Source organism: Gouania willdenowi, chromosome 9, assembly GCF_900634775.1.
Source record: "Gouania willdenowi chromosome 9, fGouWil2.1, whole genome shotgun sequence".
Classification (NCBI taxonomy): Eukaryota; Metazoa; Chordata; class Actinopteri; order Blenniiformes; family Gobiesocidae; genus Gouania; species Gouania willdenowi.
In genome coordinates this window covers 39,102,578-39,390,935 of record NC_041052.1, presented here as the reverse complement: position 1 = coordinate 39,390,935, position 288,358 = coordinate 39,102,578, and the positions used below count along the sequence as shown (strand labels likewise).

Below are 288,358 nucleotides of genomic sequence, written 5' to 3'. Positions count from 1 at the left end.
AATGATAGACGTTTTATAACTGTGGAACTTAAAAGAAATAAAGCGATCAGTGCTTCTGACAAAGAATATCGTACTCAATGGTGTAAAAAGAGCGAATCACTGTGTAAATTACCAACTAATTCAGTTGTAGATACAGTATCTCCAAAATAATACACAAATTCAATGAAACTCCCCAATATTAGCAGGGCTAACATTTTCCATATACTGATATCACATGATGGCAGAGGAAAATTAACAAATGAAAGTATTAAACATATGGGGTTTTATAATGTTTATGTTTAATTAAAAATGATACTATTACTAAATATGACCAGCAACTCACAAAATTATAACAAAAATGTACAAAATAAGAGAAAAATATACAGAACAATTAAAAAGTACAAACAGTAAAATACACAAAATGACAACAAAAAGAAAAAAAAGAGAAAAAAATACTGACTATTAGGAGAAAAATACCCAAGATCACTAAAGAAATACACAAAAATAAGAAATAAACATACAAAATAACATAACGAGACCAAAAACACATACTGAGATAGAATAATTCAAATAATACCAACAACACACAAAATAAGAGAAATACAACGGTCGGTCTTGGTTCCACACCTTGCGGTAAATGACTACAAATGATCAAAATGATATAAATAAACCTAAATACTAAAAAGCGTTTCATTCTACTTATTTTCAAAATGAGATTCTTTCATTTGTGTCTTATCTCTCTACATTTTGTTCTAGTCGGAAAAAGGTGGGACTTGGAACCACTGAATTAACGGAAGCGATCCTGCAAACATTGAGGTTTATTAATCAGTTCAACCTCACATGTGTCTAATTACCTTTATCACTCCTACCTGTTTGGAGCATCAGAAGACTTCTGAACATCAATCTCTTGATCTCTTTATCATCTCTGACATCATCAAGTAGCGGTTTTAGTTCAAAACAATTGTCGTTTATCGACTTCCAGCTGTTGCTAAGACACCGTCGAAGAGCTGCAGAATTATGGTCTGTTATCTGCTCACCATTAGCAGAGGTGTCCATATGCTGGCTCCAGATGCCTGGTGTTTCTTTTCCAACTCATTATCTGCTTATAGTTTACAAGCTGTGGAGTAGAAATCAAATCTGTTTTTAAAGTGCAGCTGAAACATTTGGATTCAGCCGTCCATTTATTTTAAATATATGCTTTACTTATTGCACACACCTTTCATTGTTTTATTACAAGTATAAGCAAGCTGTTCCTGGAGAGCAGATTTCATCCTTATTAATAGTCTTGTCCTGATTGTAATTTCACTTTGGCATTCATCACATAATAAAGCCTATTCATACAAGAAAACATGATCAAGTTTGACAGCGAGACACTGCAGCTAAAATTGTGATCTGAAATAAATACATGTCCCTGTCAAATTGATCATTTTTAAAAGAACAGCTAAAACTAGCTCAACTTTAGCATTAGATCGGTGTTCAGCAGTGTGACATCACATTTGGTGTGTTTATATTCATAAACCTTGCTTCGTGTGCAATAAAGATGGAACTAAACGGGGTTTGGCGTAAAAATGGTCAGGTTTGAATCCCTTTGAAGTATCAAAAGAAGTTCCGCACACCAGTTAAATAGCTCCAAAACCAAAACGTTCTTCAGAGAGCACGAACAATGGGTACGCTCCCTTATGAAGTTAACCACTGTGTGGTCACGTGACAAAAATAAACACATGATATATAATTCATAATGTAAAATTCATGTAATGTATATAGAACCACAAGGATACAAAAAAATAATAAATGAAATAAAGCATTAGCAACACTACTGATGTTCATTTAGCCACACACACACACACGCACACACACGCACACACGCACACACGCACACACACACGGCAAATAAACAAAAGTAAGGAAACCCTTGTCAATCAAAGCCAGAGAATTTATCTTAACATAAATTCCTCTCACAAAGCAGATAAAAAAAAATATATGAAAATTGTTGACATTACACTTTTCATTAAAGCCGTTTTTTGGAGCAGACTAATTTTTCCAGACCCAGCACCCAGTCATCCTCTGGGATGTGTGAGCCTAGGAACTTTTCATCTTTAATTCCTTTTAAAACTGCAGATGCCAAACATTTGACATGGTTGTGAGGTTAAAAATGCAACACAGTGAACTCTTTTCAACAAACTGACAAAAATCCTCTTTATACTGTATGTTTTCATATTGTCAGCATCAAACTGTTAATGCTGGTGTTTCTAATGACCCGGATATCAATCACTTTCTTTCTTTCATCACCTCAAACGGATGACTAGATTTGTTAACGTAATCAATAACCCTGATACATGCAAGCTCGATCGAGGTTCTCGTATTTCTTCACTGCTCTGGATGCCAAAAGACACATTTCTCTATCTGCCTCTGTTGTTCATCTGGTGCTTTCCACCTACAGTTTACCAAGTCTATAGTTCCCGCATGATTCTACACAAGCATTCAGGTTACAAGTTAACATTCTGACATGCTAACCTTAGCTTATAAAATCAGTGTACAGAACCTGACAATAATCTTGAAGAGTTTTAAACTAGGGCTGGGCGGTATACCCGATTCATACCAAATACCGGCATATGTTTTCTTTATGATATAAATTTTCAATATACCACCAGACCGGTGTATTTGATTACACAACTTTTGGAATGCTACGCTGCGTTTCAGACCTTTACAACGTTGCACTTCCAAATATTAATGTAAACAGTAGCGCTCTGGTGTTAGTTGCACATAAATCATATGTGTAAATGGATAAGAAAGACAATTAAAAGCTTTGAAGCTGCAAGTGAGCATGTGCCTGCTACACTCACGGACCTGGAGGCACAGTTAGCTTAGCATGTCGGCAGTAATACACAGAAAAGAGAGCAAAGGATCACAGTTTGTAATTCCTGTAACGCAGATATAAGTCGTGGTGGTATAGGGTGCCAAGTGTGAAAATTTAGTATAAAAGTTTTCCTAATTTTTGGTGGGATCAATCCCTAAACCTTATGCTTTCAAGCGCACCTCCTTATCTTTTCAGCTACCATAACCAGGAAATCTCAGCATGTCGCATCAAATTAACACACATCGACAAACTACACCATTAAAATACATTTTAATAACTGTGTTGCACTGTTGTGTTGGGAGTTTACTGTGAAGTGCAGCTCTTACACCTGCCATGACCGCGCGCTCAACCTCCACCACCGGGAGAGAACCAGCCATACATATCACCCAGGCAAGCATCGGTGAACATGTGGGTGTGTCTCTGCTTGTGTATTGGTTGAGGTTACAAGGGGCGGGGTCAATTAGCATATGTGTGAAACATTTAAGTTCAACATTTAGATTTAGATTTAATATTTAGATTTAAACATTTAGATTTAAGATATAATATTTACATTTAGATTTAAACATTTAGATTTAATATTTAGATTTACATTTAACATTTAGATATAAGATTTAGCATTTAGATATGATATATAACATTTAGATTTAGATAAAATATTTAGATATAGATTTAACATATAGATATAACATACCATTTAGATTTAGATTTAAACATTTAGATTTAATGCTTTTTTCACCTCTATATTTGTGGTTAAATGTTGTGTTAAATGTAGGAAAATGTGCTAAATATGAGAAAAGTGAGATAAATAATGAAAATGTGTGAGCTACAACTTTTATACTAAATTTTTACACTTGGCACCCCATATGGGGGAGTATGCAGCATTTAAAGCTAGAAATCAAGCTAATGCTAAAGCTAAGCTAGCATGGCAAAGAGCCATTGGTCTGCTGTTGGAAAGTTGTAGAATAATTCCACAATAGTAGTAAAACAATATTCACTCATCATGACAGTAAAATAGACCATTGTAAGTCAATCTACTGCAGTAATTCCTCTCTCAACCAATAGAAAATGCTGTGAACACCTGAATAAAATGCATGAAAATTAAAAAAAATAAAAAAATACCGTCATATACCGTGAAACCGTTAAAATTTTGAAAAATACCTTGATATACATTTTTGGTCATAACGCCCATCCCTATTTGAAACTAAGGCCACTTAGCACCAGATTTTAGGATAATGTGGGGAAAATGCAGCCACTGTTCAATAATACGTTCGCCATCAATATATTTGTTCTACCATTGGGAGTTATGGTCTGTCTGTTCACATTTAAATATACCATCAGTTTGCAAGGCAGAAAAATAACTCTGAATAAATGAAACCTTAACATATTAACCAGACAACTTTTTTCAGGATATTTACTTTGAAAGAACTCATAAGGAAGTGATCAGTAGATGCCTCTGAGGACGACTGACAGTTGGAAGTCCAAACATGTCAGCAGAAATTTCAAAATAAATTCCCTGAAAAAAGTTGTCTGAATAAGTGAAACCTAACATATGATTTCTAATAATTTCAAATAAGAAGACAAAATTAACTTGCTGGAATTATTAGGTCACCCATTAATCAAATCAAAATAGGCTGTCCTTAATAGTATTTTTGAAAGTTTATAAATCATCTCTAGCCTCAGAGCTTTATCGACCACAAGCGTTAGGTTTAGCAAACAAATTTTGCCGCGTTAATAATGGAAGAAAAAAAAAAACAGATTATCAAAGCTGGGACATAAACAAGTTTAGGTGCAAAGACTGAGTGTGAAATGGCCCAAGGCTGCAGATAGGAGAGCATAAGATGGGACTGTTATGGGACACAAGCTCAGTCTTGATCACCCTGTAGCTGGCCACCTTTGATGAGGGTGTCTAGTGTTAAAAAGGCCGAAACACCCCCTGATTCAAAGGAAAACAACTGATGATGGGTCCCAAAATGTATATCGCTACCATATCTGAGACACAGCTCCTATACCACTCTCAAATTATAAATGTCATGTTTCTGCCATCTTTTGGTCAAAAGATGATTTAACATTGCGTCCCGTGTCTTCTATAACCCCAACGGACCCACCAGCGGGGGCAGCTCCAGCTTCCATGACTCTCGAGGGTCTAAATGTTGTTGAGAATGAATAAAAATCACATGTTCTATACATCTTTCCGTAATTCAAAAAAACTGAGTTACAACTGTAGCCAACCCACATTCAAAACAAAAGACCACAGCACACACACCAGGCCGTTATGTTCAAAGGGGGAAAAGTCGACAACTCTGCCTTTTTCCGCTGCTGTGAGTCACAAAATAAACACAGAGTTCTATAACAAGAGCGTACGTGAACCTGCAGGCCGAGCTGAATCCACTGATATACAGGTCTGGTATGTTACGTACTAAAACAACACCACAGAATCAGAAAATACACAGCAGAAAAAGGTTTTATATTTCATGTAAATCGGCAGACTACAGATTTCTGTATTTAAAATATGATTTATTGTCACTCAGTGTCATAAATTTACAAATTTTCACATCATCTGTAACCACTAAGAGTCCTACTTCAATCTGAACAAAAATTACCCATAAAGGTCATGTAGAAGCTTAGGAAAATGGTATTTGCTTTGGGTATGTGATTTTGGGAGAAAAGTGGTAAAGTAAGTATTTTGTTCATAATCGAACATTCATGCTTCTAAAGAGACTTTGCATGTAAATGCTTTCATTCTGGCTGTCATTGTGACTTAAAATTAATAAATAAATACACATGAAACAAACTAAAAATACTACTGTGATGACTTTATTCAAGGCAGAACTTGCTTCTTGCAAAATGCTTCTTTTTCTTTTGCGAGTGACATCTTAATCTGAAAGTTATGACTTCTTCTCCAAACACATGGACGAGCTGCTTGCAAAGACCATTATCAGTCTGTTGCTTTTAAGAAGGTTTAAGTAAAGGATAACACCGCTGTGCTGAATAGGAAAAAGCTCTTTCTCAAAGGAAAACTGATAAGTCAGACCCAGCTGTGAGGGAAATTAAAGGTCAGGACTGGTGGAGTTAGGAGCTTTGATTTCTCTCCTTCTATCTTTTTAACTGCCTGTAGTCATTGCCATGCTCTTATTTTGTTATTCTGCAGTCTGTCCCATTCCTCCATTGTTCTTCTCTTCTGTCTATACATCTATGGTTTTTCCTTTTTATGTCTTTGCCATTGAAATGTGGACGTCAGTGTGTGTGTGTATGTGTGTGTGTGTGTGTGTTATTAAGCTGTCTATCTGATGTGACTTAGGCCTGATGTATCTGGATTTGTGTTTGTTTTTATGTTGGAGACAAAAGGGAGAGTTTTTTTTCTTTTTTTTGTTGTTAAAATGACAGTTGTGCCACGTCTGTGTGAATAATAAAAGTGTGTGAAAGTGAAAAACAAGTGCATGAAAGTGAAAAACAAGTGTGTGCGTGCGTGTGTTTGCAATGCATGACATCCATTGGTTTCTCTCAAACTGTGAAGGCAACCCACAGAGCAGGAAGCAGGGAAAAGCACCACGCCCCCCCACCCCCAGGCCTGATAATGCCCCCTTATCTACCACACCACCCACCCCCTCACATCCCTTGTCTCCCTCCAGACTGGACTGCTCTACACAACCCAACACACAAACTTGCCCCCTCTACTCTGTATCTCACTCCCTCTGAGGGACTGGAGGGGTGGGAGGGAGGGGGGCGGGGTTGGATTTGGTTGTGGTGATGTAGGGAGTAGAGCTGATTGGCAAGATCTCAACACACACACACACACTCCAAGTTAGTAATAACTACACGTGCCCGTCGGAAGTATGCATTCATGTGGGAGCGTAAGGTGTATATTTGCGGGTGCAATTTTCGTGGTTTAATTCTATGGGACATGTGCATGACTTCATCATCACTTTTATATTTTTTTGTTTGGTGTATTTTTCTGTAACGTATGTTTTCTGGGGTCATGTGTATTTATGTATCTTTCTGTTGTGTTTTTGTCCATTTTTTGTATAATTATTGTTTTGTTGCCATTGTAGTGTGATTCTGGAGTCATTTTGTGTATTTTAGTTTTTGTGTAGTTTTGTGCATTTCTGTTGTCATTTTAGTGTATTTAGTTTAGTGTATTTTGAGTCATTTTCATATTTTTGTTGTCGTTTGGTGTATTTTTCTGTAATGTGTTTTCTCTCTCACACACGCGCTGCAGAGGGATGTGTCGCTTTCAACACAGCAGCCATTGCCGTCAATCATTTCAGGGTGAGGTCCGTCTGGTCTAAATAGCGTACGGTCAAACTAACATTTTGAAACAACATCATCACCAAATAAGAAAAGGGGTTTTATTTTCGTGTGCAAAAAAAAAACAGCGTGTGCGATTTCCCTGGTTTAATTCTATGGGACATGAACATGATAAATGTGTTTGTTTTATATTAATTGTTTGATGTGTTTTTCTGTAAGGTATGTTTTTTGGAGTCATTGTGTGTATTTGTGTATCTTTCTGTTGTGTTTTTGTGCATTTTTTGTATAATTCTAGTTATTTGTTTCCATTTTAGTGTGATTCTGTTGTCATTTTGTGTATTTTTTGTAGAAATATTTAGTTTTGTGTATTTTGAGTCATTTTCATATTTTTGTTGTATTTTTCTGTAATGTAAGTTTTTTGGAGTCATGTTTTTTATTCTTTCAGTTGTCTTTTTGTGCATTTTTTGTGTTTTATTTTACTCAGTTAGTATATTTAAATAAATAAATACCTTGTGTGTTCCGTGAAATATTAGAGACGCTGCTAACCAAACTCCCTAGACATTGTAGCGCCAATCAAAAAGGTAACAAAACTGCGCAAAATAAAACGTAAAGCTCCAAACTACATGAGTGAGTAAGTAAATTAAAGTATTATCTACAATTCGGCTGCCTTTTAAAAAAAAACAAAAATCATTTTTTACCTTTGAACTGAGTGGTCAGAGCTTAGCTTCCATGCACGGCACCACAGAGAATCCGCAGTTTTCCAGATGGAGTATTGAACGGGTTGAGGTCAAAACCAACTCTAGTGAAACAGCGCGTTATTGAGAAACAGTTTTATGGTTTAAACATTGGGAAACGTGTCTGCAAAAGACTCACCAGTGGCTGACGGTTTCAAATGACCTATTCAGAGAGCTCCCGTGTTTCGGTCGAAACTATCTTCATGTCTCTCACTTGTGTGTTTACAGTCTGTGTCTGCTTGGCTGTGTGCGCAGCGATTGGCTCTGGCCGCACACGTGACTCTTGCTCGTGTGAGGAGCTGTGCAGTGAACTAGATATAGATGGTGCGCTAGCGCCCCCTCACACCCTGAGGTCAAAAGTTGAATAGGTTTCATTTCGGGGCCGTCCAGAAGTGAAATAAAATTAAAATAAACATTTTGAAATTACCAAATTACTCCAAAATAACAGATACATACACTTGGGGTATTTGGAACCCATTGACCAAGTTTCAGGTCGAAGTCGCACCACGTTGGGGAGATATTTGCCACACACACACACACACACACACGCACACACGCACACACAGACCATCCTTGCTTTTATAGGTAGCAAATAATAATAATGCATCGGTTTTATAAAGCGCTTTCTCATAGACATTCAAAGTCGCTTTACAGAAATAAGGCATTATTCTTTCACTTCACAGTGGTGGTAAACTACTATTGTAGCCACAGCTGCCCTGGGGCCGACTGGCGGAAGTGAGGCTGCCATAGTGAACCATCGGCTCCTCCGACCACCACCAACACTCACTCACTCATAGTAGGCAATGTAGGTGAAGTGCCTTGCCCAAGGACACAATGACAGATGTTTACAATGTTAAGTGTTTTTTATCTTTACTGTATTCACTGATTAGCAGTTGAAGGCTGAACAATTCCCATCTGAAGCTCTTTTGGTTGGATAATGAATCAACCCGATGAGAGTTACGAGAGTTACTAACAAGAAACATACATCAAATGTGGCGACACGTAAAATTACTCATCATTTTGATTTAGTAAAAATCCATTGATACAACGCAAACTCGTCTTCTTCCATCTCTGAGATCAGATGCCAGGTGAGCGTTATATTGCAATGATAACTTACATTTTTTTAAATCTAACATCTAAAGTTTTTCTTGTCTACTACTGATGCAAGTGTGCCCAAAAAAACACTAAGTGACATTTTTGGTGTTGTGACTGATTGAAAGTTGCTGACAAAACAGTTACAAATGATGATATCGTAATCGTAGCGGTAATTTTAACCTGTGAGTAAATTATCCCATTTTTCAGAAAAAATATACTTGATTTACTCATAGGCCTAAATTATCTTCCCCATAAATAATGTTAGTTACAGTCGCAAGCAGCTTAAGTTATTATTATTACTACAACTAATTCAATACAAAAAATTAAGCAGAACTAAGAACTTACGCTTAGCGCTCCACCTAAAGGTCCCGTTTGGTTATGTCACTGTCGTAAAGACTCGCCGCCTGGTCCACCCCACAGCTACATGTGCACCATTGCTCTCCCAAGATGGTAGAAGAAGGATAACATGAAGAAATGTCTGAAATGTCAAACATGATTTAACGTAATAAGTAACGTAAACAAGTGCCAGTTTGTCTTTCCTTCCCCAAGTGGATTCGTGTTTGAACACTCTGGTGATCCGATTCCCATATTTTTTCCTCCCCTCCTCGGACAAAGGTCTTTTCTGTCTTTGTAGACAACCATGAGCAGCTATGGGTTTGTTGATAGTCTAGTATTAGTGTGTATTGGGCTGTCCTAAGGCAGTTCATCTTGTTACGAGAACGAGAACAGAGCTGCGAAACTGGTACCGGCTCGGAGCCAGGGAAAGTCGCAAGCGTGGTTTTCTGGCCAGAGACAGCAGGGTGAGATGAAAAGACCCCCCAATCACCCCATAAACACTTGTATTACCCTCAGAGGGACTACGAGAAGGATTTATTAAGGTGAAAAGGTTACTTAGTTCTGCTTTAATCAACCCCAGGCACCAATGATTAAAGGTATTATTAGTCACAGCTATGGCAAGTGAAGTGGGGGAGTATCACTCGAAGTATATTAATACAAACAAAAAGCACTCAGAGTGTGCAAACCTACGCCAAGCACCAAATATCGTCTTCGCTGATTATTGGCAGTTACCTCCCTCCCCCGTAGTGGCAGCAGGAGGGGCGAGTGTGGCGCCTTTAAAAGGCTGCACGTGCGCGCCCCCCAGCGGCTGGCTGCAATCTTCTTCTCCGCCCCAAACCCTCATCCATGATTCTGATGGAAACTGTCATGTTGTTCGCAAAATAATGACACCGTTAGCTAAATTATGACACCTTTGAGGCTATGTTGGCATTTTTTTGGTTAGGTGGAGGGGTCTAGTGAGATTAGCTTGGGTTAAGGTTAGGAGTTATGGTAATAAACAACACTTAATGACAGCATTTATACTAATGACAGGTGTCATGTCATAATAATGACAGTAAAGTGCCACAGAAATGTCTATCCATGTAATAACATGGATAGAAGTAGGTCAAAATTTATTGTTACCCCAATTGTTTTTTGAAAAATCATAATAAAAAGCACAATATGAATCAAATCCGGGTGAAACTCGGTGACGTAATTAAGGAACCAACCCGATATAACGGAGTCAAATTGCATAAAGATCAGTCATTGATGAACCAAGATATGAATTCTTGAATTTTCACAGATTATTAGAGATCGGGATTTTTAAATTTCTGAAACTGATGTAAAAATTTTGTCAAAAACCATGAAGTACTTTTGACTTAATCCAGACAAACAAATCAATAAACTTTGGTGAAACTATTACCTCCTTGGTGGCGATAATAAAACAAGACTCATTGACTTAAAACTAAAAACTCAAAGAACAACAAATTTAACGCTCAATATACAAGACTGAACAAAAATAAAAGTTCCAAAAGGCAAACAAAAGCATTAATAACAATAAAACCTAATAAACACTATGGACCCAATTTTATGTAGTGGACACTCATTTAATCAAAGTTTATGTACTATAATATGTATAAAAAAAATAATGTTTCTGGTTACAATGAGCACCTAGATGGCTTACTAAGTAAAATAAATAGGAAAACCATTTTGAACAATGTGTAAATGAACAGTGTCTCACAGATGTCTTTTTAATGCGTGTTTGCTTTGCTGAACAAAAAACAAAGCGTACAACACTTTGTGATTGTATATGTACTGTATATCTACTGTACTCTTCTTAAGTAAGCAATCAACAGGAGGAAAATCCTTTTCTTGGGAAGTGAGAGTAAACTCACTTAATCTGGTTTTTCATTGTTCTCATTTGCTCTCCTTGAACTGACTGCGTAGCTGTGTTCCCTTCACAATAAGAGCATGACAGCTGGTCATTAGTTCATGTAAGGTTACTAATGCAACAATACATCAGTAGTGTAAAACTAACCTGTGGTCAAAGACTTTTAATAACAAACATTATAAGAGATCTGATAAAATACTGTATCTCAGAATTTATACAGTATATTCATACCTTTATACCTATCCCTAATTTTATTTCGGTAACACCCTAACCCTAACCCTCATTGATGCATTATTAAGAACTTATTAATGCCTTATTCTTATTAATACCTTATTATAGACTTAATGGCAGTCCCGCAGTCCAACCCTAACCCTAACATGTTGAGATCATAATTCATATACAACACTTTCCTTTTATTGAGGGAAAACTCTTAGTTAATGGCTTACTGGTTGTATAATAAGGACTTGCAGAATAAGGTGTTAATAAGTACATAATAATGACTAATTAAGAGTCAATATGTTACTAATTTGCATGCTAATAAGCAACTAATCAATGGTTAATAGGTGTTCCCTAAACTAAAGTGTTACCTTTATTTCTATTTAGTTAATTATTATTATTATTTAGTTTTTTTATATAAATAATTTTGTCGCCTTAATTTGATCGTAAATATCAGTATGCTGTGTGTTTATTTTCATTATGTGTATGTTATGTACCTATTTACTTTTAATTTATTTTGTACTTTTTATTTACTTTTTGTAATACGTGTATAGATACATATCTATTGGTTTGTGCGTGTCTGTATTCATGCATATATTCTAATTGTGTGTGACCTTTTTATTTCCTTCTTTTTAATTCCATGGGTAACCAAAATGTATTTGTTGAACACTATTGTTACTATTATTCCCATTATTACTATAATTTCTACTGTTATTAATGATAAAGGCGTTTATCCTTGTTCCTAATGTTTTTTTCTGATTTTTTTTTTTGTTTTTAAATGCACGTAATTACTTTACCAAATGTGGAAATAGTTGAGTGCCAAAAATGTGCAATAAAAATAGTATAAATAAATTCATACAGTATCAAATCAGACAATTTGTTGATAAATGTATCTAGGTCAGGTAGCTGAATGCTAATAATCTATTTTCCGAAATTAAAAAAATACATTCCTTCATTTTATGTACATAATATAAAAATATTTAAGTCCCAAAAACAGTGACTGTACAATATATATATATATATATATATATTTTTTTTTAATTCATTTCTTGTTCTTTTAAAAATACAAGTTATATTTTGCCACTTAAGTCACGACTTGGTTCTTCTTCTGTTGCGCAATTGTTCCTCACAATGTATTTGTATTTAAATCTATTTTTTCTTTTGCCCCCCCCGGCAAGAATCTCAAACTCCGCCCATGTCCTGATTGTATTTTCTCCTCAAGCCTCAGTGGGAAACCCTGTGTAGTATCAGTTCTGTTTATAGTGGAGGAGTGTGTGTACATCTGTGTGGTTGCATCCCATCATCTTTGTCATTAACCACAATAATGACACTCATTGTGATCACCTCAGGATATGTTTTGAGGATTTCCTGGTGCGTCTCTGCGAGGCGTCCCTGCCTAATTGGGTTGGGAATAGATGTGGTGAGGACCATCGCACCAAAGCCCCCAGCTCATTGACACAAGGTTAAAGACCCATTAACTTGACCAGTAGAGAAATTGAACAGAGGACAAAAGGGAAAATGAGTCAAAGCATGGGAGCAGAGAAAAAAAAAGTTAAAAGGGAAAGGCACAAAGAGAGAACCAGACAAAGACATGCCACCACAACCTCATTAATGTCAGGACCAGCTCGGGCGACAAAAGCTTTGAAAATGTGTTTTGGGAGTCTGTGAACAAAAAAAAAAAAAAAAAAAAAACAGTTAGAAATAGTTTTTACTTTGATAACTTTGAATGGACATGATGTCTGAGGGTGGTCTGAGACCTCTGTTGTTTTCTTACTTTCTTCCTTTTTCTCGTCTATCTTCATTCTTATTTCTCTTTCCCTCAGTGTTGTTGTTTCCCTCTCTTTTTCTTTCATGTCTTTTTCCATTCCTCTTGGTTGCAGCCGTACCTCCAAAACATTTTCAGAAGGGGACCCAATGGGACGAGTGACAATCAAATCATTCTTCTGTGTGCTAACACTATCGAGTCGTTTTCTTTACAAAGAATATATGCATGCAAAACATTTACTGTACCTCAAACTGCAGAAAAACAGAAAAACTTTCCAATAATTTTCAATACAGCTTTATTTAGCTGTTTCAAAATCTTGGTTGAACAAAACGTATGAAAATTAATACGTTGTGTCCTGAGCTAAAGATTTAAAAGTGCAATTCTGACAATATGAAATTTTCGCTTAGAACATTTGTCGACTTTTTCACAGTATTCCTTTTAAAATGGCCTAAAGAGTAAGGTTTTGGTTGACATCTATATTGTATGCTGGAAACAAAAATAATGCCCTGGAGAAGTTAAGACATGCCCAGTCTATATAGACTATATATATATATATATCCAGGATTCAACCTATAGAGGGCATTGACTCTTACATTTTTACAACAAAATACGCCAAATATTAATACTTTGTCTAAAATGTCAAGAGTGTGACAAGAATCAACTAACAACACTACTTCATACAAACACATTTTTATCAGCAGGGGAGAAAAATTGGTTTAATTTTGTCTTTAATTTACCTATTTCAAACCCTTTTCAAAATAAAAGCATAGACTGCGTGAAAACAGCCTCTCCTTGCTCCTTTTTGTGGATCTTAATGGACCCCCATTAGAGAGATTCGACCCTACACCCTTCATCATATCCTGGTTTTAATCAGGTCATCGTTTGTCCACATCATGGGCTTCTGGACCAACAGCAAAGGTAGTTGATCCCAGGCCTGTGTGGTTGCTTCTGTTTTAGGGTAAGCGCGAATCTGTACGCCTATAAACTGTATTATTAATTGTTAGCACTGTTATGGGTTATTGCATTAAATGCTGCAGATTTTTATCATGATTGCGGACAATACATTGCGGACAATACATTGGTGGGCGTTACACAGCCTGGCAGATTTTTTTTATTTGTTTTTATTATGATGGTCGTGTGTGTTTCGTCATTGTTTGATTTGTTGATTCACGTTACAGTATTTCAGAGGTTATTTTGCACATGATGATCCCTTGGCTCATACCAGGATTACTATTGCAACAACACATCATCAGTAGTAAAACTAACTTCATTTAGATTTTAGGGGAGTGGTGGCCTAGTGGTTAAGGACGCTGGGCTTGTAACCTGGGCCATCACTGTGGGATGTTGAGCAAGTCCCTTAACCCCGAACTGCTCCCCAGGCGCCGCAAAATGGCTGCCCACTGCTCCTCAGGGATGGGTTAAATGCAGAGGACGAATTCCATTAATGTACTAACATTACATGGCCAATTAAAGGCGAAAGCCCCGATTTAATCTTTAATTTGATTAAGTTTTGATGCGTGTGTGGAGGTTGGATGTGATAGGTGTATACATGTGCTGACTTAGGGCAAGCAGACGCACAGGCTTGTAATAATGAATGTGTTTTGCAAAGCTTGGTTTATGCTTGACGGGCGCGGGTCATGGCAAGGTGTACACACCAAAAATTACGTCACCGCACACCCCTCTGAGGCATGTTTCTGTCAGTTTATCATCTTTGACGACTAACTCAGTCTGGATGAGTAAACAGTAAGTAAGTATTAAGTACCAGTATGCTAATCATAAACCATGCAGGCTGTACATGCTGAGTTGTAAACGTGTGTTAACCTGGTGAGATTCTACATTTAGTAAGTAATTTATTTATTTATAAAGTGCTTTTTGCAGATAAAATCACAAAGTGCTGTACATAATAGGGGAGAAATTAAAGCAACAGGAGCAACAACATAAAAGGATAATAAAACTTAAAATCCATTTAACTAAAAGCTTTTCTGAAGAACAAAGTCTTCAACAGTTTCTTAAAAGTGTCCACACAGTTAAGCTCCCGGAGAGACTGGTGCAGGTTATCCCTGAGTCTGGGGGCCACAGCCTGGAACGTCAGGTCTCCTCAGGTTTTAAATGTAGTTTTTGGGGTCTTTAGGAGACCCTGGTCTGAAGACCAAAAGTTGCTCCCTGAAGTGCAGAGGCACAACAAGTCCGTGATATATTGAGGGCAGTGTTGGGAAAGTTACTTTTAAAAAGTAATTAGTTATAGTTACTCACTACTTGTTCCAAAAAGTAACTGAGTTAGTAACTGAATTACTCTATAATAAAAAATACCTCATTACCAAGGAACGTAAGTATTTGCGTTACTGTTAAAAAAAAAAGTTGCTAAATGTCAAATAATTCACATTTTTTAGATGCGTGTGTCGTTGAGGTGCTTCATTAAATTTGAGTTGTTTACAACGAATGTGAACAAAGTCTTCACTCCTGGATATAATGAACACTTCACATACACGTTCTTGTTTTTGATCATAATTAATATAAAGTAGTGTTTGTATCACTTTTCATCAGACTGCTCCACGCTCACCATCTCTGCTGATTCATCAAATCTGTAGTGTGTGTGTGTGTGTGTGTGTGCTGGCACATGTGTAAAAACACTGGCTCTGATTGGCTACCATGAAACATGACGCCGCTTTAGCCAATCATAATCGCTCACCTTGTTTCTAACCCACCTCCTCACTACAGCTGCGTGAGAAGCCAGGGATGCTTTCTGATCACAGTTTATTCAATCAATGCATGTAACGCACCACATTTAACGGAGTAAAAAGTAATTAGTTAAATTAGCCCGTTACTGAAAAACAAACGCCGTTACCTAACGCCGTTATTTTAAACACCGTTATTCCAAACACTGATTGAGGGGCCTGACCATGTAACGCTCAGAACGTCAGAACTAAAATTTTATACCCTATGCAAAATTTGACCGGAAGCCAGTGCAGAGTAGAAAGAATGAAGGTAATGTGGGATGTTCTAGGGACACCAGTCAAAAGTCTGGCAGTAGCATTCTGTACGAGCTGGAGTCTGTTTAGGGTCGACTTATTAAAACAAGTGAAAACAGAATTACAATAGACAATGTGAGATGATCAATTCAAGATCTGATTTTGATAACAAGTTCCTCACTTTAGAGATATTTCTCAGGTGGTAAAAACAGTTTTTAGTCAGTTGACGACAGTGTACTGTACCTCCAAAGACATTGATCAAACACAACCCCAAGGTTTAGACATATCATGCATTTAAGTCCTTTTTTTTTTACATATAAATCATACAGTTATGGTCTATATAAAGCAGAACTGCAATTCTTGGGTCTGAATTCCTCATCATTATAGCTCCACCCCTTTTCTACCCTTTTCTGATGTGCTTCTGAGAGAAACTCTTTTTGGTGCGGTCTCTTTAAATGCAAATGAGACTCTTCATACCCCGCCCCCTCTCCAGGTTGTAGAGGTGACACTGGGTTCAACTCCACCCTGTTCGGCCATTTTTGTAGTTTGATAGAAGAGATACGATTATTTAGCGGCACAGAAAATGTTTTTTCACACGTTATTTACAAAATGTCAACAACAGAAGACTTGTCCATCCAGCTTTACATGTTGGAGCCATGAAAATGAAGATGATGAACCTGCAGAACTCTAACAAGTGAGCTAACACAAGCACCGAGCTAACGCTAGCGCCGAGCTAACGCTAGCGCCAAGCTAACGTCACGAAATGCATTTGAATACAGTCTTTTCAGAGACAAAAATGGCAAAATTAAATGACTAATGAAAACTTTAGACTTAAATTAAATCACGTAGGCCATATCATCAAGGATCTAAAACGAGCACACAGCGCTAACATATGAAGACGGTGCAACTGCTAATGCTAACAAAACAATGACAGGGACTTCTTATCATCACACTTTTTAGCGTTATTTACAGCTTACCGAAGTGCTCTGTTCATCATCTCCAAAGATAGAAGGAATTGAACCCTCAATCAGACAAAGTCTTTCAGCAAATCCTTCTTTATACTGGCGGAGGTTTCTGAAGCAGTCATCCTTGAAGTGCTTCACGCACACCAAAATTACCTTACCCACAGATGTGGGTACATTTCCGTGAAAAATAAAACTCAACCAGGCTCTTTGAAAAGGTTCTGATGCTGGGAGACGGTGTAATGAAGCGTGTGGGTTACTACATCCAACAACCAAACATTTTGACTTATCCTCTCGTAACTTCTGCATCCTTGAGCTTGGACAACAAAATAAAAGCGAGAAATAAAAATGGCGGATTGCTCGAAGTGTTGGGCCTGGAGTCGATGTCCTAATTTGGCAGTTCTGCTGCAAATACTGTGACGTAATTGGTCAAAATACGTAATAGAGAATAGAAAAATCCTAACAGATTGAAAAATATGACCCAAACAGAATATAAAGATATCAACGGAGCACCTGAAGAGTCTAATTTGAACTTTTTTGTACTTCTAAACACTCTAAATATACAACAAAATGCATTTAAGGGCTAAAAAAGTGGATTTTGCATGATATGTCCCCTTTAACAGATGAGCCCAGATCACTAAGGGATCTTTTTGGAGGTAATTCGATGACAGCCAGTTTTTGATAAAAGATACACAATTTAAGAACTCAGATAAAAAGTGAAACTCTGAGTCATTAAAAGAGCAGTACAGCTGGATATCATCAGCATAACATTTTTAAGACACGTTTTTAAAACCACAAATCAACTGACCAAGAGTCACCATAAAAACAAGACAAGCCCCAGAACAGAGCCCTGGGCTACTCCACATGACAGGTTGGACACATTAGACATTAGACTTTGCTTAGGGCCCCCAAATTACCTGGATTTGGTGATACTTAAATAAAATCTAACTACATTGAAATGAACTTAGCCTTGGAAAAAGGATTAAAAATATTGCTACAAGATGAGGACTTATAATTGAAACATTTATGAAAGCATGAAATTGATATAATTGGTTGGTTCACACAGTGATGGCACCAATGTAAGTTCATATTTAAACTGTATGCACATAATTATAGGTGTATAGAAGCTAATATTACAGGACATTTGTTCACCTGTCTTTACTACATATTTACTTTCTTTCAGCATGCTGTCCTAATTTGTTGTGACGATAAACTGGTGTTTATTCATTTTGCCTGTTGCAACATTCAGTGTTTTTGACACAACACTGACATTATTAGTTCTGAAATCCAACATGAAAAGCCTGGGATGGAAAATGCCCTTACTCTGTGAGCTCTCCTTTCATTTTATAGGTCTCTGAACACAATACTCTGTCTCCCCCACTTGCCTTTTTTTAATCCTTTATCTTTTTTCCCTCTTCCTTTCAACTTGTTTGTCTCCTTTACCACATTGTTCTTTCAACAGGATAGCCAATATTTGTTCACGGAAACCATTTTACTTATCACCTCCCTGTAGACCTTGCAGTCTGCAATCTTCTATAAAAGCCAAAAGTTTTGTTGGAGATTTGTTTGAGTGTAGGTTTTTGGAATGTTGGTGCTCTCGCAGTTTCTAGCACTCTTAGGCTTTCAGGCTCCAAATCTAAGCACCAAATAGATCTCAGAGGAAGCAACAACGAGCTTTATTGTCTCGACTGTACAGTTATTGTTCTGCTCTCACTCGAAAATTTGCAAAGATACCAAGAGAACCTCACGTACAGTTCTCGGCTGTCCTTGTTTCATGTACGGTGTACATTTAAGGACATCCTCAGGTGTCAGAGTGAGGTATCAGGTAAACCTCTGTCATTTAACAGACTAAACAGACTCATGACTCAGCAAAAAATACATCAAATCGAACAGCGTCACTCATCAAACCGAGCGCCATGAAATCACACGACCTCTGACTTTAAAATAAAAGTCATCAGACTCAACAGCCTCAGGTCTTAAAACACGATATGGCGTTTTATTTTGAAGGAACCAAAAGTAAACATGAGAAAGTAAGTTGAAAAGCCTCTCTTTCCTTTTTCTAAAAACAAAAGTTAAGATGTATCACAGTATTGTTTGATTAATAAATACATAGTTAAATAACAATAAAACCGCTTTCAACTTCCGAAGCAGCACATATTGATGACGTGATGTTTATTTCCAGTTTCTTCAAAATATAACATTGTGTTTTACGTCCTGAGGCCATTGAGTCCGAATACTTTTATTTTGAAGGTAAGTGACGCCGTGTAATTTGATGGAGGTTTTGCTGAGTCATGAGTCCTTTTGGTCTGACAAATGACGGAGGTTTTTCTGATACCTGATACCTCACTCTGAGACCTGAGGATGTCCTAAAATGTACACCGTATTTGTGTGTTGTGTTGGATTTACTGTCATCAAGCTTGAAACTCAATCAGCAGAGGTGACTCATGTTACTGTAATTGAGTTGCTTTTATGGGTACTTTTTAAGTATATTTTTAAATTAGAAATTTTACTTGTAGTTTCGTATGTTTTAAAATAAGTTATTTCTTACATTTCTACACCCAACCGTTACTGAGTACATTTTATTTTATTGTGTCAAACACAAAGCCCGAGGGCCAAATCCAGCCCTTTGGAGCATCTGATTCGGCACGCAGGAAAGTAAAAATGACAAAAACCATGAATCATTGTGGAAATAACCAAATCATTTAGTTGTAAATTGTTTGTTGAAAGAACTCAAATTATTCCACAATATCTCCCCAAATTAAATAAGAAAATCTAAAGCTATTGAAGTATCTGTCATTCATTGCTTGGATATTGTTGACACCTTCCATACTTTGCCTTTAATTTATAACTGAAAGTGCAAACTTGGACACATTATGTTGAAAATGTTTGTTTTCCTGCCTAAACTGACCAGTCAGATTAAAGTACGATGTGTGTTGCAAGAATGATTAGTAACATAACTGATCATGCTGACTATAAAAGCGGTGCACCGGTTAATGTTGTAAACTTTGCTTCATTTTTGCTGCAGTACCATACATGAACTGCTGGGTGCAGTGTCGCTTCACCATTTACAATTTACATTGTGAAGAAGAATTGCACAACAGAAGAAGAACCAACCTAAAGTCTCAAAAACACACCTGAGGTAGAACTAACATCTGTGACATGAAGCTAACAGTAATACATACCATTTTATGGCACTTATATAATATTTGTATATTATGTACATTATATTAAGAATTGTATTTTTTTCGAATGCATTTTGGAAATCTCGCAAACTGCGTATGATAAGGGAACCTTGGCAGGATTTATTACCAAAAATAAATAAATAAAATAACTTTTCCTTTGAGTACTGTTTAATTGAGATATTTTTTACTTGAGTATTTTATGTAGGACTTACTTGTACTTCTATCAGACTGATACATAACGCAGGATACATAGAACACACAAATGGTTTATTCTTTAAAACACCAAATTTGTGTGATATTATCTAGAGAGCCTTGTTTTGTTTTGTTGTGATGGGGTAGGTCAGGTGTGTATAAGCTTTTGAGTCGACCTACACCCTTTGGGCTCATTAGTTAGACAGTTGAGTGTTTTATGTTTTGTTTTTCTGAAGCCTGCCGAAATAAATTCAAGTTCAACTTCAAATACTTGAGTACAATTTTAATCAACAGTACTTCTACCTGTGTAGCATACATCAGTACTCTTTACGCCTCTAGAGAACAGTTATTAAACATCCAGAAGTTCCTTTTAGTTAATTCACATCACAGCAGCCTCTCGTTGTTTACAGCATGATAGTCTCTTACAGTAAACAACCCAAGCACACACACACACACGCACACATGCACACACTAAGTGGAAGTCTCTAATCATTATATTTAAAAGTACATTATGAAGTGAGGAGTGACTCATACATGGCGAGGAGCCTTGATGCAGTCTGCAAGAAAAAAAAAAAAAAAAATGACAGGAAGAAAGTAATAGAGTTCTGGTTTCTGCCACTTAGAAAAGTTTCTTGAACGTTCCGTTAGTGTTGCATCGAGTGTTCTTCAGAGTTTATTTGAGGTGAGGAATTATTTTAGACTGTGGCATAAATTAATCCTTGATGAATTTAACTCAGAGTCTGAAAAATAACATTCAAAACTCTTTTAGTGTAGGAACTAATTTGTGTGGTTAGGCTTTTCATGGTATTTCATTAAATATTTACTTCTTATGTTACCTGGATTCTGAAAAGAACTTTGTATTATTTTTTACTTTATGTTTTTAATTGAAGGGATATGAGAATTTTGCTTGCCATGAGTGGTTAGCGCTCATAACTGTAATTTTTTTTGTGTCGAGCAGATGGTTGTGTGCTCTCAGGTGTTAAAAAAAAAAAGAACGGCAAAGATAGATCTGCTGCGTGGAGGAGCGGAGGCGAAGCTGCAAAAAAAGGTGAATAATGGGAGTGGAGCAGAAGGAAGAACCATCGAAGTAAATTAATGAACAAGAATAAAAAATCTCTGAAAAGGAAGAGGGGGTGGTAGGGCTGGCAACTATAAGGGGAGAGAGATGCAAAGCCAGGACTAGGCAGAAGTTGGCTGCAGTAAAAGGGATTAAATGGAAGCCCGGGGGGCAGGTTAGAAGCTGAGTTTAGAGGCAACAAGAAGCACGATGACCGAAAGAGATGAAAGACAACGATAGAGGAAGAGGAAGTTACACCATCTCAGATTATATCAAAAGACGGAAGGTAGCAGCAAGGCAAGAGAAGGGAGGAAAGGGTGAGGATAGAAGAGGTCTTTTCAGGAAGCAGAAAGATGAAACAAGGTGAAGATGGAGGAGATGGCGAGGCAGAGTTAGGGGAGGACTACGAGGATCAAAGAAAAGTAGGTCACCGACTGTGGAAATGACAGAGAGAAGAGAAAGAAAAGCGAGCTGAGGTGAATCACTCCTGTAGACGTGGTGAAGTTGAGGATATCAGGAAAGTAATACTAAACAGAGAAAAGCAGACATGCAGATTTCAACCAAGAGTGATATACAAGATACAAGGATAGGTTGAGAAATAATAGAATTAAATAAATTTACGCCAACCACAATGTGTGGAACAAATAATGCAAGAAGAGACGAAAGCTTAGAATTTTTCATTTTTAACCATATAAATCATTCTAAGACAACCATCACAGCAAACACACTCTACTAAAAAAATGGCGAGAAACAAGCCAGCACTCCTCACCTTTAAAGCGATGCCATGTCTCACTGAATCCATATTTTCCATCAAAGGTCTCAAAATCTTCATAAGACATTCAAAAATCCAATGAATCCCAGCACTTAGTCCAAAACACAGTCAAGCTATAAAAATAGAATGTAACATCCTATTTACGAGAAGAAAGCAGCTCCCCGTGATTTCTTCTTACTTTTTTTTTAATCTCTGTCAGGCTGACCGTGTCATTAAAAATCCTCATTTTAGATCAATGTTGTAAATTCATTATAAAATCAGTCCGGCGGCTGCTTTCTGCTTTATTTTTGCTGCAGTACCATACATGAACTGTTGGGTGCAGTGTCGCTTCACCATTTACAATGTGAAGAAGAATTGCACAACAGAAGAACCAACCTAAAGTCTCAAATATTTGGGACCATTTCACTGGAAACTTATACTACAGACCTGAGGTAGAACATCTGTGACATGAAACTAACAGTAAAACATACTGTTTAATGGCATTTGTATATTATGTACATTATATTAAGAATTGTATTTTGTTCAAATTAATTTTGGAAATCTCGCAAACTGCGTATGATAAGGGAACCGTGGCAGGATTTATTACCAAAAATAAATAAATAAAATAACTTTTCCTTTGAGTAATGTTTAATTGAGGTATTTTTTAAATGAAACTAACAGTTATAATAATAAACCTATTTTATAAAGGATTGAAAGAAAGACGATGGTCACATGGGACTCAAGCGCCAAAAATAACGTGTATATATATATTGTACAGTCAATGTGTTTTATGGCACTTAAGATATTTGTAGATTATGTACATTATATTAAGAACTTTTAAGAAATGAATTTGGGAAAATCGTAATGAAAACTTTAGACCACTAGGGGGCATATACCCTCACAATAGCTTTCACTTTAGATGTCAATGGTGTCACTGGTTTTACATTGGATTAAAAGCTATATTTAAGTGATAGACAACAATTTGTAAAACATCATTGGACATTGTTTGTGGCATCCCACAGGGGTCAGTATTGAGACCACAACTTTTTATCTTGTACATCAAAAACTATTCAGAGAAGCGTTAAAAACAAAATGGAAGACAAGAAGAGATCTTTTTGTTTTTAAAAAGGGGATGTTAGATTTTTAGCTTGAAGGCTGGTCCCAAAACTATTTTACATTGCACTCGCAAGGCATCATGAGGCGGTTGAGTATGACTAGTGTGCCCACTGTGCATACTTAAAAAATGTCTCCATATAGAATACATCTGGGTATTTCTTACATACTCAATCATTTCATACGATATATTGTGAACGCTCTACATACTCATTTTGACGTCAGACTTAGTATGAGTAGTACGTTAGTATGACATTTACAACACAGCTCAAGACTGTTCTTGTCTGTCTTTTGTTTGAAAAATGTTTGTTTTCTTCTCACTGCCCTTTACATAATTAATTTGGTTTAGCATATCTGTTAAAGGTAATGTTATTCCCATAATGAGCCTTTCATCGTAGCTGTTATGAATTCCTACATGTCTGTTTGGAATGCTGTGACATTGAACATAGATGGAAAGGTGGAAAAGTTAAAATCACCAACAGTCTTTTGCATTAGTGGAGAGTAGTAGACTACTAGCTTTGGTCCAAACACTCACAGCTAACACTTGTTTCCCAAAGGCCGCACACACACACCTAAACATCATCCATGGAAGTGGACTGACAAATGCACATGGGAACACCCACCCAGGCTCCCCAGCATGAAAGCTGTCTTTGAGAGTCAGGACACGCTGATTGATGGGTGCCTGGGGGAAACTGTCCTTTCACATTACCATCACTCAGCCTGGCAGAGAATAGAGTGTGAACGGATAGACATTTAACCAGCAGCAGTAGGAGGGCTTTTACAGACAGGTGCTCATTTATTCTCCTACACCTGCTTTTTCTTTGTTGGCGTACACACTAAACTACATTAAAACGGTTGTCAGAAGTGCATTAAAATGCCACGTGTAATGGAAATAAAGTTTTATTAGAGGTGTTAAGAGTACTGATATATCCTACTCAAGTAGAAGAACTGTTACTTGATTGAAATTTTAGGTCATACATAAAATACTCTAGTACAAGTATAAAGTAGCTCAATTAAATACGACTCAAAGTAAAAGTTACTAGTTACTTTCCTCCCCCACATTTATTTTTGGTAATAACTCTTACCACAGTTCCATACAGTAAACATCTCATGTAGAAACTTCAAAAGGAAGAAACACAATCTTGCTCAATTACAACTTCATTTATTTCCCACAAAGGCATCTGTATAAAATTAAAGGTTTGTCAAAACGAACAATTATTTTATCTAAATGACATAACAAATGAATTCAATTAAAAAAAATAAAAAAAATAAATAATAATAATAATAATAATAATAATAATAATAATAATAATAATAATAATAATAATAATAATAATAATAATAATAATACATTACTCTAAGTATAGCTAATTTTATAAGCAGTGCCATGTGAAATGTGCCATGTGGGTAACAACATAATACTGTAGGTAAAAACCACAACATGAACCAAAGAATGTGGCTTTGATCAGAAATAAAATAAAATAAAATAAAATGAAATAAATTAATTCAATTAAAAATTAAAAATAAAATTAAAAAAAACTCAACTTTTCTGTATAAATACATTTATAACTTTAAAAATGAGAACAAAATTAGCATTTAATGCTGTTTTGGCGCCGTGCATTACGTTTAATCTGATTGGTTGGCTATGATGTGATGCATTTGATTGCTGTCTCGTTATTTCATTTTTTCAAGTTTCACAATGTCTGTTGATAATTTTAAAACAAAAGAAAAATAATAATTTACTCAGTAATGGTTGGATGTAGAAATAAAACTTACTTCAGTACAAGTTAAATTGCTGATTTTGAAATAAACTAAAAAAGTAACCAGTTGCAGTTTCAGCAGCAGATAAATCGAATAAAATAAAATAAAAAAATAAAGCAACTCAATTACAGTAACATGAGTCCACCTCAGAGTATCATTATATAAGATTATGTGTGTTACTATGTGGTTTCATTTCAAATTTCAAATTTATTTATTGAAGGATATTCCCCTTGAGATGGAACATCTCGTTTTCGAGGGGGTCCTCATTGCTAACTTGTTCACATTAATACTCACTTAAAAGCCTTCAAGCTACTTTTTAACATGTTTAGTCGTGGTGTAGGGTAATTTGGCTGAGAAATGAACTCTCATTCCAGGAATAATAATGAAGCCCAAAATCATTCAGATTCACTAAAGTTCTTTTTTTGGCTTTAGTTCAATTTTTTAAGGTTAAAAAAAATCTTTTGATCATGTTTTTCTTTTTTAGGCCTAAAGTTAGTTTGTCATTCTTTCATTTCTTTAATGATCACTAGCTGGGATATTTTCCTTTAACAAGTTGGTGATAATGACTTTAATTCCAGCAGCAGAAGTATTGTTGTATTGTTTAGGATTTTTATTTTACTTTAGGATGAGCAATCCCTGTCCCTGAACTTTGCATTGAGCCCAGTGTGTCTAGACATACCTGATAAATACTGCAAAATGCTCATTAAATACACTTTGAAAACCCTACATTTCTGAAGCCTTATGAAACGTCAATGTTGGTAGTTTTGCCTCGTTCTGCTGAATAAACCCTCCATGCACAGTTGAGATGCTCCAGAGTGCTGATTAAGTTGTCCTTGTTTACCTTTGTCCACAAATTAAACAATTAGACGAGACAAATTACTAATCTGTGCACGCAAACAGCGGCTAATGAAGGGCTGTTATTAGTCTGTTTACAGTTCTGCTGCTTGAGGTCACATCAACAGAGATACAACTCATGCCCAATGTCTGTTTGCTTCAACATTTTAGGAACTAAACCAGTACTTTGTCACACTATGACTTACTTTTCTGACCAGAGTAAATGGAAAACATTGCATGTCATTTCTCAAATATAAAAATTTAGTGAGGGGGGTGTGTCCATTTCTGCTCATCCCTATTTTTCTTCCATTTTCAGCTTCTAATATCTCAGGAACTACATCACAAAGGAAACTGTAATGTAGTATAGTAATACAGCTCCACCTAGGAATGTGCGATATTTTATCGTTTACGATTTATCGTCAAAAACATTCTCACTGGTAAGAATTTGTCATCCCACGATATAAACGATAAATTTCGATAAATGTCGCAAATTAGCGAGGGCCACGGGCCATTTGTCCCTTGTTATGGCAATTATTATATTCATCATCATATCATCAAATGTGTGTTCATGTGTACAATTTGTCATGTTTTAATACATGATGACTGCATAACTCTTTGCACTTTTGAACAGCTGAGTCATGTTAACACACAGATAAGAACCCCGGCCTGAACCTTCAAGGCCAAACTAAAACTCACATGCAGATATACACACACACACACACACACACACACTATCAAGGACAGATACCAGTGGCGCAGGCCTTCCTCATAACATACACGTCTTCATCATCCTCCATCCCTTGGGCATCTGACCCCCTCCTTCTCCTCCCTTCAGGGTTGGGACTTTTTCTCATATCTGTATAAAGCTTAAACTGTGAAACTGTTGGTCAGTCCTGTATATTCTCAGCCGTACACAAGACCTTTTGAACCATCCTGCTTAGTACCTGGCCGCCTTTCCTTCCCACAGGATGGGACTCTCCTTTTTTTGTACTCCTTTTCATTTAGTTTTATAATAAATCCTTTTTTTTATAAAATCATCATGCTTTGACGGAACTCCATCATTCAACAAGAGCAATAAATCATGTCTCCAAATGAGGTCAACCGCAAATTTGCCATGACACCCCTCAACTTAGCCAAGAATGCCCCCCCAAAAAAAACGTGTTCCATGGGCCAAAACTGCCCCTGTTTGTTGTCAACTTTTATTCTCTGGAGCAGAACGTTGTTTACGGAAGCTCTGACGTGCACCGCCACCGCCCCCTGCACACACTGCCATCTGTCTGTGTGAGGTGCTCGTCACAGCTACCAGAAGCTGCCGTGCTGTGATACATCATGGACCACTACTTGGTTAAAACCAGACAACCATCCAACAAAGTGAAGTTCCTCCGTCATGGCCACCCAAAGTTACACAAACACGGGGACAGAGATGAACCTGTAGCAACGATTATGAACTGAAAACTCAAGTAAAGCTAACTATGCTAAGCTAACACACCGACACAGAGCTAATGCTAACCATTCCATATAAGGAATAGTAGACCAAGTAAAAGAACACGTCTTACTGTCATAAAATCACAGAGAACCACTGATCTGTTTATGGCCAGATTTAACACTTGTATGGAAGAATAAAAGCTCAACATGTCACACGTTGTGTGAAATAAATATTAGCATAAATAATGTCACTACTCAACCATCCAAACTTGTGAAACACAATATTTTTTTAATTATATTTCATGTGTTCACATACAAAGCTGGTCCCATTAGACTAATGTAACTATTGAGATTATTACACCTAAATATACTGAATGATTAAATCATCAGCTTGATCTGGTTTAATTTATTGTAATCAATAAGTTATTTATTAACCATAACTTTATGTAACTCATAATCAGATAAATGAAACAAGATTAATCAGCAGTAAAAACAGTAATAGAGTTATTTTTGCTTTTCATGTGCTTTTTTTTTTAAAAAATAATTTTATTTCAAATGAGGAAATAAATGAATTACACACAATAACACTAATAGTGACCCACATGCACAAATATATTCCATAAAATATCAGCTCATGAACTGTTTGAGTCAGCAGATATTGTAGCCTTTTTGAATGTGTCTAATGTTGATGTATTCACATTTATTTGTGTTTGTAAAGAACCTGTTTACACTAAGTTGTGATTTTTTATTTATTTATTTATAGTTTTTATTTATTGTGATTTTTATCGTTATCATGATAAATACCAGAAATTATCGGGATATTTTTTTTTTTTTTATGTCAATATCGCCCATCCCTAGCTCCACCTACTCTCTAAGAATATACAAAAATATCTGCTATACTGTACATCCTATCTGGTGGACATACCAGACCCTCAAAATTGGAAAAAAGTTTGTCAGAGTTTGGGTTTGGAACATATTTGGGCCTTTAGTAAACAACGTAGCATATGCCTCAGCTCCCTGTAATATGATCAGCTTAGAGCTATGAAAATAGACTGTTCACATCACATGATGCCATTGTAGCTTAAATAATGATTTGTTGTTTATTCGTTTTTCACTAGTAACTAGTAGAAAATATGAAATGGAATGACACGCATATGAATGCATTTGTGCATCTGTTTCCGCGCCCGTCCAATGAATTTCTTTGAATTCCCGAGGACTTCAAAGAACAACCACAAAGAGTTATAGACTTGTTTACCCAGTGTTAATATTTGGGATAATTACGATAGTGAAAAGTTAAACAGAAATGATAAATAGAAGTGATGTCGCTGTGACCTTAACCAATACAATTATTCAACAGGACCTTGAGCAAATAATTGGTTGCCAGGACAAAGTGGGACAACTTCCATCAACCCACACACTCAGCTATACAGCATTATCCTCAGCTATACACCTGAAGGTCAGTGAGTGGGAAAATGATCGAAGGACGGCCAATAAACATGGCATCCTGACATCCTGTCACAAATAAGAGACATTTTTTAAAAAGTAACCAAATGCAGACTGGCCAATAATAAGTTCTAGAAATTATTCAAGGGAAACTAAAACATGGTCATTCCAGGATGGAGGTTGGCTACGCTGAGATCAATCCAGGACAACCTGTCTTTGCCCTGGTAAGGCTCCAGCTCCTCCTCCTGCTGCTCATGTCCGGCGCAAATATGTTTTTTTTTTTCATATTTACTCTGGGGCTTCTGGGAAAAGCATCACGTTGCCATGTTGGGAGTGAAGAAACCCGCAAAACTGAGAAGTAACATTGTGTAATCCATTGATTTTTAACAATGTACCTGTAATCTAATTACAACCATCATTTAAACTGTAACGGATTACAGTTACTCATATTTTATAATCTGATTACGTAACGCCGTTACATGTAATCCGTTACTCCCCAATACTTTTGGTAATTATTTACAATTATGATGTCATCATAACTTAAAAAAAACATGTTGCTGTTGTAATTGTAATTGAATTGTAATTGAGTTCCGATAATTGACTTTGTAATTGTTTTCAGAATGAACATTCTATGAAAACTGTGATTGACAATGCAATTAAATCAGAATCAGAAATGTTTTAATGGCCAAGTACAGTTTTTAGGACAGTACAAGGAATTTGTCTTGGTCGTCGGTGCACGAAATAAAAAACAAAGAAACAAAGAAACAAGCCAGCAACAATAATAATAATAATAATAATAATAATAATAATAATAATAATAATGATAAATATAAAGGATGAGGGATAAATAAAGGATAGATAGAGAATAATGGATATATATATATATATATATATATATATATATATATATATATATATATATATATATATACATTGCAGCAGATAATGTCTTCATGGAGGTGGTGATCGGGTGGGGGGGTTCAGTGGGTGACTGGGGGTGTGTCCATGTGGATGGTGGCAGAGGGAAAGAATCTGTTTTTGTGTCTGGAGGTTCTGGTCCTGATGGACCGAAACCTCCTTCCAGAAGAAAGAGATTGAAACAGTTTATGACTTACACACACACACACACACACACACACACACACACACACACACACACACACACACACACACACACACACACACACACACACACACACACACACACACACACACACACACACACACACACACACACACAGGTAACAATTAATAAAATAAGTTTCCCATCAAGTTTATTAATCAGTTATCTTGAGGATCCTTTTACTTTAAAAAAAATACTGTAAATAAATAAATAAATACACTGAAACAAAAAAAGCTAAGACGGACACACTAAAAATTTTAAATACCAATATTTTATGGATTATGAAGACTAACATAGTAACCAAGAGATGAAAAACAAATTGGAGGATAAATAAAGTTTTTTGTGTGTGTGTTTATTTTACAGCCGATTTAAGACATGGGTTAAAACTGATCCTTTATCATAAGAGATGCTAACAGAAAGCTAACGTAAGAAGAAGGTTACATATATACATATATAAGCCTATTTATGAAAGGCTTAGTAATTGTGATTTTTTTTTTTTTTTTTAAATTGAACGTTACTAATTGAGAAAGTAATTCTAATCAACTTTTGGGGAAATTAATAGTAATTGTAATTGGGGGGAAAAAACGCAGGGTAACGGAATCATAATTGAGTTGTAATTCTAACTGAACATGAATTATTGAAGGCATAATTGTAATTTTAAAATCTGTTTGAACAGGAAACCTAAAGCATAGCCTAGTACACTTTATAATATCTACTCAAAGTCTTTGCGTGTAGGACTTTAACATGTTTCGTTTGCTGTTATTAACTGTTATAAATGTGTGAGAACAAGCAGCAGCAGATTCATAGACTCTGATCACATCTGGTGAAGCTACAGACCTCCACACCAGGTCGTCTGTCCGAACATCTGTAACTTTCACAATGAACCCTGTGTGGATGCAGCCAGTGGTAACTCCACAAAATATCACAGCAATTTTGCAGGTTTGTCCGAGATCTAAATACATCAAAAGATAAGTGGAGACACATCCTTATTAACATTTCAGTAGGAAAGCAGTGTTTTACCTGTTAAATAATTGAATAGATAAAATTACTCTTCAATTAGTGGTAATGGGGGAATATTTTAAAACATGTATTTTCAAAGTCAAGGATGGGGGATTGTCTAAGTATATAATATGACTTGAACTATAAATCTAAATGTAGTTTTTTTTTCTTTTTTTTTTTCTCGCATTTGTTGATGTGAAATATTATTCATTCCTGCCTGCAGCTGTCAGAGTGTACAACCAGAACATTGGCAGCCAATCCACTGACAACAGTCAGGAATTCTAGTGTGCGTATGTATATATTCTGTTTTATTATGCCATTTCCTTTCTTGCAACATGTTTTTCCCTCTTTCTATTCTGTACTGTGTACAGGCCCCTGTGTGTGTGTGTATCTATACATATACAGTAAATATATATATATATATATATATATATATATATATATATATATATATATATATATATATATATATATATATATTCCTATTATCTGCTGCTGAAACTCTGCAAATTTCCTCTTTGTGGGATGACTAAAGGACATCTTATCTTATTGTTTCTTTTGAACATACTATAATCACATATCTTTATACTGAATATCCAATATCACTCATTAATTATCCATATACCAAATATATCATTACATAAAATATGTAAAACCACTCAGGTCACTTTTCGAGGCCTATTTTCTGGAAAAAGGACAAAAAGTTTCAAAACATCTGATTTCACCGAAATCTAACCAACAAAACAAGCTTTATGTAAGCGACAAGACAACTATAGCACACACTGTATGCTACTGGGCACTTTAATTCCCCCTTCTGGGGATGAATACAGTATCTATCTATCTATCTATCTATCTATCTATCTATCTATCTATCTTCTCTCCTAATACTAAACTTAACACACATTAAACCACTCATATACCAAATAATAAGCATACATCTTAGACCCCCATAATGACGACTATTCAAAACTGATCAATCATCTTGTATATAATTTGTATTGCTTTAAATCAGCAGTGACTGTCATCTTTAATAAACTGTAATAACTGATTGTTTGATCTAATTAAAGACTAATGTCTAAATGTCTAAAATGATGTACATTTTTGAATTTCTGCCTGGCTCAGACAAAATGTGTGTATGTCTAATGTTTAAACTCTGACAATCAGAAATGTCTTACGTAACATAACAAAAGAAGACACATGCAGAAGCAATACTTTATGCCAAAAGGTGGAGGGACACCAGATAATAACTACTGGATAAAATGCTGAGTCAGCCGATCCTGGGCCTGTTGGTTCAAACAAATGTCATTTCGACTGGGGGTCTACTCCAGACCACAGTTGTGTTAGATGAGTGCCTGTTCTCCTATTGACTTGATTTTGTTGATTGATGCTCAGGGGTGGACTGGCCATCTGGCATACTGGGCGTTGTCCCAGTGCGCCGTTGACCCAAAGTTGGCCTGTCTGGTCCACTACATTTTTTTTTTTTGACGATTGAGTGGAGGCAGACATGGCAACAGGTGCCCAAAAATGGTCCAAAGGTGGCAAAAACATGGCAAGAAGAGAGTGTAAAGTGATTACAATGGACCAAAAGCAGCCAAGAGTGGCCAAAAAAGGGCAAAATTAAGAGGAACTAGGTGGTATGTAATGGCAAAGGGTAGCTTTAACTCATTCACTGCCAGCCCTTTCCAGAGCAGCCAACCCCATATTGCCAGGTGTTTTAGATGATTTTCACTGATTTTTAAAGACCCACAGAATATTTTGTCCTATGACAATCTGATATCTGACACCAGATTCTGAAAAATTAAAGTCTCTAGTTTCATCAGAATTTTTTTTTTTTTTTTTTTTTTTAGCTTGTTTCATAATCAGCAATTGAATAGAGGCAAGTTTCACACAAATCGAAGCATTTTCTTTTTTTTTTTTTTGCTTTAGTGACACCTCAACATTGGTTTCCTTCTATAAAATTACAAAAACAACACTAAGACAGGTCTTTTGATGGCAAAATTATTATTATTTTGCTATCTGGGTCAGAATTGAAAGGATTTCTTACTGTATTTTGGCATTCCTCCAAGTCTCTCCCCCGTCATTCTCTACACACGCAATCTTCTCCTCATCCCAGACATGCCGAGTGTCACCGCTTGCCCCGTTTTTTTTTTATCGTTTTCTTTCACCATCGCGACACTCAATAGTCCACTTAGTTCCACACATGTTGTGGTTGAGTGTGCGCTGCTGTGAGCTGGTGGGAACTTCAGCATCAACTCTTGTGCCATTTTCTGTCTTGTAAACTCTTTTCCTCTCCCTCTGAGCTCTGCCCATGACAGGTGAGCTCTCATCCAAAGGTGCACTGCTGCCACCTACATGTCACCAATTGGTTACTACATCACTGTAAAAGTTAGATATTCAAAGGAGAGCTTCGTCACGCTGTCTCCTAGCAAACCCAGCCTAAAAACACAATTAACGCCTATAGACGTCTTTGGCAGTCAATGAGTTAGAGCAAAATATGGCAAACAATAGTGAATGTGGCACAAAAAGAGGCAAAATGTAAGAATAAAGTAAACAAGCAGTATTAATTGGGAAAGAGATAGCTTATTTGGATGAAAAGTGGCCAACAAAATTCAAGAAAGGACAAAAATTGGATGAAAGTTTAAAAAAGAACCTGCAAAAATGGACCAAAAATTGGAATAAAGGGTTATTTATTGGCAAAAGGTCTGAAAATTAGGGGCAAAAATGGCCAAAGAATATTTGAATTTGAATTACTTTATTAATCCCTGAAGAGAAATTACATTGCACTCTGCTTCTCAAACACATAGGCCCGAATCACGTACATGCACAAACAGAACCTGTGGACATGCATTAATGGAGAGATGTCAGAGTGGGGCTGCTTTTACAATGAAGGGAGCGCACCAGTGCAGTGTTGGGGTTTGGTGCCTTGCTCATGGGCACCTCAACAGTGCTCGAGAAGTTCCCTGGTACCTCTCCAGCTACCAGAACAACTTCCGTATTTTGGTCCGCATTGGGACTTGAACCGGCCACCCTCCGGGTACAGAATAATGCTGTATAGCTGAGCGTGTGGGTTGATGGAAGTTGTCCCACCCATGTCTCTATGAACTTAGCTACTGCCGCCATGGGTATGGAATGGAATGGAATGGAATGGTATGGAATATGGGTAAAAAGGTATTAAGAATTGTCTGCCTCCAAGCCACACAAAATGTAGTTATTTCTATTCTGGAAACTGTGGAGTGTATGGGAGAATAACCTATTGGATTGATAAATCAAAGATAGGGAAGTTGATAGTTCCACCAGGAAAAGGGAATGAGAAACATCAAGAATAACTTTAAGAAAGTGCAACTGTGTTAAAGAAGGGAAGATAACGATACAGACACCTCATAAAGGGCATGAAAAAGGAAGCATGAACAGCCGATCTCCTGACAAGCAGAGCCCCAGGTTCCCTGAATGAGCCCACAGCAGGAGAGTGGAACAGTGACATGGACAGTGAGGTGCGATACAGAGGTGACAGTTATGTAGATACCAATTATAGGAGAGAGAGAGCGTGAAGCTGAAGGCAAAAAGGCCACAACGATCAACAGAAAGATCTAGACAGAGCTCAAAGGGAGTTAATGAGATGTGAGCAACAAGAAGGAAAAGGAAAACAAGTGATAGGCAGTGAAATTTAGCTGAGAAAAATGTGGTTATAACAACACAAAGGAAATAACAGCAAAAGCAGAAAGAAATAATGAAAAAGGAGAAGAAAGGTGAAAGAGTAACGAAATGAGCCGAAATGGAAAGTTGGAGTATCAAGTTCAAGTAAGTTTAAAGTAATAAATTAAGTGTTTCTTGTTTTGTCTTTGTGTTTTCAGGGAGAGGCCTTATGCTGCGTTCAAACCGGATGTGGCACAATTTTTTGTGACGCATCACAAATCGCAGGATCGAAAAATGTTTTCCCCATATTCGCTTCATATGCACATCTGATGCGAATATAAAAATGCCGCCTACCAAACTCCCTTTCCAGACCCCAGAAAAATTGATGCTCTTTACCTTCTGTGGAAGCTGAAGAGCCGCCGGCATTCCTGGATTCACCAGGTTAACCAGCGACGCATCCACGGTTCCACGGTTTTCAGGAGCTGCGCCAAATCCTTCCGGGTCCGGTCCCGGTAAAAAAAACTCCGGGTGGTCACGCACCGCTACCATTATTTTCTCCTCCATGCTGAAATGGGTGAAAAGACAAGTGTCCGTGTTGACGGCCTGACGTCATTGTCAACAAGGACTCTAGTTGACTTTTGCGCCTGCACGTCACACAAAACATTAACTGGAGTTCTATATTTTCAACTCAGGCGAATGACGAATGTCACAAAAAAATGGGATCGCGCAGGCTAACGCTCTTGCCGTGCGAATCAAACCGAGCCGCCCGACAGGTGAAGAATTTGCGTCTTATCACATCTATTCCATTGATTTTGTATGTAATCTGGTCACGCAAACATTTTGTGACGCATCTGGTGTTAACGCAGCATTAAAGCTCCATCTTCATTGTGTCAGACTTGTTTCAGGAAATGTAAAGTGTTCCAAAATACAAATTTTAAAATCCAAAAGTCTTGTGATTTTACAGACTCTGATGGGTCCATGGTTCTCAAACGGGTTGGGGATGAGGTCCTGCCCCACCCCAATTTGAGGAGATCAAGTTCCTCAGGGTCTCAGTTCACGAGTGAGTGAAGGATGGAGTGAGACCAAAAGAACAGGATCTCTGTGGTAAAAGCATGTGAATCTCCATCACTGACAACGATTCGATACGCATCTTGATACCCTACTAGCGATGCGATACCAATACACTGCATCGATGCAAGTGAGCCCCTCAGTTTGTGTAAGGTTTAGCAGCACAGCATTCTTTACAAACCGTTTTGTTAAGTTTACCATCTTTCTACACCCGTTTTGAAGTTTTTAGGTGCGTTATGAATCTCATCTATAGCTGCTGCTGCTGCACTCACTGACATCTGTGCTTTTGCAACTTTGTTGCGGTAGAATTGTGCTTCCTGGCTTCAGTCCGTGTTCATGCGAAGCAGTGATGGTGCATTCAAAGTGCCTCGGAAAGACTGTATAGAATGAAATACAACATGAAAAAATCGCCCTGCGACCATGAAAACAGGAACAAGCGGGTCAGAAAATGATGGATAAAAAAAATCGATACAGCCATTGATTTTACCGATGCAGACACGTAGTAACTGTTGCACCTCAATTTCATCCATAAATTGTACCGATGCACACTAAATGAATCAATACACTCGCATTGTGCACATTTGTATCGAGATACCGATTCGTATCGATTAATTTTCACATCCTTAGTGTACAAGCGGCCAAAATGAGCTTCGTACTGTGGCTGGGTTCTCCTTTAGAGATTGGGTGAGAAACTCAGTCACGTTGAAAAATGCCAGATGAGGTGGCTCGGGCACCTGATTGGATACCCCCAGGACGCTCCCTATGTTTTTTGGCAGACCTGGGAACACTTCGGGATCCCCAAGGAAAAGCTGGACAAAGTGGTCGGGAGAGGGAAGTCTGGGCTTCGCTGCTCAAGATGCTGCCCCCATGAGCCGACCATGAATAAGCAGTAGGAAATGGGATGATGGGAGATGTAGTGACCTGTTTTTAAACACAGCTTTTTTTATGTGTGGTTAAAAGTTTATGAAACTACTATCATGATCCGAGTTTTCTCCACAGAATGGTGGAGGAATCTAACATAATGTGAACAACACTGGTGACCAATGAAGATATCTTCCAAAATCAGATCATGCTGAAAAGTTTTGTGCTTACTGATTAAATGTAGCTTAATTTTACATATGGTAAGTTCACCAGGAAATGATGTCAAATAAAATGCATTTTCATGGAAGCTTAGGGATTAAGTAAATACAACTTTCATTTTAATTAAAGAGAAAAATCCAAGCAACGTCAGGGACACAAACTTCAACACTCAATTACAAAAACTGACACAGCAATTCTTTGATAAACTTTAAATCACACAAACAAAAGGTCAGAATAGAGTTTAAAACTAAAACATAATTGGTCCATGAATCTAAGAATAAAGAATTTATCATAAGATGGAGATAAGTGTATTATTTTCTTTAGTGTAATAAAAGTAACAAATAACTGACCAGACTGAGTTTGTCTCCTCAAAATACCACAAAACTTTAGAGTCATAAACATCCAGACAGGACAATGTCAGCACTTAATTAGCAATATTGCTTTATCTGTGACAAGTTCAGACAATTTTAGCCCATTGCTTTTTTAACATCCGCAGAAGGCTAACATTGTATTTGTTTCCAGTTGTTAATCCTGTGGGGGTGAAGAGGGTAGAAGTGGAGCTGTCATGGTCAATCTGTGTCAGAGACGACCGTTTCTCTGTGTCCTTTGATTCACTGTCCTCGTCACGGCCACAGGGACAAGTTAGCACGCTGTGTGTGTGTGCGTTTATGCGTGTGTTTATGTGCAACCTGGAGCTAGTGCCAGCATCCATGACCAAACTCCACCACCTCAAACAGTGACACATTAGCTTGTGGCAGCTGAAGGCAAGGGCACCGTCTCCAGATAAAGCTCTCTGTGTGTGTGTGTGTGTGTGTGTGCGCGCGCGTGTGTGTCCCCACGAGTATAACGTCCTACCTCTGCCATGTCTTCTTCACAACATAAGAAGCGCACGTTGCACGCTGCGCATGCTTAGGGAGACTGACAAACTATCTCACGAGTTTTCCACACCGTGGTTATCGACCGCGGCGGTTACCATGGTAATTAAAACATAAACGGTAACCTTCACCGTTGGAAATTTTACCGTGGTACATCATGATACCGGTAACCGTTCCATCCCCAGTGGGTATGGTGAAGACCACTATGCAAGTGTTAGGAAGTATTCTGATAATAATAATATAACAATCATGTAAATATCAATAACTTGGTATAAAAAATAACGCCATATAAGGGGGCACCAAAAGAACATGTGACCTAGGGCGCCAAAGAGGCTAGAGCTGGTACTGGGTTGAAGTACTTTCTGACTCTGTGTCTGTGAAAAGCGCGATACAAATAAAGTTTACTTACTTATGAGATGTTGGATATCTGTCCAATACTATACACACCTGTTCTCTATGAAATGTTTGAATGATTGAATTCACAGTGGTTCTTCCAACATTTGGCTGCACCCTCTGACCAGCCTCAGCCACTGTGAGGCCGTGATTGACAACATGGTCCACAACTGTAGCCCTCATTTCATTAGGAATCAAACTAATACCTAAAAAAAGTTAAAAAAAACAAAACACTACCCTTCATAAAACTGTCGTATATAATTTTACCCAGTTTTTTCACATCAGATCTTTTCAACAACTTAAGACAAAACCATAGATATTATAATTCTGTATTTTATCACAGCGTTGACTGGGTCAATAACTGATAGAAAAAAAAAAAATCCTACACTCTGAGCTTAGGTAACATAACGGTACCCTTCATAAAATGTCATATATATACAGTGGGGGCAAAAAAGTATTTAGTCAGCTCATGCTGCCATGTTTTCCTATTTGTTTTATTACGGTGATGGTCTTATTAATGGGTGAGACTGAAAATAAATCATCTTTAGCACAAAAAGTAATGAAATGTGTTCATGTATTAGATTTTGTTGTTTATTTCCTTTTTAAATGATGCCACATTTTAAAGGTGATGAGCAGCAGCGCTGAGTATGTGGGTGACAGTGACACCCATAAAAACTGCCAAATCTTCTTACCTCTACTTTTTGCACTTGTGTTGAGGTTTTATATAAAATCATCTGTGATTTTGCCAACATTCAATGTTTATTGTCTAATGTTTTTCTGACATCACTGTACCGTTATATTAATAATCTAGTAGGAATTATACCACTCTTTCATAAAGACTGCCTTTTTCATCTACTTTAATTTACTGTAAGAGCTCACACTCATCTTCCACTCACAAATCAACATTAATCCAAAATAAGTAGGATTTTATGAAATTGTTACATTTTAAGAAGAAAAGAAATAAAACTACTGGACATAATGTTGTAGACATACACATGTACAATCATACAAAGCATTCCTAGGTGAATGAAATATGTTGACTGAAACATAATGAGGCTAAAAATATCTTGAACCACAGAATCTGTTTTATGTCAGGTATAATCTGATAATATGTCTGCATATCATAAAATATGGGTTTTAGATGATTTAAAGTTGATCAAGGCATATTATTGCATTGATAACTTACATGCAGTGTTGGGTAAGTTACTTTGTTACAAAAAACTAGTTATTTTCACATTCAGTGCAAATTAAGTCTGTAAGATACATGTAAAATAAATACATGTTTAAAAATAAATGAGGATATTTTTCTGCCTCAGCCTGTTTTGTGTGTTTTTGTTATTTTATGTCTTAATGGAGTCATTTTGTGTTTGAGTTGTTTATTGTGCGATCTTAGTCATTTTGTGTTTTGTTGTTTTTATTTACAGTATTTATCATGAAATAAGCTCACAGGAAATGAACCTATGACATCATCAACAGTCGGCCTATGATGTGTATGTTCTGTGATGTCATTGAGGCGATGATGCTACTGGTTCTTTCATTGCCTTTTATGCTCATTTAGTCCTAATTTATCTGTCACCATGTTTGGCTGTGTGAGGAAAAATATATTTTATATATATATATATATATTCAAAAAATACATTAATAGAAAAAATAATAGTAATAATAATGAATCATTTCTACAAAGGGCTTTTTTGAAAACTAAAAGACACTTAAAGAAGTTTGTCCAAAAGTTCAAAAAGGACAAATCCAAAGATGTGAAGCGGAGCTGCATCCCACAGCAGATACCACAGCAGGAGGATGATGAGCACTATGAGGGAGACATTGAAAACAAAGAATTATTCAGTCAGGACATAATCTCGTTTCCAGACTTGTCGATCACATCTTCAGACTCATCAGAGTTTGGTTGTGGTCAGACCATCATAAATCCAAAGAGTTGGAACTGGGAAACTACACCGTCTTTCCCTTCATCTTCTTCTGGTTCAAACCTAAATGTATCTTCAACAGACTTGAATTATTCTTTGCTTGAAGCGCTGGAATATTCTTGTCATCACCCTGATGCCATAAAACCAACATTCCACCGGAATTCAGCTGTCCTGAAGAGCAGCGAGGAGTTCACAATCAGGTACAAAGAAGAGGAACTGCTCGGTGAAGATGGATTTTCACAGGTTTATGCTGGAGAACGTCGGTCCACTTCTACACCTGTGGCCATTAAACATATCTCCAAGAAGGACGTGCAGTTTGTGAAAGTGAACTGTCAGGGTAATGTTTATGATGAGATCTTGGAGGTGTTCCTCTTGGAGCAGGCGGCCGGTCGTCTCTGTGACGGCAGCTTTGAAAACTCCGCCGTGATTGGCCTCATGGACACCTTTCACCTGGAGACGGAGGTGATTATCGTCATGGAACAACCACCGGACACAGTGGACGGGCAGATTTACTTATTTGAAGTACAATATATACCAGAGGACCAGATCAAGGTCATCTTCAAACAGATCATCAACGCTGCATTGCTAATGCACAAAAATGGCGTCTTCCACCGGGACTTGAAGCTGGAAAACATCCTGGTTAAAAGGAACAAAGGAACTCCTGAGATCAGAGTCATCGACTTCGGCTGTGGGGATTTCGTAGAAAACGAGCCCTTCAGGAAGTTCATTGGAACTCCAGCATTTGCACCACCAGAAGTTTATCGTGAGGAAACTTACATGGCCGACGGTACGACGGTATGGCAAATCGGAGCCATGCTGTATACTACCTGTGCCAGGGACCGTTTTGAAAAATCGGTGTACATGAAAGGAGGCAACAAGGTGCTGGAAAACGTATCGATGGAATGCAATGACTTCTTGAGCCAGTGTCTGGCCTTGGACCCAATGCAACGTCCAACCTTAGAGGATCTACTTCTACATCCCTGGCTGGAGTTAACTGGTCCACATGAACCTAAAAGTTGTTGACAACATGGCGGACACTGCGGGTGCTCCGTAGACTCATTAGTCTGTTGTTTGTAGTGATGCACAGAGAAAACAAGTAACTGGAACAGAGAACCAGCAAACACTGCACTCAGTGCGCACTTGTCTGGATATAAAGCAGTGGATTGAGCGGTTTTTGTTTCTTTTTTTTTTTTTTTTTTTTACCTTGTCTGCACATGCTGTCGAAGGTTAACACTACAAGAAGTGCAATCTTTTAACAGCAATGCATATTTTATTATTGCAATTAAATAAATGTATTTATTTCATTGCATAATTGTGACCGTCACCAGCCCTCCCTAGGGAAGGGTAAGAAATACTTTATTAAAGGGAGGATGTAAAAGAGAGAGGGCAGTGTTACACCAAGGTGAGGGGTTGGAGGGGGGTGGGGAAGTTAACAGGGAAGAGGGATAGGGTTAGGGTTAGGGATATAGAATGGGTGGGGAATAGTTGTTAGGTTTTAAGTGATGCGATGTGAAATTGTGGTTGTGTATATTGTGCTTATTGTTCTGTTGTCAAGCCAGTTTGGTGACCAGTGTGCGGTTTAGGAATAATGGTGGTGGCTGTGAACAGAGGAAGAAGTGAGTGGAAATTCCATAAAACAGGTATTTGGGAACAACGTGTCTAAGGTTGAGCCCAGTATGAGTGTTATCCCACAGCCCAAGGCCAGTGCATCCATGACAAATGTATTTCCAAGAACCGCCACTGCAAAACCCAAGAGCCGCCCCCGGGCCCGAAGAAGCAGTCAGGCCAGCAGCAAGAGCAGGCAGCCTAAGGGCCCCCGGCGACCACCCCACGGCCAAGCAGCCCCCCGAACGCCCCCAAGATCCCAAGCCGAGAGGCAGCCATCGCCCCCCCCATACACACCCGAGAAAGCCCCAAGGAGCCAAGGACCCAGCGCACCACGCCACCGACCCCACCCCCAACCCCCACACCCCCCACCCCATCGGCCCCCCCACCCCACCCCCGTGCCCAACCCCCCGAGGGGAGGGCCCAGAGAACTCCCTGCCCAAGGCCCCAGCGGAGGAGCCGAAGCCAACGCCCAGCAGACGACCAGAGCCGCGCCGAACAGGCAGCCAGCGGGCACCCGCCGGCGAGCCCAGAGCCAGCAGGGGCCCGACCCCAGGCCGGAAGGACCCGGAACGGATGCAGCACCAGGAGGAGCCCGCCCAGGGAGGACGACCACACCCCAAGCCGCATAAGGCACCAGGGGGCAGCCGGAAGTCCCCCCGCCGGCCCCCAGGCACCCCAACCTAGCCCCCCATGGCGCCCCAGATCACCCTTCGCTGATGCCGCCCGCGCCACGAGCTTCAGTTTTCAGTTTTTTTTTTTTTTAAAGCCAGGGCCCCCCCCAAGGGCCAAGCCAGACCGCCCCGCCGGGATGTGGCCCCCTATTTTGGCCCCCGACACCCTACCTCACGGGGCACTGCACAAGCAGGGGCCGTACCAGTAGGTACGCAAGGGCGCGGCACGCGCCACCCGCCCCGAAAGACCCCCGCCAGGACCAGCCCGGCCAGCAGGCCAAGCACCCCGGGCCCCAGGAGCACCCCCCGGGACCAGGACCCCCCAAGGGCAAGCCCCCGGGCCAAGCCCCCCGAGACGCACCCCCCACCCCCGCCCAGGACCCAGCCACGGCCCAGCAGGACCGCACAGCTCCGGACAGCCCAAGGCCAGCAGCCCAGGGCCCGCCGCCCCCTGGACAGCGCCAGCAACGGAGCAGCGCCCCCCACCGGCCCGTGAGCAACCGGCGACCCCCACCGCGGGGACGGAGGCACCCCAATGGCAAACATCAAGTGCGGGACAGCAGCCCCCAGCCAAAGATGCCCCGGACCCACCCACCAGTCCGCAAACGGCAGGACAGACCCACCAGGCGGCCGACAGCAACCTCCACCACCGGAACAGCTAGCGCCGCCCCCCAGTAAACAGCATCACTCCAAGGCGCCAAGCAACCCCGCCCCAACCCCGGCGAGGACACCAGCACACCCCCAGCACACCCACCCCCCAAACCGGCGAGGCAGGCCGCCCCGGGTCCGCACACCGCGGGGCCCGCCCCCAAGGCCACCAGGAGACGAAACAAGCACCCAGCCACGCCCAAGGGGAGGAAGCACCCCCGCGCCCCACCAGGCCGACACCGCCCGGAAAGACCCCGCAAGGAGAGACCCCAGCAAAGCCCCCCCGAGACCCACCGCCACGCCCGACCACACCATCCTGATGTATTTTTACTCTAAGCAGTGGCCCGGCCACCAGCAGAGGAGCCAGGCCCCCACCGGAGAGGCCCAAATATGTGAACCAACCCACCACCCTGTTATGGTGCCTCTCCATTCCCCAATGGAGAGGCACTTCCCTATCCCCTGTGTGAATGTGTGTGTTTAGTGAATGTATGGGGTGTAATTAAAAGAAGGGGGAAGGAGGGGAGCGGTGCTCCCCATCCTGCCTCTGTGGATATATGTGTATGTGGTGTAATAGGCCGGAGGGTGTAGATGAGTACACCCTCCGGGGGGTGGCATGGTGAGGTGCGATTAAAATTGGAGGGATTAGTATGGTAACTAGAGGTGGGAGTGCCGCCCCCACGCCACTACATAGTGACGCAGGTGGCGGCCCCCTCCACCCCCAGTCCCACCATCCAGCCCCCCAAGGGTTGGGTATGGGTGTGTGGTGCATTCTGTGAATGAGCCAGACCAGCTGGGAGTGAGGTGAAGTGTACATGTAGGAGGCCTGTCTGGTGTGAGCCGGGCCCGTCCGCATGGCGGGCCACGCGAGAGGGTAGATGGTGCAGACGGGCAAGTGGCACTGCGGGCCCCGGAGCAGCAAGGCCGGAGACCCCCCCCACGGCACCCCCCCAGACCGCGACGGCCCCGCGGAGCACGGCGGCACCCCCCACCCCCGGGCGCAGCCAGGCACCAACCCCATCCCCCGGTGCTCCAGGGGGCGACCCCCGCCGCACGCCGGCCCAGAGCGACGCCCCCCCGCCGCCAAGGAGGGCGGCCGAGCAGGGGGGAGGCCCGTGCCCGCACCAGGGCCAGCACGGGCCCACCCGGCGCCACGATATAACACTCTCCACCGGGAGGCGGCCCCGGCCCCCCCGACGAAAGAGGACACCATCTACCGCCAAGCAGGGCCACCCCGCCAGCCACGGACCGGCAAGCCCGAGTACCGAAGCACCCCCAGCCCGGTACCGCCATCCCACACCAACGGCGCCTGAAAGAGAGAAAATAGTGATCTTCTAGTTCTTTTAGGTTTAAGACAGCAAACTGAATGGGGTGCTGATCAGGGCACAGGAATGAAGAGATGAGACGTCCTTTCTCTTTAACTGGGATGTGTTCCAGCTGTATTTTATTCCCATTAACAGCAGATTAAATGCTAGTTGTTGGAGTAGTTCTAATATTGTATAGTCTGTAACAAACATGAGAAAAATAAACAATTATATGTAAAGCAAATACAAAGCTGTGAACAGCTGATATAAGTAACATTCTGTTACATCAACATCAAAAAAAGGTTCAATTACTCCAAATTATCTCTAATTTATAAAACAAAGGGGAAAAAAGTGACCCACATTCACTCTTCTGTATAAATAAAGCTCCACATTTAAACTGCATCAATGTGCAAGGTAATAGCACCCTCTCCTGGCCAAAAATATTATTGAACAGATTTCCCCCAGCAGTTATAACAGCAACGTGAACTCCGACACGGTAAACGGTGTTACATAAGTGGGTTAGCATGACATCATCATAGCTGTTAGCCTATACACTTATTAACATAGCATGAACTTAAAACATAAATGGTGACTTACTTTCTGGTCATGGACTATAGACAAACTGGAGCACACAGGAACAGGAGTAAGAACTGCACACAACTCGGAAGAACGTTTTAAAGGACAGGAACTAGTTAAACATCCGAATCAGGCTCGTACTTGGACGACTGCCCAAACTAAACTACTGGTCACGTGCACACTGCTCACTGAAACCGAGTGCCTCTTAAAGAGGCAGGCACTTAAATCAGAGCCTTTTAAACAGCGCCAGTAGAGCCCCCCCCCCCCCCCACGGAGGCGATCCCCGACGACCCACGCACCGGCGCGAGACACCCCCCCGACGCCAGCACACCCCGGACGACAGCGGGCCCCAGGCCACCAGCCCCGCCCGGCCCAAGGCTGCGCAGCGCCGCCACGCGCCGCGGCCGGTCCCCGGGCAGATGACAGGAGAGCACGCCCCCGGACACCCAGACCACGGATCCACCCCCGTGACGCCCCCGCCCCGGAATGGCGCCCACGGCGCCCGGTGCACCCAGCCAGCAGACCAGCCAATCCCGACGCGGATCCACCAGGCCAAGAGCCACGCGCCGCGCCCCCGCACACCCACCCAACACGACCCCCGGGGAGGACCCATAGCACCCCCCACCCCTAGCCGTAACGGCCACACCCCGGCCATTGCGGTCAAACAAAAGCCCCGGAGGGGGCCCCGCCTGGCTCGTCGCGCAAGCGACATCCCTGGCGAGGGCGCGCCCTAGGGAGCCAAGCCGAGGACCCGCAAGGGCCGACGGAGCAACCCACAGCCACACCCCGCCACCCAGCGACCCAGGAGGCAATCGCCGACCCCGGGCAGCAGCCACCCCCAAAGCCACCCCCACCCCGGATCCCCCCGGACCGGAGCCAAGGACCCCACCACCCCAGACCCCCCAACGAGACCACCCCCCCAGCCAACCCACCCGGCACGGCACCGCCCGCCCCCCAGGTGGGAGCCACAGCCCCCCCACCAGCGCCCCAGACCAACGGGAGCCCCCCAAACCCAACCCAACAGGATGGCGGGCGCAAGAGCAAAGGAGGAGGAGGGGGGGAGGACGAGACAGGGGGACAGAGAGCAGGAGGAAGGAGCGGCAGGGGAGCACGTAGGGCCCCAGCCCCAGAGACCAACCAGATGCGTATGCAAGGGGTAACAGCGCCAAATCAAACAGCCCCGGGACCTCGTGAACACCCAGAGGGAATGCACACCCGTGCCGAGGCAACAAGACACCCCGGCAACCCACCCCAGCCATCCTGGCCAAGACCACCCCAGAGGCCCAAGGCGGCCCAGGCCTACAGTTGGGCTAGTGCGTTAGTAAAGAGTGGTGCTGGCAGTCGCTTGCAGGCTAGATCATCGGGCTTTTAAAAATTTAGATTTAATAAAAAGCGGTTGTTGTTTCAATCTGTTCCTCCCTCCCTGGCAAAATCGGTGTCCACCGGCAGCCGGGAGTGTGCATGCGTTCAGCGTTCAGCGAAGGCGAAATAAAGTTATTCTTATACCATAATCTATGTTGTTGGACTTTTAAATGCTTTTCATCCTTATGTATCATTTGATTCTATTCTACCTGTGTCTAACTTAGTGATTTACAACTGACAGCAAGTCTATCCCTCCATGTTAAAGTGTATTTCACATATTAAAGCACATGTATCCAGTGTTGTATCATATATCATGTAGAACATCATAAATAATAACACTGCTTAATTTGAGCTACTTTACTCTCTCATTCTTTAAGTAACAGGAGGTTCTGAACATTTCAAGCTGCATTTTGGATTTCATCAGTTCATGTTTTGGTACTGCAGCAAAAATGAAGCAGAAAGCGGCCGCCGGCCTCATTTTATCATTAATTTACAAACATAAACGATGCGTCGATGCAATTTTTGGTAGTCAACATTAAAAATGTTGTTACTAGTAGTTAATGCAAAGTTGTATATGTTACACACATTGTGGTTGGTGTGAATCTGGAGACGTTCTATATATTTAATTAGTCATAAGTATTTAAATTAAAAAGAATACTTGATGAGTCAAACCGCCACTAGAAGGTACTTTAAATGTATCTCTTTTTTGTAGCAAAGTTACAGTGTTCACTTAAGTCTTCAAGGTGCAGCTATTTCAGTTCAGTTATTTACTTGTTTGTGTTCTATTTGTTTATGTGAAATATTTTTGTTAAACCCTTTTATCAAAAGGAGAAAAAACGTCAAATGTAATTTTGCTCATGTTTTTTCCTTTATTCATGTGTAAAGTGTGCCCATTACGGAAGTAACGGTGTGAAAATTTCACACCACGGTTATAGTGACCAAAATGATCATGGTTACCGGTTTACCGCTGCATTTTTAAAATGTCTTCAAAATGTTGAAAAAACACTGATAAATTGAAATAATTTCACCAAAATGTATATTTAAATAGATTTGTTATATATATATATATATATATATATATATATATATATATATATATATATATATATTTAACTGTGCAAGATAAACATTAAATACAGTAAATAAAGACTTATCAAAACTGTGCAACTATGTAACAATAGTCATTTTCAATAACCACAGTTTAAAAAATTGTTTTTTTCTTCATAAAAACGGTTTAAAATAAACATTATAGTAAAAATAAAATAAATTTTAAAAAAAATCTCAAAACTGCAACAATACAATAATGACCATAGTAAAAGAAATAAATGAATAAAATAAAAAACCAGATCCAAAAAGTGCAGGTGTAATTTCACATTAAGTAAACTTGAATAAGTTTGTACCACTACTACCTTTATTTTCTTTTAATGAAATACAGCAAGAAAGTGTCAGACACTCAGTGAAGTCACTGACGGTGAAAAAAAAAAAGAAGAAAAAACATCTCCGACAGGCTGAGACATAACGTTTTCTACCAAACGCCACGTCTGAAAGCACCCACGTTTACCACAACTCTGGTTAATAAGTACAAAGTGTGTGTGTGTGTGTAGGTGTGTGTGTGTACACATGCATACCCTACCCTAAAACTTTCTCCATGTCCTTTTTACCACTGTATTGTGTGATCATTGAATGACACGACTTCAGCGCTCATCATTGTTAATGTTGTGATCAGTTTGTGTCACATTAATACGACACTGACACAACAGTGAACAAAAAAAAAAACACTCAAATATGACATTAAAATGCATCCTAAAAACCTTTTACACAATTACACGTCAGTCACAGAACGTGATGTACCTGAACACTTCTTTGAGAAAACAGGGCGTGATACGTGTGAACAGACGTTTCTTAGCATGAGACTAAAAAATGATGAGTACAATACAGAGTGGTATAGGAATGTCACGCGTGAGCTACTTTTTACTTGTACTTTAGTATTTTATGTATGACTTACTTTTACTTTAGTAAAATTTCAATCAAGTAACAGTACTTCTACTTGAGTAGGATATATCAGTCCTCTTTACACCTCTGCTCTACACCTACACTTATGTCAGATCAGCTACAAATGTATTTTTTCAGATTGTCGTAAAAATAAACTTGATTTTTTTTTTACATAAAGCATCATGTATAAGTGGACCATTGTTCCTGGCGTGAGCTGTTTTAAGGCATTGATGTTCAATGAAGGATTGAAATGATAAAAAAAAGACCAAATGTTCAATAATTAGACTATTTTTACTCATTTTATCTCAGAACAATAAGCACGAATGACTTTATTTTAAAAAAAATATATACATTATTAAATGTCATTTGCCCACTGATCCATTAAATTTCCACATTAATACAACAGTTTGGATTAAATTTTGGTTAAAATTAGCAGAATCCTTGCCTTACCCAATTAAAAATATGGCTCTTGGCTGTTCCTCATGCTGTGAAATTAGCTCCCTGTATGTCACCAACATAATCTTTCTAAACACTAATCATTCACTTGGCTTTCCATAATATTTCTGAGCCATGTTTAGTCCTTCTGATCGAAAACCAGAGTAAAAGTTAGAAAGTGAGGCTGATTGCATTCAATGACTCAGCGTTTGAGCCCAAAGCCTTGTAGTGAGTGACAGCAGCTACGGTTAGTAATTCTTTTATTCTAGGTTTACTTTTTTAAAGGTCCAGTATTATGCTATTTTCCACCCATGTCCATTTGTTCTCAAAAAAAAAAAAAACCAACAACATAGTATTTGAGGTTTATTTTCCCAAACTCGTTTGTTTTCTGGAGTGTTATCCTCTGAAAAGTCACTTTCATGACGCTTCAAAAAACAGGCTGTTTTGGGGCCTTCATGTATATGCATGAGTGGGCGTGTCTGTAGATGCTGTCTTCATGCCTCGCTCTAGGAGAAGGTGATCACCATAGCGATTTTATTTTGCTATCCACACTCTTATTGTTTTTAGCCAAAAAAACCCAGCACATTACAGTAAAAACACATGGATATTTAAGTGGCTATTGTGAGTCCAACAAACGCTGCTCCACAGTGTGTATTTATCACAGCAGCAGCGGAGTCAGTCAGCTGGACAGTCCAGAAACAGCTTGCATCTTGCTAGCACTTTACAAGTTCAACAGGTTCTCATTGTGTTAAGGGTATGGTACTGAGGCTCATAAAGATCAGATTCCTGCTCTTAAATATGTGCTGTAGAAGTTTTAGGTTTAGAATAGGGGTTGAACGACTTCATAGTTTTAAAGATTGACTTTGTGCATACTCGTCGAGTCGCGTGGACTAGTCGATGATGTCACCAAGAGCTGAAGCCGAGCGGCAGCCGAGTGCCGGTGTTGTGCCAAAATCTGTGACCTCAAAAATCTGTGACCGCAGGTGGCGACAGTTCCAACCCCTGCGGCTTCTCGGTGGACATTTACTCCCCCTTAAACACGTTTGTAACTCTTAGAGAATGAATCCTCTTCGGGGGGTCTGTGGGTCATCCCCCAGAAAAGTTTTAACAAAATGCAATTTTCTGCATTCTGGTGCATTTTTTCCCCCAACAACTTAGAGTTGTTGGATGAGATTTTGACAATAGCTTAATTTGAGCAGCAGCCGCAGCATTCTTGAAATCATCTCACGACCCCCACTCGGCAGTTCGCGACCCCCCAGGAGGTCGGGACCCCTGAATTGGGAACCACTGTTGTAAAGAACAAAATGAGCTACAAACACTGAAACGTTGCGTGATCTGACTGGCATCGATAAATGTGATTTTTATTGTGAGTCTTTGATGAAGTGAGCAGCTGTGTTTGGTGCGATGCATTTTCAAAATATTTTTTTTCATTGTTTTTTTTTAAATATATTTTAATCAAACTTAGTTTTTTTTTAAGTGTTTCAATATAATATTTTCATTTTAATACAAAGAAGTGAAACAAACTGCAGCAGAGCTGAAGGCAGCACTTTTAAAAATGTTTAAATCCAAGTTAAAGACGCTCTTTTTCTCTGCTGCTTATGACTGAGGGAGATTTTTCATGTTTTTACTGCTGATTTAATGATTTATTTCAACTGTTGAATCTTTTCTGATGCACTTTTTAATCATGTAAAGCACATTAAACTACCTTGTGTATGAAATGCGCTATACAAATACATTTGTCTTGCCTTAATATAGAAATGCTGAATAATTATTTAATAATTGTAATGGTAATAATAATAATTGTAATACTGTAAATATTACAATCTAATTATTTACTATTACAACCCCCCAACACAGTAGATCGTGAAAAGCTCGGAAGCTGAAAAAGTGTGTTTTCTTTAGTCTCCTTCAGAATAAAATATTCTGAGTTATGAAGTGCTGACTTCTGTTGAACAGAACATTTCTCGCACGACACTAAATAGTCCCTCCTATCTGCTTTCCTGTCCACTTTTCCTTAACCCCGTGATGTCATCCATGGGGTTAAGGAAAGGTGTTAGGAGACTTCCTTAAGGAGTTAGGGGAAAGGCCATCACCTTTTGACAATCACACGCACTTCCACTCGATGACGTAATAATCCGGCGCCGGTGAAGGTTCGTGACGTCTGCCGCGGTGAAAAAAACACTGATATAATCTCAAATATCACAGGGTTTGAATAGAAGTCAAAAGAAAAGAGGCTACGGGGAACACAAGTGAAACGAAAAGAATGTCACATTGAGATTGGATGCACACACACCTTCTACTCAGAAATCAATGTTAATCCAAAATAAGTAGGATTTTATGAAATTGTTACATTTATACAAAATATAGGCCTACATAACGTTGTAGGAATACACATGTACAACCACACAAAGCATTCCTAGGTAAATGAAATAGGTTGAATAAAACAATGGCTAAAAATTTCTTAAATGACAGAACGCTCAGTTTTCAGAGTTTCTGTGAACGCTCAGATAAGCTGGTCCCTTTAAATGTTGTTGCCGCAAGGGATTGTAGGTCAGCAATATGTGGTCTCCTTTAGTAAAGGATGCATCAGTGTTTCCTAGGCTAAAGGAGGTTATAAAGGAAGCATTGAGCCTCCTTTCCTCAGCTTCAAAAGAATTTGAATGCTTCTTATGATGGCCGCCACTTAAACACTTCTGGGGGTTAAGGAAAAGTGGATAGGAAAGGAGATAGGAAGGAATATTCATACGCTGACAGTCCTACAGCGAACGTCTCCATATGTATGTATTTTGGTAAACATCGTACGTGGAAACGGGCCAACTTTTCCGTGGACTGTATTTTAATACATTTGAGCACTAAAGTGTCTTCTGAGCACACACTGTGTGCATCTGTAAGAACATTCTTGGATAATAAATAAAGCTAAGTTAAGTGCACTTTGTGTTTTAATAAGAAAACATATTTAGTTTGACTCTTTCAGCAGCCCAGTTTGTTATAGGCCTGGACAATATTAATTCATGTATGAGTGGAATCAAGTTAAACATTTTATTATTATTATTACTATGAATCACTCATTAAATACAAGTAAAAACCAAACCTGTGATTGGATATTGTATGGGAGCTCTCAGTTCACTGCTTTCTACCAATAATCCTTCTTCAACCTCTTCAACCGTCAATGGGAATTTAAGGAGCCTGTTGGCTGACATTGACCACGGAGGACACACTTTACTAGTTTCACTCACATTCAATAAAGAGACCTCCCTACTGCAAAAACCTCAAGTTCACCATGAGACACAACATTCTCCAATGAAGTCCCATCCCTGGGCAGCACATAAACACTCGCTGGCTTTCAGCGCCTCTTTGGCTTCAATTGGCCAATAACTCTACACACACACACACACACACACACGTTTATCCATAAGATCACACTCCACACACACAAAGACTGCTGCACATTGTATATGCAGACATTCTAAACTCACATCAAGGTTATGAAGGAAGTCGACTGACTGGGAAGTGAGAGAGTGAGAACATAAGTGTGTGGCTTGTATAAATGGCTCAAAGGTTTTCTGTGCTATTGTCATCCTTACATGGCTACATGTGAAAGGCTGCGCTAATAGATGAGAGGAGGAAGTAAAGAAGGGAAAAATACCTATAAATGCTGCAGAAAAGGCAGAAGAAGGAGGAGGATATGCGTGGCAGGTTAGAAAACGTTGCAGTGAAACACTTGGAGACATCGTTCCTTGGAAGCTTCAGTTCTCAGTGAGAGCTGCACAAACAGCAGGAGGATTAAATACAAACCTAAGGCCTTTATTTTGCTCCCCGTCGCTGGTTTTTATCACTTTGTGACTGTTCTCTTCCCCTTACATTTTCTCTTTTTACGAGGACTACACTAAGCTGCTTATTTCAGTTTGGTGTTTTCTCCTCTTTCTCCCTCTCTCTCCACAGTGGATGAAATTAAAATGAGCTCTTATCAGAAGAGGAAAACAACAATGATTACTGACACAAACCCACTACGACCAACCTGAATTATTGAAGAAAACATAGAAAAACGATCGGCATGCTTTTGTTAATGCAAACAAAGCCACAAACACATTGAGTCAATGGACTCCACAGTGTGAAACCAATGCAATGTGTCTTAACCACGTTATCAACCCATCACGCTCTGAGCGCCATTTAAGATGGCGACCCCAGACTGTTAATTAGACTGTTACTTATAAATAAATAAAAAGGATTATGGGTTTCCAAACTTTTTTGGCTCACAAGCTACTTGTATCGTGGACAGCACTTCATAATCTACTGTGTTGGGGAGTTATAAGTGTACATAATCTGATTTTAATATTGAAACTATTCTAATTATTGAATATTTGAATAACATTAAAATCAATAATGATATTGAAGCAGTCGCACTTAAAAACTGAGTTGGATTGAAATTTATTTTATTTTTTTTAAATGAAAGAGAAAAAAAAAAACGCTCTGTGCTCCTAGTAATGGAGAACACATTAAACTGATCATACTTTTACTATATTAAGAAATGTGTAATCATGAAATTAATTTAATTCAGCACAATTAAATTAATTTGTACACAGCTTTTTCACATGCAGATTATTATATTGATTTACTTATTGTAGTTAAAGGTATTGTAGATGATGTTTAGCTTCCGGGTGGATCATCAAGACTATTGGTCCTTTGAAAATGGATTTTCACTTACCGGTGGCGAGTCTGACATAGTGGGAAAAGTGCAAATCTTCTTTTGTAAGGTAAGCTTGTATGACCGATGTCCACACCAACTTGTAAACAGAGCTGTGCACGAGGAAAACGGGGCTCATGCACGCTCTCCCGCACACGTAGGCGTGCTGCGCATGCAATTTTTCAAAATGTGGAGAGGGCGTTTCTTTTTTAAACATCGTCCACATTACCTTTAACTGTCCACGTTGGTAATTTTACCACTTTATGTGTTTGATATTAATAGTGGAGCAGACACAGCTGTCAGTGATTACTGTGATTGCTGGCCCTGAATATCAATGCATCGTTCCCTCTCCTGTGTGGCACAAGATACGAGTGTGAAGCACTGTTACCTGCTACAAGCAAAGCGAGGGCGGAGATTACAGCACAAAAGCAAGAGAGCGAACTAATCACGTAACAATACAAGACCCCTATTACGTTACTCTGTGTGAGAAAAGTCAGAATCAGAAAAGTTTTATTGTCGGTTAAAGTCTAAAACAATACAACTTGGTGGATGGTGTGAAAAAACTAAAACAAACCAGAAACACTATAATAATAATAATAATAATAATAATAATAATAATAATAATAAGCCAATAGCGTCCTATCAAACATACAGAGAATATGTCACTGTCCTCTCCGTCTTTCTCTGTTTAAGACACTTTTAGGGCTCTTAAAAGTCCTCCTCACGAACAGTTTTTCACCTTAGGAGCTCTCTTAGGGCCTAAGACGCTTTGTGAATGATTTTTATCCTTACAAGGACAAATTTTAAGAAAATTGTTTAAATTCGAGGAATTTAGTTTTTTCTAAGAGTGACTTCCCTAAGAGCTACTTTTAGCCTTAGGATGCTTTGTGAATACAGGCACAGGTGAAAGAATCAAATCTTTGCACTGAATCAGAAACACACGAATGCCATTAACCCAAATCTTGTGTTCTTTGAAGATGCGTTCACACCAAACACGACTGCAGCGCCACAGTAGCTGCCATCGCCCCTGATGAGTCGTTTGCACATAGTGGTGATTTATGGTCAATCCATCCCTTTTACAGTTTAAATGATCAATTTACAGAAATATTAAAGGGTGAGTTCACTCAGAATGTGTTATGATCAGCAGTTACTGTGGTTAACCGCTTTAACTTTGCCCCGATAAATTGAGAAAGTTTACAGCCCTCCGCTGAGGCCGTCTGCACTGTAGTGGGAGGGAGCAGGGAGGGGCTGCAGACTCCGCTCTACACACAGTGAAGGACGAGGGATTTGTTGCTTGAAGTCGCTTAAAAAACAACTCAACTTTGAGTGACGAGGTCGAGCGCTCAAATTACACGTCACGCCGCTTTAGGGGAGATAACTTGAGGTTACCTCATTTACATTGATTTGAATGTAATCGAGTTGCTTCAGTCACTTCAGTCGCGTTCGGTGTGAAAGCACCTTGAGAGGTAGATGTTCATATAACAGAAGTAAAGTCAGGAAACCTCATGAAAAGCCAAATTAACCAAAGGAAAACACTGAGGAATCAAAAGATCCAGTAAAGGAGGAAACAAAGAAATGAACAGAGCCATGATGGTGACGGACTATGTGGTTTAATACAGAGTTATAGAGACGGTGAATGTGTGGGGGGATGAAACCAGAAAAAACCCACATTTAGCGATGCCAGTCAGTAGCACACGCTACGTTTCAGTATTTGTAGCCAGTCTGTGAGGTTCGTCTTCTACTTATTATTAGAGGTTGTAAATGAACAAATTAGTGAAAACCCAGTTTACAAAACATATTTAAACTTATATTGATATAAAAATATGCCAAATTAAACCACCCTGATGCGTGTTGAGTGTTTTAGATGTTTCAGCTTCAAATGTGCTCACCCATGTGGCACAACCAGTCAGGGACTTATGGACGTTTTTTCCCACCGTTATCTTGATGCTCTTTCTCATGCCTCAGTTGTAGCCCTGATTGCTGATCTTTTAAATGGGCCACTCTGGCTGAGCCTGGAGTCTAAAGGTATTGGACGACAATCTGTCACTCTCTTCCACGGCTCTTTGGTTCTTTGAATTCCTCCTCAAAGGCCTCCTTCATGTGGCCTTCACATGGCTCAGTCAATTCTATTTTGCCTCTGACCTAATGTCTATGTCTACTAACAATGATGTTGTAGGAAACCTAAACTGCATACCAACTACTAATCCAAAAATGTAAGAAAGAAATCCAAGTATATAGGTAATGAAGCTTTTAACATTATAAAAAATTAAACATTTCCAGATTATGATGATGATGAGTTTATTTGTCATTGCATATGTTACAGAGCAACAAAATTACATTTCAGTTTCATTCTGTCCAAGAAAACATGAAAAGACAATCACACAACATTTATAACATGGGAGCACAGGAGTGGGAGAACTGCAGTTCGCCACAAGGGCGGCGCCCCTTATTTAGATGAGAAATGGGATAACAACAATGGGTAAGAAGAAGAGATTTAAAAAAAGGTCAAAACCAAAGTAGGGTTAGGGTTAGGGTTAGTGTGGGAACATGAAAAAACCTCTTCAGCAACATTGAGACAAAAAAACCAACAAACGACATTCAATTCAATACAACAGCACGTTAGCACTGGGAATGGATCTTTAGGAGGGGCAGTTCACAGGTCAGACACAGGGTGGCGCTGCACTTAGGGTGCGCCTCCTACTACCAACAGGAAGGAGGGGTTGGAGCCAGAGGAGACGGTGACAAAGACAGGATATGTAGTGATGGAGGAGGAGTGAAAGTGTTTGTTGAGATATGTTTACTCAAACTCTGCTGCTGACTCACACAGTGCTTCTCAAATGCCAATGACGTGGGACGGCGTTGCCGTAGAGATGACCTCGAGAGTTTGTTGGCAGAGCTGGGTCCAGGTGTGCATGGAAAGTGAAGGAGTGGTCAGAGCATTGTATCGACATTCCATCCTTGAAGAATTTCGAGAGAAATAAAAAACAGACCATGGCAGGCTGTTCATTCAGAGGGGGGCGAATGAGAATAGAGAAGGTGTTTTGAGACGGGCTAGCCATAACATGACTGCCAGCTTACTGTTCCTGTTCCTGGTCAGTTTGATCAGTAATCCAATAGTATGGCTATTTCCTGTGAAACACACTATCCACTCCTCCTAAAATTCCACGGTGGAATTCATCTGAGAAAGTTCAGAGAGTTTGGCTCCTTTCGTCGATGACTGCGGCTTTCAATATTGCTGCCAACATAATCCAATTTTGCAATAAATCAGGATAATGATCAGTAGACAACCCGATATCATAAATTCCAATCTGGTGGTGGCGTCTGATAAACTTTGCGCTATTTTTTGGTTAAAAATAAATACATTTGATGTTTAATCCACAAAGTTTAGTCCACAGTTCACCCACTCGTAACATATTTGACATCTTCACCACCTAATTTTATTCCTAAAAAAAAGATTTCAGCATGTGTTATTGGGAATGATTCTGTATGGTCACGCATTGATGTTTGACGGCTGTAATTCATCCCAAAATTTTTGCACTGTATTTGATATCGGGACACTAACTGCGTTTCCATTACCCTCGGAAATGCGCAAAATCTAAATAGCGCAATAAAAACTGGTAATGAAACGCCTGAATTTCTAAAAAAAAAAAAAAGCACTAAAATCTTGCTAAAAAGTTTTATGCTTTCATGAGGTATTTCAAAGGTTTCCATAATGAAATGTGTCGTAAAAGCGCCATGGAAACACTTTTTCCTCAAATACACGTCACAGAACGTGACGTACCTTGTCACATGACCACTTATCTCCGAGAAAACATTGTGCGGTACATATACTGTATATATATATGTGTGTAAATACATGGACAGATTCAGACATTTCTTAACGTTATACTTTAAAACTATTAGTGCCACAGACATGTGACAACAAAGTAATGCAGAGTTTTATAAGGAGGTTCTGAGCGTCCGTCTTCCTGCAGCAAAGTCTAGCGGGATGAGCTTTCATGGGAGTTACTATCGGCAACCTTCAATGGAAACACGTTAAAAACGCAATTATACTTTGTCGACATTTAGAAATATTGCTTTTATTTTGCGAAAATCTGTAATGGAAAGCCAGCTGCTGAAATCCATTCAAGCTGCTCCACACCAAACTCATTCAGTTAGCCCCTTTATGGACCTTTGTTTGAATGGTGTAACACTTATTTCATATTTATTTCAACTACGGCTTGGACTTAAATGCATTAATTGCGATTAATTAAATACAGAAAACTAACACAAAAAAAACAACAGTTAAAATCTTCTTTTGCACTCTAAACAACACAAAACCGTTCTTATTACACGTTCCGGTATACTCATAATACACATGCACAGACTACAAGCAGGAACACCCGAAGAGAAGTTGTTGTGTTTCGTTTGCGATCATTTTAGTTTAAATAATAACACTGGATGGAAAACAAAAACCCAGTTGTGTCCAAATTGTGCAGGAAAGACTTTTTCAATCACAGATCGCTCTTCTAGCCTTTGTTAGCACCTCAATGCTAAACATGTAGCAGCTAGCGTGGACAGTCAGACAGTGCTAGCTGCAACATGCTCCGAGCAGACAGTGTCTCCAGTCCACACTGACACTCAGACAGGGTTCAGAGCCAAAATGAATAAATCCATGAGTAACAAATGAACAAAGTCAGTGATAAATGATTGTAGTGGACAGTCGACCACTCTGTGGTAGAGGATGTGGGCGGGGCTAGAAGTGCTGCTACAGATAGCATCGTCTGACCCAACTTATCAACTGCTTTGTAGAAAGACTGTTTTAAACTAAATTCATCATCTTCATCAGTTGCTCTGTTTATTTCATGATATCCACAGATATTCTAACTATTTTACACTTTCTGTTTCCACTTCTCTGGAATGTTCTGGACTAAGTGTTGTTTTTTTTATTTTAATGAATACACAAAAACACGTTTGTTTCACAAAGAAATGCAGTCTTCATTACAATAGCTTCATTAAATTTAAGTTTGTGCTTTGTGAACAATGCGATCATAATATTCTTTATTCATATGACACATTATGTTAGCACTCAGTGATAGAAATAATAAACACTATTTTGTTGTCATATACTAAAAACCATTTAAATAGAAAAAACGCTGCTTCTTGTGTCAAATATTGTTTTGTGTGATTAATTGATTACAAAGTCCTTAATTAATTACATGTTGTAGTCGAGTCCCACCACCAGTTTTAAACTGTTTGACGGATAAATGATAAACAAAAACGAGATTTTCAAATGCAAAGCCAGGTTCATCTCTGAGTTTTACATGTTTTTACTGTCATCCTGTGTCGGTGTTAAACTCCACTGCACCTCAACGTCTAATGACGCATTGTGTGATGGATTTGCTGATGCAGCTGTTCAAAAACATATTCAATGCATTTCTCTGCAATCTGTTCCTCAGCTATTCTCAACGCTACAGTGTGGAACGACTGTTGTTTTAAATAAGCTTTGATAAATAAAAAATCATTATAATCTAGATTTAAACACAACGTTGTCACAAGACGGTTTGTAGTGAAACAATCTGCTTGGAGGTGGGATTTTTAACGCTGAAAGCCAGAGCCTTTACGTGATTGCACACATGCGACGACGATCCCAACAGCTTGTCTTAGTGACTAATACACAACACTTCATAGACCATTACCTTGCTCCAATTAAAACATGAAACAATATGTTGTTTTCCTTGCAAGAGTAGTTAAATCCTCCTTCAACAGCCCTGGGGGACAACACCTTGAGTCTATTCCTGCATCTTATCCCTGCGGTCTTTCACATATGGTTGTTTGAGGATGGTCATTGACTGCAGTATGTTAAGGAATTAGTTACACCAAAAAACTTTCTTTTTTTCCCAACAGTGGTGCTTGCATTAGTATGTTCACATTTTAAAAAAAGTGAGTTTTTATCGTCCCAATTGTGTAAAATTCCCGTTTAATGTATATGTACAGAAGGGTGGACATATGCCACAAAATGGGTCATGAGTCTACTGGGATAAACACCCACAGGTACAACAAATGGTGGGATTTGGCAACTCCAAAGAAGATTATGCACGTCTGCATTCACAATCTGGTTTAAGATTAATAAATGTAACACAATATGGTGTCAGATCTGGTTAGCAACCTTTCAAAATGGAATGGATATTAGTATTAGAGGGGCAGCCATCGCTATGTTAATGATGTTAATGATTAAATGATCTTAAAGAGAGACACATCAATCAATAGCCTTCACAAACTTCATAGACTTTGCTTGGCCTACGACAGACATGGGCAACTGGTGGCCCGGGGGCCAAATGCGGCCTTTAGTGTAATTTTGTTTGGCTCCTAAAACAAATGTACAAAATTACAAAAAACTACAATAATACAGACAAACAGAAAAAAAGATCACCAAAAACCATAAAAATATTCAAAAAATGTTACATTAAAAAAAATCAAAATGACTGAATGAATTTACAGAAAACGCACAATATATCTAGGATAACCAAAAAACTAAAAAAAAAATAATACAAAAACGTACAAAAAGTACACATAAACACATGCAAATTGAAAAATGAAAAAAACACAAAACAGAAAACTCACAAAATATGTAGGATAACCAAAAAACATGAAAAAAGTACTCTAAAGACGTACAAAAAAAAAAAATTCATTATAAATCACTCCAAAAAAACTAAATTAGAGAAAACAAAATACATAACTATTAACAAAAATATACAAAAATGCACAAAATGTCTCCAAAAACACACAAAACAAAAACATACTCCAACTACAAAAAATAAAATTCAAAAATACATTAAAAAAAGACAACAAAAACCCATAAAATAAGAGAATATACAAAATGAGTCCAAAGACAAAAACACAGAACAAAGCCTGTATTCTTCCCTATACTGCTGCTCTGATTGGGGATTATTCTGAATGTTGACATTAATGTTAATAATGTGGCTCTTGGATTATATTTTTGTTGCTCCCTCCATGATAATAGTTGCTCATCTCTGGCCAAGAACAAACCGTATATATATTGAATTGACCACAGATACAATCAAATCAAATTATGAGTGAACATATTAAAATGTGTGTATATGTCAATGTTCAACAAATCTGTGTCCATGTGTAGTGAAATTGTGGCACAGTGACAGTAATCGTCATGTTAGTTCAAAGAACGTAGAATGGCACTGAGCACAGCGTGCAGCCAAAGCTAAGGGAAGACATCAACCTATTTGTGTGCTCGTGTTCACAGAGCCAAAGATCATTTGCAGAATAATCTGGCAGAATGACAGTTGTGAGGATTTACGTCGTACTGAGCTCAGCTCCACAGGAGCTCAGACATGATCCCTGCAGCAACACTGGTCACGACCAAAAACACTACTTTAACTTTCACTCTCCTCTCACTCAGTAGCTCTACAGAAAAAAGCCTCAGTTCCATCTTATAAATATTATATTCAACAATAAGACTTCAACATGTCTATCTTTGTCATTAAACACACAAACATTCACTTTGAAATGTTTATTTCAATTAATTTGTCAGTGCAGCATTCAGCTCCACAACAATTAATGAAGTGTGAATGACTGTAAAGGGTTGCATGTGCACAGATGTGTAAAGAAGACTGTTCATCATATCTATGTATTATATATAACAGGGATGGTCAACTCTATCACAGCAGGGGCCACAAACATGTGATTGTATCTGCAGGGGCGTCGGACTGGGGGGTTAAAGGGTACTAAGTACCCAGGGCCCAAGGCAGGGGGGCCCTCAGAAGTCTGTTTTATATACATGTACATATGTATATACATTTTAAACATTTTTGTTGGGTCACCTGGAATTAAAATAGGGTCGCCTATAATGTCTAATTATTGTATAAAAATGTTTTTTTTTTTTTTTAAAGTAGGTAAAAAAAGGATTAAAAATCACACACGATGAATATCAAATAACTGTATCCTATACTTAAACTTTCTCAAATAAAAATCTAGTTCAAATAAAATACAGTATACAAATATCTGAGGTGGCGCATTTGTCACTAATCCTGCCTACTCTACTTTAATAAACATGATTAAAAACGAAACAAAAAAAAGTCTCTGGGGTCATCAGACATTTGGAATATTTAAAATGGGGTCACGACCCGAAAAAGGTTGGGAACTTCTGGATTAATGTGAAGAAAAAAGAAAGCTTATACTGTTTAATAATGCAAGAATACTCGTATAGACTCCGGGCAAAAAAAAAAACACAACACAACTTACAGTAGGGGCCTAACAAGGTGGTTTGTACCCAGGGCCCAAGATGTGGTGCTACGCTATCTGATCCGAGGGCCACATGATCAATATTAATATCAGCATTTAGAATAATGACCAATCAGAGCATTAATACAGGGGGGGAGGGGTTTTATCTTTCGTCTTTGTCTGTGGTTTTTTTGTTTTGTCATTTTTTTGATGTAATTTTGTGTATTTTTCTGTCATTTTCTGCATGTACAGTATGTTGTTGATTTGTGCGTCACTTTCTGTATTTTGGTTATCGGTATTTTTTTTTGTCATTTTGTGTAATTTTGTTGTCAGTTTGTGTGTCTTTGAAGCTATTCTGTATTATGTGGTTTATTGTGTTTTTGTTGCCATTTTGTGGATTTTGGGAATTTTTTGTGTACTTTGTGCATTTTGCTGTTGATTTATGTTTTGGGAGTTATTTCGTGTATTATGTTGGGCTTTATATTTATTATAACTTCTTGAAATACAAACTTTGGGGATTTGTTTTGGGGGATGCACAAAATTGGACCGAGGGCCACATGTTGCCCCCGGGCCACCAGTTGCCTATGTGTAATATATAAGATTGAACACATCGATGAATATAGAGGAAACCACTGACACAAAACTGAACACAGTCACTTATTCACCAAATATAGGCCTGTTTCTTATGTCCCACAATTTTCCAAAAAAGAGGAAAACCCACACAAGCACAGAGAGAACATGCAAACACCTCAGAGAAAAAAAGATTTGTATTATTTAGATGTGTCTGTAAGGGTTGTAGATGTAAAATATTTCTATTTATTCATTTGTTTGATGTTGCATGCAATGATTGGACATGTCTGGAACAAATAAGAACACTTAAAAAAATAAATGAATTAAAATGACGTCCAAATTGATTGAATTACCTGATATTTACAGTTTGAACTGCTTTAAACCAATGTATTTTATTCATCTGTTGAATAGAACCACAAGTGAAAAGAGTCCTACTCAACAAGTACCGTTACATGATTGAAATTGTGAAAAAAATAAAACTGTACCTCGTCTGCACATGCTGTCGAAGGTCAACACTACATCGAGTGCAATATTTTTGTGAAAGCTTTTATTGCAATTAAAATAATACATTTATTTTATTTTATAATTTTGACCATCACCAGCCCTCCATAAAGAAGGGTGAAAAAAACATTATTATGAATTAAATTCAAAATAATAAAATTTGCAGGTTCTAAACTTTAAAACTGAGAATATAACAGGCATTTAATTTTTTTTGGCACCGTACATTACATTTAATCTGATTGGTCGGCTATGATGTGATGCATTTGATTGTTGATGTCTGATCATTTCATTTTGTACGGTTGCCGTATCATTATACTAACATTCTATTCGTACGCAGCGCCCCTATTTGACCAGTTTAGGTTGCGTGACTGAGACTAAACCTTACCCTAAACCCAACCCTAGATATTGTTGCAATATTGGGTTACAACCAAACCCTAAACCTAAGACGCTACGTACATTTACTTTGGTAACCGTACCAATAGCATCGGGGGTTGTCAGTACGACAACCGTACAAATAGACACTTCCTTTCGTTTTCTGTAGTTTAACAATGTCCGTTGATCAACAATTGACCCAATAACTATTGGATGTAGAAATGTAACAAATTACTTTACTTGTTTTGAAATTTAATTACAAGTAAAATGACTGATTCAGAAATATACTCAAAAGTAAAAGTACCCAAACAAGCAACTCAGTAACATGAGTGCTTGTAATCAATTACTTTCACGTCTGCATATACACTGGTTTAAAAAAACAAAACAAAAAAAAACTTGTGGAGTTGGTGTAGAACAGGGATGCCATGGTTACGACCCAATTGTACATCACATCCAGCCTGTGGACGATATGGGAGAGCAATTTTTTTATTTTTTTATTTTTTATTTAATATTTTTTTTGTGTCCACCAGCACACAAAATGTGAAATACCAGTCCAGTCGTTTGTTTGTGGTCAGTCTTATAACACAGAGAAAATTGCTCTGTTTCAAATTTCCTACATTTGTGATGTCACACGTGAAATCGGGAATCAGTGGTGCCAGATCAGATGGACAATTTCCAGCCCAATCACATCTTAGAACAACCCAAACACGAACCACGAATCTGGCAACACTGTTTGTGACACAATGAGACAACGGTTCAGACTATCACCTTGGATGGACTATTCCTGTAATCTCTACATGAGATAATGACAATAAAGCAACGTAGCAACTCCGGTAAGTGTTTGAAGCAGCGGCAGAAACAGCTGCTGTTGCTGCACGGAGCATACACTTCATAAAACAATGTTTTTCTGACTCACAATCACAATATCTGCTTAAATAACCATGTATTTTACTGTAATGTGCAGTTTTTTGGCTGAAAAAACAACAAGAATGTGTGAATAGCAAAAGAAAGTCACTAGTGATCAACTGTTGTTTTAGAATTGGTCAGGAAGTGACTTTTCAGAGTCTAAAACTCCAGAAAACAGGTGGGTTTGGGAAAATAAATCTCAAATACTATGTTGTTGGGCAAGGCAAGGCAAATTTATTTGTATAGCACATTTCATACACAAGACAACTCAATGTGCTTTACATGATAAAACATTCAACTGTTTAAAATCAATAAGAACATTTAAAATCAGTAAAATCAATTACAATCATCAACAAACAAATTACATCAACAACATGATCAATAATTTCCCTCTCAATCATACGCAGTAGAGAAAAAAAGTTGCTTTAACTTTGATTTAAAAATGTTCACATGTGATGCTGACTTCAGCTCTGCTGCCAGTTTGTTCCACTTCTTTGCAGCATAACAACTAAAAGCAGCATCACCATGGTTACTATGAGCTCTGGGCTCCACTATCTGACCTGTGTCCATAGATCTGAGAGAACTGCTGGGTTCATACCTGACTAACATGTCACTGATGTATTCTGGACCAAACCCATTCACACATTTATAACCAGCAGCAGAACTTTACAGTCTCCTCTGAGGCTGACTGGGAGCCAGTGTAAAGACTTTAAAACTGGACTAATGTGTTCTGACCTCTTTGTTCTGGTTCAGACCTGAGCTGCAGCGTTCTGAACCAGCTGTAGATGTTTGATGAAGACCATTACAATAGTCCAGTCTGCTGGAGATAAAAGCATGGACCAGTTTCTCCTGATCTTTCTGAGTCATTAAACCTTTCACTCTGGAGATGTTCTTTAGGTGGTAGAAGATGTTTTTGTGATAGATCTAATCTGAATGTCAGTCAGATCATTCAACACTGGAGATGGGTGAAAAATAACATAACATGGGACCTTTAATTTTGGTGGAATCCGTCAGTTGTTTTGTTGCTGCTGCTGCCTCAGCTGCAGCTGAGCGAAGGTGGTGAAAGTGAAAAGGTATCTGGCTTCAACAAGTAAAATGTAGCTGAAGAAGGCTCGTCTCCCCATTTATCATAATTCTGTGTGATATAGGTGGGAGGGAATAAAGGGGGTGGGGTTGACTGATGTAGGCTGTACAGTGGAGAAGCTCAATCACATTCAGACTCTAACTCTAGACTAACTCTGGCCTTCTTTTAATTGGCCTAATTATCCATGATCGTTTTCATGTGCAAGCCTTCAATAAATATGATAAAAGTAATTCACAGTTTACATTTGTGTTATTTATAGGAAATGTGTTTTGTTGCATTTCTAATTTATAGATGTACGCTACTTGCATGGATAGGACAATGTTACGTTTTTAGAGGGTAACGTGCTTTAGGCTGCTTATTGTGAGGCTATTGTGGAGCCAATGTAATTTCTTTTTGATGTGTAGGCCTTCATGAATAATTTCAAGCAGCATATCCATGTGTTGAGTCAGTGTTTGGTCTTTCAGAGCGGAAGTGTAATTCGGGCCCCTGAGGTCTCACTTGAAAAAAATCTGGCCCCCTGACCAATCTCACCCTGGCGTAGAAAGATGAGTCAAAGAGATGAGACGGCGAGAAAATGAGATCTAAAGACACGCCTCCAGGTTTGAGATATGCAGGAAAAGTGGATCTAATAACCCATTAGTGCATGAAGACGGAACGGTCAAACAGAATGTCAGCATGTATGTGTATCTAGATATCATGTTTTACGTTTGGTAAACGGATGATGTGCTTGGTAATGAAACCAATTAGCTACAGCTGTGGTGATGTGTGATGTTGCCTAAAAAAAAGACCGGTTTGCAGATATTTTCTTAAAGATGCCGGGGGCGATAATTTTTCATCAGACAAAGACATAGTGTGAGCCTGAGAATTACAATTATTTGCTCATAAAATTTTTTTTGAAAAGGTGGAAATTACTGCTCAAAATTTTGCTTTGATCTCCATTGTAAACACTCTTATTGACATTGTCGTTAGTTTCACGCATTGCATTCTGGGATGTGGAGTCCCATAGACAGATGCATAGGTGTTTTTATTTCATTCGTACAGTGATGTATTGTGTTTGACCCAAAAAAGTGACTTCTAACACATTTCTGGCCAAAATGCAATGTTTTCATACCAAATATTCCACATACAGTAAATATATATAAAGATTTAATGAAAAACATATTTATGGGTTAGGTCTGAAGTTGTTGAAAAGATCTGAGGTAAAAAAAAAAAAATGTGCAAAACGTTTTTATGAAGGGTACGTTACGTACCTAAGCTCAAAGAGTGTAGTTTGTTTTTGGTTTTTTTGCAATAAATGCTCATAATAATGCCTTAAAATGAATGTTCCTATCAGTTATTAACCTAGTCAAGGCTGTAATAACTTCATACCAAATATTGCACCTGATTGTATTTTACTTAACAACAAAAAAAGGTGTTTTTAAGCCAAAACAGGCATAAAAACAGAATTATAATGAAAACTTTAAATCAATTGTTAGGTCGGAAGTTGTTAAAAAGATCTGAAGTGAAAAAAAAGGGAGAACAAAAATGTTTATGACAGTTTAATGAAGGAAACCGTTTTGGGATTAGTTCAAAGAGTTTTATTTATTTTTTTTTAAAGGTGCCCTGATGGTTAATTCATTCTTATGATTTCTTACATTTCTTTGCCAGACGAGGAAGACAGTGATTTGTTGGGCACCATTTTTGTTATAGTTTATTAGATTTTGATCAGTGTAAATCCCACAATAAACATCTGTCATTGTTTTGCAAAAGTTCGAACAAACACCAGAAATGTGTTGAAAAGTCACTTTGACACAGTTTTTGGGATCAAATACAATACATTACAGTAACAATGAAATAAAAATAGGCATCTGTCTATGGGACTCCACATCCCACAATGCAATGCACAAAATCTTTACAACAATAGCTGTGTTTCACGCTATTATAAAATAATAAAAATTGGTAATGGAAACACCTGAATTAAAAAAAAACACTCAAATATCGCTAAGAAGTTTTTACGCTTTCATGACGAGTTATTTCAGATGTTTTGATATTGAACTGTGTCGCAAAATCGCTATGGAAACACTTTTTTGCAAATACACGTCACAGGACATGACGTACCTGGTCACATGACCACTCCTCCAAGGAGACTTATTACTGCCACATTAGGCGTGAAATAACAAAGCAATATAGAGTGTTGTGTATTGTAGCAAAGTCTCGCGGGACGAGATTTCACGGAAGTTGCGAGGCTCCAAAACAACCTTCAATGGAAACACGTTCAAAACGCAATTACACTGTCAATATTTAGAAATATTGCGTTCCAGCTAATGTCAATAAGAGTTTTCACAGTGATGATTAAAGCAAAAGATCTTAGATTTATTGATCTATGATGCCTACACTATGTCTTCATCTTAGAAAGTAGAAAATATCTTCAACAGCAGCTTTACATAAGGAAAAAAATGTGTCATGGTTAAATAAGACAAAGGTACAGGAAGTAACAGAAGACATTGTGAAATAGAGTTGACTAAAAAGAAACAGTAACACTTCATTTGAAGTTTTAAACATAAAGGCTGACATTATGCTGTCATTATTTGTCATTAGGATGAATAAGGTGTCATGAAGGCTGTCATTAAGTGTCGTTGGTTACCCTAACCCAGTGGTTCTCAAACTTTTTTTGGTTCAAGTACCCCGTTATGTCCGACTACAACATTTTGTTCAGAATTCTGTGAATTAACTATAGATCACAATGATGGAATGAGTGTTGAAACACATTTAAAAAATCCCATTTTCTGGAATAAAACAGTATTTAGTGTCTACAGAATAGATTTATTTCTGTTATTTCTATCATCTCCTACCTGGTGGAGACCAAGACTGACCTTTGCACTTTCAGTTGATGTTCTAATCAAGATCATTGTCATCATCATCATCATCATTATTATTATGATTCTCTCTCTCCACCCTTAATAAACACACACTCCTCTCAATTTTAGTCGTGCATTTGGTGAATTTTTTTATCATTATTGTCATCAATATTATCATTATTGAGTGTTAAAGTGTGGCTGAAGAAAGTTTGATTTACAGGATTTTCAAAAATAGCATCTCACACACTCTCTCTAAAGTAGCCCCTGTAGTGCCATCACGTACCCCTATGAGTACATGTACCCCCATTTGAGAAACACCACTCTAACCTTAACCCGACCCAAAAAATGCCAACATAGTTCCAAAGGTGTCATAATTTAGCAAAAGGTGTCAATCTCTCTATCAAAGCAAGAAATGTCTGTCTGTCTGTCTGTCTGTCTGTGGCTTAAATATCTCTGGTGTTCAAGGACAGAGCTCATACTTGCTACATTGCTGCATCTTGGTTCAAAGCTGTGCGAAGTTGCATTTGTTTGTACTGTACTGCTACAGTTAATGAATAATTTCATAAATTGCCAATCGCTGAATAGCTTGAGGAGCTACGTGAGTACGCACCAGACCTACGCGCTCACAGCCAAGCAGACACGGGCCACTGATATACTGCAGATGCTCCCATTGCATTGTTTTATCATCTCATTTACACCGAAGAGTTGTTTGCTTTACGTGACATGGCTTTATTTCACTCACATCGGTGCACAAACATAAAGCCAATGTGCAAACAGCAACAACTGGAGCAAAGCGGCTGAGTGCCGACCTCTTCCCGAGCCTACCGACTCCAACAGCGTCTGCTGTGTGTTTGTATGTGTGTGCGTGCATGTTTTGTTTATGCAGCCCGAGCATAGAGCGATGCACTCCCGTTTACTTTTTCTTTCACAGCGGACACTTCTGTCCATTTCAGGACACAGACGCACTCATGTGTGTGTGCACCCCACCTCCACTGTCCACCTGACAATATGGACTACAACGTTTATTGTGCCAATCATGCAAAATGGCATACAGCTTATAATTGATCTGCTCCGACACACACACACACACACACACGATAATCACCCTTGCACTAAGAAATGTGAAATGCTAAATAAATAGTTTCATTTGTACAAATGTATGTATTTAATCAGATTCTACCTAAACCGCTGCATTGGTACAAACTTTATCAATTTATTATGTTCATGTCCGTTAGAATTAAACCAGGGAAATCACACACGCCGTTTGATTTTGCACCCACAAATAAACCCCTCTATAACACTACAGAGTATGTTCACCTCTTTGTACATCCAACCTTCAAACACAAACTCATTTGGCCATAATTTAATAGTTTAATGAATGACATTCCATGACACCTTATTCATGCTAATGACTGATAATGACTGATAATGACAGCCTTTTGTATAACATTTCAAGTAAAGTTTACCAAAGAAACTAAGGCACAAAAGAAAACATTATTCTTGTCTCAATGTAGAAAACCTAGCAAAGGAACTGGAATTGTTCCGTCTTTTCTTTGAAACTAACAAGAAATGCTTAAAAAAATTTAAAAAAAAAAAAAAAAACTCACTCCACTATGTTCAAATACCATTTTTGTCAATGTCAAAAATAAATGTCAAAATAAATAACATCTTTGATCCTGTGTGCATGCTCTGAACATCATCAACAGTCCTCCCACACAACGGGTCAGAGGTGGAAAATGTCTCCAGTGTGTGGAAAAAAAAAAAAATCTTCTTTTTGGAATATCTGAACCATTAAAAAACCTAAAATATTACATTCACACGTAACATGGATAAAGAATCAAGCAGGGAAACCCAAGCGTGTTAGCATCAGAAGTACCGTACTCTATAGGAACTGTGACGGGAGATATATATAGACGCACAAATCATCTTTATGATTTGAAGTCCCCACAGAGCCAGTTACTGGAGGTTTCCATGTTTCATTTTTCACATTTCAAGCTCTTAATCTCCAGCCAACATTGCTTGTTTCAGCTGTTTGCTTCCATCCATCCTCCAACAGTTTGGCTACACCTACAGTGAACTGGGAGACTGGTCCCAGTGCCAAAGGGTCTTCTCCCTGGTCAGATCATTAAATTTCCAGGTGTTCAAAAACATCTGGCTGGGGTTGCACAATGGGTGGTTTGGCATTGGCCATTATTGTTGCAAATGCTGCGTTACAGCTGCTTAGGGTAGTAAAGGTCAGATCCCACATCAGATCATTACCCCCCCCTCCCACAGCGCTGGAGCATACAGACGGGGTGAGGAGTGATAGTGAGAGGTAGTGGGGCAGAAAGAAAGAAAGACCTCCTAAAAACATCGACTAGAACTCCAGCATAGCAAAAAAAAGGAAGAAAAAAATACTACATGAATGAATATTTGTGTATACACCAGGGTCAAGTTCAATTATAAATTTAATCGCATAATTATTGACACAAAAAAGGCTCAGACACCCACACCAAAAATATTTATACCAATATTTTCACTGATTAGGAAGGAACAAAGTAACCAATAGATAGACAAGACATTAGATGATAGATATTTTTTTGCAGTGTATTTTACAGCTGATTAGGACCCGTTATCATTAGAGATGCTAACAGAAAGCTAACACAAGAGGAAGGTTAACTTTTATTAGGTTATTTATTTCAGGCTCAGTAATTGTGATTAATTACCTCCGCCAAGCACGAAGCACAGAGCGGGAAGGTTATGTTTTTGTCTCCGTTTATCTGTCAGTCTGTCTGTCAGTTAGCAAGATAACTTGAAAAGTTATGAACAGATTTGGATAGAATTTTCAGGAACATTGATAAATAAGACAAGGAACAGGTTATTCAATTTTGGAGATGTTCTGGCTCCCGAAAGAGAGAAAAAAAAAGGTACAGTAACACAAAACTCCAGAAACACAAAAAACGTCAAAAGTACAAAAGGACTTCAGAAACAATGAGAAATATACAAAGAGTAGAACAAAAACACACAATGACTCAAAAAACACAAGAAGGCAACAAAACTTTCCATATTGACAGGAAAATAAACTAAAAAACAAAGAAAACCCACACATAAGGACAACAAAGACAAGACACTTTGTTTTTACCTGTATTAATGCTCAAATTAGTTATTACTCTAAATCAAACATGTCAAACTCCAGGCCCGGGGGCCAAATCTGGCCCTTTAGAGAATCTATTTCTGCCCACAGCAGGAAGTAAAAAAATCATTGTGTAAATTACCAACTAATTCAGTTGGAGATTTATCAGCTAGAAATAATACACAAATTCAATCAAACTCCACAATATAAGCATTTTCCCCCATGCTTATATCACATGTTGGCCGTCATTTTTAATGTTAAACTGTTAATATTCTGTAGGGATTGTTACTTATTGCTTTGATATTATCAGTGCTGTACATGTTTTATAATTTATTTTTATGTTAGAAGTGCAAACTAGGGCACAATAATGTTAAAATATCATTTTCCCACCTAAAAACTGAGGTCCACTTAAGATAAACTGCTCCGTATTTGGCCCCTGAACAAAAGTGAGCAGACACTCCTGTTTTCATTGCTAACATAAATGTTGATAATGTGGCCCTTGGATCAGACAATCACTTTAATCATTGCTGTGGGCCCTGCTCTGACAGAAGTTGTCCATCTCTGCTCTACAGGATCAAGATGGTCGCTATCCAAAGGTCCACCTGTGAACTTCTCCTCCTTATTCAGAAAAAAAGTCACAGGTGGGGCTACAGGCTATTTGAGCTAGCGATGAGCTAGTTATTGTCAGGGTGTAGTGATGGCGTGGAGCTAAATGCAGAGAGAAATGGAGGCAGAATGCAGGAGTAGCATTCATGGAACCAGTTCAAAACAAAAACGTAAATCCAAAAAGACACAAGGAGGTACAGAGAGCAGGGAACAAGGAGTGTGACACTACACAATGAGTGTTCAGTGTTCAAGCACTCCGCTAAATAGTGCAGGAGGCCTGACTGGGAATGGGCCACACCTGGGTGGAAACATGAGGGAGCTAATCAGTCACAAACCAAGCACACAGACATCACTGGGGGGTGGGGCCACAAGCAGGAATCCCTGGAACACAGAGACAAGAGTTACACTAGAAAACAGAAGTAAAGGGCTAAACAAAACTAAACAGAACCTGACAGTTATAGTTCAAACCTCTCAACAGTCGTTTCTAAGTGCATTTTACCACTTTTATAATGAGTCACATATTTACATTCTTATTCCAACTGTAGTTTTAAAAACCCAATGTGGGGTTTTCAGTCTTATATTGTGCTCAATATCTTACTCAAGTACGCCATCATATGAGCAGCTAGAATTGGAGCTATAGCGACCTTTTGGTTAAAGAACCACCCACTCCATCATCTAAGGCAGAGGTGCAAGCCTTGCAGCACAACACCCTTCGTATAATTGCAGAGATACACACAGATTGTTCCATCAAAACTGTTTTGATGAGAAAAATATGGTTATTCACCAGCAAAGTCAGACATATCAACACTGCCTTGACATCTCTGTGAGACCACAGTAGTTCATCATAGTAAAGGTCAGATACAGAAATGACGCTAATTTGTTGTTCTGTCCTCAAATAACAATTTTATTGGAAAAGAAAAGTGTTTTTTTTTTTTTCTAATTTGTTGACGTGAATTACTACAGTTCTAATTGAAAAATGACTTAATGACTTACTACAGGCAGTTTACTGTCAGAAAAGCTCTGGATGAGATTTTAGAGCAAGATAAAGAGGTCACTGAAGTTGAAACAGAGAAAACAGATTTTGAAAGGACAGGCTATTCTTTTAATAAAGCCTGAAGAACATGGATGTCATGAGACATTCCAGTCCAAGGGATGACATTTACTCTGGTCTTTATTCTTCCAGGACAGAGGAAGCTAAACAAGAGTAGAAAACATCCCAGGGGTGACGCCAGGGCCATGAGGGTTTGCAATATCTCATGTGGAATGAGTAATAAGGTATTCCAGCCTTTGATGTCACGCTATAATTTGAGTTTATATACGGTTCACGCAAAAGATAATTACAGGTATTTTCCTATTAAAATATGAAGTTGTTTTACTGCACACAATACTGTCACATGGTTTGGTTGGTGTGTTTCTATTTCCCATAACTCTCACTGACAGTGGCCACATTTACATGAGAGCTTTAATTCTCCTTTAATTCAGAATAAAAGTGCAGTCCTCTTTAAACTGACCTTGTAAACACCTCATTCCAAATGAAAATGGTAATTCTGAATTAAACTTAAATCTGGTTTAGGTGGCTGGTTCATTCCGATTGGAATAATTCCTCAATCTTGTAAACATTTAGTTTATCCATCCATTTTCAGACCTGCATTGTCCTCTTTCAGGGTCACAGGGGTCTTCTGGTTTCTACTTCCAGCCCTCAATGGGAGCCATGTGGGAGTACACCCTGAACAGGGCGCCAGTCCATCGCAGAGCAGCACAGACACCAACACTCACTCCTACGGTCAATCCAGAAACTCAAATCAACCCAACAGTCATGTGTTTGGATTGTGGGAGGAAGCAGGAGTACCCACACAGCACAAGGAGAACATGCAACCTCCACACACAAAGGACCCAAGTGTCACCCCAGGGCTTGAACTCAGGACCTTCTTGTTGTGAGGCGGACGTGCGAACAACTAAACTATCAACGATTATGTGTCAAAATTTAATTAATTACTTTACTTCTTTTAAAACATATTCAAAGACAAGTAAAATTACTGATCTAGATATAAGTACAAGTACCAATTCAGGTGTTTGTAATCCATTACTTTGAACGACTGGAAAACGAAGCTGGTTTTTCAACCAAAATCTCTTCCAATGGCCAGTGGGGGGTCAATGAAGTGTCTTAGGATAAAAATGGAGAGAGTAGAAAAAGGCAAAGAGGGTTTAAAGGAGAGAGACATCAATCTTCTCTGCCCCCCCCCCCCCCGTGGTCTGAGGTACCTGTCCTGTTTCTGACATCAACAAAGCCAAGCCTTCTGGGTAGTAATCAATCAGTCACACTCCGACAAGCTGGCGGAACTGAATGGTCTGTGCTGAGGCGTGAGTGAGAGAGTGTGTGTGTGTGTGTGTGTGTGTGTGTGTGTGTGTGTGTGTGTGTGTGTGCGCATTAAGCTGGCTAAGGGTGAGAAGAAACAGAGATAATGGAGTGAGAAATGTACAGTGAAGCCTGAGTTAGAAACAAAGAAAAATGATGGGGGAAAAAAAGGAACTTGATCAAAATGTAAGACTGAAAACCTTTGAAGTGAAAGAAAAACAAGCTTCATTGTCACATGGACATCGGTCAATAATTTTTATATCGTCTATGAATAAATAGAAACGTTCAATCTGTATTCAGTGGTGACAGTAACAGTCATTTTACTTAAGTACAGTACTGCTACTCATCAGGGGAAATAGGTAAAATGCAGAGAAACATTTCACTACAGTGATTAACGCCCTAACTAACCCTAACCCTATACTTGAAAAATACTACAAGTACCATATTATTTTGGGAGGAATACTTCTCACTCTTCTCACATTTGAAAAACAAATATTGTACTTTATACTTTTCCAAGGATGCCCTTGTTACCAAGTACTTTTTTAAAACTTTTATTTGTGTAAAGTTGAGCCCACTACACAGCTCTTTGTTCCTTCTGTGAATAGCAGTGATTTTGTTGGTTTGATGTTTAAATAATATGTGTAGTTGATGAAGCACCACAGTGTACTACAAGTCTAGTATCATGTCTGATTAAACCTGTCTTTCCTGCAACCTTCGAAACTGTTATACTGTAGGTGCAGACCAACTTAAAGCTGCAGTATGTAGAATTGTGAAACTTCTACAGAATGATTCTTTTAGGTTTACAAGCAATTAATCCCATCTGTTATCGCTCTCCCTCGGACTCGGTATGTGGAGCAGATTGCGCGCGGACTGCCATAGGGTGTGTGCGTCTGTCCAGGAATCCTGCATAAAGACCAAACTGGCAACCTGTGTTCCTCCTCCCCCATAGTCGGCAGCTGCATCCCATCAGCCCATAACAAAAGAGGGTAGAAGACTATGGCTGTGTCAGAATAGTCCCTCCTATCATCTTTCCTATCCACTGTTCCTTCACCCCTAGAAGTGTTTAAGTGGTGGCCATGATAGTTCTTGTTAAGCTTAGGAAAAGAGACTCAATGTTTCCTTTTTTACCTCCTTTAGCCTAGGAAACGCTCATGCATTCTTTACCAAAGGAGACAAGATAATGCTGACCCACAATTCCTTGCGGCAACAACATTTAAAGGCACACATGAGCGCCTATGGAAACTCACGATGACTGACGGAGATCATGAGAACAACTTTAAATAAATAATCTAAAATCCACATTATACTACATGTAATACATATCAGATTATAACTGACAAAACAAACACTGTATTTCAATAAAAAGGGATCAGAGACATTTTTAGCCACATTATGTTTTATTAATATGTATTATAGTCAGAGGGACCGCCGTGAGTTTGTTGCACTTTAAGTCTTTGTATTACGTTCAGGAATGGAATGAAAGGTAAGGTGAAATGTGGAGATATTCGAAATGCAATGATTCCCAGATCTTTTAATTGAACAGCTCCGAGGACAGATGATAAGAGTAGCATAATTTCACTGTGGTTTATTCACAAGCAAAGTTTAGTAGACTAAGACAGGCGTACTCACGCAGGTGGCCAGAGGAAGAGGTCTCAGCCTATTCTTGTCTGTTCAAGAGCAAAAAAAGCAAATCCCTCCTTACACCGTACTCATGAAAGGCCGGTACAGACGTGATCTAGCCATATATCACAGGGACGTCTTGCTCTACTTAACTCACTCTGTGACCTTGAGGTCATTAAAACAGTGGTTTTCAGGGCCTACCAGACAGACATTGAAAAAACCAGAAATAACCTTTTTGTCGTCAAATCCTTCCTTTATTTGCTTTATGTCACCAGAGGAAAAACATCATCCATAGAACTTCCCAAAGCTGCTTTTTAGAAAACAAGGTACCTGCATATATTACTTTACCTTGAGAAAACCTATTATTGCAACATCTTGGAACAAAACATACATAACAAATCTTCCATATCCCACAAAAAAAAAGATTGCAATACAAACTGCAGCAAAGCATCATCTTAAGAGCCAAGACCATCTTTATGACCTTTGGGAACATTTCTATTTGTGCCTTTATGACAGTTTACAAAAACGAATGCAACTAAGATCACCTTTCCCTTAAAAAGAATCATTCCTACCAATCACAGTTCATTAATCTGGTTCGAGGTGTTTATAACAGTGGCTTCATCTGAACATGTTCTCATCAAATAAGGCATGAAAAGAAATAATGGAGTTTAGGTTTTAATAAATTTAACTCTGTATGATACTCACATTTTACTTGAACATTTCTTATTTTTGTCCATTTTGCAGCATTGCATACTATATTGTACAGTGTTTCTTATGAAATAAGAAAACTCTTCTTTTCTCCATGGAAATGGCCATTAACAACAAGTGTTTGTAGTGTATGTGTTTCCAGAATAACAGACAAAATGTTAACTAAGTTTGATTCAGATATTTTATTGATACAATGAGTTAAAAGAAAAAAGGCAAAAATGACACACCCAGAATTATTAGCCCCCCTGACCATTAATCCATTACAGATGTGCAGAAAACAAAAGCGATATTTCTAAATGTTGACAAAGTATAATTGCGCCTCGCAACTCCCATGAAATCTCATCCCGCGAGACTTCTCTGCATGAAGACTGACACTCCAAACCTCCTTATAACACTCGGCATTCCTTTGTTATTTCACAACTAATGTGGAAGCAATAATAATGCTAAGAAATGACTTTGTCTCTTCTTCTGTCCACATGTATCGTGTCATGTTTACTCGGACAGCGGCGGTCATGTGACTAGGATGTCACGTCCTGTGACATGTATTTGCGGAAAAAGTGTTTCCATAGCGCTTTTGCGACCCATTGCAGTATCGAAACGTCTGAAATACCTCCTCCTGAAAGCGTAAGAACTTATTTTTTTTTGCAATAATGGAAATTTGGGTGTTTCCATTACCAGTTTTTACTGCGCTATTTAGATTTTGCACATTTCCAAGAGTATTGGATATGCAGCTACAGGCAGGTAAATAAATGTCAGTTTGCTTTTTGGTTTAAAATACTTTTTTTTTTTTTTAAACGACTGCCAGATGTTTTCAGAGAAATGTTTGTCTTTTCTCTTTGAAGCACCTTCATCATCTCCCACTGGGCTTTCAGACGTCCAACCAAGCACCACAATAAACCTGCTCTCGTAAATCAACAAGAATCTCTATTGAATTAGCCCAGCAGCCAGATCAGATCCAGCTTAATTGGTTAAATGCATTATGTTGATGAATTGGTTCTGCTGGCAGTAATAAAGTAACAAGCGGCACATGGAGAACTTCGGTTTTTTTTACTCTTCAGCCAGTCTTTTGTGCTAAGTAACCTTTACGAGTGACTGAACAAATAAAAATGATGTTTCTCCTCCCTTTTTAGAAACAAATTACCATTAGTCTCCTACTCAGCTCTGTTTTCTGATTTGTCTTATGCTCCATATTCTCAGCTTCCAGTAAAAGCTCTTACAACCACAGGCTTCTCCATTTCATTATCTTCCTCTCTGTCTTCAGATGAATGAGCTTTTAGGAATGAAAGAAAACCTTGCAAAGGCAACAAAATGGTCCATTGTAATGAAGAAAATCACATTTTTCTACAAACTCATCATGACTTAAAGCAAAGCACAGGCAGGCCTTTCAGGAATACAAATGTGCTCTGAATACAGCCATAATTACAGAGCAGGTCTTAGTGAAAGTGCTACTTCAAAAACATAACATTGTCAGTTACTTAAAAGACTTCCCATCTGCATTTATTAAAGTGCATAAACATGCACTTTGTAGTGGAAGGGGACAAAAAAAAACAGGTGGATTATGTTACCGTCAATTTGACAACAGTGTTTTTACGATGGAAAAGAAAGAAGAAAATACTGTCAGTTACAGTAAATTCACCAGAAAGACTTTTTTTTTTTAAATTAAGGTAACAGCTGTTGTGATTCCCTTACTGTAGTTATACTGTCAGCACTCTGATTAATGACTACATTCAGCTAATATTCCTACTCAACTCAAACTTGCACTGCATCATGTTTTAAACGTCCCACTTTACACTTGGTTGAAATGCTAACAATTATTGCAAAATCAAAAAGGATAAAAATGTCTATAAATGAAAAATTAATCCAAGAATTATTTCATGTTTGCCAAATTGTGTCTTTTTATACAGTTAGGGACCATGAGTATTTTGACAATTATAGTTCTATGTAATGGACATGGACATAAAGTACAGACTCTCCGCTTTCATTTGAGGATTTCTAAATTCAGATTGGATAAAGGGTTTAAGAGTTGTCCTTAATAACATTCATTTTGATGTCTCACTATGGGAAAAATGCCTCCGCGTCATATCTAAGAAGCCCCATCTCATCACGCCAATCCTTATTGGCTGGTAAAATGTATTCATCCACCGCAGGTAGTCCTGCCTACTATAAGTAGGGAGGGCGGAGAATACAGCGCCAATCAAATTTTTCTTCTCACTCAGGAAGCTTCTCGCCACAGCAGCTGAACCGTCTACAGTTGGACCCTTATTGACGCTGCTGTTGGTATCCTTTTTTGTCGACCATCTCAGGTCAACCAGTGTTTCTCCTTCCTCCCACGCACAGAACTGCACTGCTTCTACGCCCCCCACAGCTGTCGACAGCTGACCGCCGACACCCCTTATTCTCGGCTCACTGCGAATGCTCGAAGCCACCCCAAGGCTAGAGCACCGGACCCAACACAGCAGTTGGCGCCTCGGTTCCGACATCGCCCTTGCCACCCCACGCGGTCCTCAGACACTGGTTGTTGGCCCTCAGCTAGCTTAGCGGCTAGCAGCCACGTGCTAGCACAACCTAGCTTCTCCTTCCTGCTGCACCTCAGCACAGGAGAGGAGAATGGAGGGAAAAGCCCCACACGCCAGCGGCGCTCGAGGCGTGGAGGCTCGCCTCTGCCCAGGTGTGGAAAGAAAGATACAGTATTTAGTCAGCCATCAATTGTGCAAGTTCTCCCACTTAAAAAGATGAGAGGCCTGTAATTTTCATCATAGGTAAACTTCAACTATGAGAGACAAAATGGGAATAAAAAAAATCCAGAAAATCACATTGAAGGATTTTAATGAATTAATTGGTAAATTCCTCTGTAAAATAAGTATTTGATAAACAGATAAAAGGCCTAGAGTTGATTTGAGGTCAGATTCAGGTGATAAAACTGTCCTTAGAATGTAAAAAAAAAAAAAAAAAGTTTGGTAAATCCTGTAAAAGAGAGCCCTGGTGAACTGTGGTAATGTACAGAATCAAATTTAGAAAAATTGTCATTTTTTCTGATTACTACTAGAATCCGGATTGCGCATTTCATTGCAATTTGAAAAAAAAAAAAATGGGGGTGTCCATACATTTGGACCTATTGTATCATTATTAATAGGGATATAAATTTACACTACGCTTTTAAAGTGTGAATGATCATGGTACCATGATCAGGATTACTGATCCGGATACTCTGAAAATTACAGAAAAATACACCAAAAAAAATGATTATTCTCTAGATGTTCCATTAATTTGTTACTGTGTGTGAAGGCCTGTTTCAGTGTGAGTTAAAAATTAGTACATTCAAGTTCCATATGGCAAAAACATGGTCCGTCATTAAACTGCACAATTAAAAACTGCATGTTAAGGTCTTCAGTAATAATGAAGTGCCTTCTTATTCACTCCTGGTTTTATTAATAAAAATAACAAATTAAGATTATGTCCAAATCACAAATCCATCAGTGTAGGTATATATTTATTACACATATGAAGGTGATAATAGACAGACTTTTCTTCCAAGCAACAAAGCCACCATCCTGCATTCATCCAAAATATCAGAGTGTGAACAGACGTGGAGTGTTGTTATTCCAATGAGCGCTGCACGCTTTGACACAACCATCAGAAACCACACTATCTCTGCTCCAGCATCACAAACGGGCCTATCGCTAGCCTGTCCCCCCCACCTCCCCCCTCAAAGTACTGATGCTGTTTGAAGGATTACACATTTACTCAAGTTCTTTAGAGAGATACCACGAGAGTCCGTTCCCTGAATAAGAGCTTTGAACCTTCTCCAGTTTACAGCACAGGCAATGCATCAGTGAGATCACATCTGCTCCATCCATTTTCTGTTCTTTATTTTTCTTCTGCTTTCCAGTAGAAAGCAGATAAATGAAAGATCTGCATGAGCTGTAACTGAACTTATTTGGGTCCAGTATTAACAGACCACAACAACCAGACAAAGCTTTACATACTTTCACAAAAGTTAACAAGACACGAAAGATTAAAAAAGTTGCCCTGAAGGTCCGTCCAAACTCTGTCCCATTAGGAGGGTCCTACCATCATTAATCACGCATCCTAAAAGTGTTCAAACTGAGTAAGATCTGAGGGACATTTTTTATATCAAAGCAGTTTTTTTGCCTCTTGTTTCCTCCAAGATCTTGATTCAAGACCCTGTAGGATTTGGTGGGTAGTGCCAACTATAGAGTTTGGAAAATGATCCTACACACTAAGTAAGTAATGAGATGATTTATCATGTGGCAAGATATTGCAATACTAAACGTCACAAGATTTATCTTCGAGGCTACCAGTGGAAACGTGAGGGGAAGTGGGGGGGGAGTGTCATATGTACAATGTACTACACACTAGAATGTTATGGTTGATTTTTTATATATATATATATATATATATATATATACATGAGTGTCCATATGTTCGGCTTTAGTTTGTTTGTATACTTCATTATCTCACAATGGAGAAATTCACTAACCATTCCTTAGGGAACAGTTGGCAGTCATTTACTGTACATGTCCTCTTTTTCCATCTTTTTTGGACCGTCTGGCTGGATTTGATAAAAATGTCCAGGTTTCCCTGCATGCATCTTGGGGAACAGCTTAATTTAAAAGACCGTAACTCCATTAATATTTCCTGGGAAATATTATCGGAAATTCCACCAGTTTCTGAAAGCTAATGAGTTGCTCTTTACAGATGACCAGTATCATGTCATTACAGTGTTTCACTCACACGTGATGGAGTCATTAAAGATGCCGCTGTGTTTTCACAAAATCTGACACTCAGCAGAGAGAAGAGAAAAACTGAAAGAGACCAAATTGGATTTAATTAAGAAATGTCAGCAAGAAGACCCTCCTGGATGATAAGAAACTTATCCCATTGGAAGTTAAGGTCATTGTTTTATTTGTGCCAGTTTTAATTTCTAGGAGGAGATGTTTCTCATTGTTTCAATGATTAAAAGATTTTTAGAAGGTTTATGAGATTTTTCAAGTTCAGATTGTTATAATATATGATAAAGGTTGAATGGCTTGAGTTGCCACTGATTTCAGATTGTCTAAGTCTTTGTTATGAAGAGAGAAATGTTTAAACCTTATGAATAGCAACTTATTCATCTACTATATTGTATGTTGCCGTTACAAGGAAACGTTGAGTACTTTGAGTATGAAAAGGTCGAACCCAGGTGTCCTTTTTTTTTTTTTTTTTAAATCAAAATATGGTCACTGTAATATGTATTCATATGTATAAAGTCGAGTAAAAGCACGGCTACTTTTCCAAATGCAGTTTTCTTTTTTTACCTTTCCTAAAATATTGCATCATTATCACAAGCCTATTACCCCGTCCCACCTCTAGTAATGTACATTAGGTCAATATATACAGATATTGTAAATCACTAAGACATAGTTACAGTATTTAGAATGCCATGTCTAATCTGCATCTGTATTTGTTATGTCATCATATGGACAGTAACGTATCTAAAACCAGCAATGACAGAAAGTCTAACTTTACAGAAAATGAAGGGAGCACTGCCTTCTTCAGAGAGATTATTGTGATATCCACCAACAAAGAAGAACAGTTTGGGAGCTGCTGATTCCAGAGTGGGACAATAGAAAAGCTCCAGCTGTGTAACTGCAACACATTCATTTGCTACACAATCAACATTTCCGTCCTGGAAACATGAGTTTCACCTCCATTGAATCATGTGAAGCAGTAAAGTGGAGCGAGTCAAACTAAACGCTCATCATGATTTTTAAAACCCTGAGACATGTGTGACTCTGCAGTTTTTAAACAACAGCATCGGCTTGTTTTCCTAAGCTTTCCACGATCCAAAATTATGGCAGCAGCGCAATTTACCCACTCGGCAGGAAAGACATTTGCAGAGCGATTAGGCACAACTGGAGTCTCTTTCATTCAGAACATTTGTTCTGAAACAGACGCACAAATTACAATCGGCAGCTGACGCAACTAAAGCAGCTCAGATTGATATGATTTACTGTGATTCTAAAACACAGCAGGACTTTTTACACAATACGATTAGCACACAACAACCACACAACGCACACAACAAACAGAAAGATTCTTTAAAAAAAGCCAACCTTGGATTTCCAGTCTCTGTGATGATGCATGAGCTGTCAATACGTGATCAATATCTTGTCTGGTTAGCTTGATAAATGTTGAAGTCAGCCAAACAAGTCACTGCAGCTTTAATAAATGTTGATGATTTCTTGTCCATTAGGGAAATACACACAGCGTCTTGATTAGAACATAATCATTGTTGCTTTTTGCCACAGCAAATGAAAAGTGGTCCATTTTTAATGCACAATTATTTCATTTATTTTTGCATCTGTTATTTGTTTTTAGAAGACTTTTCTTTTTTAGCAACAGAGAAATCATTTTTTCATTGTGTCTCAATACATCTTTTTCACTTCAAAGTTGGTCGATACTGATATTGATGCGATACAATATTGGGACTAATCATCCATACTTTTATTACTTAACCCTTAGCAGTCGATGGACATGACAGCGAGTCCTAATCACATGACCAATTAAAGACCAACGCACGGCCAGATACAGCCTCACAGTGTCCATTTAAACTTGTGTTGAAAGTGAGGAATCAAAGCGATATATACAGTAGTCCCTCATTACAACGCGGTTCACCTTTTGCGGCCTCTGTGTTACACGCATTGTGTTCTGCGTCCTGATTGGCTAATGCTGCGTTCACCCACCAGCGACACATCCAACTCGGTGAGTTTCACTACCTACTGAAGCGAGGAGCTGTGCTCCTTTTTCTCCTCTCATAAACGTAAACCACCAGTAAAAAGCCGGTGTGATTAGCAGCTAATGCTATGCTAGCTCAGTGCTACAGAGAGAACTTTTACCTGCTACTACCACCTCCTCACCAATTTTCCTCCACGCCAAATCCTTCCTAGTCCTGTCCTGGTTATAAAGAGCGTGTCCTACAGCTCCAGGTGGTCACACACAGCTTCTACTCCATGGTTGAATGGTTGAACATGTCTGATCGCTAGCAGTGTGACTCTGAAGCGCTGTATGTTTGAAAACAGGTTTTATGTTTTAAAATCTACGAAGGCTTGAACTTTGAGAGAGTTTAAACAAGAGAGAAATGTTCATTCCTGTCTGAGAAAAGTGTATAAAGTGTGTGGTGAGGGGTTTTACTGCCTTAAAACACATAATTGTAAAAAAATATTGCAGGTTATTTTTAGAATGTAACCCTCGCCATAAACGAAGGACTACTGTATCCGTTTTTAAATGATCTTGATAGTCCAAGGAGATAATGCTGCACTTTCACTTATTATTTCTGTCGTGTTCGGTGCAGAAACAAACAGTAAAGACGGGCCGTTCTTCTTTCCTCTTGGTGGTGGTGTTAGGCCTGTGATGTGTCACTATCTTATTCGTGAACTGGAACTCTTCGTCACACAAATCATTTACACTGATGTCCACCCCATGTATCATTATGTGCGACGAGTACAAAACAAAACCTTGTCTATAGTGGTAGCATTTTAAAGCATGGAGGATGCAGCAAGACGTTTAATGTTAACCACTAGGAATGAGTGTCTAATAGTGCATCGTGTTTTTCCTGCAGTCAGTCCCGTCTCCTTCTCCTGTTTCAGGTGATGCTGGAGTTTAGTCTGAGACACTCTGATGGACTATCCTTCTATTCTGTTTGTCCTTCTGTTCACTGACCCCAACCAGTGGAAGAGGATCTCTGCCACCTCTGAACCTGGTTTCTCTGGAGATTTCTTCCTATAATATAAAGGGAGTTTTTTCTTCCCACTGTTGCTCAAAGCATGTTCATGTGGATCTTGTTGGGTTTTTTTCTTTCTTACTATTGACTATATTTTGTTCAGCGCTTTGAGATGACTTTGTTGTAATTTACACTATATAAATAAAGTTGATTTGAATTTGTGACATCTGATTGTGAGGTTTTGATAAAAGATGTATCTGATGATTTGGAAAAAATGCCATATAACATTTTTTTGTGAACTTGTACATATGTTTTTTGATAATGACTTTATATTTACATTTTCATTCAAACATATTTGTGATTTTCACAGACAAAATACCTTTTTTTCTACTCGGATTAGGTGTTTTGTGTGATTTTAATGTCAACATGGACAATTAGCAGTAAATTCATACATCTAAAGTTGTGCTGAAAAAAATGACACCAAACAAGGCAAGCTGAACAGTTTTATAGTGAGATATAAAGTCAAAAACAGCCAGTTATACCCAGGACTCGAGAGGGTTCATTTCTCTGTGTGGAATGTTAGAAAAGGCTTGCATTGATATTACTCAGAGAGCAATATTTATACAGTAGGCATAAGAAAACTGACCTATTTATTATTAACCAATGGGTTACATACATTTTTAATATTCAACAATTAAATAAAAATGTTACAAAAAAGCAAAAAACAAACAAGACCTTAAAATAGCCTCAACATATCCAATGAAAATCAATTATGTATCAAATTTTAGATGCAGGCCATTACAATATAATTAGATATTTTTCCTGATATCACCAGAGGTGTATAGAATATTGATGTATCCTACTCAAGTAGAAGTAATGTTACTTGATTGAATTTGTACTCAAGTCCAAGTAAGTCATACATAAAATATTCAAGAACAAGTAAAAGTTACTTTTTACTTTCACCACCCACGTTTATTGTTGGTAATAAATCTTGCCATGGTTCCCTTAAATACAGTAAACACCTCATGTATAAACTTAAAAAGGAGGAGACCAAATCTTGCACAATTGGATCTGAATTAATTTTCCACAAAGGCATCTGTATAAAATAAAATGATTTTTTAAATAAAATAATCAAGTCATTCCATTCTAAATAAAAAAATAAAAATAAATCATTCTCAGGCTCTAAAAATAGCTACATTTATGAACTCTAAAATGGAGAAAATTACCATGCATTCAATGGTGTTTTGGCGCCGTTTATTCATTTTTTTAAATAAAAAACGAATTTACTCAGTAATTGTTTGGTGTAGAAATGTAATCAATTACTTTACTTCTTTTAAAATGTACTTAGGTGCAAGTAAAATTACTGATTCACATTTCACATTAATATATATACTCAAAAATACAAGTGCCCATAAAAGCAACACAATTACAAAAATGCAAGTATTTGTAATCCATTATTTTCACCTCTGGATATCAATATCTGATTGGGAAATCCTTAGTATTTATGTGTTGTTTTTAAACCATGCATTAGAATTTAGACTAAGTGCGCTGCAACAACAGTGTGAGAAAAAGAAAAAAAGTTTTTGCAGAAATGAAGAAGATATGACTAATATTTCTATGTGGTTGAAGCTTTTAAACCCTTTCAGTAATAATTGTTTGGGTTCAGTGTATGGAACTGTTTTCTTTCACTTCACTGATCTCATCATCTTTATTTTTCCTTTTTTTTTTGGACCACAGGCAGCATTTGTTGAGTGAGCTTTCTAAAAAGCAAACGTTAAACTCCCCAAACAAGGTATAGAGTCAGCGAGGCCAGAGCAGCAGACGCCCCCAATAAAGAAACCAGACTTGAAAACACCATATATCCTTTTTTAAAAAAAAAAGAAAAATATTGCCCAACAGCAGCCCAGTGCTATCCAACCTTTGACTTTTTCCAACAACACAGAACAAATGCCTTTATATATATATATATATATATATATATATATATATATATATATATATATATATATATATATATACTCTAGTTAAACATTGGAATGTAGTAAGGGTGTAAGGAAAAAAAAAAACGGTTCAGCAATATTTCACCGCACAATTATCGTATCGATCCAAAAAATGTCCAAATCAATATTTTTAATCATATTTTTATGGGAAAAACAACATTTAATTGTGCTAACATATGGATGGCAGGTAAATGCCTGGTCACTAGGTGTCAGTGAACGCACCATCACTCCTCAATGCATTTTAGCTGGAAGTTTATTTTAATAAAACATACTGGGAACTTTTATAGATGTATATGTAGTTATTTTTTTTTTTTTTTTTAAGAATTTAAGAACTAACAGAATCAGAATCTGTTTTAGAAGCAAAAGTTAAACACTTTGTAATGACTATTCATTATAAATAGTTAAAAGATCATTAACAAACTGTTAGTTAATGAGTTAAACAGTTTAAGGATTTATAAATGTGCTTATAGATAGCCATTAGATAACTTAATTAATTTAACTTAATTTAAAGTTGCAACTATTCCTCATTTACCAAATGTTAGTAAATGAAGAGTTTACGGCATGTTCACACCAAACACGTCGAAAGCGTCAGGTTTACATAGACAATATATGGTGGACGCGATTCTAGGGAGCGTCGAGAGGTCCCTCTTCTGCTGGAATAGAGCGCCTGTAGTTGGGGTCCTGGTAGGAGATGCGAGCGCTGATGCCGGTCAGCAGGTCGTCAAACTGGGCACGGGAGAGATGGAAGTAGCACTGAAAGCGACTCTCGTCCAAACGCGGCTCTGGTGAATCCAGAAATGGCGCCAAGGCACTCTTTGACGATGTTGTCTGGCTTTATTTATCGAATAAAGCCAAGCTACTCTCAAGATAATGTAGAGCAGATGAACGGGAGTCAGAGGCAGCGTGTTCAGCAAAGAACTCCAAACTTTACTCTCCAATCACCCACACTTCTCCAACATCACAGTGCACACACTGAGTCAGACCAAAATACATCCAACCGGAAACACCGCCTTCTCATCACAATAATGCTCCCACCACTTCACAGTCACTGGGTGAATTATAAACGTAACTGATCGCCACAATATCATCCTTTGTATGAACACCACCAGGAACAGAGAACCCCCTCCTCTCTTTCCGACGCGCGTCCAGAGCGTCTACGATGCTCGATGACAAGCATCTGATTCAAATGGCACAAGCATCCAACTAGGGACGTTTTGGTGTGAACGCAGCATTTTACTACTTCTAACGGATAGTTATTATAAAGTGTTACCTAAACTTTTCTGAAAAATGTAATTTGACAGTTTGAACATACCACTTGTTTTTGTTATTCGTACTTCTGTTACTGCTAGTTACCATTTACTTGTTTTCGCAAGTTTAAAAATATGAAATTAATTGTATTTCATACCATTTTGTATTTGTAAAGATGAAATTCATCATTGATATCGTGAAATACAGTATATCATATTGTTTATTATCAGGACATGACATATTGTTAGATCTTGTATATCGTATCGTCAGATTTATGGCAGTGCAAACCATACGCCGAGTTTGAGAGGGTTTATTTCCCCCAGTGATCAACCGTTTCCATTACAATTTTTTATATAACTTACACAATATACAAAACAGTGATATAAAATTCAAAGGATGACAAAATAAAACCAAGTAAAAAAGTTTTAAAGGACCTGCAGCCGATGACATTTGACCCTCCTGCTTACCGTAGCAGCTGAGTGCTTTGTTTACAACATGGCGGACACCGCGGGTGCTCCATAGACTCACGAGTCTGTTGTTTGTAGTGACGCACTGAGAAAACAAGTGGCTGGAACAGAGAACGAGCAGACCCTGCGCTCAGTGTCTGGATATAAAGCTGTGGATTGAGCGGGTGTTGTGACAATCTACTCGCCCTCCTCCCCCGCGACAAAATTGGCGTCCACCGGCAGCGGAAGCAGATAGACAATCAGCGAATGCAGACTGCAGAGTAACTTTGTTAGAGACTTTTAATGCCATAATCTATGTTGTTGGACTTTAAAAGGCTTTTAATCCATTTTAATCCTTTTATTTACCTGTTGTTTAACTTAGTGATTTACAACTGACAGCAAGTCTCTCCCTCCATGTTAAAGTGTATCTCACATATTAAAGGGTGGTGTATCATGTAGAACATAATAAATAATAACACTGCTTAATTTGAGTAACTTTACTCTTTCCTTCTTTAAGTTACAGTAATTGCGTAACATTTCAAGCTGCATTTTGGATTTATGTTGACAAAACACGAGACGCTCTCTTTCTCTCTCTTTATATATATATATATATACATTTATTTTTTTTATTTATTTTTTTGCTACCCCCCCCCAGCAATAATCTCAAACTCCACCTGTGGTGCACACCACTAGCATGTGTCAAATCCACAGGTAACAGTTTTAAAACAATACATGTAATTATTTACATAACACAGTTGCAACATCTACTCTCACCATCAGTGCATATATACACGCATAACCCGTTTTTATAATTCCCCCTTAAATAATTTACACGAATATTTAAATAGAAAATTAAACTCCCCTCTCTCTAGTTTCATCATATGATTTACTTCCTGGAACAATAAAAAGGTGACTCGTCTACAGACTCTGGGAAATTATTTCCCCAGAGAATCAGAAGGAGTGAGTTTCAGCTTGAGAGAGAGAGAGAGAGAGAGAAAGAGAGAAAGACAATACTTGGATGTAATGATGCATAAAGTGATTCTGTTTATTATTTATCAGTGGTGTAGATTAGGTCAAGCAAAAAACTGAAAAGTTAAAGTGAATAAAATCCTTATGGAATCTTATTGCATTCACTGAATATTTATTTATTTATTTTTTTTTTGAATTAAGGAGATAAAAAATAAGTCAATAAAAAATTGTCAGTTTCTCTGTTTTTATAACAAATATTTTTTCTGTTTTTTGAGTTGATGAGATAAAAAAAAAAAGGTCAATAAAAATTGGCAGTTTTTCAGTTTGTTATAGGAATTAACTCAAGTCAAAAAAAAAATTGAGAAATAATTCATTTAAAAACAGAAAAACAGCCATATTTTAGTATCAGTATCTCATCAAGTCAAAAAAACTAAGTCAATAAAAAAATTGTCAGTTTCTCTGTTTTTATAACAAATATTTTTCAGTTTTTTGAGTTGAGATAAAAAAAAAAAAAGGTTAATAAAAATTGGCTGTTTTTCAGTTTGTTATAAGAATGATCTCATTTTTATCTCAAGTCAAAAAAAAATTGAGAAATAATTCATATAAAAACAGAAAAACAAAATTGGTAGTTTTTCTGTTTTTGTAGTAAATATTTTTTTTGGTTTTTATGAGTTGATGAGATAAGTTTTTATAGGAAAACCAAAAAAATATTTCCTTTCAAAACCAAACAATTAAAAAAAGAAAAAGTTACATAATTTTTATCTCAATTCAGAAAAACCTAAACTTTTTTTTTTTCAGTTAACTACTTTCATCAGAGGATAAAAAGTGTTAAATTGTTGGTTACAGAGAGCAAAGTTTAGGAAAAAAAATATCAAATCATATGTTGAAAAGAAAGGTTTTAGAAATAGCATTATCGAGACAACAATGTAACTAATGTAGCTGCTCATGTGAGTTCATCTGGCTTTATAAATACAGTTAGTGACAGTATTTAGTCACAGTTCAGGAATCAGTCTCACATGGTTCCACGAGCAGAAGGTCAAAAGGTCATTTACCCAAAGCTGTAATTTTGCCGCTAGCAAATAAAAACAATCAGAAGCAGCAAATGAAGAATTACATCTTTCACATGGCCTGGGTGTAAAATAATGAAATTTCTTTGACCTTTAGTACAAGTCGTGCCTTCAAGCCCCTCACGCCTTCTTTGTCCATCAATCTCTCATGTAGCCACAGAAAATGGATTACTTTATCATTCTTTTCATGAATGTGTTTCTTTGTTTCCACTGAATCGTGATTATGTAGCGATCTACCTGGAGCTTCATGAAATGAAATGACAGCTAAGTCGCTTTTAGACATAATCTAACTGCCTGCACAGATATGGAATTGGAAATTATTAGTTTCCTGCAGGCATTATGCAATGTGGAGCAAACGGAATATGGGTTTTTTTCAGGTCCACGTCCTCAAAGCACATTGTTATCTACATTGTTATATAATTATTTATAGTTGAGATGTTATTAGGTTTTTTTACAGGTATCCAATATTGTCCAACAATACATTTTAAAATTAATCTCAGGGTTCTCGCCAGCGCAGGGGCCCCCTACAGTGTAATTTTGATCCCCTATGCCAGAGTGATGTCGCCCCCTACGCTCTGTTTTTTTAATCTGAATAACCCAGAAACATCTACATCAGCAACACCATTTATTAAATACTGACGACTTGCTTGGATGCTCTCATCTTCACCAGAGGACCCAGAGGACCCCTGCAGCTACTTAGCTGCCCACGATGTTGCCTGTGTGCTCCCTCCACTTTGTAACCCATAATCACGTCCTGTATAAACAGAGCTTCAACCGCTAGCCTGTAGCGCACATGATGATAATCTTCATGTTTATATTGGGGTCAAACGGGTTCTCTCGGGCTAAGGTCAAGTCAATTAAAGCTCTACTGTGTGCATTCTCCACTTTGTTACCCATAATCACTGCTCAAGTTAAAGTGTGTGCTTCATAATCTTAAAATTAATGAGTTCAAATAAGTCTCATGAATCAAATGTTATTTCTTGTCTACACAGTGTGCAGGTATGTATTAGTGGAGGACCTATACCAAGCATAAGTAACTCTAACTCCATTTATCATCACCTTCACCAATTGACCTTCGCAAAAGCCACATCTGGAATAGCTGGAAGAAGTCTACCTGTGCACATTAGAGTGTTTTTTTGGAGCAATAACAGCACAATATCCTCCAGATCCAGACATAAAGGGGTTCCAATATGCTGTGGAGGGATATATTCAACATATTAAAAACAAGGAAGGGGACATTACAGCTAAGGAAGCAGCAGCAGCTCCAGTTCACAACTGACCTTTTTTACCTTTATGTTTTATTCTTAGTGTGTTCCTTTATTTCTTTCAAACATGGACGCTCAAACTGCACTATTTCTTCTGCTGCTTGACTGCAATTTTTCATGGTCGTGTCGGGAAATACTGCTCGGATTCTTTACTACCGAGATCAGATGTTAGCACTCCGGGCTAATGCTACGCCAGCCTGTGCACCGAGACCCGATATCAACCGTGAACTGAGAAAACAATGGGGATGTCGCGCGGGGGCAAAGTGCTGAGCAAGGAGGAGAAAATATCAGCCTGTCCTCCTGTCCGTCCTCATGGGGAAAGTTAGATCTATCTCCAATAAGATGGACGAGCTAGCGGCGCCAACCAGGCATGAGAAGGACTTCCGGGAGAGCTCAGAGCGCTATAGGTACGTGAATGTATAGTTATGTTACCTTATTTAATCAAAATCTAATCAAGTTTTATTGTCATTTTGCTGAACATTAGTACAGATAAGATGAGATAACGTTAAAAACATACACATCTTCCATATTGACTCACACACATCCCTGAGATGTTTTTAGAATCCATTGTAAACATTGCTCCAGTTGTGTTTTCAGCTTTGGGAACAGAGCAAACGCAACTCCTGAGGGGTAATTCATCAAACCCAGCTCAGGGTTTAGTCCAGGTTTAACCTGAGAGTCCGGCTCCGTTAAGCCGGGTTTTAACTGGAACGGCGATTTCATCAACCTTGGTTACCATAGTAACAGTCCGTGGGTCAAACCTGCTCCATGTTTAAGCAGCAAGCTTGGCTTAATCTGCTGACTCACTCTCATGAAACCACGTCATCACTTTGAAAGAAGTCATTTAGTGACGCTTTAACAAAACACTCAATGTAGATCTACAAAAAGAAAAAAGATCACTCCAAAGGATCGCATTGGTGTTTATACTCGGCGCATTCACCGTTGCATTGCCCGCAGCCAAGTTGCGTGAGAGCGCACCGTAGAGAGAGAGAGAGAGAGAGAGAGGGACGTGACGAAGCGCTCAGCCGCTCCGTTCAAAATAATGTCACCCATACGTACTCGCATGGATGTGACCAGATAAAATTTTCACTCGCACACACTGAAAATATACTCGCATATGCAACCAATTTGGTCGCAGTCTCAAGCCCCGCCTACTTTTACTGTCATGCCCCACTGGATGTATTTCATAAATAATCATTTTGTGCAAAATAAGAATTTATTTAACTTCAGTAATGGAAAAAGTACCATATATATAATTTATATTTTTTTAAATGTAGCAAACATTAGCTCATATCGGTTTAAAAAACTAAAAAAACAATAGTGATTTCAACTGATATCACATATTATGGCTAATATCTGCCGATAATATCAGTGGCAGGAAAATGTTGCTCATCTCTAATTTCTAAGGCTAATGTTGTTTCTGTTGTACAGTATATGTGCATCTACAAAGCATTCCAACCAAACTTTTATTCATACTTGAAGTTTTTTTTTCCTATTGTGTGTTTGCTATTGATGCTCTTTAACTCTTCTTAAATTCACATCTCTTCACCCTGTGATCTCACAATCAATGTATTCACAGTCGTTCATTCACTGCTGGAGGTTCCTCTCTCTGCGCTTTCATTGATATTGGTTTTTATCCTTTTTTCAGTTACATTGGTGAACTCCCCTCAGTGGATTGCATCACCCCCCCCCCCTTTTATCTGATGGGAGAAGAACAAAATGTTGACATATCCAACAACTTCAAAACCAACGTCTACGGATGTTGAAGAAAGAAAGAGAGAGACATCCGTTTTTACTGTCCTCTAAGAAAAAAGTTATCTACATGTTTCAAACATGGAGGATGAAATAAAACATGCTCACAGCACGAGACTCAGTAAAAGGTTTTCGATATTCTGATATTTTTTTCCAAAACCCTGCAACTTTTCTCACATTATTCAACAAAATCTCCCCAAAATTAGGCAACTTTGAGGGTCCAAAAAAGTGCTATATAAAATGTATGTATTATTTAAAATTAGATAGAAATTGATTAAAATATATAAATGAATCAAATGATATTTAAGTATCTGTCACCTTGTTTGACACTTTCCATACTTTGTCTAATTTATTACTGAAAGTGCAAACCTGGGCAAATTAATCATTTGCATTAGTGAGCTTTTATTTTGGTAATTTTGGTGAAATTGCATGTTAGTTACAAATATTTATTTTCATCTGTGACATTTATATTCAACATTTAGGTTTAATATTTAGCTTTACATTTATATTTAAATGTAGCATTTAGATTTGCATGTCATATTTATATTTAACATTTATAATTAAATGTAACATTTAGATTTACATTTCAAACGTATATATTTAAATGTAACATTTAGATTTAAATGTAACATTTATAATTAAATGTAACATTTAGATTTACATTTCAAACGTATATATTTAAATGTAACATTTATCTTTAAATGTAACATTTATCATTTAGATTTACATTTAACACATATTTAAACAAAACATTTAGATTTACAGTTATATTTGAATGTAACATTTAGATTTAATATTAAACATTTAGATTTAACACTGACATATTTTTACAAAAAAAAAAAAAAAAACAATATTGCTGTAAATCTGGTCAAAAGTACCATTAAAAAAATTCACATATGTTTCTTTTGAACATGTTTTGTGGCTAAATGCAATAAAACAAGACAAACAGACAAAAAAAAACTAATATCTGTGCATAACAAGTTTTTTTTTTTAAAACGTCAAACTATAACTGTCTACACAGCCCAGATTTAAGATTTAAACATGTTATTTTTAGGAATATTAGCAGGTCAGCATTTTCAGACTTTTGGACATTGACTATGTCTACTGTATTAGAAAATAAACACTTACTCAGCACAGATGGAGCAGAGATGCAAACGTATGGTTACTGGTTGTCCTCTGGTGGTTGCTGGTGGTCCTCTGCTGGTTGCTGGTGGTCCTCTGCTGGTTGCTGGTTGTCCTCTGCTGGTTGCTGGTGGTCCTCTGGTGGTTGCTGGTTGTCCTCTGCTGGTTGTCCTCTGCTGGTTGTCCTCTGCTGGTTGCTGGTTGTCCTCTGCTGGTTGCTGGTGGTCCTCTGGTGGTTGCTGGTTGTCCTCTGCTGGTTGCTGGTGGTCCTCTGCTGGTTGCTGGTGCAGAAACTAAAGGGTCAGTCTGGTTGGCAGGAGTTGTTCCAAATATAAAGTTCGGAGAAGTCTTAAAAAAAAAAACCAGAGCAAAGCAATGAGCCGCGTTTATTGTTCAAGCACAACTTGAATTAGTGCAGGGAGCTAATCAGGACAATTAGGCACACCTGGGTGGATACTGCAGGGAGAACTGGAGCCTATCAACCAACACACACACTTGCAAATAATCTCACAAAGTAACAAAAGCTACTTGAGAAATTATTTTTTGAAATTTCCCTTAAGATAATGGATTTTTTTATTTTTGACACCAATCTATAATCAGTACTATATTTATTCAGATTCCCTCCAAAATTTAATGGAATCCTCCATGGCATAAGGTAGTTTTTTTTTTTTTTGTTATTGTTTTTTTCTTCTTCCATTGTTGGGGTCAGGACCCCCATGGGCCATGGGGGTTACCTGGAGTTTAAATGTGGTTGCCTGAAATTTCTCATATTTTTTATTTTTTATTATTATTCTTTAACAAATTAAAACGCACAAAAAAACACTGTATTCTATACTTTCACTTTGTCAAATATAAATCTAGGTATTAATAATAATAATAATAACAAAATGCTGTATAAAAATATCTGAGCTGGCACATTTCTGTTTTTATAATACAGTATAACAAACTTGATCACAATCCAAAAAAGGTTGGGAACCACTGGCATAAGGTCTATCTTTGGTTCAAAATTTGGCCAAATCTGTGAAGTACTTTTGACGTAATCCTGCATAAACAGACAAAAAAAAAAACCAAAAAAAAAAAACAAATAAATGCTGATGAACATATGACCTCCTTGGTGAGAAAGGACTTGTTTCTTCCCACTGTCGCTTATGCTTGTTCATGTGGATTTGCTGGGTTTTTTTTTTTTCCTTTTTATTAGAAATTGTATATTTTGCTAGCGCTTTGAGATGACTTTTGTTGTAATTAGCACTATGGAAATAAAGTTTAATTTAATTGGTGAAGTTAATAACTTGAGAAAAAAATCAAAATGTAGATAAAAAAGTAGCATTCTGGGCATGTGCAATCTCAATTATAAACGAAACCAAAACATGACCCATAATGATCAGTCTATGAATAAAAAAAGAAGAAAGGATCAAACACTGAACAAAACCAACTAAACACAATGAGATAAGGGAGAAAATAAGGAGAAATTTAGCAGAATTTCATATCTTTGTATGTGAAAATAAACTGTTGACTTGTTGCATTTGCTTTGGGAATTCTTCTTTTTTTAATATTTTGCAGACACACAATGAAGAAATATGATTTGCAGACTGATGTATAAGTCATGTTGTTCCTGGGCACAGAGTTGAAAATGTAGCGTACTCTGCATATGTTCTTCATACAATCCCTCATCATCTTCATCTTTCAAAAGAAAACTTATAAATAAATCATTTGTGCTCTAATTTATAATATAGAAACTTTCTCTCTCTTTTTTTTAAAACCAAGCTCCACAATGCTAAGTATACTGTATGTCTGCCTATTTTTAATAGTGTATTAATTAGATCAGATTTAATTATAGACAACTACTATGACAGAGTTCTTACAGCTCTGGTCTGATTAAATTCAAGACTTTTTAAGACTTTTTATTGCCATTTGAAATTAAATTTAAAACCAACTTTACAGTAAGCACAACAACTGGCTGCCCCCAAAGTAAATACACAAAATGAAAGTAAAATCACTCCAAAAACACAGACTAAAATAATCAAAATCACTCCAAAAACACACAAGATGACTTAAAAAATAGCCAGAAATCTATGGCACAACAATAAAAATACAACAACAACAAAAAACATTAAGAAAAATCTTCATTGGACAGGAGAATTTTGTCAAATTGACATTTCTCCATGTTGTTAAAAGTTGCGACAAGAAGGACCCACTGTAACCACGTCACTGCTTTGTAGTCGTGATTGAGCGATGTTACGGTAAATTGTACATTTTTTGATAAACAAATCTTACAATTTATTTTGAAATGTGAGACTAATTACAATCATAAAATCATACTTATTATGTGTTAAAATGTAAGACTTTTGAAACATTGATTTGAGACATTTTAATGACATTTAAGGCCTTACTTTTAAATTCATGAATTTAATGTCTTTTAAGACTTTTTAAGGCTCCGCGGGAACCCTGAAGGAACTGAACTGGTCTACTCCGTCAGAAAATGGCCCAAACATTCAGCAGAATCATCCTAGTAAATCCAACCTGTGAACGTAAGTGGAATAAAGTGTACACCTTATTACAAAATGAATGATGGTACATATTGTTGATATCCTTTCACTCCACAGCAAAAACTGCTTTACAAGCTTTGTCCTGATAGAGTTTATCCTGCTGTCTGACTGAGCCCCCATAATGAATGCAGCAAAAAGTGGAAATGAAATCAGACGCCTATTCTTGAACTACAATGCCTTGATGGGAAAGACGGGGAGGAAGGAGGAGTGTGTGTGTGTGTGTGTGTGTGTGTGTGTGCAGGTAAATTAGATTGAAATGGAGAAAGGACACAGCCAGGCAGCAGGATGGAGAAGAAACAGAAATAATGAAAATGTGGAAAAAGAAATTATTTATAGAGCTAAGAAGGAAGAATGGAGGAATCAGAGGTGGAATAGATTATGATCCAGCTCCGAGATGGAAATCAGCTGCTCTTATCACTGTGGTCCCCAAACCCCGGGCCGTGGACCATTTGTTACCGGGCCGTAAAAAAGAAAAAAAAAAATAGTGAATAGTGAAAAAATTATGAATTTCACTTCATTTTGGAAAACTTGTCATTTCTGCTTTTGTGTTTATTATCTTATCTAGTGGATGCATTTGAAAAACAACACAAGGAATCATGGTAAAAATGAAGTCGGGCTGTAACGATTCATAGAGGTGAAAGTAATGGATTACAAGTACTCACATTACTGTAATTGAGTTGCTTTTTTGGATGCTTGTACTTTTTTTGAGTACATTTTTAAATCAGTCATGTGACGACCTGGTTGTTGAGCCATGACAAAGAAAAGGAGGTACCCAGTAAAGTAAGTTTAAAGGATTTAAATGCAATAAATCATACAAACTAAACCAAACACAGGCCAATGCCAACCATCCAAAACAAGGAGGAATGGAGCAGAAAATCAACCCCTGAGGAAATGACAGTGAAATAGTCCGTCCACTGGTGAGTCAGTCTAACGAGGCTCCGCCCACCAGTCAGGTACTTGCTGTTAGGCATGAGACTGTCACAGTCATTTTACATTTTAAAATAAGTACATAAGTACAAATTAACTACATTTCTACACCCAACTGTTACTGAGTAAATCATTTTATTTTTTTTGTTTTAAAATGATCAACGGACATTATGAAACTACGAAAAATGAAATAACCAGACAACAATCAAATGCATCACATCAGACCAATCAGATTAAATGTAATGCACGGCGTCAAAACAGCATTAAATGGAGGTTATTTTAACTTTTTAAGACTTCATAAATATAGCTACTGTATACTTAGAGCCTGAGAATTATTTTATTTTGAATTTAATTGATTGGTAATATTTTATTATTTTAATAATTGTATTTTATACAGATGCCTTTGTGGAAAATAAATTAAGTTCCGATTGTGGTAGATTGTGTCTCTTCCTGTATACATGAGATGTTTACTGTATGTAAGGGAACCGTACCAAGGTTTATTACAACAATAAATGTGGGGGGTGTTTAATTGAGCCACTTTTTACTTGTACTTGAGTATTTTATGTATGACTTACTTGTACTTGAGTACAATTCTAATCATGTAACAGTATTTCTACTTGAGTAGAATATATCAGTACTCTTTACACCTCTGATGATTAGTTGTTGTCGGTTCAAATCAAAGATAATACTGGTTCATTCAGAACAATTTGATCCAAAATGATTAGACTTGAAATTGATTCAGTAACTTTTTGGTCAAAATAATAATGTAACCAGTGTGAGTGAAATAAATCCCTGATACTGTACAGTAACAGCTGAGGTTTCATAGATTCCTGATGTTTCTTGTAAAGGAATTGTCGATAAATTAATGATAAACAAAGTAAACAATATTTAATGACAAATGTGTTATTTGAAAAAAAAAAAGTCCAACCAACACTTGAACAGTTTAAATTAACAGGATGTTAACTCCATACTCAGTACGTTTTCAATAAAAAATACATATTAGGTTCATCTGACTCCTCTGCTGGTTTTTATACATAAAAATAACACAAGATTAATATAAAAAATGAAATGTTTTGTTTGTTGTCTGTTGGCGCTCACCACTGCGGCGCTTAAATCCAATGCGTTATTTCCTTGTACCGATACAATTGATTGATTACCTTTTAAAACGATTTTAGATCGATTAATGTCCTCAGGAAGGATAACTTGCCGAGCACAGATTGATGTCATTGGATCGTAGGAATATAAATCGATCTAATGGATGAATCGTTACATCTTTAGAATTAGGTTTAAAAAAACACATCCCACAATGCAATGCTCAAAAACTTTCCGATAATGTCATTAAACAGAGTATTTACAGTAGGGGTCAAAACATGTTTTTTTTTTACATCTTTTCTGAGCCAATTATGTATTGTATTATATACATATACATATATATATATATATATATATATATATATAGATATACATAGATATAGATATAGAGAGCGAGAGAGAGAGAGAGAGAGAGAGAGATCCATCAGGCCTAGATTATGTATTTATATAATAGAATATTAATGTTCCAAGCAGCTTGAAATGAGCCAAATCAAACTAATCACTGGTAAGAAAACAGACACTAAACCATCATCATGGCACATGTTTGTCTGTGGGATGTTTGAGAGAATAAAGGAGCATTTTGTCCTGAAAACTGACGCATTTAAATCAGTATAAATGGACCAGAGAAAGCCTTTGAGTCAGTTTGACATGATGGAAACTGGATGAGTGGGTCAGAATACCCTCAGAACTGCAGCCATTGTAAAGTGTTTTCCAGTGTGATTAGGCTCCTTTTAAAATGGACTCCAAAGAAGAGAAAGCGTGAACGTAGTTGTCCATGAAGGCTCTGCTACATGTGGAGAGGATTGGCCTTTGTGCTCCATTCTATCCAACCAGCAGCTAGAAAGAAACGGCTCAATTAGATAAAGAGCTGTTATTATCTACTTTCCTCTGTAGATTGGATGGTGCAGTGCACTTTTTCTGGGTAGAACTGAAGAGAAACTCTGTCTAAAGGGCAGCAGTGGGACTTACACACATGAACTCAGATCTGACAGAAAGCATGGCAAGACTGTGCTTTAGTATTTATTGAAGAGAAACAATTTCCCATGGTTTTATCTGACATGCTTCATGGCTGGATATTGAAAAAAATGCTATGAAAATGGGTGTGGCTTCTGGAGCAGGTAGGGAACGCCCAGTCTATGGCTGTGTTTGAAACGTCACTACAGTATGTTCCATTTTTGCCCCTTTAACACTTTTAGTTTCCTTTTGCTAATTAATATCCTTTTATCCTAATTTTTGTCAATTTTTGCCAGTTTGTTTTGACACTTTTATCTAATTTGTATTGATTCTTTAACCATTTTTTGCAACTTTTCATCCAAATAACATACTTTAAGCCCAGTAAATAACACTTTCTATTATTCCTTACATTTTGCCTCTTTTTGTTCCACATTTTTGCCCTTTTTCCACTATTGTTTTCCACATTTTGCTCATTGAAGCTACCTTTTGCCTTTACATACCACCTGGTTCCTCTTTTTGGTCATTTTTTTTCCACTTTTGACTGCTTTTACCCCAAAGTAACTTTTGACTCTTTTCCTGCCACGTTTGTGACACTTTTTACCACTTTTATTACTAATTATTTTGTGACTTAACTCATCGCCGTTTACCTTCTCAGAACGGCGGCTTCATCAAATGGCTGGCTATGATTGGCTTGATCACCATTCAATCAATCTAACTGTATCAATATGTTTTCAACAATGAATCACTCTGTGAATATTGAGGAAGATGAATTTTTGTTTTTATGAAAGTGCGGGGGTCACATTCCCAGCATTCTATACGGGTGAGACGAGCCTGATTGGTAGGATGAGCATTCCCTCTAAAGTTTACTTCCAACTTTCCCAAGATGCATTTGGAACCTACAGCGATAAAAACCTGAATCACACTGAGGCTAAATAACTTTGTTGATTCTCCACCTTTACTTTGAAAGTTCTGAAAACATTTGAAGTGAGAAAGTGACCAAGTAGAATATCAACATGTGCTCATTTGATCCATAAAACTCACGTAGACACTTTTCATGTCAACATTTCAGAGATTTTCAGAGACCCTCTATTGTGCTACTGACTAAACTTCCTGTTAACTTCAAAACAAGAGCCCTATTTACAAAAGAGTTAAAAAACAAGAATGAATGCTTTTATTTTGAAAAGGGAATGTTTGACTTTTTAGCTTGAAGCCGGTCCCTGGACCATTTTACATTCCGCTTGCAATGCATCATGGGACAGTTGAGTATGACTAGTGTACCCACTTTGGATACTTTAAAAAATCCCCATATAGTATACATCCAGGTATTTCTCACGTACTCAATTTGAATAAATTGATTATTTAAAAGGGACAATGCACTTAAATAAACAGACATGTATAAATGAGCCATTTTTAGCCAAAAGAGGCTAGATTTCCTCTGGTGTCCCTAGCCAATCTTTACATACTATCTAATGTGAACGCACTACATACTCATTTTAACGTCAAACCTTTACAGTCAAATAGTTTTTTGTCAACAAAGATTTGTTTCACATTTGTTACTCTTACTCTTTTTTCATTTTTAAACATTGTATTATGAGTATTTCATATTGTGAGCCCTACATCCAGGCATGGACTGGCATTGACCGGTGGGCCGTTGACCCGACGTGGGCTGGTCCGGTCCGCTACATTTTTTTTAATGATTATTTGGACGTGACCCAGCAGAAGGGCTTGGGATCAGAATGAACAGTACTAGGATTGATATGTGGGGCGGTGCAAGCTTCGTCATTTTGTAAATTCCCTTCAATTGGGCCAGACAGCCACTCATCATTGGCTAGCAGTGTGTTGCCAGCAGCCATCGACACATATTATTGGTCCTTTGTTCGTCATTGTGAATCAGTCACTACATGAGCCAGGCTGGGGGCGGGACGGGCAATCTGTCTGTTAACTTTACCGAGTCAGGAAAAAAATACACAGGAGGAAAAAAATGCTTGGATGGCTCTGAGAAACAGCAGGCCAAAAAGATAAAGTCACCACCCCAGCAGCGATACTGAAAACACTGCCAGCGCTGCTGCTGCTGGGCCAGGAGACGAGTGAGGAGGGGCCGACTCAGCATCGGGAGCTGATGATGATAAAGTCTGTGACCGGTGATGATTAAAGTGTGAGTAAAGTGACAAAAATAGTTTTAGGTGGGATAACATGTTCCAAAAATTGGCAATAAAGTTGCAAAGAAAAGAGTGAAAAGTGACTAAAATGGGCCAAAATAGTCAAGAGTGGCAAGAAAGTGGACAAAAAAAAGGAAACAGGTAATATGTAATAGCAAAATGTAGCTTAAATGAGCAAAATGTGGCAAACAATAGTGAAAAAGGGCAAACGTGAAACAAAAAGAGGGAAAATGTTGGGGAGAAAGGAAACTATTTATTTATTGGAAAGAAAAAAGGTATTTAATGTAGCTTAATTACTGAAGCTAACATCCAAGCAGTCAGAAAAACTGTCTGGACTGTCTGAGAATTAACAATAATAATAATAATAATAATAATAATAATAATAATAATAATAATAATAATAATAACTGCAAGCAGTTATGAAAGGGGGCCAAGCTTCCCGTGCGACTCAGCCTCCAGGTTTTGCGGAGCCCATGGAAGTACGTCAGGAAGGATGATGGGCTTTTAACTGGTTACTCTCTTCCACATAGGCTGCAACACCTTATTTTAATTTTTTTTTAATATAATATGCAGATATATCCTCTCAGTATGTTGTGTGCTTAACATATCGTATGGTGGTGGGCCGCTATTAGCAAAAATGTCCAGCCCTGCTTATATCACATTTCATATTGTATTATGAGTTAACTATTTTGTTACAACGCTAGTAGTTACAATGTTAATTCCGAATATTGAAACAAGTTGTTGTGTTACGTGCTGTGCTTATAATAATTGTTTTTTTTAAAAGGCCAGTTTTAGTTTGGTGCAAAGTACCACGTTACACCTACAAAAGTGTTCTTACAGGTATGCCTTCTAAAAACAATGGACATTTTTAAATCAGGTGCTCACATGTGCTTTTATAAAAAAAATAAATAAAAAAATTCAAATAATCTTGTGCAGCATGTAAATTAGGAGCATTCTTTGTTTTGTTGTTGTGTATTTCAGTCCTATAATGCTCGGCTTTATATCCCGCCCTCCATCCTGCTCTGAACCAATGAGGTGCGTCCTCCCACAGGCTCTGTTATGACTGCCAATCAGGATCATAGTGGTTGAGCCCAACAGCGAATCCAAGAAGATGGATGAGTGGAAAAAACGCCTGGTGCCTAATGCACCGCAGCCAGAGCAACTCTATCAAAGCGTTATATTTTATTACCAGCACAGTGGAAATGTGGGCTGATAAAATACACTTTGTTCTTTTTATTATGAAGCAAATCTCTATGTTTGATCATATGATTTATTTACTCAACAAGAACAAGCTGGAATTAACAGATTTATTTCAACTCTAGGACGTACAGTCTTTTAAAAAAATAATACATTTCATGCATTCTGAACTCCTACGTACTCAAATATTCAAACTAAACACATGTATCTCCTTTTGAACCTTTTCCTTGTTAATTTAGATATAATTTAGATCATAAATTATCCTGATCGTAGAACATATGGTGACTTCAACTGATTAATGTACATTTTGGTTCACTTTTTTTTTCTTATGTCCCTTTGTGATGAGCTATGTTTATTTATTTAATGTACAATTATATTTATATGTAACAATATTTCTACAATGAGAATATATTAATATGAGCTATTTGATGAGATAAAGCCAAATAAATCTCATTGTACAATTGTTTAATGACAACAACAATTATGATTCCGATTCATTTGATCTAAATTGATGTACATAAAAAATTATGAGAAATAATACATTAATATTAACTATTTGATGAGCTACTTAATTTACAATGATGTGTATATTTTTATATAATTTTTATAATGATAAATACAATATATTAGTATTATGAAATAGATAACTACTGTATCTTACAAGTAGTTCTTAATAATATCTATATTGTTTAATGCTTCGCTGTCTATGCAAGTTTTTTTAAATTTTTTTTTAATGTATTTTTTGTGTTTTTTTAATGCATTTTTATGCCTTTTGGTCCCATGATTGTCACATGATCTCTCTGCACAGCACAAAAACACCTGTTTTTACTTGTTTTAATGACATTGACATGAAATTCCTGTATTAAATAAAGGATTTTACACCTCAACAGTGTTTTTTGTATTGTTTTTTGTACTGTAGTACAAACAAATGTACTTTTTAGGAACATCTCAGTGTAAGCTTTAGTTTAAAAAAATAAAATAAAACAACCTTTCACACCTTTGTGTGCCACAATAATTGAGCATTCCAGAGTTCAACGGCCTGGCTTGTTCCGTTCACTGTTTCCTCATAAAACCTCTGTCTATTCTGCCCTTGTCAGCACTTGTTAACCTACTCATTGATTCTACAGCACTACCGTACATCTCCTTTAATTAAAGACAACCGTTAATCTGCTTCTTCCCTGAGCTGTTTGTGGCAGCTTAGTTGTCATCTCAGGATGACTGGAGCTAAATTTAGTCCTTTCTATTTACATATATTGACAAATTGAATAAAAAGGATCTCAGAGGGCTTTTAAGAACTAATGTGACCTCTGACAGGTTCCATCAATGACTTTCATGTTTAACAGGGAAATATTTTACAGCCAAAATATCACAGTGTCAACGATGTAAGTGCAATAAATTTTGGTGGATCATTGAAAAGTGAAAAATGATTGATAATGTAAGGCACCACAAACTAACTATCAAATGTAATAAGAATCAGAGCATCTTGGAATCCTCATTTGTAAACCACAAGTTCATCGGGAATGTGTCAGCATTGTTAGAATTATTTGTAGAGAACTAATAGTTACTGATCAGGATTTCCACATTAATTTGTATTGGCAGCTGACCGCATACAGCAGCAGCCAAAGCAACTGCACAAAATGACAGAAAAACAACACACAACATAAGAAAAACACAAATGACTCTAAAAACACTCAAAAATGATCTCTCAAAGCTAGACATGTAGCAGCTAGCACCTCAATGCTAAACATGTAGCAGCTAGCACATCAATGCTAAACATGTAGCAGCTAGCACATCAATATTAAACATGTAGCAGCGAGCACCTCAATAATAAACGTGTAGCAGCTAGCACATCAATGATACATGTGGCAGCTAGCACCTCAATGCTACATGTAGCAGCTAGCACCTCAATACCAAACATGTAGCAGCTAACACATCAATGCTACATGTAGCAGCTAGAACCTCAATGCTAAACGTGTAGCAGCTCGTAGGGACAGAATAAGAACAAGAATGAATAAATCCATGAGTAACAAATGAACAAAGTCAGTGGATAAATGATTGTAGTGGACAGTCGACCACTCTTGGTGGTAAAGGATGTGGGCGGGGCTAGAAGCGTGTGCCCTTGTAGAGGTCGGTTGTGATGATCTGATGCAGACACATACGTCCTGTCAGTTAAAGTTAAACTGAAGTGTGAAAAAAAAATATATATATAGAATATGACAACAAAAACACTTCAAAAACACCCAAAATTACAGAAAAATATCAAATATGACGAGCAAAATAACCAGTATTACTCCAAAAACGCCCAAAATGACAACAAAAATACATTCAATGACAGAAAAATATGAACAGAAACAGAAACAGACTGTAAAAATAAACAAAACGACAATAAAAACACACTTAATGCATGAAGTGCTGCATACAGATGTACACCTATCATGGTACGTCTTCATTGTGTGCGTATGTGTGTGTGTGTGTGTGTGTACATGTGTGTGTTGTCCCCATGAGTAAAGACAAAGATTATCAGTGCAGTTTGTCCAGTCGTGGTTTAAAACGACTTATCCTTTAACATGGCTCACTTTCCCCACTTCTCCTCCTCATCCTGCTGCGTTTTGATGCCGCTGTGAACAGAAGAACAGGTTTTGGCAGAAGACGACCATGTCTCTGATTGTTCCTAAGGGCTTTTTAACCTAATGAGGTGTTTACCCCCCACCATTATTCAGCTGGGAGGGAGACAGAGTGGGAGGAGGGAGGGCAGGGGGGAGAAAGAAAGGGATAAAAGATGGTGAGATGTGAAGCGTGACAGAGAGGATGCAGAAAAAAGCCAGTTAGAGAAAAAATATGGGAAACTACATAAGTGGAGAGATCAGAGAGTTGAAGGGAAATGTGAGACCAAGGATGGAGGAGCCTTCCTGCTATTATTTATGCCTCCCTCGGTGCTCGTTTTTACATTTTTTTTCCTCTCCCTGCGAGCTGTTTTACATCGGCGATCTAATTAAATCAAATAAATCACGCGGCCACAACAGCACTTCCTGATTCTTCGATTGGGAATACCTCCCCCTCCCCCCCTCCACCCAGGATTGAATAAATCTCGATTATGGTGCATTACACGGCACATCATTCATGTTGTTTATAGGTTTAAAATATGCAAACACACCAGGGGCATAAAAGTGATCGATGCTCAAATGGGACCTTTTGTCTGTCCTGGTTGTTCTGTCACTTACACTCGTCACATGTGGGATGGAGACGTATATAATATGGTAGGGTGTCCCCTTATGATGCCTGTTCATATTGTAAAGCTGGGGCAGTTTTATCACCTCATCCACTAAAGCACGGCCTCTACTTCTGAGGCCTTATTAAATGTAATTAGCTCAGGTGAACCTCGGAGCTGTCCATGGGAGATCTCTGGATAATTGTAAAGCAGAGGCACTCGTGGTGAGGCGTGTTTTTTACTGGATTCAGAGGAACATCAGACTGTAATAAACAACAGGCAGCTGCTGAAGCTGCACCTTTGTTTCCTGGAAGTAGACGGGGGTGTTTGGCTCTGTTTGAATGTGTTACAATAGTGTTTTTTTTCCTTTAAATTCACCAAATCCCAGCATTTAAACTATTTTAAAGCAACTAATTATCTCAACCTGGTCTGTGTCTATTAGAAGTCATTTAATCTCTTCTTTAATAAATTATTTTTTTTGCCCTTTCATTCATGGCATAATTTCATTTCATTTATTTGTTTTTTTTGAGCAGGGACAAGAAAACAAAAAACAAAAGGAACAAAAAGACTCTTTAACAGAGAAAAACCATCAGATATGTTCAAAATAAGGGGTGAAAACGAATATCGGATTCAAATTTCAGTTTTGTTTTTTTTATTATTTATTTCATTCTATTGTAGAATACTGTAGATATTATGTTGAAGGTTAAAATGTATGGAACCAATTGGTTAATAATGAATGTGTCAGTTTTTATCATCCCTACTGTTGCTGACTATTGTTCTCTGTTTGAGTGACATCACTTGATCAAGGCTTTTCTAACATTCCACACTACAAAATAAGAGTTATTATTTTTTTTTATTAAAAAAAGAAAGAAATAAAAGTATTTATGATTCATGCTGAAATTGTACAATATCGGCCAATACGCGAGGCTGTAATATCGGTGTCATATCGGAAAAGAAGAAGTTGTAACGGGACATCCCTAGATAAGATCCATGTACAGTTATAATTGTAATAATATGTCTGATCAAAAGGGAGTGGGAAGAAGAAATCATTTCTTAATCAACAAGTTTCATCATATTGCTTCCGTCTGTTTGGACTTCTAGAAATACACAATAAGTATTAAACAGAAAAGGAAAAAAAAAACAAAACCCTGACTAATAGTCAGTAACTAAGATATATAAGAATAAAATACCAACAATGGTAATACATTTCATTCAGTTCTCTTCACATTTAAAGACAATAGCCATTTAATTACAATATAATAAAGTTATATGACCTCAACCATTGATAAATACTAAACTTTAGGAGTGTAACGATTCCATTTAAGCAACAATTTGATTTGAATCACGATTCGTTGTTGCTGATTCAGTTCATGAATGATATTGGTTAATATAGAACAATTCTATCTGTAATGATTCAGTGACTTCAAATCGATTCAGTAACTTTTTATCCAAAATAATAATGTGACCAGTGTGAGTGAAAAATACTGAACAGTACAGGTGAGATTTCATAGATGACTGTTGTTTCTTGTAAGGGAATAATCTATGAATTAATTATGGACATAAACAAACAAGTAAACAACATTTAATAGTAAATATATTCACATTTTATTTGAATAAAGTCCAACCAACACTTCAGTTGAAATGAACAGGATGTTAACTTTTCAATACTCAATACGATATCAATAAAAATACATATTAGGTTTACCTGATTCTTCATATTTGTTTTTTTTTAACATAAAAATAATACAATATTATTGTAAAAAATGAAGTGCAAGTTCTGTGCAGGTTAAATGAGCAGTGGATAAAACTGATACTTTTCCTTTTAACTTGATGGTTATCATAAAACTTCTGCAGAGCTAATGCTAACGAGCTAACGCTACATGTGCTGCTGCTGAAGGGCCTGGTGATGGACGGTGGACACAGTGAACCACAGCTTTAGAATATCTACGTCTGTGTTAAAGACAAAGTGTTTCCATACACTGGACCCAAAGGTGGATTATTGATCCTTTTCTCACTCACTGCTCTGTTTTATTTGTTTTCTGCTGGGGGCGTGGCCATGACGTCACAGACAGTAACGTCTTTAATATTAAAAGAGCTTTAAAAACACATCTATATAAAGTCTACTGAGCTTAAATCCAATGCGTTATTTCTTTTATCAATACAATCGATTGATTACCTTTTAAAGCGATTTTAGACGGACTACTTTCATCAGGAAGGATAACTAGCCGAGCACAGATCGATGTTGTTGGACTTTTGAAATATAAATCAATTCATCGATCAAATGGAGGAATGGTTACCCCCTTAATTAATATAATTCTAATATTGTGATAATGTAATGAGAAGTACTTATATATATATATATATATATATATATATATATATATATGTGCACTAAGGCCAGTGCCAATTGTGCCAATAAAAATACTTCTTAGATATTTACAGATTGTGTGAGGAAACCTTTTACTTTGGCTGCGAGTGCTTTCATGGTTTGGTTCCAAATCATCAGACTACCTAAATAAAAAAGTTTAGATGTGTCGATTCCCTTCTTTTTATAACTATTGTTACATAAAGCAGCAGCATTTCCAAAATACTCCATAAAAGAATGCTTTCCTCCACGAGACTTCCACAAAACTCTATACTCTGCAGCTCTCCTGAGTTTCTAGCTTGTTTCTGTTTTACAAGTGTTTCAAAGCAGCACAGCGTTGTACATTTAATATTTCATGTTGCATCTGCTCAGCGCCTCTCTATCCTGGTGTACCACTGAAATCTCCACTACAGTCAGAACTCTACTCAACATGTACTACACAATCTAAAAAAAAAAATATATATATAACCCTCCTATAACCCTTGGGGTCAATTTGACCCCGTTCAATGTTTATCATTCCAAAAAACAATAGCTGACTTCATCTTTTATGACTTTTCCTAATTTGATGGGTACATTAAGCATTAAAATGATCATGATTATATATTTTTTTTAATGTGCCGAACGCATATTAGACACATTGGTGTTCCTCTGGGGCCAATTTGACTCCAGGTTGTTTTAACTGTGGAAAACTCTGTGTATATTATAATCTGCTCTCTCTCTCTCTCTCTCTCTCTCTCTCTCTAGAAAATGCTCTCTAGGAAAAGGTTTAGTGTCAATGAGGTTTTGGAACAGCTCTTTCACAGTGAAAGTGACATAGAGGAGTGTGTATCTGAGACAGAGGACTTTACAGTGAACAAACCCAAATATGTTACAAAAAGTACATAAAAATAAGTAAATACATATGTTTATGAGGAAACTAACTGTGAGAGTGAAGAATGTTGACTCCAAATTAGAAACCAATTAACCCTAAAACTGAAAGTTTAATAATAATAATAATAATGCATCAGTTTTATATAGCGCTTTATGATAGACACTCAAAGTCGCTTTACAGAATTAAGGCATTATTCTTTCACGCCACACTTAGTGGTGGTAAACTACTATTGTAGCCACAGCTGCCCTGGGGCAGACTGACGGAAGCGAGGCTGCCAAAGTGTGCCATCGGCCCCTCCGACCACCACCAACACTCACTCACACACTACATTCATACTAGGCAATGTAGGTGAAGTGCCTTGCCCAAGGGCACAATGACAGATACCACTGGGTGACTGCCACCCCACTGCTTAGCGCTCCTCCTAAAGGTCTCTTTTGGTTATGTCACTGTCGTAAACACTACACACCCCCGAGGCAGCAGCCCCTCCCTCTGCTACAGTGAGACGGGAGGATTCCTAAACGTACAAAATGAAAGCAGTTCATCTTGAATAAGTCTACATTCTGAATGAACTCATCCTTTAGTAACTCAGTAAGTTGATCATTTATACTGTAAAAACGGCTCTGTTTATGATAAGTGAAGTGATCACGCACACACACGCATACACGTTCCCTGGTAATGACATCACTGAAGTGAAGAAGTGACCAAAAAAGCAACTCTGTGTTCAAGCGACTCATCACAGGCGATTGAAGCGACTGCAGTCGCTACAGTCGCGTTCGGTGTGAACACACCTTTAGTGTGTATTGGGCTGTTGTAAAGCGGTACGTGTTGTCACGACAACAAGAACAGAGCTGTGAGACTGGGAAAGTTGCAAGATCTGTTTCCTGACCAGAGACAGTGGGGGGGATAAAAGACCCCCAATCACCCCATAAACACTTGTATTACCCTCAGAGGGACTATGAGGAGGATTTAATAAGGTGAAAAAGTTACTTAGTTCTGCTTTAAGGTGAAATTGTGCAACATTTGGTCTCTTAAGTTTATACATGAGATGTTTACTGTTTGCAAGGGAACCGTGGCAAGAAATAAACATGGGGGTGAATGACTTACTTGTACTTGTACTTGAGTATAATTTCAATCACGTACTTCTACTTGAGTAGGATACATCAGTTGTCTTTACACCTCTGCTTCTCACACATATTTAAACCCTCAAATACTGAGTTATAGTCAAGGTAATAGTCATTACAAAACAATCACATGCGTGACACTTTGGAAATACTGTCGTTATCAATCTTTGTGGATTTCCATCTAACGATAGATAAGAATAATGTATTTTGTGTTGCTTCGTTGTTGGTCTTCACTGACAGACATAATTCATTTTCATTGTATATCGATGCTAAGCAACAGTGCGTAGTGATACATTGTTTTCTTGTGTGATTAAGTAGTTCATGAACAATTAATAAATCATGATGCCTTAAGCACCAGAGGCACACTCAGGATTGGTCTATGCAATCTTCAGTGTTTACCAGAACATTCCTGATGTTGTGCATCAGTAGACACGACATTTTTTACATGAGTGGTTCTCAAACTGTTTAGGGTCAAGTTTGTCCCAATTCTGTGAAAAAACGACTATAGATCATAATGATGGAATGACTGAGTGATAACACACATTTTAAATAATCTCATTTTGTAAATAAGTGAAATTAAACAGTGTTCAGTGTCTCCTGAATTGATTTATTTCTATAGTTTTTTTTTTTAGTTTGTGTTCTAATCAAGATCATTTTCATCATCATTTAGTGTTTTCTGGGTCATTCTGTGTATTTTGTTGTTGTTTGTCTCTTCTTTTTATTATTCAGTATATTTCTCTCTTATTTTGTGTGTTTTTGTTGTTGTTTTTGTGTGTCATTGGTATTATTTAAATTATTCTCTCTCCGTGTGTTTTTAGTGTCGTTTGATTGTTTCTCATGCAGTTTTAAATGTTTCTCTGTTGTTTTTGTGTATTTTGTAGTGAACTTATGTATTTTTCTCTCATTTAGTGTGTCTGTTGTCGTTTTGTGTGTTGCTGGTAATGGTAAATATTTTTCTCTCTTAGCATGTGTTTTTGGTGTCATTTTGTATATTTTGTTCTTGTTTTTGTTATTATTCAGTATATTTTTGTTATATTTTGTGTGTTTTTGTTGTTGTTTCTGTGTGTTGTTGGTATTATTTAAATTATTCTCTCTCTGTGTGTGTTTTTGGTTGTTTCTTGTATCGTTTTGTATGTTTTTGTGTATTTTGTACTGATCTTGTGTATGTTTCTGTCATTTAGTGTGTCTATGTTGTCGTTTTGTGTGTTGCTGGTAATAGTACAGTAAGTATTTTTTTTCTAGTGTGTTTTTGGTGTCATTTTGTGTATTTTGTTGTTGTTTGTTCTTTTTATTATTCAGTATATTTTTCTTTTCTTTTGTTTGTTTCTGTTGTTGTTCTATTAATTGCTGGTAATATTTAGTATGATTATCATTTTTTAACTAAAAATAAACATTATAAAACCTCACATTTTAAATGTTTTCATTTGTTAATTATCCTCTCTCTCTTTTTCTCTCTCTTGAGTACCCCCTATAGTGCAATTGCGTACCTCCATTTGAGAAAGACTGTTTCACACCATACATATTCAACTTTAATAAAAAATATTATTATTTTTTTTCTTCTTACTTTCAGTGCTTCAAATTCTCAGCGAATATTAGTTTATTGATGAGCAGACGAGTTTGTTTACAGAAATCAGGTTTTCAGGACATCAGACAGGAGGACACGTACATCAAAGGCATCTCAGCGTTAGACCCTGAGGAGAGAGCACAAAACCTCCTTCAAACAAGTGCATGAAGCAAACACGGTTTTTAGGTCCAAATATTTGTTTGTCACATTTAACTTACAAAAAAACAGGTTATATGTGAGTAGTTGGAAAGGTAATTTCCACTATAGGAACTAAAGATTACATTTGAGATGCTTTAAAGCAGACACGGGAAACTGGCGGCTCGGGTGCCACATGTGGCCCTTAGTTAAATTTTTTGTGGCCCCAAAGGCAAACACAAACGATTACAGAAAAAGACAAAAAAAAAAACACAAAATTATTTTAAAAAAATCCTCCAAAAAGCATACAAAATGACTCATAACACACAAACTCAAAGACAAACACGCATAATTACAGAAAAAGACACAAAAGGTAACAAAAATACACAGAATTGACAACAAAAATACTTAGAATTACACACAATAACACACGACAACTACAAAGATATGCAACAAAAATGACACCAAAAATACAATAAATGACTCATAACACACAAAACAAAAAATAAAAATACACATATTGGCCCTCATTCATCAACCGTTCATACGTTAAAATCTGAGCGTATGACGTGCGTTCCACTAAATACACGCAAGCTTCTGTATTTATCAATTATGACATGAGCGTACGCTACAATGAGATCTTGTGGTTCAACAAAAACAGAAACATAAAAATCTGACTGAGACTGAAAATAAAGTATTACACAAACCTCAGGTGTCATTTAAGCATAAGCAGTCACACATTCAGATCTAAACAGACTATTAAAAATTAAACATAATAGAATGATTTTACAAAATCTAACGTTATTACTGAAAAAACTTTTTTGGTTTTTCTTTTACGGTATAGTGTATAACCCCGGTGGTAAATTCTGCTACCAAACAGGAGTGTACAGGGTCACCAAGTACACACACACACACGCACACGCACACGCACACACACACAGCTGCTGTGTCCTGTCTTGAGAATGAGAAATAAATAAATAAATAAATGTAAATATTTCCATACATTTTTACAAATCTGCTGCATTAATTGACCAGTAATGTGATGAAATATAGGTGAAATTGAATGAAGGCATAAAAAACATGGAAATTACAACATTTAGTATTTTTTAAGGCTTTTTTCAAGGTCGTTAATGTGATATTTATTGCCTCTGCTTGCACACTGAGGCTGATATGAATATCATATCCGTGTCGTTCTCAGCGCACACAGGGGGGCAGACCTCACCTGCTCAGTAGCTCATCCTCTTCCACAGAGCGTTTAAATGAGCTCCTTTAAGTCCAGTTGTCACACGTTCAAAAATCATCTTTGTTTTGCTCCACCTCAGATGTAAAGATGCCGATTTTCATCTTGAAATTGTGTTTATTCTAGATTGGTCTCAATGGGCGGGGCCTCGAAAACAGGAGGGCGTAACATGTTAACTACTTATCTATCAACACCCGATCATTTGTACGCTGGGATTGGTCGGATCAATGTTTCATAAATCACACCTTCGCACTCAGATTTACACCAATTTTCACGCAAGGTTGATAAATGAGGGCCAATGACTTCAAAAACACACAAAACAACAGCAGAAATAAAAAATACCTTTAATCTGTCCCGTATTAATGCTTAGATTGGTCGTTATTCTAAAGTTGCCCATCTCTGCATTAATATGATGCAAAAAAATAAAGCCTGTAAACAGCAGCGGTGCATTTTGATGGTAAATCCTTCTCAAACACATCCAGATTATTATTTTAAAAGGTGAACAATCTGCATATTCCTGTTCTGCAAAAAATAATAAACCCAGTTAAATAATTTAAAATAAGCTTGCTCATGATCTATTATATATTCAAGAAAAATGGATATAACCATAAATGTTCATGACACATCCGCTTTGCCTGGGATATAAACTGAAATGACTGACCTTTTAGCCTGCAGCTCAACTTTAGCCTGTAAACTCTGACCCAGTAAGAGATCTAAGAAGCACTGGTGCTGAGGACGGGTTCAGGTGAAACAGCCTTAAAGCTCCTCTGTGCAGTTAGAGGCTCAGCAGCCAAGCGTCTCAGTGGGTTGTTTAGTGTCACGTTGAAGGTGCCCTTCACCACTGTGTTCATAACACCAGCACTCAGCTGCACAGACAGATAAGGAGGGCACATGACAAACGATGATGAATAATAAAAACGTCTTTTATTAATCAATAAAGAGGACTTCTACCTTCTGGGGGCATATGGATGACACAAACATACAGTATGCAGTGGGAAAAAAACAACAACCCTCTAATGCAGATATGAGAGCAAACTCACCTGTGGAACATACAGTACATGCAGAGGTGTAAAATGTACTGATATATCATACTCAAGTAAAAGATTTATGGCATTAGAAAATAGAAAAAATATAATTAAATATATAAACCAATGTGTGTGACATATACAACTAGAATAATTGTATTTCCTGAAGAAAATGCAAGTGAGGATGTAGGTGCTGGCCCACGTCACTGAACACTGCATTAGCCTGGCAGACCCACTTGTTCCTGTTTTTCAGAGTGGTGGGGGTCTGCCGGTGCCTATCTTCGGCTCACACGGGGTGCAAGGCGGGGGTACGTTGCGCCAATCCATCGCAGGGCAACATACACACACACATGTGACAGGTTAAGAAAGCTACCCCCTTACCTCTCCCACACTGTTGGAGCGGAGGGCGCAACACACACAGAGACAACCACTCACACTCACATTCACTCCTACGAGCAATTTAGAAACTCCACTCAACCTGTCAGTCATGATTTTGGATTGTGGGAGGAAGCCGAAGTACCCGGAGGAAACCTGAAAGAATCTAAATAAAGGAAAAAAAATAAAATAAAATGTTGAAGAAAGATGAAAATTGTTGAAAAAAGATTAAATGGGGGTGAAACAGTTTGAAAAAGTTACGACAATTTGTTTGCAATGATTTTAAGGTAAAAACTGGAGCAACTCCACTTTAAAAATGAGATCAGATGAAAAGTCAATGCAGTTGCACAATTATAAAAGTACAAGCATAAATCTTGGAAACTTTCTGAACGTTTTGATAGTTTATTTGCAAGAATTAGACAAAAGGAGTTAACGGTTAACGGATAAGGTCCTGCATCGTTACTGTCAGCCTCAAAAACAACTATTTACTCAGTAACGTTTGGTGTAGAAATGTAACAAATTACTTCTTTTTTTTTTTTCTTTAGTCCAATTACTGATTTAGAAATAGAGTAAACTCAAAAAAGTACAAGTACCCTTAAAAGCAACAGAATTACAGTAATGTAAGTACTTGTAATTGAGTTTCCTCTGCATACATGTGGACTAATATGACACAAACACAAGATGAAGTAGATGCAAAATCAGATTTAATTTATGGTTTGTTATTGGGGGGAAATAAATCAGCAAAAAAGAAACTAGTCTGGACAAAAAGACTGAAATTAATGCATTTTAAAAAAATCAGAAAAACTTGCACACAAACTATTCCTTTTTCAAATAGTTTTATACAAAAAAAATTTGATTAAATAAATTATTCATAAAACTGTCAAAAGGTTAGAATTTTAAAATAACTATTTGGAAGAGTGTGTTCTTTTGGTTGAGTGAAATTGTTATACAGTCGATGACTATTATTATGACAATTCTTAAAGAATGAGAGAACGAGTGTGAGGAGAGACTCATTTTCAAGAGGTGAAAGTAATGGATTACAAGTACTCACGTGACTGTAATTGAGTTGTTTTTATGGATACTTCAACTTTTATGACTATATTTCTAAATCACTAATTTTACTTGTATGTACTTAAGTACTCTTTAAAAAAAGTAAAGTAATTTGTTACATTTCTACACCCAACCATTACTGAGTAAATTAGTATCATTTAAATGATCAACATGGCTGCATCTTTCTGACATATTGGCATTAAAACATAAAAAAGTCAACAGTATCATAATGCAATATATTATATACATATAATGTATATAAATGAAGTTCCAATTGTGGTAGATTGGGTCTCTTCCTTTTTAAGTTTATACATGAGATGTTTACTGTATGTAAGGAAACCAAGATTTATTACCAATAATAAATGTGGGGGTGAACTTAACTTGTAACTTTTACTGTAAGTACTATTTATTTGAGCTAATTTTAACTTACAAATATCTGCAAAAATAACAGAAAAATACACAAAATGACAACATTGATAGACAAAAATGAATTCAAAAACAAACAAAAAAACTACAAAAATACACAAAATGAGTCCTAAAACACACAAGATGACTACAAGTATACATAAAAAGCAAATTAAAACATCCAAAATGCCAACAAAAATAAGAAAACACAAAAAAACAACAGCAACAATACACAAGCCATTTGTTCTTTCTCGTATTGAGCCCTGAAGTAGTGGAGGTCCGATTTCATCTATAGATGATATATTCTAAACAAAACTTGTATGTTTTATGAGTCTGGAAGTATATAACCAATTGTTAACCAACATGGCACTGTTCTAGAGTTAATAAATGTAGCTATACATTTAATTTTAATTTTAAATTGAATTCATTGGTCAATTTGACAAACCTTTTATTTTATACAAATGCCTTAGTGGAAAATAATTTAGGTTTATACATGAGATGTTTACTGTATGCAAGGGAACCAAGATTTATTACCACAAATAAAGATGGGGGTGAACGTAATTAGTAACGTTTACTTTGAGTACTATTTAATTCAGCTATTTTTTACTTAATATTTTATGCATGACTTACTTGTACTTGAGTACAATTTCAACCAAGTATCAGGACTTTCTACACCTCTGGTCATTTCTAACTCAAAGTCACAACAACATGTGGATAAAAGAAGAGTTCTTTAACACACTGATGTTAGATGTGGTTTATGACCAGTGGAGAAGTTCTTCAACTATTCAGGGAGTTGCTGTTGACATTCTTTAAATCAGGGATTTAGAAAATAAAAAGGGTACGACTGTGACGTGGAACAAAATTGAACCCATATATCTCCACTTTATTGAATAATTGTCCCATTATTCATGTATAAATTATTCAAGCGAAAAGGCTGAAATGTACAAGTTATTCCTTTGGTTCAAGTGAACAAACGAGTCATGTTTGCAGAGCTCTCCATATTTTTATGACATGTTTTTATTAGGAGGACAAATGTGAGCATGCTGTGGCCCAGACTTCTATCAAACAACTAAGATATAAACTCCAAACCCTGCACATGTTTCAGCAATATTTGTTAAATTAAAATGTATTTTAATGAAATGAACACCATTTTTTTTTTTTACTTTGGACTTTTTAGAGATATTTACTTATCAAGGATTTTATTTACAGACATATAAAAACATGCTAGGGCCTATGATGTAAAAAAGTAAAAAAAAAAAAAAAAAAAGTTAACATATTGAAATCAATCGGATCATGTATCAAATCAAAAGCTGACGTATACACAGCCAATATCAGTGTTGAGATCAATTACATATTTCAATTACAATTACGTCTCTAATTTTCCATGTTCAATTCAGTTGCATAATAAATTTAAACTGAATTGTTGGTTGGGCTTTATTGAAATAAAATGACAAGTGAATGCATTTGCCATTAAATGTTGTTTACTTGTTTATGTTCATAATTAATTTATAGATGATTCCCTTACAAGAAACATCAGGGATATATGAAAGCTCACCTGTACTATGTCCAGTATTCAGGTATTTATTTCAATCACACTGGTTACATTATTATTTTGGATAAAAAGTCACTATCATTTCGGATTGAATTGTTCTAAATTAACCAGTATCGTCCATGAATCAAATTGGCAACAACAAATCGTTGCTAAAACAAATTGTTTTACTCCTATAAACTAGGTTCTAAAAATGTAATTTAAACATCCTACAATTACAACTAACATCCTCCTAAAAACAGTCAAATAGTAACTAAACCCCAAAACCAGCTTCATTTGTAAATCAACAAACTCCGGGTGTTGTTCTTGCATAGAGATAAAAATGTCACGGAATAAACATTTTTAAAGTGCCTTTTGCTAACTAAATGGGCCAATAATATCACGTGAACACAAACAACCAATTAACCTAAATGTTTAATAAAATAATGATCGTCCGTTACGGAGCACATCCCTCTCTCTCTCTCTGAATGACAGTTGTCACATCTGCCATGTTTCAGCACCAAGGACAGCACAACATCACCGCTAATTTAGCGACAATGACCACTAAACTTTCAGAACACAAAAACCCACAAACACAAAATATTTACACACTTTTACACCATAACATAAGGCCATAACTCCTCGAATAAATCAACAGCACAGCAGAAAATTAAAATAAAACATGTGCTTACCTTTTCAGCCATGCAGAACTTTGTATCCTCACAACTTTTTTTTCATATTTCACAGCTGAGGCCTGACTTGTCTTACATAAACCTAGAGTAGCAGCTCATCTTAACTTTGAACTGAGCCGCTGTTCTAATGTCTCTATAGAACGTTCCCCATGGTCTCCTTCTCTTCTCTCTGTCCCCGAGTCCTCCTCGTGTCCCCTGGATAGTTCTGCTCCCGTTTCCTGTCTGATGGAGGCAGGTTCTCGTGCATTAGCATCGTTGCTACAGGTGCTGCTATTTGCTACGTCAACTGCTGTTCTGTTGCTGCTCTCCTCCATGATTTCCACAGAAACAACACTGGACTTCTTTACCTCAGGCTTAGCTTCACTTATTGTCCTAAAAAACCTCTTTAAATCCAACTGCTATTTTTTTTAGCCATTTTCTACCATCGTCCAAGCTGACAAGACACAATTTTTGTGGAAAATCACACTTCAGACGTAGCGTGGGGGCGTGGTCTAACTTTCCCCTCTCTTCCTCACTCATGCTCAGTTTTTACATTCAAAATTGTTTGTACAATGACATTTCCAGTGATTTCAACTCAATAAAAGATGCAGCTGTCCAAATATAATGCTTAAAAATGTAATCAAAACACCTAAAAGCAAATAAGATGCTGTAAAAAAAATAATAAAAATAAAACAAAAATGAGGTACTGGATCCAATCAAATAAGTGCCAGTTAAAATCTGGGAAGTGCCGGATCTTGCGCTTGATCCGGCCCAAAATAAACACTGGTTCCACACTCATAATCTAGGCTTCATAAATGTATATTTTAGCTTTAAACATCCTACAGTTGCATTGTGTATTTTTTCCAAGTTAAAATCTTGAAAAAAAAAATGGCTCATCCCAAAAACAGTCAAACAAATAGTAACTAAAGCCCAAAACCTGCTGAAAACAAATGTATTTGGGTTTGAAGTGTTGTTAAGTGATCCTAAATGTAAAAAAATAGTGAAGGAAAAGAGAACACACACAACGACACACACAAGAATGTGCAACATGAGTGCGTACTATGGGGCTACATGTGCTCACACTTACTTTACACACAAACACTCCAAAGGTAGTGTCAGGGGAGTCTGGCTCTATTGAGTTATCAAAGCTGTTTCTCTCCCTGGCTTCCTCTCTCCTGGCTCACATTTACACATCAGTATGCAGCCAAAGGTGCCGCAGCAGGATTTAGGCACATTTGTGGAGCCTCTCAGATCTCACTATTGATCCAAGTGGGAAAAGGGCTGCAGGTTCAACTTCAGGTCACGCTCAGGGTTACTGAGGAGGTCGAGGAGATGCAAAGATCTGTTGGAAGTGACGGCACCGTTGGCATGATAATGATGAGGTGGATTATGGGATGTTTCACTGGGTCAAAGATGGAAGAAGGGAAAGGGGAAACTATGGCGCTTAGTGATTATTTTTGCTCAGTATGTATGCAGAAGTACACAAGGAGGGTCTGGATGTAAAGCTTTTCCCACAACACACATTCACCACATGCAACACTGATGCCAGTCAAATAAAGGACGTTAAAGCTCCATTAGGTACATAAGTCAACTTATGCAGCGTAACCCACGCACAAAAACCATGACATGAATACCAATATAGCTTTTTATCAAATAACTAAAGAACTCAGAATCAGAATGGATTTTCTTCACCAAGTACAGTTTAAAAACAGCACAAAGAATTCAACCTGGCAGTTGGTGCGAAGAACAAACACACCAACACACCGAGGCAGCCATCTGCGGCACCATCATGTTTAGATAAAAAGTGGAGGAGCTTTGCAGTGAGGGCAGAGGTAAGTCACGGTAAGTCACGCAAGATGTTCTGAGAGTCACGTGACAGTCTGTGAAAATTCAACATGGCGGCTCGCTGCCTTGACTAGCATACCAACTTTGTTTATTTGCACATATTAACACTTCTTACCGTTAAATCCACGCCACAAACGAGAGCCGACCACGCGCCCTCTCACCAGCCAGAGTGGAGGACCTCGAAGACTTCATCGACCGATGTTACGCCGAGTACGTAATGGAATTCGGACCGAAAGCCTCAAGCACATCAGGTAAGTCCGCTAAACGCCGAAAAAATGAATCAACATCAACAGACACGTCAGATCTGGAGGCAGAATCCCACACCGAGGTCCTAAAATCCATCAATAAGAGGCTGGGTGTGGTCGACTTGCTGCACCAAGATTTTCAGGAAATGAAAACCAGCCTGGAATTTGCATACCAACAAATTCAGGACTTACAGAAAGTCAATCAAGACATCATTTGGCTCTATCTGCGGTGACCACGGAGGTAAAAGAGCTGAAAAATGAAAACAAGCTTCTTAAAGAGACAGTCCTGGATATCCAATCTCGCAGTATGCGAGAGAACGTAATACTCTCAGGTATTCCAGAAACCCCCAATGACGACCCAGAGGCTCTGCTGAAAAAACTTCATGTCGTCTGCGCTTAAAATCCCAGCAGAAACCGTGAAAAACATCACCTTTCACCATGTCCATCGTCTCGGTCCACGCAGAGGTAACCACCCACGCCCTATCATTGCCAAATTTGAACACTTTCAACAGAAAATCCAGGTTAAAAGTAAAGGTAGGGAACTTAAAGGTACGCAATTCGGCATGAATGATCAATTCCCTCGAGAAATAAATGAACGCCGAAAAACCTTATATCCTATCTTCAAAGAAAACCGACAGAGAGGCCGTAATTCCAAACTGGTCGTAGACAAGCTTTACATTGATGGCCAACTATTTAAGGATTCTAACATCACCCCCTGGCTCTACTAAGAATAAAAAAATAAAACATATAAAAAAAATTAAAAAAAAAAGAAAAGAAAAAAAAAAAAAAAACAAAGGTGATTTATGAGTTAATATTGAAAGGATAATTCTCCACTCATGGTGTAGTTAAGGTAGCACTATTTAAAAGATAAAATGTGTGTGTGTGTGTGTGTGTGTGTGTGTGTGTGTGTGTGTGTGTGTGTGTGTGTGTGTGTGTATATATCTATTCTATGTGTATGTATATCTATACATATGTATGTTAACAAAATTAAAGAAAAAAAAAAAACAAATAAAAAATGAAATATAAACAATAATAATTAAGTATGTATGTATATATATACAGTGAAGAAAATAAGTATTTGAACACCCTGCTATTTTGCTGGAATTTTCATGGAAGGTGCATGTCCACTGTATGAGAGATAACCTAAAAAGAAAAATCCAGAAATCACAATCTATGATTTTTTAACAATGTATTCGTGTGATACAGCTGAAAATAAGTATTTGAACACCTGTCTATCAGCTAGAATTCTGACCCTCAAAGACCTGTTAGTCCGCCTTTAAAAGTCCTCCTCCACTCCACTGTATTATCCTGAATCAGATGCACCTGTGTGAGGTCGTTAGCTGCATAAAGACACCTGTCCACCCCATACAATCAGTAAGACCCAAACAGTCAGCATGGCTAAGAGCAAAGAGCTGTCCAAAGACACCAGAGACAAAATTGTACAACTCCACAAGGCTGGAAAGGGCTACGGAGAAATTTCAAAGCAGCTTGGTGAAAAAAGGTCCACTGTTGGAGCAATCATTAGAAAATGGAAAAAGCTAAACATGACGGACAATCTCAATCGGAGTGGAGCCCCATGCAAGATATCACCTCGTGGGGTCTCAATGATGCTAAGAAAGGTGAGGAATCAGCCCAGGACTACATGGCAGGAGCTGGGACCACTGTTTCCATGGTCACTGTTGGTAATACACTAAGACGTCATAGTTTGAAATCATGCATGGCACGGAAGGTTCCCCTGCTTAAACCAGCACATGTTAAGGCCCGTCTTAAGTTTGCCAATGACCATTTGGATGATCCAGAGGAGTCATGGGAGAAAGTTTTGTAGTCAGATGAGACCAAGATTGACCTTTTTGGTCATAATTCCACTATGCGTGTTTGGAGGAAGAAGAATGATGCGTACCATCCCAAGAACACCATCCCTACTGTGAAACATGGGGGTGGTAGCATCATGCTTTAGGGGTGTTTTTCTGCTCATGGGACAGGACGACTGTACTGTATTAAGGAGAGGATGACTGCAGCCATGTATTGTGAGATATTGGCCAAAAACCTCCTTCCCTCAGTCAGATCATTGAAGATGAGTCGTGGCTGGATCTTCCAACATGACAATGACCCAAAGCACACAGCCAAGAAAACCAAGGAGTGGCTTCGTAAGAAGCATATCAAGGTTCTGGAGTGGCCTAGCCAGTCTCCAGACCTAAATCCAATTGAAAATCTTTGGAGGGAGCTGAAAGTCTGTGTTACTCAGCGACAGCCCAGAAAGCTGACTGATCTAGAGAAGATCTGTGTGGAGGAGTGGGCCAAAATCCCTCCTGCAGTCTGTGCAAACCTGGTGAAGAACTACAGGAAACGTTTGACCTCTGTAATTGCAAACAAAGGCTACTCTACCAAATATTAACGTTGGTGTTCAAATACTTATTTTCAGCTGTATCACACGAATAAATTGTTAAAAAATCATAGATTGTGATTTCTGGATTTTTCTTTTTAGGTTATCTCTCATACAGTGGACATGCACTTTCCATGAAAATTCCAGACCCCTCCATGATTTCTAAGTGGGAGAACTTGCAAAAAAGCAGGGTGTTCAAATACTTATTTTCTTCACTGTAACTTGTACACTTCAGCCAAAGAAATAATGCGTAATGGGAGAACAGTCCATAAAAAGACACAAAGATCCTACATTAAGGAGAATTAGAGAACATTTTATAAATTTTATAAATTCAGTCAGGTACACTTTGAGTCAACAAATATTGACATATCATAGGTTTTAAATTACTTTTTTCCTGCTTGGCATCTGCTGGCTGTGTCTGTATCAGGGTTGGGGTCAATTGGATTTGTAATTGCGTAATGGATAATTAATTACATAATGCCATAATAATCATTGCAATTGTAATTTAAAAAATCTGTCGCCATCGTAATCGGAATTAAATCTTAATCAAGTTCATATAATTGACTTTGTAATTGTAATTAGGGACATTCTATAAAAAATGTCAATTATAAATTAGCCCAAAACTGGGGAGCCGTGTTACAGTTCTATGTATGGTTCTACACACGTCGTTAAAATATGTTTCATATTAAGCTTTCCCACATTTCACCATTTAAAAAGTCTAAATCGAGGGGTACAGTGACACAGAAAAGGCTCAGACGCTCACACCAAAAACTAATAAAACCTATATTTTCATTGATTAGGAAGCCGAACCAATAGACAGGAAATAAATTAGATGATAGATATTTGTTTTGTTTTTTTTGTTTTTTTTTTTTTCTTACCTTGTCTGCACATGCTGTTGAAGGTTAACACTACAAGAAGTGCAATCTTTTAACAGCAATGCATATTTTATTATTGCAATTAAATAAATGAATTTATTTCATTGCATAATTGTGACCATCACCAGCCCTCCCTAGGGAAGGGTAAATACTTTATTAAAGGGAGGATGTAAAAAAGAGAGGGCAGTGTTACACCAGGGTGAGGGGGGTGGGGTGGGGGGGGGAGTTAACAGGGAGGAGGGATACAAGATAGGAAAACGAATGGGTGGGGAGTAGTCAATAAGTTTCAAGTGATGCGATGTGAAATTGTGGTTGTGTATATTGTGCTTATTGTTGTGTTATCAAGCCAGTTTGGTGACCAGTGTGCAGCTTAGGAATAATGGTGGTGGCTGTGAGCAGAGGAGGAAGTGAGTGGAAGTTACATAAAACAGGTATTTGGGAACAACGTGTCTATGGTTGAGCCCAGTGTGAGTGTTATCCCACAGCCCGAGGCCAGTGCGTCCATGACAAATGTAATTCCAAGAACCGCTACTGCAAAACCCATGAGCCGCCCCCGGGCCCGAAGAAGCAGTCGGGCCAGCAGAAAGAGCGGGAAATCTAGGGGCCCCCGGCGACCACCCCACGGCCAAGCAGCCCCCCGAACGTCCCCAAGATCCCAAGCCGAGAGGCAGCCATTGCCCCCCCATACACACCCGAGAAGGCCCCAAGGAGCCAAGGACCCAGCGCACCACGCCACCGATCCCAACCCCCAGGCACCGCGGGGCCCGCCCCCAAGGCCACCAGGAGACGAAACAAGCACCAAGCCACACCCAAGGGGGAGAGGCACCCCCGCGCCCCACCAGGCCGACACCGCCCGGAAAGACCCCGCAAGGAGAGACCCCGGCAAAGCCCCCCTGAGACCCACCGCCACGCCCGACCGCACCATCCTGATGTACTTTTACTCTATGCAGTGGCCCAGCCACCAACAGAGGGGCCAGGCCCCCACCGGAGAGGCCCAAATATGTGTACCAACCCACCACCCTGTTATGGTGCCTCTCCATTCCCCAATGGAGAGGCACTTCCCGATCCCCTGTGTGAATGTGTGTGTTTGGTGAATGTATGGGGTGTAATTAAAAGAAGGGGGATGGAGGGGAGCGGTGCTCCCCATTCAGCCTCTGTGGATTTATGTGTATGTGGTGTAATAGGCCGGAGGGTTTAAATGATGATACACCCTTTGGGGGGTGGCATGTTGAGATGTGATTAAAATTGGAGGGATTAGTAGGGCAACTAGAGGTGGGAGTGCCGCCCCCACGCCACTACATGGTAACGCAGGTGGCGGCCCCCTCCACCCCCAGCCCGACCATCCAGCCCCCCAAGGGTTGGGTATGGATGTGTGGTGCATTTTGTGAGTGAGCCAGACCAGCTGGGAGTGGGGTGAAGTGAACATGTAGGAGGCCTGTCCGGTGTGAGCCGGGCCCGTCCGCATGGCGGGCCACTCGAGAGGGTAGATGGCGCAAACGGGCAAGTGGGGATGGGGCGATATTTGTTTTTAATGTATTTTACAGCTGATTTATGACCTGTTTTCATAAGAGATGCTAACAGAAATCTAACACAGGAGAATGGATACCTTTTATTAGGTTATTATTACTGAATTGTAATTGAACATGGGTAATTGAAAACGTAATTGCAACTGACAAATGTAATTGACCCCAACCCTGGTCTGTATACTAGTCCATGAATGGTAGCGGCTAATCAAGCCTGTAATCTACTGTGCAGTAAATGGAAATGTGTAATGAGCCCTTGACGCTGACTCATGCCACTTCATACTGGGCGGGGCGACCGTGGCTCAGGTGGTAGTGGGTCGTCTTCTGATCGAGAGGTTGGGGGTTCGATCCCAGTACCTGACTATGTGTCGAAGTGTCCTTGGGCAAGACACTGAACCCTAAGTTGCTCCCAGTGGTGAGAGTGAATAAGCTGATATGTAAAGCGCTTTGAGACTGCTTCAGTGTGGGGATAAAGCGCTATATAAAATCAAGTCCATTTACCATTTACTGTAACAGTGTGACATGACACACCTATAGAGACGTATACTTCCTGATGTTCTAACCACTACTTGTCCATCACATAAAAACCTGCTATGCTTCATTGCACATTTCCAGCTGTTGACTTTAACTTCCTCTTCAGCAGCTTTTCTCGCCACTCGTCATCCTTGATGATGCGTTCCTGGCACTATTTTAGGCCCGTCTCTTCTTCTGTCACCAGTCATGCCTCATTCCCATCTCTAACTTACTGCTCATCGCTTTCCATCTCTAATTTCACTCCTCCTCCTTACTGTTTCATTCTCAGTTATACAGATAATTATCAAATCAAGCACTTGAAAATGCTAGAAGATCTCATTGCCTTAAAAAGTCGTCATGAGATGCACAATGTGTCGGAAATAATATCAAACTCCAGTGTGTGTATGACAGATCACACTAAGTTAAGCTCATTATACACGCTGTGTGTTAACTTCATGTAGATTTATGACGTTAACATCCACAAAATATTTGCAAGGCATTAGAATACTATGCAAACTCGTCCTAAGCTCCCAAAGTGGGGTACGCAAATTGTTATAGGCTGTACATGAAGATGAATAAAAAAAAACAAAAAACAGCATGACAATCATTGGAAACTACATGCATTGCCACAAATTACACATTAGCCTCTGTTAAACCTGATATATGCCACTGCATCAGGTTGATGCCGCAGCTACATGTAGCTCTCTATGGGGATGTAGACCCCCACACCGTAACCTGACATGCGCCTCCCTAAAATCATGACTGCGCGAGATTTAAAATACATCAAGTTTTCTATTTTGGTGAAATCAAAAATTACAACATCATCTATATTGATATGTATACATTCTATAGCTTATTTTGTATTAAAATACGCATTTTAGGAGTCACTGCTTTCTCTACTTGTCAGAACAGCATAAAAACCTCATTTAGATGGATATCAGAGTGCATCCTCACCCAGACCTTCCTCTCAACAAGCCAAACGACAGAAATCACTCACACGTACTGTCCCTTAGAGGAGAAAAAGCCAAAAGTTGCTCATTTTATGCACTTTGTTATTAAATGAGCCTGTGTGTCATTTTACATCAGCAAATTAAACCCAGAATTGTCTTTCTGGTTAGACTTCATTTGAATTAGGGCTGGGCGATATATCGAATATACTCGATATATCGCAGCTTGTAGTCTGTGCGGTGTTGAAAATGACCATACCGTTAAACTCGCGGACTTTTTTTTTTTTTTAAATATCTTAGTGGCATTATGCACAAAAGGTGCACTTAAATTTAGTGTTGTTTTGAAATGTCATCTTAATGACAACATGCACAAAAGGGCACTATTTGTTTTAAAATATTGTAGTGGCATTATGTACAAAAAGTGCACTTTAATTTTGTGTTTTGAAATGCCATGTGAGTTGCATCCTGCACTAATGTCTTGTTTTGAAATGTCTCTGTGACAATTTTGCACAGAACGTGTTGACAATTTTATGTTTGAGCCACTCACTGTTTAATAAATACAGTTATGTCAACTTTGACTTAGTTGTGATATCCCCTTTTTTGCATGAAAGTTTAAAATTGGCATATATTAATGCAGTATGATCAAGAATGTTTTAATGTAGACATATAGAATCATCATACTGGTGTGATTTTGTGCATCAAAGTGTTAATTCAAGGGTAATGCAAAATATCGAGATATATATCGTGTATCGTGACATGGCCTAAAAATATCGCGGTATTTATAAAAGGCCATATCGCCCAGCCCTAATTTGAATTAAAATAATCGAGATTTATATCGTATATCGCTATTTTGAGAAAAAATATTGAGATATGAGTTTTGGTCCGTATTGTCCAGTCCTAACTGTGCGTGGCGGCGACGCAATCCATAAGGGCTGTGATTGGTCCCCTCCAAAACTCACCCTCGACTTTTTCCAGTCAATACTGCCATGTTTCAACTTTTTGAAGAGCGATACAAGATACAACAAACTGAGTCGCGAAGAGAATTGAGACAAAGGAGCAGACATGACATGTACTGTTTAAAGTCTACAGCTTGATGTACTTTTATACTTTGTGTTGCATATGTTTATACTGAAGAATGAAGCGCACATTTTCAAACTGTTGTTTTCAGGTTTGTGTCCAACAATACACCCATGGTTAGGTGGGTAAGTAGTATTTCAGAAGTAAATTGCATTTTAAGATGCTTAAAAAACATTAAACATTGTTTAAGACTCAGACTCTCTCAAATTCAGCCAAACATGGCCGAATTCTGCTCATCCTCTCAACCTCACCTTTCTCATTAAAGGTGTACAGAGTTGTATTTCACCATTTCAGGGTGGTGAATATGTTATATTACTGATATATGTTTAATCAACAAATGTTTGGTAGATTTATTTTTCACTGAAAACACCAGTAGGCTAATTAATAGTTTTCTTGTGTGCTTACAGATTTTTTATAATTTAATTATATATTATTCGTCAACAGGAAACAGGTGAAATTCAGAGACAAATTTCACTGTAGGGCTACATTGTATATGTCGTTACATTATTGTGTTTTTTAACTGTGCAGGAGTAGGGGGACATGGCTTCAGGTTAAATATCTTAAGGGCTACGGGACTGTGAAAGGTTTGTGAACAATTGATTTAGATCACAGGAAGGCCAGAAACAAAAACAAAAAAATAGATAATAGTAAAAACATTACTAAACCAACCTATTTTTATGTAACTAGCTATTGTCAGTTACATAAAAACAGGTTATTTGGAAATACATTTTACTTTGAATTAGAGCTGCTAGAGACAAACAAAAAAAAGTTCTAATAAAGCATATTTTCATCAGATGCATAGAAGTGTTTATCCTCCATTGTTACTGTGACTTCTTGTGTTTCTTTGCCAGACAAGGAGGAGGACAGTGATTCACTTCACACTATTTTTGTTCTAGTTTGTTCCCATTATTCCCTGTGTGCAAAACTTTCAATTTTGGTCATATTCAGATCTTTCTGTGTAAGCCCAAAAATAAACATCCGCCATTGATTTTGCTGCTATTTTGATGATGATAATAATAATAATAATAATAATAATAATAATAATAATAATGATGCATCAATTTTATATAAAGATACTCAAAGTGGCTTTACAGAATTAAGTAAAAACACTTCCGTGCATTTGTCTACGGGACTTCCCCATCCCACAATGCAATGCGCCAAACCTTTCTGACGATGTCAATAAACCGAGTGATGAAAACAAACTTTCAAGCAACAATTTCAACCTTTTACATCTTTGTTCCGTGCAAATTATCTTTGATTTATTGACCTATGAGACCTGCATTATGTCTTTATATGATTGAAAAGTTTAAAGATCCCAAACATTATTATTACTGAGGGATATGGCATAACTAATAAAATCAAACATAATTTTAACAAATTTTGCACCTTATTCTCAGAGGAGAGGATGATATTACATATTTGATTAGTTTACATGTTGTAGTCTTATAGTTTGTCCTTATGAAACAGAACTAAAGGAAACAGAAGCATGGAGCTAAAGGAGCAAAAAGTCACACAAATACAGAGTCAGGGAATTTTTAGCACTGTGGATAATTTGATTGAAAGCTATTACTATCAGCGTAGATCAATAAATTAGAAAAATAACAGGTCAGAAGTAGCGATTAACTTCTTGTTAAATTACAAGAAAGTGTTTGCTGCTAAAAGTTCAAACTGTTTTTGTTTACAAGCTTATACATCGGCAAGGCAAGGCAAATTTATTTGTATAGCGCATTTCATACTCAAGGCAACTCAATGTGCTTTACATGATAAAACATTCAATTGTTTAAAATCAATAAGAACATTTAAAATCATCAGTAAAATCAATTAAAATCATCAGTAAAATCAATTAAAATCATCAGTAAAATCATCAACAAACACATTACATCAACAACATGACAAAAAATCTCTCTCAATCATATGCAGTAGAGAAAAAAAGTGCCTTTAACTTTGATTTAAAAATGTTCACATTGGATGCTGACATCAGCTCTGCTGGCAGTTTGTTCTACTTCTTTGCAGCATAACAACTAAACGCAGCATCACCATGTTTACTGTGAGCTCTGGGCTCCACTATCTGACCTGTGTCCATAGATCTGAGAGACCTACATAGGAAAAGTGTCTGTTCTCATTTTATTGGATCTACGTGCTGCATTTGACACTGTGGACCATAACATTTTGTTGCATTGATTGCAAACGTAGATTGGACTGAATGGAGCGGAGTTATTTAGTAAGCACTAAAAAATTTGAATCTGACAGATTATCAATGTTCTGTGGGGTTCCTCAGGGCTCTGTTCTTGGACCCCTTCTGTTTAGCCTTTATATGCTTCCTATAGGACAAATTCTACAGAACTGTAAGGTTGATTATCAGAGCTATACAGATGACACACATTTATTGGTTCCAGAATACATCAGTGAATGTTAGTCAGGTATGAACCCAGCAGGTCTCTCAGATCTATGGATACAGGTCAGATAGTGGAGCCCAGAGTAATGCTGGGCGATATATCGATATGTTAATCTATATCGATATATTTCACACGGACAATATTGTTTTTATCGATATAGTTCATTTTGTATTAAAATAGCAATACATTTATTTCCATTGGCCACAAGTCCGCACCTATTTCTCCTCTCCCTCTCCCGTGTCCATGTCTCATACAAACAGCCACTATGCCCTACGAAAAAATGAGTGAAAGCTTACCATATCACTAAAGACATGGTCCCCATAACAAGAAAATCTATGACATGCATAATGCTCAGTAAAACACTGTCTACACGCTATAGAGATCCGGAGGTCTTCGTGGGTCAATAACGTTGTAAACAGGACTCAAAAAAACTAGTTACCGTCACACTGCACGTTAATTTTATGCAGGGGAAGCTCAAACACTGCTTATATGTCGTTTCAGACGTGACGGGAACAGAAAAGTGACATAAAACTCCGTCCATGCGCTCAGTACAAATCAGGAAGAAGGCAGGTCTGACTGAACTCTGACCTTATGTTACCATGGCCCTTAAAGGGACAGTCCTCAGAAGGCAAGCATTACAGCACATGTCTGTCTGTGTGTGCGCGTGTTAGTAGTGGTAACTGTTTATATATTTTGTATGCCACTTTCGATAATAGTATCTGATAATTTCACAATTGTCAGTAATAATAAATAAATAATTGATAGCTAATTATAATAATAAAAAAAAAATAAAAACTGTACAGCACTTTGGTCAGCTGAAGTTGTTTTTAAAATGTGCACAAATGCACATAATTTATTTTTTAAATGTTGATATTCTCTACGCCTCTGTTAATAAAGGTCCCTGTGTGACATATGGCATGTGGCTTTAACTGACCCTAACCCTAACCCTTTAACCTTATTTTAAGGGTTTGCCTCTGGAAAAAAAGAAACTAAAAGATAGGCTATGATAAAATAGTTAGGGAAAACCCCAATTACATTACAGAGAAAGCATCAATATTGTGTTACCATTCTGGTTCAATAGTACGCATCAAAACGTCATCTCAAGGCAAGGTTACAAATATCAAGATATATACAGGACTGTATATCGTGATATAGCTTGAAAATATAGAGATATTTAAAAAAGGTTAAAGCCCAGAGCTCACAGTAACCATGGTGATGCTGTGTTTAGTTGTTGCGATGCAAAGAAGTGGAACAAACTGCAGCAGAGCTGAAGTCAGCATCACATGTGAACATTTTTAAATCAAAGTTAAAGGCTTTTCTTTTTCTGTATTGCGTATAAATGAGAGGGAGATTTTTATTATATTATTGTTGATTTAATGTTTTTACTGCCGATTTCCAGGTTCTTATAGATTTTTAAACTGTCAGATGTTTCTGTTGCAATTTTGAATGATGTAATGAATTGCCCTGTGTACGAAATGCGCTATACAAAAAAAATTACCTTTCCTTGAAGTACACTTTAAAGTTTCCCAAGATGCATTTGGAACCTATAATGACAAAAACCTGGAAAGATTTTCAAAGACCCTTCATTGTTTTACTGACTAAACAAGAGCCCTATTTACAAAAGTGTTAAAAAATGGAAGACAAGAAGACATGCATTTATTTTGGAAAGGGAATGTTTGATTTTTAGCTTGAAGCCGGTCCAAGGACAATTTTACTTTACGCTCGTAATGCATGATGGGACGGTTGAGTATGACTAGTGTACCAACTGTGCATAGTTATTTAAAAAAAAATGTTTTACCTTGTCTGCACATGTTGTCAAAGGTCAACACTACAAGAAGTGCAATCTTTTTAAGACAGCAATGCATGATTTGTTATTGCAATTAAATAAATGAATGTATTTTATTGCATAATTGTGACCATCACCAGCCCTCCCTAATGAAGGGTAAAAAAATACTTTATTAAAGGGAGGATATAAAAAGAGAGGGCTACATTACACCCAGATGAGGGCGTGAGGGGAGGGGGAAGGGAACAGGGAGGAGAGACTCAAGGTGGGAAATGGAAAGGGTGGAGAAGAGTTGATTATCTTAAAGTGAGAGTGAGATGTGAAGTTGTAGTTGTGTCTATTGTGCTTATTGTGTTGTATAACACAGTTGTGGTAGCTGTGGAGGGAAGGAGTGAGCGGTAATACCTAAAACAGGTATTTAGGATCAACATGTCTAAGGTTAAGCCCAGTATGAGTTTTATCCCACAGCCCAAGGCATTCCAGTGCATCTTAGACCAATGTATGTGCAAGAACCACTACTGCAAACCCAAGCACTGCCCCGGGCCCAAAGATTCAGCGAGGCCAGCAGAAAGAGCGGGGGCCAGAGAGCCCCAGGCCACCCCTCCACGGCTGAGCGGCCCCCCAGACGCCCCCAAGATCTCAAGCCAAGAGGCAGCCACCGCCCCCCACACACACACCCAAAAAAGCCCAAAAGAGCCGAGCATCACTAACATCTGCTCCCCCACCCACATCCAACCCCCCAAGGGGAGACCCCAGAGAGCCTCCCGCCCGAGATGCCAGCAGAGGAGCCAAGGCCCACGCCAAGCAGGCGGCCAGAGCCACGCCAAACAGGCAGCTGGAGGGCGCGTGCCGGCGGGCCCAGAGCCAGCAGCGACCGGACACCAGGCCAGAAGCACCCGAAATAGAAGCAGCACCGGGAGCAGCCCGCCCAGGGACAACAACCACATCCCTAGCTGCCTAGGGCACCAAGAGGACGCTGCAAGTTGCCCCGCCAGGCCCCCAGGCGCAACCGACCGAGCCCCCCAGAGCACCCCAGAACACCTTTTATCGATGCCGCATGCACAATTCGCCTGAGTTATTGCTAAAGTCAGCCACCGGTGCGCAGATAGCAGGACAGACCTACCAGGCGGCCGACAGCGACCTCAACAATCGGAACAGCTAGCACCGCCCCCCAGCAAACAATGCAAACAATGAAGCGCCAAGCAACCCCGCCCCAACCACTGTGCATACTTAAAAAATATCCTCATATATTACACATCTGGGTATTTCTTATGTACTCAATGTTTCCATACTATCTAATGTGAACGCACTACATGCTCATTTTGACTTCAGACTTAGTACGAGTAGTACGTTAGTAAAAGATTTACAACACAGCCCATATTTCTCGGATGATGGATGGATAAATGGATTGATGGATGGATGGATGGTAAATGGAATTCAGAGGTATAACAAACACTACAATTTTGTTGAGGACAAATCCGGACACCAATTTTATAGCTGAACCAAATTGTCTGTGACATGACGACCACATATGCAGCGTATATATGAATATATATGAATAGTAATTACAAAGACATCTGGCAGAATGAGAGAAGAGTCACTGAGAGGTGCTTAAAACTTTATGCTAAGCAGTGAGAACAGAGATGGAAGCAGTGAACCGTAGAGGAGAATAAAGCAGACAAAGGAGAGAGAAATCTATCTGAAAACAGACGGGAAGGAAGAGAAGAAGGAGTCTAGTGATAACGTTACACCCGTGGACATGAACATGATGAACTGTGTTATGAAGTTTGAATCAAACTGGGGGTTTTTGTCTTTGATGTTCACCCATCAAAGTCAATACACATTGAAGCAACATTATCACTAACACACGCATACACAACAATACACACAAACATGCACAAGGCACCAGGGTTGAGGTCAATTACATTTTTAAGTATAATTCCATCTTCAATTAACTATGTTCAATTACAACTCAATTACGATTAGGGTGAGCAGCATTATTTTCAATTAAAACTATAAGTATCTTTTTTTTTCCCCCTGAACGTCAATTACAACTAGAATATTTGCAAGTGAGCTTAGCATTAGCATTAACTAGCATTAGCATAAACATATGTTAGCATTAGCATAAACATATGTTAGCATTAGCACAGCATTAGCATCAATCTAGCTTTAACATTAGCCTAGTACTAGCATTAACATAGAGTAAGCATTGGCCTACCAATAGCTTTAGCCAAGTATGAACATTAGCCTAGAAATAGCATTAGTTTGACATTAGCAAAAACCTAGCATTAGCACTAACTTAGCAATAGCATTGACCTAGCTTTAGCATTAACCTTGCATTAGCATTAACCGAGCATTGACAAAAACTTTGCAATAGCATTAACCTAGCATTAGCACTAATTTAGCAATAGCATTAACCTAGTATTAGCACAAACCAAGCAATAGCATTGGTCTAGGATTAGCATTAACCTAGCAATAGCATTGGTCTAGCAATAGCATTAACCGAGCATTAGCATTAACCTAGCAATAGCATTGGTCTAGCATTAGCATTAACCGAGCATTAGCATTAACCTAGCAATAGCATTGGTCTAGCATTAGCAATAACCTAGCATTAGCATTCACTTAGCAATAGCATTGGTCTAGCATTAGCAATAACCTAGGAATAGCTTTTTTGTCCTTTTTGCACTAGTGAAGATACATGATGACAAGATAACAAAGGAAGGATTGTGCAGGAGAGAAATGAAATCTGATGGCTTATAAAATATCATCCCCTCAAAAACACAATTTACAAAATGTTTTTAAAAAAAAACAGCAAAGAAAATTTAAAAACAACAACAGCTTAACATTAATATCAGCCGAACATTAGCAAAAGTTTAAAACATTTCTTGAAAATTGTGGGAGTACTTAGAGCAAGATGGAAACAGAATAATAACCATTTGCATGCATCCTTACTAAAGTTAGAATTCAATTAATCACAATTACTGAGCCTGAAATACATAACCCCATCAAACGTAACTCTTACTCTTGTGTTAGCTTCCTGTTAGCATCTCTTATATTAACGGGTCAGTTTTGACCCATGTCTTGAACCAGGGGTGTCAACCTCATTTTATTTCAGGGGCCACATACAGACCAGTTTGATCTCAAGTGGGCCACATATTTTAGGCAGGAAGATAAGCAATTTCAATAATAATGTGCCCTAGTAGAAGACTACACTTTACAGTAAAGCTTTTAGTTAACTGGATTTTAATTTTTATTGATCCTTTAATGTTGCTGTTCTTATGATATTTATGCACTCTTGTTTTATTATTCTATTGTGTTGCACTTGTACTTTTACCACAACTCTGTACAGCACTTAGTGATTTTATCAGCAAAAAGCGCTTTATAAATAAACTACTTACTTACTTAGTTTGCGCCTCAACTTTTTTTTACATAAAAAGTATATGAGACCAACAACATCCAAGCAATAAGTGACCTTAACCTTAAATTCACCTACATTTCCATGATATTATGAAGAATTGTTACTTAACTTAGTAGAATAATTTGAGGAATTATGCAGGATTTTGAAAAAAAAAAATATTTTTTTTCATCAATTTGAGATAAAAAAAAATATGACTCCCATCATGTGATATAAGCTTGGGAAATTTGTAAATTTGTATCCATGTGTATTTGGAAAGGCTGAGATATCTACAACTGAATTATTTTGTAATTTACACAGTGATGCATGTTTTTTCTGTCATTTTTACTTTCTTTTGCAGGTCGAATTAGATGCACAAAAGGGCTGGATTTGGCCCCCAGACCTTGAGTTTGACAGATGCCTCAATTCATCTGTATAATACAGAAAAATAAAAATACCTATCATCCAATTTGTTTTTCGTCTCATGGTTACCTTGTTAGCCTCAGACGCACTGACTGAGCGCCCCAGATCACCTTTTATTGATGCCGAGCCTTAGTTATTGCTAAAGTCAGGCCGTTACATTCAAAACCTACTTTTTATTTACGAAAGCGTACACCAGATGATTGCAATAATTAAAGCGGACAAGCATCCCCTCTGTATTGATCGCAAGAACGCTACGTGCGCCCAGTACAAGACAAAACCTCGTCTGGAGTAGTAGCAGCATTTGAGCATGGTGGATAGCCGCATGGATAACCACTAGGAACTTTATAGTGTATCATGTTTTTCTGCAGTCTGTGACTTCTCCTCGCCCTCTGCTCTCTTTTCTGTTTCAGGAGTCTTGAAGTTGGAGCTGGATGTTCCTGAATGATGGTTCATGGCTCAACTAGTCTGGGACACTGATGGTCTATCCCTCCATCCTGTTCTGATCGTCCTTCTGTTCACTAACCCAACCAGTCGAGGCAGATGACCGCCACCTCAGAAACTGGTTCTACCGGAGATTTTTTCCTGCTATAAAAACCAAATAAGGGTGTTTTTTCTTCCCACTGTCGCTAAATGCTTGTTCATGTGGATCTTGTTGGGTTATGTCTTTCTTATTATGAATTTTATATTGTTAAGCGCTCTGAGATGACTTTTTTGTATTCTGCAATGTATAAATAAAATTGAATTGAATTGAATTATCAATTACACGATTACAACTATAATTGCATGGCACACACACGTTGAGCCTCTCCTGAAACTCAACTGTTCATTAAAGCAAATCCATGAGTCACGCTGCAGCTGCTCAAGAGATTTTAGCCATTGCAAATATGGTGAAGAAAATCTGCTGGAGCTGAAACGCAGCATCAGAGGTGACTGAAGGGACTCCCAGAGCACTGGTGTTGGTGGTAACACACAAACTGGTCTGAGCACTTCATAAGCTGTTGATCTATTGGGATTTTCACACACAGCAAATCCTGACTTTTACCGAGCGCGTTCCAAAAAAGAAAAAAGGAAAAAATATATCCAGTGAGCTGCAGTTCTTTTAGCTTAAGGTTCTATTGGATGCAGAGGTCAGAGGTAAATGGAATGGCTAGTTTTAGAGGAAAAATATGCAAACACAGATGCAGAGAATGACTTCTTACAACCAAACTTTGCAAAAAAGCACTTCAACGCACACAAAAAACTAAAAAATGAAGTGAATCTGCAACAGCTGTGACAGCTATTAAATAGAAACAGGTTGATAGAGGAGCATTAAAGTTGTACAATCACAGATAATATAAATATATATACTGTAAAAATATTTAAACGATTCCCATAGTCATTGTCTGCTGAAATATAATGACCAAAAAGATAAACAAATATCCATCCTGGCTTATTTTGCATGACAATGGCAACAATAGCAATGAGTTCACAGTCATAAATGTAGTTTTTTTTAAAAATCATCAAATTAATTACAGACTTTAATTAATCATGATTAATGGACATAAGTAATGCCCTGACACTATATAACACTGTGGTGCTTAACTGTGGTCCTAAATGGTCCCTGTCCTGCATGTTTTTGATGACACTTTAATCTGATGATTGTGCAGCATAAAAATAAACAACCCCAGGATTTACATTACATACGTATAATGAAATCAATGATGAGGCATGAGGTTAACAGGTCATAAAAGATTAAAATACAATTTTAAAAGCCTTGTTACCTGATACGAAGCAGGTCCAGGGTTGTTGTTCATCAGAACTTTGAATCGATCTTCTCTTGAAGGAATGAGAGCCAGTTTGGGAACAGATTTTATATCAGGGTCGTACTGGCCTGGACCTGAAAAGCACAATTAAATTATGAGATAAAAAACAATTGCATGTAGAATAATCACTCAAATGTAAACAGTAGGCTCAAAAAAACACAGCCTACTACATGTTTTGTACTTTTTTGAACACAAGAGTTTGTCTTTCACAAGGTGAACTCAGCACTTTACTTATTACATGAATTGCTAAAATCCACTTAAGCACAAACACCTTTCATCCAAATGCAGTTTGTTTTGTGTCTGCCAGATTCATGGATTTAGTTGTAAATAAATATCACAAAGTAGTAATTTCTAAGGAAATTCTAATGGTGATAAAAAATATTTTAGTCAGGTATTAATTTTTACCCAATCCAAAAATGCCATTTTTTTGCTCCACTCCCCTGCAGCTGTTTATGTATTAAAGAGACAAAGTATTCACTGCCTTTACCTGGGAGGCCTCAAATGCCCAAAAACCCAAGTTTACTGTTTCTTTTTTCTTTTTCGTATTTCTTTTTTTTTTTTTTTAAGTATTTTTGTTCTTACATTCCTCATTTTTCAGCATTTTTGGTTAATATTTTAAAGTCCACCCATGGTAATTATTTTCATTTTGTTAGGCATGACATAATTGAAAATAAAATAACACGACTCCAACTTGTCATATTTTGATATATTTTGATAATTACTTTTTATTGGGTATAATACATCAGGTAAAAATTGCCCAGAAATAGTGATGGTGTTACTCATTTTAGTGATCGTGTTCTAGGGTTAAATAGGGCTGGGAATCACAAGGTACAGTACCTACAGATACGATACGTACTACATAGTTAGCGATACCGATATTGTCCCGATGTGGCAATTTTATGATAGTCAACAAATTGCAAGAAAATCACAAAATACATTGCATTGTCTGTTCTGAAATATAAAAAAATACTGCAATTTAGTGTAATTTTCACAGAATTTAACACAAACTGAAATGAAACACTGAACAAAAAGTGAATAAAGTCAGAGTTAGCGCCTTTTAAAAACCGGCAGAAAGAGTTTTTTTTAGGGGTCCTTTACCTGTGTGTGTGTGTGTGTGTGTGTGTGTGTGTGTGTGTGTGTGTGTGTGTGTGTGTGTGTGTGTGTGTGTGTGTGTGTGTGTGTGTGTGTGTGTGAAACAGTGTCCACATGCATGTGGCTTCATTTCTTTTCCAGTACAGAAGCATTCATTCGTGTACGAAGACATTCAATAACAAACACTTTAGCAAACAGTCCAAATCTATTTATATGCAAATTAGAGTTTGTTTAAAACGTTTTTGAGAGTCTCATGGGTTCAGTTCCTGTGAAATGGACCAAGTCATAAATTATCCAAGTAAGTCATGAATGCATCAACTATGAGACTAAAATTTTCAGTAGGAGCGTAAGTGAGACAAATATTAGCTTAAAAAAGGACCACGAGGTTGAAGGTAATTGGATATAGTGTGATTGTGAAAGAGATGATTTGGAGTTTTCTCAAAAAATTCATCACTACAGAGATAAAGGTTTGTTTGTGTGTGTGTGTGTGTGTGTGTGTGTGTGTGTGTGTGTGTGTGTGTGTGTGTGTGTGTGTGTCACCTGGCATGTTTGGATCACACTTCAGGAACACATTTTCCCGTGGAGCAGCAGAGAGAAAGCAGCTCTGTCGTTGCTTGGCTCCTTCACTTCGTGCTTCCAAACGTCGCCCGTTGACCTTTTCAAATGTGTGACACACATTGTAGGTGTTGGGTGGAGGGGTGTCCTATGAGGGGGAAATGGTAGATGAGAATGGCGGTTTGGTTAAAAAGGACTCATTAATATGCTGGAAACAGTTTTTTCTGTTATTTGTACACAATAACAGAATCAGACTGGAAGCAATTTACAATATTACGGAAGCGGATTGCATTCACTCTGACTTTCCGGAATAAGTAATTTTTTGGTTTGTTTTGTGGCCTATTTTTTTCTGCTTTTCGGACTGATACTTTTTTCTGCCGAAAAAAAAAAAGGAGAAAAAAATCATGATAAACAGAAAAAGAAAACCCCCAAAAAAACAAGCTTGAAAAACTGAAAAAAAAAATTACTTGAAAAAACGAAAGAGAAAAAAAATTGCCAAAAAAATTACTTATTCAGAAAAAAAATCATTTTTTAATTTTTTCAAGTTGAAAAACTAAATTTGATTGGATAAATTCTAAAAATAAAAAAGTGGGTTGCGATTTAATGACCGGCAAAATGTGGGTCCCAGAATTAGACCAGTTGAGAACCCCTGCTTTAAACTATCCTTCAAAGTTGGGTTTAATAGCAAAGATTCTTTTTTTTTTTAGCTCATTAACACAGCGTTTTAATGTCTTTAAGGACTTTGAAGAGATATTGATGAAAACGTGATTTGTGCAGAAGGAAAAACCAGTGAAGTTTGTGAGAGGTGGAGCATTCAGTCCGTCTGGATATTGAGGAGCTACGGAAACACGTTAGGACCAGTTTTGATGGAGACTGGTGTCTTATGGTGAATTGGTCCAAGTCAGCTTCCATAGATTTGACTTTAATAACAAACATTTGACTTTCATACCAATGTATTTTAAGTTTATTTTCAAAATTTCAACTTTAATCTCGACATTATATTTCAACATCTATTTTCAGACCAGCTTGTTCCTATTTTCAGGGTTGCGGGGGTCTGCTAGTGCCTATCTCCAGCTCTCAATGGGCATTAAAACGGGCTTACACCCTGGACCAGAGCGCCAGTCCATCACAGTATTTCTACTTTATTCTCAAAATTCTAACTTTAATCTCAACATTTTGACTTTATTCTCGACATTCTGACTTCAAATTTAAATTTGCCCAAAATCGCTTCCGTACAATATAGAAAATTTAACTTGGATCAATTTCAATTCCCCAATTCTGTAAAATGAGACTGTTAAAAATTTAAAATTCGAATTTGCACTATTGTCAGTTTTTAAATTTGTAAAAAAATTAAAAATAAAGAATGAAATAATGTGGTTTTTCCTCTCCCATTGCAAATTATTGTCATAGGTATGTAATGTAGGTAATGGACAGATTTTAAATCCAATGCTCCAAAAGTAACAAGAAAACATGTGGAATTGAAGCAATAAGTAACAATCATTTCTGTTTAAAAACTTTGACATTTTACTGAAAGTAAATACATTTAAATTGTGTTAGATTAATTTGAATAAAGGTATGTACAATTTTATAGTCTTTGCTGGTGAAGGAAAACACGATTTGGTCACAGTTGCTTCATAAAGACTTGTGTAACTTGTAATATGTGGCATTTCCACTAATGTAATCAAACAGCCATTCTTTATGTGATACAAACACGAATTAAAAGCTGATGTTGTACATGTAACTTTGTCATTACATGCATGAAAATCATATTGTCTACAGACACATGCACACAAGGAAAGAGCAAAGCAGACACGATGATGACATTTCCAACTGAGTGTTCATAATTAGACATATACAATTATGAGCTGTAATGAGCCCGTCACATTCCTTTTTATTAATGTTATTCAAATTAATTTAGAACAAACCATGGAGTCTGCCTGGATGACAGGAACATACTGTGCTTCACAATGAAGAAAGAAAGAAAAAAAAAAAAATCACATTTCAAGAAAACAACATCTAAATCCTGTCAAAGGCACCAACACAACCACTGCTGCAGAGGAATCTCAGTAACTGGGGATTTGTCTCTTGTCAGCGGACCTTTGAATAATTGATGTCAGAAGCTGAATATAGCTGCACCATTCATTTATCCTAAACATAGAAGAAGAAGAGCAGTCATTTACCACAAGTTGTCAGTTCCAAACCAGCTGTTTCCTCCTTCTGCCCCAGGTAGCTGTCCATCTTTAATCACTGCTAACCTAGCTGTGTTAGCTTTTCATTATACACACAGTAGGAGGAAAATAGTGGAAAACACAAGTACAACACATTCATGCAGTAATGCACATACTGTATACTGGCACACACAAGCAGACTGTTTAGTGATGTTTAAACATGGCATTAAAGACTTTACACTACCCGTAGTGATAATGTATAAAACAAAAAAAAAAACTTTTTAGAAAGATTTTATATCTTGGAGCACAAATTATATCGAGCCACCATTTTTGAACAGGATATGACACACGTTCGTTGATCACGGCCTGTCGCTATTAAATAAATATTTATCATGAAATAAGCTCACAGGAAATTAACCTATGACAAAAAATACATTAATAGAAAAAATATTAGTAATAATAATGAATCACTTTTAGATAGGGCTTTTTTGAAAACTAAAAGACACTTAAAGAAGTTTGTCCAAAAGTTCAAAAAGGACAAATCCAAAGATGTGAAGCGGAGCTGCATCCCACAGCAGATACCACAGCAGGAGGATGATGAGCACCATGAGGGAGACACTGAAGACAAAGAAATATTCAGTCAGGACATAATCTCGTTTCCAGACTTGTCGATCACATCTTCAGACTCATCAGAGTTTGGTTGTGGTCAGACCATCATAAATCCAAAGAGTTGGAACTGGAAAACTATACCGTCTTTCCCTTCATCTTCCTCTGGTTCAAACCCAAATCTATCTTTTGCATACTTGAATAACCTTGAAGTGCTGGAATATTCTTGTCATCACCCTGATGCCATAAAAACAACATTCCACCGCAATTCAGCTGTCCTGAGCAGCAGCGAGGAGTTCACAATCAGGTACAAAGAAGAGGAACTGCTCGGTGAAAGTGGATATTCACAGGTTTATGCTGGAGAACGTCGGTCCACTTCTACACCTGTGGCCATTAAACATATCTCCAGGGTAATGTTTATGATGAGATCTTGGAGGTGTTCCTCTTGGAGCAGGCGGCCGGTCATCTCTGCGACGGCAGCTTTGAAAACCCCGCCGTGATTGGCCTCATGGACACCTTTCACCTGGAGACGGAGGTGATTATCGTCATGGAACGACTACCAGACACAGTGGACGGGCACGATTACTTATTTAAAGTAAAATATATACCAGAGGACCAGGTCAAGGTAATATTTAAACAGATCATCAACACCGCATTGCTAATGCACAAATATGGCGTCTTCCACCGGGACTGGAAGCTGGATAAGATCCTGGTTAAAAGGAACAAAGGAACTCCTGAGATCCGAGTCATCGACTTCGGCTGTGGGGATTTCGTAGAAAACGAGCCCTTCAGTGAGTTCAATGGAACTCCAGCATTTGCACCACCAGAAATTTTTCGTGGGGAAACTTACATGGCCGAGGCTACGACGGTATGGCAAATCGGAGCCATGCTGTATATTTATTGTACCAGGGGCCGTTTTGAAACATCGGTGTACATGACAGAAGACAACGAGGTGCTGGAAAATGTATCGATGGAATGCAATGACTTCTTGAGCCAGTGTCTGGCCTTGGACCCAAATCAACGTCCAACCTTAGAGGATCTACTTCTATATCCCTGGCTGGAGTTAACTGGTCCCCACTCGAATTACTCTTTCCTTGAAGTGCTGGAATATTCTTGTCATCACCCTGATGCCATAAAAACAACATTCCACCGCAATTCAGCTGTCCTGAGCAGCAGAAAAGAGTTCACAAGCAGGTTCAAACAATAGGAAGTAATCAGTGACGGTAGATTTTCACTGGTTTTTGCTGGAGAACGTCAGTCCAATTCTACACCTGTGGCCATTAAACATATCCCCAAGAAGGACGTGCAGCTTGTGAAAGTGAACTGTCAGGGTAATGTTTACGATGAGATCTTGGAGGTGTTCCTCTTGGATCAGGCAGCCAGTCGTCTCTGCGACGGCAGCTTTGAAAACACCGCCGTGATTGGCCTCATGGACACCTTTCACCTGGAGACGGAGGTGATTATCGTCATGGAACGACCACCAGACACAGTGGACGGGTACGATTACTTACTTGAAGTATTTGTACCAGAGGGTCAGGCCAAGGTCATTGCTAATGCACAAAAATGGCGTCTTCCACCAGGACTTGAAGCTGAATAACATCCTGGTTGATAGGAACAAAGGAACTCCTGAGATTCGAGTCATCGACTTTGGCTGTGGGGATTTCGTAGAAAACGAGCCCTTCGGTAAGTTCCATGGAACCCCAGCATTTGCACCACCAGAACATATTCGTGGGGAAACTTACATGGCCGAGGCTACGACTGTATGGCAAATCGGAGTCATACCGTACATGACCCTTACCAACGCTGGTTTCGATACATCTATGTTTATGATAGAAGGCGACCTGGTGCTGGAATATGTATCGATGGAATGCAATGAATTTTTGAACCAGTGTCTGGCCTTGGACCCAAATCAACGTCCAACCTTAGAAGATCTACTTCTACATCCCTGGCTGGAGTGAACTGGTTCCTACAAACCTAAAAGTTGTTGACAACATGGCGGACACTGCGGGTGCTCCGTAGACTCATTAGTCTGTTGTTTGTAGTGATGCACAGAGAAAACAAGTAACTGGAACAGAGAACGAGCAAACACTGCACTCTGCGCGCTTGTCTGGATATAAAGCAGTGGATTGAGCGGTTGTTGTTCCAATCTGCTCCCCCCTCCCCGGCAAAATCGGTGTCCACCGGCAGCCGGGAGTGTGCATGCATTCAGCGTTGGCGAAATAAAGTTATTCTAATACCATAATCTATGTTGTTGGACTTTTAAATGCTTTTCATCCTTATGTATCATTTTATTCTATCCTACCTGTGTCTAACTTAGTGATTTACAACTGACAACAAGTCTATCCCTCCATGTTAAAGTGTATTTCACAAATTAAGCACATGTATCCAGTGTTGTATCATATATCATGTAGAACATCATAAATAACACTGCTTCATTTGAGCTACTTCACTCTCTCATTCTTTAAGTAACAGGAGGTGCTGAACATTTCAAGCTGCATTTTGGATTTCATCAGTTCATGTTTTGGTACTGCAGCAAAAATGAAGCAGAAATAAATGAAAACAACATTCCACCGCAATTCAGCTGTCCTGAGCAGCAGCGAGGAGTTCACAATCAGGTACAAAGAAGATAAACTGCTCAGTGAAGGTGGATTTTCACAGGTTTACGCTGGAGAACGTCGGTCCAATTCTACACCTGTGGCCATTAAACATATCTCCAAGAAGGACGTGGAGTATATGAAAGTGAACTGTCAGGGTAATGTTTACGATGAGATCTTGGAGGTGTTCCTCATGGAGCAGACCTGCTGTTTTATCTCCAAAATGGCAACTTCCGGGTTGATGACATACCGTGAAAACCCTCTACAACTTGATGAGCCAAACCACCACAAGAAGGCACTTTAAATGTATCTCTCTTTTTTGTAGCAAAGTTACAGTGCGCACTTAAAAGGAGAAAAAATATGGCAAGAAAAAGTGATGAAAAATGGGCTCAAATTGTTCAAAAAATATTCTGTTTCTTGAAGGCATCTGACGACCCCTCCCAGTGTCTCACAACGATAGTCATATTTAGTATTTGTGCCATCATTTTGTGCTTTTTTAAGTAATTTTTGTGTATTTCTGTTGTTTAGCTTGTTTGTTAGCACTGTGGGTTTTTTTCTTGTCTTTTGGTGTACTTTTGTTGTAATTTTCTGTGATTCTGTAAATGACTGTTTTTGTAGTAGTTTTCTGTGTTTTTCCTTTGTCGTTTACTGTATTTTCCTGCAATGTTGTAATTCTTTGTGTATGTATTCTTTCTCTTGTTTTGTGTATTTTTCTTCATTTTGTACATTTACTTTGGGGGCCGAGGGCCTAATGTGGCCCCCCGAGCTGTCTGTCCTAAGATAAAAAATTGTTCTAAAAAATCCTTTTAATCTGTTTTTTTTATAAAAAAAAAAAAAAAATGCACATATTTTGTTCATTAGTAATACATAAACACATTTTTTGTTAAATATTTTCACTACATGTACCCTTTAAGACATTAAAGAGTAGTTGCAATAAAAGGAGAAACATCACTTTTTCTTACTTTCTAAGGTTTGGTTCAGTCGGTGTGTAAATCACTGTGGATTTAATACGAGATGCACCTACAGGTACACAGCCGTGATTCATAATTACACTTTAATGCTGAAATAACCACTGTTCACAGTAGTAGTCATTAACTATCGACAGCACCTTTGAGTGAATATAATTACACACTGCCTACATTTGGACAGCTCAATTCTTACCTTTATACGGACTCATAGACGTGTTTCTGTCACATTGCCCTTGAATGTCTACAAGTCAACAAACACTTTATAGATGCCAGATAAACATTTGTGGCAGTGAAGCGCTGGAATTAAATATTGATGCATAAAAAAAACTGATTGTCAAACCTGGAATTACTCGCTTTAGTTCAGCGGCCAAATACGGTGCAGTTTGATCTCAAGAGGGCAACAGATTTTATGCTGGACAATTAGTAATTTAAACATTATTGTGGCTGAGTTTGCACTTGTACGAGTACATAAAATACTAAATATGTAATAAACCAACCATATCCAAGCAATAAATGACATATATCAGTCCCAACAGGATCTTCACTTTAAATGTTCTACATTTTTGACTGATTTCTATTCAATTAAGGAAATGTTATGTAACAATTTGAGGAAAATTGAGTTTTTTTCCAACAGTTTGACATTAAAAAAAAATGACTGCCATCAAGTGATATAAGCACTGGGAAAACTGTGGGGCAGCCCCTGCAAATATTGTTACATTTAATTTACATAATGATTCATGTATTCTCTGTTAATTTTACTTTCTCCTGCGGGCCAAATTGGATGCTCTTAAGGGCCGGATTTAGCCCCCGTGCCTTGAGTTTGACACATGGTTTAGATCAATGACCACTATGTATTCACGACGACAGAAAGTATTTCGGCGAAATAAATAAATTACTCCAGTAAATACTAAATTACTTAACACTGTGCAATATAATTAAAGAGAGACACGTGTATTAACTGTATACAATATAAGCATAATTTTAACATATTTTACATCATATTTACTGGCTGGATTACAACCTGTGTAATATTGATAAATCTCTCTGTTGTTACAGTTGCAGTGCCACATGAACTTTTCTGATAATATATTACAATAGTCTGAGAATCAGTTGTAATAACATTAACTACTAAAATGAAACGGCACCAAAAACTGAAATGCGTGCATGGCTCTTTGTCAGGTCTAAGACAATTTTATATAAAAACAAAAAGCAATAGAAAGTATTCTTTTTATTTAGTTCAGTGAAGCCTTTCCTTCGTTCAGTATTCCCTCACGGGGACAAAAGCTGTTTTCAGACTGGTGCAGAATGGTGATATAGAGTCTTACATGAATAAAGGAAAGTAGAGGAAAGCAGACGACACAAAGAAAAACAACGTACGCACGGGGAGAACAAGTCAACTCCACACAGAGAAGACCTCGGTCAGGACAAGAACCCAGGACCTAATGTGTCAAAACAGCAGCAACAATATGACTGTCTGCATAGCATTAAAAAAGATCAATGTTTGAAAACAAACTAACAAACAGCAAAGTTGTTACCACTAAAGTACCAATGTCAATGTGTGAGATAACAACTGCGAACCATCAAAGAGCTGATCACTATCTGTCTGATTAAGGAGGAGCAGGTGTTTAACGTTATATAATCTTTATGAGGATTTAGTCACGTCTTCAATATAAATGAAATGACAGAAAAACAATATGGATCAAATCAACTTCCTGTTCACTAGAGATGTAACGATTAATCGTAAAGCAGTTAAAATTCGATTCATAGGTATCACGGTTCACATCGATACTGTGAAAATTGAATCGCAGTACAGCAGAGGGCTATATATATATATATATATATTTTTTTTTTTATCCTTTTCTTGTCCAAAAGTGTAGGCGGCGGGTGGAATCTGCTACTACTTTCTTTCTGGCCGCCTTCTACTCTTAAACGTGTTCATAAATGATTCCTTACCCCTTTAGCACCGAAAGAATATCTGTAATATTACATGAATATCTGTAAAAGTCACGTTTTTCTATTAGCTCTGTCTGCTAGCATAGCATCTCTTCTTCACTGCTAGATAAGCTGCATGCCAACCGACCACTGGGTTACCAGCGCCCTCTGCTAGTCCAAACAAATATTTGACGTAAATACAGTGCAGACTGTTTTTTTTTTTTTTTTTAAGTCCAATTGTTAAGGCACAAAATACATTTTCAGTTGCACTTTTAAAAAGAAAAGGAACTATTATGTAGTTTTGCATTGTTTACTATAGAACCAGAATTTAAATTAATAGGCTTCTTCTTCATTTGTATTATTCCTTTATTTATTTCATTCAGGATTTATTTTTAGTTAAATTGCATTGTTTTGAATAGTTTATCAAGGGATTCTTTTGACAATGAAATATAAAAGGAAAATAATACAGTATTTTCCCAAAAAAATAAAGGAATATTTTTCAGTCATTTGTGTACAGTCCCATTTTGTAAAATAAATCGTGAGAGAATCAAATCGTATCGGGGGTTAAGTGAATCGTTACATCCCTACTGTTCACACTTTATCGGCAGTATGACAATTCACGATTTGCATGTCACGATGTGATATGTACTGCTACTATACATCACACTATACATTGCGATATCAATAATTACAAATTTCACTTTTACAAGTACAAAATGGTATGAAATACAATTTATTTATTTTTTTGTTTTACTTGTGAAAACAAGTAAATGGTAACTAATTGTAATTTAAACCAATATCAAAAACAAGTGGAATGTTTATCAAACTGTCAAAGTTACATTTTTGCTTCCACAACAGATTCTGATTCTGTCAAGTTCTTAATTTTTTTAAAAAAGTAACCACTTACATCTATAAAAGTGCCCAGTATGTTTTATTAAAATAAAACTGTGAGGTGGTTCACTGAAAGCTAGTGACCAGGTTTATGTGCTATGCATATGTTAGTGCAATTAAATGTTTGGTTTTTTTTTTGTTAGAAACGATTAAAATATCAATTTGGACTTTTTTTTGCATCGATTGCCCAGAGAAATATTGCGATATACCAATTTTTTCTTACACCCCTACTTGCAATTGTATCTTTCTTCCCCTGATTTCTCTGATTTCACATCAATCCTCTCCCTCTTTATTTCTTTTCTCAAATATAAAACATCTCTAAAGTCTCTCTATTTCTTTTTAGTCAGGTCTATGAAGACTTTTTCCCTTCCATTAGCTCCAGTGTACTGCCTTAGCAGTCTTCACACTTCAGTTAATGTTCTGCAAATTCAACACGTAAATGTACTTCAGAAAATGGGATTTTTGAGAAACATTAGACATGAAAGATTAGCTTTCATCCAACGAGCCGATGCCCCTGCACCACTTTACTTCCACAAGGTAGCCGTCTGTCTCTCTTTGACATAACTCTGCAGGAATCAGTGAGCTGTCAGCTATAGAAGGCTGAATAAACACTGAAACCTCTCTAATCTGTTGTACATACAGCAGAGGTCCAGAAGCCCCCACTAAGTAAACAGCCCAGGCCTCACACCTTAGTCTGTTTAATTCTACGCCTCCACCCTCGGGCTTTCTGACTGCATGCTCTGCTCCTAAAATTGTCACCTGCTACTAACCAGCTGTTCCAAGCCAAATACACACACAGGACACACAGCTGCTGCAGCATAAAACGGGCACACGCTCACATCTGCATATGGTTCCAAACACAGGAGAATGCACTTAACACACAGCTGCTGGTCACAGATGTTGCCCACATTTTGGACTGAGAGATAAACATGTGGGCATGTACGTACGTACGCTGGGCACAGCTGCCAACCGCGTGTCCCCCCCCTTTCATCAGCACCAGCAATGGGGCGATGGGAACAAGCTAAGGAAAGATCAAGACCTAAACTGTACACCAATGTAAACCAGGCAGTGGGAAGAAAACCCAAAAGGAATTAAATATCAGCATTTCCTGAAGAAAATACAAGTGAGGATGAAGGTGCTGGCTCACATCAATAAACACTACATTAGCATTAGCCTAGCATTAATGTTTGCTAGCATTAGCATTTGCTAGCATTAAGATTTAATAACATAAACACGAGCATTAGCATTATCCTAGCATTAACCTAGCAAAATCCTAGCATTAGCATTTCTTAGCATGATCATTTACTAGCAGTATCATTCACGAACATTAACATTTGCTAGCATAAACATTTGCTAGCAGTAGTATTTACTTGCATTAGCATTTGCGAGCATTAACATGAACTCAGCATTAGCATTAACATCAACAAGCATAAGCACTAGCTTAGCTAACATTAGCATTAACATTAACTAACATTATCTTAGCATTAACATTAGCATTTCTTAGCATTAGTATATTTTTTAGCAGTAATGTTTACTAGCATTAGCATTTGCTGGCATTATCATAAACTCAGCATTAGCATTAACATTAACAAGCATTAGCACTAGCTTAGCTAACATTAGCATTAACATTAACCTAGCATTAATGTTAGCATTTTCTAGCATTAGCACTAGCTAGCATTAGCACTACTGAGCATTATCTAACAATAGCATTCACCTAACATTAACATTAGCCTAGCATTAACCCAATATTAAAAAAAACCTAGCATTAGCATTAGCCAGCATAAACCTAATAGTAGCAATAACTAGCATTACCCTAACATTAGCATTAACATAAGCTGAATGGTAGGAATCCATTGAAGAATGGCTGAACGGCTGCAGTTCAAAGATGAAGCCGTCAAATCTTAAAATACTAAAATTTCCAATCAAAATGAATGGGGAAATGTTTTAAAATAAAAATTAATTCAAAGATTGTATAAAAGTATAAATGTTGAAGCACCCCTGTGCTGGATTTTTGACACATTTTGATATCTTATCTGTCCCAACTGGTCAAAAGCTGAAGGAGTTGAAACGCCTCCATCCTCACTAATAAATGACAGATGCCAACAACAAATAAATGGAAAAAATTAAAGTGAAGGAAACATAGACAGCGTGCAACATAAATTAAATGCAATGCATGTAATAGACAAAGGCAGCAGCTAAATAAAGTGCTACGTCTGGATACAATTCACTTACCCTAATCCAATCAACAGAGGAAAATAAGTTTTTAATTTGTTTAAATACTGATCTGGATTCTGGCCATTGTCACGGTTCTGCAGGTATCTGCTGACAGTTCCATTATTTTCAAATTAATAAATACAAATGGGAAGTGCACTCTCACATGCCATCCTCAAAGACAGGTCAATACAAATGAGATTCAACAGAAAGAGCATTGCTTCAGTGGCGGACAGAAAAGTAGTCTCTGCAAGACTTGACATGAAAATGGACTCAAGCTTTGCATAAAGTCTGAACCCAGATGAGGTCTTAATTTGATTCTGTCTGCGCAAGTTTATTCAAGACAGACAATAAAGCAGTCAACACTTGAAAGTCGTTTGTACACAGATACTAGAAATGAAGACAAAAGGACTCTTTGATTAAGCTCAGTCGTCTGTAATAACGCTGAACCAAATGTTGGCTTTTTATTCAAATGTTTTCCTTAAAGGAAGAAAGACGTGAGTAGTTTTTTCTTCACTTAGATAAAACATGATGAGCTCAATATTACATTTAGCTCAAAGCAGCATCACGTTTTCTGATCCCTTGTTGCTAAAGAAGCTAATGTGTTTGGGGCAATTGTTGTGGAACGCCAAACACCTTTTCATGAAAAAAAACTCACTTTGTTGTTGTTGTTGTTGTTGTTGTTGTTGTTGTTGTTGTTGTTGTGTACACTAGTTAAAATCACTACTCCGCTGTTATTCAAGAACGGACTAGGCTGAAATTTTGTAGGTATAATCTATGGATGTGTACGCATCAAAGCTCGGAGCCCGATTTTGGATTTGGGGCCCAAAATAAACATGAGAAAGTGGATTTCTCATTTATTTGCGTGTCAAATATTATGACGGTTGATGGAACCAAATCATTGGCACATACCAATATACAAATGCGGCCGATTACCCGTATACGTGTCACGGGGGCGCCAGGGGGCCCCATTCTTCAAATGATTAGTTCTCGTTAGATCAGCATACAGTTTGGTATAAATACTCTATGAATGAATTTGATGAGACGCTCGGAGCCCTTTCCTTGAAATGGGGCCCGGGGGCCCACCCCCCATTTCCGGTCATTTCCAAATTTATAGCAACATAGTCGTGTGATATGTTGTTTCAAAGGTAATTCAACATAGATTACAATTATGCCACGCACAATTTGATTAGGGGCCCACCCACCTCTTTTAGGCAATTTACATTAAAGTCGTTTTCTCATTTGTGAGTTAAATATTGCGACAGTTGGTGGTACCGAATCATTGACACATACCAAAATATGAATGGGACTCATTACATATGTACCAAGGGGGTGCCGTCTGCAATCTGTTCAACAAAACTGTGTGGTCCACAGTGTCAAATGCAGCACTTCAGGAGGGGTGTTACAAAAGTAACCTTTTTTCTTAGATTAAACAAAACCGAAGTGGGAGGGACGTTTCCCTGCATTATTTAGGACATAGTGGATTTAACAAGAACAAATTAGTTAATTGCCGTAAATATTTGAAAAATTTCACCTTTTTGGACAAAGAAGCGAAACTATCTTAGTTCCTATATAGTCTGAATGTGTCCAATCTAGGTTTTTCTTTATTCAGTTTTTGGAGAATATTTTGTTGGAAATGAAAGCTACAGAGAACACACACGTAGAACATAGAGTACATAAACAACTGCTTAATGTCATTTATAAGTAAGTAAGTAAGTAAGTAGTTTATTTATAAAGCGCTTTTTGCAGATAAAATCACAAAGTGCTGTACAGAGTTGTGGTAAAAGTACAAGTGCAACACAATAGAATAATAAAACAAGAGTGCATAAACATCATTAGAACAGCAACATTAAAGGACAAATAAAAATTAAAATCCAGATACCTTAAAGCTTTTCTGTAAAGTGTAGTCTTCAGCAGTTTTTTAAAAGTGTCTACACAGCTGAGCCTTTTTAACCCTTTACAATGTAAAGGGTTAAAATATTTTAGTCTTTTATCCACCATTTGTAAAAGTGTATTTTCCTCTGATTCAAGGGTTCTTTTTCAGTCGACTTGTTTGATAAGTGAAACACATCAAGGAGACAAACCGAGACCTCACTTTAAAACAGAGAGAGAAAGAAAATTAGAAAGATGCTTTCACGGAGTATGTGATTTTCCATTCAAGCAATAAGTTAGAGAGCAGCCACAAATCATAAAATCTCTAAATTCTACACACACTGTGTTTCCCATCTGCACTTTATCACACAGTGGAAGACTTGTTTTTATCCACTATCGTTGCTGTGTGGAGGTTCATTTTGTACTTCACTCTAACACAACTCACGTCTCATTGTTCTCTTCTTCCTTTTATCATTAACGTTTCCCAACATGATTTTGCTGAGAAAATCTAAGGCTTCTTATTAAGGAAGGTTCTACAGATTCTCACCTCAGGTTATTCTTTGTTTGTCATACACTGGTACATCACAGCATGTGGAACATCACTTCATCTACTATTGCATAAGCAATGCACTCATTAGTAGCAGCAGTTATAGCACAATTATATACAATACATAATACGTGTTGAAAAACATAAATATGTAAAGCTGACAGACTAAAAGACCTAATTTCCTAATCCTAATTCCTAATTTTTAGTTGGGGGAAAAAAGTAAATTAAAATCTAATTAAACTATGAGCAGGGGATATAAATACATCTATACCATAATATCCAGGATGTTAAAAATCAATGTTAAAGTGCTAAAGTACATCACAATATCAAAAGGTGCAAAAAATTAATCACACAATGCCCAAATGCTTTCAATGCACACTTCCCTGTTTTAAATTGTTTCAATTAGTGAATTGCATTATGCATAAAGTTTGAAATGTAACACATTTACATTATAACATTTAAAGGGGACATATCATGCTAAATCCACTTTTTTAGCCCTTAAATGCATTTTGTTGTATATTTAGAGTATTTAGAAGTACAGAAAAAATCAAATTAATCTCTTCAGGTGCTCCGTAGATATCTTTATATTCTGTTTTGCTCATATTTTTTAATCTGTTTCGATTTTTCTATTCTCTATTACGTTTTTTGAACTATTACGTCACCGAATTTGCAGCGGAACTGCCAAATTAAGACATCGACTCCAGGCCCAACAATTCGAGCAATCCGCTATTTTTATTTTTCCCTGTGATTTTGTAGTCCAAGCTCCAGGATGCCAAAGTTACGAGAGAATAAGTCAAATCGTTCAGTTGTTGGATGTAGTAACCCACACGCTTCATTACAACGTCTCCTAGCATCAGAACCTTTTCAAATTGCCTGGTTGAGTTTTATTTTTCACGCAAATGTACCCACATCTGTGGGTAAGGTCATTTCTGTGTGCGTGAAGCACTTCAAGGATGACTGCTTCATCAACCTCCGCCAGTATAAAGAAGGATTTGCTGAAAGACTTTGTCTGATTGAGGGTTCAATTCCTTCTATCTTTGGAGACGACGAACAGAGCACTTCAGTAAGCTGTAAATAACGCTAAAAAGTGTGATGATAAGACGTCCTTGTCATTGTTTTGTTAGCATTAGCATTAGCAGTTGCACCGTCTTCATTCTTTAGCGCAGTGTGCTCGTTTTAGATCCTTGATATGGCCTCGCTCCACCGGGTCCGACTCGGGCTCGAACATGTAAGGCTGGATGGACAAGTCTTCCATTGACATTTTGTAAATAATGTGTGAATAAACATTTTCTGCGCCGCTAAATAATCGTATCTCTTCTATCAAACTACAAAAATGGCTGAACAGGGTGGAGTTGAACCGAGTGTCACCTCTGCAACCTGAAGAGGGGGCGGGGTATGAAGTGTCTCATTTGCATTTAAAGAGACCGCACCAAAACGAGTTGCTCTCGGAAGCACATCAGAAAAGGGGTAGAAAAGGGGTGGAGCTATAATAATGAGGAATTCAGACCCAAGCATTGCAGTTCCGCTTTATATAGACCACAACTGTATGATTTATATGTAAAAAAAAAAAAAGAAGGACTTAAAGGCATGATATGTCTCCTTTAATGAATGTGAAAAGTTTACACAAGATTGTGGGAATGGTTGTAACTCCCCAGCCGCCATTTTTCCCCCAAATGTTTGGTGAGTGGAGAGATCTTAGCTGTGATGTAAATATCATACTAACATATTAAGTCTGACATCAAAATGAGTATGTAGTGCGTTCATTTTAGATAGTATGAAAAGATTAAGCATGCAAGAAATACCTGGATGAATACTAAATGAAGACATTGTTTACGTACGCACGGTGGGCACACTAGTCATACTCAACCGTCCCATGATGCATAACGAGCAGAATGTAAAATGGTCCTGGGACCGGCTTCTAGATACAAAATCAAACATTCCCTTTTCAAAATAAAAGCATCTCTTCTTTAGCGCTTTTGTAAAAAGGGCTCTTGTTTTGAAGTTAAGAGGAAAGTCATCATCCTAACCATACTAATAGTATATAGTGGACAGGATCTACTCGATTTCAAACCCAGCCCTTATCGATCATTGGGTAGAATTAGATTTTTCAAAAAAATTGTCTCTTGAAAATATATTACTCTATTATATGTTGACATTTATAACCATGTTGTTTAGCACCAAAAGAAGCAGAACAATCCCATTTAAGATGTAGCAAAATATAATATCTCATATGTATAGAAGATTTATTCTGATTTATTCTTAAACCAGGTGTTTTGTTTCTGATTGCCAGCGTAAAACCAAAGGAAGACAATGAGAGGAAAAGGCCTGAGCTAAAAGATCATTGACATTGCACAGACACTCCAAAAGAATTGCCACAAGTCGACGAGCACTTGATGGCTCAAGTGTTTAACAATGAGAGCATTGGGTTTGACTTCTTCCACACTCTGATTCACAAGGTGTGAAAGAGAAGAGCCGTTTATGATAATGATAATGGAGTCAGTTTTACATCTGGTAAAGGATTTACTGAGTTTCTGTCCCTGAGGTCATTAACCACGAGCCATACTGACGCCTCGATATGTCTGAAAATGTTAGTGTTTTTGCTGTTTTGAACATAAAGGTGAGATTTTCTTCATTTAATTACTGTTGTCTCAGTTTGTCTTCAAACCTAGAAGAGCTTGTTTTTAGCCAATAAAACAAAAACATCATTGTTTCTCGCAGGCTATGTTAACTACTGTGTACGAGCAAACATCAAAAATGAAATTGCAGCATCTCAGATGTAAACAACCACAAGCAAATAACAGAGAGGTGGTTTTCACACTCAGGCAGAATAAGCGCAGAACAGCTGATCATTTTATCACCATGTTTTGGCTTGATTTGGGTTCACAGCACACTTTTGGCACAGAGTTCCAAACAGTAGGAAAATGTGATTTCAGATTTCACTGGACATCAAAAATCAGAAAAAGCAACACATCTCATCTATAGACTCATTTTGTGTGACGCATGCATACAACCGGAGAACTGCATTGTACTAGCATCGGCACGCAATTGAAACACTTTTGTTTTCGTATAAAAACAACACAATGCCATTGTGTTGCGTTGCTGATACAGTACCAACAATCCAGGACTTAAAAAATAGATAACAGAGGCTGACAGCTGACGTACCGCATACACACACACACACATTCCATAATGGTGCACGGGAGCGGACGGAGCGCTATCTCAGTCTGGATCCAGTAAAAAGTGACCATAAAAAGCTGTAAATGGACTGATATGCAGACATGGGAAAGTGAGGAGGAGACTTAATGTAGAGAACTGATCAGAATACGCGGAAATACACAGAAACCCTCGGTAACAGGAGTACATCAGCCCGCCTACCTACCAGTTCATAACAAGTAGTTATAAACATCTAGAGACTTAATGCTTCTAGGTTTTCTTTCATATATACTGTACACTGGGTTTTTTCTATCAGATATGTATAAATAACTGGCCATTGAACATCGGATGACCACTCGTTTTCAGGAATGCTGCATGTGTCCCGCAATCGTTCACCTGTACTTAAAGTGAGTTTCCTTAAATAAGCGACTGCGTCCTTAGGTGACAAGCTTTCTACATACTACAAACTATTTACGAACCTTAACAGCGGTTCATTGATTGACATTTTTCACATATGTAAACAACATGGTTTCTGCACATGCGTGTGCACGTTAGTCTCGTGTCATGTTTGTCCACATTGAAATAAGTCTATTGGTCAAAGTGGGCAGAACTTCTGCCTTTTCCACCAAATCTTTCATAGCATCAACAATGAAAACAATTCGAAAAACAAATCACCATTCTTTTGGGGGTTTTGTTGTTCCTTTAGGGCCGTATTCTCTTTTTTTTAACCCCCTCAGTTACACGTGTATCTCCTATCGCATTATTTCACCAAACGATTATTGTATTGATCCAAAAAAAATGTCCAAAATGATTTTTTTATTCATGTTTTTTATTGATTAAACCATTTCATTGTGCCAACATATGCATAGCATCTAAACACCAGGTCACTAGGTGCCAGTGAACGCACCATGAACTACCTCACTCTTCAATGCATTTTAGCTGGAAGTTGATTGATTTTATTTTCATTAAACATACTGGACACTTTAATACATGTATGTGGTTATTTTAAAACATTAATAATAATAATATTAATAATAAAAATAATAATAATAATAATAATAATTTAGGAACCTAACAGAATCTATTGTAGAAGCAAAAGTTAAACTTTTTTTGAAAAAACTTAATTTGACAGTTTGATAAACATAACACTTGTTTTGATATTTGTACTTGAATTACAGTTAGTTACCATTTACTTGTTCTTGCACATTTTAAAAGAAATGAAATAAATTGTATGTCATACCATTTTGTTTTTTGCAAAGGTGAAAATTGCAATTATATTGCAATGTGTATTGTATTGTTTAGTATCAGGATAGGGCGGAGTGATATGGACCAAAATTCATATCTCAATATTTTTTCTCAAAATGTCAATGAACAATATAAACGTCAACAGAAAGATGTTTCTGGGTTAAATTTGTTGATGCAAAATGTCACACAGGCACATTTAATAGCAAACAGCTGCACAATGTCAATTTTGACTTTTTCTCCCGTAAGGGACAGCATGTGTGAGTGAGTTCTGTAGTGTGGCTTGTTTAGGAGAAAGTCTGGATTAGGACGCACTCAGCGATACATCTGTGCTTTTTTTTTTTGTTCTGAGCAGTAGCAAAAGCTGCGACTCTATAAACTATACAATAACAATTATACGTTTTGAATTAAAGTTATAGGCGATATTGTTATTTTCTATAACAATAATAGTGAGCAGATCATGATGGGTACAATACTTTCTGAAGCCTTGAGGTGGAAAAGTCACTGAGGAAGCTGGAAGCGTTAACATGCAATCACTTAATTGTGCGCGTGCGATAAAATTCCCACATGGATTCACATCATCATCATTACTCTGACAGCTGACAGTAAAATCCATATCAAATGTATTGGTCCATTTTCCTGTTTTGTTCTTTTCTTCATTCTTCCACTCCCTCGTCTCCCATAAAAAGAGGCAACACAATGACATGTCATTTGCTTTCCATAGATATATGAAAAATATGCAATAAAAGGCACCAAAAAAATCAATAAGTAACAAACCCAGGTCACTGCATATTTTGCTACATCTTCAAAATTACCTTTCCCCTGACATTGTATTTATTATAAACATGAAACTTTTCGTTTCTGACTCATATGAAATGCATTTATTAATAATCCAGCTGAAATGCGTCACTTTGTCTTTATTGTTTTATGACACATTTATTCCATAGTGTCCAGTCCACTCTAAATTTCTCTTTTTGGGCTCATATTGTTTGATTTTATCCTCTGAGTTTAAGGTCTGTGAAGGATTCTATAGAGCAGTGTTTCTCAAATGGGGGTACGTGAAGGCACTACAGGGGGTACTTGAGAGAGGCAGAGAGGGGAAAATTAACAAATGAAAGCATTCAAAATATGGGATTTTTATCATTTAAATGTTTCATCAACATAACACATAAAAACAAATTACACCAAAAACACACAATGAGAGAAAAATACCTGCTGTTGCCAGCTACACAAAAAAAAGACAACACAGACACACTAAATGAGAGAAAAACACACAAGCACACTACGAAACACACAAAAATATCAGAGAAACAACCAAACGACACCAACAAATCACACAGGAGGATAGAAACATTTAAATAATATCAACAAAACATAAAAACAACAACAAAAACACAAAATAAGACAAAAAAATATTGGGAAAAAAAACAGACAACAAAATACAAAAAAAAATCACAAAACGATGATGGAAATGATTTTAACTAGAACATAAACTTAACATACAAAAGTGAGTCTTGGTCCCACAACACAAGGATATGGAAACTATAAAAATAATTATATTCAAGAAGCCTAAATACTGTTTCAATCCACTTGTTTACAAAATAAGATTCTTTAAAATGTGTGTTATGAATATTTAACTCCAGCTTTATCTTCTTTTGTTTTTGTTTCATAGTATTCTGAGTAAAATGTTGTATCCGGACAAAAGGGGGAACTTGGATTCAGAAGTAAGAGAAAGGGGGTACTGGATAAGGATGTGCAATATGTTATCGTTTACGATATATCGTCAAAAATGATAAATTCTCATATCGGAAATTATCGAGGGCCACGAGCCATTTGGCCATCAATTTAGCCAAGAATCCCCCTAAAAATCTTGTTCCACGGGCCAAAATTGCTCCCAAGTATGATAACGCGCATGCATTCACTTCATTCAGTGAAAGTTTTTAGAGATTTTTAATGCCATAATCTATGTTGTTGGACTTTTAAATGCAAAAAAGTTTGAGAATCACTTATGTAGAGCAAAGTGCTGATGCTGATCCTCAACAGTATAAATATATGTTTAGAAAAGACTCAATCATCTCAAGCAGAGCTAATAGGTTAGATAATTACACATTAGACACTAAAGCTCTTGCATGTATTCCCATTGTCTTTCCTTCATTGCTTCCATTGTTTTTTCCCATTTAGTTGATGCCTTACTTTCATTTTCCCTTCGTCTCTGCTTCATTGTTTGCTGTACAATTATTTCTAGAACATTTTACTTTTCCACTTGTTATTGACATAAAAGTGTGTTTGTTCTTCTGGCTATGTCAGCTCTTCCCCAAAAGATGCCTTTTTCAAGTAAACAAAGCATTGAAGAATATGATAATCATGGTTCAGGTTCATTTAAGGTTCAGGCGTAGTGCTTTACTAATTAAGGAAACCTGATTCACAGCCAGGCACGGGATGAAAAACATTAAACAAACAAATGAAAATAATACATGCAGAAACACAAACACATTTTTACAGTAAAAGTCTAAAATTAATCAGAATTTATAGAATTTATTAAAATTAAATCAAGGAAATGTCCGTATAAAAATAACGTACGTGAGTAAAAACATGACATATATTATAGTCTACTCAGAAAGCCCCATCCAAGTAATGCTATTGGTGCAAAACTCAACTTGATACTTGTAACTATTATGAGGGGACAATACAGTGAGTACACAATGCAATACGATGGACGATTATGGGCTCACGATGATATGATAAAATATTTTTAGAAAGAAAAAAATGACGAAAAAAATTGCAGTTAAAAAATAACCATAACTATAACAATCTGGTGTGTAGAAGATCGGGGTTTTGTTTTGGGTTTTTTCTGAACGCGATACCATTTGTATCCCCAACAATACATGTTTTAATATTGCAATATCTTGTCTAAATATATCGTCTGAGCTTCAGTAACTACCATATGTATGTGAGGGGCCCCTCTACAACATTCTCATTGAAACCAAATAAAGAAAATAAGACATGATAATGGATTGATTGATGTTTCCTATATTTAATTGGCATTAGCTCCCAGAACTTTTTTTCATTCAAATACTTTAGACGTGTCGTTTCAAATCTCATTATTCATCATCACATTCATAGTTTAGATTCAATGTGTGACTGTCTTTTATTCCTATAAACTAATGCAAAGTAAACACAAGGATATTCTAAGTCTTTGTTTAGAAGTGATCGCACACAGGACTCAAGTACTACGTTGGGTTTGTTCAGAAGCCATCGCGTACATATTCTGACTCAGAAAATAAATAGTCCCTCCTATCTCCTATACTATCCACTGTTCCTTCACCCCCGTAAGTGTTTAAGTGGTGGCCATGAAGCTCAATGCTTCCCTTTTTACTTCCTCTTCTAGGGCCGGGACAACGCTTCGACGTAATCGTTGTCAACGCAAACAGTGCGCACCGCTTCATCGTTTGACCAAAACAAAGATGGCGGCGGTGAATACCAAACACGATTGGCTCCTCCAAGTTTCAAAAGTGCAAGGCAGTGAAGGCATGCACTTGTTCGTAGAAGGTAGCTGTTCCCCGTAACCCTCGTCCTTTATCCAGGGTGTGACCAGTCAACGGGACAAAGAGGTAACACCTGCCGTGACATCAGCAGCAGACACACACACACACAATTCTGAAGGTAAAAGGAAAGGTTTTTTTTGTAGGAAAAGCACTTTCTGTATTTGCGTTTGGAATTTTGAGTTTAAGAAAAATGTGAGTGGCAGAGTGTATTACTTTAAGTTGTTATTTTCATGTGAATGAAGGATTAAAAGATGCACTTTTTTCAGTAAGCTAGGCCTGTGTGTTTTCAACATAAACTTTAAATTCTGTTGGTTCAGGAAGGACACCATGACAGGCTGCCAGCTCCACTGCCTTTTGATTTTTTATTGAACGCTACCTCTGACTCTGAATGCATTATTTTGTACTTTTATATTCTTACTTGAACTTTATTTTGGAATTTTGAGTTGAAGAGCAATAAACAAATATTGCAATGTTAAGGAATTCATGTTTTTTTTTTATTTCTTTGATTTTATATATGTAAATCAACATGTAGAAATAACTTTTAGTCAATTAACAATTGTTTTTTAAAAGATTAATCTAGTGATAAAAATAATTCATTTTTCCAGTTTGATTCCACTCGATTCAATAATCGATGACCTCACCATTAATTGACTAAATGTTATTTATACATGTTGATTTACATATCTAAAATTAAAAAAAAAACATGAATTCCTTAACATTGTAATATATGTTTATTGCTCCTCAACTCAAAATTCCAAAATAAAGTTCAAGTAAGAATATAAAAGTACAAAATAATGCATTCAGAGGTAGCGTTCAATAAAATATAAAAAGGCAGTGGAGCCAGCAGCCTGTCATGGTGTCCTTCCTGAACCAACAGAATTTAAGATTTATGTTGAAAACACACAGGCCTAGCTTACTGAACTAATACATTCTGACACTCGCATTTTTCTTAAACTCAAAATTCCAAATGCTAATACAGAAAGTGCTTTTCCAACAAAAAAAAAACACATTTGCCTTTTACCTTCAGAATTGTGTGTGTGTGTGTGTGTGTGTGTGTGTGTGTGTGTGTGTGTGTGTGTGTGTGTGTGTGTGTGTGTGTGTGTGTGTGTGTGTGTGTGTGTGTGTGTGTGTCTGCTGCTACGGCTGCTGATGTCATGGCGGGTGTTTCCTCCTTGTCGCGTCGACGTGCTGCAGTCCGGTCACACCTGGGATAAAGGACGATGGTTACAAGGAACTGCTACCTTCAACGAACGAGTGCATGTCTTCACTACCTTGCACTTTTGAAACTTGGAGGAGCCACTCACGTTAGGTATTCTCCGGCGTCGTCATCTTTGTTTTGGTCAAACGACGCATCGACTCCTATTTTTGCATCGACAAATTTTTTGCGTCGACGTCATCAATTTTGTTGACGCATTGTCCCGGCCCTAATGGGGAGATAATTGATAATCGAGTCGAATCAAACTAGAAAAATGAATTGTTAGATTAATCAATGCATCGAAAATATAATTGCTAGATGAATTGTTTAAAAAGTAATCGTTTATCCCAGCTCTCACCTCTAGCCTAGGAAACACTGATGCATCCTTTACCAAAGGAGACGAGCTAATGCTGACCCACAATTCCTTGTGGCGACAACATTTAAAGGGACACGCACACCCGAGGAAACTCACGACCAATGGTCCTGCTGAGAAGATTGAGGGATCAAGCAGGACTGTCAGGGTCAGTTCTACAGTGGTTCTCCTCTAATTTATCTGGACGTAGCTTTAGTGTGACAGCGAACCAAATCAGTCTGAATATTTGATGGATGGAGTCCCTCAAGGCTCCGTTTTGGGTCCTGTCTTATTTTTGTTGTATTTTACCCCCTTGGGAAAGATCGTCCAAAGATTCAGTGATGTTTCTTACCACCTATTCGCTGATGATATCCAGCTTTACTGCTCCTTTAAGCCATCTGAGATGCAGAAGCTTAACTCCCTACTCCATTGTTTAGTGGAAACAAAACAATGGCTAAGCGATAACTCTCTGCAGCTAAATGCAGACAAAACAGAAACACTGATTATTGCCCCTGATGACTCAATTCCAGGGATTAAACAGTACTTGGGTGACTTAGGCCAGTCTGCTAAGTCAAGCCTGAGAAACTTGGGAGTTATCTTTGACAGAGCCCTGTCATTAGTGCAGCACTGTAAGCAGCTAATGAGGAACTGCTTCTTTCAACTAAGGAAAATATCTAAACTCAGGAAAATGGTGTCACAGAGTGTCTTCAAGTTTAGACTAATGTAATAGTTTGTTTTCTTGTCTGAACAAGAAGGAGCGGTCTCGTCTGCAATTAGTGCAAAACTCTGCAGCGAGAATTCTGACCCGTACAAATAGGAGGACTCACATATCCCCTATTCTAAAATAACTTCATTGGCTGCCAGTGTCTTATAGGATACATTTAAAAATTCTGGTTCTAGCCTTCAAAGCCTTGCAGGGTCAGACTCCTTCTTACATCAGTGATCTGATCCAGCCTCACACTCCTGCTCGGGCTCTGAGGTCTGTGGATCAGAATCTGTGGATGGTTCCTCGCACTTGTTTTCGGACCAGAGGAGACATATCTTTCCAGGCTGTTGCTTCCAGGCTCTGGAACGATCTTCCTCTCTGCGTTCTTTTGACTCTGTCGACACCTTCAAAAGCCAACTTAAGACCTTTTTATTTGATCAAGTTTTTAGTTTGCTTCTCTTGGGCTGCTATGATTTTATGTTGTCATGGCCTTTTATACGGTGTACTGTTTTTGCTTTTAAACTGTGTTGTGAAGCACTTTGTGGCTTTTTGTCTGTGAAAGGTGCTATAGAAATAAATGTTACTTACTTACAATGCAAAAATATGCCTTGAACAACTTTAAATAAATAATCTAAAACCCATATCTTCGTATATGTAAGACATAAAGGGATCAGAGACTATATTAGCCACATTATGTTTTATTCAACATAGTTCATATTTGTGAGTGGAAGGTGAGTGTGAGCAACCATTCTCAATGTGACGTTCTTTTGGTTTCACTTTTGTTCCTCATGGCCTGGTAGCCTCTTTTCCTTTGGTTTACATTCAAACCTTGTGATTTTTTAGATAATATAATCGAAAAGTGTTATAAATGTGTTTTTAGTCAATTTTCGGAAATGTGTAGTTTTTTTCACCACAACAGACGTCATAACCTTCACGGCCGTCTGATTATTACGTCAGACAGTGGAAGTGCGTCTGATTGTCAAAACAAACGTGATGTCCTTGTCCTAACTCCTCTCATAACCCTGTGATGTCATCCATATGGAAAAGTGGATATGAAAGGAGATAGGAGGAACTATTTGGACGCAGCCTCAGTCTGGTCTTGATGTGATCGTTCCTGAGGCAATAGTGCACGGTAAAAAGAACTGACAGGCGGAGCGGTGTATCAGTCTGGTTCCAGTAAAATAGTGACCATAAAAAGCTGTAAATGGACCGATATGCAGACGTGGAGCAGTAAGGAGGAGATTTCATGTTGAGAAGGAAACTCATCAGTTCAAACTCTTGTCTGAAGGGCACCCTCATCAGCCAATAGAGTGCGGCTTATGTGACAGTGCGACCTTTACGTGGATTTTTCTTGAAAATTATTGCGGCCAATGTAGCGCTGTGTTCCTTAGCCCGGAAAATACAGTACTCTTTAATACTAGTTAGTAATAACGAAGTCCATATTTATGCCAAAAAAAGTAATCTATTGGCGTATTTACACTGAGCCTCCAACATGGCCGTAGTCACATTTCATCACTGTGGCTAACTCTACAATACTGACACCACAAATTAGTTATTTCCTTAAGTTAAAACAGTTCCAAATCAAATCCCCAAAGCTATCATTACTGCATTTATTCAGAAATGTTTACACAACATCAGCATCAAAAGTCATTACAAGGAAAAGTTTGGATTTCTAGAGGAAGAAGGGATGAATGAGGAATGCTGTTAAAAAAAAAAAAAAAACTATTAATGGTTTCCATATATATGTATATATATATATCTGTGGAAACCATTAATTGTTTTTTTTTTTTTTTTTGTAGTAAGGACAAGAGGAGGTGAGGAGAGGAGAAAAATAGAATGGTCACAGGATTAGAGTGGGTAAAATCTCATTTGAGCCATGCTATACTTAAAATCATTCCTCCTTTCATATCTGTCATTTCCCAACATGTCTGACTCTTTCTTCTTCCTAGACAGGCAATCAACTGCTATCAGATTCAGACTAGAGCAGAAGTAGAGATCTGACATTGCTTGAAATATTTGAACTTCCTGGGGTTTGTTTGATTCCTACTGTCAGGGATTAAAGCGTCCTTTAACGGCTAAACACCAGACTTCAAACTGGCACAAGCCACTTAAACAGAGTTTGAGTTATTCAATACTGATGTCAATATTTGATTTACCTATAGACGCAAACAACAAACGACTCACAAATGCTTAAAAGATATATATAATGCAACAAAGCTTATTGATGGAAAAAAAACACTTTAAAGGTCAGATAACAAGCCCACACCATGCTTCTGATGCACTAATGAAAAAAAAACTTAAATCACTTGTGCAGACTATTTATGATTTCAAAAACCCTCCATGAAGTGTAAACAATGTTGACCTTTACACAAAAAATGCATTTACACAAGAGAACATATATAATACAGTATATCACACCTAATAAAGCCGTTAGACTGCATTGGTTTTTGTCTTGATTTATATGTTTGTGATTCTATACTGATTGGACTCTTTTCATAATGGTTGCCAGGGATACGGCAAAGGCTGTAGCGCAGCATGTGGCTAACTGTTAAAGCTAAGTAGTCCGTGGGTGATTTTTCATTAACTGGCCATGAAGGACGCTCTGTGTGGGGTCTGAGATCTCCCTCCACACAGCACTTCTGAGTTCTACAGAGAAAAAATATTCTGGAAAGAAAAAAGTTTATTCCAGTGAGACCAGGCAGAAAGTGTTGAAGTGATATTGTTTAAAAAATATATAACCACAAAAAGCACTTCACTTTTGATTTTCTTCTGCTTTGTTTAATTATATTAAAAAATATAAAACGACTGTTTGTACTACAACTTTCATTGTGGCTATTGTTTGAAAAAATGTAGGTTTTGTATATAACCCCGGTTCTATGAGTAATATGAGTGAGATGTCTCACTATGGGATGCAACCTCTGTCTGCATTCCTCAGAAGCATTTATTTCAATCTGCCAATCCTGATTGGCCGGTGAAGCGCGTGCGTCCGCTAGGGGGTCACCCACCTCCTATAAAAGGAGGGCACGGACAGACAAGCACCATTCAAAATAAGCACCTCTTCTCCTCGTTTGAGCAAGAAGGGTAGTCTGGTGAGATATCGCACTCATATTATTAATAGAACCGGGGTTATATGCATAACCTCAAGTTCTATTTCATAGTATTTCATGAGATGTCTCACTATGGGATATGGAAACCCCCGTAGTGCAGACATGCTTATCAAGCGGTACCAGCCTCTAGAGCAGAAGTCTGATCACATTAGGACAGTAAAACCGGCGGAAATGTCCACCATGTAAAAGCGGACAAACGCGAGGGGTGTGGTTCAACTTGCCACTGCACAGATGTCCTGAACAGACACTCCCGGAAATGTGGCAAGACCCAGAGTCAAGTGTGCACGCAGACCCGAATGCGGCTGCAGACCCTGACACGAGTAAGCCAAAGCAATAGCCTCCACCACCCAGTGTGACAGGCGTTGCTTAGAAACAGGCTTCCCCTTGCGGGGATTGGCTCAGGAGACGAACAGCTGATCGCTCCTCGTCATATCCAATTAAGTGCGAATCGCACAAACTGGACATAACACATTCGGCCGCTGTTCACCCTGTGAGGCAGGTCAATAGGAGAACACAAGCCCACAACCTTTGGCACAAAGGTCAGGTTGGGTTTCAGGATGATCCTCGCATCACCTGTGAAAAGCTGAGCGCACGATGGATGAACCGAGAGCATGGATGTCACTAACCCTCTTGGCTGAAGTCAGAGCCAGTAACAAGACAGCCTTAAAAGAGGCAAACTTCAGACCTGCCTCCTGGTTCAACAGGAGGACGTTTAAGTCCCTCCAAAACCGTTTACCACTGGTACCGGTGGTACCAGTGGTATGGAGCATGAAGCATGCATGGCTAATTGTGCGCCTCCATGCTGCGCATGGAGAAGAACATTGCGCACTGCGCGTTTTCTTCCCCTGCTAACAGACCCACCTCAGCCCATACGTAACGGGCTCACAGCTGCCGCAACACCTTCGGGTACAGAATCTAGTCCCCGTAAAGCGGCAGGCCCCTGGATAACAGGACGACACCCACGCTCATGATCCCAGGGACGTGCGTCGCTCTCAGTAAGAGGAGACACCCAACACTTCATAGGATCAGTTTGCGTGCCAGTGACAGCAACCAACGTGAGCGCAACCTGCCCTGACGGTTGATGTATGCCACCACCGTGGTGTTGTCTGTCCTCACCAGGACATGATGTCCCCAGAGAGGGAAGGAAGTGGATCAGTGAGAGGAACACAGCTGACAGTTCCAAGTAATTTATGTGAGCGGGCCAGAGGATCGCACCCCAGCGACCCCTCACACGAACTCGTGGGTCCCACCCCAGCCTGTCAGGCTGGTGTCCATGGAGGCCACCTTCCTGGACTTAACGATGCCCATAGGCACCCCGTCTGTCAGGAAGCCTGGGGCACGCCAGTGGCGCAGAGTCGCGCTGCACTCTGGCATAACCAAGACCCGAACGCTGTCAATAGCCTTGCAAGAACTGCCACCTGAAATGGCCTGAGTGGCAGTTCTCGCGAGATTAGTGCCGACAGCAGCAACAAACCTGGAAACAACTCAGAAGAGAGATGGATGAATGAAGACGTTCTGGCCAAAAAAACTAAGAACTCGTGTAACTACCTTGGGACAGAAAGTTTATCTTCCTAAAGAGTAGCAGGATGGGACACAGTTACACGTTCTGTTGGATTATTAACTGAGATTTTAGCATCTCCCACAGCGGAAGGAACAACGTAAGAACCATAAAAAAATCAGCCAATCACAAGCTTCACAAATATACACTCATTTCAAAGTGTTAAAGGATGTAAAGTCTGCAACAAATGTGTCTAATAAGTCATTAGTGAATACCAGAGAATCACATGAGTGAGCATCAGAAATTAAAAGAAAACGTAATGAAATTAAAATGTTAACTTAAAGACAAGCAACGTGAAATTAACAGTAAATATGCAATGTGTTGACTTATATATAAACTATAAGTATATTAAACAAATGTGCTTCATATACACATTTATGCTTTCATTTAGGCTGTTTTATAATGTAGGAATTAGGGCTGGGCGATATATTGAGATTCAAGATGTATCAAGTTTTCTATTTTAGCGATATGGAAAACTACAATATTGCATATATATATATATATATATATATATATATATATATATATATATATAGCTTATTTTGTATTAAAATACTTGTTGTAAAGCTCTGTTAGATGATCACTGAGTGTGCCCTAACCCAGACCCTTACAGGAGAAAAAGCCAAAAGTGGCACATATTGTGCAGCTGTTTGTTAATAAATGAGCCTGTGTAACATTTGGCATCAGCAAATTTCACCCAGAATTGTCTTTCTGGTCAGACTTCATTTTAAATAATATTATCGAGATTTATATCGGCTCAGCGCAGGCACCAGAAAATGTCCCTTGTTTTTAAATCCAAAACTTGACAGCTATGTACATGTGCTTTAATATGTGAGAAATGCTTAACATGGAGGAACAGACTTTCTGTCAGTTGTAAATCATTGAGTTAGACAACAGGTAGGATAGAATAAAAGGATGCATGAGGATTAAAAGCATTTAAAAGTCCAAAAACATAGATTACGGCATTTAAAGTCTCCCGTGCCCGCTCCACCAGACTCACCAACAGCTTCATCCACCAAGCTGTCAGGAAGCTGAACTCTCTCCCCTCTGTCATATCCACCAGCTGAATCCCTCCCCCCACCAAAATAGCAAAAAAGACTGAAAATGCTGTTATTTATTACTGTTTTACTGACTGCTCTTTGTACTATCACTCTTGCACTACTACTGTATATACAGAATTTTTTATGCCGCCAAGACCGTTTTGCCTTTGCAGTATCATAACAAATTATATAGGAACTCATGCTGCTACTCCCACCTACACACTGTATTTATATATTAGTATTAGTTTTAGTATTTAGTATTAGTAAATGTTTTATCTGTTGTAAAAATTGTATGTCTACCTTTAGTATAGGAATGTCTTTTCTGTTGTGCCTGAGCACTTTATCTGTTTCACCGTGGGAAGTGAGAAACGTCTTCTCGATTCCCTTGTATGTTTGTGCATGCAAAGGAATTGACAATAAAGCTGACTTTGACTTTGACTTTGAAAACCTCCACTGAACAAACTGAATGCGTGCCCGCTCCTGTGTGCAGAGGATGCTGATATTGTCGGGGGGAGTGACCACTCAACGGACACGTTGGCACGTATCCAGACAAGCGCGTGCTGACCGCTGAGTTTGCTCGTTGGCTGTTTCATCCAGGTTAGCACTACACACAACCGACTTCTGCATCATCTGACCGCTGCTGTGTTATTTTGAAACTTTTTTTTACTTGATTTTATTTCGTGAACCTTTGAATTTTCTATCGTCCGTTTTGTATTTTGCGAAATTTCTCGTTACAGTTGTAATCGCCACCCTGTTTCCATCATGTAATGAAAGTCTCCTTTTGATGAGCTCATCTTAAAAACCTCAAACATCCAGATCTATAACCATTAGCACATAATACACAAAGAGGACCTCACTCAATCTAAATCCTTGCAGAATAAAGTTGTTGTTGACTTCTTTCATGGTGCTATTTCTGCAGTCTGGCAGAAACAACAACACTGTGGCATTGTGATAAAAATGACTGTATAGACAGATATATGAGATCTAGTGCACGTTAAAAAGGGAATCATCATTACAGTGTTTGTTGGATTGATCGCAGTATTCTAATTATACTTTTGCACTCACTAATTCAAACCATCTCAATGCAAAGAAACTCACAATAGCCGCATAAATATATTCTGTCTACATGCTTGATGACTGTGTTTATGCAAATTGTGTTTAGATGAATAAAAACAGTTTATCTAAAGTTAATCGCATAATAGACAAAAGAAAATTAAGTTCAAATAACTTGACTGGTTTATTACTCTATTTGTTTACAGTGAACTCCCTTTAGACGCTTTAAGATGAAAATAACTGGTCTGAAGTTACAGGAATTTGAACCAATAGTGTGAAAGCATTGTGATATGGGCCTGTAAAGAAGGGTCTCATGCACCAATATTCTCCTAGGCAAGGCAAAGGTATTTGTATAGCGCATGTCATACACAAGGCAACTCAATGTGCTTTACATGATCAAAAAGTGTAACAGAAAACATTCAACAGCTTAAAATCTATAAGAACATTAAAGTCGGGAAAAATGGTTTTTAAATCGTCAGTAAAAATCATTTAATATCATCAACAAACACATTACATAAACAACATGACCAATAATCTCTCTCTCAATCATACGTAGTAGAGAAAAATAGTGTCTTTAACTTTGATTTAAAAATGTTGACATTGGATACTGACTTCAGCTCCAATGTGAACAATGTGTGCTATACTAATCTCTTAACTTCTCTGTGTACTGTTTTAGAATATCTTTACTATTCCACTGACTTTTAAATTCTTTGTCTCATCTCAGTCGACACAGATGGCTGCCACCTCTGAACCTGGTTCTAACGGAGGTTTCTTCATGTTAAAAAGGAGTTGTTTCTTCCCGCTGTCGTTAAATGTTTGTTCATGTGGATCTTGTTGGGTTTTTTCTTTGTTATTATGAATTTTATATTTTAATAAACGCACTGAGGTGACATTGGCTACGTTTACATGTGACCTAAGCAGGTCTGGGCCTGGTTAGTCGTTTGATGAGACCACTGAGAATTCCAGGTGCCACAGTGGAGGGACAGTCACCCCAGTGGTATCTGTCATTGTGTCCTTGGGCAAGGCACTTCACCCACATTGCCTAGTATGAATGTAGTGTGAGAGTGTTGGTGGTGGTCGGAGGGTCAGATGGCGCATTATGGCATCCTCGCTTCTGTCAGTCTGCCCCAGGGCAGCTGTGGCTACAACAGTAGTTTACCACCACTAAGTGTGGAGTGAAAGAATAATCCCTTAATTCTGTAAAGCGTCTTTGAGTGTCCAAAAAAGCGCTAAATAAAATTGATGCATTATTATTATTATTATTACATGTGAACTTTAATTCTTCTTTAAAATGGAATAAAAGTTAATTCCTCTTTAACCTGACCTTGTAAACACTTAATTCCTAATGCTAATTTAATTCGGAATGAAAGTTAATTCTGAATTAGGTGGCTGGTTTATTCTGTTTTTAATTCTGAATTAGATAATTCCTCTTTCTTGTAACCACTTGGTTAAAGCCGCTTTAGGTTAATTCGTATTGTTTTGGGCTTGCACGACTTGCGGCGATGACGTGCTGGTGACGACATAATCCAAGATGGCGGTGGCCCGGACTCCAGCCTAGACTATTTATTAAGAGCCTTAAAAAACATGAATATAATGAAAAGAGTGGATGGACAGAAGCGTAAACATGCAGACTTTCACACGGACACACACGAACTTATTAAACACACACTGACCTCGGTAAACGGAACAGGCTTTACCGGTCGGCTGGCACTAGGACCCAGAGGCGGAGTAAATGCATCCCCGTACTGCATGTATAAGCTGTAATATCAACAGTTTATCGTTTTACCAGTTGTTAGAGCTACTGTCTTTACCAGGGAGATAATATTTATTACTGATTATTGTTTTCCAGACTTTTACTGGGCTTTTTACCGGTGATTAGTTCCAATCTCCTTCCGCTCCACGGTCCAAACTGAAACTGTGTGTTCAAGACCTAAAGCGGAATTATCTAAAGCCGAATAAACCAGTTTTCCATGTAAACCTCAGTTTGGGAATTACTATTTCAAGTTTAAACACGAAGCAGAACACTTTAATTCTGAAGGATTTATTACAGAATAACTAATTCCGAATTAAGAAACATGTAACCGTGGCCTTTGTTGTAATTTGTGAAATAAATAAATAAATAGTATTTTTTTTTCATTTTTTTGTTAAGAGAAAAAAGGGTGGAGTCAACAGAAATAACTACACACGTAAATCTTTCACTGTTAATGCTTGCAAATGTTGAATCAGAGTTTAGGTTAGATGCAATCATGTCTTGTTGCCAGTGTTAGTTAATAACACTGCATGGCTTTGCTATCCCTTCAACTTGACTTAACTATTTTAAAGCTGCAGTATGTAAGTTTTTTTTTTTGGGGGGGATTAATTTGGTCAAGAACCCATAATCACCTTCGAGCATATGTTTATTTCAAAAAGACCTCTGCTCCATCTCTTGGCTCTGTATATGACCATTAGAAATCAAGGAGTGCAACGCGACCTTTCAGCCAATCAGAGATCTTTGTGCTCCATGAGCTGTTTTGGGGCGTTACTATCGGCTGCTCGAGTAAAGTCGAAAAGGAAAGAAAAGGGAAGACTGACGTGGTGAAGCAACAGAATAAAGGTCTGCTTTGCATACTTGCGGATCCCCATGCCTGCGCAGGGTCTGCCCCATGTACTGGTTTCAGAGGGAGAGGGAGAGCAGACGGGATAAATCGCGTGTAAACCTAAGTGAAGCAAATCCAAGTGGGAGAGAACAGGCGCAATTCATTTGCAGTCTGGATGTGGAGTGATGGTTGTCACTCTGCTCTGAGCGGCATATCACTGTAGCTACCTGTGAGCTGTGTGGGGGGACGAGCTGACGGCAGTAGCCTCTGCTCAGGACAGTAACGAGTGTGATACGTGCATTCATGTCCGAGTCTCTAAAACATCAGAAAACTCTCCAATAACACAAGATAAAGTCCCTACACTAATCTCTATTGAGAAAAAAAGTTGCTTGGAGCTCCACAGATGTGCATGTTCACAAGAATACCAGTAAAAAACCATAGGTTTTCGAAAAAAAGAGGGGATGGTGGAGCGTGGTTGTTTCTATACAAGTCTCACATTTAACATACTGCAGCTTTAAGCAAAAAGTACATTAAAACTGTGTTTAAAAAAGAAAAAAAGTCAAAAATTATCTTTAAAACAATATATTATTGTTTATTGCTGCTTCCTTGGGTTATAATCTCATATCAATACAAATCAAATACTGTACATACTAGTTTGGAAATTAGGGATTTCAATAGAAATGTTTACAAGCATAAAAGTCAGCTACTCAGTCCATGAACAGTTCGGTCGTGTCTTTCTCATCTTTACCTGCTGCTTTTCTATCCTAACAGTGACTTAACTGCATTCACTTTGTCTGCAAGGTGTAATTCACCTCTAAATAAATGTATGACATTGAAGGCCGACAACCACCACCAGCCTCGGGAGATGATTAAAAAAAAACATGGGATGACTAAGCGCACACACAAAATATATTCATAATATAATTTCAATTAAAAAAATAAGCTTTGCAAGTTGTATTTTCTTATTTTCTGTGTCAAAATTACATAATGTAATGCTATACTGTACCTTTTTTAAGGATGTTTTAATTGGTAAATATGTGATTTTAGAGGTGTAAACTAAATTTGATTTGATAACTAATCGTTATAAGCAGGCTCAGATCTGTAATTCAAACTTAAAGAAAGGAAACAGCTTCACAAATACACAGAGAGAGAACAATTTAGTCTTTATTGAGAGGAAATAAGAGGAAACTATGACAGATGAAGTAGACAGCAGCTTTTTAAACGCATTTACTGGTTGGGTAGACGCTGCTCAAGGCTTGTTGTTGTTGTTGTTGTTGAGCAGTTAAAAGTAAATTTATGACCCAAAGTTTCACTAAAATGGGGCCAACATTACACAGAGGTGTATAGTGAAGAGGTAAATGTACTTTATTACAATACTTAGGTCATTTATTTGATGATTTGCACTTTACTTGAGATTGTTTTGTTTTTTATCAACACTTTTACTTTTACTCTACTACATTTAAAAGTTAAAAAACCTACTTTTACTCCGTTACTTTTATTTTTTTCCACCTCATTACAACTTAACAGAGGTATAATGAGTACTGAAGTAGAAGTACTGTTACTTGATTGAAATTGGACTCAAGCACAAGTAAGTCATACATAAAATACTCATGTACAAGCAAAAAGTAGCTCAAATAAATAGTACACAAAGTAAAAGTTACTCGTTACTTTCACCGCCCACTTTTTTTTAATTTTTTTTTATTGTTGGTAATAAATCTTGCCACGGTTACGTTACATACAGTAAACATCTCATGTAGAAACTCAAAAAGGAAGAGACCAAATCTACCACAATTGGAACTTAATTTATTTTCCACAAAGGCATATGTATGAAATAAAAGGTTTGTCAAAATGTACAATTACTTTTTAAATAAACACCAATTAATTCAATAAAATAAATAAAATAAAAATGATCAGGCTCCAAGTATAGATATATTCATGGACTCTAAAACTGAGAAAATGCTGTTTTGGTGCTGTGCATTACGTTTAATCTGATTGGTCAGCTATGATGTGATGCATTTGATTGTTGTCTGGTCATTTAATTTTTTATATTTCCATGATGTCTGTTGATCATTTTAAAACAAAAAACAACTATTTTTATAATGGTTGGGTGTATAAATACTTTTAATCCGTTACTTTCACCTATAAAAATTTAAATGTGAATATAATTCATCTGTAATAGGCGTGTGTGAGAGGATGATAACTTCCGGTTTACAAGGTTTGGAGGTAACAGCAAGAATGGGATGCCCAGGGATGCCTGGAGATGTGGAGATCAATACGCTACCTCAGCAGTTACTGTTGATTTGGGCAAATACCGTATACAGTACGTCTGCTTTCACCCAGACATCTCTTTTCACATCTTGTCCGAACCGTCTGGCTGGATTTAACGAACTCATCAAAATGTCAGGGTTTCCCAGGGACCCTGAACGCATCTCAGGAACACGTTGATTTAGGAAAGTGTTTATTTGTATGTTTGCTGTACGGACAACCCCCGGTGCTATTGGTACGGTTACCAAAGTACACGCATGTAGCATCTTAGGTTTAGGTTAAGGTTATAACCCAATATTGCAACAATTTTCAGGGTTGGGTTTAGTGTTCGTCACAGGACCTAAACTGGCCACTGACTGACCTATCACATGACTTAAACTGGCCAACTAGGGGCGCTGCATACAGATAGAATGTCATTATATTGATATGGCAACCGTACAAATAGACACTTTCTAATTTAAATGACCATAACTCTGCTAATGTTTGCTCTATCTGAGAAATTCTACCAGTTTCTGAAAGCTTTGGAGTTGCTCTTTACAGCCAATATTAATCAATATTAATTAAAATCTCAGGCAGATGCTTTAAATCACTAACTGTTCCTGTTTAGTCTGGTGTTGTTTTCTTTTCGCTTTTATTACACCACGTCTTTTTTATTTACCAGAATGAAGAGAACAACATACTTCACTTTTACTTGTACTTTTGACGTTAGTAATTTTTTGTATGTGAGCTGTTTTAAGACTTCTACTCAACTTTTGCTAAAGTCATTCAAATCAGTTATGATTGTATTTGCACTTTTATAAAAAATAAAAAAAATGCAGGTACTTTATACATCTCTGTAAATACATTTATAATCAACAGCTGAAATCCCCATGTTAACATTAACTAAAATATGCTGATATGTATTTACCCAATGAAGTAAAAACAAAATATATATTTTTTTAATTAGATGTGTTTAAAGAGTAGGATAGTTTGCAATTTAAATATCACCTTTATTGAAAGTAGTCGAAACATTTGCAGTCGATCAGCAACAATACTAGGCTGTGCCCAAAAAAGCACTTATAGAAATACAAATTGTGCATGTTGGATATTAAAATGCAGCAGCTTACTATTTTCTGCATAGAGAATGCACGCAAACAAACATTAAAAATGAGGTCCTTGGGGTAGAAAACAAGTACCAATTTAATCCAGGATAAAGAATTAAAAAAACTACAGATGATCATTGTTAGACCTTTTCTAGACACAGTGAAAAATGCTTTGTTTTACCTCATCGATTTCGCCCATACTGTTGGAATAATTAGCTACGTCCTGCTCTTTCACTATTACTAATGCTGCAGACATACTTGTCATGGGTGGAAAGAAACCTTCAGGGAGTGAGTAGACTCATAAATGCCACGATTTACTGAAACCTTTTTTCTGGGGCTTAGATAAATGAGTCTCGGTGAGGCACTGTAGTGTGACATTGGTTTAAGAAGCCTGGTGGCAGAGAGAAAATCTCAGTTTTACTTCAACAAATACTGTTCTAATAAAAACACTGGTTTAAAAACTAAATATTGGCTCCAATAATGTGAAAATCCAACTAAAATGTATTAAAACTTTCATAAAAATTGATACAATGTTATGATAAGTAATGGCATTTCTTCAAAGAGTTAAACTAAGTTCAAATATGTTTTGTAGTTTTAAAATAGGTTAAAAAAATCAATCTACATGGATATGATAATTATATTATTTGAACATATCTCATTAGAACAGTGTTTGTTTTTCAACCTTTGGGTTGTCCAGAATTTAAATGGAGTCGCCTGAAATGTCCAGTAAATTATTTTATTTTTTAATTCTTTATTTTTATTGTCATTTTTTAGATTACTATTCTTTTTCTTCAAATAGAAATCTAGTTAAAGTAAATGCATTATAAAATTAAAGTCATTAAATTATGAAATCAAAAATTTTATTTTTTTGTCATTTTTTTTTTTGATTTTTCTAATAAAATACCATCAAACAATCTATAACAACTATTTCACTTCCTCAAATATAAATGTAGTTTCAAAAAATGTAGTTGAAAAAAGTAATAATTAAATAGTTCATTAAATATTTAAAAAATAAAAGTAAAAAATATGTTTGTAAATAAATCTGTATAAATCTAGTTGTGAAAAAACAACAGTATAAAAATAAATGAGCATGTGCATCTCGTCACTATAGGCTTGTTTTTATGTCTCTGGGGTCGCCAGAAATGTGTGACAAAATGGGGTCACGGCCCAAACAAGGTTGGGAACCACTGCATTAGAATGTGTTTTGGTTTTCAGTTTGAGGACAAAAAACACTGATTGTAAAAACTGCTTTGAAGGCAGACGAGCAACTTATTACAAACGTTGTGACATCATTGGTATTAATGGTATTATGAGAAGAAAAAGAAGAAAATCTTAACTGTTAAAACCAATTTATCAAGCCAGGAACTTGGCATGTGTTGCTGTTACTCAGTCCCATATTTTCTGTATCTTCTGTAAGTAGGTTTAGTGTCTGGATGTCAAAGCGTCAGAGAAAGATAACAGACTTACTTTAGCTAGCTGTGATGTTACCAGGCGCTCTGTGGCTGATTTAAACACCGCTGTGTGATGCTTTTTGTAGCTGTCCTCCGTTTTCTTTTCTATCTGAATATAAAAAACACACACCTGGATTATTAGAACAATTCCATCCATACTGTTTAAGTTTATCATTCATTTACAAAAATCACTTATTTGTCATTGTGAATAAATCTGGTTCTGACCTCACTCCAAACTGATATTTTTGCTAGATGGGCAAGGATTAATAGTGTTTTACAACCTTAGGGTTATGACCTCATATGATATGTGTCAAACCTAAGGCCCAGGAGCCAAATCCGGCCCTTTAGAGCATCTAATTCGGCCCTCAGGAGGAAGTAAAAATGACAGAAAAAACATGTATTATGCAAATTAGTTGTTGATATCTCATTCCCTCCAAATACACATGGATACAAATTTACAATTATCCATGTTTATATCACGACTCATTGTTTTAGCTCAAATTGTTGAGAAAAACTATTTTTTTTTTCAAAATTATACATATTTCCATAAATTATTCTACAAAATGTCCCCAAATTAAATTCTAAAAACTCACAAAATTAAGGAAATGTAAGTGATTTTAAATTTAATGTCACTTATACCTAGAATTACAAACTAGGGCACATTATTATTTTTCCCTCCCCAAAATCCGTGGCCCATTTGAGATCAAACTGGTCCGTGTTTGGCCCCAAACTTGAAAATTAATTTGACACTCCTGTCAAATGGGGTCGCCTGGAATGTCTAGTAAATGATTAAAAAAAAAAAAAAAAAGTTTTGTAATTTTTTTAGATTATTATTCTTTTTCAAATTAAATAGCTACACATATTCTATACTTTCACTACCTCAAATAAAAATCTAGTTAAAGTATAAGAATACAGTATAAGAATTAAATAATTAGTCATGAGATAATTAAATAATAAAAAATATTTTTGTAATTTTTTTAAATATTATTCTTTCTCAAATTAAAACACCATCACCCAATCTCAAACAATTGTATTCTATAATTTTACTTCCATAAATATAAGTGTAGTTTGAAAAAAAAGAATACAGTATACAAATTCAATGATTAAAGAATAAAAATTGAAATAATATTTTTGTAATTTTTTTGTGATTCTTTTACAAAATAAAACACCATCACACAATCTCAAACAGCTGTATTTTATATTTTCACTTCCTCAAATGTTAATCTAGTTTTTAAAAAAATTGAGTATATAAATATCTGAGCTGGCGCATCTTGTCACTATAGTGCTACTCGTAAAAATAGGTCACAAACGTGGTCAAAAAGTAATTAAAAAAAAAAAAAAAAAAAGTCTCTTGGGTTGCCAGAAATTTGTGATATCAAAATAGGGTCATGACCCAAAAAAAGGTTAAGAACCACTGCATTAACACATTGCTAAAATTGTTATCCATCTAAACATACAGTATGTATTAGGACGGTTCAGTCCTACCTCGTACTGTCCGGGGCCCGGGGCGTCTCTGGCATCTTTGTTAGAAAACACTGTGCAGCGCTGAGCGGTAGATCCAAACACTCCCTTGCTTGTTTGTTCTAAAAATGCCTTTTTAAAACTGTCACGAGCTAAACCTTGTTCAAAGACATTGTATGACGCGGGACCTGTGCAAAATAAAACACTGTGAGTCTCTGAATAAAAGTATTTTCACTCATCTGAAATTAAAACAATACTAAGCACTAGATTAGACCAAAATCGAAGCCCCTAAAAAACACAAACATTTACCGTCAAGTGAAACCTTTTTAAACACTCAATAAAAATTGGGGTCTTCTTTCATAATACTCGTTTCGATGTCTCACTATGGGATACACGACCCTGCGTCATCCCTGAGAATTCTAATCTCATTACGCCAATCCTGATTGGCTGGTGAAACATATCCGTCCGCCGCAGGTAGTCCTATCTATTATAAGTAGCGTGGGCGGAGGATACTACGCCATTCAAACACCACTTCTCACTCGGAGCTATCTCGTATTCACTGGCTGCTTAACTGTCCGCAGATGGACCCTTGTTTGGATTCCGTTGTCGGACACTGCTGGTGGATGCACTTTGCTCTCGACCAACACCAGGTCGACCAGTGCTTCCTTGCCCTCCACGCTTGGTTCAACACCGCCCTCGAAGCCTCACCACGGCTGTCGAGCCCGGGAGTTAACACACCAGTTGACAGCTTGGTTACAACACTGCCCTCGCCGCCCCACCACAATAGCCAGGCTCCAGCAGTTATCGGTTTAATTAGCATACCAGCTGGCCGCCTTGTGTTAGCGCTAGCTAACCACCTTTCTCTGCCAGCACACCATCACAGAGGGATGGAAAACTTAAACATCCTCCCTTTGAACCTCTGAGACATGCAGACTTAAAGTTCGTGTCCCTGAAAGCAGTGTTGTGCTGGCTTTGGCATCAGCTAAGCGTGTCAGTGACATCCATGCACTGTCAGTGCAGACATCGTGCGCTCAGTTCTACCCGGGCGATGTGAGGATGGTGCTAAAGACCAACCCAGCCTTTGTACCAAAGGTGGTGGGCTCATGTTCTCCGATTGACCTCACGGCCTTCTCTGCCTCACATGGTGTGCAGCGGCCTCATGTGTTGTGTCCGGTCCTCGCGGTGCACACTTACATGACTAGGAGCTTCAGGAGGAGCGATCAGCTGTTTGTCTCCTGGGCTCCGCCCCATAAAGGGAAGCCTGTCACTAACCAACACCTGTCACACTGGGTGGTGGAGGCGATCACTTTGGCTCATATGAGTCAGGGTCTGCAGCAGCCTGCAGATTTTACATGGTGAGGGCGGTTCTCCTGTCCAGATTGGAACAGTGCTTGCCCAGCGGGCTGGTGTACGCGCAATAAGCTTGTCTGCAATACGGGAGCTACCACATCCCATAGTGAGACATCGCAAAAAAATGGCTGCCCACTGCTCCTCAGGGATAGGTTAAATGCAGAGGACAAATTCCATGTATGTAATAACATTACATGGCCAACTTTTAAAACGAGTATTATGATAGAGAACTTTAGGTTATTCACATAACCCTGATTCTCTGAGTAATATGAGTGAGATGTCACACCAGACAACCTTTCTTGATTGGCGAGTTAGAAGAGGTGCTTATTTTTGAAGGGCGTAGCATCCGTTACTTATAGTAGGTGGGACTACCTGCCGCGGATGAATAGATTTCTCCAGCCAATCAGAATTGGCGTAATGAGATTAGGCTTCTGAGGGATGGTGCAGGGGCATGTATTCCATAGTGAGACATCTCACTCATATTACTCAGAGAACCTAAATGTTTACAATTTGTTAACCTGAATTATAACAATTGACTGTTAGACCTTTTCATTTGTGTTTTTGTGTTTGTTTGTAAGGTTCTTATCTGAAATCTGAAACAAAGGTGTAACAGAAAAATAGAATAAAAAAACAAGGACTGTTAAATCACATGGTGAACATGGACTTGAAATTTTCAGACTAAACGGCAGCTTCATCGGTCAGTTGTGCTTCACAGTAAATCCTGGTGACTCTCCAAAACAATGAAAAACATTTAAAGATGAAACCACAAAATTACACTAAAGGATTTTAAAAAATGGATGCTTAGTTACATGTAAATCAAAATACATGTAACTCAGCACTACAGAGTAATCATAAAAGTTAAGCCTCATTAGCTTTAAAGAAAATGCCATTTTGTTTCTTGGGACTTTCTTTTGTCCTTAACTTTATATCATTCAGAAAAAGACTTATTTATTTTATTGTGAAATAAACACAAGTTAATGTACTGTAGAATCAAACACCAGAATCAATTTATAGAAAAGAAATCGTCATAAGAAAACTATTGTGCCGTTTGTTCAGCAGAGCATAACTAATGCATCCTGTATTTATGACATAGATCATACACACACAACAAAACACGTGCACGTTGCAGTACCTGGTAGGGAGGCCTTTTCACGGCTAGAGGAGAACCGCACTGCACTGATACCAAACGGGCTTTTCTTGGTGCCTGTGGTTTTCCTCAGCAGTTCCATGGCACAGCGAGGGTCATCATATGCACCGACAGGAGGGGATTCATCTTTGACAGAACTAAACCTCTGAAGCAGAAACGTATGATAGGAATAGCAAAAAGAAGACAAGGGCCACAGGAACATTATGTTTTTTTAATTCAGAATTAAAGTATTGTGTTTCGAGTTTACATGGAAATAGTAATTCCAAAGTGAGGCTCACATGGAAACATGTTTATTTGCCTTTATTCAATTTTGCTTTAGGTCTGGGGGTTGGGAAGGGTTCTGATTGGACAGGGGTAAAAAAAACCCCAAAACAAATCTTTTCTTTTCGTCTACAACATAAAAGAACTACTCTATTTTAAATTTGATTTTGATTGTAGTTTTGAAGTAGCAGCAGCTTGACAAAAGACATACTGTTTCACTTTGGTCAGCTGAGGAAGAGAAAGACACAGAAGACCGTACTTTGGCCAATCAGAGCTGATGGTTAGTGCACATGTGTCAAACTCAAGGCCCAGCAACCAATTCCGGCCCTTTAGACCAGTGTTTCCCAACCTTTTGTGTCTCATGTACCCCCAAGGCTTCTCTTCTGATTAGGAGAACCCCTTCGTTACTCCAATTTAGTAACCTTTCTTGTTTTATTTACATGTTTTTAATAGCTTGAAAATGTCAACCTGTATGTTTAACGTACACTAAATATCAATTTTGTGCATTACAATTATTGCATAGCATAGAATTTTTTGTAATGTGCATAACATGTTAGTAACAATTTAGTAGGATATTAAGGCCACAATATTGTTAATTGTCAACGAGTGTAAAAGCTGTTGGATGAGCATGTACAGTGTCTGAAATAGGCTTAAAAATGACTCAGCATGTTGGAAATAGATTCATCAATGTTTCCAAGCACCCCCTACAATGTGTTTAAGTACCCCTAGGGGTACACGTACCCCTGGTTGGGAACCACTGCTTTGGAGCATCCATTTTGGCCTGCAGGAGAAAGTAAAAATGTACACAAAACATGAAGAATCATTGTGTAAAATGTAAATAATCAACTAATTCGATTTTAGATATTGCAGTACCTCAAAATACACAATTTCAATGAAACTTTATAATAAAGTAGTCCCTCGCTATATCGCGGTTCACCTTTCACGGCCTCTGTGTTTTGCTGATTTTTTTTACAACGCAATTTTGTATGCATTTTTTTATAGCGTATGAACACGCATTGTGTTCTGCATCCTAATTGGCTAATGCTGTGTTCACCCACCAACGACAGATCCACCAGCGACAGATCCAATCCAATGCTGAAGCGAGGAGCTGCGCTGCTTTTTCTCCTCTCATAAACATAAACCACCAGTGAAAAAAGCCGGTGTGATTAGCGGCTAATGCTAACCTAGCTCAGTGCCACAGAGAAAACTTTTACCTGCTACTACCACCTCCTTGCTGATTCTCCTCTCCAAAGGTCTGAACTGAAACGAGGGACTACTGTATTCATGTTAAAAGAACTCTACATTTTTTTAAAGTTGTGCAATTTCTCACCAACTCTTCCACAAAGTGTCCCCAAAATACTGTAAATAAAAGTTAATCACAAAATCTAGTAAGGTTAGGTGACATGTTACTTATTGCTTACATACTTTTCATATCATTTAAACGTGAAGTGTAAAATAGGGCATATTATTGTTAAAATGTCTTGTTTCCCACCTGTAATCTGCAGCCCATTTGAGGTCAAACTGGTCCGTATTTGGCCCTCTGAACTAAAATGAGTTTGACGCCCCTCGCTGCATTAGTGCGCCGGCTGCACTCCCTCCATCTACAGGATGTTGAGTGGAAAGAGAACTTTATGATGACCCGTGCATCATTAGTGAAACTCTGTGTCGTGATGCAAGGCTTCAATTCCTTCGATGTGGCTGTTTCATTTACCAATGTCCGTTAATGTCCGCATGTTGATGCTTCCGTCCATCTAATCTTTTCTATATATCCATAACTTCTAAGGCTCTTATTAAATAAACGCTTGCTTTGGGTGTCCATCTTGTATTACGTCGTCACCAACAGGTCATCGTGACAGAACGACCCAAATTAATTTAAAGCGGAAATAAACATATACAAGATCGAGAAATTCTTAAATTTGGAATTAAAATCAGAATAAACCAGCCACTTAATTTGGATTTAAGTTTAATTCACAATGGCCATTTTCATTCGGAATTAGGTGTTTACAAGGTCAGTTTAAAGATGATGTAATTTTTACCCTAATTTAAAGAGGAATTAAAGCTCCCATGTAAATGTAGCCAATGAAAAAGACAGAAATGACTGTTTCCTATAGGTCTGGAATGGACACAGACAAATGTCATAATTAAACCAGCAACTTCTCACAATCAAACAGAGATCAGATTACTTTTCTTTGCCTTGGAACCAATGGTGGTGCAATTGCAACTCTCACAGTCAGTAAACACAACTTTGATTAGCTCAAGCTTTACGGTTCCATTCTGAGACGTGTCACATCTTGTGTGGGAGAAACTGAGGCAAGGTTACCATGGCAATACTGTTTGAATATCCAGAGCAAATATTAACTATTCTTTCTAAAAATGACTATAAGGATGTCAACCTACCACTCATAAGAATATAACATACAGAAAAGTGTTCAGAAGTTGCAGTAAAATTATTCTAGTTTTCTTTCAAAGGCTGCTTTCACATCAGAATCAGCCTCAAATTTGCAGAAAACATTGTAACACCTTGATTTATCTTAGTGTGTTCAGAATACACATTTGGAATCAAATGTGGAATCACATTTTTAAAAAAAAAACTCCATCAGTTACAAGGGCTATAACTCAAACAGAGTTAGTATGATTTTCAGCAAGCAAAAATTATATCTAAAAATGTTATTAAATACAGTAATTGATGATTTAGAAGATTTATCTAAAATAGTGGCCATAGAACTGTAACATGGTTTCCACAAGTTTGTGTTTAATTGAATTGTAATCAACAGTTTTTTATGAAATGTTTATGACAATTACAATTATTAAGTTAATTATCTGAAGAAAATGTAATTGAGGATGCAGGTGCTGGCCCGCATAATTGAACACTGTATTAGCATTAGACTAGCATTATCTTGAGCCTAGCATTACCTAGCATCAACATTAACCTAACAATAACTAGGGCTGTCACTTTAACACGTTAATTACATTAATTACAGGAAAAAATAACGTGCAAAAAGAATGTACGCTGTTAATCGCTTCTTTTTTGTCAGCACTCCAAACGTTCTCATTTTAAGAGTTTCCGGTATACCCATAATACTGATGCACAGACTACAATACAAGACGGGAGACTGCCGAGCTGCTCAGCTTCGTTTGTGTTAATTTTGGCTTTAAAAAAAAAAAAGGATGAAAAACTAAAGCCTAGTTGTGTGCAACATGTGCAAGAAAGAGTTTGCTGATCACCGAAGATTTTGTAGCCCCCGCTACCACCTTAATGCTAAGCATGTAGCAGCTAGTGCAGACACTCGGACAATGCTAACTGCAACATGCTAAGAGCGCAACATGACTGAGAAAAAAGGAGAAAAAACGCAACAAGTTTGGTGTCAGAAAAGTGTTTTTACTGTTTATGATGTGCTAACTTATAGCACTACATATGACGTTTTATATTATTATTTTGTATTTTCTATTACTTTGAGATTGACAAAAGAACTAGTCTCAAACACAGAGGAATGTAAATAGCTACACCTGCATCTGTTTTAGTCTCTTAAAAACAATAAATTACTTTATAAAGCCACTTTGTTATATAACAATGTTTTGATCTGCCACAATAATGTCATTTAAATGAAAATACCTCAAGTTGAGGGCGTTTCTCAGCAGTTTTTTGGTTACAAATAAAAGAGATTAGATTCATTAATTACAGAGCATAATTAAATAATCACACATTTGTTTTAATCTCTTGACAGCACTAGCGATAACATTAGCATTAGCTAGCACTAACCTAGCCTTAGAACTAGATATTATTAGCTAACATTAGCATTAGCCAAGCATTAACATTTGCCTAGAATTAAATTCCTTGTGCTGTTTTTTTAAACTGTACTTGATGAATAAAATAATTTCTTATTCTGATTAGCATTAACATTAGCCTAGCATTAGCCATCAAACAGCTGAATGTTTTAAAAGCTGAATCTTTAAAATCTGAGAATTGAAGAATGGCTGAACAGCTAAAGGTTAACGTTGAAGCCGATAAATCTTCAAACTCTAAAATTCCCACTCGAAATGAATGGGGAAGTTTTTGAACAAATAAATGTATTAAAAAATGTATTTAAAACAAATTCTGAAAGTTTTACAAATGGCAAAAGTACAAGCACCGCTTTGCTACATTTTTGACTCGTTTCGACATCTTGATTGTCAAAATTGGTCAAACTCTGAAGGAGTTGAAATGCGCCAAAATTCTGAGATGAAAGAAAGAAATGGTTAATGCCTTATGCATCGTCACTAATTATAATAATAATAATAGATTTTATTTGTATTGCACTTTACATTAAAGAAATCTTAAAGTGCTACAAAAAGCCTATTATGAACATAACTAGTAAAACAGTTTAAAACCAATAACAACGAGGCATAAAAAAGGCTACATAAAGGCCTTTGTAAAAAGGTGTGTCTTTAGGCTGCGTTTAAAAGAATCCACAGTCTGCGGAGCTCTCAGATGGTCTGGGAGAGCATTCCACAGTCTGGGAGCAGTCGAGCAGAAGGCTCGGTCACCCATGCTGTGCAGCTTGGTTCTGGGGATCTTAAAGAGGAGAGCTTTGCTGGAACTGAGGGTGCGCGAGGAGGTCTGGGGGATAAGAAGTTCCTTTAAGTAGGTTGGGGCATTTCTGTGTACACACTGGTGGGTGAGGAGGGAGATCTTATTTTCAACGCTTTGTTCCAGAGGGAGCCAGTGCAGTGATTTCAGGATGGGGGTGATAAGATCATATTTGCGCACCCCCATCAGGATCCTAGCAGCGCTGTTCTGGATGTATTGAAGCTTGTGAATGCTCTTGCTTGGGTTCCCGATGAGGAGAGCATTACAATAGTCTCGCCTGGAGGAGACAAAGGCATGTACCAGTTTTTCAGCGTCGGGCAGAGAGAGTGTAGGGTGGAGTTTCGCGAGGTTCCTCAGGTGGTAGAAGGAGTTTTTGCACAGCTGCTTGATGTGTGTGTCAAACATCACGTGAGAATCCATACTCACACCCAAGTTGGTGACTGCTGTGGAGAGTGGAATTTCCTGACCACCAAAGGGGATAGAAGTTATGGGGGATGTTTGAACCTGATGGCTTCGGTTTTGGAACTATTGAGTTGTAGGAAGTTGAGATTCATCCACGCCTTAGTCTCCTCCAGACAGGTTGTCAGTGTGGCTAGTGATGAAGATGATGAAAGGGCTGTAGGGGGTGACGGCTCCACCCTGATGTAGAGCTGCGTGTCATCGGCATAGCAATGAAATGACACGCCATGCCTGCTGATTATATGGCCAAGGGGGAGCATGTATAAAGTGAATAAAACCAATGGTGGATTGTAGACGATCCAGGAGGATGGCATGATCTACTGTGTCAAACGCTGCTGATAAGTCAAGGAGGACAAGAAGGGATGAACATCCAACATCTGCCGCCATCAGCAGGTCGTTGGTGACCCTTACTAGGGCTGTCTCAGTGCTGTGAGCTGACCGAAACCCAGACTTGAACTTCTCGAAAATGTTGCTGTCTTTGAGGTGGGTTTGGAGTTGTGCAGCAACTACCTTCTCCAGCACCTTGGAGAGGAAAGGGAGGTTGGAGATGGGCCTGTAGCTACTGGGGGCTTCTGGGTCCAGAGTTGGTTTCTTCAGGAGGGGAGTTATGATGGCAGTTTTGAGAGCTGACGGAACAAAGCCAGCCTGTAGGGAGAGGTTTATGGTACTGGTGATGAGGGGAGCGATGGCACGGATGTTAGCCTTCACCAGGGTTGTGGGGAAGGGATCCAGGGCACAGGTAGAGCTCTTCATCCTCCCGATGATGCGCTCAACATCTTGCTGTGTGGTGTTACAAAAACCGCTGAGAGGCTGGAGGACTTCGAGCTGTGGAACGACAGCTGGTGCAGGGGGAGTAGAAGAGTCATGGAGGAGGGAGCGAATGCCATCAACCTTAGCTCTGAAAAAAGACATGAAGTCATTGCACTGCTTCTCTGTAGTTTCTCCACATGCCTGAGTTTGGGGTTTTAGGAGATTGTGTGTAGTTGAGAAGAGCTGTTTGGAATTGCCAGGGCTGCTACTGATGAGGTTGGAATAGAAATGGGACCGTGCATCCTTAAGTGCTTTGGAGTAGGCCTTTTGGTGTTCTCTGTAGGCTACTCTGTGCACGGTGAGTCCTGATACCAAGAGACACCGCTCCAGGACACGACCGGCCACCTTCATTTCCCTCAACTCACTGGTAAACCAGGGGGCAGAGCGTGAAAATGTTACCGTCCTGGTCTTCATAGGGGCATGGACATCCTGTTGAGAGGGTCGGAGGGGAGAGTTGTTGGATGTCCAAGGCCAATGCATCCTAATTGATGTTCTTTATGTTCCTGAAGCAGATTTGGTGCTTGGGTTTTGAATGAGGAGGAGAGAAATGCATCTCCATAGACACAGCCATGTGGTCCGACACGCCCAGGTCGTACACCAGGAGGTTGGTAATAGGGGCGGCAGAGTCAGTAATGACTAGGTCAAGGGTGTGCCCCTTGGAGTGTGTAGGGACGTCCGCATGTTGTGTTTAGTTGACACTGCCCAGCAGTTGTATTAACTCGGATGCAGGGTGACAGGAGGGAGTGTCCACATGAATGTTCAGGTCTCCGAGAGTAACCACGTTTGTGGATGTTGAGCAGAGCGTGGTAAGGAGGTCATGTAACTCAGGGTTAAAGGCTGGGTTTGGTTTGGGAGGTCGGTAAATAACCAGTATTGTCATGGGGTAGGATGGTTCGCACTTTGTGGCAAGGCACTCGAACAAGGAGATTTTTGGCAGGGGGAGATGGCTTTATCCAGAATGTGATCATGAATGAGGCTGGCTTTATTTGTGAGGGATTGTGCATTAAAAAGTTCAATTTTAACAGTGGTTGGGTTTATATGTCTCAGTAGAGGCCGGAGCACTTTGAGATTCTCTTTACTCTGTTGCAGGGTGTCACGAGTTCTCGCAATGTTCCCAGCGCTATTTGGTCTCAGAGAGCGAGCGCTCTGATGATGCGGAAATAGTGCGACGGTGGGGATTGCACGACCAGGCTGCAGGACCTCATGTTCCGTGTAAACAGCTTTTCTCCGGGAGCTCCTGTGAGGATACCGGGGCCTGGGCATGAGGTTTAGTTGTTTGATGATTGAGAAACACGCTGGAGTGCTGGAGCAGTTAAGTCTCAGCAGCTGCAAGAAGGAATATTTCCGCATTTTGGTGGAGGGAGGTCTGATCCTGATGCTAACGTTAGCTGAGCGGATGGTAGCTAGCTCGCGCCTGCCCTGGAAGGCTAACGTTGGCTGCCCGGAGAGAAAGCGCGGAAGGACAGCGGGGACACCCGGGGGATGATCCTCGATGATGGAGCAGCAGTTGGGATGTACGGAGGACACGGAGGCAGGTAGGAAAAAAACAACCGTTCGTCGGTGTCCAAACAAGCAGTACAGCAAACCAAGCTTAAGGCTAACACAAAATAAATGTAACTTTATATAATCAAACTAATCAAAAAGTAAAGCAAGCCTAATGGATTGGCATCAGTCGGAGAGGCATCAGTCTCACCAGCATCCCCATCATCAACCAACAGTGAAGTTCCTGCCAAATTATAAATACATATAAATATAATTACATCATGAATTACCAATTACAATTAGAATTGACCACAACCCAACCCTGCCTTCATGTCACACCCCGTGTCTTAACTGCTCCAGGACCATAATAAAGACTTTTTTTTCATTTGCAGCCTAGACGAACATCAGCCAAAACCTTGGGGGTTAAATTACTCTTTAAATGTGTAATAAAATAAAACTAAACAAACAGGGACAAGGGAAGAAACAAAGCTCAGCATAATTTAGAAAAACTGGGATAATGCTCACAAATAATCATAAAGCTTTAACTACAGTCACAACAGCAAAGCAAATAACTAAGAATTTAAACACTCTCCTGCTGGTTCATTGTTATTGCAATTTAAATATCAGCTAAACTACTTCACGCTTTTTGTTTATAATCAAATATTACAATTCATAATTTTTAAAACTAGAAAAAAATGCTTTTGTGTGTAGGAACATCGTGGCCCTCCTAAATATGTAAAAAATAATCGATAAAAGTGACATTTTAATGGGCCGAGACTTGTGTTTACTCTTTATTTTCATTTTCAATAGAATCTGAAATTTCATCACCCTGAGTTTTTATTCAAATGTGTTCATCTACATATTTTTTCCGCACCATAGTGAAGAAATTAATTGTTTTTTAGTTTGAGGTTAAAATACCATCAAAAGAGGAAAAGAGTCTTCAGGAACAAAGAATGAAAGAGGAACAGAATGGAAAGAAAGAAGAGTAAAATCTGAACAAATGAAAAGAAAGAAGAGAAGAAATGGAAGACCAACAGATTGAAATCTCAAAGCATGGAAAAGAATGATAGAAAAATGAATGTGTTTGATTATTGCTTTGATTACGAGGAATTGAGAAGGTAAAGGAAGGAGAAGCATTGAGAGGTGGAAGAAACCGACTGTTCCTCTTATCTCACACTCCATGCTTTTTTTTCTGCTCTCTCCTTCCTTTTGGTCCCTCCGCAGGATAACAGATGTAGGAAACGGGGCTCACGTGGAGATGAAGATCTAAGAAAACTGCCTCTCTCACCTCTGAAGTGAAGCATTTAAACACACACATACACACACACGAACCCCTTAGTGGAGGTTTATGACGACGTCGGAAGGTCGCCTCAGCATGGGACCGGAAAAAAAAAAAAAAAAAAAAAGGGTCATTCAAGACACACACACACACACACACACACACACACTTTAATTGTTATTCTTTACCACACACAATCTCAAACAAAAGTATTCTATACTTTTACTTTCTCAAATATAACTCGAGTTGAAAAATACTGTAACTGTAACTACAATATAACAAATAATCAAAAACAAAGTCTAGAAAAGAAATGTCTCCGGGGTCGGATATTTTCCTGGAGTATCTCTAATAAGTTTAGTGCAGAGGTGTCAAACTCATTTTAGTTTAAGGACCAAATACGGATCAGTTCAATGACAAGTGGGTCGCAGGTTTTCGGCAAGAAAACGCACAATGTCAGCATTAATGTGCCCAAGTTGGCACTTCCAGTTATAAATTAGACAAAGTATGGAAGGCATCAGCAATATCTAAGAAATATGTGACAGATACTTAAATTCCTTTGATTTTTGATTACTTAGTTTTTTTTTTACACATTTTTATTCAACTTGTGGAGATTTTGTGGAAAAATTGCAGGTTTTTGGAGAAAAATTAGAGTTCTTTCAGCAACAATTTACAGCTGAATTATTTAGTAATTTACACAATGAATCATGTTTTCTGTCATTTTCACTTTCTCCTGCAGGCCGAAATTAGCCCCCGGGACTCAAGTTTGACACGTGGTCTAGTGCAGTGGTTTGGATAAACATTCATATCATAAGTACCGTTTCCATAATTTTATAAGCGTTTTCATTTGTGGAACAGTGGCCTCTCCTAAACCCCTAAACGCGTCTCGAGCATTGTTTCACCAAAACCTAAACTACAAATTCAATACAATGAGTGGAATTTAAAGTGGAATTCATTGAAACAAAAACAATACCAACTTTTATGTGATTATTTCAATAGTAAGCAAATACAGTCTTCTTTGTAAAATGTAGCTAATTATTGTCTCCTACTGTCAGAAGTGATAAAATGGCCTCTATAGCATAAAAATAAATAAATTACACAAAAATATAGTATTTTGTTGAGGAACAGTACTGTTAGTTTGTGGAGAATGTATACATAAAATAGCCTTTAAAAAACTAGGAACATTTCCTAATTATTCTTAAATTAATTGTTAAATCTTTCCGAGTACCCCCTACAATGTGCTCCTGTACCCCTAGGGGTATGCATACCCCTGTTTGGAAACCACTGGTCTAGTGCATGGTTTTGTTGTTAAAATGATGGTCATGTCGTCCATGTATGCTCTAATTGGCGGAAGAAACATGCCACTCTTAAATGTATCAGAAATTTACGAGTAATCAAATGTACGACTAAAATGAAGAACATTTTCCTACACAAAAAAAAAAAAGATTAAAATTGCTCAAATTCAAGCTCATAATAACCATCTATGTGCGGAAACTTAAGACATACCAACAACAGTTGAATATTAGTAGTAGAAGTAAATTTAGTTGAATGAATCCTTCAGATTTTATCAACGAAAATAAAAACCAATCAAATTTCCAGACAACAATACAGTATCTACTACTTCCCAACGACAAAATGGGAAACAGAAAAAGAATAGCGCCTGAAGCTATTTGTGACTAGCAACAGACACTCCAATGTGCCCACTTGTAGTTAAAATAACATTTTGGCCTGTGTTGCCCATCTGGGTACCATCGTAAAAATGAGGCAGGGTCAACTGTGTTTTTTGACATTGTTTAACATCAACGAATGGGAAAGAATATGGATTCCTTCTTAAACCTTGAAGAGAGGTCTTTAAGTGGCAAAAGTAAACTGCAAAAGCAGACTGTCATTGAGCATGTGTGGTTGTGGTGATTCCAGAAGTTGAAGAAAAGCTTAGGGTTAGGGAGTGTCAGGGGTTTTTCTACAAACCTGCAAAAACTCTCATTGGTGTGCTTCAAGTCTTTGCAGGTTGTTTATTAGGTTATTTTTTTTAACTTTCTCTGTTAAGGGAGCCTATGAGAGTGTTGCACCAAATTGCTACAAACTATACTATAGGTTTCTGGTTTGATAACGTCGCACCCCAAATACCTGTGAGAGCATTATATTCAGTTTCAGATGGAGGAAAACACATTTTTTCCCATCTATCACGAGAGCAATAGAGTTACTGGCCACACACAGATACAAAACTCTCAGTCCATGGCATCTACTTTTACATTTGCATCTTACATCTCCTTTTTCTTTGAAAAATTTAAGTTTTTCTAGAGTCTGGAGCAAACAAATGTGGTAGAATTGGGAAGAGAGTCAGAAATCAAATGAAAATGTGAAAAAAATGTGAAAGGTAAGAGCTTGAAGAACGAAAGCAGTGATGAAGTAACCACAAAATTGCTTATGTGTGCTTTACCTCAGATTGTGAGAGGAAGGGACAAGCACTTTTTCCTTGGTTACCATTGGATCCGTCAGGTTGATCAAACTGACGTCTGATCTGATACTGGCCTGGACCAGGAACTCCCTGTTGAGAGACAGAAATGGAACTCATTCGAAATCCGTTGCAACATTTCTTGTTGACTGATTTAAAGCGAAGAAGAAAGTGTGAGATACACTAGAAATAAAAGCTGAAATGAGTGCAATGTAACTTTATAATAAATGTAGAAATAAATTAGCCCAAAATAAATTATATTCTTTAACAAAAGCAGCTCTAAGACCTTGTGATTACTGTTGCAGACACATTAGACATGTGCATGCTTCCTAAAGTGTGGTCCATACTTGACCATTTGTTTTTAGATCAATATGGCTTTTCAAACATGAACAGCTTTTGATAAAACATTTTATACACCATTGACCACTTGATCCTTCTCCACCATTTCAGGTACCTCATCAGCATCACAGGTTCAGCTCTGTCCTGGTTCACTGTTCCTACCTCACAAACCATTTCCAATATATCTCCATGAACAAATGCACATCCCACATCCTCTCAGTAGCACACGGAGTGCCTCAAGGCTCAGTGCTTAGTCCACTCCTCTTTATCCTTTATATCCTACCCCCTAAATCCCTCAGCTCAGGATTTCAAACTTTCCATCAATGGTCACATGGTCACCCCCCCCCAACAGATCAGAAACCTTGGAGTCCTTTTTGACCCTACACTCTGTGTTTTTGGTGTCATTACGTGTATTCTGTTGTCATTTGTCTCTTTTTATTATTCAGTATATTTTTATTTTAATTTGTGTGTTTTTGTTGCTGGTGATATTTAGTGTGATTATCATTTTTACCTAAAAATAAACGTAAAACCCCATATCTTTAATGCTTTCACTTGTTATTTCTTCTCTCTCTCTCTAATACCCCCTTTAGTACCATCGTACTACGAGCCCTCTCGATGCCTCCGATCCTCTGACTCCAACCTCCTCACTTCCATCACCAAATCCAAGTACCGAACCTCGGGGAATAGAACCTTTGCCATAGCCGCCCCCACCCACTGGAACTCTCTCCCCCCCAAACATCTGCCTCAGACTCACTACAATCTTTCAAAACTGTTAAAAACCCACCTGTTCACACAAGCATTCAACTAACTCACCTCCTCCTCTCCTTCTGCTTCCTGTAAAGCATCTGAGTTTTCTTTAAAAGGCACTATATAAAAGTGACTTATTAGTGAAGATGCAGGGGGCACCCTCACTATTGTTATCCTTAAACTTTTTTTCTTGAAATTATTCTTTTTCTTCCGTCTTACTCCTACTCCAACTTTGGTGTCAAAATGTTCAAATAATTTTCTTTTTTCTAACTTTTCAACTTTTTCAACTATTTAACTTTTCATTATTATTATTATTATTTCAACATTTTAAACCTTCAACTCTGAACTTCAGCTGTTCAGGCATTTTTCAACTAATTTCAACCATTGAACCTTTAACATGTTCACTTTCAGCTAAAACCTTCAACCCATTTCAACCTTTCAATTTTTCCAACTTTTGACACATTTCATCTTTTTTCAACCTTTTCAACCAATTTTAACTTTTTTCAACCATTTTACTCCTTATTACTAATGTTCAGCTAATGCTAAAGCTAGATTAATGTTATTGCTCGACTAATTTTAACGCTAGGCCAATTTTAAAGCTGGGTTAATATCAACTGCTAACATTAATGCTAATGCTAATTTATGCTAATGCTATTGCTAGGCTCATGCTTTATTACTAGTAATGCTAACTATGGCTGATGTTAAAACTAACTAATGGCAATATATGCTAATGTCAATGATAGCTAATGCTAACTTATGCTAAAGTAATGTTTTGAGCGAGCAGGTCGCAAAATAGATGGATATAGGGGTGGGAACCTCTGGGTACCTCACGATACAATACACGATACAAAGCTCACAATAACGATTATCTCACGATATCACGATACTGTGATTATTGATATATTGATCACAAATCAATCTGCGATAATCTGACATTAAAAAAAGATTTTTATTTTATATCTCTGAAAGACAATACATTGAAAGTGTCCTATGAACAGTGACACTATTTTAGTACAACATTTCTGTAAATAAGTGTCAACATACCAATATAAATGAATAACTATCTCCAATAGAGCTTTCTGTAAAAAAAAAAAAAAATAGGTTCTTTCTTACCAGTGACACTATTATAGTGCAATATTCCAGTAAACAATATATTGGTTGCTTCAACAAACAGTGACAAAATTTCTGTGAAGATGTACCTGCACATTTTAGTGAAAAAGCAGAAAAAGTTTTGAAAAAAATTAAAATCGATACTTAGCGCGAGCACATCGATAATCGCTCGGGCGAAAAAATATCGTGATATCGCCGTATCAAGATATCGTCACATTCCTAGATGGATGGGTCTTCTGAATTTGCTCACGCGGGCCAGCGCCTGCTTCCTCACTTGCATTTTCTTCAAGAAATGCAAAAATTCTAGTTATTATATTTCTGTGCTAAATAACTTTTATCTTCAACGAAAACATATTCCAAATGTGGTTTAATATGTCATTCAAATCCTTCAACTTTCAAATTACTTAAAGCCACCATCTATAGATTTACTGTCTGCATGTACGTGCTCATAGTCGTGGGTTCCAAACTTCCAACAACCTTCGGTGATAAATGCCATATGCCTATCGGTGGATTGTAGTTCCAGGGTCACCTCAGGACATTTAGATTCCCACAGGATCTCCTCAGGACTCTTTAAACAGCTGCCACTGAGTTGATTCTCTGCTCATCAATCACTATGTGATTTGAATTGGCTGCCACACACAGAGAGAAAAATGTGACTGCAATTTAACTGACTGACAAGACACTAGGACTCCATCTAGTTTCCCTAAAAAGCTCACTCTCCATGGGACCGGGATGTGTGCAGGTAGAGCCATCGCTGACCGTCGACACAGCACGCAATCCGTTGAAGGTCGTTTTATCAGAAGAATGCCACATGTCACTGTGAATCAAAACCACATGGTGAAGGAACGCTTCCTTCCCAGGAGCTGTCTGAGAGAGTTAGACAGGACTGAGACAGCAGCTACTTAAAATACATTGTTCTGATTTATATGTGAAGTACATGTGGGTATTTTAGATTTAACTTTAACTAATGGATCTTTTTTAACATAGCTTCAAGATACTGGCACTTATTTCTTTATATAACTCAGAAACTTTGGTTGTTGACCCATATATCTATTGTTTCATCCCTTTATGAAAAGCAGGTTTTTAATGTGTCTGCATGTCAAATATTAATCCTGCAGCAAATAATTTTTATTAAAGGATTCACTGATTTATTAGAAGTGAAATACAACAATAGGCTTTTACATGTATTATTAAAAACCTGTTTACAAGCCAAAAAACATCACTAGCTTATCCTTTTACAACTTTAATAATCCCAAAGGGCAATTCAGTTTCTTGCAGTCCACCAGGCCATACATACATTCAAAAACAACAGACAAGACCTCAATAAAAGTCAGTACATTGACAGAGATGCTCATTCCACATCAGTTTCTATCCACCATATAGCTCAGCATCCACAGGCTGAAAACAAATTAATAAATAAATGATACAAAGCAGTCCAATGTGAGCGTGAGCTGGGATTAGACCGCTGTGAGACGGGTTAGTTTTACCCTACTGATGATGTGTCGTTGCAATAGTAATCCTTTGCACATGCGTACACTAATTCACTCTGTTTTTTTGTGAACATGTGAAGCCAGTGCTCTGTTTAACTCAATTTTCCTTCCAAGTATTTGTGCTGCTTACATAGATGATATGTAAAGATTACACTTTCAGTCATGACAAGTGTTGGGTGTAACATGTACTGTAACAAGATTACAATCTCGAGAAACAGAGTAGTGTAACATGTTATTATGGAAATACTTGTAATTAACTTACAATTTAGATACTTGGTTGGTTACTTGTGAGAAAGACGTAGACTTCTGCTACACGTGTGTCTGCGCTGAGTGTGAGGTAGAAAAATGACCAGGCAAAGGAGATGAAGCCGTTCAAACAAAGAGTGTTAGAGCATAAATACCTTGTTCTCATCTACAACAGTAGTCATAACAAACAGAAACCTGTTAATGTGCCTAATGCCATGTTAGAATTAGCTCCATTAACTCATACAATCATTAATTTGCGGTGCTTTGTGTGGGGTTGGCCTCTGCTGTCGGATCGGGTGCCGCTTTGAGTGGAGATGAGACAGTGTTACTTCCTGTTGTGGAATGTAAGGCCCGTTTCTGTAAAAACACACGTTCACCTTGATGTCCAGTATGTTCCCACACTTCACATTTTCAGTTACCCTCACTTTTGTCATCTTAGCTTCCCGGTGTGTGACATTAGCGTGTGTCTTGAAGTCTAGAAAACTAAATTGCCTTAATTCAATTGTTCTGGCTGATTAAATAATGTACTTTTATGTTAATGTTCTGTCATTTTAAACAGTTTTGAACAACTTCTTTGTAGTTGACCTTTATTCAAAGTAACGTACCCAACAATGGTGATGACTTGTGTTAATGAAGACTTAATTAGATACTAACGTTGCTTATAACTTAATAAATGTACATTCCAGGTTGGTCAGATTTAATTTTTTTTATTTACTGGATAACAGCAGCAGTTTCATTGAATGGTTTCCTTCATTATTGTGTCTGTATGTTTCTCCTATAACGCGCGCGCGCGCGCGCACAGACAGACAGACAGACAGACAGACAGACAGACAGAGACAGACACAGACAGAGACACACACACACACACACACACACACACACACACACACACACACACACACACACACACACACACACAGACAGACAGACAGACAGACAGACAGACAGACAGACAGACAGACAGACAGACAGACAGACAGACAGACAGACAGACCAGAGCCATTAGAGGAGGTAGTGTGTTGATCTCCATGATGTAAAGGTGTTTATCCTTAGTGTCGCCCTGTAGGGAAATGATCCATCTGGTCAGTGAACGTATGTGAGTGAACTGAAGCACCTACAACTAATGATGATGGATTGAGGTGCAAACTTCACAGAAGGAGGTTGAAACCCCCGCAACAACAACAATAAAAGATACACAAAAGGCAAAGTTGTTGACTCAGCGGGCCAAGATGAATTATACTGCCCTGGAAATATCTGGTGATTTTAGAAGCTATAAGAGATTAGAGAGAAAGGGGGCGACCTGCATACAGATGAACAATGATCAAAAAGAAGGAAAAAGTGGTGAAACATCACAATGACAATGAAGATATGGTAAGTTTTTCACAACAGATCTTGGTGCTAACCTCCTCCTGTGTTACTGATGGCTGAATTAAGGCATTACAAAGCCTTCGTATGCCAGTGCATCAAGTTCATATGCAGGTGAGCAACTCCTCTCTATGCTCATCCAGCTTCAGTGTGTGTGTCCTCTGTGTGTTCTACTCTTATGTTCTACTGCCCTCTATGGGCAATAAGATGCACTGATGGTTCACGTGAATAAAATAAGCTAAAGTCATAAAGGAGTCTGGGATGATTATTCATTTCATTGTTTTACTGAACTGTAACTAAAAGAGTCCAGAATTTAATCAAGGTGCTTCTATTCTGACATCAGTGAATAGCAGAACTGACTGTGATATTTACTTCAAATCCTGATACATAGGGCACCGTTTCTCAAATGGGGGTACATGTACCTTTGACACATTTTATGGAGATGATCAGAAATGATAAAAACTATAGAAATAAATCTATTCAGGAGGCACTAAATATTGTTTCATTCCTCTCATTTACAAAATGAGATTCTTTCAAATGTGAATTATCACTCATTCATTCTATAATTATGATCTATAATTGTTTTTTCACATAATTATGAGCAAAATGTAGTTGTTGGACATAAGGGGGACTTGGATTCAAAAGTAAGGAACTTAAGCCAAACAAGTTTAAGAACCACTGGCATAGGGTGACCACACATCCAGTTTGAACCGGACATGTCCTTTTTCACGTCTTGTTAGGAGTCTCAGGACCATCTACCAGGATTTTACAAACTCATCAAAATGTCTGGGTTTCCCAGGGACCCTGAACACATCTCGAGAACATTATTTTAAAAGTAACTTCAAAAATTTCCTCTATCTGAGAAATTTTACCAGTTTCTGAAAGCTAAGGAGGAAGTGTAAGGGGCGGAGCCTGAGATCAGACAGCAGTCCACCCATCAGTGAACAAGGACGCTTAAAGAGAACTAAGACTTTATTGAGAAAAATAACAAAACACAGGCATTACATAAAATTTAAGATAAACGGTGGTGAAAAATCGTAATGCTGACATACAGATAATTACAAAAACCTTATAATTGTGCTGATTATCATTCTTAGGTTTCACCATTAACATGAACAAATGGAACAGTTTAAAAAACTTTTTGTTTGTTTACTTGTTATATTTTGAGCTCTTTATAAGTGTTATTTAAGGACACACAAAAAAAAGTTGTATTACAGAAAAGAACAGGAACTGCTCCTGACCTGGTTAGTGGTCAATGGGGTTGTGAGTATATAATGGTCATTTTATTAGACCCAGGTGTGTTGGAGCTTTAGTTTTAACAACCCTTATTATTACAAAATGAGTTTTATTAGTGCTGTGAACGGTTTAACAGCACTTTCACACAACATTTTAATGGCACACTCATTAAATGCTGTTTATTTTTTTTTATAGCATAACATCTAAAACTGGGTTTCCCAAACATTACAATAACAAATAATCCTCTAACCAATTACATGTTTGCTGCCATCTGTTCAGTTGCAGGTTCTTTTCGACTGGTTCAAATATTATACTCGTACAACCATGATTCTGTACAAGGTGGAACAGATTAGTAAATTCAATCATCTCCAAATCCCAAACTCAAACATTTGTTTTTACACTGCCGTTCATTATTTACCTCTGTAATTTGTCATAAAAGCCACAGATTCAATAAATAGAGCGTCTCTCTGTATACTTATCTTCTATTATACTTAGAGGACTGCTACTTTGGAAAGTTTATATGTATGTTTAGGTTCAGTTTTGGCTTGTTTAGTACAGTATAAAGTAACATACGGGAGAGGGTATTTGACAGCCACCGATTGTCCAAGTTGTCCCACTTAAAAATATGAGCAGTTTGTAATTTTCATCATAGGTACACTTCGGCTGTGAGAGAATGTGAAAAAAATACACCCAGGAAATCACATTACAGGATTTTTAAAAATAATTTATATGTATAACAGTGCAGAAAATTAACAGGTTAATACAGGTAACGAGTGGAGGATCGTAGAGCTTCTTAAAGTAGTAGTAACAGGTCTGTGAGAGACAGATTTATTGTATGTTTGTGGTGCCAAATACTTATTTTACACAATAATTTACAAATAAATTATTTAAAAATAAATAAATAAATCATACGTGATTGCCTGGATTATTTTTTCTTCACATTTTGTCTCTCACAGTTGAAGTTGCCTATAATAAAACTTACAGACCTCTCTGGCTTGGTGCTTAGTTTTTATCAGTAATATTTTTGCCATTTTTTGTAAATGTTCTCTGTATTTTAATACCTTTTACATTTTAGGTTGCTTTTTAAAATTTGGCCAGGGACACCAGTTGAAAACAAGCCCCTTTTGGCTAACTCTGGCTCATTTACAGCATGCTATTAATGTGCATTGTCCTTTTTTAATAATCAAATTCAAAATTGTCCTTTTTTTAGTGGGGCAACTTGTACAATCGGTGGCTGCCAAATACCTATTTTGCCCATGGTTTTCGACCAAAAAAATGTGGAGTGGCTTCTCCGGGTCGGGGATGAGATCCTACCCCAAGTGGAGGGTTTCAAGTACCTCTGGGTCTTGTTCATGTGTGAGGGAAGAATGGAGTGAGAGGGTATTGGTGCAGAGTCTGCACAGATATGTTGTGGTGAAAAGGGAGCTGAGCCAAAAAGCACCACTCTTGGTTTACCAGTCGATCTATGTTCCTACCCTCCCCTTTGGTCATGAACTTTGGGTCATGACTGAAAGAACAAGATCGCCTCCCTGGTGAGGCGTTCATGGCAGGTTCCTCCGATAGGAGACCCCGAGGAAAACCCAGGACACGCTCGAGAAACTATGCCTCTTGGCTGGAACGCTGGATGAAGTAACCAGGAGAGTGAAGTCTGGCCGATTTTTCACTTGTGCGACCGTTTTTGGGAACGGGCAGAGTCTTGGCTAAATCGTGTCATGCATCGTGTAGTATATATTGTGTAGTATACATGGGATCACAAGAAGCGATTAACACCTCACTACCAACAATTGTACGGTCGCAAGAAAATCAATCCTGGTGGTACCCTGTGAGGGTGTCTCACTGTTGAAGCAGTGCCACAGACCAGCTTAACCTCAAACTCACTGCGCATGCGCGAACACTGTAACCCCCAATTTCCACTGTTTGCGGCTCCGCTGCATTACGTCACCACCACGTCACCGGAGCCGATAGGTTTCCACTTTAGTCGATGTGTTTATTTCCACCAGGTCTGCTGCGGTGCGTGTCTGCTCCTTCCCAGCTGTGACAGTCCGGTGTCCTCCACCAGATATATGTAGATATACTATTTCTGGCCGACACCGGAGCGCGACGCATCAATCAGCACAGAGCAAATTAAGCTAAACAGGAAATTAAGCACGTATTCCGCAATAAAAAAATCGGGTTACTATCCAAAATAAACCACTTTAGATTATATTTCAAGTAAATACATCACCAAAGCGTCATAATGTGCAAAAACAAATTCACATCCACTATATTGTTTCCTCTCATACTGTAACTCACTGTAAACTGCAGCAACTTTGATTTAGTTCATGTTTTATTGGTGCAGTTTTATCTCTTCTCTGTTGGTTGTTGATAAAAAAATGGCTATGACAAATCCAGAGAATCCAACCTTCTTGTTCTCCTTTGTTAGGAACACTGACCTGTTTATCTGTTTATTGTTGCGTTTATAACACATACATTATTAAATGTACAATTATATAAATATCGTGAGACCTCCTCTGTCTCGTGACGTCATAGTCGTTCAACCGGAGTGCACCGCAGCGCACTCAAAACGCAACCGGTGTGGATTACCGGACAGCGGTGAAAAACCGGATCGGTGCCGTGGCACAGCGGAGACGTATCCAGTGGAAACCCCGGATTAGACCACTGTAGAATTAACTGACCGTATTGCCCACATCTACTCAGACAATTCCTGGTCCAAATTGCCAAGGCTGTGCGTTTGTTTTTGGTTAGCATTGCGAGTGTCTATCCACTTACGGGTTCTTCTTTTCTTTTAATGGCGACACTTCTCAGTTCTTCTAATTTTTACGTTGCATTTCCAGGAACAAGACTCTGACGTGTCATGTATGAATGTACAGTGTGGGCAGTCAGATCGTGTCAGAGTGTTGGTCCGTATAGTGTGAGAACATGAATCGTAAGATGCAAACATTCGGACTCTGCAATTGGGTCGCACAATTTGAGCTGGGGATGAACACAGGGATTGAAAAAAATTAAAAATCGCACAGTGTACGCCCGCCTTAAAGATGCTGCCCCCGCGACCCGATGGATGGATGGAACACTCACCTTCTTTTCTTCCTGCTTTGGCACAAGCTCGTGGTATCGTGGGATGAAGAGCTGAGCCCTTTCTTTCTGTTCCTTTTGAAGGTTCACATTCTCATATTGTGTTTCCTGGACTCTACGACAGAAAGAGGCCACTGTGAAGTTTTTTTCCCCAAAGTAAATTGAAAAATTTAAGAAAAACAGAATGAACAGACACTTAAGATAAAGTAGTATATGGATTTTTTCTCCAAACCTGGCGAGTGTGTCACTGAGACAAATAAAGAAAAACAATATCAAATGAGAGCAGTGCAGAAATGTGTAATAGAAAAACAAATTGGAACAAATCTACTAAACAGACAGATAGATGCAAAAGACAAAATGGAGAGACATGAAAACTGAGGCAATGGCATCGAGAGTAAAGCCTTAATTCCCCTGTTATTTCAAAAACATTCTTTAGGACCTGTGTGTTTCTCAGACATCTTTTTGCAGACTATCAGTGTTGTAAATGCCATAATAACGTACTACTCATAATAAGTCTGACGTCAAAATGAGTATGTAGTGCGTTCACATTAGATAGTATGAAAAGAATGAGTACACAAGAAATACCCAGATGTATACTATATGAGGACATTTTTTAACTCATTGAGTGCCATTCACGTCTACAGACGTGAATTGTGTTTTTCTGGGGGTTGCTAGGAGACAGTGTGACTAAGCTCTCCAGTGTATAACTTGTACAATGATGTAGTGACCAACTGGTGACATGTAGGTGGCAGCAGCGCACCTTTGGATGAGAGATCACCTGTGATGGGCAGAGCTCAGAGGAAGAGGAAAGGAAGAAGACAGAAAATGGTGCTACAAGAGTTGATACTGAAGTTCCCACCAGCTCACACTCAACCAGAGCATGTGTAGAACTAAGTGGACTATTGAGAGTGTCGTGATGGTGAGATAAAACAATCAAAAAATCAGGGCGAGCGCTGACACTTGGCATGTCCGGGATGAGGAGGAAGTTGCGTGTGTGGAGAATGACGGGGGAAGAGACTTGGAGGAATTCCAAAATACAGTAAGAAATCCATTCAACTCTGGCCCAGATAGCAAAATAATAATAATGTTGCCATCAAAAGCCCTGTCTCAGTGTTGTTTTTGTAGTTTGATAAAAAGGAAACTAATGTTGAGGTGTCACTAAAGCAAAAAAAAAAAAAATAGCTTCAAAGTAACTAATAGATTTTTTAGATTTGTGTGAAACTTGCCTCTATTCAACTGCTGATTGCAGAAGAATGAAATAAGTTTGAAACAAAATATTTTTTTCTGATGAAATTAGAGATGTTAATCTTTTAGAATCTGGTGTCAGAATTCAGATTGTCATAGCACAAAATATTCTGTGGGTCTTTAAAAATTTGTCAAAATGCTCTAAAACTTCAGGCACTGAGTGGGTAGAAAATTTGTAAATGGCTGGCACTGAATGAGTTAAGTATGCACGGTGAGCACACTAGTCATACTCAACCGCCCCATGATGCATTGCAAGCAAGACATAAAATGGTCCAGGGACCAGCTTCAAGCTAAAAATAAAACATCCCCTTTTCAAAATAGAAGCATCTCATCTTCCATTAGTTTAACACTTTTGTAAATAGGGCTCTTATTTTGAAGTTAACAAGAAGTTTTGTTAGTAGCACAATAGAGGGCCCCTGAAAATGTCAGCATGAAATATGTCTACGTGAGTTTTATGGATCAAATGAGCACATGTTGGTCACTTTCAACAGTGATATTTAGGCTCAGGGTGCTTCAGGTTTTTGTCCTTGTAGGTTCCAAATGTATCTTGGGAAACTTGGAAGTATACTTCAGTGGGAATGGTCATCCTCATCCGAGTTTGTAGTGCATAGTACGAAGTGTCTACTTGAGAAGAAGAAGAATAGGAGTGTTGTCATGTACACCTATCTGTCAATTGCTACGCCTGTTCTTCTATGAATAACTGTGTAGAAGTACTTAGTAAAGCTCACCCTCTCTGGCCATCTACAGAAAAAGATATGAGGGAAACGTCAAATACAATGTTCTGGCTGTAAGATCAAAGCAGTGCTTCGTCGTGTTTAAACTTTTTTTCCATCCAGCAGCACAAAGCTCAGATCAAGAGGAGTCAACTTCTTAGATTAGATGGCCTGGAATATCACTTTTATATGTTCACTTTGACATAAGGGTGTGCGATATGACGATATTAGATCATTAAGGATTGCAACATGATGACTATCTCCCAAATCACGGAGATCGTAGAACCGTCTGTAGTTCACATTTTAACCCTTGCGGTGCCGTGTCTGCGTCATTTGTCTGTCGTCCATACACAGAACATCCAATGGTTTTTTTTCTCTGCAAAATCACACCATTTGCTAGTCAACATGTCAGCATAACAGACATTATAGATTATTAAGCGCTTAAACAGAGCAGAAGTACGCTCCGCTCCCCCTCCCCACCAGTGCACGGACACAGAGTTAGCTGTGCTGCTTCCTCCGTGTTAGCGACTGTCTGTCAGAGGCTCAGTGCAGATGTCTGTCTGTTAAACTCCATCAGTTCTGAGTGTTGAAGCACTGAAATATGTTTGAGAAAACACTGCATGTGTTTCTCTTCTCTAACTAACTCCTGTCACTGCGCTGTAGCAGAGATCTGCTGCTGTAGCTAACAAGGCTGTTTCCACATTCTTAAAGAGACAGTGTCCTGAATGTCATTTACTTTAAAAACCACTTTCATCAACTCAGAGCTGCCCTGAAAAAAGCAACACTACACAATTTAATCACATTTATGCCTGAATTAAGGAAGAAGTCATAAGTGACACAAAATGTTGTTATTGTGCTGCTAATGATTAATAAAAGAGTCTTTGTGGCATTTTTATCCACTGACTTTGACCCATTATTGTTTTTCTTGTAAAACTACTGAAAAAAATAAAAAATAATAATAAATGGAGTTTATATCACCTATTGCCATTGTGAGGAAAAATATATTGATATGAATATTGGTCCATATCATCCAGGCCTAATGTAACCAAAGCAGTAACGTTTTATCTTGTAAAGGATATGATTGTCTAAACTGTGTGAAATTAGGCGTTAAAACACTGCTTAAAGTAGGATTTTATTAATATGAGTGTGTTACCTCAATAACAAATAGAAATCACTGATTGATATGCTGCCTTGTTATGTAGCAAGTGATGCTAATGCTAATGCAACACCACTTTAGTTAAACAAAGTAAAAAGACTGGGACTAAAATAACTTGTCAGCCTTTTTGTTTGATGTTAATTGTACTAGGAACCAGTTTGATGATGTGCTTACATACAATAAAAAAAAAAAGTACATTACCTTGTCCTAAATAATCATTTATTCCTTTTTTCCTTTTAAGGCGATGATTTTAAGAAGGTGATTTGGTTTGTTTGAATGTTTTATAATGATTTGAATGAATAAAATCGTGATCGTGATTTCACTAAGAAAAAATCGTGATATGATATTTTTCCCATATCGCCCACCCCTACTTTGACATGTGGATTTATAAACATTTTATGCTAAGGTTTCATTTATTTAGGGAACTTGCTGGAATTGTAAACATTTTATAAAAAATCCAAGTAGAATTAACTGATCAATTTTAATAATCACAGATCATGCTTCAATGACTTTTAAATAAATTCCACTCAGAGAAAAATGTCATTTTGTCTGAAAACACTTTTTTTTCCCCCAGAAATGCTTTATTTTATTAAACAAGTGCATGACCAAAGTAAATTTGTTTTTTTTTTTATTCCTAAATACTGTTTTACTTTGTTTTTTAACTGGATGCTAAGTCATCATTATATGATATACTCACATCTCAGGGTAATATTGTCCTGGACCTGGTCCCTCCTCCACCACCACGTCACTTCTACTTCCTGTCATGTTGCCAAAGTGGATCCCTTTATACTTCTGTGTGGCACTTATCTGTGACTGAAGAAAAAACACTGATAAATAATGAAATCTAAGAACTGAAAAATGTATTCAAAAGTATCATGAACTAACTTAAGAATGTTCTTGTTTTGTTTTTTAAATAAATTATTGAGATGCTGTGACCTTTGTTGCATTTTTTTAAATGAATTATTGAAACTTATTCAGTATGCAAAACTAACTGGTCTAAATACAGTTTAACTCTGATTTCGATTCCTTATTTATATTCATTCTAACTAAAAAACAACAATAAATATACATTTGTAATAGAGTTGTACTTGTAAAAAACATAATTATCATCTACAGTATTTGGTGAAATATCTTCTGTATAACCTCACCGTTTTCTTCAGTTTTAAAGATGGTAGTTATACTAGAAAAATGCACTAAACTTAAAATTGTACAACCAGAAAATTCCATTCAATCACCGAAGTTGATGCTTAAATTAAATAATAAATTGAATTGAATTAAATTAAATTAAATTAAATTAAAAAGGCTGAAAAAAATTAAAAGTTGACGCAGCCACTTTGATTTTACATCCTGATACAACCAATCAATCAGAGCAGGGGGTGTATTAACAATGTAAGTTTGAAGAAATCACTGTCAAATAGATTAACCAAAGGTTTGACACAAATAATAATAGGAGTATAATGTTCAAGTGAATAGTAGGAGACTTTTGAAAAAAGGCAAGAAATAAAAAGTCATCGCTAAATACAATAGATTAATTGAGGACCAGACCAGGATGTATTCATTTAATTGTAATTATAATTGGCTTTGTTTTATTGCTATATAAAGTTGATGATCTTTGTCCTTTTAGACAAAAATTTATTGAGTTCAGCAACAACATGGACATGAATCCAATCTTGTGCACACGGGTGTGTAAGTGTTGGTGTTTACCAGCAGTGGCCTGTAGTAGGCCGGCCCCAGGGTCGTGTCCCTTGAAGGAGGCTGTTGCCTACGAAGAACACCCACAGAATCCTCCTCGTAGCCAAAGGCCTGGCCTGGGGAGGGAATGGACGGGATGTCTGACACACGTATTCGCCCAAGACTTTTGGCCTGCAGCATGTGCACATGAAGAAAACCCAGAGAAAGGTAGATGGAGAGTGAGAAAAATGCACTCGCTTGTTGTCAAGCACCAGAGAGCAGCCTGAGGGCCACTAAACTGTCCTGACAGGCTAAGGGACGAACAGGAGGAGAAAATGGTGGTGTATCAGTGGAGAAAACTGATATGACATGAGTAAAGCCCAAACCGATACGACTACAGGGTTAGGGATGTCCAGGACAGTCTTTTTTTCTCTCTAACATGTATTTTAAGGTGTTCGGCTCCTTTAGCTGTAGCACCATGAAATTGGTTTCCTTGAATCCTAAAGTGTGTCTTCTGCTTTTGCCCACCATCAGTCTTCTTCTGTTGTATGGTCACGGTAGATAAAATGGTGTATGCACGGAACCCCTTGTCTGATTTCTATGACGCTTGCTTGTCTTCATGCACTATTAGCTTGATTGCAAATGAATGTCATTATCTGGGTGTGTTGAAGGGATCCTCCACTGTTCTTAAAAATCTTTGAAATATTCTGAAGTTAGTGAGTAAACCACAGATTGTCTGAAGGACTCCCACCCAAAAGGACTTCTATTCTCAGGGTTTGTGTGTCTTCAACAGTCTGATTACTCACTAACTTCAGTGATTAATGGAGAGTAAAGGGCCCTCAAGAGAGCTCTTCTTCTCTGCTTCATTGTCTACTTTACCAAACTGCAGAGTTGGAACTGTCACTCCTTGTGGTCATAGATCATTTTTCAGGTCACAACTGTTTTTATTCTCTTTTGCTAAACAAAAGAGGTTTACATCAATATCTTTAACTTTTCCTGATTTTTTTATAGCAACCAAAGGCAGCACAAGTTGTCATTTTGACAGAAAACACTGCAAAATGATCTAAAAATATACAGGTGAAATGCTTCACGCCGATAAAAAAGAATTAGATGTTCAAAGGCAGTGGGGCGTGTGACATCAATCACGTGATTTCAAGATGGCAGAATATAGGTTTTAAAATGCTAAAATAGTTCTATTGTGGAAAGTTGATAAAAAAAACAAGGCACAGTGTGTTGTTAGGCACAGATATTCTATTTCATTTCAAAGACTTTATGCTACATTTGTAAAAACAGTGGAAAATCCCTTTAGTCGAGCTACAAATTGTCCAAATCCAGCCATGCAAACTTGTTTAGATGCATTTAAAAATCCAGTTAATACCATTTATTCTGTTTTCTCAAAATGCATTTAAATGCAGAGAAAAGACTGCATAAGAGGTTTTAAAGGCTAAAGTTAGCATCAAATAATTAAGAATCTCAACAAGGTAAAAATTTAAACACAAAAAATACAGAAAGCCCCTGACAAAAAAACCCCAATGATGTAAACTATGCAAACAAAGGCCCCATTATAGTCTAAATAGAAAATATTAGAAAATAAGTAGGTGTGTGCATTGCAATGAATCTGATGATACGATACACAATTTGCATGTCACAATACAATATATCCCAATGATATAAATCGTGATATCAATTAAAAAATCCCCTTTACAAGTACTAAAATATATGAAATACAATTTTTATTTTTTTAATTCAAACTTTAGAGGTTGATCATGATGTAAAGGTGTTTATCCTTAGTGTCGCCCTGTAGGGAAACGACCCATCGGGTCAGTGAACATATGTGAGTGAACTGAAGCACCTACAACTAATGATGGATTGAGGTGCAAACTTACAATTTTCTTCTTTAAAACACCACTAACAGATAAAAAAAAACCCTGCAATGTAAACCTAATGTCAATCTTACTTTTTTCCCAAATAATTACATTTTTAAAATAGCCAAAGATTCAACATTATTCAATTAATCAAACAATCAGATTAAACAACAACAATGCAAAGCTAAAATACACATTTACAGTGAAGCGCTACCCATAGACTTCTTCCTACCACATTCATGTCATCGTTCCCAGGAAGTCCAGTACCAGCCATCTGGGCCCTGGGGTCCTTGTTTAGAACAGAAACCACATCGTAGGCCCCTGGACCAGGAACCTCTGACACTGTCTCATCAAAGCGCTTGGAGCGATTCTGAAGGCCACAACCACCTCGGACCTTCACCTGTTGAGGAAAAGTTTCAACAGAAAAGCAGGTGATGAGATATGGGGTGCCGAATGTAAAAACTGTTTCACAGCTGACATATTTTGAACGTTTAGCTCATTTTTCTCATATTTAGCTCATTTCAGACTAATTCATGTAAAACAGCATGTTCTATATCAGGGCTATTCAACTGGCGGCCTGCGGGACAAAACTGGTCCATTGCTCAAACTCAACCGGCTGTTGGCCCATCCATCCATAGGTAGTGAAAAAACTGTTTAATGGGCCGCTAAAAACTGTACACACCCGGCTTTGCGACACTGTGACAATTTCAGGCACATACAGCACATATTATGGAAAGGTGCTTCAGATTATTAGAAGGCATGGCACATTCAAAGGAAAAACGACGGAAAGTTGATACCGAAAATAGACAATGTTCAACGGCACTTCAAGACGACAAACGCCAACTTTGACAACGACTATCCACCGGGTTCAGATGCTCGGCAAACTGAAAACGCTTACTTTAAACTACCAACGAAGCTCGGAAATCTTCTCCCACACTTACACACTGCAGCAGAAGGCAACCATAGCTTCTCTCCGAGTAGCATGGATACTCACAAAAAAGAAAGTCATTGACCGATGCGGAAACGGTGAATGAATGCATAATTGTGTTGTCGATGAGGTGGTAACAGACAACAAAGTGAAACAACAGGTATTATGTTCCATTAAGGGAATTCCTCTGTCGAATACAACAACTGTGAAAAGGGTGAATGTTTTAGCCACAGACATTTTCAGTTTACTTATTTCTTGCACTTTAACCAGCAGGTGCTGTAATTATCATTTAATTAAATTTGAAGGTCCTTGTGTTTATTACTTGTACAAAAAGGAAAGATACTCAGAGACATAAGCTACCGGAGACCGAATAAATTCTGCCCCGTATTGCATGCACAGGCTGTAATATCACCAAGTTTATCAATGTACCAGATGTTAAAGCTACCATCTTTACCAGGGAGCAAATATTTATTCTTGGTTACGGTTTTCTGGTGTTTAATAGGATGTTATTTACCAGTGTTGTAGTTTAAGTGGCAACAATTTTAACTGCCGACCGACTTCCGTTCTGTGGCTAGTTGCTGCAGCAGCAGCAGATGTGGTCAAAGAGGACCAGGTGCTGAGCTGCCCTCGTTGTACAACTGTTTAGGGTGCTAATGTGATTGCGTTTGTGGACGTGTCACAGAGAGCTTCTTCGTGAAGGCAGTCTAATTTATTTTTTTTCTCCCACTCTCCTCCCTATATGCCCTTGCTGCCAGCTGCTTGTTAGGTCTGCTGCTATTAGGAGACTCCGTATTCATCGAAAACCGAAACTATGGAATTGGTCAGCTGGTCACTGAATACTATTGGATCACATTTTTTCAACAAAAAGACCAGGCCGAGGTGTGCCTGCGTGCCCTGATGAAACGTTTCCAGCCAGATACACGATGGAGTCCTGGGATTCCTGGAGGGTAATTTTTCTGTCTTCACGACACAAGACGTCAACGATATCCACTTGATTGGAATCATGGTAGCAAGGATGCTGCTAATTGGAGCTGGTGGCTATCTGATCTATCGTAAAGTCTGTATTATGTTGGCAGCCGTTTTGGGAAGGTTGCCACTCATCATTTAAGGTGTAAGTAGGGCACTGAACTCTCAGACAATAATGAACAAACTCAAAAGTAAGCAAGATGCGGCTTTGGAACATTTGCATGTAATTGAATCGATCTTGGACAGAATGGAGAGGATGTCTCAGCTAATTGCTGTTTGATTCACAATATTGGATTACTGTGACGAGAGACTTTCAAGGCTACTGGGAAGAATGCTAGCCTGTAACAAAAATAATTCATTATCACCACCGATGATGATTCTGATACCACCGGACTTGTCGGTGCAAAGTGGACTCACCATGGCTGTTGTTAACGGGAAGTTGCGTGTATCACTTCTTCAACCTTATGTATTTTTACAAAATCTACAGTCTGTATAATGTGATGAAATGATAAAACAATGAACACATGATTGGTCTCGTAAAAATAAACATTTGAGTCGCTTCCACTGGGAACAGATCCTGTATTAATGAGAAAAACTAAATCCATATGTCTGCTGCATTAACCACTATTAGATGTCAGCTCACAATTCTAATCTCTACATACCGTATATACTGGAGGTCACAGGGGAAACGCAGTATTTCCATGTTAACTTGTGAAAGCGTTTACACACAGGGAAGCCATCGCCATCATTCTTTTTGTTCACAAATGACTAACAACCTTTTTCAAACAATCTGGAGAAAACCTTCAGCGTGGTGCCTTCACAGTCCAGAACAAAGCCTTTGTTTTGGTTCAGATGAATTGGCGACCTACTTCCGACAGTCGCAACATACGACAGGTTACATCTGGTCACAGGTAGTGTACAGACAAGAATAATCTATATACTGTCACTGTAGAGTGAAATAACATGCACATCTGACTAAACATGATTATGAGATGTGATTTCATTGTTTGTACATTGTCATTTCACCACCGTCACATTTAAGTTAAACACTTTATCATGCAGATATGAGTTATTGTATTTTTCAGAATCTACAATCTGTGTAATGTGACAAAGCAATAAAACAAAGAGTACAATCTGTCTCAGTAAAATAAATCAAACCGTTCAGTTGCTTCCACTGGGAATCAATCCAGTGTCAAACTGAAAAAATCTAGCTGTGGGCTGCATTAACCACTCAGCTACTGCGTCAGCTCATACATGGTCCTAATGTACACTTAGTGTATATTTTGGCAGTCACAGAGGAAACGCAGTGGTTCTATGTTAACTTGTGACCGCGTTTACCTATATTTACACACGGAGAAACAGACACCACAATATTTTTTGTTCAGAAATGACTTCAACCATTTTCAAACAATCTGTGGAGGCAACCTACATCCAACTGCACTCGGTGATTGCAGTAGGAGTAGATCTAATGCTATCACAGCTATAGAACCACTCTTGGAGTTTCGCAGAAGTTTTCATCAGGTTGGGGGTGGAGTTACCAGCGGAGGGGAGGGTATTTTCTTTCCAGATTTCATGATGTAGAAAACTTGAACCGTAGCAATTTCATCTGTGTTATGAGACTTACACAGACCACAAACAACTGGATGGATTTATTTCACATTTTGTGTGCCAGTGGACACTCAAGTTACCTCATATGTGATCAAAAAAAAATTCCAAAAATGGATTTTTTGATATGTCCCCTTTAATTAAATACATCACAGTTATACAAAGAAATATTCAACTCAAATGCATTCAAGATCAACTTCCTCCAAATTGTGAATAGACCCATTAAGAATTTGATCCCGTAGTAGATTCAAAAGAAACAGAGTCCAGCACTTTATACATTCAGCCACTCTAGTGCTGACAGTAGACATATGTATTGTGTCCATTAACAAGGAAAAAAAAAAAAAAAAAAGGTAAAAAAAAAAGAAACAAATGAAAGTCAAATGAACTGGAAACAAATAAAACTAATGCTGGTAATCTGGACAAAGATAATTATCATTTATACAGGGCTTTCTAGAGGAGGAAGACATTTAAAAAAAAACATTTAAGATGGCAGAGTTGTTTTGAAATTTCAAAAGCCTCGTCTATATGTAGCCAATGATCGACAGGAGCATCATTTTTGTATTTTTCTCCACAACAAACAGCGGCATAGTTCAGTTACGTTATCTGCAAGTGAGAATGAATGGATATGAAAAGCAGTGGGCATAATACATCATTTCTGAAGATTCATGGTGACATCAGTTACCCTTACCAGTGTCAGCAAGCAGAATGGAGGCGATTTCTTCTCGGATCAAATGTATTCCCTGCTCCGTCACATCAAAATCAGTTTTGGCATGCAGTAGTAACTGGGCTACCTTAAATGTACAATTAAGATTACAACATCAAGAAATGAATTACAACTACTGGTAATTTTGTGTAAACAATTTGACAAGATCAGAGCTTCTCCTACAGTGATTACCCAAGACACTACATCTTACCTTGAAAATTATCACACCACATGATACAAAATCCTGCTGGCGGGGATGGGCCACAGTTTCACATTTCCACCTTGAAGTGTGAATGTTTCCCTTTCTCAAAAACTTTATTAACAATATTAGACATTTTCTCCAAATAACGTCTTTGATATTGTTATTTGGGACATTCCTAGCTTGTGTAATTCCTGAATTTGTCCTTTTGTGGCTCCAAAGGGGTCGACAAATATTTTTTTTTTTCCTTTGGATACATTGCCTTAGAGGAAAGTCTTTTTTTATTATTATTTATTCTTTTCACAGAATTACAAACATTTACTTTTTAAATGCAAAGCCTTTACTACTTACAACAAGAGTCCTGTGGTTGCTGCTGCATATGCCACTGATTGAAACATCATAATTAGCAATGTCAAGCAGCATGAAAAAATAAATAAATAAATCCCAGATGAACGTCATCTGGAATGTGTCAATCATATTCAAAAGTCATTAAGTGTAACCTCACCTGACTCTCCAGTTGCAAGGCTTTTGAAGTTTTCACTAAACACTTTGTATGGCTCAAACTTTGCCCATAGGATGTGGCCCTTGCTTCTCCAAATGATATCTTAGATTAAAACAAGGTAGCATTTATACATAATGGATTAATATATTACAATTTATTAAAGCAAAAAGTCTTAACAGGAGTTCTGGTATTGGATGACTCTGTGGAGTCAGGCTTCTTGGGGGAGAGTTCATTGTTTGCAGAAATGTGGTCCTCTGGCGTTTTAAAATGGACCAATTGGTCCACATTCCAAGTTGTGTCTCCCTTCAAAGACAAGACTCACCACCTTCTCCTCGATCTTCCCTACTGTGAAGGGTCAAAATCCATTTTCCCTCTCTTCATCTGTTCACCAAATTTGAAGTTGTCATCCAGGCCCTTCTTCAATTTGCGGCACTTGCCTTTTTCCTGTGATGCTGGTTGCATGTGCAGACCACTGAAAACATACTCACGAGCAACCAACCTTTCCATGTCTCTATGGAAACCTAGATAGAAAGTTGTGGTTTAAATCATTAAGGACACACGTGCAGGTTTAGCAGAGTTGCACAAGTTGGTTGAAGTTAACTACTTACATCATAATTCAGCAACACATCTGACGAAACCGCACTCATCTTCCAAAAAGCAAGAAAAAAAAAGGGTCGAATATTATTTGTTTTTTGGTTTGCAGACCAAACATTGCAACTGGCAACAGCTTGTCCCACCGTTTGTGTTTTGGTGACCCAGTTTGTTGAGTGATCTGAAAGTAGAATTACTTTTTTTAAATGAGCAATTAACGTTGGCCAACATGCAGGCAATTAATTAAGCTTGAGCAAGATGTTAGCATTGTCTGGTAATGCCAAAAAGTTCAATCTTGTTCTCATCAGACCAGAGAATCTTATTTCTCATAGTGGGAGTCCTTCACGTGTTTTTTGGCAAACTATGCAGGCTTTCATATGTCTTGCACTGAGGAGAGGCTTCCGTCGAGCCACTCTGCCATAAAAACCAGACTGGTGGAGGACTGCAGTGATAGTTGATTGTGGATTGGCCGGTGAAGTGCGTCAGTCTGCTAGGGGGTCACTCACCTCCTATAAAGGAGGACACGGACAGATGCGCACCATTCAAACATTTCTCCTCCTCTTAGCTATCTCGGATGCTCTTTATTCCAGTCAGACACTGGCATAACTAGCACCTACTCTAGACCACAACAGGTCGAGAAGTAGGTAAAACAGCTTGGTAGGCGCTGTCCTTCACTGTTGAAAGGTAGTGAACCTCCGGGCCTCAGCTCCGGCTAATCGCTCCCTCCAATGCTGTTGCTCCAACTCACATTGGTCCCCAGCGGCTCTTTCACTCTGGTGTTAGCTCCGCTGCACCCTCCTTGCCGCAACGCACATGCGTTGATCTCAGCACACCTTGCCATCATCTGTCCCACTGTCCTCGGCGCCTACGGGCCGTGCGCACGTCAGTCCTCCCTCTGGGCTTTCACAAAAGTATGTAGCTTTAGATATTACGGTATCCAAACTTCGGACGACAGCAGCCGTCTCGAAATTTAATGCTGTCCTCGACGTCTCCGATGATCCAGCACATGTTGGCCAGCATTCCTGCTAGCACCTGTGCTAGCTGCCTCGTGCTAGCACAAACTAGCCACCAACTCTCCTAACTGTGTCAGGCGGTGATGGAAGCTAAGGCCTCTCTCACCGAGGGAGCAGGATGCTCTGGGGCGTGCCTCTGTCCAATCTCCACTAAGGACAGGTACAAAGTCTGCCCCAACTGCCTGGGTCTGGAAAATGCCCGCATGGCGGTCAAAACTCCGGGTTTGTGTAAGCACTGCGCCGTGTTTAACGCACAGAGCCTCCACAGGAGACTGGCACGCAGTTTAAACCTTCCGTTCCCCAGCCGGCTCCGCCGCAGCCTCGCTGAGGCCTGCCTACCTGGCCCAGGAACCCTGCAGCTCCGGCGGCAGGGTCACCTGCTCAGCGCATGCAGTCAAGGAGAAAGAAAAAGACTGCCTGACCACTTTCTTCTCCTCTGATGACAAAGTTGTTTATTCTCACCCCGTCTTCCCCTCTGCTGTTGGGGAGGGACAGACTGGTTCTGCAGGATGTTGCCCCCCCCCCCCCCCTCCTCCCCCTCCTATGTCCACAAGCACGCATCCACCCACTCACAGACATGTTCAAAACAGAGTGATGTCTTCATCGCTCACACCCCTAGGTTAAAGGCACATCAAGTGAAAGCAATGTCTGCCACAATAAGCAGAGTGGTGACGGGTCCTGTTATTCCTACTCGCAGGGAGGCTCCGGCACGCTCCTGGTTGGGAATGGCAGTTTCCCCGTCATCACTCGGGGGCGTTGCCCTCTAGGTGGAGGCTGTTTGAGGGGTGGTGCCTCCAGAGGAACTACATCCTTTTTCAGTGTCCGGTGAGAGGGATTTTGTCATTTCTGTAGAACTTGATTGACAAAAACAAAGCCTTTGTGAAAGTGTATTTGGCGGCGATCGCCGCCTGTCACGATGGCTTTGGGGATAAGTCAGCCAGTCAGTACCCACTGATCTGCCGGCTTATGAAGGGAGCACGTAGGCTCGTCCCGTATCCAGACCACTGGTACCACCGTGGGATCTGGTGGTGGTTTTGGAGGGTCTTAAACGTCCTCCTTTTGAACCACTGGAGGCCAGCCTGACGTTCACTTCTCTTAAGGCTGTCTTGTTACTGGCCAAGAGGGTCAGTGACATCCATGCACTCTTGGTTCAGCATCATGCGCTCAGCTTTTCCCAGGTGAGGCGAGGATCATTCTGAGACCCAACCTGGCTTTTGTGCCAAAGCTTGTGGGCTTGTGTTCTCCCACTGACCTTCTCTACCTCACAGGGTGAGCAGCTGCCAAATGTGTTATGTCCAGTTCCCTCCTCGTCACATCCACATAAGGTCGCACGATCAGCTGTTCGTCTCCTGCGTCAATCCCTGCAAGGGGAAGCCTGTTACTAAATAACCCCTGTCACACTGGGTGGTGGAGGCTATTGCTTTGGCTTACTTGTGTCATGGTCTGTAGCCGCCAATGGGTCTGCGTGCACACTTGACTCTGGGTCTTGCTACACCCTGGGCTTTGTTCATTGAAATAAATGCTTCTGAGGAATGCAGACAGGTTGCATTCCATAGTGAGACATTTCACTCATAGAACCGGGGTTATATACTGTAAATAACCTAAAGTTTTCATGCGTTTTCAAGCAGTAGGAACTAATTGCTGGTTTAAAAAAAAAAAAAAAAAAAAGCCCAATAAAACTCTGTAAAACAATAACCAGGAATAAATATTTGCGTCCTGGTAAAAAATAAATTAAAAAAATTTACAGCCTGTTAATGCACTATGGGGCAGAATTTACTCTGTCTCCTTAATGTTTCCAGGTTTTAGTATCTCCCTACAAAAAGAAAATTGGTGCTGTTATTGTTATTCAAACCGGAAGCTGGTCATGCATTTCAGTTGTTTTTTTTTTTATTATTTCTTAGCTAGCAGGTGTATGTCTTTGTGACTATGCTTTTTTTCTTTTTTTAAGTTAAACCTAAAGCTAGTTATCTTGTTTTTCAATTTCATGCACAGAATGTCATATGGTGCTGTTCCTGTTATTTAATGAAACCAGAAAGTGGTCATGTTTGTCAGTTTATTTCTTGCACTTTCTGTGATTATTAGTTAATTAAACTTAAAACTGCTTGTATTTTTCATTACTTGTACAAAAAGACAATTGGTGCTGTTTACAGAATGTAAAGAGTTCAACTGTACCAGGAATTTCCCGTCCACAAACCCTAGCCTTGCGACAATATGGCCGACAGCAAAGTGTTGTTGAAAAGTCCTGTTCTATATCATTGTTAAAAATATGTAAACAAAAACAAATCTAAATGTTACATCTAAATGTAAATCTAAAAGTTAAATTGGTTACCAAGTATGAAGCTATACGTGCATAATTTCTATACATTTAGCTTTATACTTGGCGACCAATTTAACATATTTATTTTTAATGTGTACACACTTAATGATATAGAACAAAGATTCTCAACTGGTGGGTCGGGATCCAAAAGTGGGTCATGGACCTTTACTGGGTGGGTCGCGAACAGCTGGTCAAACAAAAATATTTAATGTCTCTCATGGTTGACTTGTCTTTTATTTTGAAAGAAACTTCTATTGACAGGCATGCTGTGAAATGCATGTTGCACAGGAAAATATATAGATTTGTTTTAAAAAAAAAAAAGACCAGGGTTCCTACAGCTTCAATCAATCAAATTAAGACTTTAGGACTGAACGCCATTTGAATTTAAATTTAAGACAATCTTCACAGTAAACACAATTCACAACCATATCAATTGCATAGGGTTAGGGTCACTTTTTTCCCAGTGTCTAGTGCAGACTGGTGGCCCCCCAAAGTAAACACACAAAAAGACAGTAAAATACACAAAAAAAAAAAAAGACAAAATCAAAATCACATGACAATATAAAATAGCCAGAAATCTATAAAACAAAAAAATACAAAAAATAAAAGCTAATAAGAAAAGCCATTAAGAAATATATATATTTTTATTTATTTTTTTAAACAAATGTTACCATTTATTTTGAAATTTGAGACTAATTACAATCATAAATTCATACTTGTGTGTTCAAATTTAAGACTTCTGAAACATTGATTTAAGACATTTTATTGACAATAAAGGCCTTATTTTTAGATGCATTAATTTAATGCCTTTTAAGACTTTAAGGATCTGCGGGAACCCTAAAGATTATACATGTTTTCAACAGCTGTAACGATTAATCGTAAGGCAGTTAAAAATCAATTCACAGGTATCACAATTCACATGGATACTGTGGAAATTGAATCGCAGTACTTTTTTTAACCAGCAGAGGGCGTTATCCAGAAGTGTTGGCGGCGGGCGGAATTTGCTAATACTTTCTTTCTGGCCACCTTCTACTTTTAAACATGTTCATAAATGATTCCTTACCCCTTTAGCACCGAAAAAATATCTGTAATATTACGTGAATATCTGTAAAAGTCACGTTTTTCTATTAGCTCTGCCAGCATAGCATCTCTTCTTCACTGCAAGATGCATGCCAACCGACCACTGGGTTACCAGCACTCTGTTGGTCTAAACAAATATCTGATGTAAATACAGTGAAATTATGTTTTTTTTTTTTGTTTTTTTTTTTTTTTAAGTCCAATTGTTGAAGGACAAAATACATTTTCAGTTGCACTTTTACAAAGAAAAATAACTATTATGCAGTTTTGCATTGTTTACTATAGAACCAGAATTTAAATTAATAGGCTTCTTCATTTGTATTGTTCCTTTATTTATTTCATTCAAGATTTATTTTTAGTTAAATTGCATTGTTTTGAATAGTTTATCAGGGATTCTTTTGACAATGAAAAATTAAAGGAAAACAGTATAATTTTTTATAGTTTTTCCCCCAAAAAAAATTAAGGAATATTTTTCTATAGTCCCATTTTATAAAATAAATCGTGAGAGAATCGTTTTCGTGAACCCAGTATCGTGAATCGAATCGTATCAGGAGTTGAGTGAATCATTACATCCCTAACATCTATTTTTGAAAAACTAAATTTGGTTGTTTGATTTCTAACAAAAAAAAGTGGGTCATGATTTAATGACCTTGGCAAACTGTGGGTCCCAGGGTGAGACCAGTTGAGAATCCCTGATAGAGAACATGCTGTTTTACATGACTTTGTCTCAAATGAAAGAAAAATGAGCTAAATGTTCAAACTATGTCGGCTATGAAAGAGTGTTTAAGTTCTTACATTCAGCACCACATAATGACAGAAAAGCTCACAAACAAAAACGTTTGTCGCTTTCACACATTTTCATCACAATTACATGAACATAAATGCCAGTAACGCGTTACTCTAACATGACCATCATGTAGCTTGTCAGGAGATACATCATTGACATATACTATAATCAACAAAATGTGCTTCTATTAAAGTGAGTATTGATAAAACCAGTTGTCATTTTTACGTTGAGGCAGTGGGGGGGATTTTGTTGACATTTATTACTTTATTAGCATTGTAAAAATATATTTAGTATTTTGTTATTTGTATTGGGACGATTTAAATAGTTTTTATCCAAATCACTTTCTTCTGTAGTGCAAATGTGTGAGCTAAAAATAGCATGTAGTTAATTAGCTGATGGTAACTAATAGATCAGTACCTTAATGGGTGATAACTCATAATGTCCAGGTCCTGGTCTGGTTTCATCGGGGCTTGTGAATATGGACTTCCTGTTGGTCAGGGACAAGAATGGAGCAAAACCATCTGCAAAGAAAAAAAAACAAAACTGTTAGAGTAGTGTGTGGTTCCGTGACAACCATTTTGAAATCACAAATTTCTGGTGACCAGAGACTTTAGTTTTTTTTTTTTTTTTTTAGTTAATTCATTTTTGACTGTTTGTGATAGTGTTCTATTTTTATACTGTATTTTTTTAATTACAAAAATATTTAACTATTAAATTATTTACTTTTTATAACTAGATTTATATTTTAATACAGCAGTTTGAGATTGTGTGATGGTGTTTTCATTTGAAAAATGACAAAAATATAATTCTAATTAATTTATTTTTATGCAATATTGTGTTAACTGGATTAATATTTGAATACAGTTGTATGAGATTACGTGCAGTGTTTTAATATGAAAAGGAATAAAAGCTAAAGAAAATTACAAAAATATAATTTTCATTATTATGTTATTCACAACATTTTAATTTGACAAACTCAAAGTATACAATACAGTTGTTTGAGATTGTGTGCAGTAGATTTAATCTATTTATTTTGGTCAATTATTTGACATTTCAGGCGACCCTATTTGAATTCCTTACATAGGGTCTCGACCTCAAGTTGAAAAACACTGGTTTAGACAATAAGAGTGAATAACTCTTGTGAGTTTAAATGGTAAAAACAGGCCAGAAAAATAACTATTATCAGGAAATGTATTCCACATTTATATTCATCCTCCACATGCAGCTGTCAGTCTGATTCTGTGCGGCTCCAAAATTTAATCTCTGAAAAAAAATTGTAAATTAATTTGGTGCATGAGAGAAAAGGACAAAAGGAAACAGACCAAAATACACTGAATGACTTTAAAAACAAAGTGACAACAAAAACATACAAACTTACTTTAAAAACACCTAGAATTGCTCCAAAAAAAAAAATACGACAAAAAACAAACATACAAAATTTGCTTTAAAACACATTTATTCATTTAATTTTTTTCAAAACCACAAATAAATGACAAAGAAAATCCACAAAACTTTGTTCTTTCCTGGATTAATATTCCAGTTTGTCATTATTCTAAATGTTGACATGAATGTTGATAATAAATCAATAATTATCTCTTGATTTATTATTTGGCACATGCCTGGCACAATTACGGAAGAGGATTAGGGCCAATTTTGGGCGAATAAAGTATACATTTTGAGAATAACGTTTTAACAAGAAAACCGGGCCGTGGTGAGCCCGTATGTCCAGATGGAACGTTTGCGGACGGATACACGATGAATTCCTGGACACGCCCCATGGGCTATGTTTCGTGACTGTGTTTTTTGCCGTCTTGTTCCTAGGTGGTTTTTTTCTTAGTGTTAAACTGTACTCCCCAAAGAGAATTCAGTATAAGACCTGCCTTTTACCCCTCACCCCCTCCTCCTGTCCTTATCCCACTTCTCATCTAAACATAATGGTGCCAAAAACTGCAGCTGCGGGGTGTTAATGTGTGTTCTTTCCACTGCAGTTACCAAGTTAAATTCCCTGTACTGTTTCTAATCTGTACCTGGCAAATAAAATCCTTCTGATTCTTTCTGGATTAATTTTCACTGTTTGACCGATTGGTACAGCCAAAAAACGGCAATAGTTCACCATTTAGTCTCGAAATTTGGATTTTTTTGTCTGCGTGCTATTTGGAGACCTGCCGCTTTATCGCCAAAATGGCGACTTCCGGGTTGATGACACACCGTGAAAACCTCTATAATTCAGTCCAGCAATTCTTAACTGGTGGGGTCGGGACCTGTCAAAAATAAATAAATAATGTCTCTCATGTTGGACTTGCCTTTTATTTTGAAGGAAAGTTTTCTTTTTACAGGCATGATATGAAATGCATGTTGCACAGGAAAATATTGAGATTTAGGTTTTTCTTTTTTTTAAAAAAAACCGTTTTTTCAACAGTTATTTTTGAAAAACTAAATTTGCTTGGTTGACTTAAAAAAATAAATAAATAAAATAAAAGGTCCCAGGGTGAGACCAGTTGAGAACCGCTGATTTAGTCACAGCCAAACAAAATATACTTGTATTTTGTTAATATTGCTTTCTTACTAACACTATCACAGTCTCTTTGACACATAGACTATAAAGGAGATGTTTCGTGTAGTGATTTAACTTTCCTAACAAAGTTATAAGTCTTAATTAAAGAGGTTTATTTTTATAATTACCTGCTGTTCTGATGCAACGGTGGCTGACTTCATAAGAACCCGGTCCAACCACCGACGGTGTCCCGCTGACTGCGGGGAATGTGACTCTGGGAGCCCGTCCGTACATGTTTCACCTCTGCTCAGTAGGACACACACTTAATGAGGGTTTTACACTAGTGAACTAGACTTTTTAGTGTTCAAACGATGCCTTTCTGACCTCCATTAACTCCCTGCACAGCTGAATCACATTGGTTCAATCAGAGTAGCCGTTGCTAGGATACGACGCATGCCTACGTAGTCACGTAACACGGCAACAGGACGGATTGTTAAGGCTTTGAGCAAACAATACGACACACACATTGGTTCCAGTCTTTTTCTATCTTTAATGTCATTTTTGGTATCACTATTTGTCCTTTTTTATTACTTTTAAACCAACTTACTGTCTCTCCTATTTATTTAAGTAGATTTTTTCTTTTTTTTTTAAGTTATTTGGGTCTATTTGTCTATAAAATGCACCTCAGTGTAGTGTAGCCATAAAATAACATATAAATACAAAATCAAAGCTGTGCATGCTGATATGTAGCAACATCAATAACATATATACATATATTCCTATAATATGAAGAAATATGTGGATACATATATATAATTCTAACATAGCAATTAATTTCTTATTATTATTTGTAATAAAATGACTGTTTCTGTTAAATATAGTGATATAGTTAACTGAGATATATCCAATATATTTGGCTCTTTAAACAAATTCATCAGTATGAACAATACATTTATGTGCAATTTAATCAACTCCGAATTAAAAGAAAACTTTGTAAAGCCGAGTAGGCAAATTACGTTGATGAAGATCATTTATATAGGGACAACAATACCCACATAATCATCAATATCATTAATCTTAGTTAACAAAGGTAATACAAATCTGGCCATATTTTCACCTTCAGAAATGTTTTACCCAGTATAAAAACAATTGTGAAATATAATGATATAAACTTGGAGTAAAGAATAGAATAGAAGACGCCTTTATTAATCCCCAGAGAGGAAATTCACATTTGCTGCAGCACAGTATAAGAGCAGAGAGTAAGAACAAAAATAAACACTAACATAGGATAATAGTGCAAAATGTAAGACATACATAAATTAGAAAAACAACAGCAAAAAGAAAAACAAATGTGCAAATTAGTCTTGATGACACTGATTACATAACATTTTTCACAATAACCCATTATTTGGTTTTGTTTAGTCTTCAATTACTATAAATAAATAAATAAATAAATAAATAAATTATGTTTTGTTTAGTTTCTTTTTCTTCTTTTTTGTCGACTATAAAGATGCAATGAACATATTAAACCACTAGAGGGCAGTATACAGCTTTTTTCAACCCAACCTCCATTGAGACAAATGTTGCCTTCACAAACCTAAAGCAATATCGGAGGAAATATCACTTTTTGAGTTATAAGTAGGAGAATGTAATATGTTTACTGATATCTTAATACCCGTTAACTTTTCCCGTATATGAAATATATGCTATTAATTACATTACCAAACCTGTAGTTCCGCCATTATTTTTAGGACTTGCTGGTGTAGTGTAAAACACCGTATAGTGTTAATCTAGGAAAGGGTTTTCTGAATACATTTTAAATATTTATTTACTTTTAGTTTTTGTCTCCATTCGAAACGTTGCGGAGTTTTATTATTAAAAAAAAAAAAAAAAAAAACAGGGATGTAAATTAGAAAGTTACGAGGCGCCCCTGAAGGTATCACGGGTGAACACCACCATCACCACCATCAGGACGTCTGTCATCCAAGGTGTCGCTTTTAGCTGCTAATTATTATATTTTCTCCATCTTTACCAGTAAATCTTCAGTTGTGTGTTTCTGGTTGATACTGTGGACCATCTGACGTCATGAGGAGACAGGGGTTTTTGGTGTTTTTGCTCGTTCTTTCCTGCTCGATGGCTAGCTTAGCTGAAGCAGCCAGGAGTAGAACCAGCAACCAGAACAGCTTCCGGAGGGCAGCGAACGGAGTTTATCAGACCCTGAGCAGCGTGTTCGGAGAGGAGAACATCAGAGGGTTCTACAAGGTGAGTACGGTTGTTATTAATATAATTATTACTGTGTGTGGAACAGCTGGATGGAGCATCCGGGGACAGGAAGGGCTGCCGCCCGGGCCCTGGTGCCCTATAGCGGATGCCATTTTAATCAAACTGCCTCGTTTCACATTAGTTTAAAAACAGATGAAATAACAGACGACACAAAGCTTTAAATGTAAAATATAGAAGAGCATCGTCTTCTACACAAACATGCTATTTATAATAGAAAGAGTTATTTTAGTCACAGCTACTAAAACTGCTCCAAAATCGGTCCAAATCAAAGCTTTAATGCTTAACATCACCTTAACATCATAGTAATAAAGAATTATTATCGTCCCAAAACCACTGTAACATTCCGACTTATGTTTACCCTGAAACATTTCTATTAATAGTAGGGGTGTAAAAAAAAAAAAACAGATTTCACGATATATCGTGATTTTTCGAGTGCCGCTTTTAAATATATATATATATATATATATATTTCTAATTGTATTTTTCACATGTTCGTGGACGTGTGTTTTCTACTGCTGCAGACATTGTTACTTCTCAGCCTAACTACTGGGCATGTTGAACTTTCGGGGCGGCGCTCAACGTTCAATAAACCAATTGCGTTCAGACTTACTCTAACCCTAACCCATATCTATTTTGTATGCTTATAGAATTAATGTAACATTTAAAATTATTTATATGGCACAATTTATTTATTTTAAGATTGATTATTTTTAACTGTATAAGAATCACACAGCACAATATCATGCCGCATTGAGCTCCGCCCCGAGCTGTAGACTGAAAGTCAATAGCATGCCGACGTTGAGCAGCATTGCGCTCCGCCTCGAAGTACGGACTGCAGTCAGGGGTACTTCTGTTGACCAGCTCCTGTTCCAACATAAAAACCTTGAAATGTGTGCCACTTCTGCACCTCCACTCCGGTAGATGGCGCCATAGAGCCACTTTGCTGTGCGGCGCGGCACCATTTCTGTAGTAGAGGCAGTCACAGTGGCAGAAGCGGACTGACTCAATTCCCAAAAAACATGGCTAACAAAATAACAACGCCTCCACAGAACAAAGCTGACGTTTGGAAGTATTTTGGCTTCTACGGGAGTAAAAAACGAGCTCGATGAGGACAACGCCATCTGCAAGATTTGCCTCGCTCTCGTGAAATATTGTGGGAACATGACTAACACCTAGCAGGACATCATGCCGAGGTTTTAGCAAAGAAACAGCCGCATCTCTACGTTTAGTTTTGGTATTAACAGGGTAGAATATTGCAATATATTGTGATATCATATCTGATATGTATCGTATTGCAACATCCTTGCCAATACTCACTAGGGCTGTAGTCAACCAAGGAAATGGTTGGTCGACCAAGACTATGGCACACGTAGTGATTAGTCGACCAAAAAGAAAAAACGTAGAATGAATGATCAGGTGCAGAGGAGGACGAGGAGAAAGAAAAAGAAAAGACAAATATTTTGTGATGCCGATATGCTTTAAAACACATTTATGATATGAACCTAAATAAGCTTTGACCAGAACCCGACAAAGCAAAAGTGAAACCTCCAGGTCCAACAGACATTAGGTATTTATATCCGTGCCCAACCTGAAACCGACAATTAAAACCTATTTTTTTCCTCATACAAATGACATATTTATGTTTGTTTTAGTGGTAAGCCTGCTTTTATTAATGGGGAAACAAACGCACGTCAAACGCAAGTGCGCAGTGTTCCCGCGCCAGAGACAGTCGATCTATTTACATAATCCACATATCAAATATAAGGATAATCCATGTTCTTGTGCAGAAAAATGATTGATTTAACAGTGGTTGCTTGTTTCAAGTCTGTCTTTGATTTGTTCCCACTGATCTGAGGACAGCACACTGTGCTCACACACATCTGTTGCTTGACATAGAATTAAACACATTATATTCATATTTAATCCTTATCACTTATATAAGTGCATTGCGGGTTTTTTTTTTACAGTACTGAAACTGATACCATTGCTGGTCGACCAATGAAAATCTTGGTCGACCACGACATCGACCAATTAGTCGACTAAACGACCAACTTTGACAGCCCTAATACTCACCCCTAATTAATATATTATCTTTCTATAAATATATTGTTTAATTTTAGTGACTGTGACTAAAGGAACTCCTACCAAATTAATTTACAATAATTATTAATGATTTTGTCCGTCCTGCAGCTTGTTTTGTGCTGGTGTTGATGAACTTTAGGAAAATGCGGCGACCGTGGTTCAGGTGGAAGAGGGGTCGTCTTCTGATCCAGTGGTTGGGGGTTCGATCCCAGTCTATACATCTCTAGGTGTTGAAGTGTCCTTGGGCAAGACACTGGACCCTAAGTTGCTCCCAGTGGTTGACCAGTGCTTTGCATGGCAGCTCAGTCCCATTGCTGTGTGAATGAGCTGATATTGTAAAGCGCTTTGGGACGACTTCATTGTGGGGATAAAGTGCTGCAATATAAATAAAGTCTAAATAAAAAACATTTTAAACAAAAACAACGGGAAAGTTCAAAAGATTTTGTGTATTTTTGTTGTTGATTTATGTGTTTTTGGAGTCAGTTTGTGTTTGTTTATTGGTAATGAGTCATTTTTGTGGGTTTTTTTGTTTGTTGTCCTTTCAATGAATATTTCTATATTTGTAATTTTCTAGTGTTTTTGGAGTTTTCTTTTACATTTTTGTATTTTTTATTTACTGTTTTTTTACTTTTCCATTCTCATGTGTTGTGCTGAATAAGCATATTTGTGTAAAAATGGGACAAGCTAATGCTAACCTTTCCTATTCTTTTTTTTCTAGTGTTTATCCAAAGCTACTGAGCGGTTTGTCAATGGCGTCGACTCTTTTATGGACACCATCTGGAAGGTCTGGTCAGATCTGCTTGATGTGATGGGAATTGATTGTAAGTTTTATTTATTTATATATATATATATATATATATACAACTCCAGCGGCGAGGAGAGGAGGGCGGCAGCGGCTGCTCCTCCAGCCGCGGCGCGACCGACCCAGCCCTTAGAGCTAATCCTTATCCTGAAGTACCAGGTCTACTACTGTCTGCATACACAATCAAAAGACAAAGGGGGGCTGGCCCCACCGACTGTTGATTTTTGTGACAGTGCTGCAGCGTTTGTGGCCACTAGGGGCGCTTGACGTGAAAGTTACAGGTCTACTGCCCTAGTGGACAAAAAGTTACACAGTGGGCCTTTAAAGGAGACATATCATGGTTTTAAATCCTTCCTTTTTAGATATAAATCATACAGTTGTGGTCTATATAAAGCAGAACTGCAATGCTTGGGTCTGAATTCCTCATCATTATAGCTCCACCCCTTTTCTACCCTTTTCTGATGTGCTTCTGAGAGCAACTCGTTTTGGTGCGGCCTCTTTAAATGCAATGAGACACTTCATACCCCGCCCCCTCTTCAGGTTGCAGAGGTGACACTGGGTTCAACTCCACCCTGTTCGGCCATTTTTTGTAGTTTGATAGAAGAGATACGGCTATGTAGCAGCGCAGAAACTTTTTATTCACACGTTATTTACAAAATGTCAACAACGGAAGACTTGTCCATCCAGCCTTACATGTTCAAGCCAGAGTCGGACCCGGTGGAGCGAGATGAAAATGAAGCGAGCACACAGCGCTAACATATGAAGTCGGTGCAACTGCTAATGCTAAAAAAACAATGACAGGGACGTCTTATCATCACACTTTTTAGCGTTATTTACAGCTTACTGAAGTGCTCTGTTCATCGTCTCCAAAGATAGAAGGAATTGAACCCTCAATCAGACAAAGTCTTTCAGCAAATCCTTCTTTATACTGGTGGAGGTTGCTGAAGCAGTCATCCTTGAAGTGCTTCGCGCGCACAAAATAACCTTACCCACAGATGTGGGTACATTTCGTGAAAATAATACTCAACCAGGCACTTTGAAAAGGTTCTGATGCTGGGAGACGGTGTAATGAAGCGTGTGGGTTTACTACATCCAACACCCAACATTTTGACTTGTCCTCTCTTAACGTCGGCATCCTTGACCTTGGACTACAAAATAATTTTGAAACTACTTCCTAATGTTGTTTTCTTCTTCTTCTTTTTTTTTTTTTAATAGCAACAAACCTCAGCCACTACTTCAGCCCCACGTCCCTCACCAACACCCCCGCTCGTGCGCTGCTCCTGGTGGCTGCCGTCCTCCTGGCTTATTGGTTTCTGTCCATGTTCCTGGGGGGGTTCTTTTACCTGCTGCACGCCCTGTTCGGACGCTTCTTCTGGCTGGCGCGCGTCGCCCTCTTCGCCCTGTCCTGCCTCTACATCCTGCAGAAGTTCGAAGGCGACCCCGAGCGCGCCGTGCTGCCGCTCTGCTTCATCATGGCCGTGTACTTCATGACGGGGCCCGTGGGGGCCTACTGGCGGCGAGGGGGGGGCTCGGGGTCACTGGAAGAAAAAATCGACCACCTGGACACGCAGATCAGGCTCCTGAACATCCGTCTGAGCCGAGTCATAGACAGCCTGGAGCACAGCGGGGAGCAGTAAACGCACCACGAGGTTCAGGTAGAATCACAGCAGAGGGAGTTAATAACAGTAACAAAACGACAGCGTTTTTAACATTTTCATTGATGCTTCAGTTGGTTTCTGTAGCAACACAATGAGTCTAAAACACCTGCAGCCATTACTATTATTATTATTATTATTATTGTTATTATTATTATTGTTCCTCTGCTACTTTCAAACATCATCATTATGGGCTGAGATTGGTGCCACTTGAAATTGAATTTACTGTTTTGAAACTAAATTAGTGACTTGGCATTTTGAAAATTACAACTTGAAATTTTTAAAGTTACAACTCAAAATTTTTAAAGTAACTACTTAAAATTCAGTTTACTGTTTTTAAACTGAATTCGAAGCTCGACTTTTTTAAAGTAACAGCTTGAAATTTAACATAATGTTTTAAAACTGAATTAGTGACTTTAAAAATTTCAAGTTGTTACTTTAAACATTTCAAGTTTCAATTTTTTAAAATAAAAATTTTTAAGTAACAACTTAAAATGTTTTAAGTAACAACTTTGAAATGAATTTACCGGTTGAAAGTGAATTAGTCACTTCAAATAGTATTTTTTTTTCCCTGTTGAAAAAAATGCATCATAGTACATTCCAAAAATTTGATATATTTCTGCTCCTCAAATTCAATTTCACTACACAGAGACACACGTCCGGTCTGTGAGGTTGAGTAATCAATCACTGATTCATGGAACTCCTGTTAAAGTCTGTTTTTACTGAATGTACTAAGATTGATTTATTTCGACAGGGAAAAAAATACAATTTCAAGTCATTAATTCAGTTTCAAAACAGTAAATTCAATTTCAAGTTACTTTAAAAAAAACAAAAAAAAAAAAACTTAATTTCAGCAAGTTCATTTTCTCTTCATTTTAAAAAAAATATCTTCATTTTTTTTCTTTTTTTTTCAGGAGACTAAAATGAAACCATAACATATTATTAATAAAAAAAAATTTAAAAAAAACACTCACTGGTATTTTAAAACTATTGTAGTAGTATTGGGCCGAGTGAGGTCGGTACGTGTTATTTAAATCCAGATATTGGAGAGGAGTCTGTTGTTGTTGTTAGTTTATCATGTTTTCTGTTTATTGTTCATCCAGAAAGAAGAAGTAGTGAGTAGTGTGACATCACGACCCCAACTCACTTATTTATGTGTGTGTGTGTGTGTGTGTGTGTGTGTGTGTGTGTGTGTGTGTGTGTGTGTGTGTGTGTGTGTGTGTGTGTGTGTGTGTGTGTGTGTGTGTGTGTGTGTGTGTGTGTGTGTGTGTGTGTGTGTGTGTGTGGTGTGTGTGTGTGTGTGTGGTGTGCGTGTGCGCGTAACCTGAGAGAAGGCGGGTCAGGCTCATAAAGTAAATCAAAGCACTGAATTAATTGTCATTAATTAACAGGCAGGCAAATCTCAGGGACTCCAAACATGCACGTACAACTAAAAAAAAAAAGTGTAAAAATATCCTGTTTTACATTTTTTTTTTTTGTTTTTTTTTTTCATTTAAATATGTATTTGCATTTGCTTTTAATTTTACAGTTTGTTTCTGACAAATTATGCTTTAAACTCTTAGTTACGTCACTGAGATATTATACTTATTTTTTGTTGTAAACTGGAGCCAGGATTTGAAAAGGATTAACGTTTTTATCTTAATTTACCAACTACATGTTTAGATAAATTGAATCAAGATATATATTATTTTATTCTTTTTCTTTAGATCATCACGCCATGTATTTTCTGGTGAGGGCATCCCAGTCTGATTATTGATTATTGGTCCGATATCAGCAATAAAAGGAACCAAGGATAGACCTTACTCCATGGAAGATTATGTTCAATTCTGGATCAATATACGCTACTAAATTTGGATTATTTTGAAAAATTAAAAAAAAAAAAAAAATCCTCTCATTGTCAAAATTAAAAAAATTTTTTATCTCGGTTCGTGATCGAAAGTTTTTTATAAATTTTGACTTAGTTATGTTTTTTTTTTTTTTTTTTCAATTATATAATCTTCTTGTGTTTAAGGTTAAACAGTATGTAACCCATTGGTTATTAACTCACTCAGTGCCATTGACGAGATAACTCGTCATTTGCGTTTTTTCACGGGGATTACTAGAAAACACCTTGGCGGAGGTCCCTCAACAATATCTAAGCTGTGGGGTGTTGTAGTGACCAACTGTGCCCTGAAGATGGCAGCAGTGCACCTTTACATGAGAGATTAGCCACTGTTGCTACCCAGCAAAGCAGGAGAAGCAGGAAAAAGGGAGATAGAGCTGAGATTATGAGCTACAGAATGATATTGTGACGTATCCAACAGCTAACACAGAACATGTGTGGACGTGAGTAGATTATTGATAATGTTGTAATCGTGAGATAACATCATCAACAAAACTGGGCCAAACGGGTCATTTTTTTTTTTTTTTATGAAAGTAGAGGCTTCAATCTTTCAGAATCTGGTGTGAGATTTCAGATGGTCTTTAAAAATCAGTCAAAATGCTGAAAAATGCCTGGCACTGAATGAGTTAATAAATGGTCCGACCTACTGTTGCTGACTATTGTTCTTTGAGTAATATTACTGCACACCCAGAAATATGCTGATATCATTATCTAAAGTTAAAGTGATGTGTGTACAGCCCTATGTTGTTATATACTTCTGATGGTTGTTTATGTTTAAAATGATGGAGAATTTATCTGTTTTCTTTAATAAGGTCTGAATCATTTTTTTTTTTATTAGCATTTTAAAACCAGCCTCATTATTGTTACGTTGCAAGAAATCTGTTTTTTTTTTTCCTTTGTCTGAAATTATATCTAAAACAACTTGAGTTAAATGATTTTATTTCCTTATATTTGAATTTATGTTCTTGCCTTTTTTACTTTTTGTCTTTTCATGTTTTTTTCTTTCTCTTTTTGCTTGCTTGTTCTTTTTTCCTTTTTTCTCTCTTTTTTCTATCTTTCCCTTGTTCTTTCTTACTTTTTCTTTATTTTTTCCTTCTTTTACCACGTTTATTCTTTTCTTCCGTTCTCTTCTTATTTTGCCCCTCTTTCTCTTCTCTTTCTACATATCTCTGTCTTTCTGAAATTGTTCCTAATGGTTCTGTGACCGTGAGGACATTTTAATGCAAGCGACACAAACGCCACTTTTTATTCTCTTTCTCGTGTAAGAAATCAACAGTGGGACGATGATCTGCCTTTTTATTGATGATGTCATTGGGATGAATTGTTTGATGAATATTAGAAAGTCACACACTGTGATTACGTTGATTGGGAGCTACTGTATGTTGTAGAAGTACTACATGAACACGAGCTCACGTCTTATTTCAGTTTATATTCTTGGTAAAAGAAAAAAGAACAAACAAAAGCTGCAGAAACCTGAAACTAGTTGTTGAAGTACATGTTTTAGTAGATATTAGTTAGTAAATCTCAGAGATGCCTGTAGATCATGTGTTTTCATGGATTCTGGGGAGTTTGTTTTTTTGCATGCTGTAGAAATGTTAAGAAACTGTGACGTATGTGAAGAATTATTCAGATTGATCGTATTTGGATTTGTGATCCATGAAGTTTAGGGTTTTTTTTTTTTTTTTTGTCTCTTTACGTCACATCGACACTGATTAATAGACTTTATTACGACATGGTCCAAGGGTTGGGGTCAATTATATTGAGAATGAATTACAATTATGACAGAATAGTAATTGAAAAATGTGTTACTGTTATAAATGAATTGTAATTCAGTTCAGATAATTGACTTTGTAAATAAAAACTGTCATTTACAATTTAATTGAACACAAAACTGGAGAACAACGTCATAGTTTTATGGCTAACAATTCTATAAGTTTACCTGTCAGTTCTCTTAAAGATCTATATTACATATTAAAAAAATAAATTAAGAGCTATACTGACAGAAAAAAGGCTCAGATGCACACAAATGTGAATACCAATATGAATATCAATATGTTCATTGATTAGGAAGCCTAACGAGGTTAATTTTTAGTGTATTTCACAGCTGATTTAAGGCATGTGTCAAACTGACCTGTTATCATAAGAGATGCTAACAGAAAGCTAACACAGGAGGAACGTTATGTTATTTATTAAAGTCTCAGTAATTGTGATTAATTGTAATAGAACTTTATTAATTGAGAATGTCATTGTAATTGAGTTTCAGGGGGAAAATAATAATTGTAATTGGAGAAAAATGTCAGTCAATGTGACCATAATTGAACATAAATAATTGAAGTTGTAATTGAGCCCAACCCTGCAGTCACACGTGCAGTTTTTGTTACGATCTCTCGGTGTCGACTTTGACGCAGAAACAGATTTTTATTGAAGATTTAGTAAAGTCTTCAATTCAGCAGCTGATAGAGTTAAACAAAAAAAACATTTCATTATGTATTGTTGTACAGTAACAGTAAGGCAGGTTGTATTCTTTACTTTGAAACCAATGCGTTATATAAACTATATATATCCCATCATGCATATGGTACTCCACTGGTTAAAGGTGTCATTCAATAGCACACTATTTAGAAACAGGTAGCGCACAGTAGTGTTGGGGTCAATTATAATTGTAATCACGTAATTGGTAATTAATTACAATTATGACATAATTGTAAGTGAAAAAATCTCTTGCTGCTGTAATTGTAATTGGCATGGAAATTCTATTAAAAACTGTCAATTACAATTTAATTAAACGCAAAACTAGGGAACCGTGTTACAGTTGTATGTCTTACATATAGGGATGTCCTGATACAACTTTTTCACTGCCGATACGATACCGATAGTGCGGCCTTGAGTATTGGCCGATTCCGATATCATCATGAATCATACATACTTTATTAGTTATTTTGTAGTGTGGAATGTTAGAAAAGGTTTGATTAAGTGATGATACTCAGAGAACAATAGTCAACAATTCAAGTTCACGTCAGTTATTTTTACTGTCAGTATATGGTGGGAACAACTGAGGGCGGGGCCAAAAACAACAAAAACTTATTGGAGCGCTTCTATCGGAGATTTTAGATGCAGTCCGATAAAATACAATATTTGTTTTCTGGCTGATACCAGACCAATACCCGATATCAATATCGGATCGGGACACCCTAGTCTTACACATATGTAATTATTAAAATATGTTTCAGATCAAGTTTTTTCGCTACCTTTCACTTCTCTTGAGGATGATTTTACTATTTTTGCTCAGACGTCCACATCAAAAATATTAATATCAATATTTACATGAGAAAATTAGATGGAGTATTTTACAGCTAATTTAAGACATGGGTCAAAACTGACCCGTTATCAGTAGAGATGCTAACGTAAGCTAAAGGTTACGTTTCATGGGCTTATTTATTAAATTGTGATTAATTGTAATTGAAGTTGAGTAAATGAGAACGCAATTTTAATTGACTTTCAGTGGGAAAATGATCATTGTAATTGGAAAAGTGATGGTGACAGTAATCATAAATAAATTGTAATTGAACATGGATATTTAAAGAAGTAAATGTAATTGACCCCAGCCCTGCTGTGAACCATGTTACCAGATGTTGAACGATTGCTGTGAATGTTCATGTTGGAATCTAAGGAAAAAAAACTCCAGATCATTTTCTAAATTCAGTTTTTATCTGTTGTGTAAAATGTGTTTTATTATTATTTTATGTTATGTTATGTTATTATCATGTTTTATGATACATTGCTTGGTGCCAATTATTTGTTACTGTATTTTCTTTTTTTTTTAAACTTTTGACCAATCATGTTTTAAATTGCTCCATGTGCGTACGGTACTTTGTGAAGAGGCAGAAGCCAAAGTGTTCTGTGTCTTTTTACAGACCTGTCAGTGAAAATCAGGTCCAGATTTTAATCAAATAAAGACTTCAATATGATTAAAAACCTCTTTATCTTTATGATTCTTACTCAACATCAAATAATGATGGATTTCCCTGTATTTACATTTACTGATCTGCATATATACATTGCTTTTCACACAATGAGCAGTGGAGGCTTTAAAATGATTTCATTAGTGTTATTGAAAGAAAAGAAGAAAACTACATTATTATTATTATTATTACGTGCCACATACTACAGGAAATATGCCAGATTGGTTTTACATAGAAAATCATAGAACATAGAAATGTTGTGAAATGTAAAATGAATTAAAAGTACATTGAAATAGAATCAAGAGTTTAAATTTTTTTTAAAAAAAACCTAGCATTAACAGCATTAGCCTAGCATTAACATATTATTAGCACTAGCCTAATATTAACATTAGCCAGCATTAGCTTGACATTAACATTAACCTCACATTAGCATTAATATAACACTAGCATTAGCAATAACATAGCACTCCTGTGCCAGGAAAAAGGCACAGCAGAGGATGTACTTTCTGCGACAGCTGAGGAAGTTCAACCTGCCCCAGGAGCTGCTGATAATGTTCTACACCTCCATCATTCAGTCTGTTCTGTGCACCTCCATCACTGTCTGGTTTGGATCTACAACCAAACTAGACAGACACAGACTACAAAGGATAGTCAGGACTGCAGAAAAGATCATTGGTGTTGATCTGCCCTCCATCCAAGACTTATACCTGTCCAGGGTCAGGAAACGGGCAGGCAGCATCACTGCAGACCCCTCACACCCTGCACACAATCTGTTTAAACTCCTCCCCTCAGGCAGACGCTACAGATCACTGTACGCCAAAACTTCCCGCCATAAAAACAGTTTCTTCCCTCAGGCTGTCATTCTGATCAACACTAAACAGTCAAAGAGTGTCAGACCTGTTTCTGTTACTGTGAAATAACCTGGAACTAAACATATCAACCCTGGAACAACCTGTCACTGTGAATGTTCATGGACATAACTTTTTCACTTAAATGTTCACCTATTTGCACTACTCATCAATGCACTACTGCACTATTATCTTATTATTATTATTGTATCTTATTTTATTTCATTATTATTATTATTATTATTATTATTATCTTGTTATTTTTTATTTAGTTTGCACATATTAGTCTAACTACTCTTATATTTATGTTTATACTTCTTTTTTCTTTTTATTTTTCTCTATTTTATTTATTTTTCTTTATTCTAGTTGATTGTTATTATTTAATGTTATACTACCTGAGAGAGCACAGGTCACCAAAAGAAATTCCTCGTGTGTATTCATTCACCCCTGGCCAATAAAGTTGATTCTGATTCTGATTCTGATTCTGAGCTTAACATGAGCATTAGCGTCCACATAGCACTAGCATTAGTTTAACATTAATATAGCACTAGCATTAGTCTAATGTTAGCATTTTCTAGCATTAGTTCTAGTACAATTTGCGTACCCCACTTTGGGAACCTAGGTTCTAGAAAAAAACAAGTCTTTGTGGTCGCTAGAAAAGTGCGATATCAAAATGGGGTCACGATCCAAAAAATGGTTGTGAACCACTGGTATAACGGTTAATATTAACTCAATAATCAATGACTGTTTAAATGTCCAATACATCCACATTAGCTCCATTTAAAATCTAGCAGCACGTGATGCACCAGATGAAAAATGATCTGAAACCAGCAGCAGTTTGTGTGTTATGACCAACAACAGGAAGCTGAGGTATTAATTCAGTGAACTAAACATGAAAAGCAGCTGTGAAAACACCAGACAAAGGAAGTCTATTCCCTGTTCTTGTGCCCTTTAGCAAAACAGTTCATCGACAACCAGCTACAAATACACAAGCTTTAAAAAAGGAAATAGAAATGTAGAACTGCTAGTGCTTCACCTAATGAGACGTATCATCCATATAGAAGTGTTTCTCTGAAAAGTGTGTCATTAGTTTTAAGACTTTTTTCTTTGTAACGACATCATTGATTCACCATTAGAATGTACATTGATTTCAGTTCATCTAGCTGCTAATGCTAAACCAATACAACTTTAAATACAAAGCAGCACTTTATTCTAATATTAAATATTATTTTGAATTGCCTCAGGTGGAGGAGTTCAAGTACCTCGGGGTCTTGTTCACGAGTGAGGGAAGGATGGAGCGAGAGATCAAACAGGGGATTGGTGCGCGTCTGCAGTGATGCGGAGTCTGCACCGGTCCGTCATTGTGAAAATGGAGCTGAGCCAAAAGCAAAGCTCTCGATTTACAGGTCGGTCCTACGTTCCAACCCTCACCTTTGGTCATGAACTTGGGTCATGACCGAAAGAACAAGATCACGGGTACAAGCGGCCGAAATGAGTTTCCTCCGTAGGGTGGCTGGGCTCTCCCTTAGAGAAGCTCAGTCATTTGGGAGGGGCTCAAAGTAGAGTCGCTGCTCCTCCGCATCGAGAAGAGCCAGATGAGGTGGCTCGGGCACCTAATTAGGATGCCCCCTGAACGCCTCCTAGTGAGGCGTTCAGGGCACGTCCCTCCGGAAGGAGACCCCGGTGAAGACCCAGGACACGCTGGAGAGACTATGTCTCTCGGCGGCCTGGGAACGTCTCGGGGTCCCCCCGGAAGAGCTGGAGGAAGTGGCCGGGGAGAGGGAAGTCTGGGCCTCCCTACTGAGGATGCTGCCCCCGCGACCCGGAAACGGCTAAGCGGGAGAAGATGGATGGATGGATGGAATTGCCTCAAAACTTGTGCATAGGTTCCACTCTTGATGAGTCATGTTTAGTCTGGTTTGCCAAAATAAACATAAGGTGCTAGGGGTGTTAGAAAAAATAGTATATCACAATATTTCACGGCACGATTGTCGTATCGATCCAAAAACGTCCAAATCGGTCTTTTTTTTTAATGAAAATACCATTTAATTGCGCTAATATAAACATAGCACATAAACCACGAGTCACTAGGTGTCAGTGAACGCACCATCAGACCTTGTTAAACTACCTCACTCCTCCATACATTAGAGCTGGAAGTTGATTGCACTTTATTATATAAACCATACTGATCACTTTTATAGATGTATGTTATGTGGCACCGATTGTAAAGTTGTCCATGCTAAAATAAACATCAACTTTTTGTAACATTTAGTAAAAAACCTAGGTTAAAAAACATAGGTGAATTTTTTCATTTTACTTTTGATGAGATTTACAGCAATATTTATGATTTTTTTTTTTTTTTTGTAAAAATATGTCAATGTTAAATATAAATACCATATGTTAAATCTAAATGTAATCCTTTTATTTTGGTACTTCTGGTGAATTCTGGTATTAGCTAAATATTTAGTTTCACCCATGACATTTAGATTTATCATTTAACATTGAGATTTAACATTTACATTTAAATGTAACATTTAGATTTAGATTTAAATATAACATTTAGATTTAACATTTAGGTTTAAATGTGACATATAGATTTAGATTTTACATTTAGATTTAAATTTCACATTTTGACTTCATATTTAGATTTAGATTTAGCATTGACATTATATTTTTACGAGAAAAAAAAATATCACAAATTTCACAAATATTGCTGTAAATTTAGCATGCGCCCCACAGTATGTGGTTACTTTTTTTAAGAATTTAACTGAATCAGAATCTATTGTAGAAGCAAAAGTTAAACTTTTTTCAAAACATTTTATTTAACAGTTTGATAAACATTCCACTTGTTTTTGAAATTTGTACTTGAATTACAGTTAGTTGCCATTTACTTGTTCTCACAAGTTAAAAAAAAATGAAATAAATTGTATTTCATACCATTTTGTACTTGTAAAGGTGAAATTTGTAATTTGCAATGTATATCGTATTGATTAGTATTGGAATATACTGTATTGTATTGTGACATGCAACATGATCAGTTTTCTACTTTAAAAAAAGGCTTGTAATGTGTTTAAAAAAGTTACTTCAGGTAATTATTCCTGTAATGTATGTTTAAATCACAAAAGCACATATAGTAAAACACTTGTTTATTTTTCATCCAACGATATCTAAAGTCAGTAGAACTGGTCGTAAATGTTTAAAGGCAGCCATTCCATTTTATTTTGCATTTGCAGTTGAAATTTAAAAACAAAAAACACAGAAAATCCAAAATAAACTCTATTAATAGATTATCTTTCAAAAATATCACAATTTGTATAATTATAAAATTTAAATCTATCTAAAAAAAAAAGGAGCATTTTATACAAACTGGTATCACAGATATTTCAGTTTTCTAGCACCTGACGAGTATAAACATAACATTCAACACATGAGGTCATCTATGATTGAGAAGTGCCTATCCACCTTATTCCTGGGGCAGCTACTTCCTGATTGCGGGTGCAACTTCTCTTTACCACATTCACACACAGTCCAGTGCAGCACAAAGTACAAGAACTTTGAGTTTTTCACAACAAGAGCCCCAGATAAAGGATTTACAATGTTCTGCCATCACACAGAACGTTGTTAAGGTTTCACTTAGGAAATTTACTTTGATCTCCTGACATTATTTGACTGTCAACTGTCAGTCTTCCCCAGAGGCATCTGCCTTATCTTGAGTTTTTTTCTGGGATGAGGGAACATTTTCACTCTCTTGGGCCAGCCTGAGAGAACTGTCAAGTTGGCCCACACCCAGAAAAAACTCATCAAAGAAACACATCAAAGCGATCAGCAGGTGACAGTCGAAACATGTCAGGAGATCAAAGAAAATTTCCTGAAAAAAGTGAATAAATGAAACCTTAATATATTAAGGTGTCACATTTTGTATTTTCTTTTTTTTTTTTTTTTATGAATTTCTGCATCAGTAGATTTTCAAAGACTAACAATCATTAAATTTCAACAACAAAAATCTGTCAGATCAGAGTTTTTATAAGTCATGGCAGTCTGAGCACTTCATCCTAAAACACAGAATAGCCTTTAAACTACTGAAATAAAATGGAACCTGATTATTTCATAAAACCACTTACATCAGACTGAAGCAGTATTTTAGATCAGGAGCTGGATCATCATCAATGCCACGTTTGGGGTTTAAACCCACCAATCAATTTGTTTTGTTGTTTTTTTTGTCAAAGTTCACTGAAAAATACTGTATGACTGTGTTTTTCAGGGTCGCCTGAAATGTCTAGGAATTGGTCCAAAAAAATTAATTTTAACTGCTATACTGTACACAGTAAATTCAAAATAAACTTTATTGGTAATTGGTGATTTTCTTTTCATAAATATCACAATTTGTATATTTATAAAAATGAAATCTATCTAAAAAAAATATTTTAAAGCAAACTGGTGTCACAGATATTTCAGTTTTTTAGCACTTGCCGATAACTTATAAATAATAAAATCATCAATGCCATGTTTTGGGGTTTAAACCACTTTTGTCAAAGTTAGAGTTTTGTGGCAGTGATTATCAGCCTTACAAAAAATACCCTGTAGGACCGTGTTTTTCAACTTTGTGGTCGTGACCCCGCGTGGGGTCTCCTCGATTTAAAATAGGGTCGCATGAAATGTCTAGGAATTGGTAAAAAAAAAAAAAAAAAAAAAAAAAAAAAAAAACAGAAAAAAAACAATTTACTGATTAAAAAAAAAAAAAAAAATTCAAATCAACAAATCACACACATATTAAACATCAAACAAGTGTATTCTATACTTAAACAAATATAAATCTAGTCCAAATAAAATGCAGGATAACAATATCTTGACCCTTTGTGCACTAAACCTGACTACTCTGTATTTGTAACACATTTTAATAAACATGATTTAAAAAAATAATAATTCTAGAAGAAATGACAGTGACATCAAAATGAGGTCACGACCCAAAAAAGGTTGGTTACCTCTGCTGTGGGACAAGTGATGCATCAGAATCCGTCTTAAAAAACAAATAAAAACAAACAAAAACGAGGTACCAGGTCCACGTTTCCCACGGAGTCCGTCAGGATTCAGTCAGAGTTCACAGCCACCACGTTAGAAACGAGCCACCACTCTGATGTCAAAGGAGCCCCCTGGGGCCCCGGCCCCCCCTGAGCCCTGGGCCTGGAGGGGGCCCTGCTCCACCTGTAGATGGTGGAGCCCACAGTTGAAGCTGGCACAGAGAAGACTTGTGGAGTCACTGGGAACCAGAGAAACCAGTGGTCCAGCTCCATCCAGAGATAACGTCCCTAAACACACTAAAGAGACCCCAGGTTGGACAACAGGAAACACCTAAAAGCCTCTTCATTATAAATTCATTTACTGTTCATTCTGTTTTAAAACCAAATCAAAATAACAAATAAACAGTCTGGTTATTTTTGTTTTACTGACTTAGAACCAAACAGAAACACAACAAAACCAGATAAGCAGCGTTTTTCTGTTTAAAATTAAAGCTTTGTTCTGTTTGAGATATATTTGCAGACGTGTAAAGAGTAGTAATGTATTTTACTCAAGTAGAAGTACTGTTACATGATTTGAATTGCACTCAAGTACAAATACAAGTAAATCCTACATAAAATACTCAAGTACAAGTAAAAAGGAGCTCAATTAAATAGTACTCAAAGTAAAAGTTACTAGTTACTTTCACCCCCAACGTTAATTTTTTTTTTTTTTTTTTTGTGCAGTCTTTGGATGTTTCTGTTTACGTTTTATGTTTTATTTTATGGTGTTACGGTCCAAATAGTATCCAGATAAACTGGTGACTGACTATTGACTGTGAGGCTGGGATGAGGAACAATAGATGTTAGAATTTCTACCATTTGACACTTTTGCAAAAATAATTACACAAATATTTATTTTGCACATTATAATACCGCTAGCCACGAACAGCAGCCGTCAACACACCAAGAAGTGATCACTATAAACCAGTAGTAGGAGCACCAGTAGATTCATTACACAGCAACCACCTTTTGGTATCATGTGCATGCTTTTCGGTAACAGTACTTTTTTAGTTTTTATTATTATTCATGTAGTAATAACTTTTCAATTCCCAATTCATCAGTAAAAACGTCACTTATACGTTGCTCCTTTTTATCCGGGAGTAAAAGGTCCGCCCACCATCTGTGGGTCCCACCTGTGTGGTGAGCTTAGAACCTTAAGCTCTCATCATAGTTTTCCTTGTAAATATCCAAAGTATCTCAAACAGAACAAGATTTAATTTTAAAACAAAAAAAATGCTGTTTATCTGCTTTTTTGTCTTTTCTGTATTTCTGATTTGGTTTTAAGTCAGTAAAACAAAATAACCACATCATTTATTTGTTATTTTGATTTGGTTTTAAACAGAAAAACCAAAGAATGAACAGTACATGGATTATTATGAGTGTGGATGTTACCTGCTGTATTTTGATCCCAGATTTTGATGGAACTGTCGTGAGAAGACGTGGCTACACAAGCAGAAACACCAGGAGATGGAGGGAGGAACACGCAGCACGCCACGGTTTGAAGATGACCTCGGTACTCCACTACTTTACAGCCAGGCTGACGCAGATCCCACAGCTGAAAAAACACACACACACACACACACATAGCTCCGCTAAGAAATGATGAGGTCAGCACATCTCACAGGAAACACCACGGACACATCATCTCATCTCAGACTCTTTACGTTTCCATCAACTGTTTTAAAGGGAGACATCGGGAGCTTCATTATAATGCAGTGAACTAAAGATATTGTTTTACTGCTGGCTAATAGAGTAAGGTCTTGCCACGCCCCCTTAGAAAGGACAACTCATATCGATCTACAGGAGTGTGAGTCAGCAGTTTTTGCCATACCCATCTCTATTCTTTGGACAACGGTACCCATATTTGCCTATTACCACAGTCTGGCATAATTTTTATTTGATCATACACCCCCAGGTTTTCGAGGACCTGCCACTAGGGCAGAGATTTCAAGCTCATTATAGTTCAGGGGGTCAAATACAAAGTAGTTTCATCTTAAGTGAGCCACAGATTTTAGGCGGGAAATCGAGCATTTCACTATTATGTTTCCATATTTGTACTTTACACAACGTATAAATCATAACATAAAGTATTTAAGGTGCCAAAGATATCCAGGTCTTTTAAATTCCATTTGAGGAAATTATGTGAAATAATTTCAGGGAAATAGAGTTCTTTAAAATGACTGCAGTCATGTAAAAAAATGCGTGGGAAAATTGCGATCCTTCACATATTGTGGAGTTTCATTGAATGTGTGTATTTAGAAGGACTGAGATCTATAACTGAATTATTTGGTCAATTAATTCAACAAGCATTAAAACATTTGCTCAGTCAGTCATGAACTTGTGTTTTGTATCATTTTGCTAAAACCCAGATGATGGTTCTGACAGCCACTTCATTAGTTTTCTTTACCGTGCCTCACAGCCCTGCCCTCCAAAGCCATTGCTGCTGGACACCAAGTAGTTCCCATTTGGAGAGACGTCACAGTGGGTCTGAATGTACTGCTTGGCTGGAAAAGTGTTGGTTACCTGCCATGTACGGCTGTCCCATACCCTGTCAACACAAACAACACTGTTAGACCAACGGCCACATTATCAACATTCAAGTCAGCATTTAAAATAATGAACAATCTGAGCATTAATGGAGAAAAAAACCCAAAGTTTTCCGTATTTTTTTATATCATTTTGTAGATTTTTCTGTGAATTAGTTTATTTTAGTGTTTTCCGTTTCAATTTTGTGTATTTTTGTTGTTGTTTTATATATTTTCTAGGTTATATTTGTGCCTTTTTGGGGTTGTCTTGTGTATTTTTGGAGTCATTGTGTAATTTTCAGATTGTGTTTCTGAGTCATTTTTAAGGAATTTTGATGTGTTTTTTTTTTTCGTTCCGGTTATTTTGCATATTTTTTTTGTCATTTCATATATTTTCCTGTTATTTTTGTGCATTTTCTTTTGTCCTTTTATATAATTTTTTAGGTTATTTTTGTGCATTTTTAGAGATATCTTGTGTTTTTAAAATAAATTGGATTATTTTTGTCTCCTTTTATGTTTTTGCTTTTGTTTTGTGTGTTTTTGGATTCATTTTTGTGGTTGTTTTTTTTATTTTCTAGGTTATATTTGTGCATTTTTGGTGTTTTTGCTTTTGTTTTGTGTGTTTTTGGATTCATTTTTGTGGTTGTTTTTTTTTATTTTCTAGGTTTTATTTGTGCATTTTTGGTGTTTTTGCTTTTGTTTTGTGTGTTTTTGGATTCATTTTTGTTGTTGTTTGATATTTTCTAGGGTATATTTGTGCATTTTTGGTGTTGTCTTGTGTGTTTTTGGAGTAATTGTGTATTTCTGTTCTCAGACTGTGTTTTGGAGTCATTTTTGGGTAATTTGGTTGTGGTTTTTTGTTTTTTCCTGTTGTTTTTACAGCATTTTTTGCTGCCCTTTTACATTTTCGTAGGTTATTTTTGGAGTAGCCTTGTGTGTTTTACTCTTGTCTAATCAAAAAAACTTTTTACACCTACCACTCTTTTTAGTCTATTTTTTTTTAAAGTTTAATTATTATTATTATGGACTGTGAAAAGTTGTTTCTACGGCAGAATAATAAATTCTTTAACAGAAGCATAGAAGGAGAACACAAAGCATCCCAGATCAAAGGGCATAAAATAATTTGAATTTTGGCCATAAATATGAGATCGGGTCAAATCAGGAACAGAGGAGGCATCACGGAATAAAATCTCTAATTTCCCAGAATGAAATCTTTAAATGGGACTTCATACCTTATGGTTTTATCCTCTGATGTCTGGACTACAGACGAGCTGGCTGGTACCCAACACACATGAGTCACCTGGATGGAGACATGACATGGGAAACGTTCAAAAAGAAGAAGAAAAAAATAGACGGTCCAAATAAATTCCCAAGTCTCATTACGCAGAAAGGATTACAACAACGATCTCAGTCTGAGGATTTGTTCTGCACATGGACATTCAAAGTATTTCTTACCAGGTTTCTGGAAATGTTGTGTCTTTGCTCACATTTTGCAGATTCAATATCCCACAGACACATCCAGTTGTCTCTAGAGCCCGTGCACAGCTTTCTGCCATCTACCAAACACAAGCAATAGAATTCACACAAAAGAACAGGTTTGTTGTCACATTATCAAAAGGGACATATATTGTGTTTTATTATGGCCTTGGGCCCATAGAGCACAGTAGCTACATAACATAAGCATTTTAGAGAAAAAAGCCTTTCTGCAGATTAATTCCAACAAAATAATTTTATCTTCTCTTTTTAAATAATATGTATTTATTCTGACAACTTTTTTCAGAAAATTTGCTTTGAAATGTTCTTTGACAGTTTGTTGATTACGTTTGTTGTTCTGTGTTACAAAGTGACAAGATGCACCAGCTCAAATATTCTTATACTGCATTTCATCTTAACTAGATTTATATTTGAGAAAATGAAAGTTTAGAAATACAGTTTAAGATTGTGTGGTTAATTTTGAAAAGAAATAATTATTTAAGCGCTTTGAGCTTTCTGCCTCTTCTTGCACCGTATATCTAATTCTTTAATATTATGTATTGTTTTTTTTTGTTTTTAATTGTGTAAAACAGATACATTTAAAAAAAAAAAAAACAGGTATAAAAATATTTTTTAAAAATTAAGTTGTTTTTTTTAATTTTATTTTATTATTACTGGACATTTCAGGTGACCCCATTTTATTTCCAGGTGACCCTGCATGAGGTCACAACCCCAAGGTTGAAAAACCCTGTCTTGGATGCATCAAAGTGATCAGTAGATTCCCCTGAGGAAGACTGACAGTTAGCAGTCAAAAGATGTCAGGAGATCAAAGTAAATTTCCTGAAATATGTATTTTAATAAATGAAACTTAACTTATTGCTTCTACAGAATGCTCATCATAATCAACATTCTCTTGATTGTACTTCTACGTTACGTGTAAAAAAAAAATTTTAAAAAAACTTTTTGCACAAACCAGATAAAAAAATTATTTATAAAGCACCAGAAAATAAAACCAGGTGTTTTCAACTACCTTTGAAACAATTGGTTCTACATGCACTATACTGTATTTTCTGTACATACCAGGACTGACTGCGAGGCCATTGACGACCAACTCGTGTCCACAGAATTCCTGAATGTGTTCGTCTCCCTGGTTCAGGTCCCACATGAGGACGGTTTTGTCCCTAGAGGCACTAAAGATCCACGTACTTCCTGGATAGCACACCACCTGTTACGTTAGAGGCATACAGTAGTTATTATTACATTACAGAAGGTGTGTAGCAGCTCTAAACAGCATCATGCCTTTTATCAGTGTGCGCACACACGGTATTGACGTTACCTTGGTAACCTCTCTGTTGTGACCCTGGAAGGACTGACACATCCGGCCTTTTTTCCAGTCGTACACCACCACAGCCTGGACACCAGCATTGACCAGAGAAAAAAGGGCAATGTTTTATCTAACTTTTTTTTTTCATCTTGTAACTGACAAAATAATAATAGAGATTTAACCCTTTTTATTTCTGAACACCACTAAGAATTGTATGGATTTTTAGTTTGTGGTCAGGCTTTGCTTATATCGCACATTTTCTTCCTAAAAGAATTACTGAATGAAAGAAAAGACAAAAAACAACTTTAGGTCTTTTCATCATAACTCTATATTTTGTGATGAACTACGGTCGAGCCCGGTCTCCGCCCCGAATAGCACGTACCACGTTCCCGAGAGATCAGTGAAATGACTCGGTTCCACTGACTAAAACAAATCAAATTGTGCAACGTAAAATTGTAATCTACGTTGAAATGCCTTTGAAACAATATATCACACGATATTGCGCTGCACAGTTTATCCGTGATTGTGGTTGGTCTGACGTTGCAATCTCCACCCGTTCCTGTGAACACGCACGTAGCCAGGCTGAAATCACCTGGGTTAAGTCAAGTGAACATATTTATATCCAGCTTTGTAGTACAGCTGCTCTCTGACATAGAATGCTTGGTTAGGTGAATCTAATAGAGAGATATCCTGGATACACTTATCCAGCTTCATAGTACAGGCCCTCTCTTCCATGTGTGGACCCACCTGGTCACTTCCACCAGAAACACACAGATCAGGGCTGAGATTAGTCACAGTGTTGACAGATCCACGGTGAGCAGGTTCATACTGCTCCACCTGACTGTCCAGAATATTATCAGCCTTCTCTCCCTGAGATGCTCTGGACAACATAAAAAAACACACACACCAAAAATAACCAACCACGATGTAAGGAAACAGAACTAGCAAAGGTTACAATCCAATTGTAAATGCAGATTGTTATTTTCGGCTAACTGGCTGAAGCAACACAGCATTTTACTGCTTCATAGATCAATTAATCTAAAGTCATTTACTCCAAAAATAAATAGTAAAAAGTCAAAACTGCTGCTCAATGTTTATTTTTTTCATCCTTACTATAAACAGTCACCATTAGTTGACATTTTTGTGCTTTTTTGGATGTGGCATCCCATAAACGGATGCAACGAAGTGTTTTTCCTTCGTTCTTTACGTGATTTCTTGTGTTTTTTGACAGACAAGTGAAACCGTAATTGGCTTGACACCATTTTTTGTTCTATTTTGTTCCCGATATTCCCCGTGATATCAGAATGAAGTTTAAAAAAACACACTTTTATGCACCCGCCTCCACATCCCACAATGCAACGCACGACAATGTCAACAATCGGAGTGTTTACGATGGAGATAAAAACAGACTTTCCAATGGTAATTTTAACTTTTTACATCTTTTTTTTCAAGCAAATGATCATAGATTTATTGATCAGTGAGGCCTATACTATGTATTTATATGTATTCCACCAGCTTACTTAAGTTTTCCTTGTTACCAACTCAAAACAATGGAGTATCTTTATCCCACTGTGTATCTCTTTATCATTCCAGTATGTGCGGTAACGCCTTTACGGCTTGAGACATGTATTTCAAATGAATCACAAACTAAACTTTAATATTATCTATAGAAGCTAAAGAAGCACAATACCTACCTGTAGAGATCAGACCTCTTGCGAAACTTGCTCTGTAGTTTGCCCATGTCTGCCTAATCCTATTTTTTACCACTATATGACACACAGAAAACATACAAAGGACATGTTAAAAACAATGGAGGAGGATCAGCATTTCAGAAAGGGCCAAAATACTTAAAGGAATTAATGCTAAATCTTGCTGCTGAGCTCCAAATTTAGAGAAAAATTAAGCCCCAACTTATGGTGCGCCGAATAAGTTGCAAATGCTAAAATAAGCAGCAACTTTTTGCAACATTTAGCAACAAACCACGTTTTAATAAAAATGTGTGATTTTTTTTTTTTTAGTTTTGACCACATTTACAGCAATACTCATGAAATGTGTTATTTATTCCACGTAAAAATATAATCTAAATGTCAAATCTAAATCTAATTGTTAAATCTAAATTTTACGTTTAAATATAAATGTTACATTTAAATATAAATCCTACTGAGTAGGATACATCAGTACTCTGGATATCATATCACTTAGTCTAATCTAGTAAACATTACATCTAAATGTTACATTAAAATATACATGTTAAATCAAATATTAAATGTTAAATCTACATTTAGATTTAACGATTAAATATAAATGTTACATTTAAATATAAATCCTACTGAGTAGGATACATCGGTACTCTGAATATCATATCAGTTAGTCTAAAATATATAGTCTCGTAAATATATCTAAATGTTAAATTATAAATCTACATTTAGATTTCACATTTAAATATAAATGTGAAATCTAAATGTTACATTTAAGTATACATGTGAAATCTAAATGTTACATTTAAATATACATGTTAAATCTAAATGTTACATTTAAACATACATGTCAAATCTAAATGTTACATTTAAACATACATGTCAAATCTAAATGTTACATTTAAATATACATGTCAAATCTAAATGTTACATTTAAATATCCATGTTAAATCTAAATGTTACATTTAAATATCCATGTTAAATCTAAATGTTACATTTAAATATAAATGTTAAATCTAAATGTTACATTTAAATATCCATGTTAAATCTAATAGTTACATTTAAATATCCATGTTAAATTTCTGTTAAATCTAAATGTTACATTTAAATATCCATGTTAAATTTATGTTAAATCTAAATGTTACATTTAAATATAAATCCTACTTGAGTAAGATACATCAGTACTCATAAAAGATAAACATGAATTCCAAGGTTTATTCGACCAGACAGAATATTTCCTTTTTTCTTTCTTCATGCACCTTAATTTGCAATACATACTTTCACAATAAAGTACTTTTGCACAACACAGAACCCGCCCTGTGTGAGATTAAGGAACTGTGGTTCACAAACACTACTTTTCTCTCACACGCCACGGTTAAGCTCTTAAAGTTCTACCGTCACTGTGTGGAACACCTGAACAGAGAGGGTTTAAATCCTATTAGAGCCTCATCATCGCTGTCAGAGGGAATTAGTGCCACAAAAACACCTGCTATAAACTCTGCTATGGCTCTTATGCAATAGAAACAGCAACAATGTAGCATTCATACACAAATGTGCACACGTACATTTGGTGCACATACGAATAAAGTAAGAAAAGTCTTACCTCTCACAGGTGGGTGTGTTCCCAGTAAGCGGCTAACACATTAGCATGCTACCTAATCTTTTATCGATTACTGCCCATAGCACTGAAACGGTGTGAGCCAGCGTTAAATGTAGTTGGAGTGGTTGTGAAAACAAGGAGCCATCGTCTCCAACACGCTTCCATAGCCATTCAGAGTCCTCAGTGAACCAGAAAGTTATCAATACATAAGTTTTTAACTCTAACAGAGATGGAGCTTCTCCTTAGCGACACGTAGCAACGCTTCCCCGTATCCAGGCGAGGGCGGGGTCACGTGACACTAACAGGAAGTGACGCATTTTTCTCAAAATAAAAGTGTGATTGATTGAGAAACTTTTTTTGTCCAATTGTGACATTGTGGGGTCATTTTATTGTAGTTTTGTCATGTCATTTTGCATATTTTCGTTGTCATCTTATATATTTATATACATTTTATATTTTTGTTAGATTATATTTGGTATAGTCTTGTGGGTTTTTGGACTCAATGTATTTTTGTTGTCAGGTTGTGTTTTGAAGTCATTTTTTGGGGGAAAAAATGTCTTTCTATACTTTCATTTTCTCAAATATAAATCTCGTTAAAATAAAATGCAGCATACAAATATCTGAGCTGTCGCATCTTGTTACTTTGTGCACTAATCCTGGCTAAGTTTGTAACACAGTACAACAAACATGATCAAAAACTAGTCACCACAAATTTGTGATATATAAATGGGGTCATGACAAGAAAAAGGTTGGATCTACTGTTCTATAATAATGTGATTTTTGTTTTGTTTTTTTCTAAGACATATAATTAGCTAAAGATTTTGTAAATATGTCAAATAAAACGTGGGAAGACCTAGTATTTGATTTCTATTTCTAAAGAACTTTTGAAGGTCAAAATATTATTAATATCAAACTATTGTTTGTGCCCATACACTTACAAGTCAAAACATCCCATATTATTATTGTATTGATATTATGCATTAGTTTGTTTTTAATTTGCATCATATTCAAGTGGAATTTTTAGGTTTTTGCAGAAATCTTTGATGTTTGATTCTATCATTTCTCTATAGAGGTTCCCAACCTTTTTTATAAAACATTACTTTGTGATATAGTGTTAAGTGTAGGTCTATTGAGCTGCACCAGCTCAGATATTTTTATACTTAATTTCTTTTAAGAAGATTTATATTTGAGGAAGTGAAAGTATAGAATACAGTTGCTTGCGATTGCTTGTGGTGTTTTAATTTGAAAAAATAAAATAAAAAATCAAATTACAAAATATATATATATATTTTATTATTTAATTATTTATTCAACTTTTATTTACTTTTTTAAACTAGATTTATTTTTGAGGAAGTGAAAGTATAAAATATATTTTTTTGTGATTGCTTGTGGTGTTTTAATTTGAAGAAAAAAAACACGAATTAAAAATAATTATTATTATATTATAATTATAGTTATTATAATTATTATTATTACTGTATTAATACTGTTTTGGTGGTATATAAATGAAGTAGAATTGAACACATTTCAATTACAGCCCGATTCATGAGCATTAACAGAGGAGTAGTCATTTAAAAAATGGGGCCCCCTCGTGGCCCAGTGCACATACGGAATAATGGGTCCCATTCATTTATTGGTATGTGTCAATGATTCGGTACCACCAACTGTAGCAATGTTTGACTCACAAATAAATGAGGAAACGACTTTAATGGAAATTGCTGAAAAAAGGGGCATAATCGTTTAAACAAAAATGAATTATTTTTTTAGCAAAAATTCATTTTTCAGTAGTGTGCATGTGCGCGCATATATGCACATATACAATCTCAGTACGATGCGATCCCAGTACATGACACTGGGCCCCATTTAAAAAAAGGGGTTCAGAGCGTCTCATTATATTAGTATTCATACCAAATGGCATTCTGATCTAACGAGAACTAACGGAGGAGTTGTCATTTGAAAAATGGGGTTACCGCAAGTCCCCTGGTGCCCCTGTAACACGAACGGGGTAATGGGCCCCATTTATATATTGGTACGTGCCAATGATTTGGTACCACCAACCGTCGTAATATTTGAATCGCCAATAAATGACAAATCAACTTTTGTTTTTTTTTTTTCTTTTGGGGCCCCAAATTGAAAATCGTGCTTCGAGCGTCAATGTGTATACATCGATAGATTATACCTACCAAATTTCAGCCCGATCCGTTGACGAATAACAGAGGAGTAGCAATTTTAACTCGTGTACACAACAACAACAACAACAACAACAAGCTTTTAAAATGTAATTATGTTTTTATTCTACATGAGTAAGTGGCTGCAGGAAAACAACATAAATTCAGTTGAGATTTAAAATGTTTCTATCCATCCATCCATCAAGCTATTTCTAGCTTAATCATTTCAGATCAATCACCTGTTTACGCATTATATTTTAGTTTTAAACCCATACAAGTTCAAACTTATTGACCTGTCGCTGTATTTTTCTCCAGAGGCCAGTCACATTCATCACAGACACAGGCTAAGATGATTCCCTGGGCTAATTAACTCATTTAAAAACCGTTTAATTTGGTTCCATGTAATATCCTGCCAGTAAGTAAAGAAAGCATAGTACATCAGATATAGCCTGCATAATATTTTACAATTTTGTCAAGCGCAAACCAGCTTTTTTTTACATTTTAAAAAATGTCCCAAAAGCCTATATACAGTGAAAGCTCCAAAGATAATTTACTGCATTGGATGACATGTTTGCTTTGAAGTCTAAACATGGGTCTTGTTTGTCAACTAAGTCATAATTATGAGATACTAATTCATAATTATGACTTACATCTCATAATTATGATATATTAAGTCTAAGTCATAATTATGACTTAGTATCTCTAGTAGTATCTCTTAGTATCTTGTGAAATACAGATCCTATCTCATAATTATGACTTAGTATCTCATAATCATGACTTAGTATCTCTAAGTCATAATTAGACTGATAGCCTCATCATTCGGACTCATAAATATGACTTATATCTCATAATTATGAGATAGTATAGAGAAAATATCTCATAATTATGACTTAGTATTTCATAATTGTGATGATATCTTAAGATTTTTTTTTAATTTTCCTAGTTTTTTAATGGCAAGAATGTATGGAAGCCCATTATAAGTCATAATTATGACTTAGTATCTCGAGTAGTATCTGTTAATATCTTGTGAAAATGAGATACTATCTAATAATTATGATATAGATTTTTCAAATTGTATTAATATTTAATTTTTCCTAGTTTTTTGCTAGCGGGAATGTATGGAAGCTCATTATGAGATATTAAGTCATAATTATGACTTATTGTTTCATAATTATAACTTAGTATTTCATAATTGTGATTTACATTTTCTTTTTCAGGGGGCCAAGCCTGCGGGGCCAGGGAACCTCGTATGTAAGCATACGCGGTTCCTAGGACCAGTGGTGCTAGGAACCCTATTGTAATCGTTCCGATTATTATTATAGTTACCTTTTATAGTTCCGTTGGTAAAAGTGGTGCTGCAGGCTAAACCGTGCAAGGTAGGGCGGTGCCCTTTGGTGGTTGAGTCCAAAACGCCCAGGGGACCGTGGACGCAAATATTCACATATATCCGCCAGCAGGTGGCGCTATAAAAAAGGTCAACGCGTTTTGCCAATAACTCCCTCACCGTTTGTTGCAAATTTAAACCCTTTATATCCACAGATTCCTTGAATAGCACTGAATCACCTGGGCTAGGCCACGGCCATTTCCGCCTAAACTTTTCTCGGAGCAAAATCGCAAAAACTGGAAAACCTACTTTTTCAAACTCCTCCTTGGGATTTTATCCAATCAGCGTGAAACTTGGCACGTAGAGTCTTCAGTTGGACGTGACATACAGTTATCAAAATGAGTTTGTTCGAGTAAATTATGCACAAATTAATAACGAGTAAAGTTTTCTAGCTGGCAATAAAAATGTGAACTGGCGCATATCTCGGTCAAAATAATTGCTAACTCCACCAATTCTGAGATCCTTGGTTGGCATATGACTGTCGGGGTATTAACCAAATTTGAATAAATTAGGCCTCTAGGGGGCACTGCAATTATGAGAAATTTATATCTCCTAAATGACACAACTGATTTTTACTAAATTTAGTGGGTATGACCTTGGCTCGCTCCTGGGACCATATCTCGAAGTTAATCGCGATTGGTCAAAGTGGGCGTGGCTTATTACTACATAACATATAAATAAACCTTTATTTCAGCAGAAGTAATATGTTGAGGGCTGTGAAATTTACAGGGTAACTATCAGTGGCGGCTGCTGGTCTTTCATGCAGGGGAAGCTCATTTTCTGCCTACTTCAGAAAATGTATCTGTTTATTTAAATGTGAATTCTAGCAGAATTCACATTTTGTTGTCAACAACTATTTGTAGATTATCACACACGCACGCGCGCGCGCACACGCGTAGCTGCTGCGCGCTGGAGTGTGAGTGTTTGGTGAAAAGTCTCACAACACAAGCAGTAACAGTCTCCACAAACACCAAAAACAGACACTAGGTTTGTCAGAAGTTGATTCGCTATGAGAGGATCAGCAAAGTCTCCGGTCAACACAGAGCAACGGACTGAAATATTTGAAAAACCCGCCTGTGTGCTTACAACGTCATACTCTCTGATTGGCTCATTTCGCTGTCAATCAAAATTGAATTAGCCTGAGACAGATCATCCAATCATCATCCATTATTCCAGCGTCCGGAACAGACAGATCCAGCCCACTGCTCCATAGACCTCCTGTGAAGCTCGGCGTCCGATGGGCGGGACTAAGTGCGTCATAACCGAGCATTTATCCAATGAGCGTCTAGTTTGACTGCAGTGGATCAACCCCTAAATCCTCTCCCATTGAATTCAATTGAAGCTGAACTTCACCACTGTTTATTAACACTGTGACGCTGCGGTAATGAATGAAGAACGTCACGCTGTCACTGTCAGTTTCCTGTTATAAGAAGCTGATTCTGAACTAAACATACATGTGTTCTGTCATATATTTAGTCAATGAAATGTACACACAACACTACATATTTGACCACTGATTTTAGGGGAAGCTGAGGTTCCCTTGTAGTCTTAAAGCATCCGCCACTGGTAACTATAGAAGAGCACACAGATCGCCCATACCAAAAAGTGCACCACTAGGTGGCGCTATAATGGGTGCAAATGCATTTTGGCCTGGAACTTTCACACTTTAAATCACATCTTCCAAAACTTCACATCCACCTGTTCACAGCAAATGGCACGTTGGCCTGTGTCCGAGCCCCTGTTCCTTCGTGACGTACTTCCACGGGCTCAGCGAAACCTGGGGGCCGAAGGCTTGGCCCCCTTTCATAACTGCTTGCAGTTCTAGTTTTTAATTATTTAACTTTTCCTGGTTTGTTTGTTCCATAGTCTTGTGTATGAAATTCGCTGTACTTATAAACCTCTTTCCCTTCAGTCACAGTGACGCACACATGAGTGTATTTGACTATAGCCTAGTGTGCAGATGTGTGCAGATGTGTAAGGCGTGTAATGAGTCCCTGTGTCACTATGAGTGTCTGTGACTACGTCATCAGCTCAACAATAAAAAAAAATAATAATGTGCTTTGTGCCACACGGAGGATTCATCTCGGTTCATTCATATTTCTCCTCGGTGCTGTGTGGCGGTTCTCTGACGTGGTGACGGTGACACCCCCACCCCTGGTCGGTGAGAGGCCGACGTCAAACACCCCACCCACCCCCCAGCCACGGAGGAGTGGAGGAGTGGACGGCCTGTGGATAAAAACACAGGCCGGGAGCAGCGCTCACAGCTCGGCCACTACTCTCCGCTTCTCCTCCTCCTCCTCCTGGAGCTCCTACTTCTGTTTTCACCGAGGCGTCGACACCCGAAGCCGACATGCTGTGTTATGTTCCGCTTTCTCTGTTTTTTGGGGGGGCAGACAGAGAGGGATAACTGCTCTGTGTCTGTGTGTGTGTGAGCCCTAGCGGATTGGAGTGAAAGTCCGCCATATTTCTGCCTCACCACGCCCGGGAGTGGAGCCATTGGAAAAGAAACGGACCGCTTGATTCATGTGTTTTTCTCGCCTGGACGCTCACTTTGAAACACGGGGTGGGGGGATTGTTTCCACCTACTGAGAGATATCAACTGTGGAGACTTTGGAGGAAAGAGGGTGAAAATGATTCAACCAAGTGGATGATGTGTTTTAAAGGGATCTGTTGATCATCTGTGAGACAGGGAAGCAGATTACACCAATTATAGGCGAGCACAGTTCCTCCACAATCCAGCTGTGGACTCTGATTTACTCGTTGAACGGAACAACTCTGCAATTATTTATCATATTCTTCTTCTTCTTTTTTGTTGCTCTCCAGCACAATCCGTGCCTCATTATAAGGGCGTTTTTTATTCCTTCAACACAGGCCTGCCTGCATGAGGACCTCATCTGCATCATCTACAAGCTCTTTTGTTTTACTTGTATTTATTTTTTCTTTCACAACCCCAAGGATTTTGAAATCTGGATGAATTAGTGAGAAGCCTGGGGGCAGTAACGACCGTGTTGGAATCAAATTAAGGAGCGAGAATGACCCTGGAGTCCATCATGGCGTGTTGCCTCAGTGAGGAGGCGAAAGAAGCCCGGAGGATCAACGACGAGATCGAGAGGCAGCTCCGCCGGGACAAGAGGGACGCCCGCCGGGAGCTCAAACTGTTGCTTCTCGGTAAGAAATCGGTCTGTGTGTGGGGTGGGGGGGTCTGCTTCAGGGGCTTCCCTTAGCACAGCCGGGGCTTCAACATCTGGCTGCTCGGGCTGGGCAATGTGGACCAAAACTCATCTCTTTTCCTGTCAAAATGACGATTTACGATATAAATTTCGATATATTTATTTATTTATTTACTAGAGCTGGGCGATATGGATCAAAACCCATATCTCCATTTATTTTCAAAATGAAAATATAAATCTTGATTTAATTAATTTATTTTTTCTTTTTTTATTATTGTTTTTGTTCTAGGGCTGGGCGATGTGACCAAAACTCACATCTCAATATTTCTTCTCAAAATAGCGCTATACGATGTAAATCTCTATGGGGCGATATGAATAAAAACTCATATCTCGATATACATCATACTGATGGAATGAATGAGTGATAACACAACAGTATTTAGTGACTCATGAATAGATGTATTTCTATAGTTTTTATCTTCCACCTGGCGTGAGACCAAGACTGGCTTTTGTATTTTTAGTTCATGTTCTACTTAAGATAATTTCCATCAAAATTTTAACTAAAAGTAAACATAAAATGCTTTTATTTGTTAATTTATCTCTCTCTCTCTTTCTTTCAAGTACCCCCTGTAGTGCCATCGCGTACCCCCATTTGAGAAACACTGCTTTAAGGGACAGCACGTGTGTGTGAGTTCTGTAGTGTGGCTTGTTTAGATGAAGGTCTCGGTTAGGACGCACTCAGAAATCTAACTGTGCTTTTCATGCTGTTCTGAGAAGTAGAGAAAGCAGCGACTCTTAAAGCAAGTATTTCAATACAAAAGAAGCTATATAATAATAATATATTGATATAGGCGATATTGTAATTTTCTATATTGGCAAAATAGAAAACTTGATATATCTTGAATCTCGATATATTGCCCAGGCCTAGGTGTGCACAGATTTTGCATTCTGAACAACTGCCTGGTTTGCATAACTGTGTTTAAAGCCGGGCCTGTGCTTTGCCTCCTCCTCTCCATTGCTTTCCTGACCGCAGCAGGCTGTGTGCAGAGTGCATGCGCACACACACAGGACCAGGCCAAAGTCTAGGCTTTATTGGGTATAATCAAGTCTGTTTAGCAGCTCAACCCAGCCCTAACCCTGGCAATGATTACAGCACACATGGCCGTCAGTGTCTACTGCTCTGTAATATACAGAGGGATGCATCATGCATGTGATGGCATGCAACCTTTCATTCATAACATTAACTCCCAGACACAAGAGTGCACTGACTGCACCGGGATAATCCTCGTAACAATAATTGTCTTTTTCATTGATAAAATGTACTCAGAGCCCGAACATACTAGTTTGAACAAAACCCGCTTTCTGAAATACCCCTCAGGTATAAATAGAAGCACACACACACAGTAATTAATTTAACTTTAATACCAAACAGCAGGTCTAATAAATAACACTTTTATTGGTACAGATTGTAAATCCAAACATTTTTAAAATAGCCGGATGATGTTTTCCATAGCCAGTAAGTCAACATTTTAATCAACATCATGCATTGTTTGGAGAAAAAAAACTGCTCTTAAGTGCAAAATATTAATAATAAAAGCTTTAATGCATGGGAAGTTATGAACATGTGGTCATATTCTTTTGAATAATAGAATCTGATTTCCCTTTTGAAGCAAAGGGTAGATTTGTGTTTAACTTTGCATGGTGATAAATGAAGAAATGTGCATGTTATTTTGGTTTATTAGTTAAAACAGTTCAACAGTTTGTAAGGTGGTTATAACAAGAAAATATATTAGTTTAAAAAATCCTTGATGGTTTAAATAATTGGGTTTTTTTTTCTCCAAAAAATGATCTCTATGCATTGAAATTGAAAGGCGTTAAGTGCATCATTACACCCCAATCTTTGATTTGAGTTTGTTTTTGTGTTTTTTTAATCAGGATTTGACTCAAATCAGGGACCCGACATGATAAATCTAATTGTTGGTTGAGTGTATCCTTCCTTACACCCCAACTATTAACATATCCGGGCGACCGTGGCTCAGGTGGTAGAGGGTCGTCTTCTGATCGAGAGGTTGGGGGTTCGATCCCACTACCTGACTATGTGTCGAAGTGTCCTTGGGCAAGACACTGAACCCTAAGTTGCTCCCAGTGGTCGACTAGTGCCTTGCATGGCAGTCCTGTCCCACTGGTGTGTGAACGTGAGAGTGATTGGGTGAATGAGCTGTTATGTAAAGCGCTTTGAGACTGCTTCAGTGTGGTGATAAAGCGCTATATAAAATCAAGTCCATTTACCATTTCAAGTCCATTTATATTCCTGCTAACAGACAAACAAATGCCCTTAAAAATATTACCTTTGTGGCGATGGTATAACAGAAAAATATACAAGTTCACAAGTCCATTGCAGTTGCCTACACTCAAATACATACGTGCACATATTGGAGCATGTGCAAACATAAACCATAAACCCATATTCAGTAGGACAGACAGTTCTTAAACATTTTTGGCTCAAGTACCCCCTTTCTCTAACTTTTGAATCTAAGTCCCGCCTTTGCCCGACGAACGCATTTTGCTCATAATTCTGTGAAAAAAAGACTACCGAGCGTAATGATGGAATGAATGAGTGATAACACATATTTTAAAGAATCTAGACTTAAGTGCTTTTTGACACGCTTCTCTCCTGCGCGTATTCTACGGTACAGGCTTCTGACACACCCACTGCGCGTAAATCAACCAAAAGCACGTAGTCTGTGAATGAAGGCGGTCTGAGGCAAAGGAGGCGGACTGGGCCATGATGTCATCTTTTTGGGCTGTCTGGAACTCACAGAACATGGATTTTTCCCAAGGCATGTAAATGTCATTGAAATTCGTGACAACGATTAAGCGCACTTTTAATTTGAAACACCTTCATTGATAAACAATGTAACAGGTTGATTTGATCAGATTTTTGATCAGATTATTGCTGTGTGAGAGGATAGGCCACATTCTTCTGTCCGAACTACAGTTAAAATCTCTCCTTTTTTTCCCCTCATACTAACGACAGATTAACGTTTGTTTGTATGGAAAGCTTGATTTTATAAACTTCTTCCATTCCTGCATTCAGGAATGATCAGCGCATCAGCATCATTGTCGTCATCATCATCAGTACTTGTAGCTCTAAAGTGTAACCGAGTGTGAATGTGCTGGAGGTATGAGGAAATAACCTCACAGAGCGTCCTGCTTTAATCCAGAGGAATGTTTGCAGTGAAACAGAACCAGTGGCTTCCTACATAATACGCAGTTTAAATATAAACTGTTTAATGCCTGATGTAGGGCTGGGCAAGTTTGCCTAAAAAATGTTCGATTTTTGATATTTTTTTTTTTCAATGCACTTAAAAATGTCTGTAGAAATCAGATATATTGTCAAAAGTGCAACTTTATTGCTGTGATTGTCCTCAAGAGCTAAAATGCATAGAACAATCCCAAAATAAAAAGTAAATGAGACTCTGTCATTCAACAATTTCAAGCTTTAACCAGGTTTAAGCTAAAGTGCAACAGCAATGTCACAGTAGCTTAAATTTTCTGATTAAGAAATCAGATAACTACATATTTTACAACATATAACATTACAATTAAAAATAAAAAAACTCTTCCCTTATCAACTCAGCATAGTGTGAATAATGCAAAAAAAGTCCAAAAAAACTGGTGGGAAAAAAATGAAAAATTATTATTATTTTTTTAAACTCGATTAAATTGATTTTTTTGCCCTTCAGATGTGAGCGAGTCCCAACTGAAGCTGAGCCTCATTTAAATGTGTGGGAACAGTTTAACTTATTATTTACTCTGTAGTGGATCAAACTGTGGCTTTACGTTGGACATGGTATGAAAATAGTTGAACATCACTGTGACCAACGTGGACAGAAGTCTGACATCATGTCAGAGTTTCATTTATCGAGCAGCAGCTGAGGAGCAACTCGGGTGCGCACAGCTGATCAGCTCCACGACGCAGGACCTACCATCTCTGCAGATAAAGGGGTGGACGGGACGGATAAAATATATTGACATGTAACACATTTTGTCCCGTCGAGAACTGTTAAATGTGAACATATTGAACCCCATAACAGTGTGACACTGTCACGGGGTTCAATATGCTGCACTTATTCCAGGTTCAGAAGCATGTAAGAGGAAAATAACTTAAACAGACGGAAGAATTCACGCAAGGCCAGATTTGAATGGGAACGCTCACATTTCAGGGCCGCTCCACCCAGAGTGCGTAGCTGGGATGGAGGTGCGCAGTGACTGACTTTAAGTACAGGGAGAGAATAGCGCGCAGCCAGAAACGGCACAGCTTTTCTGACTTACACGCATGGGAGAATAGAGCCCTAAATAAGTGGAATGAAACAGTATTTAGTGTTTTCTGAAAAGATTGATTTTTGTAGTTTTTATCATTTCTGGTCATCGCCCTCCTGATGTGGGACCAAGACTTGTATTTTCAGTTCATGTCTGTCATAATTTTGTGCGTTTTCGGTGTAATTTTGTGTGTTGTTGGCATTATTTAAATTATTCTATTTCAGTGTGTGTTTTTGATGTCGTTTGGTTGTTTCTGGTGTCATTTTGTATGTTTCTCTGTTATTTGTGTTTTTTATTTTGTCTTTGTTGTGTTTTGCTGCTAATTTTTATTATGATGATCATGATGAAAATTTATAAACCCCATATTTTTATCTCTCTTTCTCTCACTCTCTCACTCTCTCACTCTCTCACTCACTCTCCCCCACTCTCCCCCACTCTCCCCAGTGCCCACTTTTGGAACCCAGGCAGTAGGACAGTCACTATCATTAATTTTAGTGAAAAGTTAGAATTTTTCCAAGTCCATAAAAAGGCTTTTCAAAGTACTTTTTTGTCTGTCATCAAATCATTTCAAGCGATTCATCTGTCCACCGTATGAGTGTACCTACCCTCCAATAAATGGGCCGTTAAAAGGCTTACACTATCTTACGGGAAGAGCACTCAAAAGTTTGTGTAACAGCACACAGGTTTCTAAGTGTTCTACTTTACTTTGAAGCTTTCGGTGAGCCGGAGGAATCCAAAGTTTTAGTATGAGGTCATTCAGAGACCACGTCAGCTTAATGAATTAAAAGCAGTACAGGAAAAAAATACAGCAGAGAAAAACTAAATTCTGCTAATGCACAAATAAGAGGATAGTACAGAGCTAGCTCTGGTTAAAAATGTGGACAAGAATCGACTTAGTATTAGGGCTGCAACAAACGATTATTTTAGTAATTCATTAATCAAACTTTTTATAATCGATTACATGGATTTGTTGTTGCAGCATTACTTAGTATTTGCATTAAAACAAAAAAATCTAAACTAGTTTGGTGTGTTTTAGTATGTTTGTTACAGTTGTCTTGTTTCTTTTAAGTCACTTGTGTAAACTCATGCCCCAGGGGCCAAAATTTGGCCCTTTGGAGCATCCAGTTTGGCCCGCAGGAGAAAGTAAAAATGAATCATTGGGTAAATAAAACTCAACAATATTTGCAGGTTCTCAAAGTTTCTCTGATACTCATATCACATGACTGCAGTTATTATTCATGATAAACTGTTGGAAAAACTCTAAATTCTTACAAAATCCTTATATTTTCTTCAAATCATTACAGAATATTTCCCTGAATTAAATAGAAATTGGTCACAAAATCTAGGAAATTTAAAGTAAGGATCCTGTTGGGACTGATATCTATCAAGAATTTCTTGGATATTGTCGGTTTCTTACATATTGTATATTTAATGTATATCATTTGGCCCACTTAAGCTCAAACTGGTCCATGTTTGGCCCCTGAACTAAAATAAGTGTGTTTTTGTGTATTTGTGCACTATTTCAGTGGTTACAATGCTTTCAATGTGTTATTTGATGCACTTGATTTTATGATGGCAGTGTGTAATGACTGTAATGAATATTTATCTATGCACATACATTTTATTTTCATATAATCTGTTCAGATCAGTGCTTAAACTGACACAATAGGATAAATTATTTTTTATTTTTGTGTATTGTCAGTAACTCAGCTGGGTGTTTTGTCCTTAATGTTCTCACTTACAGTTGTTACAATGCTGTCATTATGTTGTCATGGCTACTATGAGACTTCTACACAGTAGTTTCAGTGAAAAGAAACTTGTTACACTTTATTTATAATGGCAGTGTTTAACACTGCATTTTCTTTTTTTCAGTGAAAATGTGCAAATACACGAATAATAAATAGCATGTTTTGAAGCAAATAGTTTTGACTCAACTTGTCCTCTGAATGATCAATATCTTCTGATAAACATATACAGCAACTTGATTTTTCATCTCTACGTTTAATTTTGATATTAACTGGGTAGAATATTGTGATATATCGCGATATTCTACACAAATAAATACACAAAAAATACTCATACACACAAAAGGACATCAGATACACATAACAACCACCTGAACTTGTAAAAAACAGTTACACAAAATGATGAAAAAAATACTTAAATTGACAAAAATACTAAAAAAATAAACTAGGCACAGATTGACAATAAAGAAAATGCAAATATGACAAGAAATGGCAAAAACACATATAATGACTCATAAAATACACAAAATGCTCGCAGAGATTCCCAAAATGACTCCAAAGTAGGGATGTAATGATTAATCGTAAGGCAGTTAAAAATCGATTCATAGGTTCATATTGATTTTCTGAAAATTGAATCGCAGTACTTTTCTTAAACAGCATATATTTACTGATGAAAGTAGGGTCTATTCTTTCAGAATCCGTTTATACATAGTCATAGTACAAAATATTCTGTGGGTCTGTGGCTGGCAGTCAGGGGGGTACTGTATCTGTTCTGAAAATGGCTGGCAGCCAATGAGTTAGAGAACCCCCACTGTTTTTACAAATGTGACCTAAAACCTTATGTACTTATTAGAAGACCTATGTCTAATTATTATTTTGCACCAAATTCCTTTTATTAACTTTTAAAAATGGGACTACTTTACAGTTTTAGTAGCATATATTGATCCTTCTCTTGTCCAAATGCTGAGGCGGCGGGCGGAATCTGCTACTACTTTGCAGACTGTTTTTTTTTTTTAAAGTCCAATTGTTAAGGCACACAATACATTTTCAGTTGCACTTTTAAAAAGAAAATTAAGTATTATGCAGTTTTGCATTGTTTACTATAGAACCAGAATTTAAATTAATAGGCTTCTTCTTCATTTGTATTATTCCTTTATTTATTTCATTCAAGATTTATTTTTAGTTAAATTGCATTGTTTTGAATAGTTTATCAAGGGATTCTTTTGACAATGGAAAATAGTACAGTATTTTGAGTGAATCATTACACTCCAAAGACAGCAAACAATGACAAATAACCCTTTGTTCTTTCCTGTGTTAATGCTCAGATTGGTCATTGTTCTTAATACTGGCATGAATGTTGATAATGTGGCCCTCGGATCAGACAATCACATTTTTGTGGCCCCGCTGTGATAACAGTTGCCATCGCTGCTTTAGATAATCCTTGCAAACATGTCTTGCATAAGTGGTTGAAGACAGAAGACAAGTTAATTAATTTTCCCCTCTGTTTTATTCATATGCCGACTTTAGAAAGTATCGAATCTATACATTCTCAGAGAACACATACAGTAATAATCATTACATTATGTTAGTTGTCAAAAACAAACATTTTGAATCACTATTGAGGTCAAAACATCCATTGATAGTTACCGTAATTGGGTTAAACAGGAATAGTTATCAAGCTTGTCTATATCTGCAAAAATAATTTAAATTTGTTCAATTAGAAAAGTGGAACAGCACCACCCTGAATTCTTTAGAGACCTGTGGACCTGATTTTATTATTTGTTCCCTTTTAAACATATGGTTATTCTTATTCTGCTATACACCTAAAAGCATGAAAGATGTTTGGAAATGAATTACACTGAACATTGTCCTAAAAAAACAAAGGTTGCTAAAGTCTCAAAGAAAATAAAAAGCTGTGCCTTATGAGTCATATTTGAAAAACTTGGTCTAAACTAATTTTTAAAAAATCACAAAATGGGTTCCGCAAGAAAATCCCTCTATGGTTCTGACCCATACTTATTAAGAACATCCATTTTTCCTATATATATATATGTATATATATATATATATATAGTAATAAACCTTTTACACTAACCCTACAAGCTGCTATTTTCTGACCCTACTTCAGACATTGGTTTGTTATGATATATTTTTGTAAGTTTTTACATTTTGGACTATTTTAAATGAGATGGTGTTGAGCAAAATGAGTACATACTCAATATTCTTGCAACTTTTTTTCATTATTTTGGAATAGTGCATAAAATCAAAAAGAGTCGTGCTGTTTGGAACCAAGTTTGCCAGGTCATTTATGTTAATTCAACCCCAGTAAAGATGAAGGCGGCAATTAAGTATCAACTATTTTTTTGGATCAAGTGGTAAACTTGTGCAGCACACAAAGGCAGTGTGCTATGTCCATTACCAGCCATTTCATTTATTTGTGCAGATTGTTGAAGTTTTGGAAGATACGGTAGTTGTTTTTCTGAAACAGTATTTGAACCAATCGAGATAAATTATAACACAAGAGCCTTTCAAGTAACCATTCTTGCTCAGTATTACCTTTTGTGTTCATATCAAACATTTTTAACTTTAGAGAAAATCTTTTTAAAAACAAGGTTCCAATGGGTTCCAGTTTGGACTGGAGTTCTAGTGGTTTTGTAACCATAAAGTTTGATTTGGCACCAAACTCACCAATAATAATAAGAAAAAAAAGTACCATTGTTCTTTAAAGATGGCAAGAAAAAGACGATAAGTGTAGAGACTCCTACATTTGGCCAAGAATCATTTTGTTCATGAGTACATTTGATATGGTCCATTAACATGTGTTAATGTGGTGAGTGAGTGGTTCCTGGCAGAAGAATCCACTAATATAGGAGGATGAAATGGCCCTGCTGTTAAAGTAGTAGTGTAGCATGGCTGCCAACTGTTCCCCAAGGAATAGTTAGTGAATTTCTCCATTGTGAGTTAATAAAGTATAGAAAATCCAAAAAATCCAAAATCCAGTCAAATACAACGGCTGAGCAGAGGTCGCACAATTTTAGGTTTTGTATCCTTATTTTTGTGAAGCTGAATTTTCATTCGAGTCTTAGGCTACGTTCACACTGCAGGTCTTAATACTCAATTTAGATACTTTAAAAAAAACAAAAAAAAAACATTGTGTGTGCTCGTTCACATATACACATTAAATGCGTCTTTTATCAGTTCGGAGTATGATCGGAATGTGACCCACATGCACAGAAGAGGTTCTGAGGTACTGCGTGTTGTTGTCAGTGTGTCTATGTGAGAAGATCTATACCTATGTCCAGTGGGGTTCCTCAGGGCTCTGTTCTTGGACCTCTTCTGTTTAGACTTTACATGCTTCCTTTAGGACAAATTTCACAGAACTGTAAGGTTGATTATCAGAGCTACGCAGATGACACACAACTATATCTATCACTGAACCCAGATGACTATGGTCACATTGAGGTGTTGTGTGACTGTTTAGAAAAAGTAAACTGCTGGATGAGTGAAAACTTCCTTCAACTAAACCATGACAAGATGGAGGTGATTGTCTTTGGTAACAAGGAAAAGAGGACTGCTGTCAGCAAGTATCTTGAGTCTGGATCTTTAAAAGCTAAAGACCAAGTCAAAAACCTTGGTGTTCTGATTGACTCAGATCTTACATTCAGCAGTCAGATCAAATCTATCACAAAAACAGCTTCTACCACCTAAAGAACATCTCCAGAGTGAAAGGTTTAATGACTCAGAAAGATCAGGAGAAACTGGTCCATGCTTTTATCTCCAGCAGACTGGACTATTGTAATGGTCTTCTGACAGGAATCCCCCAAAAGAGCATCAAACAGCTACAGCTGGTTCAGAACGCTGCAGTTCAGGTCTGAACCAGAGCAAAGAGGTCAGAACACATTACTCCAGTTTTAAAGTCTTTACACTTTACATTGGTGTCTCTCTTCCCCCCCTTCTGGACATTTACAATTCACGTCTCACCCGCAAAGCCACCAGGATTGCAGGTGACCCCACCCACCCGTCCTACAGCCTCTTCAGCCTGCTGCCATCTGGGAGGAGACTGCAGAGTCTCCGTGCTCGAACGAGCAGGCTCAAGAACAGTTTATTCCACCAGGCTGTCAGGAGACTCAACTCCCTCCCAGCTCTCCCTCCCATTCGTCCACTCATCCCCTTTCCTGCCCCTGCCTCCATCCCCCCTCCGCCTCCTTCCACCCTCTGCCCTCAGTTGTCTACCCTCCTTCACCCCTCTGCCCCCCACCCCCCCCCTTCATCCTGCCACAGTCTGCCCCTACAGGACCTGGCATCACCCCCCTCCACCTCCACCCCCTGCGTGCTCCACTAATTCACGCACCCTAAACTCTGCACAGCCGTCATTGTATTGTTATGCTATTTGCACACTACCTCACTTTTTAACTTCATCTGCACTCTGTTTATATTATTAATACTGTAATTTATTTATATTCTACCTCATAGTAATTTATTCACATTCTACCTCATTGTTGTTCGTTATTTGTTATTTGTTATGTCTTTAGTTAAGTTATTTGTTGTATAGTATTGCTAGTTGTTTTTTTTGTGTGTTAAGTGCTCTTTTTATGCACTGCAGGTTTGCACGGGGGGTTGGGGGGGATTGCTATTTCATCTGTGCTGTATGTTTAACATGGGGCATATTTGACAATAAAGAACCTTGAACCTTGAACCTTGAACCTTGAACTGGCTCCCAGTCAGCCTCAGAATAGACTTTAAAGTTCTGCTGCTGGTGTATAAATCTGTGAATGGGTTTGGTCCAGAATACATCAGTGACATGTTAGTCAGGTATGAACCCAGCAGGTCTCTCAGATCTATGGACACAGGTCAGATAGTGGAGCTCAGAGTAAACATGGTGATGCTGCTTTTAGTTGTTATGCTGCAAAGAAGTGGAACAAACTGCCAGCAGAGCTGAAGTCAGCATCTAATGTGAACATTTTTAAATCAAAGTTAAAGGAACTTTTTTTCTCTACTGCGTATGATTGAGAGGTAAATTATTGATCATGTTGTTGTTTTTGCAATTTGTTTGTTGACGATTTTAAATGTTTTAGTTTTTACTGATGATTTTAAATTATTTTGCTGCTGATTTTAATGGTCTTATTGATTTGAAGTTATTTAATGTTTTTCATTGCACTTTATGATCATGTAAAGCACATTGAGTGAGTTGCCTTGTGTATGAAATAAGCTATACAAATAAATTTGCCTTGCCTATCAAAACATTATTTTGCACCACATTTGTTTTATTAACTTTTAAAAATGGGCCTACTTTACAGTTTTAGAGCCTGTGTTCCGCCATCTTGAAATCACGTGATTGATGACGTCACATGGCCCTACTGCCTGTAAACATCCCATTGTTTTTTATTGGAGTGAAACATTCAGCCTGATTTTTAGATAATTTAGCAGCTTTTTAGGTCATTTAGCAGCTTTTTAATCAAAATGCCAATTTGTGCTGCTTTTAGTTGCTCTAAATATTCAGAAAAGTTAAAAATGCCAATGTAACCCAAAAGAGGATAAAAAAAAATCTGACCGCAGGGGGCAACAGTTCCAATTTTGCGGTCTGGTAGTCGTCAATGAAGCAGAGAAGAAGAGCTCTTCTAAGGGGGCCTTTACTCTTCATTAAACAGTGCATGCCTGATGCTCTGATAGCTGAAGTTAAGTGAGTAATCACAGACTATTGAGAACACAGGTTTACAGGCAGTGGGGCCATGTGACATCATCAATCACATGATTTCAAGATGGTGAAACACTGGTTCTAAAACTGTAAAGTAGTCCCATTTTTAAAAGTTAATAAAAAGAATTTGGTGCATGATAATAATTAGACATAGATCTTCTAATAACTACATTTCTAAGGTTTTAGGTCACATTTGTAAAAACAGTGGGGATTCTCTAACTCATTGGCTGCCAGCCATTTTCAGAACAGATACAGTACCCCCCTGACTGCCAGCCATTTTAGAGCATTTTAACTGATCTTTTAAGACCCACAGAATATTTTGTACTATGACTATGTAAAGTCTGTATGTAAAAACTTATTCTGAAAGAATAGACTCTCTACTTTCATCAGTAAAATGATTTCAGGGCTCTACACTAACTTTTCCAGTGGTGGCACTGGTGCGACTAACTTTCTCAGTGGGTAGCACCAGCACAGATTTTGGTCGCACCCTTTTTTTTTTTCAAGCCATGCATGCTGATGAATAGTTGACTTAACTGGCGTACCGTAGTCGAATAATGCTTGTAAAATGTTTTAGTGTCAATATTAACTTTTCAAGCAGTGGCTGAAATAACAGGTCATTTCTTTTATATAATTTTAAAAGACGTAACAAAAATGTTTTAAATAACAGCAAAGCATAACAACAGGTTACATGTTTGTTTTTTTTATTTTGCAGAAATGCTGTACTTGAATTACAGTATATGTACGTCAATGGCAGTCAGTGAGTTAAGAGTCGTCGGGTGCTCCTCCCACCACTCCTCCTGGGATGCAGAATTATGACATTTTTGCATTTTAATGATGTAAAGGTTAGATAGAATACGACCTGGCCTTTCAGACAGCAGTCGCATTGCAAAATAAAAGATACGCATTGGATTTATATCCACATTAAGGGTGTAAGAAAAAATAATTTCGGCAGTATTTTTCACCATGCAGTTATCGTATCAATCCAAAAAATTTCCAAATCAATTTTTTTAGTCATGTTTTTTAATGGAAAAAGAACCCATTTAATTGTGATTACATATGAATAGCACATAAACGCCGTGAACGCACCATCAGATCTTGTTAAACTACCTCACTCCTCAATGCATTTTAGCTGGAAATTGTTTGCACTTTATTTTCATAAAACATACTTCAGAATTTAACTTAACAGAATCAGAATATGTTGTAGAAGTAAAAGTTAAACTTTTATGGCAAAGTAATTTGACAGTTTGAATGATAAACATAGCACTTGTTTTTTATATTTGTACTTGAAGCACAGTTACCATTTACTTGTTCTCGCAAGTTAAAAAAAAATGAAATACATTTTATTTCATGGCATTTTGTACTTGTAAAGGTAAAATTTGTAATTATTGTTTAGTATCAGTAAATGTCGTATTGTGACATGCAAATCGTGTATTGTATCGTCAGAATAATGGCAATGCACACCCCTAATTCACATATAAAAGGGCTGGATCGGATTTGAAAAAATTTGAATTGTAATATTCACATTGACGTGCAAAAATCAGATACATGTCACATGTGGGCAAAACAATCTGAATTGACTTATAGTGTGAACATTGCTTTCTTAATTAGGTTTAATGTGTGTCCTGTGCAGTAGAACTAAACAAACCGAATGGTTTGTGTGTTCAGGCACTGGTGAAAGTGGGAAAAGCACTTTCATCAAACAGATGAGGATCATCCACGGCGCCGGGTACTCCGACGAAGACAAGAGAGGTTTTACCAAACTGGTCTACCAGAACATCTTCACGGCCATGCAGGCCATGATCAGAGCTGCAGAGACGCTGAAGATCCCCTACAAATATGAGCACAACAAGGTAAATAAGATCTTTGTGTCGTCCATTACAGCACTTATCAATGTGACACAGAGTTTATGTATTTATAGAATACTGCCTATCTTATGGAGAGCAGCCATCCACAGCCTTATCTGCTCCTTTTGTCATTTCCTCTGTCCCTACAGCAGCATCACTCATCGTTTCTGCATCATTTTACATGTTTCTATGAAATTGCATCTGTCCATGCATGCTTATGTTGCATAGATTCAAAGTATATTATTTATACAGATGTTAGAGTGGGATTTGCAATTCTCACTTAATTGTGTTCAAAGTGTCAAAGTCTGGCTTCATCTGGCTTTTCTTCCCCTAAATCAGACATAGGAAACTGGCGGCCTGGGGGCCACATGCAGCCCTCGGTCTAATTTTGTGTGGCCCCCAAAACCAAATTGTAATTCATGAATTTGGAAGTTTTATGAAGCCCATATCTCCAAAAACACAGAACTAAAAACTGAAGTCCACAAAATGACAACAAAAACAACATATACAAAATGATTTCAAAGACAAACAAAAGGTCAATGAAATTGCACAAAATGACAGAAAAATACACAAAAAGACAATAACACAAATTTTATTTTAACAAAAACACACAATGACTCAAAAAACACACAAAAAGGCAACACAAATGGACAAAATTAATTAAAATTTAAAAAAAAAACACAAGAAAACCCACACAAAAAGACTACAAAGACAATACCCTAAATTGTTTCCTGTGTTAAAGGGGACATGTCATGCTAAATCCACTTTTTTAGCCCTTAAATGCATTTTGTTGTATATTTAGAGTGTTTAGAAGTACAGAAAAGTTCAAATTAGTCTCTTCAGGTGCTCCGTTGATATCTTTATATTCTGTTTTGGTCATATTTTTCAATCTGTTTTGATTTTTCGATTCTCAATTACGTTTTTCGAACAATAACGTCACAGTATTTGCAGCGGAACTGCCAAATTAGGACATCGACTCCAGGCCCAACACTTCGAGCAATCCGCCATTTTTATTTCTCGCTTTTATTTTGTAGTCCAAGCTCCAGGATGCTGAAGTTACGAGAGAATAAGTCAAAATGTTGGGTTATTGGATGTAGTAACCCACACGCTTCATTACACCGTCTCCCAGCATCAGAACCTTTTCAAAGTGCCTGGTTGAGTTTTATTTTTCATGGAAATGTACCCACATCTGTGGGTAAGGTCATTTTTGTGTGCACGAAGGACGACTGCTTCGCCAGTATTAAGAAGGATTTGCCGAAAGACTGAGTCTGATTGAGGGTTCAATTCCTTCTATCTTTGGAGACAACGAACAGAGCACTTCGGTAAGCTGTAAATAACGCTAAAAAGTGTGATGATAAGACGTCCCTGTCATTGTTTTGTTAGCATTAGCAGTTGCACCGTCTTCATATGTTAGCGCTGTGTGCTCGTTTTAGATCCTTGATGATATGGCCTACGTGATTTAATATAAGTCTAAAGTTTTCATTAGTCATTTCATTTTGCCGTTTTTGTCTCTGAAAAGCCTGTATTAAAATGCATTTCGTGACATTAGCTTGGCGCTAGCGTTAGCTCGGTGCTTGTGTTAGCTCACTTGTTAGGGTTCTGCAGGTTCATCATCTTCATTTTCATCTCGCTCCGCCGGGTCAGACTCTGGCTCGAACATGTAAGGCTGGATGGACAAGTCTAACGTTGTTGACATTTTTAAATAACGTGTGAATAAACATTTTCTGCGCCGCTACATAATCGTATCTCTTCTATCAAACTACAAAAATGGCCGAACGGGGTGGAGTTGAACCGAGTGTCACCTCTGCAACCTGGAGAGGGGGCGGGGTATGAAGTGTCTCATTTGCATTTAAAGAGGCCGCACCAAAACGAGTTGCTCTCAGAAGCGCATCAGAAAAGGGTAGAAAAGGGGTGGAGCTATAATAATGAGGAATTCAGGCCCAAGCATTGCAGTTCTGCTTTATATAGACCACAACTGTATGATTTATATGTAAAAAGGAAGGACTTAAAAGCATGATATGCCTCCTTTAATGCTCAGATTGGTCATTTTTCTGAATGCTAACATAAATGTTGATAATGTGGCCCTCAGATCAGACAATCACATTTATGTTGGCCCCGCTTTGATAGAAGTTGTAAGTCATTTATTCATAAAGTGCTTTTTGGAGATAAAATCACAAAGTGCTTTACAGAACTGTGGAGTACTTAATACAACAGGTGCAACATCATAATAGAATAATAAAACATGGTTGGCCTGTCTCTGCCCTAAATCATTAGTATGACATGTTTGTGTCAAAGAGACATGAAATTGAGCATTGCCTTTGCCACATATTTTTATAATTACATTTACTTCATCAGACAGCCAACCATATGTAGGAACTCTTTTGTTTTAAAATGAGCTAAATTCTATTTAACTTCACCATTTTCTATTTTGTTTCAATGTCTTTCCCTGTTTAGATGAATTTACTGGCTGTTAAACTTCTCGAAATAGTATAAAACATTCCAAAATACGGTTAATAGAGTCAACTACTGTTCAGATGATTTATAGCCACTTTTTATTCTACAGAAAAGAACAATCAGAGTTGTTCATAATGTACATTTTGGGGTCACACAAATAACTTGTTTTTTAAATTCAGAATTTAGCGTAAAACAGCACAAAGGAATTATTTGTTACCGAAAGATATTGAGGAAATGTTTCATGAAAAAGAAGCAGGTTATAAATCAAATCTAAAGGTTTGCAGTGTTTGTACAACAATAAAAAAGCTTTTGTATTATTATCTGTGGAACAGACTGAGTTTAGAATAATTCAAAGCATTCTGTTTATAAAGAAGCATAAAGAAATGATTATTCAGAGGTATGTTGGTAAATAATTAGCACAGGTTGCTCGCTTGATATTTGGAGTAAAAAAGTTGATATGGTGCATTTATTGTAAAGGAGGTTTGGTTAATGTAAAAAACTATTATTGCATAGTTTCTGTGGGAGTGTTAAATTGCATTGATTGTTTATTCACATTCGAGTTTTCAAATTATTAGTAAATTGAGACTTAATTTATTTTAATTTATTAGAAATAAATAAAAGAATAGGATTAGATACATTTATACTTCTTCCTACTTCTTTTTGTTCATGTAAACTATGATGTGTAAGAATTTGAAGATGCAAGATACTGTTTGGAGGTGTAATGCTTTTACCATGATGTCACCAGATAAAATAACCACAAGTTGAACTTGTACAACATCAGCTAAACCTGTCTTTGCACACCAGTGTCTTTCCAGATTTAAATGAAGTCGTAATAATCTGTTCATGACAACACATTAAAAACTCACTTCAGATGAAGCTCTGAATTAATGTTCAGTCACATCATAATATATTGCGAGATTTTAATAAAATTGGAGATATTTGTGTGTTTGCTCACGAGGTAGACGTTTCATTCACATTCGTATTCAAAATAACATCTAATTGTGTGATATTATCCTAAAACATGCAATGGATGTATTTCCCTTGTCATACTGAGGCAAGATGTTTTAGATTGTTGCTTTTTACTTTTCAGATCATGAAAAATCCATACATATGCTTGTTTTTGTTTTTTTTTTACTCTGATAATGTGCCTGCTTTTAAGTCATAATCCCAAACTGGTTAAAACAGTTCAAAAGGGCCTAAACATTGGCAGTTTTATTTCCTATAATTCATAATTATGCCATGTTATAATATGCGGGCAACATGATCCATAATCCCATAAATCACTACAAAATGGAAGACGCACACTTCGCATGGAAGCATGATGAGCATTTGACAGTAAAGAGTACACGAGTTGAACGCTGGCTTTCACTTCCCATACCTTGAGCTGTGCTGATGACAAATGAAACTGAATGGGTTGTAAAAAAATCACAAAAGTGTACTTTCGATATTAACCCTTTGAAAACCACAGATTTATGTTGAATGTTGTTCTCTTCTTCTATTATGGACTATACAGTATAATATTTTCTTCAGTGTCGTCTTATTTACTTTGAATTATCAGTACGGGTAGTTAAAGAGTCTGACAGTTAAGAATACAGATTTCTAATACAAAGTCCCGTGTTTTTGTAGATAAATTATATTAATAATTCTTTCACAGATGAGTTGTTTGTCTTGCATGCAGTTATGGTCCTCAGTTAAAAAGGGACCTTGATATTGACTATTTTGTGTAGGAAAATGAGTACATACAGTATCTAATATTGTAAGATGGGTTAACACACATATGTAACTATGTGATCCAATTAGTTACAACTGTTTGACAACCAGAGGAGGGGATTATACTGATATAATAAACAGGTTTGTAAATGCCAAAAAATAAAAAAAGAATAAAGATTTGTTGAAAAATTGAGCAGAAAATTAAACATATGCTGTAATTAAGATTTTAATCTTCCACCAGATTTGCAAAATTCTAACATGTTTGTCCTGGTGACAGGTTTATTTGAATCACATAGAGTTGTTTTTTGTTTTTTTGTGGTTTTTTTCCTTGAAAAATGCAACATAATGCAGCAAATACTGTAAACCGTCTCAAAACTACAAACGTCAGCCACTTTGAGTTTGTGATTTATAGGAACCTGAAAGTGATTCTTGCAAAAAGCAAGAATTATAACAGAGCCTAAATAATGGATCCAAGAAATATTTGACATTATTATGTCCATCTTACGTTTGGCTGCTTCGACAGCAGACTGACTACTTACTTGTCGCTCTAATCCTTTAAGCACAATGGTCACGGTTACATGATGTTTTTTAAATTAGGAATTAATTATTCAGAATTAAATAATTTGAAATAAAGTATTCTGGTTCGTGTTTTCATTGAAATAGTAATTCCGAATTGAGGTTTACATTGGAAACACATTATTCGCCTTTATTCAATTCTGCTTTAGGTCTGGGGGTTGGGAAGGTTTCTGATTGGACAGTGTGTGCGTGTGCGCGCTTGTGCGTGCGTGCGTGCAGAACGACCAGAATTGATTTAAAGCAGAATTAAATGTTTACAAGATCGAGAAATTGTTCCATTTTGAATTAAAATCAAAAAACAACCAGCCACTTACTTTGGATTTAAGTTTAATTTGGAAAGGCCATTTTCATTTGGAATTAAGTGTTTACAGGGTCATTCTTTTTAAAGAGTATTTAAGGGGAATTAAAGCTGTCATGTAAACGTAGCCATTAACTATCTGCAACTCATGCTCAGATTCACACTCAAACCCAAAACCGGATGCTGTGCGGAAATTAAAATTTCAATGTTTAAATAAATATAACAGACACATTTTAATAAATATCAGAGACAAATGTCAATGTTTAATAAATATTAGAGACAAATGTCAATGTTTAATAAATATAACAGACAAACTGAGCATTAATTGTCTCTTTTATAGAATAACATGCATTTGAATGGTTAGGTGTATTGAAAACGGAGCTCGTGCTTTAATTCCAGCTGGTCAGATTGTAAGAAGCGTCTGAATTATGTAGATCAATACAACTGTAACACAAAGGTGTCGCTCTGTGAGGGAAAAACGTGTTTTAATTTCCTTGGAGAGTTAAAATCACCCTGCAGGTGTTTCACTCACACGCACACGCACACACACACACACAGTTTATTGCTGTATGTGAAAGTGTTTTATCCACTAAGTGAGTGTGAGGACACGGGAGAATTTCATTGGAAATCTGGGCTAATAAATAGTTCTCTTTAATGAGCCCAGTGGGGTTTGAGATTCAAATATAAGCCCGGAGGCACAAGCACATGTCCTAGTAAGAAATGTGAAAATGAAAATATAGCAACAAAAAATAGGGCTGCATACCACCCCCTTTCCACTTTTTTTAATGGATTTTTATATGATTTAACCTGTTCAACCCCAACGGACCCGCCGGCGGGGGCAGCTCCAGCTTCCGTGACTCTCACGGGTCTTAATATTGTAAAGAATGAATGAAATCACACATTCTGTACCGCTTCACATTCCAAAGAAACTCGGCTAAAACTGTAGCCAACCCACATTCAGAACAAAAGACCACAGCACACACACCAGCCCATTATGTTCAAAGAGGGAAAAGTCGACAACTCAGCATTTTTCCACTGCTCTGAGTCACTAAATAACCACAGAGCTCTATACAGTAACAAGAGTGTACCTGAAACTACAGGCTGAGCTGAATCTACTGATATACAGGTCGGGTATGTTACATAAAACAACGCCACAAAATCAGAAAATACATAACGGAAAAAGTCAACAATAAGGACAAATTGTGTCTTACATTTCTTTGTTTCTCCTGAAAATTTGCTCCAATGTGAATAAAAATCCATATTTTGATAAATCCAAATCTTGTAGTCAGACAGATACCGCCATTACACACATCTGAGCACTTCACAGTCGAGAAATACGTCCAAAGCGCTTGTGCATAAAGTGGCTGGTCCCTCCTTTGCCCAGCTCTGATTGGCCAGGGCCAAAGCTTGGTCCCATAGTGTTTGATATCAACAATTTCTACAGGTTCTGAGCTTTACAACACAGTGTCAAACATTCTGATTGGTCCAAGCATTGCTGAATAAGAGCAATGCGTAACGGCACCAAAGAGTGGAACCATAAATAGCAATACACATGGCATTGCAAAGACCTGAATAAAAATGAAAAATGTGTTCATTTCAAGCCAAATTGCAACACCTAGTGTTCAAAAATAAGACTAACAATGATTGGAATCAATTTGACTGACATATTACAGTTACACACTTCTTCCCAAGCTTGTGGAAAACTTTAGCACAGTTGTGGCAAAGTGGGCTGAACTTTTTTGTACAAAATGTGTATCTTTGGCCTAATGTTTATTATTATCACCAAACTTGCTGCAGTTGATGTCCATACATTAGTTCAATTATTTCTGCTTTTACAGCCTTCCCTATTGAGAATTGGCTTCATATTTGATGTAAATCTCAAGTTTTTTTTGGCCGCACTATGGATCTCAGTAAATAAAACATGATTTATTATCACTCAATATCATATATTTCCAAAACTTCACATTGTCTGTAACCACTGAGCGTCCTAAAAGTAGCCATGTAGGTCATGTAGAAGCTTAGAAAAACATTATTTGTTATGTGTATGTGATTTTTGGAGAAAAGTAGCTGGGGCTTAAGATGAATAACTCTGTGCTGATAATTTGTAATATGTGTGTTCCTGTTGTGTTTCTAAACCAGGCTAACGCCAACATTGTTAGAGAGGTGGACGTGGAGAAGGTCACCATGTTTGAGAATCCTTACGTCGATGCAATCAAGAGCTTATGGAACGACCCAGGAATCCAGGAGTGTTACGATCGGAGGAGGGAATACCAGCTCTCAGACTCTACTAAATAGTGAGTAGTCCATGAAAGGAAGGGTTACATTTTCACCTTTCTCTCTATGTATGAGTTGAAATATTACAAATCAATACAGAAATGCTGAGTCATTTATTCCATGTCATTTCACAAATGGCCTATGTACTTTGGTCTAAATTTTTTTTGAAATTACGTGTTATTCCATGATTATTCAATTGGCACACAGTAATTTTTTGATTAATATTTTTTTTTTTTTATTGAAGAATGCTAGATCCACCACTTTTCAGCACTCACGTAACAATAAACATCGTGAAATACAAATAAGCATTTATAAATTCAATCTGAAATATTATATATATAAATAAAAGGAATTAAAATAATATTTTTTTTAAAAATGCAGAGATAAAAGTAACGGATTAAAAGTACCAGTATTGGTCATTTAAAGAAGTAAAGTAATTAGTTACATTTCTACACTCAACCGTTACTAAGAAAATTATAATTTTTTGTTTTAAAATGATCAACAGACATTGTGAAACTACAAAAAATGAAATAACCAGACAATAATCAAATGCATCACACCATAGCCGACCAATCAGATTAAACGTAACGTACGGCACCAAAACAACATTAAATGCCAGTTATTTTCTCAGTTTTAGAGTTGATAAATGTATCTATACTTAGAGAGTTTTTTAAATGTTGAATTGATTTCAGTGGTGTTATTTTATTTGAAAAAAGAATAGTACATTTTGACGAACCTTTTATTTTATACAGATGCCTTTGTGGAAAATAAATTAAGTATCAATTGTGCAATATTTAATTTCTTCTTTTTTAAGTTCATACATGAGATGTTTACTGTATACAAGGGAACTGTGGCAAGATTTATTACCAAAAATAAACGTGGGGGGTGAAAGTAACTAGTGACTTTGAGTACTATTTAATTGAGCTGCTTTTCACTTGTACGTGAGTATTTTATGTAGGATTTACTTGTACTTTCAATCAAGTAACAGTACTTCTACTTGATTAGGAGATATCAGTACTTTTTATACCTCTGCAAAAAATGTTACATAATACATTTATGAGAAGGAATTCAAAATGAGCTTTTGTTTTTTTTTGTATTTTCTGACACTTTCACCCAAGAACCAATGCATATCTGTGACTAATCATTAGTGATGTGAACAGTCTATGTTCATAGCTCAAAGCTGATCACATTACAGGGAGGCATATACAAAGTTGTTAACTGAACATGTTCCAGATCCAAACACACAATAACCTTTTCCTGATTTTGAGTGGCTGTCCACCAGATAGGATGTATAGCAGATATTTCTGTATATTCTGAGAGTATCTGATGTAGTTTCTGAGATATTGGAAGCTAAAAATGGAAGCAAAATAAGGATACAGAAATCATCACAACCCCCCACATTAAATTGTCCATTTTTCAAAAAGTATTCATCTGATCAAACTAACAATGTACAGTGTGCCTATTGAATTACTAATGAACCGAAGGTAAAATTTGTTGAAATGGAATTATCCTGCTGTATTTATTATTTAATAATTGTTATTCATTTCTTCTCTTCACAGTTACCTAAATGCATTGGACCGGATTTCAGAACCGTCCTACCTTCCCACCCAGCAGGACGTATTAAGGGTTCGAGTCCCAACAACAGGCATAATTGAATATCCATTTGACCTGCAAAGCGTCATATTCAGGTGAGGACAGATCTTAGTTTAAAGCTGCAGAGAAAAGGCCTTATTGATTAATACATTGAAGGTATTTCTTCCATAATTAGAAGTTTGTTTGTCGCTGTAGCTTTGTTGCTGAAAATGACAACATTGTATCATTTGTATTAGCGTGTAAAGGTTTTAGCCACGCTCTGACCTGGTCAACCTGCCTTGTGAATTGTGCCCTGTCATACTGAGTGTTATTCATGAGCTTGTTAAGTTTTCAGCAGCTCTATGGATGAAAATCATAATTTGCTGCACTTCCTTAGTAAAATGTGTCTATTCTATTCATTCAGAGCTAATACAGTAAGACCAGCATTGAGAACTTAGTGTCCTCTAGTGTTAAGGATGAAAATTACAACCTCTCAGTTTTCTCCCCTCAGATGAACTTTTGTCTGTAGTAGGGCCCTATAAAATGTGTTTTATCTTTTTCCAAATTTCGTGTTTTCCGTTTTTTTTTTTTTTTTGTTTTTTTTTCCAGAAATATTTCAAATTTTTTAAAGAAAACAGTTTTTAACTCCTGTGAGGAAACAAAATAAATAATAATAAATTAAAAAAAACTAGTAATTAAGCAAAAATGTATGTCAAAAATAAAGTAAGATACAATTAAAAGGTAGATATAAGTTGTAGTGACATGGATTATTCTGACTGCTCCTTTTTAATTATTCATATGTTATATAAAGATGTATGAGAACAGTATTAATGTCACCTGATTTCCTCTCAGAGATCAATGGTTTACTGAATCTGATCAGGTTTATTGATTATGTTTAGATCAACTTAGTTTAAATTAACCTAATTTAAATGATCTTATCTTCTGTAGCTCTGATGAGATGTTGTTAGAATGTAACATTATAATAATAATGCTCCAACGGACTTTTATTTTGTAAACTGGAAGTTACCACTGAAATGGTTGTACTTGAGGTAGCTAGCTGACTGTGAATGTGTACTTAAGAGGCACGGACAAAAGGCTGGAATAAAAAGAACTAAAGGACAGCACAGACTGTTATTCTTAGTTAGTCAGACACAACAGTTCCAACACTGAGCAGGTGAAGATGATTAAAGCTGATCACAGGCACAGCAAAGTTAAGCGGGCACTGGTGGATCTGTATTTAGGAGTCAGTGATGATTTGTGTTGTTTTTAGAGGGTGTTTTGGTGTTTTAGGCAGAGTTTAATGCAACCAGGACAGGAGGAGAGAGGGCGGTGCACCTAATAAGCGGTCCCCGGAAACATTTCCCCATTAAAAAAATTTTCTTTGCCCCACGGTGACGGCGACCATTTCTGCGTTTAACCATTTTCATTGGTCGATTCCGTTCATGCTGATTTTATAAGGCCCTACTGTAGTGGCAAATAAGCCTTGCACATTTTTGGTGTGTTGTCCCTCCTGAGACACTATAGATTCAAAGGCATTGCTGTTATTTTAGACCTCAGAAGTACTTTGTTATAAAACATTCACAGCACAAACATTTCAACATGTTTCTACTCATAAAAATCAACAGATTTGTAACAGATTATTTTACATTAACCTGTGTCACTGAAATGTCTGTTTTTGATAGAAAGCTAAACATTTTCAGCTGTTTTTGTGGTCAGGATGGTGGATGTTGGAGGTCAGAGGTCAGAAAGGAGGAAGTGGATCCACTGCTTTGAGAACGTCACGTCCATCATGTTCTTGGTAGCGCTCAGCGAGTATGACCAAGTGTTGGTGGAATCAGACAATGAGGTAATTCATCATGACACCAAACTACAGAATAACTACCGTACACTGTTTATTATGGGATGATCTACACATTATGATGGACAACCTTTCTCACAGCAGGGCTCACACAATCAGATCTAAGGGCCACATTATATCAACATTTATGTCATCATCTGAGCATTAACACAGGAAACAAAGAGCTTTCTATATTTTTGGAGTCATTTTGTATGTTTTTGATGTCCCATTATTGTTGCTTTGTGTGTTTTTTCTCGTCAGTCTGTTTGTTGTTGTCATTTGTTTATGCGTATTTTTGTGTTTATTGTATATTTGTCTTTAAATTCATTTTTTTTCTTTGATTTTTTTTTTGTATTTTGTCATTTTCTATATTTTTCTCTTATTTTGTGTGGTTTTGTTGTCATTTTGTACATTTTTCTCTCAATTTGTGTGTGTCTTAATGTAGTTTTGTGTTTTTGAAGTCGTTTTGTTTTCATGTGTATTTTTGTGTTTATTTTTATATATTTTCTTCTTATTTTTTTTTAGCAGTGATTTCTTTTTTGTGCTTTTTTTGTCATTTTGTGTGTTTTTGTTGTCAAATAGTGTTTAATGTTGGTTTGTGTTTTTGAAGTCATTTTGTATGTTTCTGTTGTCTTATTTTTGTTGTTTTTGTTTGTCTCGTCATTTGGTTTTCATGTGTATTTTTTTATTTCATTTTTTTCAGTTATTCTTTGTATTTTGTCATTTTGTTGTCCTATTTTGTTGTTTTGTGTGTTTTTTTTCTCATCATTTTGTCTTGTATTTTTGTGTTCATTCATATATTTTTCTTTAATTTTTTTTTTTGTATTTTGTTGTCATTTTGTACATTTCTCACTCATTTTGTGTGTGTTTGTGGTTGTTTTGTGTGCTTTAGGAGCCATTTTTGTATTATGTTATCATTTTGTTTAGTTTTTTGGAGTCCATTGGTGCTACTTTTGGAGCAGCACAAAGCCGAGTGCTGCATGTTTGAGCTACATCGTATCTTAAGATGTAGAAGATTCTTTGTCTACTGTCTTTTTTTGTATTGGAAAAGCATTTGTCAATGATCAGCGAGCTTTTAGCTTTCTATTACTTTTTAAAACGTGATGAGCATCATAAAGTACGTCAATGAACAGGTGGGATCAACACATGCTTTGATGTCCAATGTTACAGAAAGTTTACGCAGACTAAAGCAGACCATCTGCACTCAGCCTTTATGTGAACCAGTTAAAGTGACGTTTAAAGCTTCTTTTCAGAGCGGCTGTTTATGTAATTAAAATCTGACCTCAAGTGTAAAGAAATAAAGATGTTAACAACCGCTCTGTCGCTCATCTTCATCGCTCTCCCTTTGGTGCTGGTAAACCTTTATTCAAATCTGAATTTAATGAACATAAAAGGTTTAATTAAGTGATGATCTCTCTCTTTCTTCTTCTTCTTCTTCTTCTTCTTCTTCTCTCCATTCACCACTTCCTGTGCAGAACCGGATGGAGGAGAGTAAAGCTCTGTTCAGGACAATAATCACGTACCCGTGGTTTAAAAACTCCTCCGTCATTTTGTTCCTGAACAAGAAGGACCTGCTGGAGGAGAAAATCCTCTACTCCCATCTGGTCGACTACTTCCCTGAGTACGACGGTAAGAGCACATAACATGTATGTATGCATACATACATTTTATGTTTTAAAAGCTGCTTTGATTGTGCATTAGCAACATTTTTCGTAGTTTCTTGTAGGATTATTGCTGCTCATTGAGAAGTATTGAGGGCAATACAAGTGTTTATAGGGTGATTGGGGGTCTTTCGTCTCTCCCTACTGTCTCTGGACAGAAAACAGCACTTGCAACTTTCCCTGCCTCCGACCCGGTGGTAAGACGTACTGCTTAACAGCAGCTCAACATAAACTAAAACTAGACGGTTGTCTACAAATTCACTTTTCTCAAACTTATACCATGGCAGAGCCAGCAAAACAAGGCAGAGACTTTTGTCTGAGGAACGGAGCAACTCTATGCAGTGACAGCTCAGCAGCAGCACACAGCAAACGCACGCACACACACATTTTTGGGTCACGGTTTTAATTTATTATCTCAGTAAACAAAAGAGGTTTACATCAACTTTTTTTTACTTTTACTGATTTTTAGAGCAACCCAAAGCAGCACGAGTTGTTATTTTGACTGAAAAAGCTGCTAAATGATCCTGAATGCTTCACTTCCTATAGAACTCAATGAACTAAAAGGGGTTAATCACATCAATAATGACATCATTTCAACATGGCGGCGCACAGGGTAAAGTAGTCCCAGTTTTAAAAGTTAATAAAATGAATATGGTGTAAATTAATGTGATTTGTTAGGCATAGATCTTCTAATAAGGACATTTAAAAGGTTTTAGGCCACATTTGTAAAAAAAAAAAATCCTTTTAACTGTCACAGCTCAGAAGGGTTTGGTGAATTCAAAATGAGAATGCAACAGCAGGCCTTACAGTTTTGATTATGTCCATTATTCACGTCATAGTCAGCGCATAAAAATTTGCAACAAACAAAGCTAACGTCTCAAATGGAATGAAATCTGGCAGTATGAACAGACTAACGTAGCAAGTCGACTAAATGAACTGTGTAGAGCATATTATTTAGCACTGTAATATAGGCTACATATACTGTATAGTGAATTTTTTTTTTTTTTATTATTTTTTCTTATTATTACTTAAGTTACAAACATTGCTCACTGAGGACACCTGCTTGTCAATATTTGTGTTTTTTTTTAGGATATTAAACCCACTTTAGTTGATTTTAAAAGCCCTTTGTGCAGTCACTCTTGTAGATTCTTCGCAGTTTTCAACTTATCCCGAGTTACCATGACTACCTGTCAACATTGAGCTGTCCTGCAAAGCTGTATTTAAGACAATTTTATGAAATAATTAATTAACGGTGTCATTGCAGTCCAAACAAATCCGACGTTGCACACCCTTGAACCAAGCAGCAGCCATGTTGAAAGTCTCAGGTCAATCTGAGCCTAATTCATAGAGATATTTGAGGAACAGACACACAGAGAATCCTTGCTTTTATAGATTATTGGTATTTTAACTTGCATTGTTACAACCACATTTTAACAGCATTTAACATGTGTATAGCATTTAATTGTCCAGTCTTAACAAAGAAACAAATCAAATATTCATACTCATCTTTCCTATTAACCACACGTTTTTAACAAAATTAGATTGTTTAAAGTAATTTAACTTAATATACTTTAACTCAGGTAATTTTTAAACCAAACTACTTTTAACCACTTTATCTTAGCTTATTTGTATTTCACATTAACCAAATCTAGTTTTAACAGCAGTTAACGTGGCACTTGAAATAAATCTTTAAATTAAACAAGGATCATACTCAATAAACAACCCTTGCATTACCTGTTAAACAATAACCAATGTGCCAAACAAGCATTCTACTGGTGTATTAATGCTAGACAATGTTTAAGTGTTGGGTTTCCTCATTCATTTTGAATGAATTGTCCAAGCAACAGAAGTTCTTACCTGCGGTCCATCCAAACATTAAAGAGTCTTTATATCAAAGCTCAGTCCCATATTGAGCGTGAATAACTCTTTAGCTGCTAAGATAACACTACCATTGTCTCAGTTCTCCCACAGTGACTGGCTTGAGTCAATAAAAGAATCAGGTGTGCACAGTCACAAGTGGGACGGGCTTCCACCTGGCCCCTCCCACTGCTCAGCAGGAGGGTGGGAGGCAGCTAACAAGCCATTTGGCAGAACATTAATATTTATCAACGTTTCATTTAAAGAGTAACTAAACCCCTGTTTTCTCTTGACCTGCCACGAGAAGGGAAATTAAAAAAAAAATGCCTTGATTATGGGCGGGGCTTCTGGAGCAGTTAAGACACGCCCAGTCTATGCTATAAAATCTCCAATGAAGAATTTCTGCTATGCTAACTAGCTACTCATTACTCCATATACCTCTCTATTCACTCTTCTCTCAATCCAACATACTCACCACAGATTGTGATAGTTTTTTTTTATAAAAGGGGCGTTTAGTTACGTTGATATATTATTATAAAAAATAAAAGGAAAGAACGGCTTTTCAACTTACTTGGTCATGTGTACATCTGGTTCCTTCAAAATAGAACGCCATGTTGTGTTTTACGGACTGAGGTCGTTGAGTCTGATGACTTTTATTTTGAAGCCTGAGGTCATGTTATTTTATGGCGTTTAGTTTAACAGGTGACTCATTTTGGTTTGACAGAGGTTTTGCTGAGTCATGACTCATGAGGATGTCCTAAAAAAAAAAAAAAAAAAAAAAAAAATGAGGATGTCCTAAAATGTACACTGTCAGGGTTCCCGCGGATCCTTACAAAGTCTTAAAAGATATTAAATTCATGAATTTAAAAATAAGGCCTTATTTGTCATTGAAATGTCTTAAATCGATGTTTTTAAAGTCTTAAATTGTAACACACAAGTATGACTTTTATGATTGTAATTAGTCTCACATTTCAAAATAAATGGTAACATTTAGTTTTCATAAAAAAACCTAAATTTAACAAAAATTGCCTGTCCTACAAAGATTTTAATTAATGGTTTTATTTTTTGTGTTTTTGTTGTTTTTATAGATTTCTGGCTATTTTTGTGGTAATGTTTTTTTGGAATGATTCTGATTATTTTAGTCTGTTTTTTTTGTGTATTTTACTGTCATTTTGTGTGTGTTTACTTTTACAGTTGCACGTCTGCACTAGACAGTAAAAAAAAATTATTTCAAATCATTTTTTCCAAATTATGTTCACTGTGAAGCTGATCTTAAATGTAATTTTAAATGGCAATAAAAAGTCTTACTGTACTGCTGTCATTGTCATTGTGTGCTAACGTTGACTATGCCCCCCCCCCAGGTCCACAGAGGGACCCCCAGGCCGGTCGGGAATTCATCCTGAAGATGTTTGTGGACCTGAACCCCGACAACGATAAGATCATCTACTCTCACTTCACGTGCGCCACCGACACGGAGAACATCCGCTTTGTGTTCGCGGCGGTCAAGGACACCATCCTGCAGCTCAACCTAAAGGAGTACAACCTGGTGTAGAGCGCTGACTCCTCCCACTGACTGAAGATAAAAAGAAATCTAATGTTGCATTAATACTAATTTATTTGTTTTTGTTGAGCTCTTGGAGGTGAGCGAAACATGTTGATATTTAAAGCGTGGATGAAGAGTCGTCCGTTTCTGCCTTTTTATAAAGAAGAAGAAGAAGAAGAAGAGGAGGGGAGTGGTTCCGTGTTTCCTTTTCTCGTTATGACGCTTCATAACAAACAGGACATGATGTAACGATCTTTAACCGACAGCTTATTTTTCCATTTAAACTGATTGGTAAGTGTCTTTGTAAGTAGGTATAAACTGTGATTTTAAATTATTTCAAATTGCTTTGATAGAGGCCATCATTATTATAGTTTGTGAGCTAGAAGCATTAAGCTTGTTATGAATATTTAAATATTCTATACGTTACCATGTGAAAAAATGGGTTTCACTAACTTTTCAAGGCAGTATATGTGTAAAATTGGAGGTAAGAGTGAATTAAATGGATCATAGCTCTAAGTAGAATTTGTGTATAATAATGTCTGACCCCTCAAAACGTTTCTCTGGGTGCCCTCTACTCTTTGAAACTAATTTCATGCAAATGAGATTATTTAATAGGTCACCAGAGGTCAAAAGGTCAACAGTTTGGGGAGTTGCTTAAAATTACGCACTGAAAACAAATGATAATATGCAACAGTCTTCTCATAATACTTGGAATTCTTTATTTTTTTATCAGATGTGACAATTATATATCATCCATGTTACATGGAAAGGATTTTATGTAACCCACCCCCACCAAATCGGTGACCTTTTGACCTCTGGTGACATACTAAATAATCTCATTTGCATAAAACTAGTTTCAAAGAGTAGAGGGCACCCAGAGAGACCGAAACTCACGAACTTTTCTTTTGACATGAATCATTTTGAGGGGTCAGACGTTATTATGCACCATATCTACTTGGAGCTGTGGTCACTTTCATTTCTCCTACCACCAATTTTGTCTTGAAAAGTTAGTGAAACCCAACTTCTCACATGGTAACATAGAGATTATTTAAATATACATAACAAGCTTCCAGAAAAACCCCACTTGGTTAATTCTTCGGGGATTGGATTGGGGGTGCAAATTGGACCCTTCTAGCACACAAATTATAACAATAATTATTGATTATTATTATTATTACACCATAGAATATTGACTTTTGGTCCCATTCTGCGTGGAGTAGCACATGTGAAAGTGCGTCACACAATTTTTTGGGGTAAAGCTGCAGATCTGAGAGGAGAATGTAGCGTTAATAAAAGTTTGACCACTGAGGTGAGGTTAGAGGAAGACGTGAATCCGTCACTTTATGATGAGGACAGCAGCGCGCTAACTTATGAAACATTAACATTAAAAGTTTCTGTTCAACTGTGCCACATACATGCTTTTTATTACGGTATAAAGTGTGTGTATTTATTGCCAATGCCAAAATGAGTCTTTAAAGCAACAGCAGGCTCCACTATATACTGATGATGACTCAGCATTTAGGAAGGATCGATCTGATAGAACTGACTGACGCGTTTCCACTGCAGTGTTTCAGCTGTATTATTATTATTATGATTGGCTCCTCCCATTTACTGTTTCTCACTCATGAATTTCAATTTAAGTTTTTTTTTTTCCTTCCAATATAAGCCTGTAATTTACATTTCTTCAGGCATAGTGCAATTACGAATGCTATATATCATCATTGTACATACATCTCTATATATATATATACATATATATATGGCAGCATCTCTGTTGGCTTTGTAATCATTACTTTTTTGGCAGATTGAATGTGCGATATTGGAAAATATGTATCTATGTAATTGTATTGTCTGTCTAATGGCTAATTCGATTTTTGAAAGAAAAAATGTTATTTACATGTTTTTTTTTTGTTTCTGTTTTTTTTTTTTTTAAAGAGAATATACATTAAATGTTTCAAGTGATTCATTTTAAGGTGACGGAGCAGAACTGCATCAAAGGGATAGTCATTTTGTGTATATTTTGAGAGCAAAAACACACAAAAGTAATATTTTCTGTATTAATGCTCAAAATGATAATGGTAGTAGTAATTATTAGAGAAAAATAAAAAAAAACAAAATACTCAAAATTGACCACAAAAACACAAAATGGCTCATAACACAAAACAAAATTGAAGAAAAACACAAACTGACAACAAAAATCTAAAAAAATAGTTTAAAAAAAAAAAAAAAACACAGAGAAAAATATACACAATGACAACAAAAATGCGTAAAATTTCTCTCAAAACGACAATTATAATACACAAAACAATTACACAAAATGAACCCAAAAATACAAAAAAAACTTTAATCTTTTCTCTATTAGTGCTCAAAACATAAACAAAAAAATAACAGTAGTAGTAGTAATCACCGTAACACACTAAACAACAAAATTGAAGAAAAACACAACACGACAAGAGAAATACATGAAATGACTCAAAATAACTATTAAAATACACAAAATTACTAAAATATAGGGTTAGGGTGTGTGTGTTCAGTAGAATAAATTGAGATTAAAAATGACTGCCATGATGTAACGTAAGCACAACATTTATTTAAAAACAATGTTGTGCTTACGTGAGGGGAACCAGACAAGGCTGCCCACTCTCACCTTTGCTTTTTGCAATATTCGTTGAACCTCTCGCAGCAGCTGTACGTCAGAACTCTGTTATTAAAGGAATCCACTCATCCATCTCAGAACACAAAATTAATCTTTACGCGGATGACATCTTACTCTATTTGGAAGAACCGCAATCCTCTTTAGAGGAAGTATTTAATCTAATAAACAGCTTCTCTAAATTATCAGACTATTCCATTAACTGGACAAAATCATCAATCCTCCCTTTGACAAAAAACTCATGGAATCCTGCAAACCAAAATCCACAACACCCCTCCACCACAAATACAATTAAATATCTAGGCTTAAATATATCACCAAACTTAAATGAATTAATTAAACTAAATCATGATCCGATGTTGGACAAAGTCACAGAAGATCTGCGGAGATGGAACAATCTCCCCATCTCACTACTTGGCAGGATAGCTTCAGTTAAAATGAAAATCTTACCTAAAATAAACTACCTGTTCTCAATGATACCACTGAAACCACCAAAACAATGGTTTCAAAGATTAGATTCTGCAACTACAAAATTCTATACTAGAAATAAAAAACCTAAAATAAGCCTTTCAACCCTTCAAAAAAACAAAGACGAGGGTGGTTTAGAAGCCCCTAATTTCATGCATTATTACTTAGCAAACCAA

At 37.5% G+C, this 288,358-nt stretch overlaps 5 protein-coding genes across 5 annotated transcripts; 3 read left to right on the top strand and 2 right to left on the bottom strand.

The window, feature by feature from the left end:
* The first annotated feature begins 39,526 nt into the window (after nt 1–39,526).
* LOC114470167 (serine/threonine-protein kinase pim-1-like) lies at nt 39,527–40,984 on the top strand. The gene has a single exon (XM_028458184.1). The coding sequence runs from the start codon at nt 39,535–39,537 to the stop codon at nt 40,900–40,902; it is 1,368 nt and encodes a 455-aa protein (XP_028313985.1). The 5' UTR covers nt 39,527–39,534; the 3' UTR covers nt 40,903–40,984.
* Nucleotides 40,985–113,747: 72,763 nt separating this feature from the next.
* Nucleotides 113,748–222,190, bottom strand: stpg2 (sperm-tail PG-rich repeat containing 2). The gene is made up of 14 exons (XM_028458134.1): nt 221,949–222,190; nt 219,684–219,787; nt 208,811–208,978; nt 206,747–206,905; nt 205,740–205,855; nt 201,932–202,043; nt 192,309–192,416; nt 180,999–181,158; nt 178,541–178,704; nt 177,072–177,164; nt 138,927–139,089; nt 137,253–137,368; nt 132,405–132,632; nt 113,748–113,900 (listed from the first exon to the last, which is right to left on the bottom strand). The coding sequence occupies exons 1-14, from the start codon at nt 222,052–222,054 to the stop codon at nt 113,748–113,750; spliced, it is 1,950 nt and encodes a 649-aa protein (XP_028313935.1). The 5' UTR covers nt 222,055–222,190.
* A 1,508-nt stretch (nt 222,191–223,698) lies between these two features.
* bri3bp (bri3 binding protein) lies at nt 223,699–228,771 on the top strand. The gene is made up of 3 exons (XM_028457743.1): nt 223,699–224,022; nt 226,844–226,946; nt 228,143–228,771. The coding sequence occupies exons 1-3, from the start codon at nt 223,846–223,848 to the stop codon at nt 228,562–228,564; spliced, it is 702 nt and encodes a 233-aa protein (XP_028313544.1). The 5' UTR covers nt 223,699–223,845; the 3' UTR covers nt 228,565–228,771.
* Nucleotides 228,772–240,131: 11,360 nt separating this feature from the next.
* On the bottom strand, nt 240,132–249,213 carry wdr31 (WD repeat domain 31). Its single transcript, XM_028458133.1, has 10 exons — nt 248,954–249,213; nt 247,348–247,419; nt 246,401–246,533; nt 245,666–245,740; nt 245,410–245,554; nt 244,312–244,412; nt 244,089–244,156; nt 242,744–242,879; nt 241,724–241,886; nt 240,132–240,589 (listed from the first exon to the last, which is right to left on the bottom strand). The coding sequence occupies exons 2-10, from the start codon at nt 247,392–247,394 to the stop codon at nt 240,387–240,389; spliced, it is 1,071 nt and encodes a 356-aa protein (XP_028313934.1). The 5' UTR covers nt 247,395–247,419; nt 248,954–249,213; the 3' UTR covers nt 240,132–240,386.
* A 5,343-nt stretch (nt 249,214–254,556) lies between these two features.
* On the top strand, nt 254,557–286,986 carry LOC114469334 (guanine nucleotide-binding protein G(q) subunit alpha). The gene is made up of 7 exons (XM_028456751.1): nt 254,557–255,670; nt 269,101–269,285; nt 276,457–276,611; nt 278,151–278,279; nt 279,880–280,009; nt 281,476–281,629; nt 284,880–286,986. Exons 1-7 carry the CDS (start codon nt 255,535–255,537, stop codon nt 285,068–285,070), a joined length of 1,080 nt encoding a protein of 359 aa, XP_028312552.1. The 5' UTR covers nt 254,557–255,534; the 3' UTR covers nt 285,071–286,986.
* The last annotated feature ends 1,372 nt before the right edge of the window (nt 286,987–288,358 follow it).

Coding starts and splice junctions, on each gene's coding strand:
- LOC114470167 (XM_028458184.1), top strand. CDS start 39,535: ATGTTTGGCTGTGTGAGGAAAAATATATTTTATATATATATATATATA.
- stpg2 (XM_028458134.1), bottom strand. CDS start 222,054: ATGTACGGACGGGCTCCCAGAGTCACATTCCCCGCAGTCAGCGGGACA. Junction 139,090..177,071: donor TAACATCACAGCTAGCTAAA/GTAAGTCTGTTA, acceptor TCCCCCTCATAG/GACACCCCTCCACCCAACAC. Junction 137,369..138,926: donor GTGTGATCCAAACATGCCAG/GTGACACACACA, acceptor TGTGCTTTTCAG/GTCCAGGCCAGTACGACCCT.
- bri3bp (XM_028457743.1), top strand. CDS start 223,846: ATGAGGAGACAGGGGTTTTTGGTGTTTTTGCTCGTTCTTTCCTGCTCG. Junction 224,023..226,843: donor ACATCAGAGGGTTCTACAAG/GTGAGTACGGTT, acceptor TTTTTTTTCTAG/TGTTTATCCAAAGCTACTGA. Junction 226,947..228,142: donor TGATGTGATGGGAATTGATT/GTAAGTTTTATT, acceptor TTTTTTTAATAG/CAACAAACCTCAGCCACTAC.
- wdr31 (XM_028458133.1), bottom strand. CDS start 247,394: ATGGGCAAACTACAGAGCAAGTTTCGCAAGAGGTCTGATCTCTACAG. Junction 242,880..244,088: donor TCAGAGGATAAAACCATAAG/GTATGAAGTCCC, acceptor TTGTGTTGACAG/GGTATGGGACAGCCGTACAT. Junction 240,590..241,723: donor CTGGGATCAAAATACAGCAG/GTAACATCCACA, acceptor GGGTCTCTTTAG/TGTGTTTAGGGACGTTATCT.
- LOC114469334 (XM_028456751.1), top strand. CDS start 255,535: ATGACCCTGGAGTCCATCATGGCGTGTTGCCTCAGTGAGGAGGCGAAA. Junction 280,010..281,475: donor TGGTGGAATCAGACAATGAG/GTAATTCATCAT, acceptor CTTCCTGTGCAG/AACCGGATGGAGGAGAGTAA. Junction 281,630..284,879: donor CTACTTCCCTGAGTACGACG/GTAAGAGCACAT, acceptor CCCCCCCCCCAG/GTCCACAGAGGGACCCCCAG.